The 240,489-nt window shown below is 47.3% G+C and overlaps 15 protein-coding genes and 1 long non-coding RNA gene across 92 annotated transcripts; 7 read left to right on the top strand and 9 right to left on the bottom strand.

The window, feature by feature from the left end:
- The first annotated feature begins 4,041 nt into the window (after positions 1-4,041).
- Positions 4,042-6,632, top strand: RPL29 (ribosomal protein L29). 3 transcript variants are annotated; one of them, NM_001266773.1, is given in 4 exon segments: positions 4,042-4,074; positions 4,496-4,540; positions 4,858-4,922; positions 6,129-6,632. In NM_001266773.1, coding segments are annotated over 3 exon segments (474 nt in total). In that variant the 5' UTR covers positions 4,042-4,074; positions 4,496-4,503; the 3' UTR covers positions 6,501-6,632.
- Positions 6,633-10,042: 3,410 nt separating this feature from the next.
- Positions 10,043-16,098, bottom strand: LOC100425407 (aminoacylase-1). Of its 6 annotated transcripts, none has more exons than XM_077992978.1 (15): positions 15,894-16,098; positions 15,376-15,506; positions 14,273-14,337; positions 14,079-14,183; positions 13,598-13,692; positions 13,213-13,289; positions 13,039-13,128; positions 12,882-12,938; positions 12,480-12,553; positions 12,345-12,394; positions 11,777-11,921; positions 11,606-11,674; positions 10,627-10,706; positions 10,414-10,474; positions 10,043-10,330 (listed from the first exon to the last, which is right to left on the bottom strand). In XM_077992978.1, exons 2-15 carry the CDS (start codon positions 15,467-15,469, stop codon positions 10,166-10,168), a joined length of 1,227 nt encoding a protein of 408 aa, XP_077849104.1. In that variant the 5' UTR covers positions 15,470-15,506; positions 15,894-16,098; the 3' UTR covers positions 10,043-10,165. The 6 variants fall into 6 exon arrangements, with proteins under 6 accessions (XP_077849104.1, XP_077849103.1, XP_077849105.1 ...); XM_077992977.1 differs by having other exon boundaries at positions 15,376-15,488; positions 15,895-16,019; XM_077992979.1 differs by having other exon boundaries at positions 15,376-15,473; positions 15,894-15,941.
- Positions 16,099-21,813: 5,715 nt separating this feature from the next.
- LOC698851 (aminoacylase-1) lies at positions 21,814-27,932 on the bottom strand. 6 transcript variants are annotated; one of them, XM_077992985.1, is made up of 15 exons: positions 27,328-27,932; positions 26,831-26,942; positions 25,733-25,797; positions 25,539-25,643; positions 25,058-25,152; positions 24,673-24,749; positions 24,499-24,588; positions 24,342-24,398; positions 23,940-24,013; positions 23,805-23,854; positions 23,548-23,692; positions 23,377-23,445; positions 22,398-22,477; positions 22,185-22,245; positions 21,814-22,101 (listed from the first exon to the last, which is right to left on the bottom strand). In XM_077992985.1, the coding sequence occupies exons 2-15, from the start codon at positions 26,922-26,924 to the stop codon at positions 21,937-21,939; spliced, it is 1,227 nt and encodes a 408-aa protein (XP_077849111.1). In that variant the 5' UTR covers positions 26,925-26,942; positions 27,328-27,932; the 3' UTR covers positions 21,814-21,936. The 6 variants fall into 6 exon arrangements, with proteins under 6 accessions (XP_077849111.1, XP_077849116.1, XP_077849112.1 ...); XM_077992990.1 differs by having other exon boundaries at positions 27,333-27,478; XM_077992986.1 differs by lacking the exon at positions 24,499-24,588 and having other exon boundaries at positions 27,328-27,714.
- A 1,028-nt stretch (positions 27,933-28,960) lies between these two features.
- Positions 28,961-31,799, top strand: LOC144339227 (uncharacterized). Its single transcript, XR_013414001.1, has 2 exons — positions 28,961-29,266; positions 30,205-31,799. It is a non-coding gene; the product is annotated as an uncharacterized LOC144339227 (long non-coding RNA).
- Positions 30,634-38,243, bottom strand: ABHD14A (abhydrolase domain containing 14A). 8 transcript variants are annotated; one of them, XM_077992999.1, is made up of 6 exons: positions 38,038-38,237; positions 33,780-33,991; positions 33,490-33,605; positions 31,631-31,726; positions 31,204-31,439; positions 30,634-30,996 (listed from the first exon to the last, which is right to left on the bottom strand). In XM_077992999.1, exons 2-6 carry the CDS (start codon positions 33,971-33,973, stop codon positions 30,814-30,816), a joined length of 825 nt encoding a protein of 274 aa, XP_077849125.1. In that variant the 5' UTR covers positions 33,974-33,991; positions 38,038-38,237; the 3' UTR covers positions 30,634-30,813. The 8 variants fall into 8 exon arrangements, with proteins under 8 accessions (XP_077849125.1, XP_077849124.1, XP_077849123.1 ...); XM_077992998.1 differs by lacking the exon at positions 38,038-38,237 and adding an exon at positions 37,825-37,958; XM_077992997.1 differs by lacking the exon at positions 38,038-38,237 and adding an exon at positions 36,654-36,798.
- ABHD14B (abhydrolase domain containing 14B) lies at positions 36,681-44,510 on the top strand. Of its 5 annotated transcripts, XR_013413363.1 has the most exons (5): positions 36,681-37,899; positions 40,151-40,389; positions 41,673-41,922; positions 42,254-42,523; positions 44,402-44,510. XR_013413363.1 is itself a non-coding variant. In XM_015130548.3 (4 exons), exons 1-4 carry the CDS (start codon positions 37,733-37,735, stop codon positions 42,424-42,426), a joined length of 828 nt encoding a protein of 275 aa, XP_014986034.1. In that variant the 5' UTR covers positions 36,681-37,732; the 3' UTR covers positions 42,427-43,330.
- LOC114676358 (uncharacterized) lies at positions 39,915-47,020 on the bottom strand. Its single transcript, XM_077994110.1, has 3 exons — positions 46,970-47,020; positions 42,367-44,618; positions 39,915-40,663 (listed from the first exon to the last, which is right to left on the bottom strand). The coding sequence occupies exons 1-2, from the start codon at positions 47,018-47,020 to the stop codon at positions 43,671-43,673; spliced, it is 999 nt and encodes a 332-aa protein (XP_077850236.1). The 3' UTR covers positions 39,915-40,663; positions 42,367-43,670.
- Positions 43,537-54,409, top strand: PCBP4 (poly(rC) binding protein 4). Of its 45 annotated transcripts, none has more exons than XM_015130555.3 (14): positions 43,553-43,647; positions 49,598-49,918; positions 50,585-50,695; positions 50,817-50,840; positions 50,949-50,981; positions 51,205-51,321; positions 51,525-51,656; positions 51,821-51,949; positions 52,193-52,267; positions 52,436-52,480; positions 52,555-52,618; positions 52,747-52,799; positions 52,887-53,056; positions 53,518-53,999. In XM_015130555.3, exons 3-14 carry the CDS (start codon positions 50,615-50,617, stop codon positions 53,804-53,806), a joined length of 1,212 nt encoding a protein of 403 aa, XP_014986041.1. In that variant the 5' UTR covers positions 43,553-43,647; positions 49,598-49,918; positions 50,585-50,614; the 3' UTR covers positions 53,807-53,999. The 45 variants fall into 45 exon arrangements, with proteins under 45 accessions (XP_077846384.1, XP_077846369.1, XP_077846361.1 ...); XM_077990236.1 differs by lacking the exon at positions 43,553-43,647 and adding an exon at positions 44,382-44,510 and having other exon boundaries at positions 49,771-49,918; positions 53,518-53,946; NM_001260867.1 differs by lacking the exon at positions 43,553-43,647 and adding an exon at positions 44,481-44,510 and having other exon boundaries at positions 49,771-49,918; positions 50,551-50,695; positions 53,518-54,409.
- Positions 54,363-56,917, bottom strand: GPR62 (G protein-coupled receptor 62). Its single transcript, XM_015130771.3, has one exon. It carries the CDS (start codon positions 56,234-56,236, stop codon positions 55,145-55,147), a length of 1,092 nt encoding a protein of 363 aa, XP_014986257.1. The 5' UTR covers positions 56,237-56,917; the 3' UTR covers positions 54,363-55,144.
- A 7,074-nt stretch (positions 56,918-63,991) lies between these two features.
- On the bottom strand, positions 63,992-70,585 carry PARP3 (poly(ADP-ribose) polymerase family member 3). 8 transcript variants are annotated; one of them, XM_028844188.2, is made up of 11 exons: positions 70,220-70,585; positions 69,314-69,498; positions 68,640-68,765; positions 68,281-68,469; positions 67,949-68,081; positions 67,635-67,861; positions 67,216-67,365; positions 66,921-67,007; positions 66,510-66,687; positions 64,969-65,124; positions 63,992-64,554 (listed from the first exon to the last, which is right to left on the bottom strand). In XM_028844188.2, exons 2-11 carry the CDS (start codon positions 69,494-69,496, stop codon positions 64,385-64,387), a joined length of 1,599 nt encoding a protein of 532 aa, XP_028700021.1. In that variant the 5' UTR covers positions 69,497-69,498; positions 70,220-70,585; the 3' UTR covers positions 63,992-64,384. The 8 variants fall into 8 exon arrangements, with proteins under 8 accessions (XP_028700021.1, XP_077849100.1, XP_077849099.1 ...); XM_077992974.1 differs by having other exon boundaries at positions 69,314-69,503; positions 70,175-70,523; XM_077992973.1 differs by having other exon boundaries at positions 70,175-70,523.
- Positions 70,586-70,997: 412 nt separating this feature from the next.
- On the top strand, positions 70,998-80,184 carry RRP9 (ribosomal RNA processing 9, U3 small nucleolar RNA binding protein). The gene is made up of 15 exons (XM_015130775.3): positions 70,998-71,102; positions 71,388-71,470; positions 75,459-75,565; positions 75,914-75,981; positions 76,061-76,102; positions 76,382-76,508; positions 77,142-77,266; positions 77,348-77,440; positions 77,934-78,034; positions 78,141-78,275; positions 78,358-78,420; positions 78,840-78,985; positions 79,062-79,141; positions 79,833-79,906; positions 80,015-80,184. The coding sequence occupies exons 1-15, from the start codon at positions 71,016-71,018 to the stop codon at positions 80,106-80,108; spliced, it is 1,425 nt and encodes a 474-aa protein (XP_014986261.1). The 5' UTR covers positions 70,998-71,015; the 3' UTR covers positions 80,109-80,184.
- Positions 80,185-80,616: 432 nt separating this feature from the next.
- IQCF1 (IQ motif containing F1) lies at positions 80,617-117,910 on the top strand. Of its 3 annotated transcripts, XM_077993006.1 has the most exons (6): positions 80,617-81,113; positions 82,860-84,076; positions 86,150-86,790; positions 111,588-111,692; positions 114,812-114,874; positions 116,365-117,910. In XM_077993006.1, exons 3-6 carry the CDS (start codon positions 86,572-86,574, stop codon positions 116,809-116,811), a joined length of 834 nt encoding a protein of 277 aa, XP_077849132.1. In that variant the 5' UTR covers positions 80,617-81,113; positions 82,860-84,076; positions 86,150-86,571; the 3' UTR covers positions 116,812-117,910. The 3 variants fall into 3 exon arrangements, with proteins under 3 accessions (XP_077849132.1, XP_077849133.1, XP_001095004.2); XM_077993007.1 differs by lacking the exon at positions 80,617-81,113 and having other exon boundaries at positions 82,848-84,076; XM_001095004.5 differs by lacking the exons at positions 80,617-81,113; positions 82,860-84,076; positions 86,150-86,790 and adding an exon at positions 111,329-111,412.
- Positions 117,911-136,949: 19,039 nt separating this feature from the next.
- On the top strand, positions 136,950-138,814 carry IQCF5 (IQ motif containing F5). The gene is made up of 2 exons (NM_001277943.1): positions 136,950-137,006; positions 138,360-138,814. The coding sequence occupies exon 2, from the start codon at positions 138,380-138,382 to the stop codon at positions 138,800-138,802; it is 423 nt and encodes a 140-aa protein (NP_001264872.1). The 5' UTR covers positions 136,950-137,006; positions 138,360-138,379; the 3' UTR covers positions 138,803-138,814.
- A 16,015-nt stretch (positions 138,815-154,829) lies between these two features.
- IQCF2 (IQ motif containing F2) lies at positions 154,830-165,960 on the bottom strand. Its single transcript, XM_015130776.3, has 4 exons — positions 165,892-165,960; positions 165,626-165,718; positions 162,345-164,712; positions 154,830-155,233 (listed from the first exon to the last, which is right to left on the bottom strand). The coding sequence occupies exons 1-3, from the start codon at positions 165,907-165,909 to the stop codon at positions 164,332-164,334; spliced, it is 492 nt and encodes a 163-aa protein (XP_014986262.1). The 5' UTR covers positions 165,910-165,960; the 3' UTR covers positions 154,830-155,233; positions 162,345-164,331.
- Positions 165,961-200,314: 34,354 nt separating this feature from the next.
- Positions 200,315-201,848, bottom strand: IQCF3 (IQ motif containing F3). The gene is made up of 3 exons (XM_002802803.4): positions 201,680-201,848; positions 201,460-201,507; positions 200,315-200,766 (listed from the first exon to the last, which is right to left on the bottom strand). Exons 1-3 carry the CDS (start codon positions 201,695-201,697, stop codon positions 200,368-200,370), a joined length of 465 nt encoding a protein of 154 aa, XP_002802849.1. The 5' UTR covers positions 201,698-201,848; the 3' UTR covers positions 200,315-200,367.
- Positions 201,849-211,550: 9,702 nt separating this feature from the next.
- Positions 211,551-229,168, bottom strand: IQCF4 (IQ motif containing F4). Its single transcript, XM_077993008.1, has 3 exons — positions 229,009-229,168; positions 228,699-228,800; positions 211,551-211,994 (listed from the first exon to the last, which is right to left on the bottom strand). Exons 1-3 carry the CDS (start codon positions 229,066-229,068, stop codon positions 211,566-211,568), a joined length of 591 nt encoding a protein of 196 aa, XP_077849134.1. The 5' UTR covers positions 229,069-229,168; the 3' UTR covers positions 211,551-211,565.
- Between the last annotated feature and the right edge of the window lie 11,321 nt (positions 229,169-240,489).

Here is a 240,489-nt window from a genome sequence, read left to right as displayed (position 1 = left end):
GCTGATCACATCCAGCCCTATCCAGCCCTATCTTGTCACCCAGGCTCACATCTTTCTCTGCCTTGTGCCCAAGGCATTTGAGAGACACCTGGCTGATGCTTTGCTGGGTCCAGATAGTGGCTCTGCCCAAGGCTACTCCATGGAGGAGGCAAATGGACCCCGGCCTCCAGGCAGATTTGAGATGAGGCAAGAACCACTCATTCATGAAGGGTGAGAGTGTGTCAACCCTCGAGGAAAGGTTAAGTTATTTGCCTTTTTGTATGTGTGTGCCAGAGACTCCTTTGACATCTGGTGATATTTATTGACCTCTTCTCAAAATAATGTTTCAAAATATGTAAAATAGATTAGGATTACAAAAGATTTTCATGAGCAGAGAAAGATGTTCACAACTTATGATTAAATGCATAAAATCAGGTTACAGAAGAGTTCATATAGTGTAAGTTTCCATTTATGAAAGGGAGAAGGAGTGAAAAAGGGAGGGAGGAAGAAAAAGAAGGAAGGGAGGGAGGAAGGGAGGAAGAAAGGAAAGAAAGGAGAAATAAAGAAAACTATTCCTAGAAAGAATACTATCTTTATAGACATGGATGGCCCTATCATCCATCCCACTTTGAAAAGCATGACAGGGGCTGGGCATGGTGGCTCACTTGAGGTTAGGAGTTCGAGACCAGCCTGACCAACATGGTGAAACCCCATCTCTACTAAAAATACAAAAATTAGCCAGGTGTGATGGCAGGCGCGTGTAATCCCACCTACTCAGGAGGCTGAGCCAGGAGAATCACTTAAACCCGGGAGGCAGAGGTTGCAGTGAACTGAGATTGGGTCACTGCACTCTAGCCTGGGCAACAAGAAGAAAACTCCATCTCAAAAAAAAGAAAAAGAAAAGAAAAGCATGACAGGTCAGTGGCTCCAGGTCATGGCCCCCTTTGGCTCCTGAACAGGTCAAGTCACAGCCAAAGTTCCTCATTCTTGTCACCGACTCCCCCTTGCCTAATAGCTGGGATTTCACTCTGGGCCAATCCCTAACACAGCCCCAGTGGTACTGCATGGCCATCGTCCATCACTGAATCTGCCTCCCCCATCAGACCGTGACTTTTTGCTCACTGCTTTTTCTGCCTCTGTCCTAACAGTCTAGCTAAACCAAGTCACTACTCACTTTTTAGGAGCTGTGGGAGTCACTCCCCAGCTGGAAGGCCTGGAATAGCAGGGCAGCCTGGTTCTTTTAAAGTCATCACAGGCTGGGCATGGATTACAGGCCCACCCCCGTAATCCCAGCACTTTGGGAGGCTGAGGAGTGTGGATCACCTGAGGTCAGGAGTTCGAGATCAGCATGGCCAACATGGTAAAACCTCGTCTCTACTAAAAACGCAAAAATTAGCCGGGCATGGTGGCAGGTGCCTGTAATCCCAGCTACTCAGGAGGCTGAGGCAATAGAATCGTTTGAACCCAGGAGGTGGAGGTTGCAGTGAGCCAACATCGCACCATTGCACTCCGGCCTGGGCGATGAGAGCAAAACTCTGTCTCAAAATAAATAAAATAAATAAATAAAATAAAAGTAAATAAATAAAGTCATTGCAGCCCCTGTTGTCAGCCTCTACCCTGGCTTCTCTTTCTCAAGCGTGTGGCAGTCAGACCTCCTCTTCCCTGTCCCAGTCTCCAGAGCTACCGCTTCCACTTCCTGAGCTGAAGACTTGACTTGCTGTCAGGCATCACACCACCCCCACCTCCTGCAGTCCCTACCTCTGCCCACCAGGTTCTCCACCTGTGCTCAGCACCCCACAAGGACTTTGTTCCTGCAGAGACACTCTCCTCTGGGCTCTGCTGTTTCTTTCTTGGCACCAGGTCATCCATCAGTATATAAGCCTGCTTTTCATTCTCCCAACTCACACCTGCCAGATATCTCTCCCCTTTCTCAGGAATGCTTCGGTAAGGAGTCATCCATATGTCCTGCCTCCACAACCTTCTTTCCCCTTCACTCCCCAAACTTCTGCAGTATGCGTCTGTCACTCCATGAACCCGGCTTGTTCAGGAATGTTCACTGGGCATGTGTTTATTAAGCTCTTGCTCTATCTACACTGTGCTGAGTTAGGCAGTGGGAAAAGGGGATCAAACCAGTCCCAAACTCAGGGCTCCTATGATAATGGATACATACACAAGTAAGTAAACAATGCAATTAGAGTATGGGAAAGTTCTATAAAGAAAGCAAACCATGGCCGGGTGCGGTGGCTCATGCCTGTAATCCCAGCACTTTGGGAGGCCGAGGTGGGCGGATCACCTGAGGTCAGGAGTTCAACATCAGCCTGGCCAACATGGTGAAAACCTGTCTCTACTAAAAATAATTCTTTAAAAAAAATAAAAATAAAAATTAGCTGGGCGTGGTGGTGTGCGCCCGTAATCCCAGCTACTCGGGAGGCTGAGGCAGGAGAATCGCTTGAACCCAGGAGGCAGAGGTTGCAGTGAGCCGAGATCGCACCACTGCACTCCAGCCTGGGCGACAGAGTGAGACTCTGTCTAAAAAAAAGAAAAAGAAAAAGAAAAAAAAGAGAAAGAAGAGGAAAAGAAAAGAAAGCAAACCATGAGAGGACAGAGAATAACTGATGAGATGAGGCAGAGGTTCTCTATTTTAGATAGTGGAGTCCAGGGAGGCCTCTATAGGAAAGAGCACACCATCCAAAAAGCAGGGAGAAGAGCAGTCCAGGTGGCCGGGATAGCAAGTCCAAAGGTCCTGAGGCAGAATACACATCTGTGCGTGGCACAAAAGAAAGGCCATGGGTTTGGAGAGAAATAAATGAAAAAGAGCGGTTGTCAGGGTCAAGTGGGGTAAAGAATTGATCTTCAATGCAAGGGGATGTCCTTGCAGATTTAAGGGACAGGATCTGATTTGTATCTTAAAACAAGTCCCCAAGCCCCACTGCTGTGTGGAAAATGAACTATAGGGGGAAGAGGTGGAGAGGGCAACAGAGTTGTTAGAGGCAGTGCTTACTCAATTCTGATGTCCAACAGGCATCTCACATTTAATGCATCCAACAAAAATATCTGGCTCATCATTCCCCCTCAAAACAAAACAAAGCCCCTGCTCCCCACTCAATCTTCCATCTCTGTAAACAGCCCCACCATTCACCCAGTTGTCAAGCCAAAGACACAGGGGCTATCCTTGCCTCCTTCTTCTCCCTCATCTTCTGTGTCCCAAGTCCAGTCTACTCTTTCCTTGACCACTCCTCTGCATTCCCACTGTCCTCCCTCAGGCCCTCTCTCCTTCCTCCCCTCTGCTCCTTCTCCACGAAAGAGGTGTGTTTTGTTGTTGTTGTTGTTGTCAGGTGTTTTTGTTGTTGTTGTTGTTTTGAGACAGAGTCGGGCCCTGAAGCCCAGGCTGGAGTGCAATGGCGCAATCTTGGTTCACTACAACCTCCACCTCCCAGATTCAAGCAATTCTCCTGCCTCAGCCTCCAGAGTAGCTGGGATTACAGGCGCGTGCCACCACGCCCGGCTAATTTTTTTTTTTTTTTTTTTTTTTTTTTTTTTTTTTTTTTTGTATTTTTAGTAGAGATGGGGGTTTCACCATGTTGGCCAGGCTGGTCTCGAACTCCTGACCTCATGATCCGCCCATCTCGGCCTCCCAAAGTGCTGGAACTACAGGGGTGCTTTTAGGAACACAGATCGGCCAGGTGCAGTAGAAGGCGGAGGTTGCGGTGGGCCGAGATCGTGCCATTGAACTCTAGCCTGGGTGGAAGAGCGAAACTCCGTCTCAAAAAAAAAAAAAAAAAAAAATGAACACAGATCTCCTTGCCTAACATCGATCCCTGAAGGACTTCTTTCTCTTTCAGGATCTTGAATAAGACTTAAGAGCCAGGTCCTGGAGAAACAGAGAGGTGAAGAGGTAGCCTGAAGGGGGCGGAGGCAAGCTCGTAGCACTGCCTCCACGTCCGGCTTGGTTCTTCCGGGCCTCGGAACTTTTCTTCCCGGAGCGGAGGGAAGCCTTTCCAGTAGTACTTTCCGGAGTTATTGACCCTATTTCCCGTGCTGCACCGCAGCCCCTTTCTCTTCCGGTTCTAGGCGCTTCGGGAGCCGCGGCTAAAGGTAAGTGTTGGCCGCGCGGCATCCGATGCCATCCGCGACTTACGAGCGGCGGCGGGGCGCAGGCTGCGGAGAGGACGGGTGACCGACTGTGTGTCTGTGGGGAGCGAAGGCTGCGGGGTGGGAATGGTGTTTCTAGGTCCTAAGAGGGGAATGGCAGGGAAAGCCACTTTATTGGGGAACGCAGCTTTCCGGGGGTAAGGAGTTGATTTCAGGGCATCATTACGTGGGTTTGGGAGTCGGGGACTGGCGTCGGGTCGTGCAGAGTAAGTCGAAACTGGTGGAGGCTGCACATCTTCTGTCTGCAGGCTCGTTTCTGGCTTCTGGTCTCACGTTCCACCGGATGGGTCGGACGGGGGCCGGCGGGGCGGAGGTGGCCCAGCCTGGAGAGCCCCTAACCCTGATCTCCACTTTTGTCTTCTAGGTGCAGACATGGCCAAGTCCAAGAACCACACCACACACAACCAGTGTAAGTTTTTCGGGTCCTGTCTACATCCCAGACCTTGGCAAGGACTGGTTCAGGCAAACTGGGGCAGGGATGAAGGGGCACGTTTCCATTGTGGGCCTGAGGCTGATTGATTTCACCCAGTAATAACTTTAGGGTTATAGGTTTAGAGATCCACTTGAGATACACAGTGTTTTGCATTTAGTAGCAAGGGTTTCCCATATCTCAAGCGTAGCTGCTGTAGGAAGCGTTGGTTCTCCCAGACTTGCCAGCTGTGATGTTGGGTGGTCTTTATCAGAGGAAAGTTCTTTGTTGGCTTAATTCCCTTTTTTCTCCCACAGCCCGAAAATGGCACAGAAATGGTATCAAGAAACCCCGATCACAAAGATACGAATCTCTTAAGGGGGTGAGTGCACTGAATCACGTGGAAGTGTCTTTTCTTGGTTCCAGGTGCACAGTCAAGGCCTTTCATGTAGTTTTTCTCTTACTTTGGCTTCTGCCTGAGCAGAGCCTAACTGGCCTAGCCAAAGCCTGCAATTCCTTTTTCTACCCTACCAGACCCATAATAAAACTTTCCTTGGTCTTCCCCAGCCTGAAGTGTAACCCTCTGGTCAGGGCGTAACCTGCTCCTGGCCATCTCCCTTGCTTGGCAGTGGCACTTAGGGTAAGGAGTGGCCTTGTCTGAGTGTGTTCAGGGCACATTCCCACACTGACCAGCCTTATGACCTCGATCTGACCCAGTGCTGTACTTGGGGTCAGCTTCTCTTCCTGTGTCAGGGAGTTCTAAGAATTAGCCAAGAAGGCGGGAGGGTCTAGGGGACGGCTGAGCGTGTCCCCAGTCTGTTCCTCCCCTTTTTCTCTGTGTTCTGTGGAGTAAATCACAAACTCTGGCTGGGCATGGTGGCTCACGCCTGTAATCCCAGTACTTTGGGAGGCTGAGACGGGTGGATCACGAGGTCAGGAGATTGAGACCATCCTGGCTAACACGGTGAAACCCTGTCTCTACTAAAAATGACCAAAAAATTAGCTGGGTGTGGTGGCGGACGCCTGTAGTCCCAGCTACTTGGGAGGCTGAGGCAGGAGAATTGCGTGAACCCGGGAGGCGGAGCTTGCAGTGAGCCGAGATCGCGCCACCACACTCCAGCCTGGGCGTCTGAGCAAGACTCCGTCTCAAAAAAAAAAAAAAATCACAAACTCTGTGCCTCGGTTTCCCCATATTCTGCCTCAGCTATAAGTCTTTTGGACCAGACTTGGTATTTAATTGACACCTTCTTCTAAAGATGGGAGCGGGGGTGTCCCTGAGGGGATGTCAGGAAGAAACTTGGTGGAACCCTTGCTGTAAGAAGTTGAAACCCCGCAACCTTGGCAGACAGGGCAGCAAAGCGGCTTGTAATTTTGTTCTTGAAGGAGGTCTGTACAGCATTACCCAGGTGGAGTATCGGCTCCCTGGGGTGGTGGTACCCTTTTTCTGGAAATAGTTTCAAGAGGTTGGGTATTTCCACATTTGAGGTTGACTTGATGCTGTCTTTAGAATACTGGGTACCCCTATGGAGAGAGGCATCAGAGACTTGGGGACCCACATGCTGCCACCTGTACCTTTCCTGCTTTTCAGGTGGACCCCAAGTTCCTGAGGAACATGCGCTTTGCCAAGAAGCACAACAAGAAGGGCCTAAAGAAGATGCAGGCCAACAATGCCAAGGCCATGAGTGCACGTGCCGAGGCTGTCAAGGCCCTCGTAAAGCCCAAGGAGGTTAAGCCCAAGATCCCAAAGGGTGTCAGCCGCAAGCTTGATCGACTTGCCTACATTGCCCACCCCAAGCTTGGGAAGCGTGCTCGTGCTCGCATTGCCAAGGGGCTCCGGCTGTGCCGGCCAAAGGCCAAGGCCAAGGCCAAGGATCAAACCAAGGCCCAGGCTGCAGCTCCAGCTTCAATTCCAGCTCAGGCTCCCAAAGGTGCCCAGGCCACTACAAAGGCTACAGAGTAGGTATCTCTGTCTGCCAACGTGAGGACAGAAGGACTGGTGCGACCCCCCACCCCCACCTCTGGGCTGCCATCTGCATGGGGCTGGGGTCCTCCTGTGCTATTTGTACAAATAAAACTGAGGCAGGATTTGTTAGCCTCTGTCTATGATCCTGGGACTGGGTTTGGTTGCTCCATCTGTTGGTGTGGGAGAAGACATGAGTCTGTGGGTGGTGGGGGGTGGGTGAGAGTCAGGAGATGGGGCCGTGTAGTGCAAGAGGAGGACCTAATGAATGAGAAATGATTGAGGGCTTTGGGGAAGCTCGGGCACATTGCTTGCTGGACTGTGTAAGTTGCCGAGCAAAGGGAGTAATTTTTTTTTTTTGAGACAGTCTCCTCTCATCCAGGATGGACTGCAGTGACGCCATCTCACCTCACTGCAAGCTCCGCCGCCTCAGTTCACGCCATTCTCCTGCCTCAGCCTCCCAAGTGGTTCAGACTAAAGGCACCTGCCACCACACCCAGCTAATTTTGTTTTTGTATTTTTAGTAGAGATGGGGTTTCACCGTGTTAGCCAGGATGGTCTCGATCTCCTGACCTCGTGATCCGCCTGCCTCAGCCTCCCAAAGTGCTGGGATTACAGGCATGAGCCAGTGCGCCTGGCCCAAAGGGAGAAATCATAAACATCCTCATGAGGTCTTAACGCGTACTCCGGGGGAGGGGAAGGGGCCCCGCTGAGCAGCTCTGCACTCTGGCCTGAGGTGTCCCAGACTTGGGTTCTTTCGGTGCACCTGGTCAGCATCCACTGCTCTGGGCTATGTTAGTTCCCCAACAGCTAGGGACCCAGGAAGGCAGATGGTGGTGGCACTGCTTTACTCCCATGACTGGTTCTGACCCTGCTGTGCCCCTGAGTCAGCTGCTTCACATAGAAGTCTTCATCCTCGGCCGGGCGCGGTGGTTCAAGCCTGTAATCCCAGCACTTTGGGAAGCCGAGACGGGCGGATCACGAGGTCAGGAGATGGAGACCACCCTGGCTAACACGGTGAAACCCCGTCTCTACTAAAAATACAAAAAACTAGCCGGGCGAGGTGGCGGGCGCCTGTAGTCCCAGCTACTCAGGAGGCTGAGGCAGGAGAATGGCGCAAACCCGGGAGGCGGAGCTTGCAGTGAGGTGAGATCCGGCCACTGCACTCCAGCCCTGGCTACAGAGCAAGACTCCGTCTCAAAAAAAAAAAAAAGAACTCTTCATCCTCAGCAGTCAGTGAAGCAAGTAGTAAAATAAGCATTTGTGGAGGCTTCCTATAGAAGGCACCAGGTGGGCACTTCCCAGCTGCACTTAATCCTCAAAACCAGCCTTGGACAGTGTAGAAACTCAAAAAGGGGTGCTGTTATGCTACAGCAGCAGGTGCAGCCCATGGCATGTGATCCCCTAATTCCGAAGTAGATATTATGATTATCTTTGTTTCACTGGTGAGAAAATATTGAAGATAATGAAGCTGGGAAGGGGTGGGGGTAGCATTTGGTCCTAGGCAGTCCATGTGGGGCCCTAGGAGGCTTCAGTTGCCCAACCAGGGCTGGGGCTGCTAGCTCTTGACTGTAATCCTGGCAGTCTCTGGGAGGCCAACTGCCCCTTGCCAAGGCGTGTCAGGTAGACATGGGGTTGAAAGGGAGCAGGAGCAGGTTGTGTTCTGAAGGTGGTTTGGCCCAGACAGGCCACCAAGTTGATGACTTCCAAAGTGAGGTCCCAAGTGTTCCTGCCATGAAAAAAGTGATCCCTTTACCAAGTGCCAGTCTGAGGGGGAGGCCAGGTCAGGGCTTCAACTGGGCTTAAGATCACACCCAGCTGCTGCCTTCAGCCTCCAGCTTGTACATGGAATCTGCCTTGTGCTCAGGAAGCACAAATTTCCAGTTCTTGAGTCTCGACTCATGCACCTCCAAGCTCTATCGTCTAGGGCAAACTATGCTAGTGGAACATGTTTCTTTATTCTTTTGAGAGAGTCTCGCTCTGTCGTCCAGGCTGGAATGCAGTGGCGTGGTCTCGGCTCACTGCAACCTCCATCCCCTGGGTTCAGACCATTCTCTAGAATCAGCCTCCTGACTATAGGCACATGCCACCACACCTGGCTAATTTTTTTGTATTTTCGGTAGACATGGGGTTTTGCCATGTTGCCCATGCTGGGTCTTGAACTCCTGAGCTCAGGCAGTCCGCCCGCCTCAGCCTCCCAAAGTGTTAGGATTACAGGCATGAGCCACTGCCCCTGGCCAGTGAAACCTGTTTCTGCACTGCTAGTGGGACCTGGCATCCATCACAAGACTTCTGTACGGGTTCAATGTAAAGTAAGCCAGTCTAGGCCGGGTACGGTGGCTCACGCCTGTAAACGCAGCACTTTGGGAGGCCGAGGCGGGCAGATCCCCTGAGGACAAGAGATTGAAAACATCCTGCTCAACTTGGTGAAACCCTGTCTCTACTAAAAATAAAAAAATTAGCCAGGCGTGGTGGCGTGGACATGTAGTCCCAGCTACTTGGGAGGCTGAGGCAGGAGAATCCCTTGAACCCGGGAGGCAGATGTGAAACCCCATCTCTACTAAAAATACAAAAAGTAAGCTGGGTGTGGTGGCGGGGGCCTTAGTCCCAGCTACTTAGGAGGCTGAGGCAGAATGGCGTGAACCCAGGAGATGGAGCTTGCAGTGAGCCGAGGTCGCACCACTGCACTCCAGCCTGGGCGACAGAGCAAGACTCCGCCTCAAAAAAAAAACAAAAACAAAAAACAACAGTCTAAGTCCTGGCTCCTTGTCAACTGTGAGCAGGAGTCATTGTTATTTCTATTAGTACTAAGCCTGCAGTCTGCAGCCAGGCTCTGGACTTCTCTTCTGGCTACAACTAGAATCAAAAAATCCAACCACCCCAACCCACCCATCTCCCCTGCCCCATGCTCAAGGAAGTCAGAACAGGATAGAGCAGATCTCGCTAGATCAGGCTCTGCTCTTGGGGCCATAGTTTACTAGTTTACTCGTGGTAAAGCCTGGGGTCCTAGCAAGGCTGACATGGAAACCCACTTCCTAGGCCTATGCACACACAGACCCAGGGTGCTGAGGCCCCTAAGATGAATGGACCTAGTTTACCAGGGCCCCTGCCCCTCTGTGGCCCCTGCTGCCAATACAACGGTGTACAGGTTTTGACAAGAGGCAGCAGTCACTGTTGGCCCTCTGCCTGCCCCTCATCTGGCAGGGGCCCAGCTGGTACTATTCTGGTCCTGTCTTAGGATCCCAGATGTACACCCAGGAAGATAGGAGTGGTTCCTGAGGTCCTTAGTATCCCCCTTCGATGGGAACGGAATCCCTGACAGGTCAGAACTAAGTATGGTGGCCACTGAAATAGGAACTGTGGCCCTTTCTTGCTAGGCACAGACATGGCTGGATGGTACTGAATGGGTGTGCTGTATCAAGGCGCACGGAGCAGTGTGGGGTAGTGGGGAGGTGCTCACAGCCAGGCTCAGTTTCCTCATCTGTGAAATGGAAATGGTAACATGTCCCCAAGGAAAGGAAAATTCTTGCTCCACGAGTGCCTTGCTGTTAGTAATTCAGAGACAGCCCTGTCCATAGACTTTATTATTTGGAAGGGGGAAGAGGAGGTCCTTGGCACTGGTTGTGATGGAAGCCCCAGGGGCAAAGGTTGAGGAGTTCCAGGGCTCAGCTCTCACTGGGCAGGGCAGGCACACTGGCAAGGGCAGGCAGCAGGCGTGTATATATGTCCACCCCACGGAGGAACACAGCCTCATGCAGCCGTTCATCGTGGTCGTGCAGTAGCACAGGTGTGCGGTTCAAGGGTGAGAAGCCTAGAGCTGGGACCCCCACCTGCAGGGGCGAGGAGGAGCCATTAAGGGAAAGGCAGCCTCAGGCCCAGTCCACTGCCCAGGCACTCCATGCAAGTGGCTCACCGCACGGATATAGCGGCTGTCAGTGGCAGCAGGCATGATCTCAGGCTCCAGAGAGAGGTTCCTATAGGAGAAAGAGCCTGATGAATGGAGAGGGAGAAAGGGAAGAATTGAAGGGGCAAGGGAAGGTGGGAGAGAGGCAGGAGAAGGGAGGGGGCAGCAGGAAGGAGAGGAGCAGGGGGCTGGGCTGTGAGGAGAGCTGGCCAGTGTGCTCACATGTCCTTGCAGACCCGGCTAAAAGCTGCCCACCAGGGGTTTGAGTCATCAGTAGGTGTCACTTGGGGGTGCATCCACTTCTGAGGGATGGGAAGGATGGCAGGATCAGGACATGGGCCTGGGCATGTTGCCCTATTTCCCATAGAGTGGGCTGTGCCTGGCACAGAACACCTCCCCACCCCCACTCCTTCACCTACCCAGACATCTGGGTGGCCAGTCCGGCCACAGATCCTCTTTCAGCCCCTCAAATGTCCTAGGTCTGGGATGTTCCCACCCTCCATCTACTTACCTCCTGGGCCATCCTTCAGATCCTACCCCAAGTGCCCCTTCCTCAAGATGGCTCCCCCAGACCTCAGACTAGTTGGATACTCCAGTTAGAGGTTTTCAGAGTGCAAGGGGCCACGCTTTTCTGTACCACATGTATTATATAAAAGTACGGCTGCGCACAGTGGCTCATGCCTGTAATCCCAGTACTTTGCGAGGCCAAGGTGGGTGGACCACTGGAGGCCAGGAGTTCGAGACAACCCTGGCCAACACGGTGAAACCCTGTCTCTACTAAAAATGCAAAAATTAGCTGGGTGTGGTGGCAGGTGCCTGTAATCCCAGCTACTCTGGAGGCTGAGGCACGAGAATTGCTTGAACCCGGGAGGCGGAGGTGAGCCCAGATTGTGCCACTGCACTGCAGCCTGGGTGACGGAGTGAGACTCTCTCAGAAAAAAGTAGTATCATATAAATGTTTGATTTATATTTCCCTGTTTCACCATACAGGGGCGTGAACTGTGCCTAATTTTATTCCCCACAGCATTCCCCAGCACCCACAGTAGCATCTACAAACTAATGCTTGTTGGAATAAAATGTGTCTATCATAGATAAAGAAATGCCTAGACATATGCAGACACACCAAGCACACACTCCACTGTTACACAGTTGGGTCTCCCCCAGCTCCCACACTCTTCCATCACATGTCCCAAGTCCATACCTGAGCAAACTCTAAGGTGACCCCCTCGCCAGCTGCCTGGCACCAGCTCTGCAGCTGCTCCTCAAAAGCCTAAGAGAAGGAAGATGAGCTGATCCCTCAGGCTTTCCAGAGGCCTCTAGGACAAGACTGAGGACCCAGGATCCTTCCTCCAAACCCAGGTGGAGGTGGCACCTTGAAGTCCATATCCGGTGCCACACGGAAGTCAAAGCTGGCGCTCATGGTGGCAGGTACCACGTTATAGGCCACGCCACCCTCTAGCTTAGTCAGGTTCACGGACGTCACAGCCCCCTCTTTCAGGTGGGGGTTTGACTGCAGCCTGTGGTGTGGGGACAGGGAAGCAGCAGCAACAGATAAAAGAGGTGGCTCAGGCCCGGCGCGGTGGCTCACGCCTGTAATCCCAGCACTTTGGGAGGCCGAGACGGGCGGATCACAAGGTCAGGATATCGAGACCATCCTGGCTAACACGGCGAAACCCCATCTCTACTAAAAACACAAAAAATTAGCCGGGCGAGGTGGCGGCGCCTGTGGTCCCAGCTACTCAGGAGGCTGAGGCAGGAGTATGGCGGGAACCCGGGAGGCGGAGCTTGCAGTGAGCTGAGATCGCGCCACTGCACTCCAGCCTGGGCGACAGAGCGAGACTCCATCTCAAAAAAAAAAAAAAAAAAAAGAGGTGGCTCAGACTGTATCCTCTGTGGTACCGCCTCCCAGAGCCACCCCACCGCTTCCCAGACTGCCTCACCTCTGCCATTCCTTCTCCCGGAATGCCAGGATGGAGCTCACAACCTTGTGCTACGAGAACATGAGGTTAAATGGGACAGTGGTCTCAGGATAGAGCCTCCTGAACTCCCAGACTCCCTCCCAGGGTGCCACGTACCAGCTTCTCTGCTGCTGTGTCCTCGATGAAGAGCGAGCCATGGCCTGGCCTCCCAGTGCTGGTGACCCGCACCCCTGGGGAGGTGTAGGGGGAAGGGAGTGTCTTCAGCATGAGGGGCTGGAGAAACAATCCGCCCTGGGGTAGACCCAGGTCTCCCCCTCATTCCAGGCTCCTCTGGCAGGGTCCTGTCCCCGCTCAGGGCCCATGGCGTAGAGCTTGTTTCTGCCCAGTCAGGGCTTGCCCTCAGGGAAGCTCAGATAGGAAAGAGCTGGGAGGCAGAGGCTCTGAGTTCGAGGCCTTCTCAGGCCTCAACTTTTGCTGTGCAACCCTTCATAGGACCGTGCCCTTTCTGGCCTAGCCTCCCACCTGTAGAGTGAGCCCTCCCTCCAAGCTCATACTTACACCAGGGACTCCGCTCACTATAAAAGACTGTGAAGGCATCAGTGGGGTTGGCTATGCCTGAGGAGGGAAAGGGGGTTCAGAGGGTGGAACAGCCCAGTCCCCACTAGCAGCCTCCTACTCCCTGCCTGGCTGCTCATCAGCTTGCCAACCTGCTCACCCTCATCCAGGGCAAATCCTGCCCTCAGGGCGTGGAACTCAGGCCGCTGCACGAACAGCTCCATGCCTTGGTGACCCCCAACCTCCTCATCTGTAAAAGCAGCAGGGCCATGAGATGAGGAGGCTGCCCCACCCCCACCCTCCCCTTTCCCAGAGGTATCTGAACCACTCCTACCAGGCACAAAGGTCATGTGGATGGTTCTGGGGAACCGGTGGCCCTCCACCTTCAGCCTCCTCACAGCTTCCAGGTACCTGAGGGGGCATAAGCCAGGTGCTGGGGGAGCCACCAGATGCTCAGGCTGGCCCGGCAGGCAGGGCCAGCAGGCTGGAGTCCTGTGCCCTGGACTTTACCCTGCCACACCCTGATAGGGACTCCAGAAAGTCCATGCTCCTCTCTGCGCTGCATCTCCCTTTCGATGCAATGGTCATGGAAGTAATTCCTGTCCAAGGGGTCAAGGTGTCCCTTGGCCTTAAGTTTCTCCAATCACCCCTCCAGGTCCTGGGTCAATCCACTAGACCAGTGGGGACATTGTGGAGGAGTGGGAATGGAGGACACTCACTGGATGCTGACGCACTTCATGTCTTGGGCACCCCTGGCATAGATGTAGCCCTCAGAATCCTTGAAGGCCTCAAAGGGGTCGTGACTCCAATGTTCCTGGGGGCAGGGATGGGAAGAGGGGCCCAAACCTCCAATTTAGCCATTAATCTACTCTGGTCAACAGTGGCCCTTCCCTAGGAGCCCACCATAGGGTTGGAGTGACAGGTGGAGTGGTGGGGGAGGAAAGACGGGGGCTGAAGAAGGCAGCTGATTGCCATCCGCCATCACTGTCTCCTGCTTCCCACCCCCTAGTCCCTACCCCACTCTGGCCCAGATCTTGTTGCTGGACGAAGGCTGCTTGAGTGGTATAACGTCATAAGGATGTTGAAAGTCAGTGCCAGGACTGGGACCAGGACCATGCGCTCCCTGAGGCTGGATCCTGGGGTCTGCATCATGTCTGTCCCTCACGTCTGCAATGCCCACCGCCCCAGGCCCTTACACACCTTGAAGACAGGCACCACATCCGTGTGGGAGTTGAGCAAGATGGAGGAGAGTGCAGGGTTGGTGCCTGGCCAGGTCAACACGGTCACCACATAGCCAGGTGCCACCTGGAGATGGTCAGGAGGGGAGGTGGTCTGAGCAGGGTGAGGAAGTGCCCAGGCCCACCTCCCTTCCCTGCTTAGGGCCCCAGGCTCACCTCCACTTTCTGACAGCCCAGGCCCAGCTGGCGGGCTCTCTCCTCAAAGAAGGCCACAGCAGCTCCTGGAGGCACAGAGTGTCTGGGGCTGCTTCTGCCTACTCACAGCTTCCCACCAGCCCAGGCAGCCCGGAGAAGGGAGCACACCCAGAAATGGGCTGCTGCCTCCCCAACACACTCCATATCCCTCAGAGACACTTGCATTTCCATCCCCAAGAAAGAAGATATTTTTGGCTATTCAGTGACCCTTTCTGGAAGGCCAGGGGGCGTCCAGCGTTGGAGGAAGGTGTTATCTTCCTTAAATATGGGAAACTATGGCACAGTGACATGAAGAGATTCACCCACCATGTCTCAGCTGATTAATCACAAAGGAGGAATTTGGGCCCACGTTCAGAATTCCCAGTCACCAAGTTTTTTTTTTTTTCTTTCTTCCTTTTTTTTTGGGGGGGGGGACAAGGTCTCACTCTGTCACCAAGGCTGGAGTGAAGCGGTGCGATCTCGGCTCCACTGCAACCTCGACTTCCCAGGCTCAAGTGATCCTCCCCCTCAACCTCCGGAGTAGCTGGGACTACAGGTGCGCCACCGTTCCTAACTAATTTTTGTATTTTTCTGTAGAGACAGAGTCTTGCCATGTTGCCCAAGCCAGTCTTGAACTCCTGGGCCCAAGCAATCTGCCAGCCTCAACCTCCTGAAGCGCTGGGATAAAAGGCAGGAGCCACCTCCCAGGCCCTAACCACCAAGCTTGATTCCCTAAGGGCTGTGGCCTTTGTCCAGCCTCAGTGGGCTTCTGAAGGGCTTCTCCTTCCCCTGTGGCTGCCTGAGGATTCCCCCACCACTCCTGCCCTGGGGAGTGAGGTGAAGCTTTTCTTTAACCAGCTGCCATGAGTAACCTTGGGCAGCAGCAGAGCGTCTGGGGAAAGGATTCCTCCATAACCTGGAGGGGCTGCCTCAGTCTATTTACTTAGGCAATGACTGGAGGGGTTGGGGAGCCATTTGGACAGCAGAGGGGGGCTCAGCTGGGTGACAGGTGTTGGAGGCTGGTTTAGAGCACAGTCTCCGTCCGTTAGGCCCCGTCACAGGCTCTGGAACCACCGTCTTCTCACCATAGTCAGGCTTGGGCTGGACGGTGCGGATGCGCAGGTACTGGCGGAAGAGCGTCACTGATGGATGCTCCTCTTCGGGATCCTTGCTGGTCATGGCGCTGCGCGTGGTGAGCGGGGGGCAAAGTGAATGGCTAACTACCCCTCCCAGCCCCTGGACGCGGTGCGCTCCTGCACACAGCCCGTCCCTACGGCGGCTCCCGGATTTCCCACAGGGGTAGGATTTCCCATTAAGGAGCACCCATTCTGTTTCAACTTTGGGCTGTCTGCTTCCAGCACATTTCTTTATTTAATCCCCCAAAAGAGCCCCATGAAGTTTGTGCTCAGAATGCCCACTTTACAAAGGAGAAAGCCGAGAGGCTCAGAGAGGTTCGAGGACAGCTCAGAGTAGCCCAGCGAGGTTTGAACCCAGACTTGTACTCCCCCATCCCTCAAACAACAACAGGAAAAAACCCAACGCCTCCCAATTGCCCAGCTTTCAAGCCACGGAGCCCGTCTCTATCCCTCCTGAGGGACCCCACCTCACTCTCCTGTCGCTGAGTTCACGCTCGCCTCCCAGCGCCCGCCCCTGACTGTGGCCTGGACTTAGGGTCCTGCGAGGTCGCAGGCTCAGGACCGCCCCCGTCCGCCCACCACGTGTCCGGGGCCGGATGTCGGGGCGGAGCCCAAAGACCGCCAGTGAGGGCCGTCCCAGCGCTTGCGGCCGCGTCGGCGCGGAAGTCCCCGCCCGCCTCTGGTTCGGGCCTCAGCGGGATTACTGGAGGCTTAGATCAGGATCCCGCCCCCGGGCAGCGGCCGCCGCAGCCAGCGCCGCCCCGTGAGCTGCGAGCTCCTGGCTGGCTCCGCCTTGACCGGCCCGGCCCGCCCCGCCCCACACCACAGGCCTGCCACTCCTGCCCCCGGAGCTCAGGACGGTCCCATTCCCTAAGGACGCCTCCTCCTTCAGCCCCCGGATAGGGCGGGAGCAAAAGGGTCCGCCCCGAGGCTCTGAAGATGCAGAGCTGAAAAGCTCCTCGGCAAGTCTCCAACAGCTCTCCTGTGCAGGCCTCAGCCCCTCGGGGAGGTCCTCCCTAACGCCTCAGCTGCGCTTGTACTGACGTTATTGGTCATTATCTGTCTGCCCACACTGTGAGCTCCACTTCCTGCGAGATTCTGCCCCTGGCCGTGCCGACTCCGGACACTGTGCCAGAAATGGGAATAAACGCATGGACAAGAGCACGTGTGACGGTGTGAGCGTGCCACTGCGTGTGCAGTCTATCAGTGGGTATGACTGTGTATGGGACAGTGTGAGATGGTGGGTCGGTGTGACGATGTCACTGTGAGTGGATGCAGTTGTGACCCTGGATGACAGTGTGAGGAAACTGGCTCTTCTGCAGCCACCGGAGCGGGAGGCTAAACAGGCACAGGTGTACCACTGACCCTCTGCAGGCCACAGCTGCAGTTGCCCACTTGTGCCCCAGCTGCCCTTTGTACTCCCAGCCAGGTCTGCCCTCTGCTCCAGGGGCTGAGTCAGCTTGGGGAAGGGTGAGGGACAAAGACTTAAATCTCTAGGCCAAGGAGGCACGCTGGGGGGAGGGGTTCTGTCCCACCTTTCCTGAGGTTTAAGTCTTGGCTGCTCTCACATAACATGAGGGCAAATGAACTTTAACTCATAACAATGCTGGCTAATTCTTTATTCAGTTATTTTTTTGATACAGTCTCACTCTGTCATGTGGGCAACTAGATTTTAACTCATAACAATGCTGGCTAATTATTTACCTATTTATTCATGCGGGCAAATAGACTGTAACTCATAACAATGCTGGCTAATTATTTAGCTATTTATTTTTTTTGAGATGGAGTCTCGGCTGGGCGCGGTGGCTCAAGCTTGTAATCCCGGCACTTTGGGAGGCCGAGACGGGCGGATCACGAGGTCAGGAGATCGAGACCATCCTGGCTAACATGGTGAAACCCCGTCTCTACTAAAAAATACAAAAAACTAGCCGGGCGCGGTGGCGGGCGCCTGTAGTCCCAGCTACTCGCGAGGCTGAGGCAGGAGAATGGCGTAAACCCGGGAGGCGGAGCTTGCAGTGAGCTGAGATCCGGCCACTGCACTCCAGCCTGGGCGACAGAGCAAGACTCCGTCTCAAAAAAAAAAAAAAAAAAAAGTTGGAGTCTCACTCTGTTGCCCAGGCTGGAGTGCAATGACTCGTTCTTGGGTCACTGCAAACTGCGCCTCCTGGGTTCAAGTGATTCTCCTGCCTCAGCCTCCAGAGTAGCTGGGACTACAGGTGCGTGCCACCACGCTGGGCTAATTTTTGTATTTTTAGTAGAGACAGGGTTTGTCATGTTGGCCAGGGTGGTCTTGAACTCCCAACCTCAGGTGATCCACCTGCCTTGGCCTCCCAAGGGGCTGGGATTACAGATGTGAGCCACTGTGCCCAGCCAATGCTGGCTAATTCTTTTTTTTTTTTTTTTCTGAGACGGAGTCTCGCTCTGCTGCCCAGGCTGGAGTGCAATGGTGAGATCCTGGCTCACTGCAAGCTCCAACTCCCGGGTTCACGCCATTCTCCTGGCTCAGCCTCCCAAGTAGCTGGGACTACAGCCACCCGCCACTATGCACTATGCCTGGCTAATTTTTTGTAGTTTTAGTAGAGACGGGTTATCACCATGTGAGCCTTAGCCAGGATGGTCTCGATCTCCTGACCTTGTGATCCGCCCACCTCGGCCTCCCAAAGTGCTGTGATTACAGGCGTGAGCCACTGCACCTGGCCTAATGCTGGTTAATTTTTTTTTTTTTTGAGAGTCTCACTCTGTCACCCAGGCTGGAGAGCAGTGGCATGATCTCCACTCACTGCAAGCTCCGCCTCCCGGGTTCACACCATTCACCTGCTTCAGCCTACCAAGTAGCTGGGACTACAGCCACCCGCCACTATGCACTATGCCTGGCTAATTTTTTTGTATTTTTAGTAGAGACGGGTTTTCACCATGTGAGCCTTAGCCAGGATGGTCTTGATCTCCTGACCTCGTGATCCACCCACCTCGGCCTCCCAAAGTGCTGGGATTACAGGCGTGAACCACTGCGCCTGGCCCAATGCTGGCTAATTTTTTATTTATTTATTTATTTATTTTGAGACGGAGTCTCGCTCTGTCACCCAGGCTGGAGTGCAGTGGCATGATCTCTGCTCACTGCATGCTCCGCCTCCTGGGTTCACATCATTCTCCTGCCTCAGCCTCCCGAGTGGCCTTCCGGCTAATTTTTTTGAGTCTCGCTCTGTCACCCAGGCTGGAGAGCAGTGGCATGATCTCTGCTCACTGCATGCTCCGCCTCCTGGGTTCACATCATTCTCCTGCCTCAGCCTCCCGAGTAACCTGGACTACAGGCACCTGCCACCACGCCCGGCTAATGTTTTGTATTTTTTTTTTAGTGGAGACAGGAATTCACCGTGTTGGCCAGGATGGTCTCGATCTCTTGACCTTTTGATCTGCCCGCCTTGGGGTCCCAAAGTTCTGGAATTACAGGCGTGAGCCACCGTGCCCAGCCAATGCTGGCTAAATCTTTCTTTTTTTTTGTTTTTTTTTTTTTTGAGGCGGAGTCTTGCTCAGTCGCCCAGGCTGGAGTACGGTGGCGCGATCTCGGCTCACTGCAAACTCCGCCTCCCAGGTTCACGCCATTCTCCTGCCTCAGCCTCCCAAGTGGTTCGGACTAAAGGCACCTGCCACCACACCCAGCTAATTTTGTTTTTGTATTTTTAGTAGAGATGGGGTTTCACCGTGTTAGCCAGGATGGTCTCGATCTCCTGACCTCGTGATCCGCCTGCCTCAGCCTCCCAAAGTGCTGGGATTACAGGCATGAGCCAGTGCGCCTGGCCCAAAGGGAGAAATCATAAACATCCTCATGAGGTCTTAACGCGTACTCCGGGGGAGGGGAAGGGGCCCCGCTGAGCAGCTCTGCACTCTGGCCTGAGGTGTCCCAGACTTGGGTTCTTTCGGTGCACCTGGTCAGCATCCACTGCTCTGGGCTATGTTAGTTCCCCAACAGCTAGGGACCCAGGAAGGCAGATGGTGGTGGCACTGCTTTACTCCCATGACTGGTTCTGACCCTGCTGTGCCCCTGAGTCAGCTGCTTCACATAGAAGTCTTCATCCTCAGCAGTCAGTGAAGCAAGTAGTAAAATAAGCATTTGTGGAGGCTTCCTATAGAAGGCACCAGGTGGGCACTTCCCAGCTGCACTTAATCCTCAAAACCAGCCTTGGACAGTGTAGAAACTCAAAAAGGGGTGCTGTTATGCTACAGCAGCAGGTGCAGCCCATGGCATGTGATCCCCTAATTCCGAAGTAGATATTATGATTATCTTTGTTTCACTGGTGAGAAAATATTGAAGATAATGAAGCTGGGAAGGGGTGGGGGTAGCATTTGATCCTAGGCAGTCCATGTGGGGCCCTAGGAGGCTTCAGTTGCCCAACCAGGGCTGGGGCTGCTAGCTCTTGACTGTAATCCTGGCAGTCTCTGGGAGGCCAACTGCCCCTTGCCAAGGCGTGTCAGGTAGACATGGGGTTGAAAGGGAGCAGGAGCAGGTTGTGTTCTGAAGGTGGTTTGGCCCAGACAGGCCACCAAGTTGATGACTTCCAAAGTGAGGTGCCAAGTGTTCCTGCCATGAAAAAAGTGATCCCTTTACCAAGTGCCAGTCTGAGGGGGAGGCCAGGTCAGGGCTTCAACTGGGCTTAAGATCACACCCAGCTGCTGCCTTCAGCCTCCAGCTTGTACATGGAATCTGCCTTGTGCTCAGGAAGCACAAATTTCCAGTTCTTGAGTCTCGACTCATGCACCTCCAAGCTCTGTCGTCTAGGGCAAACTATGCTAGTGGAACATGTTTCTTTATTCTTTTGAGAGAGTCTCGCTCTGTCGTCCAGGCTGGAATGCAGTGGCGTGGTCTCGGCTCACTGCAACCTCCATCCCCTGGGTTCAGACCATTCTCTAGAATCAGCCTCCTGACTATAGGCACATGCCACCACACCTGGCTAATTTTTTTGTATTTTCGGTAGACATGGGGTTTTGCCATGTTGCCCATGCTGGGTCTTGAACTCCTGAGCTCAGGCAGTCCGCCCGCCTCAGCCTCCCAAAGTGTTAGGATTACAGGCATGAGCCACTGCCCCTGGCCAGTGAAACCTGTTTCTGCATTGCTAGTGGGACCTGGCATCCATCACAAGACTTCTGTACGGGTTCAATGTAAAGTAAGCCAGTCTAGGCCGGGTACGGTGGCTCACGCCTGTAAACGCAGCACTTTGGGAGGCCGAGGCGGGCAGATCCCGAGGACAAGAGATTGAAAACATCCTGCTCAACTTGGTGAAACCCTGTCTCTACTAAAAATAAAAAAATTAGCCAGGCGTGGTGGCGTGGACATGTAGTCCCAGCTACTTGGGAGGCTGAGGCAGGAGAATCCCTTGAACCCGGGAGGCAGATGTGAAACCCCATCTCTACTAAAAATACAAAAAGTAAGCTGGGTGTGGTGGCGGGGGCCTTAGTCCCAGCTACTTAGGAGGCTGAGGCAGAATGGCGTGAACCCAGGAGATGGAGCTTGCAGTGAGCCGAGGTCGCACCACTGCACTCCAGCCTGGGCGACAGAGCAAGACTCCGCCTCAAAAAAAAAACAAAAACAAAAAACAACAGTCTAAGTCCTGGCTCCTTGTCAACTGTGAGCAGGAGTCATTGTTATTTCTATTAGTACTAAGCCTGCAGTCTGCAGCCAGGCTCTGGACTTCTCTTCTGGCTACAACTAGAATCAAAAAATCCAACCACCCCAACCTACCCATCTCCCCTGCCCCATGCTCAAGGAAGTCAGAACAGGATAGAGCAGATCTCGCTAGATCAGGCTCTGCTCTTGGGGCCATAGTTTACTAGTTTACTCGTGGTAAAGCCTGGGGTCCTAGCAAGGCTGACATGGAAACCCACTTCCTAGGCCTATGCACACACAGACCCAGGGTGCTGAGGCCCCTAAGATGAACGGACCTAGTTTACCAGGGCCCCTGCCCCTCTGTGGCCCCTGCTGCCAATACAACGGTGTACAGGTTTTGACAAGAGGCAGCAGTCACCGTTGGCCCTCTGCCTGCCCCTCATCTGGCAGGGGCCCAGCTGGTACTATTCTGGTCCTGTCTTAGGATCCCAGATGTACACCCAGGAAGATAGGAGTGGTTCCTGAGGTCCTTAGTATCCCCCTTCGATGGGAACGGAATCCCTGACAGGTCAGAACTAAGTATGGTGGCCACTGAAATAGGAACTGTGGCCCTTTCTTGCTAGGCACAGACATGGCTGGATGGTACTGAATGGGTGTGCTGTATCAAGGCGCACGGAGCAGTGTGGGGTAGTGGGGAGGTGCTCACAGCCAGGCTCAGTTTCCTCATCTGTGAAATGGAAATGGTAACATGTCCCCAAGGAAAGGAAAATTCTTGCTCCACGAGTGCCTTGCTGTTAGTAATTCAGAGACAGCCCTGTCCATAGACTTTATTATTTGGAAGGGGGAAGAGGAGGTCCTTGGCACTGGTTGTGATGGAAGCCCCAGGGGCAAAGGTTGAGGAGTTCCAGGGCTCAGCTCTCACTGGGCAGGGCAGGCACACTGGCAAGGGCAGGCAGCAGGCGTGTATATATGTCCACCCCACGGAGGAACACAGCCTCATGCAGCCGTTCATCGTGGTCGTGCAGTAGCACAGGTGTGCGGTTCAAGGGTGAGAAGCCTAGAGCTGGGACCCCCACCTGCAGGGGCGAGGAGGAGCCATTAAGGGAAAGGCAGCCTCAGGCCCAGTCCACTGCCCAGGCACTCCATGCAAGTGGCTCACCGCACGGATATAGCGGCTGTCAGTGGCAGCAGGCATGATCTCAGGCTCCAGAGAGAGGTTCCTATAGGAGAAAGAGCCTGATGAATGGAGAGGGAGAAAGGGAAGAATTGAAGGGGCAAGGGAAGGTGGGAGAGAGGCAGGAGAAGGGAGGGGGCAGCAGGAAGGAGAGGAGCAGGGGGCTGGGCTGTGAGGAGAGCTGGCCAGTGTGCTCACATGTCCTTGCAGACCCGGCTAAAAGCTGCCCACCAGGGGTTTGAGTCATCAGTAGGTGTCACTTGGGGGTGCATCCACTTCTGAGGGATGGGAAGGATGGCAGGATCAGGACATGGGCCTGGGCATGTTGCCCTATTTCCCATAGAGTGGGCTGTGCCTGGCACAGAACACCTCCCCACCCCCACTCCTTCACCTACCCAGACATCTGGGTGGCCAGTCCGGCCACAGATCCTCTTTCAGCCCCTCAAATGTCCTAGGTCTGGGATGTTCCCACCCTCCATCTACTTACCTCCTGGGCCATCCTTCAGATCCTACCCCAAGTGCCCCTTCCTCAAGATGGCTCCCCCAGACCTCAGACTAGTTGGATACTCCAGTTAGAGGTTTTCAGAGTGCAAGGGGCCACGCTTTTCTGTACCACATGTATTATATAAAAGTACGGCTGCGCACAGTGGCTCATGCCTGTAATCCCAGTACTTTGCGAGGCCAAGGTGGGTGGACCACTGGAGGCCAGGAGTTCGAGACAACCCTGGCCAACACGGTGAAACCCTGTCTCTACTAAAAATGCAAAAATTAGCTGGGTGTGGTGGCAGGTGCCTGTAATCCCAGCTACTCTGGAGGCTGAGGCACGAGAATTGCTTGAACCCGGGAGGCGGAGGTGAGCCCAGATTGTGCCACTGCACTGCAGCCTGGGTGACGGAGTGAGACTCTCTCAGAAAAAAGTAGTATCATATAAATGTTTGATTTATATTTCCCTGTTTCACCATACAGGGGCGTGAACTGTGCCTAATTTTATTCCCCACAGCATTCCCCAGCACCCACAGTAGCATCTACAAACTAATGCTTGTTGGAATAAAATGTGTCTATCATAGATAAAGAAATGCCTAGACATATGCAGACACACCAAGCACACACTCCACTGTTACACAGTTGGGTCTCCCCCAGCTCCCACACTCTTCCATCACATGTCCCAAGTCCATACCTGAGCAAACTCTAAGGTGACCCCCTCGCCAGCTGCCTGGCACCAGCTCTGCAGCTGCTCCTCAAAAGCCTAAGAGAAGGAAGATGAGCTGATCCCTCAGGCTTTCCAGAGGCCTCTAGGACAAGACTGAGGACCCAGGATCCTTCCTCCAAACCCAGGTGGAGGTGGCACCTTGAAGTCCATATCCGGTGCCACACGGAAGTCAAAGCTGGCGCTCATGGTGGCAGGTACCACGTTATAGGCCACGCCACCCTCTAGCTTAGTCAGGTTCACGGACGTCACAGCCCCCTCTTTCAGGTGGGGGTTTGACTGCAGCCTGTGGTGTGGGGACAGGGAAGCAGCAGCAACAGATAAAAGAGGTGGCTCAGACTCTATCCTCTGTGGTACCGCCTCCCAGAGCCACCCCACCACTTCCCAAGCTGCCTCACCTCTGCCATTCCTTCTCCCGGAATGCCAGGATGGAGCTCACAACCTTGTGCTACGAGAATATGAGGTTAAATGGGACAGTGGTCTCAGGATAGAGCCTCCTGAACTCCCAGACTCCCTCCCAGGGTGCCACGTACCAGCTTCTCTGCTGCTGTGTCCTCGATGAAGAGCGAGCCATGGCCTGGCCTCCCAGTGCTGGTGACCCGCACCCCTGGGGAGGTGTAGGGGGAAGGGAGTGTCTTCAGCATGAGGGGCTGGAGAAACAATCCGCCCTGGGGTAGACCCAGGTCTCCCCCTCATTCCAGGCTCCTCTGGCAGGGTCCTGTCCCCGCTCAGGGCCCATGGCGTAGAGCTTGTTTCTGCCCAGTCAGGGCTTGCCCTCAGGGAAGCTCAGATAGGAAAGAGCTGGGAGGCAGAGGCTCTGGGTTCGAGGCCTTCTCAGGCCTCAACTTTTGCTGTGCAACCCTTCATAGGACCGTGCCCTTTCTGGCCTAGCCTCCCACCTGTAGAGTGAGCCCTCCCTCCAAGCTCATACTTACACCAGGGACTCCGCTCACTATAAAAGACTGTGAAGGCATCAGTGGGGTTGGCTATGCCTGAGGAGGGAAAGGGGGTTCAGAGGGTGGAACAGCCCAGTCCCCACTAGCAGCCTCCTACTCCCTGCCTGGCTGCTCATCAGCTTGCCAACCTGCTCACCCTCATCCAGGGCAAATCCTGCCCTCAGGGCGTGGAACTCAGGCCGCTGCACGAACAGCTCCATGCCTTGGTGACCCCCAACCTCCTCATCTGTAAAAGCAGCAGGGCCATGAGATGAGGAGGCTGCCCCACCCCCACCCTCCCCTTTCCCAGAGGTATCTGAACCACTCCTACCAGGCACAAAGGTCATGTGGATGGTTCTGGGGAACCGGTGGCCCTCCACCTTCAGCCTCCTCACAGCCTCCAGGTACCTGAGGGGGCATAAGCCAGGTGCTGGGGGAGCCACCAGATGCTCAGGCTGGCCCGGCAGGCAGGGCCAGCAGGCTGGAGTCCTGTGCCCTGGACTTTACCCTGCCACACCCTGATAGGGACTCCAGAAAGTCCATGCTCCTCTCTGCGCTGCATCTCCCTTTCGATGCAATGGTCATGGAAGTAATTCCTGTCCAAGGGGTCAAGGTGTCCCTTGGCCTTAAGTTTCTCCAATCACCCCTCCAGGTCCTGGGTCAATCCACTAGACCAGTGGGGACATTGTGGAGGAGTGGGAATGGAGGACACTCACTGGATGCTGACGCACTTCATGTCTTGGGCACCCCTGGCATAGATGTAGCCCTCAGAATCCTTGAAGGCCTCAAAGGGGTCGTGACTCCAATGTTCCTGGGGGCAGGGATGGGAAGAGGGGCCCAAACCTTCAATTTAGCCATTAATCCACTCTGGTCAACAGTGGCCCTTCCCTAGGAGCCCACCATAGGGTTGGAGTGACAGGTGGAGTGGTGGGGGAGGAAAGACGGGGGCTGAAGAAGGCAGCTGATTGCCATCCCCCATCACTGTCTCCTGCTTCCCACCCCCTAGTCCCTACCCCACTCTGGCCCAGATCTTGTTGCTGGACGAAGGCTGCTTGAGTGGTGTAATGTCATAAGGATGTTGAAAGTCAGTGCCAGGACTGGGACCAGGACCACGCGCTCCCTGAGGCTGGATCCTGGGGTCTGCATCATGTCTGTCCCTCACGTCTGCAATGCCCACCGCCCCAGCCCCTTACATACCTTGAAGACAGGCACCACATCCGTGTGGGAGTTGAGCAAGATGGAGGAGAGTGCAGGGTTGGTGCCTGGCCAGGTCAACACGGTCACCACATAGCCAGGTGCCACCTGGAGATGGTCAGGAGGGGAGGTGGTCTGAGCAGGGTGAGGAAGCGCCCAGGCCCACCTCCCTTCCCTGCTTAGGGCCCCAGGCTCACCTCCACTTTCTGACAGCCCAGGCCCAGCTGGCGGGCTCTCTCCTCAAAGAAGGCCACAGCAGCTCCTGGAGGCACAGAGTGTCTGGGGCTGCTTCTGCCTACTCACAGCTTCCCACCAGCCCAGGCAGCCCGGAGAAGGGAGCACACCCAGAAATGGGCTGCTGCCTCCCCAACACACTCCATATCCCTCAGAGACACTTGCATTTCCATCCCCAAGAAAGAAGATATTTTTGGCTATTCAGTGACCCTTTCTGGAAGGCCAGGGGGCGTCCAGCGTTGGAGGAAGGTGTTATCTTCCTTAAATATGGGAAACTATGGCACAGTGACATGAAGAGATTCACCCACCATGTCTCAGCTGATTAATCACAAAGGAGGAATTTGGGCCCACGTTCAGAATTCCCAGTCACCAAGTTTTTTTTTTTTTCTTCCTTTTTTTTTGGGGGGGGGACAAGGTCTCACTCTGTCACCAAGGCTGGAGTGAAGCGGTGCTATCTCGGCTCCACTGCAACCTCAACTTCCCAGGTTCAAGTGATCCTCCCCCTCAACCTCCGGAGTAGCTGGGACTACAGGTGTGCCACCGTTCCTGACTAATTTTTGTATTTTTCTGTAGAGACAGAGTCTTGCCATGTTGCCCAAGCCAGTCTTGAACTCCTGGGCCCAAGCAATCTGCCAGCCTCAACCTCCTGAAGTGCTGGGATAAAAGGCAGGAGCCACCTCCCAGGCCCTAACCACCAAGCTTGATTCCCTAAGGGCTGTGGCCTTTGTCCAGCCTCAGTGGGCTTCTGGAGGGCTTCTCCTTCCCCTGTGGCTGCCTGAGGATTCCCCCACCACTCCTGCCCTGGGGAGTGAGGTGAAGCTTTTCTTTAACCAGCTGCCATGAGTAACCTTGGGCAGCAGCAGAGCGTCTGGGGAAAGGATTCCTCCATAACCTGGAGGGGCTGCCTCAGTCTATTTACTTGGGCAATGACTGGAGGGGTTGGGGAGCCATTTGGACAGCAGAGGGGGGCTCAGCTGGGTGACAGGTGTTGGAGGCTGGTTTAGAGCACAGTCCCCGTCCGTTAGGCCCCGTCACAGGCTCTGGAACCACCGTCTTCTCACCATAGTCAGGCTTGGGCTGGACGGTGCGGATGCGCAGGTACTGGCGGAAGAGCGTCACTGATGGATGCTCCTCCTCGGGACCCTTGCTGGTCATGGCGCTGCGCGTGGTGAGCTGGGGGCAAAGTGAATGGCTAACAACCCCTCCCAGCCCCTGGACCCGGTGCGCTCCTGCACACAGCCCGTCCCTACGGCGGCTCCCGGATTTCCCACAGGGGTAGGATTTCCCATTAAGGAGCACCCACTCTGTTTCAACTCTGGGCTGTCTGCTTCCAGCACATTTCCTTATTTAATCCCCCAAAAGAGCCCCATTAAGTTTGTGCTCAGAATGCCCACTTTACAGAGGAGAAAGCCGAGAGGCTCAGAGAGGTTCGAGGACAGCTCAGAGTAGCCCAGCGAGGTTTGAACCCAGACTTGTACTCCCCCATCCCTCAAAAAACAACAACAGGAAAAAACCCAACGCCTCCCAATTGCCCGGCTTCCAAGCCAAGGGGCCCCACCTCACTCTCCTGTCGCTGAGTTCACGCTCGCCTCCCAGCGCCCGCCCCTGACTGTGGCCTGGACTTAGGGTACAGCGAGGTCGCCTGCGAGGTCGCAGGCCCAGGACCGCCCCCGTCCGCCCACCACGTGCCCCGGGCCGGATGTCGGGGCGGAGACCAAAGACCGCCAGTGAGGGCCGTCCCAGCGCTTGCGGCCGCGTCGGCGCGGAAGTCCCCGCCCGCCTCTGGTTCGGGCCTCAGCGGGATTACTGGAGGCTTAGATCAGGATCCCGCCCCCGGGCAGCGGCCGCCGCAGCCAGCGCCGCCCCGTGAGCTGCGAGCTCCTGGCTGGCCCCGCCTTGACAGGCCCGCCCCGCCCCACACCACAGGCCTGCCACTCCTGCCCCCGGAGCTCAGGACGGTCCCGTCCCTTAAGGACGCCTCCTCCTTCAGCCCCCGGATAGGGCGGGAGGAAAAGGGTCCGCCCCGAGGCTCTGAAGATGCAGGGCTGCAAAGCCCTAGGTCTGCGCCCCTGCGCTCCTCGGCAACAGCTCCCCTGTGCAGGACCCTGTGCAGGCCTCGGCCCCTCTGGGAGGTCCTTCTAGCGCCTCAGCTCCACTTGTACTGAAAGTTATTGGTCATTATCTGTCTGCCCACACTGTGAGCTCCACTTCCTGCGAGGTTCTGCCCCTGGCCATGCCGACCCCGGACACTGTGCCAGAAATGGGAATAAACGCATGGACAAGAGCACGTGTGACGGTGTGAGCGTGCCACTGCGTGTGCAGTCTATCAGTGGGTATGACTGTGTATGGGACAGTGTGAGATGGTGGGTCGGTGTGACGATGTCACTGTGAGTGGATGCAGTTGTGACCCTGGATGACAGTGTGAGGAAACTGGCTCTTCTGCAGCCACCGGAGCGGGAGGCTAAACAGGCACAGGTGTACCACTGACCCTCTGCAGGCCACAGCTGCAGTTGCCCACTTGTGCCCCAGCTGCCCTTTGTACTCCCAGCCAGGTCTGCCCTCTGCTCCAGGGGCTGAGTCAGCTTGGGGAAGGGTGAGGGACAAAGACTTAAATCTCTAGGCCAAGGAGGCACGCTGGGGGGAGGGGTTCTGTCCCACCTTTCCTGAGGTTTAAGTCTTGGCTGCTCTCATATAACATGAGGGCAAATGGACTTTAACTCATAACAATGCTGGCTAATTCTTTATTTAGTTATTTTTTTGATACAGTCTCACTCTGTCATGTGGGCAACTAGATTTTAACTCATAACAATGCTGGCTAATTATTTATCTATTTATTCATGCGGGCAAATAGACTTTAACTCATAACAATGCTGGCTAATTATTTAGCTATTTATTTTTTTTGAGATGGAGTCTTACTCTGTTGCCCAGGCTGGAGTGCAATGACTCATTCTTGGGTCACTGCAAACTGCGCCTCCTGGGTTCAAGTGATTCTCCTGCCTCAGCCTCCAGAGTAGCTGGGACTACAGGTGCGTGCCACCACGCTGGGCTAATTTTTGTATTTTTAGTAGAGACAGGGTTTGTCATGTTGGCCAGGGTGGTCTTGAACTCCCGACCTCAGGTGATCTACCTGCCTCGGCCTCCCAAGGTGTTCGGATTACAGATGTGAGCCACTGTGCCCAGCCAATGCTGGCTAATTTTTTTTTTTTTTTTTTTTTTTTTTTCTGAGATGGAGCCTCACTCTGCCGCCCAGGCTGGAGCGCAATGGTGAGATCTTGGCTCACTGCAAGCTCCAACTCCCGAGTTGACGCCATTCTCCTGGCTTAGCCTCCCGAGTAGCTGGGACTACTGTTACTCACCACTATGCACTATGCCTGGCTAATTTTTTGCATTTTTAGTAGAGACGGGTTTTCACCGTGTGAGCCTTAGCCAGGATGGTCTCGATCTCCTGACCTCGTGATCCACCCACCTCAGCCTCCCAAAGTGCTGCGATTACAGGCGTGAGCCACTGCGCCGGGCCCAATGCTAGCTAATTTTTTTTTTTTTTTTTTTTGAGAGAGTCTCGCTCTGTTGCCCAGGTGGAGAGCAGTGGCATGATCTCCGCTCACTGCAAGCTCCGCCTTCCAGGTTCACACCATTCTCCTGCCTCAGCCTCCGGAGTAGCTGGGACTACAGGCACCTGCCACCACGCCCGGCTAATGTTTTGTATTTTTTTTTAGTAGAGACAGGAATTCACCATGTTGGTCAGGATGGTCTGGATCTCTTGACCTTGTGATCTGCCCACCTCGGCCTCCCAAAGTTCTGGGATTACAGGCATGAGCCACTGTGCCCAGCCAATGCTGGCTCTTTTTTTTTTTTTTTTTTGAGATGGAGTCTCACTCTGTCGCCCAGGCTGGAGTGTGGTGGCGCAATCTCGGCTCACTGCAAGGTCCGCCTTCCGGGTTCACATCATTCTCCTGCCTCAGCCTCCGGAGCAGCTGGGACTACAGGCACCGGCCACCACGCCCGGCTAATTTTTTGTATTTTTTAGTAGAGACGGGGTTTCACTGTGTTAGCCAGGATGGTCTTGATCTCATGACCTCGTGATCCGCCAGCCTCAGCCTCCCAAAGTGCTGGGATTACAGGTGTGAGCCACCATGCCCGGCAATGCTGGCTCTTTTTTTTTTTTTTTTTTTTTTGAGACAGAGTCTCACTCTGTTGCCCAGGCTGGAGTGCAGTGGCCGGATCTCAGCTCACTGCAAGCTCCGCCTCCCGGGTTTATGGCATTCTCCTGCCTCAGCCTCCCGAGTAGCTGGGACTACAGGCACCCGCCGCCGCGCCCGGCTAGTTTTTTGTATTTTTTAGTAGAGACGGGGTTTCACCATGTTAGCCAGGATGGTCTCGATCTCCTGACCTTGTGATTCGCCAGCCTCGGCCTCCCAAAGTGCTGGGATTACAGGTGTGAGTCACGACGCCCGGCAATGCTGGCTAATTCTTAAATCGCATTCCCCACACCCTCTAGGTTCCTGACTCCCTCAGCTTGGCTGTCCAGACCCTGGATTTCCCACCAATCCCAGTGGTCATGCAGCAGCAGTAATTCACCCCGCCTCCCACCAGCAATTCCCCAGCCTTATGTGGCTGAGTACTCAGTTATCCAGACTCATTCAGTCCTGTAACCACCCTCCAACCTAGGCGTTGCCATCATACTTGTTTTACAGATGAGGAAACTCAGGCACACAGTGGTGAGGCCAGGCACTTAGGAAGTGGCGCACTCTTAGCCTTCCCAGACTGCTGGAGCATCCCCTCCAGCTCCCAGGCCCAAAGTAGTCCCAGACTTGCCTCCCACTCCCGTCTCTCCCACAGCACACCAGGAAATGGAACCTGTCACTTCCCAGGCAGGACAAATACGCTTTTTTATTGTGTCTGTGAGATGAAATGAGAAGTCCTGGCTGGGTCTGACCCTCTGGCCTCTGGCCTCCAATCCCAGAGGTTGTCTCCCTGGTCAGGGGAGGGTGGTGGTCCAGACTGTCCAAGCTCAGGCCAGGTCGGGACCTGGGAGTGGGTTAGTTCAAGGTAGATGGTCAAGGAAGGCAAGCAGGACAAGGTGGAAGTCTTGCGGCTTGTGGAGGTAGCAGGCATGGCCCGCGTTGCGTAGCTTCACCACAGAGTGGTTGGGCAGGTGGCGGAGCTGCCGCAGTGACTCTCGAGCCAGGATGTGGTCCAGCTCTCCATACAGGATAAGGGTTGGAGTCTGCAGGGCAAGGCAGGGGGCTGTGATCTTGGGGCCTGATGAGTTTCTGACCCCCAAGCCACTTCCTAGGAAGCCTTCCCCAACACCATCCAACTCTTCCTTCCAAGATCAGGGATAAGGCCATGTCCTGCCAAGTAAGACTTGAGTCTTGAACCCCCCCAAGCCAGAGACAGGGCGCCAGGACCTTTGAGATCCTTCTCCCAGTACCTTCACAGCCCAGAATTGTTCCTGGGTGTAGTTCTGGGTGGAGGTGGGTGCAATGGGCACGAATCCATGTAGCTGGTGGTGGCCTCGCATCAGGAAGGGCAGGGCATAGTGGCCACTCAGCGAGGGGCTCACCAACACGGCATTCTGTACCTCCAGGTCCTGCAGCGCCCGCTCCAGCAATGCTGCCCGCCCTGCCTCTGTGCTTGCCTCCTTTGAAGGTGCCGAGTTCCCAAAACCTAGGAACAGCAGCAGGTACCAGCTGAGGGGCAATGGGAAGGAGCACAAGACTTCCTGCCCACCACAGTGGGGGAAAAAGTTGGGGACCAGTGGCACTGGCGCACACTACCTAAAACTGCCCAGAAGCTATTTTTTGGCAACGTAATATGCCTGTTAGAAAAGCATATCTTGGCCAGGTGTGGTGGCTCACCCCTGTAATCCCAGCTCTTTGGGAGGCCGAGGCAGGCGGATCCCCTGAGGTCAGGAGTTCGAGACCAGCCTGGAGAACATGGAGAAACTGTCTCTACTAAAAAAAAAAAAAAAAACACAAAAATTAGCTGGGCGTGGTGGCAGGCGCCTGAAATCCCAGCTTCTTGGGAGGCTGAGGCAGGAGGATTGCTGGAGTCCAGCAGGTGGAGGTTGCGGTAAGCCAAGATGGTGCCACTGCACTACAGCCTGGGTGACAGAGTGAGACTCTGTCTCAGGAAAAAAAAAAAAAAAAAGGAAAAAGAAAAGCATATCTTTCATTCATCTAATATTAGCAAAATGAAAAAGACTGAAATAACACCCAGTGTTGGGGGAGACATGGGGAAATGTGCACTTTCATACATGACAGATGAGAAGATAAATCCATACAGTGTTTTTGGAGGATGAGGTAGTAGTTATCTAAATTTAAAAGTGCATGTCCTGGTGACTGGGCGCGGTGGCTCATGCCTGTAATCCCAGCATTTTAGGAGGCCAACGCGGGTGGATCATAAGGTCAGGAGTTTGAGACCAGCCTGATCAACATGGTGAAACCCTGTCTCTACTAAAAACACAAAAATTAGCTGGGCGTGGTGGTGCGCGCCTGTAATTCCAACTACTCGGGAGGCTGAGGTAGGAGAATCACTTGAACCCAGGAGGTGGAGGTTGCAGTGAGCCGAGTACGAGCCACTGCACTCCAGCCAGGGAGACAGAGCGAGACTCCATCTAAAACAAACAAACAAACAAAGAAACAAACCATGTCCTTTGGCCCATCAATTGTCCTCAGTAGCTACCCTAGAGAAATTATTGCTTACATATTCAAAGAAGCATGTCCAAGGATGCTTTAGCTACTACATTGCTTGAGCATTCCGCCAGTAGAGGAATGGCTGGATAAAGCCTGTCCATCCCTTCTATGGGACACACTGCAGGGTTAACAACAGAGAGGGAGGTTTGCAGGGACTGGCATGATCTTTGAGACATGATGTAGGGAGAGAAAACCAAGCTGCAGATGGATGTGCTAAGCAGGCAGGACACCAGTCATATTTACAGACCTTACCAGACAATTCTCTATATTATCTGCATCTTTATGTGTGGGAATACCCAGAAGAGGGTGTGGCATCCCCTAAACTTCTTAGAGAGGGAGAGAAATGCGGCACCGGTCTCCGAGTGCTTCGCTATTTTTTAGTTTTTTTTTTATCCTCTATGATTCGATGACATTTTAAAATTTTTTTAATGACAAAAATGATAGCATAAATCATTTGTGTACTTAAAAACACAAAACCTATATAGTTTGTCATAAAAAGTACACTGCTTGGCGGGCACAGTGGCTCACACCTGTAATCCCAGCACTTTGGGAGGCTGAGGTGGGCAGATCACCTGAGGTCGGGAGTTCAAGACCAGCCTGGCCAGCATGGTGAAACCCTATCTCCACTAAAAATAGAAAAATTAGCCGGGTGTGGTGGCAGGCACCTGTAATCCCAGCTACTTCGGAAGCTAAGGCAGGAGAATCGCTTGAACCCAGGAGGCGGAGGTTGCAGTGAGCTGAGATTGCACCATTATACTATAGCCTGGGTGAAAAAGCGAGACTCTGTCTCAAAAAATACATATAAGTAAAATAAAAAAAGAAAGTACACTGCTTGTGAAGAGTTTTTATTTGCTTCGTGACCTAGAATTCACACTAGTTTTCATGGTAGAAAATGAAAACACAGACTTTTTCATGGTGCCTCCTCACGTTGTGACCTGCCACTGCTTGTCCATACACTAGGGTCCAGTTGCCCCCCAGCCACACCTTAGGGCTTCCCTAGACAAAGGGTTGGGGGTGCTCACCTGGAAGGTCAAGGGCCACGGCCCGGTAGCCCCTCTGTGACAGTAGCTGCAGTGTGCCCAGCTGCTCCCACGTGTGAGAGTTAAAGGCCTTTCCATGAAGCAGCACCACCTCCACCCTGCAGGCACATGGGAATGTGTATCCTGGGGACCTGGTGTAGCCCGCCTTTCTTTATTCCTAGGCTTCTCCCATTGCCCTCCCAGGCCCTGAGCACTCTGAGTATAATGGAGGTCCCACACAGGGACTCCCCTTGGGCCTAGTCCCTCCACTAGACCCTTGGGGCAGCACCTACCTGTGGGCCGGGTTGAGTGGGAGCACCTCGCGGTAAAAGATGGGGGAGTTGCCAGGAGTAAGACCAGCCAGGACAGTGACATTGGGGTCTCCCCAAAACCAGGAATTCTGCTCTGGGGGGCCTGGCAGCCCCACATACAGTAGGAAAATGAGCAGCAGACCCAGGCCCAGCAGGGCTACCTGGGACCGGCTCATGGAGGTCTGTACCACAGTCTGGAGGAGGAGAGGAGAGGAGAGGGAAAAGAGGCTGGGAGTGAGCCCCTACAAGGACCCCTGGATCCCATCCCAAAAACCCACCCAGAGTCCCCAGCAGAGGAAGAGCTCTAGCCCTTGCCCTTTCCCTTGCTATGGGCAAAGTTCTGGGGGTTCATGCTCAACTACTCCACATGCCAGGGCAAATGCTCAGATACCTCAGTGTGAGGAGGTGCATCTGAGGTGTCCTCTGGCACACAGCATGCTCAGTGACTGCCACCATCATGGGATCAACTGAAACCACTTCCGTTCATCAAGCGCTTATGACAGCAGGCCCTGAGTGTGGCACTTTACATACAACGTTCTTTTCCACCAAGAACGCTGGGGAGCAGATGTGATTACAGTTCTCTTACAGGTGAGGAAATGGAGGCTCAGAGAGGTACATTTTCTTGCCCAAAGTGCCAAGTAGCAAGTGGGGGAATTGGGGTTTGAACCTAGGAATGGGCTTCTAACTACCAGGCCACACTTGGTTTGCCAAGGAGGAACCCGTGGAGCTGGGAGGTGATGGATGAACTGGAGCCTTGCAGGTGGAAAAAGTGGTGAGGGCCATCAAAGGAGAAAGACTGCGTGCAAAGGGACCTCCCACTTAAGGGCATGTTTGGAAATGGTTCTTTTAATCTCGCTGCATTTAATACTGCTAAAATCAGAATGCGTTTTACAATCGCATTATAACTAACGGTCTAACCCAGCTGTTATGAAGAGGCTCACAGTGAATGTCTGTAATAGAGGAAAATGCTGAGGAGTGAGGGGCTGCAGGGCCAGGGATGAGCATGGTACACCCAGAAATGAAAAACACAGCGTAGAGGTTGGAGAGATGAATGCTACTCCCCAACCCATACACAGACAGCTTCTGGCCAAATGACCTGCTTCGTGGACTCCTCCAGTCTGGGGTCTTTGCCACCCCAGAGGACAGCCCTTAGGACCCAGGACTCAAATTGGGCAGGCCTTTGAGACTGCCACTTCCTGGCCTTGTGTCTTCAGTTTGTCAGTAAAATCGGATAACCTCGTGGCTGCCCTCCTAAGCTTCCTGTGAGATTTAGATAATACCATGGACTGGATCAGGGCTGTTCCTGCCATTTCTTGGGCCTAGGATGAGCACGCCTGCTTCATTCCCGGAGTCCAGCAAACACATCTTTATTTATTTATTTTTATGTTTCTGAGACAGAGTCTTGCTCTGTCGCCCAGGCTAGAGTGCAGTGGCACAATCTCGGCTCACTGCAACCTCCGTCTCCCGGGTTCAAGCGATTCTCCTGCCTCAGCCTCCCGAATAGCTGGGATTACAGGCGCTCGCCACCGCGCCCGGCTAAGTTTTCTATTTTTTAGTAGAGACAGGGTTTCACCATGTTGTTCAGGCTGTTCTCGAACTCCTGACCTCGTGATCCACCCGCCTCGGCCTCCCAGAGTGCTGAGATTACAGGCGTGAGCCACCGCGCCCGGCCAGCACACCTTTGTTGAGTGCCAATTGGGCATCTGCCCGAGCTAGGAGCCGGGGGCCCGTCTTGGGTCCTATTCATCCCTCTGGGATGTTTTAGGGATGTTTCCTGAGCCTGCATCCCCAGGCTTCGGGGGTTTGTGGGCCACAGCAGCAGCCTTTCTGCTGTTTCTGGAAAACCAGGACCTAGTGGAGGAAGACCGCATTCCTCTTTTCTTCGAGACCACGAACAACCTCAGACGCACGTCTCTAACAGGGCGTTAGCCCAGGTTCCCACCCGGCGCGAGGGACCTTTCCTTGTAGTCCATTCGGGGCGACCCCGCGCCTCTCCAACTAGGGAAGGGCGGGGCTTAGGCTGTTGCCTTGGCAACCCAAGGTGCTACGCAGTACTAGGCAATTGTAGCGGACCTGCAGCCGGCCGCCTGGGGGGATATGCGAGGGGCAGGGTAAACTGTGCCCGCGTTAGGTCATTGGAATATGCGTTGACAGTAATACATAGGTGCACACAAGCACAAATACGAATCTTGCCCCTACACGCTTTTCTTTTGCACAAGCTATTCCCTGCATGTACATGCAGCCTCCTTGCACACACACTGGCCCGTGTGGGATCAATCCCTTCCATTTAGTAATGGTATCCTCTAAATCACGCACGCAGTCAGGCATCAGGAAGCCAGAGAGACTAATGGAGGTGCACGCTTTCAAAACCACAGGCTGATCCTCAGAAATACTCAAGCATGGTCATACACACAACCGTAAAACTACACACTCACACAAGAAAGGCACATGCATAGGAAAGCAGACACACACACAAACCCTCAGAAATGCACACACGCAGACAGGTAGACACATACCCTTAAAATCACACGCACACAGAAATACACTGGGAAGACATACGCCGACGCAAGCAGGCAGACATCAACGAACACACTCCCCCCACCAATATAAGCGCGCAGAAACACACTGACGGACACCACGCAGACACACGAGCGTACACATACACCCAGACCCCCAAGAACACACGCAGATCCTGCGCGCACACACAACACGCACGCACACACAACACGCGCGCACACGCACACTCGCGGCCCCAGCATCTGCTTCTTCCGCGGGACTCTGCCCCGGAGCAAGGGGCGGGGTAAAGATGGCCCGCCCCCGGGCCACCGGCCGGCCTCCGTACCCGGGGAGACTCACCGGGCCGAACGGGATGAGCGGGCGGGCCCCGCCCAGGCGGAACCAGCAGCCGCACAGCGCCCCGACCATGGCTACCTCCGCAGCTCCGCGGGCCGCTCCGGCTCTAGAAGGCCAGGACCGCGGCCACCGAGGCGCGCCTGCGCACTCCGCAGCCTCGGGCCTGCAGCCCAGTTACCGAGTCGTCTGCGCGAAGGGGGTGCTGGGGGCAGAGCCCAAATGCTCACTGGCCCGCCCCCTGCCCAGATTTTCGGAATTGTTTTTGGCTTGAAGGATGGCAGAGAGCCATGTGGCTTCTTCCCATTGGAACATCTCCACTCTGGCTCTGTTCTCTGGCCTGTATAATGGAGTTAAGGATAAAACCCACAGCACAGGGTTGTTCTAGGTTCTTAAGGACGGGTCAAGCCTCAGAACAGTGTCCGGAGCAGAGGCCTCATTGTGTAAATGACAGATATTGTTATGCAGCAGCTCCAGGTCTTGGCCCAGCCACTTTCCTGACTCCTACCCACTCCACCCCAACCCCTCCCCGACGCACACCCACGATCAGAGCCTGGACCGGCCCTGGGCTCCTTCACATCTACTCATGGCGCCTGCCCTGGTTGGTGATGTGTTACCAACGTCTGGCCTGTCCCAGGCCCAAGGCTCCGCGTGGCAACCAGGCCCAGCACTGGGAGGCTGTGCAGAGCGTGGCGTTTACTCTTTATTGCTACTCTGCAGAGGTTGGCAACGTATGACCCGCTCTACAGGAAGGAAACAGGTTCGGAGGCATTGGGAAAACGATCAAGGCCACTTGGCTGGACACTGGCGGAGCCTCGCACTCAAACCTGTCCGGCCTCAACTCTGTGCCAGGCCAACAACTTGCCCTGGGCAGTTCTGGCTGGAGATAAGGGGGATGGGGAGCCGGAAGAGAGCAGCAAGGATGCGATCCCGAAGGAACTTTCCTCCTCAGACTGCTCCATGTCCATGTGGGGCAGGTCGCTGAGGAGTTCGAAACCGTGCTCAGCACCGCGTTTGGGGCATGTGGGACCAAGTGGCTTGGGGAAACTGACGCAGCTGTGAGAAGAACGAGTTGAGCGGAGCCTATGGACCCTGCGAGCTTGTGGCCACAAGAGGGCGCCCCGGAGCACGGCCCAGTCCCCGCCCCCGCTGGATGGGGACCGGCCTCTTCACCCACCATTCCTCCGCCGGCTCCAATTCGCCGCCAGTACGCGTCTGCTTCCCGTCTGCGCGAGTCCACACAGCTCCCCAGGTACCCGCCCTGCGCTTGTGACCCTTTCTTCTCTCCAGTCAAAACCCAACCCCACCTACCCCAAGTCTTCGTTTTTCGGATCCCTGGGTCCCCTCCTTGGGGGTTGCCACCATTCCCTCCCCGTGCTCCCTCCCACACCTAGCGAGCCAGAACCGTGGTCCGCGGAAGCAACCTGACCGCGAGGTCAACGCGTTGGGCCCCAGGTGGCAGCGCGTTGAGCACCCCGCGTCCCCGGCGGGTCGCCTTTCTCACTGGGCGCTTCCGTTTCCGCCTCTAGAAAATGGGCTTTCTGGTGTGGAGGTGCGCGCCTGTGGTTCCAACTACTGGGGGTGAATGCCGGGACAATCACTTGAGCCCAGGAAGGTCAAGGCTGCAGTGAGCCATGATTGCGCCACAGCGCTCCAACGTGGGCGACAGAGCGAGACAACTTCTCTTAAAAAAAAAAAAAAGAAGAAGAAGAAAATGGGCTTTTAGTCCCGGCGCGGTGGCTCACGCCTGTAATGCCAGCACTTTGGGAGGCCAAGATGGGCGAATCACTTGAGGTCAGGAGTTCCAGACCAGCCCGGCCAACATGACGAAACCCCGTTTCTACCAAAAAATACAAAAATTAGGCCGGGTGCGGTGGCTCACGCCTGTAATCCCAGCACTTTGGGAGGCCGAGGCAGGCGGATCACGAGGTCAGGAGATCGAGACCATCCTGGCTAACACGGTGAAACCCCGTCTCTACTAAAAAAATACAAAGAAGTAGCCGGGCGTGGTGGCAGGCGCCTGTAGTCCCAGCTAGGCTGGAGGCTGAGGCTGAACCCAGGAGGCGGGGCTTGCAGTGAGCGGAGATGCGCCACGGGCACTCCAGCCTGGGCGACAGAGCGATACTCCATCTCAAAAAAAAAAAAAAAAAAAAAGGCCGGGCAAGGCGATGCGCACCTGTAAACCCAGCTACTCGGGAGGCTGAGGCAGGAGAATTGCTTGAATCCGGGAGGTGGAGGTTGCAGTGAGCCGAGATCATGCCACTGCACTCCAGCCTGGGCAACAAGAGTGAAACTCCATCGCAAAAAAATAAAAATAAATAAATAAATAAAATAAAATGGGCTTTTTACCCCAGTTTGGGCTCCCTCTGGCCTGCATTGCCAACTCATGATCTGTAACTTAATTGAGCACTGAGTCCTTACTACATGCTAGGCATAGTACATGCATGGCCTTATTTAATCCTATCAACCACCTATGAGCTAGTACTACTGAATTATCCCCATTTATAGAAAAGGATAATAACGATGAGAATAAGAACAGCAATCGTAATGGAGCCCCACCACATGCTGAGTTTTTACAGCAGGCACCCCCACTGATAATTTTTCTGTTTTTTTTTTTCTTGAGATGGAGTTTCGCTGTTGTTGCCCAGTCTGGAGTGCAATGGCATGTTCTCGGCTCACTGCACCTCCACCTCCTGGGTTCAAGCAATTCTACTGCCTCAGCCTCCCTAGTAGCTGGGAGTACAGGCATGCACCACCACAGCTGGCTAATTTTGTATTTTTAGTAGAGATGGGGTTTCTTTCTCCACATTCATCAGGCTGGTCTCGAACTCCCAACCTCAGATGATCTGCCCACCTCGGACTCCCAAAGTGCTGGGATTACAGGCGTGTGCCACCACACTGGCCTAATGGCAGTGACATGTGACCATAAGCTGGCTCTTTTTGTTTTTTGTTTTGAGACCGAGTCTCACTCTGTTGCCCAGGCTGGAGCAGAGTGGTGCGATCTTGGCTCACTGCAACCTCTGCCTCCCGGGTTCAAGCGATTCTCCTGCCTCGGCCTCCTGAGTAGCTGGGACCACAGGCACGCGCCACCACACCTGGCTAATTTTTTATTTTTATTTTTTTTAGTAGGGATGGGGTTCCACCATGTTGGCCAGGGTGCTCTCAAACTCCTGACCTCAGGTGATTCACCCGCCTTGGCCTCCCAAAGTGCTGGGATTACAGGCGTGAGCCACTGTGCCTGGCCGATAATTTTTCTTAAACTTTTAATTCTTAATTATTGAGGTTGGCTTTATTGTTCCCATATTTCAGATCAAGAAGCTGAGGCCCAAGGTTACACACTAAAGTGAATGGCAGAGGCAGAAATAACACCTATGTCCTCCTGACCCCAAAGCATGTTCCTAAAGTTCTGGAAGCCAACTGGAGGCTTCCTTGTTGCTCCTGTGGGACCACCACCCTGAGCAGGGTGTTCTGTGGCCCCTCATCATTGTGGCTTTTGACCACAGGCCCTTCACCAGCACAGCAGCGGCAGGCATGGCGGCAAGCGTGGAGCAGCACGAGGGCACCATCCAGGTGCAGGGCCAGGCCCTCTTCTTCCGAGAGGCCCGGCCCAGCAGTGGGCAAGCTCACTTCTCTGTACTGCTACTGCATGGTATTCGCTTCTCCTCCGAGACCTGGCAGAACCTGGGTACACTGCACAGGCTGGCCCAGGCTGGCTACCAGGCTGTGGCCATTGACCTGCCAGGTACTTAAGGGGCAGGCTTCTGGGCAGGGGTTGGGGAGTTCTCATCAGGGACAGGGCCAGGTTCCTATAACATGCAGCCCCTCCCCACTCTAGAGGTGGGGGCGGTGGGATCTGGAGGACCCGGCCAGGCTGGGCCCTGAACTTGACAGCATTTGGTCAAGCACACTGCAAGGGCCTCTGAGCAGTCTTGATCCAGATGTGGTCCTCATCGCCCAGCTGCTCCTCACTGTTACCTGGGCAGTGTCTCAGTGTCTCTGAGCCGCTGTTTCCTCATCTGCAGTGGGAGATAACCACACTCATGTTTGGGGCTGGCTCTAATGAGAATGGAATGAGATAATCCGTGTGAGTATGTGGCTAGTACGTGACACAGAGTAATTGGTGCTCAGCCAATTGGAAGTAAAGTATTTTGATTGAGTCATAACCATAGGCTTTTGGAAGCCCTAAGGAGTGAGATCTGAGTCTTCTGGAGCCTTGGGGGACAAGGCAGGGCCTGGTGGGTGGCCAGGCCCCCAGTTGTGATCCCACATGCAAAGCCCTGAGCTAGGTTCTAGGGAGGTGGGATCAGTGCCCAGACTGCCTGTGATAACCCAGACGGCTGGGTCCCAATCCTTGGTGCCAGGTGTGAAAGGAGCAGCATGGCTGGTCCCACCCCCTCAGGCCAGGGATGGTATGGTTTCATGGCTCAAGGGCAAGCCTCCAGCCCAGGAAGGATTGGTTCCAATGGTGGGTTGGCTTGAGCTTCAGGGTGAAGGTCTGGAGCTAATCTTGTTGGTGAAGCCTGAGTGACCGGAGGAGGAGCTGCAGAATCTGCCCCTCAGCTGCTGTCCTTCAGGAGCCTCTCCTGTCCCAATCCAAGGCCAGGTGCCTTTCACGCAGTTAATTTTCACAACAATCTTAAATGGCAGATACTTTTGTTATCCCCCTTTAACAGACAGGGAAACTGAGCAGCTGAGAGAAGGCTGAGGGGGACCTACCCAAGGTCACATAGATAATAAATGCAGAATTGGGTTCTGGACCCAGACTTGTTGGGCTTCAGAGTCTGATTCTCTCCAGGACACTTACTGCTGGGGAGACAGGCACAGACATGGAGAGAAGTGCCTCATGCTTGGCACAGATAGGATAGAGTGAGGCTACTGTAGGAATAAACGTGGGCACACTGGGTGTTATAGGAACCTGGCCACAGAGAAACTGACCTAGGAGGGCTTCCTGGAGAGAGCAACCATCTCCCTTGTTTTGCCATTCACTGCCCTTGTCTTATCTCTTCCACACCTGAATCCCTGCAGGTCTGGGGCACTCCAAGGAAGCAGCAGCCCCTGTGCCTATTGGGGAGCTGGCCCCTGGCAGCTTCCTGGCGGCTGTGGTGGATGCCTTGGAGCTGGGCCCCCCGGTTGTGATCAGTCCATCACTGAGTGGCATGTACTCCCTGCCCTTCCTCACGGCCCCTGGCTCCCAGCTACGCGGCTATGTGCCAGTGGCCCCCATCTGCACTGACAAAATCAATGCTGCCAACTATGCCAGTGTGAAGGTACCCTTGTGTGGGAAGCTGAGGTGTCCCTGCCAGGAGCAAGGAAGGGTGCATCCCTGGACCTTCCTTATCTGGGGGCTGGGTAACCAAGGGGTGTCTTCTGGGAGGAACTGACCACCCAACTCCACCATTTTGGTTTACTCAGCAGACTACTGTGCCAAGCCCTGTGCGAAACTGTGTTCTGGGGCAGATACCAATATGTGCCCCCACCCACTGGGACAGCTTGTCTCTCTCCCTTATATGGGGTGGTCCCAGGGAGAGACTGAAGTGGTGGGGAGGGCTGGGGATGCTATGGCAGGTCCCTGTTGACTCTGCCCCATCCTTCCTCTCAGACTCCAGCTCTGATTGTATATGGAGACCAGGACCCCATGGGTCAGTCCAGCTTTGAGCACCTGAAGCAGCTGCCCAACCACCGGGTGCTGATCATGAAGGGGGCGGGGCACCCCTGTTACCTGGACAAACCAGAGGAGTGGCATACAGGGCTGCTGGACTTCCTGCAGGGGCTCCAGTGAAGCCCAGCATTGCTGCAGGGGATGGGCTGCCTGCCTGCCGAGCTCTCTCTGGCACGCTCTCTTCTCTCACGGGCTCTGCCTCATGCACATGCAACAGGTGCGTCTGTCTGGGTTCTTGTCTTTTGTGGTCTGTTTGTCTTTTCTGCCTCTTTCTCTTGCAGTGATAGGCTGAGGGGGTAAAATCAAGAGAAAAAACCCTCAGGAATCAAGGAACATAATCCGGTGGAGGGTAATCCATTACATGAGCTTCTCCTGTTCTTCCACTTTCCTGCCTGGCTTTCACTCCTTCCTCTGCTCTGCCCAGCCTTTCCCTCCCACCCCCTCCTCCTTCTGCAAATGCCCTGAAGGCCAGCCCTTCCCCCAACACCCACTTCCCCACCCCGTTAGGCCCCAGATACTTACATGCCCACATGCACGCTTACATGTTTAGAGCCATCCTTGTTCCCAAATATGACCCTTCGCTTGAGAGCAACTGCATAGGTACATGTAACTCTGGACTGGCAAGCACATTGTCATGTACAGCTTTGCATATACACACATGCATACATGATCCTTCACACAAGCACTTGCACACGTGGACTCCTAACCATGCTAACCTCACTGGCTGGGAAGGTGGGGACCCCATGGGGCCAGCCCTTGCAGGAGGCCCTTTTGCAAGGCTTAGGGTGTGGCCAGCCCTGAAAGCTACTTTGGACACAGGTTTCAGCGGGCCCCAGCTCAGAAGTGACCCCCAGAAAGGGAGGGCCACCGCTTTGCCCCCCTGCTTTTACCCTTCCTTCTGAGTGCTCTATACCTCCCGAGGTTACCAGGCCTGAAGCATCTCAGCCAAGCTTGTTTCCTGCTCTGAGGCTTTGGGGGGTGGGAGCCAGAGTGGAGGTCGGTGAAATAAAGTGATGCAATTAGACCCCACCGGCTGCTGCTTCTAAAGAGCGCCGCCCCTCCCCCACCCCTGGGACCAACACTGTGGGCCCCTCCCCCACCCCGGCGGGACCAGATGGTCCCCCTGCCCTTTGTCCACCAGGCCAGATGGAGAGGAAGGGAGATTGGATTCCCCTCCCCACCCACACATACCCAGGTGCCAAGAGACTCAGCTGTGGGGGGAGGTGGAGGTCAGTGGGACCAGGCTGAGCCGATTATGGAGGAGAGGGGGAGGAATAGTTGCTCCCCCGAGGCCGGGGGGTGCCCAGGGGACTTGAGAACAGTTCAGCTTCTCCCCCACTAGTATCCTTTCTCCAGTAAAAGACTCAACGGAGCCCGTTCCTTGCTACCCTAGCCCCAAAAGGAATTCCGGGGGTAGATTTGGGGTTATCACAGGACCGGGTGCACAGGGCCACACAGCTCTCAGGCCCCTCCTCCAGCCTGCCCTGCGCGGACGAGGGCCGGGCGGTGCAACTGTGGGTGGCTGAGGGGAGCCGGTCTTGGTGGGCGCGAGCCCGAGCGGAGGATGGCGCGCAGCGAGCAGAGCTAGGAACTAGGCGGGGCGCAGGGTCCCAGCCGGAGCTCGGAGGGCCCCGGGCCGGGAGCGAGGCGGAGCCGGGGCTGGCGGGGCCGAGGCGGGGATGGGGGTGCAGGGGGCTCGGCAGAGGCGCCGGGCGGGCGGCCCGGGCCGGAAGGACTGGCCTGGCGGGAGCGGAGGGGGCTCGGAGCCCAGGGCGGCGCGGGGAAGGCCAAGGCTGGGGACCGCGCTTCAGGCCGGATGGCCCTACCCCCAACCCGCGGGACCCTGGGAGCGGCAGGGGAAGGGTCGCCTGAGCCCTCCTGGAAGCGGCCGCCGCTCGGGGTGCACCGCGGCGCGCGGGGCGGGGCGGGTGGCTGCGGCACTGGGGCGGCTGGGGCGGGCCCGCCGCTCTGTAATCGGATCCGGGGAGGGGGCGGGGAGGGGCCGGGCCGGGCGGGCCGGGGGGTGGGGGGGGGCGCGGAGCCGGGCTCCGGGCCGGCCGGGCTCCGCGCCTGTCAAACCCCTCATTGTTCGCAGCTGATGTCACTCGCAGTTGTGAGCGGCCGCCTCTCCCGGGGACAATGTGGGACTGAGCGGCCCAGCCGCCGTGCCGCCGCCGCCGCCGCCGCAGGACAGCCCCAGCGAGGTAGGACGCGGGCCGGGCGGGGCACGGCGGGCCGCGAAGTTTGGGGGTTCGCTCGGGGGCAGGGAGCCCGCGCCTGGATCCCTCGGTTGGGGTCCCGGGTTTGTGAGACTGCGAGGAACACGTTCCCTGTCCCACACGGCTGAGGCCTGCACAGGTGGGGGGCGCTGGTCTGCCAGAGGCGCTGTCGGCACCAGGGAGGGGCTTCCTGGACCTTAGATCCCAGATTTGAGGCCCCCATCCCACTCGCTGTTTCTGTCCTTTGGGCCTGCTCCTCTCTCTGCCTCCTGCCCTGGGTTCTGGTTCTGCTCCATCTCTGCCCTCATCTGCCACTCCCCTGTAGCTCCTGGCTGGGCACACACCCCTTCCCATCCTCTGCAGTCCTTGGAGGAACCAGATACAGACTTCCAGGCCAGGGGTGTATGGAGATGACAGCTGGGGGCTCAGAGTGGTCCCTCTTGCCCCATAGCTCTTCAGCCCTTCAGCTCTGACCTAGCTTCTTGGCTGGGGTCCTGGGCGGTGGGGGTGGGAGGCTCTGCTACTCACTTCAACCTGGCCCTCATGCCTGCCTGGCCAGGAGAGGGAGGTGCCCGCCTCCTCTCTCCCCTATCCCTGGCCCGCCATCTTGAGACCTGTGGCACCCAGTGCCCCACCCGGCCCCAGCACCCAGGGGAGTGGTCTCCAAGGTGATGCACCCAGGGCCAGCTGCATTCCTTTCTCCCCACCAAGCCCAGGATGCTCATGTTCCTGCTGAACCAGCAGGACATGTGTCCCCAGGGGCTCGCCTTCCGCCACAAAGGCTCTTAAAACCCATGAACTCCCTAGGAGCTGAGCTCATGCCCTCCCTGTTCCCTGGGTCACCCTCATTGCCTCAGGACCAGTACCTGGGACCCTGTTCTTTCCCCATCTGAAAAAATCCCCTGGCCTTCCCAGGTCCTGGAGCCCCCTCAACCTCCAGGGCACCCCCATCCCAGCCCCCACCCCCTAGCCTTCATCAGCATGCAGGCTCAGGCTGCCCAAACACAAGGGGATTGTTCTTCTTGCATGCTCAGGGTGGGGGGCTGGGAGCAGGCAGCCCACACACCCTGGCAGGCCCAGGCCACGAGGAGGCTGGCTTGCCCCACCCTGTGTCCCCAGACAGGCTGTCCACCCTCCCTACTCCCATCACTGCTGCCCCTCCAGCTTCCATCACCATTGCTCAGTGGCGCTGACATCTTGAGGAAAGAGCTCTGAACTGCACAGGTAGACCCCTGGGTTCTCCAGCTCTGCCAGTTGCCTCCCATGTAGCCTTAGAAATATTTCCCTTCCTCTCTGGGCCTCAGGCCCCTCTTGTGATTGGTGAGGCCTTTCCAGCTGTGACAGGCTGAGCCCAACTCGACTCTGTGAAACGTACTCCACCCCCCAGCTCTTCTTCCAGTCCCCCTCTTGCGTGAGGAGACCCACTCTGCTCCCACCCTCTGAAAACCTAAAGCATAGCCCAAATCCCCCACCCCAGCAGCATACCTAGAGAGCTCCTAGTTCTGGTGAAATGGCAGGAGTAGGACTGGGGATGCTGAGAAACGAACCAGGAATCCTGTCCAGGTAGGTCCTACCTCTGCCCATGTGACTGGCCCCTCACGTCTGGGTCTTCTCACTCTGGTCTCATTACTCCTCCGGGACCCTCGGCCCCATCTTTGGTTCCAAATGTCCCCAGGCCCCATGAACCTTAACTCTTCTCCTTGCACACTGACCCTGGTCCTGTCTCAAATTTCCTCTTTCTGGAGCTCTGTGTATAGTGGAAAGACAGGCTCAGAAATGCCCAACAGGGACTTCTTTGAGTTGCAGCAACATCTTTGAGGGGCACAGAGGCCTGAGTGATCACATCTGACTTGGAAGCCTGGGGAGGGCTTCACAGAGGAGGTGACATTTGAGAAGGATTTTGACAGAGAGTGGGGAGGATGGGTGTTTTGAGCTGAGGTAAGCCTGGATAAAGGCCTGAAGGGCTGGAGGTGCTACGTGTGTTCTGCAGCCTGCCATATGTGAAGGATGGGGTGGAGATGAGACAAGAGAGACGGGGGCTGGATCACAAAGGTCCTTAATGGTCTGTCTGTGGAGCTCAGGCTTTATTCTTTGGGCACTGGGGAGCCATGGGTGGCTGTTGAGCAGCAGAGTAAGTATACAGTTTTCAGCACGAAGAATGGAAGCTAGAGGTCTTTCTCAGTGTAGGTGAGAGAGTGAGGGGATGGGTACCATGAGGAGGCTGTGTCCTTTCTCCTGGAGCCAAGCCTGGGCCCGGACTTGACTTGGTTTGCCTTGGTTCCGAAGACTTCTGGGGGCTGCCTAATGATGCTGTATGGAAGCTGTAGCATTTCTGGCACCTGCCAACTTGTCAGAGCTGCCTTTCCCTTCCTGGCACTTTGTCTGTGTGGCAGATCTGAATCAAGAAGCCAGAGGCTGGAGCTTGTGGACCCCAGGATGCTCACCTGAGGCTCCCCACTCCCCTCCTCCTCTCCCAACTGCAGATGGTTGGCCATCCCCGGAGGCTGGGAGGCCAGGAGGCTGGGCACATGTGTCCAAGGACGCTGGGGCAATTCTTATGAAGGCCTGGCTAGTTAGGAGAGTGAGCATCTCCGGAGAAAGGATTGGGCAGGAGAGTTAGGAGCCCTCGATGTAGACCTGCTCAGGCCCAGGTTCCACCCTCACCACACCCTGCCTCCCCGGATGCTCCAAGCCATTCCCCAGCATCACTGGGTGTGGCTAGCATGGCTGCTTTGGGAGTGGGAATAGGAGAAGGAGGCTGCTAGGTGGAGAGCTAGGGGTGCTGAGGGGATGTAGGGGGATGTGAGATGGAGAGTGAAGCCCAGGTGGGTCCACAGGCCCTAGCTGGTCCAGACATTCTGGCCAGCAGAGCAGAGGGAATCCCCCAAGGGGCGGGCCAGTCTACTTGAATCGCCTGGCCCCAGGAGCCCTCCCCTCCCCCGGATTGTTCTTGTTCCAGAACAAAGGCAGGGTGGACACTTGATCCCTGCATGTGGGGGGAGCTGGCTAAGCCCCCAGCCCTTTGATTGGGCAGCTGTCATGGGAGAGAGACAGCTGGGGGGGAGGGGCAGGAAGGGGGCAGCCGCCATCGCTTACACAGCTGTCACCGCCCCCCCCCTGCCACCCCCTCCAGCCTGAGTGGCAGAAAGCCAGAGACAGAAGAAGTGGGCACTGGGGCTGGGGAGGGGGCCTGGGAGTCAGGAGGGAATGCCCGAGGTCAGAGGCCTGGTGTGAGCTTGGCGTGTCCTGCCAGGGAGCCCTGCTGACCAGAGGGGGCTGGGCACCCTCGGAGGTGAGCTGGAGGTCACTGTGGCATGTTGTGTGGCTGCCACGTGGGTGGCCCAGCAAAGACCCAGGGCCCACCAGGCTGGAGCAACAAATAACTCCCTAGAGCCCCAGTGAGGGCAGGGGGAGCCAGTGATGCCTAGTGGGGCTGCTTATTCCTTGGGCCCTAGGAGAATAATTTGGAAGACATGGGTTAGAACCCCTTGTTCTTGCCTAAAGATGGGAAAGACCTTGAGAGTCTCTCAGAATAGGAAGGGCGCAGATAGACCAGCAACTCTCTCCCTACCCCCAGCCCTTAAACACAATGCAAGTGGGTAAACCAAGGTCTAGGTTAGGTGAGGACCTGGGCAAAGTTACCCACTGGACTTGGGGCGGTGGGTCTCTGCTGGAGACTCAGGCATCTTTTCATGGCAAAAGCTCTAGTTCTGGCCATGTTCCAGCCCTCCTGCCCCATTTTTCCTGGAGCCACGAGAGGTCATGTGGAGATGGTTTGGGGACAATATCAGGTCTCCCACTGGTTACCATCCCAGGGGGGTCCTTGAATCCCAGAAAATTTTGGAACTTAAGACTGAGGCCCTGGACAAGTTGTCAGTCCTTTCCAAATAGGATCCCTGTCTACTAGCCAGGCAAAGGTCTCAGAGACAACTGAAGCCCAATACCCACTTTGGAAGGAGCCTGCCCTCCAGGAAGAGGACTAACAGATCCAGACAGGAGCAGCCTGAAAGGGGAGGCAGGTGGGGCTTTGGATAGCCCCACACTAGCAATGCTAGTCCCACCGTGTCCCACCTCTCTGTGACCTTGGGCAGGTTACCGATCCTCTCCAGGCATCAGGTTCTCCTTCTGTGCAGTGAATTCATCTGCTCAGCTAACGGGTATGTTAGCTGAGTTCCAGCTGAGCTCAGTATGTTCTGAGCACCTTCTCTGGCCTGGCTCTGAACTGAGCCCTGGGGACATAAGGAGAAGGTAGCAGCCTTGGCTCCTGCTCCAAGGGGCTCCTGGGCTTGGCTGTCCAGAGAGGCAGAAACCAAGCACGTCATCACAAGTGCTTTGATGGGGGAAGTGCAGGCAGCTGGGGGAATGTCTAGCAAGGGCAGCCAGCATGAGGCTGGCCAGGATGCTCGGAGAGCACAGTCCCTGCATCCACTGCTCATCTCCACCCTCTGGAGTCCCTATGGCAGAACTCAAATAGAAGGAGGAGCAGCTGCGCCCAGGGGAGCAGGGTGTCACCTCCGTTGGATAGGTGAGGAAACAAAGACCTTATGCCATACGGTGGCTTGCTGGGGCTTCTGAGAAGGAGCCAGGCTGGGAGCCCCCTTCACCTTCTGTGCTCAAGCTCTGTCTAGCAAGGGGAGTTCAGAAGAGGGCGCTAGACAGAACTCCATGCCCTTTCCTGTCATGTCGGGATGGGGCAGGGGGCTGAGGAGGAAGGCGCCCAGAGACTTCTGGAGTGTTCCAAGCCCAGCACACTCATCCTTCACCCCACACCCTTCTGGGCATGAGGAATTTGCAGTGTTAGAGCTTGGTCTTGGCCCAGACTTAGCACCAGTTAGTCCCACTCCCTGTGTTCCCCATAGGGTTCTGGTCCCCCAGTGAGCTCCCCATCAAGGCTGAGCCTTGGCAGGAGACAGACGCCTAAGGAGAGGGATTTCCAAGCAGGATTAAGGTTCAGGATTAAGTCGGGGCATGAAAAAGGGTCGGGTGGGGAGGGCCGACTGCTGAGCTAATCCCAGCAGCTAATCTCAGGCTCCACCTTTCTCCATCAGTTAATGGCTTTGACATTCCCGCAGCCCACCAAATCCTTTTCTTACCCATCACGCAATCCCAGGGAGAGGTATTCCCTCCATTTTATGAGTGAGGAAATTGAGACTCAGAGCCCAAGTGACTTGTTTCTGGTACAGTAGAAAGTGTTCCAGGCTGGGAATGTGGCCAGCCTGGACACTTCTTACCTCCTGTTCCCAAGGCCATTTCCAGCACATAGGAGAGAGATTGGAAACCAACGTGCAGAACTGGCAGTCCCCTGACATGCTGTGCCCCACCCACTGCAGCCCAGTGCTGAATGAACCCTGCCCAGAGGTGTCTGTAGTGAGCCTCTGCCCTAGTGACTTCTGGTAGGTGGGAGGTATGCCTCAATTCCCCCCTCAACCCCTGCCTCAAGCCTTTACCAGGCAGGGGCAAGACCTGACCACACCCGAGGCCTCCCTCGCTTCAAGACTTCCCATGGCTGCTCCAGCTTCCTCCCCAGCTGCTCTTCTGTAGAGGTTCTGGCTGCTGGACGCAAGTGCCTCTCATGTGGAGTAAGCTTTCAGCCTGAGCTCCACCTTCAAGGCCCAATCCACAGAGGTTCCCTCTTCCAAGAGGTCAGGGAGGAGGCTCTCCTCTCTGGTCTCCCATAGGCTTCCTAGTTAATTATTTATTTTAGTGTCTCAGGGTAAGGGAAAGACTAGGTACCTACCATATATGTGCTTATTGTTTTAATTCTCATCACTCTTTGGAGATGGGAATTTGTATCCCCCTTCTACAGATGGGGAAGCTGAGGCTCAGAGGGTTGAATGGGCTCCCCAGGCTTGCACAGCTCGTGAGACACACATAAGCATCCGGTCAGAGGAATGTGTGGCACTCAAGGTCCATGCAGTCTCTTTCCTCCGGGAGTTTGACTAGCCTAGCTCTGGGGTCCCCATGTAAGGGCAGGGACAGGGTGAACTGGGCTCCTCTCGAACCCCTCTTTGGCTGCCCCTGCCAGAGCCGGCCAGGTCGCAGCGTGGACACACTTGCAGGTCGCTGTGGCCCCAGCCTCGCCTGACAGAATGAGCGGCTCGGATGGGGGACTGGAGGAGGAGCCAGAGCTCAGCATCACCCTCACGCTGCGGATGCTGATGCATGGGAAGGTGAGTGGGAGGTGGAGGGCAAGGCGAGGTGAGGCTGGGCTGGGTTTCACTGGCTATCCCAATGGGGAGGGGCTGGGCCTGGGCACTGGCACCTATCTGACGGCTCTTGTCTTGTCCGCAGGAAGTGGGCAGCATCATCGGGAAGGTAGGTGCCCAGGTCTGCTCTGTACATCCCCCTCCAGCTGAGGCTTCAGCCCAGGGAAGGAGGCTGTGACCTCTAAGTTAAGAGCGATTCTGTTTTTTTCTCCCACAGAAGGGCGAGACTGTAAAGCGAATCCGGGAGCAGGTGAGGATGGAGTCTGGGGGAGGAGCCCAGGGCACTTGATGTGGAGGGGAGATCCCTGCCCCACTTTCTCCCTGAACCACTCCTTCTGGGCTGACCAGTGAGTGCCCCAGAGGGTGGCAGTTTTGAGCCTTGCCTGGGGCTTGGTGAGTGGGGCAGGCAGACAAGTTCTGGCAAGGGAGCAGGGAAGATGCCCCGCTGCCCGGCGCTCATTCTGTATCTGCAGAGCAGTGCCCGGATCACCATCTCCGAGGGCTCCTGCCCCGAACGCATCACCACCATCACCGGGTCTACAGCGGCTGTCTTCCATGCAGTCTCCATGATTGCTTTCAAACTGGATGAGGTCCGTGGCTGGCCAGGGCAGGAGACCAAGAGTGGTTCCCTAGGAGGAACGCAACTCCGACTTCAGATAGTGGCTGTGGGTGGGAGGGGAGGTCAAGCCCAGGGTAGTGTTCCCTTGAAGTGGGACTGGGGAAAGGGTACCCTCCTGACTCCTGGGCGGATGTAGCAGGGACGAGCATGGCCAACCCACCGTCTCCCTGTCAGGACCTTTGTGCTGCTCCTGCAAATGGTGGAAATGTCTCCAGGCCTCCAGTGACCCTGCGCCTTGTCATCCCTGCCAGTCAGTGTGGCTCACTGATTGGGAAGGCTGGCACCAAGATCAAGGAGATCCGAGAGGTGAGGGGAGAGGGATACCGCACACAGGGAGTCCGGGGCAAGGGAGCAGTTGCAAGAGGGGTGTTGGGCTTATGGCGTCCTCCCAACTAGAGAGCTCTGAGCCTAGGCAGCCCTTTTCTGGGTTACGGTAGCAGCCAGAAGTGGCCCCTGTTCTCTGTTTGCAGACTACAGGTGCCCAGGTACAGGTGGCAGGGGACCTGCTCCCCAACTCCACAGAGCGAGCTGTTACGGTGTCTGGGGTGCCTGATGCCATCATCCTGTGTGTGCGCCAGATCTGCGCTGTTATCCTGGAGGTGCTGCCCTGGGGCAGGGAGTGGGGGCAGGAGGTGGGCCCTGGGTCTGCCTTGTCGGGCACCCCAAACCCTATGTCTGTGCCACAGGTGGTGCAGGGCAGGGCTGCAGGGATGGATGATGAGCTCCGGGGATCATGTGCCTTTCCCTGGGGGTCATGGTGGGGCCTGAGGCCACTGGGCAGTTGGAGAGGTTATTGGAGTCTGAGAGGGTCCTGACAGAGCCTCCCTGTTTATGCCTTCCAGTCCCCACCCAAAGGAGCCACTATCCCGTACCATCCGAGCCTCTCCCTAGGTACTGTCCTTCTCTCTGCCAACCAGGTGAGGGGAACAACAGGAGCAGTGGGACACATTACTGGAGAAGGGGAATTGAGATGGAGAAGGGGATGGAAGAAGGAATTGGAGGTCCAGGGAGCAGGGAAGGAGTGACTGTCGCTGAACTGCCCTAATGTCACAGTAACCCCCTTTTCACCCACTTTGTCCCCACAGGGCTTCTCTGTCCAGGGTCAGTATGGGGCTGTTACCCCAGCTGAGGTGAGTGACCCATAGCCCAAGGCACCCCTTCCTGAACCATGCCTCCTCTGACCTCTGACCCCTCTTTGGCACAGGTCACCAAGCTCCAGCAGCTCTCAAGCCATGCGGTCCCCTTTGCCACACCCAGTGTGGTGCCAGGTGAGCCACCCCTGCACAAGGAGGCAGGGGAGGGTCCTAAGAGGGCAGCCCCCTCCCTTCCAGGGAGAGTGGAAATGGTGGCATGGGAAAGGTCCAGAACCACACTCAGTCCCTCTTCTCCCCCTCAGGACTGGATCCCGGCACACAGACCAGCTCACAGGAGTTCTTGGTTCCCAACGATGTGAGCAGGGGATGGGATGGCTGGAGAGTGGGTAAGGGGCCTGGGGGTCTGCGCCTCACCCAGGGTTGATTTCTGTCTTCCCTTTAGCTGATTGGCTGTGTGATCGGGCGCCAGGGCAGCAAGATCAGCGAGATCCGGCAGATGTCAGGGGCACACATCAAGATCGGGAACCAAGCAGAGGGCGCTGGGGAGCGGCACGTCACCATCACTGGCTCTCCGGTCTCCATCGCCCTGGCCCAGTACCTCATCACTGCCTGGTGAGCGTGGGCTGGGCGGCAGCAGGGGAGCAGGTCACGGTTCTCATGTGCCCAAGAAAGGCAGGGGTGGGGAGAGGACAGCTGGCCTCCTCTCTCTGTCTGGGCCCGACCTCTGCCTCTCCTAACCCTACCCCAATTCCCCATGGTCTTCGCCTAATTCACCCTCTGTTGCCCCATCTCCCCCCTCTATATCCACCTCTCATTCTCCATTGCTGTCTCTTTTCCCTGGGTCTCTGGCAACCCCATTTCTCCCTGCACCTCATGCTATATCTGCTTGTCCTTTCTTCCCTTCCTCTTCCACATTTCCCATCTTCCCCTCAAACACATCCACCCCATGTGATTGTTCTCTGTTCACTGCCTCTCTCTTGCCTTTCATCTAATCTCATACCCATCTCTGCCCTCATTGTCCCTCTCTCACTCCCACTTTCCCCTTCGTCTCCCCTCTGTATCCCTCTCTCCAGTCTAGAGACGGCCAAGTCTACCTCTGGGGGGACGCCCGGCTCGGCCCCCGCAGACCTGCCTGCCCCCTTCTCGCCACCCCTGACGGCCCTGCCCACAGCTCCCCCAGGCCTGCTGGGCACACCCTATGCCATCTCCCTCTCCAACTTCATCGGCCTCAAGCCTGTGCCCTTCTTGGCTCTACCACCTGCTTCCCCAGGGCCGCCGCCGGGCTTGGCGGCCTACACTGCCAAGATGGCAGCGGCTAATGGGAGCAAGAAGGCTGAGCGGCAGAAATTCTCCCCCTACTGAGGCCAGCTGAGGTACAGGCAGGGGCAGGCAGGACCACCAGCAGGGGGCTGCCTCCGCACCCTGCCCGCCCAAGGAGACTCCACCCTGGGGTCCTAAACGCCGCTAACGCCCAGACGCATGGATGCACCCCCTACCCTGCCTCCGTCTATGGGAGTTCCTTCTCTCAGAGTAGGGGCAGTTTCTGGCCCAGGGGTCTGAGCTGCGGCAGCCCCAGAGCAGGGGGCGTACCTCTTCAGCTCTGTGCTTGGATACAGGGAGCAGCCAGGAGACTCCCTAGTGCCCCCACCATGGGGGGTGTCACTCACACACTCCCCATCCCTTAGGGCTTCCTGGCCTACTGCATCCTTTTGGGAGTCAGGGAGGAGGGCCCAGGGGGGTAGCTGGGGCCAGGCTTCTCTCCCCACCACCTGCAGATTTCTTGCTGCTTCCACTGATACCCTTTTGACTGGAATGAACTGGCTGGGCTTGTCAGGGGGCACCCTAAAGAGGGGGCACTGCCAGGTAGCTGGGGGAGTGGCATGGGGCAGGGGCCCAGTTCTCAGCAGCAGACACTCTGTACAGTTTTTTCAATCCCTGTTTTTGAATAAATATTCTCAGCGACCAGGAAGTTGTGAAATACTGGTGTTGTGGGCAGCAAAACCTCCAGAAAATGGGTGCAGCTGAGGTCCTGGAGGACCCCCACGTGTGAATCCACCAACCTCAGTTAGGCCTCGGCCCCTTCCACACGCCAGTTCTGGTGCTTCAGGACCCTTTGGGGATGAAGTCGTCCAACCTCCTACTTCTAACACCAAACTGGTCCAGTTGTCTTCTGGGCATTTTAGAAGCAGATGGAGGAGTTTCAGTAGCTTTGTCCAGACTCTCCTTGGTGCAGATGTCAGGGAAGTCCCTCCGAGTGTCTCTCCAGTGGTTCTTCCTGCTGTGGCTGTAACGCAGATACTGTCCTGCTTGGCGGATCACTTTGGTTGTGAGCCCTTAGGGCCCTCTTCTCTGTAACACCTGCCCACCTTGGCCTGGGGACCACCTGTGAGTTTCACAAACCACCTATGCTGGAGGGGCCCTTAGAGATGCTGGAGGGGCCCTTAGAGATGCTGCAGGGTGCAGATGGGAAAGCTGAGGCCTAAGGATGGGTCGGCCTGTGCACAGTGCTATGCAGTGTTGGGCCCAGACCCCAGGATTCCTGGCTCTCAGAAGTCCGTGGGCCTCAAAAGCCTGCAGATACCCTTTCTCCTCCTGTTCCAGTGCCAGATGTCCAGCAGGGCACCTGCTGTGACCTGTGCAGGGGCTGGATGAGCCCCCACGGAAACCACCCTCCTTTCTCCTGCTCAGGAGAGAGAACTCTCAGGTGGCCCCTGGTATGCTGGGGCTCCGCCCTCCTGCCAACTGGGGGGTCTGTTCTGGAGCCTCAGAAGGGCCTACGGCAGGGCCCTCTGGGGGTCTCTGGAGGCATTGCAAGAGTGCCCGCGGGTGCCAGGCTTGCGGAGTGCAGGCCCGCAGAGGTCCAGGCAGTGCACGGCGAGAGAGGCGGCCCAGTGCCAAGCGCACGGGGCGCTGCAGCAGCCCATACAGGAAGGGGTGAGCCGCGAAGGCCGAGTAGGCGACCCAGGTGACAGCCGCCTCGGCTTCCGCGGCCCGCGCTGCGGGCGCCAGGCACGCGCAGCCATAAGGCAGCCAGCAGGCTGCAAATTGGCCCACGGCTAGCGCTGGGGCCAGGGCCGCCTTGCCCCCGGGCAGGCGAGGCCGGAGGGGCGGCAAGATGGAAAGGCGGCTATCCAGAGAGTCCGAGCGGAGTCGGGACCCGCGCGCCGGCCGTGGGGGCCTCAGGGCAGCGCGACGCGCCACCACGAAGATGCCGCCGTAGGCGCCGAGCAGCAGGAGGGCGGGCAGTGCGAAGGCCAGCAGGGCCCAGAGCGGCCGGAAGGGCCCGAGGCCCCCAGCCAGGACCGAGCAGCGAGCTGGAGCAGGGGGCGGTGCGGGCGGCGGCCCGAGCAAGGAGAGCGCGCCCAGTAGCCCAGCCGCGGCCCACACGGCGGTGAGCACGAGCACAGGCGGTGGCCGAGAGCCTGGCCGCAGCGGGTGCACTATGAGGCGGTAGCGTGCCAGACCAAGTGCGGCCACCCCGAGCGTGCAGGCCGGCAGCAGAGCGGCGGAGAGAAAGCGAGCGGCGCGGCACGGCGCGGGGCCCAGGCGCACGCGGCCCAGCCCGGGCGGCGGTGCGGCCAGCAGGCCCAGTGGCATGATGGACGCGGCCGCCAGCAGGTCCACAACGCACAGGTGCGCCAGGTAGAGCGCGTCGCGCAGTCCTGGCGTGCGCAGCACCACTACCAGCAGCGCGCCGTTGCCTAGCAGTGCCCCCACCTCCACGACAGCTGCCAGGATCAACCCCACCGAGCCTGCGACTTCTGAGGCATTCAGCCCTGTGGAGTTGGCCATTTGGGCTCTCAGGCTTCACCTTGCGCTGGGATGTAGATGGCAGAATGGAGCCTACAGCTGCAGGATTTCCATCACCTGTCCCCTGCTCCTCTTGTCCCTTGCTCTTCCGGCCCCTCACCTCATTGGCTGCCCAGGAGGTGGCTCCGACGCCCAGGCTGCCATCCTCTTGGGGGCTTGGCCAGGCCCATGGAGGGGTGCAAGGATGAGTCTGCTGTCTTTCTCCCCTGCCCCAGCCCAGCTCCAGCAACTCAGCCCCTGTCGGAGATGGTACTGGCTGTCACTCTGATGTTGCCACACAGGGCTGGCAAGGGAGGGCAGGGCCTGGCGCCAGCCCCCTGGGTCCTAGCAGCTGCCAGCTGAAGGCTGGAGGCTCTGCTGTGGAAGTGCCTGGGGGTGCCTCTAGGGTGGCAGGGTGGAGGACAGAGCAGGCACAGACCTGGAGCTTAGACTTGAGAAGGTTAGAGTGTGGGCTTTGGAGTCAGCCAGAGTCTGCTCTACCTTTCTCAGTGGTGAGAAGTGGCCCCCATCTTCTGTCTTCCCCCATCCTCATCAATGGGGGTAATCACAGCATTTAGCTCTCATATTAAAGGGAAACTGAGGTACCAGTGAGACAAAAGCTGAAGCAAGAGGACCCTTAGGCATGCCCTGGCCCCCCAAGAGGGCTAGTTCTCTCGGAAAGAAAGGAGGCTGGAAAAATAAGAGAAAAGCATAGGACATGGCACATAGTAGGTGCTCAGCTAATATTAACTTCACACAGAATAGGTGCTCCATGATACTGTGTGGGATAAGTGAGAGGAGGCCTTAGCAGGCAGATGCTCTTTGGTTTTTTGTTGCTGTTGTTTGCTTTTGTTTTTGCTGCTAGCAAACAGGTGCCCTTCTGGTAAAAGCACCCTGAATTTTTTCTTTCCTTTTTTTTTTCTTTTTTTTTTTTTTTTGAGACAGGGTCTCTGTTGCCCAGGCTGGAGTGCAGTGGCACAATCTTGGCTCACTGTAATCTCTGCCTCCCAGGCTCAAACGATCCTCCCACCTCAGCCTCCCGAGTACCTGGCACTACAGGCACGAACCACCACACCTGGCTAAACACCCTGAATTTTCTTTAGGAAACCACCCCTCCCCAATTCTCAGGACAGGAAGTTTGGGTGAACAAGATCCTCACCCTCCATTTTCCTGATTAGGCACAAAACCCAGTCCTGACTAATCAGTGAATGGCAGGGTTCCCCGCCCCAATGTGGTTGGCTCATGGAAAGCTGTGTAACTCCAGTAGGGCATATGCCCCCAGGTATGGCACCCAGTTTCATGGCAAAACCCCATCTATAGTCTGATAGCTTGCATTGGTATCTGAAGCCTCTTCCTCTTTTCTTGGGTATCCAGCTGCCTTTTCAACATTTCCCCCCCAGGACTTTCACTAATGGGCATCTCAAACTTCCTATGTCCAAAACAGAACCATGACTCTTGACCCCTCCCCAGCAACCTGCTCCTCCCAGAATCTTCTCCATCTTAGTGAACTCCATCTCAGGATGCCTCCCTCTCCCCCACGCCCTATATCCAATCCGCTGAGGTCTCTGGAATCCAGCCATTTCTCACCCTCACCATCAAACTGGTCCCAGCCACCACCACCTCTCACCTGGACCATTTCAGCATCCTTCTAGCTGGTCTCCTGGCCTCGGCTCCTGCACCTTGTGCTGGCCATCTGCCTTGTTTGCCCTCAGATTCATTTCCTTCTTCCCCAGTGCCTTCCTGGGAACTGTATTTCCCAGGCTCCTTTGTCAACTGACTTTGGGTATGTTCAGCCAATGAAAGCTACCAGCAAAAGACTGGCGGATGGGAGGAGGGAAGAAGCCAGGATTTATTGCCCTCTGAAGCTCAGCCAGGGGCTCCCTTCAGGTGGCCCCCTCTGTGGTTCTGGCTCCTGCAGGGTGACCCTAGCCTCTGGGCATCAGAACACCATTCACTTCCTTTATCTCTCCAGTCTTAGGGTGGTAGTGACTTCCGGCTGTTGCTAATCTTTGGATTGCCTCATCATCCCCCATTTGGTCATTCAATTCTTTCCCTGTATCAAATTTCCCTTGTCTGAAATACCTAGGGTAATTTCTGTTTTGCTGACTGGATGTTAACTGACATATACTCTACAGTCCACTCTCTACACAGTGGCTGAAGTGGATCACTCTAAAAACAAAGCAGATGGGGGCATGACCCAGCTCTCATACCTCCAAGAGCTTCCTGTCATCAGAATAGATCAGAATAGAATCTCGGCTCCTCTGTGATGGGAACCAGGCCCTTTTATCTGCCTTTTCTGCCCCTTTCTGAGCTCACCCTCCTCCTTGCCCACAGTATTTCTAGCCACAGCAGTTTGCTTGTGTTCCTTCCGCCCTTCAAGCCAGTTTCTTTGCATTTGCTGTTTCCATTGCAAGAACACCCTTGCTGCAGATCTGTCCATGGCTTGCTCCCTCACATGATTCAGGTCTCTGCTTGAGAGGGACCTTCAGCGACCATCCTTTTTTTTTTTTTTTTTGAGACGGAGTCTTGCTCTGTTGCCCAGGCTGGAGTGCAGTGGCGCATCTCAGCTCACTGCAAGCTCCATCTCCTGGGTTCACACCATTCTCCTGCCTCAGCCTCCCACGTAGCTGGGACTACAGGCGCCCACCACCACGCCCAGCTAATTTTTTTGTATTTTTTTAGTAGAGATGGGGTTTCACTGTGTTAGCCAGGATGGTCTCGATCTCCTGACCTCGTGATCTGCCCGCCTCAGCCTCCCAAAGTGCTGGGATAACAGGTGTGAGCCACTGCGCCCGGCCTCTTTTTTTTTTTTTTTTTTTTGAGATGGGTTCTCACTCTGTCACCCAGGCCGGAGTGCAGTGGCACGATCTCAGCTCACTGCAAGCTCCACCTCCCGGATTCATGCCATTATCCTGCCTCAGCGTCCCGGGTAATTGGGACTATGGGCACCCACCACCACACTTGGCTAATTTTTTGTTGTTGTTGTATTTTTAGTAGAGATAGGGTTTCACCGTGTTAGCCAGGATGGTCTCGATCTCCTGACCTCGTGATCTGCCTGCCTCGGCCTCCCAAAGTGCTGGGATTACAGGTGTGAGCCACTGCACCTGGCCTTTTTTTTTTTTTTTTTTTTTTTTTGAGATGGGTTCTCACTCTGTCACCCAGGCTGGAGTACAGTGGTATGATCTCAGCTCACTGCAAGCTCCACCTCCCGGGTTCACACCATTATCCTGCTTCAGTGTCCTGAGTAGTTGGGACTATGGGCACCCACCACCACACTTGGCTAATTTTTTTTTTTTTTTTTTTGTATTTTTAGTAGAGTCAGGGTTTCACCGTGTTAGCCAGGATGGTCTCGATCTCCTGACCTTGTGATCCGCCTGCCTCGGCCTCCCAAAGTGCTGGGATTACAGGCATGAGCCACCATGCCCAGCCTGTGACCATCTTTTCTAAAATTGTTCCACTTTCCCATCACTCAAATCCTTTTATCCTGCTTTATTTTTCTTCCCAGCACTTTCCCTACCTGCTATGGTATTTCATATTTATGCATACATTTGATTAGAGCCTGCTTTACTAAAATGTAAGCTCCATGAGAGCAGGGACCTCATCTGAGCCTCACTTCTGCCTGTGGCCCTAGCACCCCTCACAGACACAGGGTCAGCATCGCTGCAGATCTAGATGGTGAAGACAGCACATGGACCTCTTGGTTTAACTAATTTTGTGTTGGAATTCAAAGGGCTCCAGTGCAGTTCTCCATTATTCAGATGAGAAAAGTAGGGCCTGCCCAGAGAGTGGAGAAATGGGTCCCAGGTCACACAGCTGAGTTGGACCTGGAATCCAGGTCACTTGCTTCCTGGAGCTCTGTCCACACAGGTGTCCCTTCCTGTCCTTGAATACAACTTGAACTTGGGCATTTGCCTGTAGGAGGTGAAGCTGGATTTTTGAAGTTTTGGTCCTTACCCAGGTAGCTCTGTAGGCCTGGGGCAGCCCCTGCGTTACCAGGGCCTGGAGAGAGCTCAGTAGGGCCAAGTGGGAACAGCAAATGAGAAAAGTGGACTGGGGAAGGCGACAGGGAGGGGTGGGGACTATGGTGGGTTGCAGAGTTCATGCTCCCTTCAACATCATCAATATAAATAAAAAATTAAAACACTTTGTTAGCATGTGTATGTATGTGTGTGTATTGCAATATTTGCAAAAAACAAAACAAAGTTAAAAAAAAACACACACACAGGAAGGATATACCAGAAACTAATGAAACTGGCTCCCTTCAGCAGGTGAGTAGGAATGGAGTAAGGGGGATAGAAGGACTCTTCTGAGCACACCTTGCATAGAGTGGACCTTTTGGAACTATGTTAATGTTCCACATATTGAAAACAATAAAGTAACAAAGAAGAATGTAGACAGAAATGGCTGAGCCTACCTGTATTTCAAATGAATAACATAACTACATTGAAGAGAAAGAACCAATCCAAATAACAACTGAACCTGTATTCAAACTGTTACTTTGACCGTGGACCCTCAGTCCAAAGACAAAAAAAAAATACTGAGTAAGATCAGATACATCTTGAGCTCTATTTAGAACATTTGTTTTTTTACAGGGTATTGGCATGGCAATTCTGAAACTCCTTTTTGTGTAGGATTGAGCAAATAAGTAGATACATTGATGTTGATGGAAACCCAGGTTCTTACTGTTTGAGAATCAAGGAAATAGGGAATTGGGGAAGAATGGAAGAACTCTGTGGTGTTTGACTGGAACTGCAGAAATAGATATAGAGAGATGTGTTTGTTATTTATTCACACATACATATTCCCTCTCCCCTTTCTTTTTTTCCTTTTTTATTTTTATTTTTTATTTATTTTTTTTTTGAGACGGAGTCTCGCTCTGCCACCGGGGCTGGAGTGCAGTGGCCGGATCTCAGCTCACTGCAAGCTCCGCCTCCCGGGTTTACGCCATTCTCCTGCCTCAGCCTCCTGAGTAGCTGGGACTACAGGCGCCCGCCACCTCGCCCGGGTAGTTTTTTTTTGTATTTTTTAGTAGAGACGGGGTTTCACTGTGTTAGCCAGGATGGTCTCAATCTCCTGACCTTGTGATCCGCCTGTCTCGGCCTCCCAAAGTGCTGGGATTACAGGCTTGAGCCACCGCGCCCGGCCTCTTTTTTTATTTTTTAAGAGACAGGGTCTCAGTCTGTCATCCAGGCTGGAATGTAGTGTTGCAATCATAACTCACTGCAGCCTTGAACTCTTGGGCTCAAGAGATCCTCCCACTTTGGCCTCCCAAAGTGCTGGGATTACAGGTGAGAGCCCCTGCGCCCAGCCACATATACACATTCCTTAGCTCTCTTTGCTGAAAGGACTTAAAAGCAATGACACCTCAGTACCAAGGAGCACATCTATTGCCCAGATCTTGGATTCTAAACATTTCCTGCTCCAGGAAACCAGGGCTCCTTGGAGAAATGGTTGATTCCAGGTTTGTACGAGATGAACCTGGAACATCTTGTGATGCCAGAGAGAAAGGATGTGCTCAAAAAATGATTGGGACACAGAAGGGACCTTGTGCTGGCCAAATCTGGGACAATTTGAGGATCAAAATAACTAATGAATAGTAATGGATTATAACTCACTGAATAAAATCAAAATCCATGAGTCTACACTGATAATAAAGGCAGAAAGGATAATGTAAACTAATACATATAAAAGGAATGATGGAGTTAGATAACTACCATTTGCAATCATCTTAGCAAAAATTGATTCAGGTAGTTGATTTCAGTTATCAGCAATGTATATTAAAGCTAGCGGGTGAAAGGTGATGAGGAAAGGGACATTTACACCCAACAGTATTTCCCCACAGATTATTGAGTAATTACAAAAGGGAGAAATGGAAGCTTTACAGTGGAGAAACATAGTGGACATCACCTTAATGGATGATTAAAATTATTTAACATCACCAAGAATGAGCCATGCCCCTATAGATGGAATTCCCTAAGGGCTTATCATCTATGTCGCGTTCCTGCCCATGCAATACCTAAATCTAATCACGACAAAGCATTACGGAAACCTAAACTGAGAGACATTCTATAAAACAACTGGCCTGTATTCTTTGAGTGTCAAGAATGTCAAAGTTATAAAAGAAAAAAAAGGCCGGGCGCGGTGGCTCACGCCTGTAATACCAGCACTTTGGGAGGCCGAGGCGGGCGGATCACAAGGTCAGGAGATCGAGACCATGGTGAAACCCCATCTCTACTAAAAATAGAAAAAATTAGCCAGGCGCAGTGGCGGGCGCCTGTAGTCCCAGCTACTCGGGAGGCTGAGGCCGGAGAATGGCGTGAATCCAGGAGGCGGAGCTTGCAGTGAGCCGAGATTGCGCCACTGTACTCCAGCCTGGGCGACAGAGTGAGACTCCGTCTCAAAAAAAAAAAAAAAAAAAAGACTGAGGAGTGTTTTCAGATTAAAGGAGACTAAAGAGACACAACAACTAAATGCAATGTGCAACCCTAGCCTGGATGTTGGCCTGCTCCAGCAATGGCACCCCTTGTCTGTGGACAGGATGACCTGCCTGGTGATCACTGGCATTCCTGCCTGAACTGCCTCCTTTCATGATTGCAGAGCTGTGCCCCTCTCACATGTGCTCAACTTGTTTGTAACATTTAGATTAAGACACAAAGGAGGCTGCATGCAGTGGCTCACACCTGTAATCCCAGCACTTTGGGAGGCAGATGCAGGAGGATCACCTGAGCCCTGGAGTTTGAGACCAAACTGGGCAACATGGCAAAACTTGATCTCTACAAAAAACACAAAAATTAGCCAAGTGTGGTGTCATGTACTTGTAGTCCCAGCTACTCTGGAGGCTGAGGTGGGAGGATCACCTGAGCCTGAGGAGGCTGAGGCTGCAGTGAGCAGTGGTCGCACCACTGCACTCCAGCCTGGGTGACAGAGTAAGACCCAGGCTCAAAAAAAAAAAAAAAAAAAAAAAAAGACACAAAGGGATGTTTGGTGCCAAGACATGAGGAATGCTTGAGTCACCTGGCAATGTCTGGGATAAAGGACAGAATCACCACGTGGGTCCCCAGATGACAAATAGTTCTGAGTTGACAGTGGGGGTCCCCCTTGAAGCCTCAATTGGAGGAAGCAGGTTGTTGCAGTTATGGACCAGGAGGGGCAAGGAGTATGTGCATGATCCACATCAACCGATGTGAGCACTTGCTCCCTGGAGTGTGGCTGGAGGCCCAAGCCCAGCACAGTTGTGGCACAGATAGGCAGAGGTTGGGGCAAGAGAATACCATGTTTAGTAAAGCTGCTTGCGTATGCCTGCAGTTTAGCCTACGTTGGTGACCACATGGCTCCGACATGCAGTCCAGGCCAGGATGGACGGCCTGGGTGGATGTGGGATCCAAGCCACTCTCAGCTGTGCCCCTTGGGGAGGCTGCTGCATCTGTGTCCCTGTAATACGCCCCTACCACACCCATCACTTCAGGAGGCAAGACTCTGGGGCCACAGCCACATCAAGGCTAACAGGGATTGGAGGGAAGGGATTGACGTCTGGGACACAGGGGAGCCTGGTAAGAAGGGGTGATATGGATCCAGAAACCCCACTACTGGGTATACAACAAAGGGAGATGAAATCAGAATGTTCAAGAGATGTCTGCTTTCCCAGTTCACTGCAGCACTATTCACAATAGCCAAGATATGGAAGCACCCTGGTGTCTACTGATAGATGAACGGATAGAGGTAATGTGGTGCATATACATAACAGAGTACCATTCAGCCTTAAAAAAGGAGGAAATCTTGTCATTTGTGAAAACATGGGTGAATATGGTACACATTATGCTAAGTGAAATAAGCCAGGCACAGAAAGACAAACACTGCATGATCTCACTTACACGTGGCACCTATAAAAGCTGCCCTTATACAAGTAAAGAGTCAAATGCTGGTTACCATGGGCTGGGAGGAGAGGGACTGGGCAGATGTGGGTCAAAGAACACAAAATTTCAGTTAGACAGGAGGCGTAAGTTCAGGGATCTTGTACAGCATGGTGACTATAGTTAACAACAACGTATTGTATTCTTGAAAAAAAGGAGTGATATAGGGGTACCAGAGATGTGCAGGACGATTGAAGATCACGGTCCAGCCTTGCAGGACCCCGGGGGACAGGGTGGGCACTCAGAGGCGGACCTCCAGCAGGTAGCGCAGGCGACACTGGCTCTCCTGGTAGATGAGGTACTCGCTCTGGGAGAATGTGGAGCTGCTGAACTCTGGGCAGGGCACAGGCTGGCCCTGGGGCACCACCACTCGCTGGCCATCCAGCTCCAGCTCTGTGTCCTGGGTCGGATCTGCAGGGCATAGCAAGGGCCAGGATGGCCCAGGGATCACTGGTCCCTGGCCTTATCAGTAAGTCCTGCCCCCTACGCTCTCCACATCTGTCACAGGGCACGCCTGCTCATTTCCACCTTGCCCACCTCCAAACCACTGCAGGGGCTGGGGCTTCTGCCTGTGGTGTCTGCCCCGACTTCTCTCTGGGAAACTCGTACTCATCCTTCAATGTTCAGTCAAGACTCCTCTCTTTGAAGCCCTCCGGGATGCCCAGGAATTATTTGTTGAACCAGTGGATATTTGTCAAATGACAAACTGAGTGACTGCAGGGAAGCTTCTTTTTGTCCCTCTTCCCAGCCCCCTCCCTGAAAATGTCCCAGCCCCTAGCTCGGCCCCACCTCTCTCCTTGGGCTGTCCAGCTTCTGAGGACTCACCAGGCTCGGTGTGGCCTCGGGCAATGACACTGTCAAAGCCGGGAGGTGGGCTCTTCAAGCTGGGTTTGTCCGTGGTGATATGGTGCTCTCTGCCCAGGGCCACCTCACCCAGGAACATGTAGCCAATATGGTGGGCCCCACAGTTCATGCCAGTAACTGGAGGACACAGGGAGGCACCAGTGGGCAGCTCGGCCTTCCTCCTGCTGACCCACGGGGCTGCTCTCTGCTGCGATGTTATCCCTTCTGGCTTTGCTGCTCCAGCAAGAAAAGGCTCACTCTCCTCCAGCCGTCACTTCCTCCTTGTCCTGGCCCACTCCCTCCCACCTTACTGTGCTCCCTATGGCCAGGCCTCTGCACCCTCTGCTGTCCTCACCAAGGTCAGCAATGGCCTCCCAGTGACCAAACCCGGGGCAAGGGCTTTTCTCCCTGGCCTGCTCTGCTGACTTTGCTCCTGACCTCATCAGTCCCTACCTGGGACTTCCTCGCCCTGGCTCTCCTGAGCCCTCCACCCCGCCACTCTTTCCTAAGCTCCTCTGCCCTCCTGGTGGACCCCTTGCTCTTGGTGACCTCAGGCATCCTAGAACTTCAGCCCCATCTGTTCTGGGATAAATCCCTTGTCCTTGCTCTCTTGGCCAGCTGGCCTCCAATGATGAGGTCAACCTGGGCTGAGGAGCTGGTCTGGGGAGGTCATTTTGGTGAGGACACTCCTGGCCGGAAACTCAGAAGTCACTGGAGACAGCATTGACCCTTTCCCACACGCTCCCCGTCCCACCTCCTACATGTACCTCTCACGGGCCCCCTCCCCTGCACCTCCCAGCCCTTGGGCCAGGCACACATCACATCCAGCCTGGGTGAGAGCATGGCCTCCCTTCAGCCTCTGGCTGCTGCCCCTGTCTCCACAGCTGTAGCCACTGGGATCCTGCTACAGACAAGTCCAGCTGGGCTCACCATCACTCTCTGGATAAAGCCTCATCGATCGTTCTGTGCCCCTAACCCACCCTGCCCCCACTAGGCATTGCTCTGAGCTCCAGTATCAGGAAGTGTTTGGAAGCCCCGACCTGCCACATCCTCATATCCTCCCAGCCTCTCTGCCCATCCCCTTGCCTTGACATCTCTTTTTTATGTTTATTTTTTTCAGATGGAGTCTGGTTCTGTCACACAGGCTAGAATGTGATCATAGCTCATGGCAGCCTTAACCTCGTGGACTCAAGCGCTCCTCCTGCCTCAGCCTCCTGAGTAGATGGAACTACAGGTGTGTGCCACCACACCTGGCTCAAAGGCTCCCCCTTTACCCCCTCCCAGGTCTGGTTGGTACACCCATCCTATCTGTATCACCTCCCCCAGGAAGCCATCCCTGACCATCAGACACTTCCTCTAAGAACCCCGCCGCCAAAGCCCAGGACAATCCACTGAGCACTGTAGTCATTAACCATTAAAGGATTCCTCTCTTGGATTCACCATGAGCTTCCAGTGGGCAAGGACTGGGTCCAATCCACCTTAGTGCCAGCCCTCCCAGGGCTTGGCCCAGAGGGGCACCTCACCATAGCCAGCTGACTTGCTGTTCTCTGAGGCAAAGTAGATTCCCTTGCCAACACGCCCACCAGAATGTGGCATGATGCGGAGCCCACTAGTGAGGATGGCGGCCACCACGGCCGTGTTGGTGCCATGCCACAGCAGCTTCCGATTACCCAGTTTGGAGTGGGCCTGGAATCTGTCTTCCTGAGTGGAGAGGAAGTGAGAAATGGGAGTTCTGCCACCCAAGCACTCAGGCGCCTTGCCCTGCTGCTCAGAGGTGTGACCAAGGCCTAGCGCCCCTCTGCTTACTCACATGCACTCATGGCCGGCAAAAACTGACCAGAGTTGCTAAACGATTTGCTAAGGGGCAGATAAGCCAAGGACATCTTCCTAAGGCACAGTGATGATGGGGGAGGGGGTGGAGGAACCTCCCTCACCTCCCCATCTCGGTTTACTTTCCAGACATGTTGAAGAGTAGGGCACCTGTAGTTGCTGCCAGTCTGATCTAGGTAGGTCTGTATCACCTGTGGGGAGAGCAGAAGCTGGTTGCCAGGGTGGGAGGCTCAGGAGCTAATCCCCCTCTTTTCTTTCCCCAGTCCCAAGCCCTCCTCAGGCCCTGGAGACACAAGAAGAGAAGGCTGAGGGTGAGTATTCCTCTGGGCACTTCGAGGGCAGGTGGGCAGAGGGACGGTGCCCACTGATAGCCTGGCCCCTCTATGGGGCCTAACTCACCTTGTACTCAGGTGCTCCAGAGTCTAGCAGCTGCAGCTGGCACTTGAGAAGTTGGTAGTCTCGGTCCAGGGGGTGTGGCACCTCCTCCACCATCTTCTCCTGCTCAGGGGCTGCCTGCAGGGCCTGGGCCAGCTCGATGTCTGCCAGCACCTAGGATGATGGGCCCTGGCAGCTTGTCTTCCCACTTGACCTCTGGACTGCCCTATTCTCTCTCACACAACTGGTACTGCAGCCACCCAAACTGTGTATCCACCTCTCCCTTCCCACCCTATCTGTCTGCCTGGCCTTCCCCACCCGTCTGTCAGCCTGCCCAGGCAACCCATCCCTGTGGGCCTTCTCGGCTACCTGTACCTCATCTCGCTCGCCTAGGCTGTCTGTTCACTGCCCCACTGCCTGCCCGCACCCCTGCCAGCCCTCACCAGCAGCATGTCCTTCTTGGCCTGCAGAAGCTCAGGGGAGTTGATGGGCGGGGGCCGGCTGCGGCCGAAGTTGTGCGGGATGACAGTGTAAAAGTGGGAGGACAGCTCCTCCAGGCTTTGGCCACCATCCGTGGGGCCTTTCAGGGCCTCCTCCAGAGCCTCCAAGGCCTCGAAGCCCCGTGCAATCTGTTGCTTGCTCAGCTTTCCCAGGGGCATCTTCTTCACATCTGGAGGGACAGGGGAGTGGGGAGACTCAGCCCCACAGCCCTGCCACCCTGAAGCCCCTGCCACTCTGCCTGCCTCTCACCCCTCACCCAGGTCCATGAGGGCCATGGTGTTCTTGAACATCTCCTTGCTGAAGATGTTAGTGACGAGCTTCTGCGTGGCTGGGTCCAGGGAGCAGGGCTGCACCCGCTTAGCCACAGTCCTCACTGGGCCTCCATCCACCTGAAGATAGAGGGCACATGTGGGCAGGAGCAGCTGGGCAGGGCGTGACACCAGACAGAGACCGGCCAGCCTGAGGCCAGAGAGGAGTTCTGTGGCTGAGGCTGCGCAGCTGGACAGTGGCAGAGCCCAACGAACAGGGACTCTCCAACCAGTCCCCTCCCTCAGCCCAGGGCCCGCCCACCTTCCCTGGCCATCTCACCTTCACCACAGCTTCCTGGGCCTCATCCTCTCCCTGTACTTCGATAAGTGTGTACTTGCCCGGATGAGCCACAAAGCGGTCCCGCTCCGCCCACTTGTTCTTGGTCTTTTCCCGAAATTTCTTCTCAAAGTCCTTCTTTGCATCTTCTAGCCTTGTGAAGTGGTTGATCTTCGACTGGCCTACCTCTCCCTGAAACCGACAGCCTTCAGGGGTATGTCCACCATCAACATTTGCTGGCCTGTGTGTTGGGCCAGGCCCTGTGCTGAGTGCCCCGGGACAGCTGGGGGTGTCCCCCCACTCAGTAGCTGTGGCCTTTTGGGGACCCTGGGGAGTATGTGCAGAGCAGGCGGGGCACTCACCACACGGCCCCAGCGGTTCCAGCAGGTGAAATGCTGGCCATCTTGGAGCAGCTGCATGATGTAGAACTTGTTGTTGTTGTTCCCGATGTTGGTCTGGTTCAGGGTGCAGTCGTAGTCCTCATGCACCTGGGCCAGAGGGGAGGTGGGGGGCAGGCTGGCTGGGGTCAGATGGGGTGCCTGGCTGCACACCGAGAGGGCTCTGATGGGGACAGGAGTCCAACAGCAGTGGGAGTCAGAGGGACCCTGTCTTGGAAGCTTGAGCGGTCACTGCTCTTCCGTAGGGGATGCGGTGTGAGAGGACATGGCTAAACCCTGACATGGGGGTGTGGGGAGTTCCGGGGGCACACAACTGGGCCCTGGATGGGGGAATCTGAGAGGGACATGGCTCTGCCCTGAGGGGACATGGGTGAGCACCCAGGAGAATGATGTAGTCAGAGCCTTTCCCTAAGTGTGGTTGGGGGAGGCCTGCATGGGGTCTGAAGGGCAGACGTGACCCGCCTGGACCCGATGGGACACAGCCCTGATGTCTGGGGTCAGGAGAACATGGCCTTGCTCTGGCGCTTACCTGGGGGCCTTGGGCTCCAAAACCAGAACTGAGCCCTGAGGGAGTGGCCTGGGTGTGTTTGTGCTTATCAGCGGGCAGGCTCTGGGCCTGACTGGGGACTGCAGCTCACCTGGGTCTCAGGGTTGCTGCTGAGTGGACATGTTGGATCCACACGGATTATGTGTTTCTCTGCAGGCATGGCCTTGAGGGCCTCAGCGGTGGAGCGGAAGGGGTCCTCCTCCCTTCCCCCCTGCCGGCCCTTCTTCTTCTCAGGGCCCTCAGTCTGTACCGAGCACTTTCGCTTTGGAGCCATGGCTGTCCTGGGGCACAGAGAGGCCCTTAGGCCTCCATGGTCTCCTCATCCCTAACCACCCACTCTCACTCCCCACCCCCGCCCTGGGCCAGCACAGCATCAACTTGCCCCACCCCAGGCTGGCCCTTCGGTGGCCTTCCACTGCGTCCTCTGTCCACCCTGACGGCATTCCCAGTCCCAGACCACACCCGGCTCTTTGTCACTCAGAAACGCCCCTTTCCCCAATCCCAAGTGCAAGATTAGGACCCTGTCCAATCTGCCCACTCGGGTCAACAGGGTCTGCCTGGCTCCCTACCCTCTCCAGCTCACCTGTGTGTCCCGAGGGGTAGGGAAAGTGAAAGGAGGATCTCTGTCTTCCACTTCAGGGCTCCTCCCACTGTGTCAGCTAGTTCAGCCCTGGCATGGTTGCCGGGCTGAGTCACTGAGCTATGGGGGAGGGTGGGCAGAGGCTCCTGGGGGCAGGATTCTTGGGGCCAGATTTATCCTCCGGAGCTTAGAATCCAGTGCTGGGAAGGCCAGGCTGGTCCTTCCCAATGGACTCAAGAGTTCTGAGGAGCCAGAACTCCAGATCAGTGGTCTTGAACTGCCAGAGGGCAAAGGCCACTCCCACCAGGCCTTGCCCTGCCCTGCCCTGCCCTGCCCTGCGGAGGGCTGTGGGCAGGACCGTAGGACACTCACCTAAGAAAAGCAGGGACATGGGAGAGGTCTTGGCTGCCACCTCACCTGGTTGTGTGCGCCTCCCTGGGCAGTCCCAGGTCTAGCAACTCTCCATGAGCCTTAGGAGTGAATTAGGGAGGGAATTCCCCAACAATCGCCAGAGGCCGGGGATGAGCTTGTGTGGGGAATTAGACATCGGCTATTTGGCCACCAGTGTGGTGAAGCAGAGGCTGGGGCAGGCCGAGTCAGGCGACCAGTCCCATGGACAGGTGGACACTCGATCTGGCATATCCAAGGCCAGGGCAGTCGCATCCGTAGCGCTGCTCCTGTGGCCGGGGCCTGCAGAGCACGCATCTGCCAGTCGCCCGGTGATCTTGGGCCCGGGTACGCAGCCTCCCTCTCCCCGGGGCTGCTTGGATCCCCGCTGGGTCTAGTGCCGTGCTGCCCAAGGAGAGGAGGAGTCACGCTCTAGAACGCGAAAGGACTCCGCGTCTCTGGCGCCCCCCAGCGGCCAAGGCGCGCAAACACAGAGAAGGCTCTTCCTCCGACTTCGAAGTCGGCCAGCAGCAGAGCGCAAGCGCCAGCTTCAGGCCGGAAGCGCCCGGGAGATACGGGCCTCCTACTCGAGCCTGGTGCGGGAGCCTAGGAACTTCAGGAGGCGGGGCCACAAGCGTGCATCCTATGGGTGCTTGGGGGCGAGGCAGAGCCTGCCTAAGGACCCAATGGAGCAGTAAGAGGCGGGGCCCGGCGGGCGGTGGAAGCCTATCAGGACGCGGGGTCTTGCCATGCGGCTGGGGAGCTGGGAGGGTGCAGCTGCCACGTGAGTTCCCCGGCGGCTGCTGCTACACTCTTGGTAGGCAGCATGTCGGCAACAGCGGGAGCTCGTAAGCGGGGAAAGCCGGCCTCTGGGGCCGGGGCTGGCGCGGGGGCCGGCAAGCGGCGGCGAAAGGTGAGCATGGCGCTTCTGAGGCCTGTGGTCAGCCCTGCTACTGGGACAACCGTCATCCCATCCAGGGGACCTAGGTCCAGGCCCTTCCCCAGCCCTTCGCCCGGGATCCCTGCTGGACTCAGCTTCGTCCCTCTCTCCGCGGGCCAAATCCTAGAAAGCCGTGCGCTTAACCCGGGAGCCACGGCCTTTCCCAGTCCTGGGGTTCTGAGGGACCCGAGGGGGGGCCCTTGGTCATGCCAGGGTGGTCGGGACCCCTGACCAAAGAAAGGACCGTATAATTCCCAGGCCGACTCTGCGGGGGACAGAGGCAAATCCAAGGGTGGCGGCAAAATGAATGAGGAGATCTCCAGTGACTCTGAGAGCGAGAGGTGAGCTGTTCTTTTGCACGTAGTGGGAGGGAAAACTGAGGCCCATGGTGTGTGGAAGACTCAGTGAGTCCTAGCAGAGCTGAGCCTAGAACCCAAGACTCTGGCCCTTGGCTCTGAGATCATGGCTCTTTCCTTTAGTTTCTGGTCCTGCAGTCTCGTTTCTGCGAGGTCTCTGGGTGGGAAGGACCCTAGGCCCCAGTCCGAGGCCATTGAGACCTACTTAGTCTTTGGCAGGGACTGGACTGATTGTGAAATCGCAGGAAAACAGAACAAAGCTGTCAAGTATTTCTTGCATCCCTCTTCACTTGCCGGTTTTCCTGCAATTTCACAATTACTGGACTCCCCGTCTCTTAACGCGCCAGGCACTGTCTTTACTGTTGGAAATGCAGAGATAGGCAGGCAGGTGAAGAGAGTGTGTTGTAATGAGGTGTGTATTTTATAGTTGTGTGTTCTGGGAACAGAGGAGGGACTTTTAAATAGTGTCTTGAGAGATGAGGAGGAGTCTTTCACGGAGAGGTAGGGAAGGCCTTCAGGGAACAGCAAAGGTAGGCAGGCAGGTGAAGACAGGGTTGTGGTGAGATGTGTAGCTTATAGCTGTGTGTTCTGGGAACAGAGGAGGGACATTTAAATATGGTCTTGAGAGATGAAGAGGAGTCTGTCATGGAGAGGTAGGGAAGGCATTCAGGGATCAGAGGAAAGTCTGAGGTGTAAGTGTGCCAGAATGGGCACTAGGAAAGATGGAAGGGGGCTGGGCCTGGTAACTCACGCCTGTAATCGAAGCACTTTGGGAGGCCAAGGTGGGAGAATTGCTTGAGGTCAGGAGTTTGAGACCAGCCTGGGCAACATAGCGAGATCTTGTCTGTACAAAGATAAAAAAAGTTAGCTGGGTATGGTGGTCTGCACCTGTAGTCCCAACTACTTGGGAGGCTAAGGTTGGGGGATCCTTTCCCAGGAAGTTGAAGCTGCAGTGAACTATGATCATGCGCTGCTCTCCAGTCTGGGTGACAGAGCAAGACCCTGTCTCTAAAAAATACACACACACACACAAACAGGAGGGCTAGTCATAGGTGCATGCAAATTGTAGAGGGCTTTGAATGCCTCCCTGATTTCTGCAAGGGATCGGTATGGTTGCTTGCAGGATTTCAAAGAAGGGTCAGGCAAGGGGTCAGGCAAGTGGTCAGGCCTGACCCTGTGGGTGGGAGGCTCTTGGACCAGAGAATCCTAGTGCCTTCCCTGTGAGCTGACTTTAGAACCTCACTTCTAAGATTGAGTACGTGTTGCCTTAATTTGCTCACAGAAAGACTTAATGTACTTTTCTTGTTTTTGTTTTTGAGGCAGTCTCACTCTGTTGCCCAGCCTGGAGTGCAGTGTTGCGATCTTGGCTTACTGTAACCTCTGCTTCCCAGGTTCAAGTGATTCTCCTGCCTCAGCCACCTGAGTAGCTGAGATTATAGGCCTGCACCACCATGCCTAGCTAATTATGTATGTTTAGTAGAGATGGAGTTTCACCATGTTGGCCAGGCTGGTCTCAAATTCCTGACCTCAAGTGATCCACCCACCTTAGCCTCCTAGAGTGCTGGGATTATAGGCATGAGCCTCCACACCCATCCATTAATGTACTTTTCTTAATCTGAAGGTTATTGTGGGTGAGTGTGTGACAAACTAGCATGGGCTAAGTGCTTTTAAATATTTTTAGAATGTTGTGTTGTGAAGTGTGTTAGATACAGAAGAGTGAATGAGATATATTTGTACTACAGAGAGTAGTGGTAAATTGGTGAATCTCTGTACACTTACCACTTAGGTTAAGAACTAGAACATGGCCGGGCGCGGTGGCTCAAGCCTGTAATCCCAGCACTTTGGGAGGCCGAGACGGGCGGATCACAAGGTCAGGAGATCGAGACCATCCTGGCTAACATGGTGAAACCCCGTCTCTACTAAAAATACAAAAAACTAGCCGGGCGAGGTGGCCGGCGCCTGTAGTCCCAGCTACTCAGGAGGCTGAGGCAGGAGAATGGCGTAAACCCGGGAGGCGGAGCTTGCAGTGAGCTGAGATCCGGCCACTGCACTCCAGCCTGGGCGACAGAGCGAGACTCCGTCTCAAAAAAAAAAAAAAAAAGGCCGGGCGCGGTGGCTCAAGCCTGTAATCCCAGCACTTTGGGAGGCCGAGGCGGGTGGATCACGAGGTCAGGAGATCAAGACTATCCTGGCTAACATGGTGAAACCCCGTCTCTACTAAAAAAAAATACAAAAAACTAGCCAGGCGTGGTGGCGGGCGCCTGTAGTCTCAGCTACTTGGGAGGCTGAGGCGGGAGAATGGCGTGAACCCGGGAGGCGGAGCTTGCAGTGAGCCGAGATCACGCCACTGCACTCCAGCCTGGGAGACACAGCGAGACTCCGTCTCAAAAAAAAAAAAAAAAAAAAAGAACTAGAACATTTGCAGAAACTTAGAAACCCCAACTGTCATTCCTAACTTGAGTTAATCATTTTTTTGGTTTCTTTGCTCTTCTTTTAAAAAATTAGTATTTTCCATTTAGGTATAATTTACATATAGTACCATTTACTTTTTAAAGTTATAGTTCAGTGAGTTTTGACAAACACACAACAGTCCTGTGACCACCACTACCCTGAAGATAAAGGGTTTTATCACCCTCCAAAACTCCTCCTGCTCCTTTGTAGTCAGCCCCTCTCCCTCCCCCCCAGTCTCTGCTAACCACTGCCCCTGGAGTCATGCATTTTCTAGCATGTCCTGTAAATGGAATCATAGTGTGTCTTCCTTTGCATTTCTTTAGCATTCTGCCTCATGCGTATGAATCCTTCAACAATAGATTGATTGGTTTGGCGAGATTGAGTAGAACTCTGAAGTTAACACAGGTCTCTTGGCTGTGTAAGGGAAGGGCAGCACTAGCCCTGTTGGCTGAAGGCTTGCCAGGCACAGGGCACTGAATTATTTCTGGGGCATGGTCCAGCTTTGGCTTTGCTGAGAGTTTTCGAGGTCCTTTCTGGGGAAGTCAGGGGCAGGGTTACGAGTGAGTCCTGGGAAACCCAGTTAGGGGAGTGGACAGAGACTAGATGTCTGCAGGCACATGATCAGAGGGAGTGGGCTGCCCTGGATTCTGTGCGTCTGAGTGCCCATGACCTACCCCCAGCTCCCAGGAGCGGGTCACAGCAGGACCTGTCTTTGAGTGAAGTGAGTACTCTCAGCTGGTCCTGAGGGCTGGGTCATGGAAGGGAAAGCAGTAACTTCACCAGTAACGGTCAATCCCCAAACAGTCAAGGTTCACTTGAAACTTTGTTCCCAGGGTAAAGGATGGTGCTGTGGTGATGACAGTCCCGGTGTGTCTGCCTGGTGATCCATGGATCTGATCCAGACTGCCCCCGTCATGTTTGGGGATGGTGTCATCTTTTCTGCTCTCTGTGTCACATCTCTGGTTTCTGGTATCCCTTCCCTTCTCTTTCCCAGTTTACCCTCTTGTTTGGGGAGCACATCCTCTATCCTTCTTAAGAAAGAGGGAGAAAGTTATGTGGCACTTTGCACACCTGGCAGTGTCGTCGTTGATTGATTGACTGGGCATGGCATTTTAGGGGTCAGTGTATTCCTCCAGAGGTTTGTGTGTGAGGCTCCTTTGTCTTCTTGTTCTCAATATTGCTGTTGAGATGCCCGAGCATGTTGATTCCTGACTCTTTGTATGTGACTTGGTTTCTTTTGGAAGCCTGGTTTCTCTTGGAAGCCTCCTCTTTCCCCCAGAGTTGAGAGGCTTTAGTGATCTCTTTGGGATTTGGGTCTGTTTCCACCCCTACGTGGGGCACTGAGTGGGGCCTTTTAGTTTGGGGAGTCACATCCTTCAGTTTTCTGCTGTGTAGTCACCGGCCATGTGGGTTGGCAGGGAATGGGAAAGGTTGGATGGCAGGGCGGGCATTCAGAAGGCACGATCCTAGTGGCCAGAGGAACAAGGTGAGCCCCTCAGACCCAGCCCCTTCCTACCCAAAGCCTAGCTCCAAGGAAGCCTGAAGAGGAGGAGGAAGAGCTGGAGGAAACTGCACAGGAAAAGAAGCTGCGCTTGGCCAAGCTCTACCTAGAGCAGCTCCGTCAGCAAGGTGAGCCAGTGGGCAGGCTAGCCATGGGCAGGGCTTGTGCCTGCGCTGTTCTGCTTCCCTCTGCTGCAACCTCAGCCACTTGATGGGTGACTGACATGAGTTTCCAGTGGGTGCCCGGGCTGTTGGTGCTGGCTGCTCTGTGGGGGTGGCCAGGAGCTCTCATGGGCCTCCTGGGGAGCCTGCAGGGGGCTGATCCGATAAGTAAAGGCAGGAGGAAACCCTCCAGCCTGCCCTCCCCTCTGCTGAGGCAGCTGGAGCTTCCTGCATTACCCAGCCCTGCGGCAGTGGGATGGAAGGGGAAAGAGGCGTCTCAGCCTCAGTTTACTTGGTCTGGTCTGTCCTGCGCAGAGGAGGAGAAGGCTGAGGCCCGTGCATTTGAGGAGGATCAGGTGGCAGGGCGCCTGAAGGAGGATGTGGTAAGTGGAGGGAGAGGTGGGGAGGGCGGGGGTGGAGCTGATCTGCTCCCAGGGTCTCATCCATCTCTTCTCTGTGCAGCTCGAGCAGAGGGGCCGGCTGCAGAAGTCGGTGGCAAAGGAGGTGAGTGGGCATGGTACTTTGGTATAAGGTTAGAGGGAGTTGGGGGCCGCACCTGGGCTGGTGGGCAGGTGGCTCAGTGTGGGCTCAGTGTGTGGGAGTCTTTGCTCTGGAACATGATGGACACTTGGGCCTATCCGGTCAGGTAAGGATCTGGTCCTTGTAGCCTTGGGTCTTGTTTTCCTTCTGGCCTGGGTAGGGAAGGCCAACACTGCGTGGTGGGGTTGGTGGGGTGGTGCCTTTATGCCACTAGCCGCAGTGACCCAGCACCTGTCTGCCCAGATCCAGGCCCCAGCCTCAGCTGACATTCGTGTTTTACGGGGGCACCAGCTCTCTATCACATGTTTGGTCATCACCCCCGATGACTCGGCCATCTTCTCTGCTGCCAAAGACTGCACCATCATTAAGTGTGAGTGAGTGCCTGGGAGGGGCTGCAGCCCTCAGGGCAAATCCGGGAGGGCTGGTCAGGGCAGTGGGAGTGGTCACGGCAGGCTGAGCCCTGAAGTGGAGACGTCTCTGGAGGCAGGTTTGCTGCCCTAGAGGTGCTCTCTGGGTGACAGTGGAAGCTGCTGCCCAGCAGTGGGGCTTATGAGCTCCCTGTCCCTAGTGACCTTCTGGCAAAGTCAGGAAGATGATTTAATGGGAATTAATGCCACAGGTGGGTGGTTGGACTAGAAGACATTTGAGGCTGTGCAGTCCTTGGATTGAGTGCCTGGTCCTCCTGCGTTCCCATCTGTTGCTGGCTGAGCAGTTCCTTCTCTACCCGCTGTAGTAACAGGAGAGCTCACACCATCAATCCCAAAGCCCTTGTGCATCTCTTCTCTTCTTTGGGCTTCATGGCTGCTGTTTGGCACTAATGTCCCTCTTCATAGATGAGGAAACTGAGGCAGCTTGTCCTGAGGTTCATGGTGGCTGAGCCAGGTCTTCTGGCGGAGTCCGGGACCTTTGCCATGGCTCTTGTTTCCATGCTGCCCCTTGAGGGAGGTTACCAGCCAGCCCTATTCCCCCATCCCAGTAGCTTCTCCCCCACCCCCAATGGCAGGGAGCATGGAGAGTGGACGGAAGCTTCATGTGATTCCTCGAGCCAAGAAGGGTGCCGAGGGAAAACCCCCTGGCCACAGCAGCCATGTCCTCTGCATGGCCATCTCCTCCGACGGCAAGTACCTTGTAAGGCCAGGTTGGCCCTGGGGGCAGGTGGGAGGTCCGGTGCATGGTGGGTGCCTGTGGTCATTGTCTTCATTCCTGCAGGCCTCGGGTGACCGCAGCAAGCTCATTCTCATTTGGGAGGCCCAGAGCTGCCAGCATCTGTACACCTTCACAGGACACCGTGATGCAGTGTCGGTGAGGAGCTGGATCTACCCCAGTGGATCTTTAGCGGGCACATGCTAGTGTTTTAGGTTCAGTGCTGGCTTCTGGGGTCCCCGTCCTCAGGGAACCTGCATCCTGGGGTAGCGAGTGGGTAGTGAGTGGTGCTGTAAAATACATAAGTGGTCTAGAGGGATGGAGAGGAGCTGGGGGAGACCAGGCTGAGCTTGCTCGGGAATCAGGGAGGGCGTTGAGAAGCTGTCTCTGGGTGGGATGTGGTGGCTTTTGCCTATAATCCTAGGACTTTGGGAGGCCGAGATGGAGGATCATTTGAGCCCAGGAGGTGGAGGCTGCAGTGAGCTATGATCGCACCCCTGCACTCCAACCTGAGCAATACAGCCGGGCTGCACAAAAGTGCCTCACAGGACGTGCTGCATGGCTTGGTTTTTGGGAAGTCCTCCCTGGGCCTGAACTGTCTCTTGCCTGCTGTAGTCCAGGTCCCCTTTGTCCTCTCCCCATGCACCCTTAGGGGCTGGCATTCCGCAGGGGCACCCACCAGCTCTACAGCACATCCCACGATCGCTCCGTGAAGGTGTGGAATGTGGCGGAGAACTCCTATGTGGAGACACTGTGAGTGTGTATGGGAGAGGGTGTGTGGATGGCGTGGGAGAGGGTGTGTGAGTGTGCGTGCGTGAGTTCACGCAATACCCCTATCCTGCTCTGTCTGGCCCTCCAGCTTTGGACACCAGGACGCAGTGGCTGCTCTGGATGCCTTGAGCCGGGAGTGCTGTGTGACGGCTGGGGGCCGGGATGGGACTGTACGTGTGTGGAAGATCCCTGAGGAGTCCCAGCTTGTCTTCTATGGCCACCAGTAAGGTGGCCTGCTGTGCCAGTGGGGGCTACATGGGCTGGGGGTGGGCTTGGGCCACGCCCCTCACAACCCCTTTCTCCAGGGGCTCCATCGACTGCATCCACCTAATCAATGAGGAGCACATGGTGTCTGGCGCGGATGATGGGTAAGAGCTCCTTTGGATGTCTCTGGCCACGGCTTCGGCTCCCGAGCGCTGGCTGCCTATGGGGCCCTGAGCGTGCCTCAGGGTACCCCCAGTGGGGAAGCTGTTGTAACCTCTTTTCATAGTTGAGGATGCTGAGGCAGAGAGCTCAGATGACCTTGTCTGGGCTGTGTGCTGTTGATCCCTTCCTGTCATGTGGCCTTTTTTCTTTCTTTTTAGAATTAAAAAAAATTTTCTGTGGGTGCTTAGTAGGTGTATGTATTTATGGGGTACTTGAGATGTTTTGATACAGCATGCAGTACGTAATAATCACGTCATGGGAAATGGAGTACCCATCCCCTCAAGCATTAATCCTTTGTGTTACACGTGTGGTATTTTCTGCCTCTGGCCCCCTCACTGCTGTATTCCCTCCCTGTCTACAGCTCTGTGGCCTTGTGGGGCCTCTCCAAGAAGCGACCACTTGCCCTGCAGCGTGAAGCTCACGGGCTGCGGGGAGAACCAGGCCTGGAGCAACCCTTCTGGATATCGTCGGTGGCAGCCCTCCTCAACACAGATCTCGTGGCTACAGGTGGGTGCCCTGAGAGGCAGGGAGGAGCGGTCGCCGGGTGGGCCGGTGCGGGGGTTGCTCACTGTTGTCTCCCCAGGCTCCCACAGCTCCTGCGTGCGGCTTTGGCAGTGTGGGGAAGGCTTCCGGCAGCTTGACCTTCTCTGCGACATTCCCCTGGTGAGTAAGTGGGCTTGAATGCTCAGCCTGTCTCTGCCACACTGCTGAGGCCCCTGGAATTAGCTCTTTAAGGTCTGTCTTCCTGCCAGAAGGGAACCTTCTCAGGGCAGGGCCAGCTCATAGCACTGGGCCTGGCAGGAACCCTCCTCACTTTCCCCGCTCTGCTCCCCTTCCTATCCTAGGCCCTGTCCAGGGTGCTGGGGTACAAGTCAGGAGCAGCATGGGCAGAGGCATGGAGACCTGGCCCTGTGATGGATTCTGCACCGCTGGTGCCAGATTGGGTGCCAGGCTAGAGCGTGTGGACCCTACTGTCCACACTCGGGTGACCTGGGGGAGGGTGGCAGGATCTGTCAGTGATGTGTGCTGAGAATGCAGGGTCTAGGTCAATGGGGACAGTCATGGGGTCTCCAGGGCCCCACCACCAGGAGCCAGCCTCAGGCCATACTTGGTGTACACTGCCTCCTTCATCCTCACAAACTCACTGCTAGCCCCGTGCTCTGCTTACCGCCATCTCGCAGATGTGGAGGCTGAGGCCCCAACAGGTGAAGGGCTGGCCTGTGTCACCAGGTGGCAGGAGGCAGAGCAGGGATTTAACCCAGGCCTGGTAAGGCCCGGCCCTTAACTGTGATGCTGAGGACGGTGGTGGAGGGGCATTCTAATGTCTGTCTGTGTTGTCTCTCTCTCTGCTCAGGTGGGTTTTATCAACAGCCTCAAGTTCTCCAGCTCTGGGGACTTCCTGGTGGCTGGGGTGGGGCAAGAGCACAGGTATGTGTGGCCCTCGAGGGTTCAGGTAAGGTGGTGCAGGCTGGACAGCTGGGTGGAAATGGGGTGGAGACTGGGCCGAGTCTCAACTGCTTCTTGCGCTGTCTGCAGGCTTGGCCGATGGTGGAGAATCAAAGAGGCTCGGAATTCTGTCTGCATCATCCCACTCCGCAGGGTCCCCGTACCCCCAGCTGCTGGTTCCTGACACTCTTACCCTCCTTATTTAAGTCCTTCCCAGGCCATGCCCCACCCTCTTTGTATTAAAAGCCTCCTCTTTTGGGCCTTGTCTCTTGTAGCTTCTTGGGGGAGTGGGGGTGGGAGTGCATCAGGGACTGGGTGGGAGGCGGCCTGGGGAGGGACAGGACTCCAGCAGTCTCCTAGCTCTGCCCCTCTGCTAGCCTGAGGGCTGTTATCCTTTTCCAAAGAACTTGGGATGGAGACCTCAACTGGCTTCTGGCTCCTGGTCCCTGTGTGCCCTGCACGACCTCATCAGGCTAGCTGCCCACCACTGCTCTGGGGTGGTTGGGGTCAGAAGCTACTCACCCCTCAGCTCAGAAGCCATGGCTTGTAAGGGCTGGCGCAGGGGTCAGGACTGGGCTTTAGACAGTGGACCTGCATGTCAAACTGGCTTGGCTTCCTCTCCCAGGTCAGGTCAGGAAGCTGGAGGGGACAGACTGCCTCTGAGGTATGGGGATCGGGAGTGGGAGTGTGAGTGGGACCCTGCACTGTGGGCTTACTGTTTGGAGACAGGGGTCCAAGTTGGGAAGAGCTCCGTCTTTGGTCTGAATGTCAGAACCAGGCTACAGTGCTTATCACAGTCAGGACCTGCCTGCCAGGCAAGCGAGTCAAAGGAATGTTCACTCTCTCTGATTTCACCGAGTGGATAGCTCCCTCCTGCTGTGGGGTGAAGCCAGTGAGGAGGAGGCAGAGGTGGACTGGAGGTGTAGAGGCACAGTGAGGTTCCTTCCTGTCAGGAAAAAGGAGAAGGGGGTATTAAGGGAAAGCCCTGTGCCCATGGGGCCCTGAACCTGTGAAGGAGTGGTGCAGTCCCCTGAGAGATGAAGCCACAGGGCTTCCCTTGACCCTATGCTCACGAGGCCTCCCCCTCAGACTGACCTGTGCCTGCAGTTAACCTGGGGCCAGAGGGATCAGGTTCAGGCTGAGCCTCTGAAAAATCATTTTTTTTTTTTTGAGACAGAGTTTTGGTCTTGTTGCCCAGGCTGGAGTGCAGTGGCATGATCTCGGCTCACTGCAACCTCTGCCTCCCAGGTTCAAGCAATTCTCCCGCCTCAGCCTCCCAAGTAGCTGGGATTATAGGTGCGTGCCACCACATCTGACTAATATTTGTATTTTTAGTAGAGATGGGGTTTTGCCATGTTGGCCAGGCTGGTCTTGAACTCCTGACCTCAGGTGATCCACCTGCTTCGGCCTCCCAAAGTGTTGGGATTACAGACATGAGCCACTGTGCCCAGCCTGAAAAATCCTATTACAGATGAGATGTTGATAGAATTCATTCACTCCTGTGTCCCGTCTCAAATTGAGCTCAGCAATGTCATAAACACCTGAAGAACACTGTGAACAACACAGAGAAGCTGCTGAACGAGAGAACCCTTTCCTAAGTACATTCTCTTCAAATGAGAACAAGGACTCCAGATTCAAAGTGAAGATAACTTCTCCCATGGTTTCTATTCTCAGCCTTGCTCCGTCAGGGCTTCGTTGCTATTGGATTCTTGAGCAGGAGCTGCTATCAGCAAATATGGTGCCTTCAGCCTCTCCCACAACCCTTCCCCTCACCTCTGCTTTGGCCAAAATCTGGCTGTTCCGGGAGGGTTGCGTTCCACCTAGCTCTCAGGCTGAGATTGAGTAGGTGTTCTCCCTGGCTCCTGCATCTGTTAGCTATTGCTGGGTGCAAACCATCCTAAAACTGGTTTAGAATCATTAGTGTGCATGGATCTGTAGGCCAAAGGGTTTTTTTTTTTTTGGTTTTGTTTTGTTTTTTGAGACGGAGTCTTGCTCTTGTTTCCCAGGCTGGAGTGCAATGGTGCAATCTCAGCTCACTGCAACCTCTGCCGCCCAGGTTCAAGTGATTCTCCTGCCTCAGCCTCCCGAGTAGCTGGGATTAGAGGCATGCGCCACCATGCGCGGCTAATTTTGTATTTTTAGTAGAGATGGGGTTTCTCCATGTTGGTCAGGCTGGTCTCGAACTCGTGACCTCAGGTGATCTGCCCACCTTAGCCTCCCAAAGTGTTGGAATTACAGGCATGAGCCACTGCGCTGAGCCCAGCTGGGAGTTTCTTCTGGTCCCAGCTGAGCTTACCCATGGCTTTGCAGTCAGTTGTGTGTTTGAAGCTCTGCTGGCCTTGACTTATCTATGTTTGGAGGTTGACTGGCAATGGACACACTGGGAAAACTTCACTTCCATATGTGATTTCTCATTCTCCAGCAGGCTAGCCCAGGCCAGGAGAGAAGCATGCAAGTCATCTAGAGGTCTAGGCTTGGATATGGCACTTCTATTGCATTCAGTTGGCCAAAGTGAATGGCAGGCCATCCCAGATTCAAGGGAAGGAAACTTCATCTCCTGATGGGAGTGACTGCCATGTCATTTTGTGAAGGGCACAGAAATGGGACATTTCGGCAGGGAATCCACATAGTCTACTGTCCAGTGCAGAACATCACTCCGTCTTTCTCCTGCCAGAGCTAGGCTCTTCTTACTCCTGATTTGGCAGAGGATGTGCTAGAGGGCAACCTCAGACTCTGATTAATGGTGCAGGAAGAGTCAGGGATGAACGGCCAGACCCTAGCCCACTGGCCAAGATTTTTTTTTTTTTTTGGAGACAGGGCCTCGCTCTGTCATCCAGGCTGGAGTACGGTGGCGAGATCTTGGCTCATTGCAACCTCTGCCTCCCTGGTTCAAGTGATTCTCATGCCTCAGCCTCCCGAGTAGCTGGGTTTATAGGCATGAGCCACTAGACCTGGCTAATTTTTGTATTTTTAGTAGAGACGAGGTTTCACCATGTTGGTCAGGCTGGTCTCAAACTCCTGGCCTCAAGTGATCTGCCCACCTTGGCCTCCCAACGTTCTGGGATTACAGGCATGAGCCACGGCAGCTAGCCGCCCCCTGGCCACTATTAGGAGGTTGGCATGACAGATGAGCAGCCAGTATCCACTCTTCCCTCCTGCCTGAGAATGGGCCTAGGAGTATGGTCTGAACCTCTGAACCACCCAAATCACTGTCATTCTGGGGGAATCTACCATCAATTCTAACTTCAAAAGGGAAACTAGAAATCAGGGAGGTGAAGGCAATAGGGCTGACAGCCCACCTTCTTTCCACAAACAAGAAGGGTTGAGGCCACTTTATGGAGATGGTGACAGTAATATGTCTTCGATACCTGTTGTGTGGTCTGCCAGGTACTCATTCCCATTTCCTTCTGAAAGTGTAACTCCAATTTCTCTTGGAAAACTATCCCTTGCACCTTGTAACATATCCCTCCAACCATCCATCCATCCATCCGTCCAACAAAACTTTGTTGTGTTCCAGTGAAGCCCCAGCTCCTGTTCTAGGCTATGGGGATACAGAAATGAACAAGAAAAAGTTCCTACATTCAAGGAGCCTACCTCTGAAGGTATAAAGCATGTAAATAAGCAGATACAATGCAAATCCAGATGATTAGTGTTATGAAGAGGTCAAGCAGAGTGAGAGGACAGAGACTGGGTAAGGTTTCTGGAGAAGTGACATCCAGTGAGACCTGAATGATGGGAAGATCTGGGGGAAGAGCACCCCCAGTCTTGGAATCATCTGTGCAAAGGCCTAATACAAGAGAATCTTCCTCAAGGAGCCACTTTCCAGGGCCTCCTGACTAGAGAAGTGTGTGGACAGAAACCCCAGGCAGAGGTAAGACAGAGGGGTAGCTGGTGCAGGATGGGGTTGGCTGCCAGCTAAATGCCCTGCCTCTCTCAACCCCTCTTAGTCTACCATGTCTCTGCCTCATTTGTCTTCCCCACCCCTACCTTTCCAGTGCTGGCTCTTCTGGCTGCTGTCCAGTTCCCAGTGCTGAACTCCACCTTCCCCAATGCGGAGCTTCCTCAATCCCAGCCCAGTCACTTCCTGCTCACCCCCACCTCTTTCTGGGGACACTGGGTACAGGGAAGCACAGTGACAGGACCTGTCCCTAGGCATGGAGAAAAGGGTATTGGGACCTTAGGGCGTTGGGTCTCCTTACAGAAGCATCTGGTCCTCTTTTACTTTATAATATTCATTCATTCAATGAGCATTTATTTAGTACTTGCTCTGTGCTGGCACTTTTTAGCATCTGGGGACACAAACGAGGGAAATGCTCAGATTCTGCCAGCAAGGAGCCAGATGAAGGAAGAGACCAGCTAGCAAAGGTGACTGCATAAGATCAGGGGAGGACCACAGGTGGATATAGATCAGGTGGAGATCTTTAAAGGGGGCCATGGGGCTTCCCAAGGTGCAGGATCCACCAAGTAAACTCCTGGGTCCTCCTGGGAGGCTGCTGTGCCAGGGGCTGCATGTGAGGGTCACTTATCTGGGGATGGGGCTGGGGCTGCTGCAGAAGAAATGCCTGAGGCAGGGGCTGAGGGTTGCCTTAGAACAGCCCATTCCCAGGAGACCTGCGTTCCCTCCTCTGCAGGCCGTGGGCCTGGGAGCACAAGCAGAGGGCTGGTCCCACTGGGACCCTCACTGAGTCCTGCTTTCTTCTCCCTTTTCCAGCCCTCCCTCAAGGGGCCTACTGAGAACCTCTGGGGGAAACTCTGGTAGAGGAGGTGGAGAATTGTGGGGGTGGGATGGGAGAATGGTACCCCAGGATGCTGGTACTTCTGTGCTCAGTGACCTTGTCTTGCTCCCTGTGCTTCATCCCTTACCCCGGCTCCAGGAGGCTCACTCCGCCATGCTTGCCCCCCTCCCTCACCCAGCACATCCTCCAACCTCCCCTTGGATGGCATCTCCCTCTGCTCCTCAGCCCCTGGGATGCTTCCTCCCTGCCCACTGGCTAGAGGCTGAGCTGGTCTTGGTGGTACTCAAGGCCCCAGCACCCACCTGGCCTCTAGGGTCACCTCATCCACCAATCCCCCAGCCCCTGGGTCTCTTCCCCATCTGGGCCTCCCTCCATTCTGGGCTCCAGCTCTCTAGTCACCCTAGGCTCCAAATGTGGGATCTTTCCTATGCCCTTGGAGTGTAAGGACCTTCATCTCTTTGCTTCTCATATAGACCCAAATAAGAGGATCATGCTGGGTGGGATAACTCATGCCTGTAATCCCAGCACTTTGGGAGGCTGAGGTGGGCAGATCACCTGAGGCTGGGAGTTTGAGACCTGCCTGACCAACATGGAGAAACCCCATCTCTACTAAAAATAGAAAATTAGCTGGGCATGGTGGCACATGCCTGTAATTCCAGCTACTCGGGAGGCTCAGGCAAGAGAATCTCTTGAACCTGGGACAGGGAGGTTGCGGTGAGCTGAGATTGTGCCATTGCACTACAACCTGGGCAACAAGAGCAAAACTCTGTCTCAAAAAAAAAAAAAAAAAAAAAAAAAAAGAGGATCATGATTGTTTTGAGTTGTTTTAAAAACTTACACACAATAAACTTCTTTCATGTGACATATGGGGTTCTAAATTTTTAAAAATTGTGCATTGAAATTGACTTTTTTTAGGGAATGTACAGTTCTGTGAAGTATACATTATAACACATAGATTCATGTAACCACCATCACAACCAAGATACAGAATAGTCTGTTACCCTAAAACAATCCACTTGGTACCCCTTTGTGGTCAGACCTCCCCCATCCCTAACCCCTGGCAGCCACTGAACTGTCTTTTTGAAAATGTCACATGAATGAAATCAAACAGTGTGTAACATTTTGAGACTGTCTTTTTCAACTCAGCATAGTGTCTTTGAAATTCATTCACATTTTCACATCCTTTTTCCAGTTGAGTGGTATTCTATTGTATGAATGGATTCCAGTTTGTTTATCCATTCATTTTGTGATAGAAATTTGGGTTGTTTCAAATTTTTGATACTATGTATAGAGCTACTATGAAGCCAGGCGCGGTGGCTCACACCTGTAATCCCAGTACTTTGGGAGGCCGAGGCGGGTGGATCACCTGAGGTCAGGAGTTAGAGACCAGCCTGGCCAACATGGTGAAACTCCATCTCTACTAAAAATACAGAAAATTAGCCGGGTGTGGTGGCAGGCGCGTGTAATCCCAGCTACTCAGGAGGCTGAGGCAGGAGAATTGTGTGAACCCAGGAGGCAGAGGTTGCAGTGAACCGAGATGGCACCACTGCACTTCAGCCTGGATGACAGAGTAAGACTCTGTCTCAAAAATAAATAAATAAATAAATAAGTAAAAAAAAAAAAAAAAAAAAAAAAACTACTCTCAATATTCGTGGACATACTTTTTCACTTCTCTAGGTTAAATACCAAGGAGCCAGATTGCTGGGTCATATGTTGAACTTTATAAGAAGCTGCCAAACTATTTTCTGGAGCAGCTGTACCATTTTGCATCCCCATCAGCAATTTATGAGACTTCTAGTCACTCCACATCCTTTGTAACACTTCTTATTATCAGTATTTTAAATTTTATCCATTTAAATAAATGTGTGGTGGTATCTCATTTTAGTGTTAATTTGTATTTCCTAGTGGATAATGGTGTTGGATATCTTTCATGTGGTTATTTTCCATCTGTGTATCTTCTTTAGTGAAGTATCTGTTCAAATCCTTTGCTTATTTAAATATTATGTTGTTTGTCTTTTAAGAATGTCAAATAGCCGGGCGCAGTGGCTCATGCCTGTAATCCCAGCACCTTGGAAGACCGAGGCGGGTGGATCACGAGGTCAGGAGATCAAGACCATCCTGGCTAACAAGGTGAAACCCCATCTCTACTAAAAAATACAAAAAAATTAGCCGGGCGTGGTGGCGGAGGCCTGTAGTCCCAGCTACTCAGGAGGCTGAGGCAGGAGAATGGCGTGAACCCGGTAGGTGGAGCTTGCAGTGAGCCAAGATTGCACCACTGCACTCCAGCCTGGGTGACAGAGTGAGACTCTATCTCAAAAAAAAAAAAAAAAAAAAAAAGAATGTCAAATAAATGAAACTATACAGCATATAACATTTTGAGACTGGCTTCTATTACTCAACCTAATGTCTCTGAGTTTGTACAAGTGGTTGGGGTTATCAACAGCTTGTTCCTTTTCACTGCTGGAATTACAGCAGTTCGTGTTTATCCATTTACCCTTTGAAGCACATTGGGTTGTTTCCAGTTTTTGGCTATTACAATTAAAACTGCTGTGAACCTTTGTGTACATGCTTTTGTGTGAGCGTAAGGTTTAATTTCACTAGGGCAAATACCCAGGAGTGGGATTGCTGGACGATTAGATAAGTATATGTTTACCTTATAAGAAACTGCCAAACCATTTTCCAGCATGGTTGTATTTTTCTCATTCCGACAAGCAGTGTATGAGTGTTCCAGTTCCTCGTCATTCTTGCCAGCTCTTGGTGTTGCCAGGATTTTTAATTTTAGCATTTCTAACAGGGGCATAGTGATATCTCATTGTGGTTTTAATTTGCATTTTCCTAATGGCTAATTATATGGAACATCTTTTAATACATTCACTTGCTATCATTATATCCTCTTTGATGCTGTGTTTGTTCAAGTCCTTTGTCCATTTTTAATTGGGTTTGTTTACTTATTATTTAGTTTTGAGAATTCTCAATAATAGTCTTGATACAAGTCCCTTCTAGAATGTGATTTGCATATATTTTCTCCAATTCTGTGACTTGCTTTTACATTCTGTTAATGGTTTTTTTCACTGAGCAAAAGTTTTTTTTGTTTTTTTTTTTTTGAGACAGAGCTTTGCTCTTGTTGCCCAGGCTGGAGTGCAATGGTGTGATCTTGGCTCACCACAACTTCTGCCTCCCAGGTTCAAGCAATTCTCCTGCCTCAGCCTCTGGAGTAGCTGGGATTACAGGCATGCACCACCATGCCCAGTTAATTTTGTATTTTTAGTAGAGATGGGGTTTCTCCATGTTGGTCAGGCTGGTCTCGAACTCCTGACCTCATCCGCCTGCCTCAGCCTCCCAAAGTGCTGGGATTACAGGCATGAGCCACTGTGCCCGAGTTTTAAATTTTGAAGTAAATTAATTTTTTCTTTCATTTTCATGGATAATGCTTTTAGTGTTATATCTAAGAAGTATTTCTTCCAATATTATGGAAAATTTTCTCTTGTGTTCTTCTTAAAGTTTTACATTTTACATTTACAGCTATAATCCATTTTGGGTTAATTTTTTATAAGGTACGAAGTTTAGGCTGAGAGTCCTCCTTTTTACATTTTCTGATAGATGTCCAATTATCCCAACACCATTTAAAAAAAAAAGACTACTCTTGGCCAGGCGTGGTGGCTCACGCCTGTAATCCCAGCACTCTGGGAGGCCAAGGCAGGCGGATCACGAGGTCAGGAGATCAAGACCATCCTGGCTAACATGATGAAACCCCGCCTCTACTAAAAATACAAAAAATTAGCCGGGCGTGGTGGCGGGCACCTGTAGTCCCAGCAACTTGGGAGGCTGAGGCAGGAGAATGGTGTGAACCCGGGAGGCGGAGCTAGCAATGAGCCGAGATAGTGCCACTGCACTCCAGCCTGGTGACAAAGCAAGACTCCGTCTCAAAAAAAAAAAAAAAAAAAAAAAAGACTACTCTTTCTCCATTAATTGCCTTTGCATGTTTGTGGGGAAAAAAAGCAATTAGTCATATTTGTGGAGATCTATTTCTGGATATTCTATTGTGATCGATTTGTCTGTGTTTCTAATCTTCACTAATGTCATAGTTTTGATTACTATAGCTTTATAGTAATTCTTAAAATTGAGTTATGTGAGTCAACTTTTTTTAATCTTCAGAACTGTGCTATTCTAGTTCCTTTGCTTTTCTACATAAATTTTAGAATCACCTTGTCTCTTCTAAAATTCTGCTGGGATTTTGATTCAAATGACATTTAATTTATGGACCAAGTTGGGGAGTATTTAGCTATATTGAGTCTCCCAATCAATAGACATGATATATCTTTCTATTTGTATCTTTTTATTTTGGTCATTAGCATTTTGTATATTTCAGAATATGTATTCTGCTCATGTTTTATTAGATATGTGTTTTATTAGATTAGATAAATCCAAGCATTATATTTTTGAAGCTATTATAAATGATTTTTAAAATAATTTTGGTTTCCAAGAATTCATAGAAGTATATGGACTGTGATTAAATTTTGTATGTTAACCTTACATCTTTTTTTTTCTTTGAGCATGAAGATAAATCCTTATTTTAATCTTGCTAAACTCACTTAGGGGCCTTTGGTGGAGTCTTTGAGATTTCCTATGTAGACAGTCACTGTGAATATGGACACTTATGTTTCTTTTTGAATGTGTGTGGCTTTTATTTCTTTTTCATGCCTTGTTGCACTAAAAATATGTGTGGCTTTTATTTCTTTTTCATGCCTTGTTGCACTAAGACTTCCAGTACAATCTTGAGCAGGAGTGGTGAGAGTGGACCCATTGTCTTGTTCCCAATCATAAGAGTGAACATTTAGTTTATCACCATTAACAATTATTTTACCTGCCAGTTTTTTTTTTTTTTTTTAGATGAGTCTTGCTCTGCCGCCCAGGCTGGAGTGCAGTGGTGCGATCTCGGCTCACTGCAAGCTCTACCTCCCAGGTTCACACCATTCTCCTGCCTCACCCTCCCAAGTAGCTGGGACTACAGGCACCTGCCACCACGCCCAGCTAATTTTTTGTACTTTTAGTAGAGACGGGGTTTCACCGTATTAGCCAGAATGGTCTCGATCTCCTGACCTCGTGATCCACCCGCCTCGGCCTCCCAAAGTGCTGGGATTACAGGCGTGAGCCACTGCGCCAGGCCTTTTTTTCCTTTTGAGACACAGTCTTGTTCTGTTGCCCAGGCTGGAGTGCAGTGGCGTGATCTTGGCTCACTGCAGTCTCGGCCTCCTGGGTTCAAGCAATTCTCTGCCTCAGCCTCCCAAGTAGCTGGGATTACAGGCACCTGCCATCACGTTTGGCTAATTTTTGTATTTTTAGTAGAGATGGGGTTTCACCATCTTGGCCATGCTGGTCTTGAACTCCTGACCTCATGATCGGCCCACCTCAGCCTCCCAAAGTGTTGGAATTACAGGCGTGAGCCACTGTGCCTGACTGAGTTTTTATCATGTATTGATGTTGAGTTTTGTCAAATAATTTTTCTGAATCAATTGATATACTTTTTGTTTTTTAAAGGAGTCTCTCTCTGTCGCCCAGGCTAGAGTGCAGTGGCGTGATCTCAGCTCACTGCAACCTCTGACTCCCAGGTTTAAGTGATTCTCTTGTCTCAGCTTCCCGAGTAGCTGGGATTGCGGGCATGTGCCACCACGCCTGGCTAATTTTTGCATTTTTAGTGAAGATGGAGTTTCACCATGTTGGCCAAGCTGGTCTTGAACTCCTGACCTCAGGTGATCCACCTGCCTTGGCCTCCCAAAGTGCTGGGATTACAGGTGTGAGCTACTGCACCTGGCCAATTTATGGTTGTTTTTTTTTTTTTTTTTTTTTTTTTTGAGGCAGGGTCTCTCACTCTGTCGCCCAGGCTGGAATGCAGTGGCACAATCTCCACTCACTGCAACCACCGCCTCCCAGGTTCAAGTGATTCTCCTGCCTCAGCCTCCTGAGTAGCTGAGATTACAGGTGCCCACCATCACGCCCAGCTAATTTTTGTATTTTTAGTAGAGACAGGGTTTCACCATGTTGGCCAGGCTGGTCTTGAATGCTTGACCTCCAGTGATCTGCCTACTTCGGTCTCCCGAAGTGTTGGGATTACAGGCGTGAGCCACTGCGCCCAGCCTGCTTATATAGTTTTTTTTCTTTAATCTGTTTATAGGATGGATTGTATGGTTTTTTTTTTTAATGTAGAACCCTCCTTGCATTCCCGTGATAATCCCCATTGGTAGTAGTGTATTATTCTTTCTATGTATTGCTAGATTCAATTGGCTAATATTTTGCTGATTTTTTTTTCTATGTTCATGAGGAACATAGTTTAATTTTCTTATAATGTCTTTGTCTGGTTTTGATATCAAGGTAATTCTGCTGTCTAAAGCCATTTGAAAATGATTCCCTTCTGTTATATTTTATGTAAGAAATTGTATAGAATTGGTGCTATTTCTTCATTAAATTTTTGGTAGAATATGCCAGCAAAACCATCTTTATCTGGGATTTTCTTTATTAGAAAGTTTTAAACATAAAAGTCAATTTCTTTTCTTTTCCTTTTTTTTTTTTTTTTTTTAAGATGAGGTCGTGTCACCCAAGGTGGTGCAATCATAGCTCACTGTAGCAACTCCTGGGCTCAAGAGTTCCTTTCACCTCAGTTGGGACCAGAAGTGTACAGCACCATGCCCAGCTAATTTGTTTATTTTTATTTTTTGTGGAGATGGGGTCTCGCTGTGTCTCAGGCTGGTCTCAAACTCCTGGCCTCAAGTGATCCTCCTGCCTTGGCCTCCCAGAGTGCTGGCATTACAGGTGTGAGCGTCTGTGCCTGGCCCTGGTGCAGTGGCTCATGCCTGTAATCCCAGCATTTTTTTTTTTTTTTTCCTTTCAACGCCAAACACTTCACTTTACTCTCCTTTGCTCAGATGGTTTCTGATGAGAAGTTTGCTGTATTTCTTATCTTTGCTCTTCTGTAGGTAAGGTGTTCCTCTCCACTCCCCTGGCTTTTCAACTTTGCCTCTTGATTGCTGATTTTCTGCAGTTTAAATATGATATACATTAGTGTAGATTTTGATATTTATCCTGTTTGGTGTTCTCTGGGTTTCTGGGATCGATGGTTTGGTATCTACCATTAATTTGGAAAGTTCTTGGCCATTATTTCTACAAATATTTCTTCTGCTCTGTTCTCTCTTCTTTTAGGTATTCCAATGACACATATGTTACACATTTTTGAAATTGTCCCTCAGTTCTTGGATGCATTGTCTTTTTTTCCCTTTGCATTTTAGTTTGGGAAGTTTCTGTTGGCATATTTTCAAGCTCACTGATTCTTTTCTCAGTCACGTCAAGCCACAGGTGAGCCCACTGAAGACATTCTTCATTTCTGTTGTTACCGTGTTTTTTAATTTCTAGCTTTCCTTTTGATGCTTTCTTAGGGTCTCCATCTCTCTACTTATATTACCCATCTATTCTTGCATTACTTTTTCCATTTGAGCCCTTCACATAATAATCATGGTTACTTAAAATTTTCTGATAATTTCAATATCTGTGTTACATCTGGGTTTGATTCTGATGATTGCTTTGTCTCTTCAAATTGTGTGTATGTGTGGTATGTTTTGCCTTTTAGCATGCTTGTAGTGTTGTGTTGAAAGCTGGGCATGGACTGAGTGTGGTGGCTCCTACCTGTAATCCCAGTGCTTTGGGAAGCTGAGGTGGGAGGATTGCTTGAGGTCAAGAGTTGAAGACCAGCCTGGGCAACATAGTGAGACCCTCATCTCTAAAAAAAAAATTAACAGGGCCTGGTGGTGCATGCCTGTGGTCCTACCCACTCAGGCAGCTGAGGTGGGAGGATTGCTTGAGCCCAGGAGTTCGAGTCAGCAGTGAGCTATAATTGTGCCACTGCACTCTAGCCTGGGAGATAGAGCAAGATATTGTCTCTTAAAAAAAAAAAAATGCTGGGCATGTATTAGGTAATAGGAACTGAGGTAAATATGCCTTTATTATGAGGGTTTATGTTAATCTGCTAGGATTTGGGCTGTGGTTTTCTTTTGTTGGTTTTTGAGACAGTCTTACTCTGTTGTGTATGCTGGAGTGCAGCTCACTGCAACCGCTTCCTCCTGGGTTCAGGTGATTCTTCTGCCTCCTGAGTAGCTGGAACTGCAGGCACGCACTACCATGCCTGGCTAATTTTTGTATTGTTTTGTATAGAGACAGGGTCTCGCCATGTTGCCCAGCTAGTCTCGAATTCCTGGGCTCAAGTGATCCACCTGCTGCGGCCTCCCAAAGCATTAGGATTATAGGTTTGAGCCACCGTGCGCGGCCTGGGCTTTGTTTAGAATTCATCACTCCTAAATATTTCCTCATGTTCCTCGGTCATCCCTTCCTCTCACCCCTCCTGAAGCTCCACCTCCATCTTCAGGAAATCACTGATGTGCTCTCTGACATTTTAGACTAGTTTACATTTTTCCAGAATTTTATATGAATGAAATTATACAGGATATATATATATATATATAATATATATATATTTTTTACTGATATATAAAAGTTGTACATGTTTATGGGGTACACATAATATTTTAATACATGCATAGAATGGGTAATGATCAAGTCAAGGTAATTGGGATATCCATCACTTCAGACATTTGGGAGCAAGCCAGATGGAACTGGAGGACATGTTAAGTGAAATAAGCCAGGCACAAATATTACATTTTCTCACTCATATGTGGGAGCTAAAAAAATTGATCTCATGGAGAGAGTGGGTAGAATGATGGTTGCCAGAGGCTGGAAAGGGTCGGGTATGAGGAAGAATGAAGAGTGATTGGTTAATGGGTGTAAAATGCAGTTAGCTAGGAGGAATAAGTTAAAATGTTAGCATAATGGAGTGGCTATAGTTAAGAATTTATTGCACGTGGCCGGGTGCTGTGGCTCACACCTGTAATCCCAGCACTTTGGGAGGCCGAGGTGGGCAGATCACCTGAGGTCACGAGTTCGAGACCAACCTGGCCAACATGGCAAAACCCTGTCTCTACTAAAAGTACAAAAATTAGCCAGGTGTGATGGCGTGAGCCTGTAGTCCCAGCTACTACTCGAGAGGCTGAGGCACAAGAATTGCTTGAACCCGGGAGACGGAGGTTGCAGTAAGCCAAGATTAAGCCACTACACTCCAGCCTGGGTGACAGAGTGAGACTGTTTCAAAAAAAAAAAAAGAATTTATTGTATGTTTCAAAATAGCTAAAAGATTTGAAATGTGGCCGGGCGCGGTGGCTCAAGCGGGTAATCTCAGCACTTTGGGAGGCCGAGACGGGCGGATCACGAGGTCAGGAGATCGAGACCATCCTGGCCAACACGGTGAAACCCCGTCTCTACTAAAAAATACAAAAAAACTAGCCGGGCGAGGTGGCGGGTGCCTGTAGTCCCAGCTACTCGGGAGGCTGAGGCAGGAGAATGGCGTAAACCCGGGAGGCGGAGCTTGCAGTAAGCTGAGATCCGGCCACTGCACTCCAGCCTGGGCGACAGAGCGAGACTCCGTCTCCAAAAAAAAAAAAAAAAAAAAAAAAAGATTTGAAATAAATGTTCTCAACACAAAGAAGTGATAAATGTTTTAGATATACCCTTTTCATCTGTATACTTTTTTTTTTTTTTCCTGAGATGGAGTCTTGTTCTGTTGCCAGGCTGGAGTGCAGTGGTGTGATCTCAGCTGAGTGCAACCTCTGCCTCCCGGGTTCGAGCGATTCTCCTGCCTCAGCCTCCCCAGTAGCTGGGACTATAGGCGTGTGCCACAATACCGGCTAATTTTTTTTTTGTATTTTTAGTACAGACCTGGTTTCATCATGTTGGCTAGGATGGTCTTGATCTCCTGACCTCGTAATCTGCCCACCTCGGCCTCCCAAAGTGCTGGGATTACCTGGCCTCATCTGTATACTTTCAAACAAAATTTATTTTGAGATTAATTCCTGTTACTGCGTATATCAATAGTTTATTCCTTTTTATTGTGGAATAGTGTCCCATTGAATGGGTGTACTACGTTTATGCGTTCACATTTGTGTTGTTTTAAGGTTTTGGCTATTACAAATAAAGTTGCTATGGACATTAGTGTACAAGTCTTTATGTACACATATGCTCTCATTTCTCTTGGGTAAATACTTAGGACTGGAATAGGAGGGTTACATGGTAGGTATATGTAAAATGTTTTAAGAACTGTCAAATTTTTTGCACAGTTGTACCATTTTTAATTCTCATGAGCAGTGTATGCGAGTTCGTTCTCATCTAAAGAGTTCAAGTTGCTCTACATCCTTACTGGCTCTTGGCGTAAGTCTTTGAAATTGTAGGCATTTTAATATGTGGGCCATAATAGTTTATTGTCCTAGTCTGCATTTCCCTAATTACTAAGGATTTTGAGTATCTGTACATATGCTTATTTACCATTGAGATATCTTCTTTGGCTCCCCCTTCCTGTACAGTTGCCTGGAAACTCTCCAGGCAGTAAACTCTCATTTGTTTCCTTTCTCTTGGGGATTAGTGTCCTTCATTGCCTGGTTTCTAGAATCTTAAAAATCATTGTTTTCTAGATTTTTTGTAGTTTTTGGTTGTTTCAGGTGGGAGAGTAAATCCAGTTACTGTTACTCTATCTTGGCTGGAAATGGAAGTCCCATCCTTTTACTTAATTTTTTTATTGAGGTAAAATACACATAAAGTTTACAATTTGAACTATTTTCATTGTACATAAAGTACTTGTTTTACTTTTAACATGCCTATATAATTATGTTTTAAATAGATTTATTATAGAGAGCACACAATTTGTCTTTTTAAAAAAAGCCAATCTGTTAATACCTCTCTTTTAATTGGCATATTTAGACGGTTTACATTTAATATTATTATTGATATAATTTAAGACTACAGTTTATCATTTGTTTTCTGTGAGTTCCCTCTGTTATTTATTTCCCCTTCTGTTCTCCATTCCTGATTTCTTTTGGGTTATTTGAATATGTTTTAGTGTTCCATTTTAATTTACGTTTTGGATTTTTGAATGTGTCTCTTTGTATTTTTTTAGTGTTTTCTCTCAGGATTACTATATATTTATACATATAGCATACCTTCACAATCGATTAGAATTAATGCTTTCTCTCTTCAAGTAACATGTAGAAACTTCACAACCATACAAGTCCCTTTATATTCCCTTCTTATGTAATAGTTGCCGTGTGCATTTCATTTGTATATTTTGAAAGCCCCACCAGACAATACTGTAACAGCAATCAAACATATTCTAAAGAACTTAAAAGACTACTACTTTTAGTCTATTATATTTACCTAGATAACCATTTCTGTTGTATTTTCTTCATTACTGAAGTTCCAAGTTTCTCTCTGATATTATTTCTCTTCTTCCTAACTTCCTTTAGCATTTCTTTAGGAATAGTTCTGCTGGCAATGAATTCTCTTATTTCCTTCATCTGAGAATGTCTTTATATCACCATTATTTCAAAACTATTTTTTTTTCTGGATATAGAATTCTGGGTGACAGCTCTCTTGAAGCATTTTAAAGATGTTGTTCCACTGTCTTCTGGTCTCCATGATTTCTGATGAGAAGTTCGTTCATTTGAATCATTATTTCCCTATAAGTAATGCATCATTTTTTCTCTGGCTACTTTTAAGGTGTTTTGTCTTTTCTTTTCTTTCTTTTCTTTCTTTCTTTTTTTTTTTTGGCCTTTGGTTTTCAACAATTTGATTATAATGTATCTGGGCATGGTTTTCTTGGAGTATATCCTTTTTGGTGTTTGCTGAGATACTTAAATCTGTAGATTTGTGCCTTTTACAAAACTTGGGAAATTTTTAGCCATTATTTCTTTAAACGATTTTTCTCCTTTCTTTCTAGGTCTTCAATAACATGAATGTTAGGCTTTTTGATACTGTTCCACAGTTCACTGGCATTTTGTTTATTATTTTTTCCAATCTTTTATTTCTCTGTTGTTCAGATTAGTTAATTTCAATTGCTCTATATTCAAATTCACTGATTTTCTGTCATTGACATTCTGCCAGTGAGCCTGTCAGTGGATTCTTTATGTCAGATATTGATTGTATTTTACAGTTCTAAAATTTTGATTCAGTTATATTTCTTTATTTTTTAATTTTTGGTGGACCCGTCTGCCCTCCTGAGGGAGAGGGAGGACAGGGCCCTGGTTATATTTTTGTTTTGTTTTATTTCTCTGCTGAGGGCTCCTATCTTTCCATTCATTTGAAAAGGGTTCGGCCAAGCACTGTGGCTCACGCCTGTAATCCCAGCAGTTTGGGAGGCCAAGGCGGGCGGATCACCTAAGGTCAGGAGTTCGAGACCAGCCTGACCAATATGATGAAACCCTGCCTCTATTAAAACAATACAAAAATTAGCCAGACGTGGTGGCAGGCGCCTGTAGTCCCAGCTACTCAGGAGACTGAGGCAGGAGAATCACTTGAACCTGGGAGGCAGAAATTATAGTGAGCTGAGATTGCGCCATTGCACTCCAGCCTGGGCAACAAGAGCAAAACTCTGTCTCAAAAAAAAAAAAAAAAAAAGGGTTCACCTTTGCTTCATGGATAATGGTTACAGTAACTGCTTTAAAGTCTTCAATATTTCCAACAGCTGGGTGATTTGGGAATGGCAAGAACTGATTGTCTTTTCCCTTGATAATTAATCAGATGTTCCTGGCTCCTCATATATTGAGTAATTTTGGATTGCATCCTAGACAGTTTAAATATTACATCTCTGGACAACGTTTAGTTTTTATTTTAGCAGACGAATCAGTTACATAAAGGCCAGAGGCTTTGTCTTGCTTTCCACGGATGATAATTCTGATGTCAGTGTCAGCTTTCAAAGCCTTTTCTATGCTGTTTGGGTCTGCCCTTGCATTTGCTACATAGGGGTTAGTTTGGGACTTGGAAGTGGTTTTTGTTGTAGTTCGTTTTTCAAAGGATGCTGTAAACCAAAAGCATCTGAGAGAAGTCTCAATTTAGAAGTTTATTTTTCCAAGGTTAAGGACATGCCTGTGACACAGCCTTAGGAAGTTCTAACGACATGTGCCCAAGGTGGGTGACCTACAACTTGGTTTTATACATTTTAGGGAGTCATAAGACATCAATCAGTACATGTAAGATGTACCTTGGTATGGTCTGCAAAGGTGGGACAACTGGAAGTGGGGGCTTCGACGTCATAGGCAGATTCAAAGATTTTCTGACTGGCAATTGGTTATTATCTAACAACTTGGAATCAATAGAAAGGAATGTCTGGGTTATAAGGGCTTGCAGAGACCAAGGGTTTATGATGCAGATGGAGGCCCCCGGTAGCAGGCTTTAGAGAAAATAGATTGTATGTGTTTCTTATCAGACTTAAAGAGTCTGTTCTATCAGTCTTAAGGTCTGTGTTGATATTAATAGTAATGAGGTATGTCTGACTCCCACTTTCCAGCATAGCCTGAACTAGTTTTACAGGTTAACTTTGGAGTGCCCTTGGCCAAGAGGAGGGGTTCATTCAGGTGGTTGGGGGCTTAGCATTTTATTTTTGATTTATAATGTGCAGCTAAGGCATGAACCTGAGACATGTGTTTGTTATACACAGAATTAGGGGATTTTCTGGACTTGCCTCATTCTTCCACTCCTAGAAATTATGTTCTTGGTTCCTCTGGCCAGAAATATAGATTTGTCTCAGAGTTATAGATCACTACACTTGCATGCAGTTCCATGTGACTAGAGCTGCCTTCAGGGCAAAGTGGCAAAAGCAATGCGAAAAAATTACTGCTTTCGGACTACAGGGGTCTCGTCCCTTTGTACATTTCCTCTAGCCAGGGAGATGATTTTTCAGGTGCCCATAGCACCACCACTGTGACAATGCGGTTCTGTGACGGAGCCTGGCCTTGGGGTAGGGCTAAGAGAAAAAAGAGAAAGAAAGAAGAAGAAGCATGCTGTCCATACTCTCTAGCATGAGGAAGTGTCTTTTTCTGATCCTCTGATCCAAAATAAGGACTTTCTTTTGGATTATTTATGTTCACACTTGAGCAGTTCTGCATTTTAGGCTGTTTTTGACTTTGACTTGGAAACCGGAGCTGATAATTCTTCACATTTGACTTTTTCCCCAATCTGTGTGCTATTGCTACTTTCTCTCTTCTTCTTCTTCTTCTTCTTCTTCTTCTTCTTCTTCTTCTTCTTCTTCTTCTTCTTCTTCTTCTTCTTCTTCTTCTTCCTCTTCCTCTTCCTCTTCTTCTTCTTCTCCTCCTCCTCCTCCTCCCCCTCCTCCTCCTCCCCCTCCTCCTCCTCTTCTTCTTCTTCTTCTTTCTTCTTTCTTCTTTCTTCTTTCTTCTCTTTCTTCTTCTTCGATAGAGTTTTGCTCTTGTTGCCAAGGCTGAGTGCAATGGCACAATCTTGGCTCACTGCAACCCCCACCTCCCAGGTTCAAGGGATTCTCCTGCCTCAGCCTCCTGAGCAGCTGGGATTACAGGCGCATGCTACCATGGCCGGCTAATTTTGTATTTTCAGTAGAGACAGGGTTTCTTCATGTTGGTCAGGCTGGTCTCGAACTCCCAACCTCAGGTAATCTGCCTGCCTCGGCCTCCCAAAGTGCTAGGATTACAGGTGTAAGCCACCATGCCTGGCCGCTATTGTTTACTTTTCAGAGTCTAGTTGATTTTGTATTCTGTCCAGAGTTTTCTATTGTAATCACTAGGAAAGATTATCTATAGTGTACTTACTTCCTCTTGCCAGCACTGGATTCAATGGTGTTTTAAAGAAATTTAAAAAGATGATCTTTTCTGTTTGCCCACATAATCATCATTGTGGGGCTTTCATTTCCACCTGCTGCTCTGAGCTTCCACCCAGGACCTTCCTTTAGTATTCTGGCAGTGTGAGTCTGCTGGTAATAAACGATCTCAGCTTTTATTTTTTGGAAAATGTCTTTATTTCACCTTCCTTAAAAAAGCTCAGGTATAATTTATGTACAGTGAAATGGAGAAATCTTAAATGTGAAGTTAAATGAGTTTTGACAAATGCATATACCTCCAATCCACACCGCATCAAGATATAGAGCATTCATGTCATCCCAGAAAGTCCCTTTGTATCCCTTTCCAATCAATCTCAACTCCCAGAGGCAACCACTGCTTGAGATTTTTTTTTTTTTTTTTGAGATGGAGTCTCGCTCTGTCGCCCAGGCTGGAGTGCAGTGGCACAATCTCGACTCACTGCAAGCTCCACCTCCTGGGTTCACGCCATTCTCCTGCCTCAGCCTCCCGAGTAGCTGTGACTACAGGCGTCCACCACCACACCCGGCTAATTTTTTTTTGCATTTTTAGTAGAGACGGGGTTTCTCCGTGCTAGCCAGTATGGTCTTGATCTCCTGACCTCGTGATCCGCCCGCCTTGGCCTCCCATAGTGCTGGGATTACAGGCGTGAGCCACTGTGCCCAGCTGAGGTTTTTTTTTTTTGAGGTGGAGTTTAGCTCTTGCTGCCCAGGCTGGAGTACAATGGCGCGATCTCGGCTCACTACAAGCTCCGCCTCCCAGGTTCAAGCCATTCTCCTGCCTCAGCCTCCCGAGTAGCTGGGATTACAGGCATGTGCCCCCATGCCCTGCCAATTTAGTACTTTTAGTAGAGATGGGGTTTCTCCCTATTGGTCAGGTTGGTCTCGAACTCCTGACCTCAGGTGACCTGCCCGCCTTGGCCTCCCAAAGTGCTGGGATTACAGGCATGAGCCACCATGCCCGGTCCACTGTTCATGATTTCTATCATGATATATTAGTTTTGCATTTTTTAAAAAACAGGGTTTTGCTCTGTCACCTAGGCTGGAGTGCAGCGGCTTGATCCTGGCTCACTGCAGCCTCGACCTCCCAGACTCAAGTGATCCTCCCACCTCAGGTTCCCAAGTAGCTGGGACCACAGGTGCACACCACCACACTTGGCTAAATTTTTTTTTTTTTTTTTTTGAGACGGAGTTTTGCTCTTGTTGCCCAGGCTGGAATGCAATGGTGCGATCTTGGCTCACTGCAACCTCCGTCTGCCAGGTACAAGTGATTCTCCTGTCTCAGCCTCCCAAGTAGCTTGGATTACAGGCATGTGCCACCATGCCTGGCTAAATTTTTTGTATTTGGTAGAGACAGGGTTTTACCATGTTAGTCAGGCTGGTTGTGAACTCCTGACCTCAGGTGGCCCACCCACCTCGGCCCCCCAAAGTGCTGGGATTATAGGCGTGTGCCACCACACCCATCCTCGGTTAATTATTTTTAAAAACATTTTTTGTAGAGACAGTGCTTTCCTATGTTGCCCAGGTAGGTCTCAAACTCCTGGGTTCAAGAGATCCTTGGCCTCTCAAAGTGCTGGGATTATAGGCATGAGCCACCACAACAAATTTGCATGTTTTAAATTTGATATAAATAGAATTATACAATATGTTCTGTTTTGCATTTGGCTTTTTTTGCTCAATATAATATCATGGATAAGATTCACCCATGTTATTGCACGTATCATTAGTTCTTGGCTATTTATTGCCCAATGGTATTTTATTTTATGAATATACCACAATTTGTGTATCCATTATCCTATTTATAGATATTTCACTTGTTGCCAATGTTTGACTATTATGAGTATATGCTATGAGCATTCCTGTACAAGTCTTTTTGTGGATATGTTTTCATTTCTCTTAAGTAAATACCTAAGAGTGAAATCGCTGAGTCAGAGAGTGGGTGTAGGTATATGTTTAATTTTAAAAGCAATAGCCAAATGAATTTCCAAATTGGTTGTATTATCAAAAATATATGAGAGTTTCTTTTGTTCTACATCCTTGCCAACATTTGGTATTCTCCTTTTCTTTTTTTCTTTAATTTTGGCCATCATGATGGTGGCTTAAATTTTGTCTTTCCCTGATAACTAATGATGTTGAGCAAATTTCATGTGTTTGGGAGCCACTTGAATATCTTTTTTTATAAAGCTTTGGTTTAAGCCTTTTGTCCATTTTTATTAGGTTGCTTTGTATTACTGAGTTGTAAGAGTTCTTATATTCTGAGTAGGAGTCCTTTGCCAGATATAGGTATTGTGAATATTCTTTCCTCAGATTGTAGCTTAAGTGCTGTCTTTTGATAAACAGAAGTTTTAATTTGGACAAAGTCTAATTTATCAAAATTTTTTTTGAGACAGGGTCTCACTCTGTCATCCAAGCTGGAGCACAGTTGTGCAAATATGGCTTATTGCAGCCTTGATCCCTGGGCTCAAGTGATCCTCCGACTTCAGCCTCCCTGAGTAGCTGGGACTATACAGGTGCATGCCACCACGCCTGGCTAATTAAAAAAAATTTTTTTTGTAGAGACAAGGTCTCAACGTGTTTGAGTCCAGGCTAGTCTCAAACTCCTGGGCTCAGGAAATCCTCTCGCCTCAGCCTCCCAAAGTGCTGGGATTATAGGCATGAGCTACCATGCCTGGCAAAGTTATTAATATTTTATACTTAGTGTTTTCTGTGTGCTAAGAAAACAGTTTTTGTTGATTCTTGGGCACAAAATAGTTCTCATAGGATTTCTTCTAGAAGTTTTATAGTTTTAGGTTTCATTTAGGCTATGATCCATCTTGAATTATTATTTGTGTCTATGGTGTTAGATAAGGATCAAGATTCTTTTATTTTAAATTGAAAAATGCGTTTCCTTCTGCATTGAATTGTGTTGGTACATTAAACAAATCAACAGACCATATAAGTGTAAGTCTTTTTCTGGCTTTTCTATTCCATTTCATTGATCTGTTTGTCTCTTCTTATACCATGCTGTTTTGATTACTGTAACTTTATAGTGAGTCTTGAAATGAGATAATATAAATCCTTCAACTTTGTTCTTAATTGTTTTGTTTGTTTTTGAGACAGCCTCGCTCTGTCCATCTCACTGCAACCTTTCCCTCCCAGGTTCAAGCAATTCTCCTGCCTCAGCCCCCTGAGTAGCTGGGATTACAGGTGCCCACCACCACGCCCAGTTAATTTTTTGTATTTTTAGTAGAGACGGAGTTTCACTGTATTGCCCAGGTTGATCTCCAACTCCTGGCCTCAAGTGATCCGCATGCCTCGGCCTCCAAAGTGTTGGGATTACAGGAGTGAGCCGCTGCCTCTGGCCAACTTTGTTCTTCTATATCAAGAATTCCCCAATCATCCATTGATGTATGAAAATACAGTTGATTGGCTGGGCACAGTGGCATGCCTGTAATCCCAGCACCTTGGAAGGCTGAACTGAGCACTTGAGATCAGGAGTTCAAGACCATCTTGGCCCACATGGTGAAACCCTGTCTCCACTAAAAATACAAAAATTAGCCGGGCATGGTGGCACGTGCCTGTAATCCCAGCTACTCAGGAGGCTGAGGCAGGAGAATCACTTGAATCTGGAAGGCAGAGGTTGCAGTGAGTCGAAATCATGCCATTGCACTCTGTACTCCAGCCTGGGCGACAGAGTGAGACTGCGTCTCAAATAATAATAATAATGATAGTAATAAATAAAATAAAATGCAGTTGGTTTTCATATATTACTCTTGTATCTTGAAAATGTTTTGATGACTTTTATTTTTTAAACAGCTTTACTGGGACATAATTCACATACCATACAATTCACCTATGTAACATGTACAATTCAATGGTTTTAAGTATATTTATAGACATGTGCCACCATCACCATGGATATCTAGCAAATTTGCTGAATTCCTTTATCAGCTCTAGTAAGGTTTTTTGGGTACATTTTTGGGGACATTTTAATGCAAATAAGCATGCTGTGAATAACACAGTTTTCTTTAAACAGAATTTTAAGGCCATTTAAAGGCTTTATTGCACTGGCTAGGACTAGTGCATTGTTAATACACTAGTTAATAAATACACTAGTGCATTTAGTGTATTGTTAAGTAGAAATGATAAGAGCAGAACTTTTAGTTTTATTTCTACATCTTTATTTTTGAAGGACATTTTCTCTGGGTATAGGATTTTAGGTTGGCTTATTTTTCTCTTCCCATTTCTTTAGCACTCTACAATGTCATTCCATTTTTTGTTTTCTGATTTCTTTTTGTTTCTGATGACAAGTCGTCTATACTGTTTATTTTTCTTCCCCTAAATGTAATGTGACCTTTTCCTCTGGTTTCTTTCTTTTTTTTTTTTTTTTGAGATGGAGTCTCGATCTGTTGCCCAGGCTGGAGTGCAGTGGCGAGATCTCGGCTCACGGCAAGCTCCGCTTCCCAGATTCACGCCATTCTCCTGCCTCAGCCTCCCGAGTAGCTGGGACTACAGGTGACTGCCACCACACCTGGCTAATATTTTGTATTTTCAGTAGAGTCAGGGTTTCATGGTGTTAGCCAGGATGGTTTCAATCTCCTGACCTTGTGATCTGCCTGCCTCAGCCTCCCAAAGTGCTGGGATTACAGGCGTGAGCCACCACATCCAGCTGTTTGTTTTTTTGAGACGGAGTCTCACTCTGGCTGGAGTGCAGTGGCACAATGTTGGCTCACTGCAACCTCTGCCTCCTGGGTTCAAGTGATTTTCATGCCTCAACCTCCCAAGTAGCAGGGATTACAGGCATGCACCACCACACGGGGCTAATTTTTGTATTTTTAGTAGAGATAGGGTTTCGTTATGTTGACGAGGCTGGTCTTGAACTCCTGGCCTCAAGTAGTCTACCTGCCTCAGCCTCCCAAAGCGCTGGGATTACAGGTGTGAGCCACCACACCCGGCCATCTTTGGTTTCTTTCTTTCTTTTTTTTTTTTTTTTGAGATGGAGTCTTACTCTGTCATCAAGGATGGAGTGCAGTGGTGCAATCTCATCTCACTGCAACCTCTACCTTCCAGGTTCAAGCGATTCTCCTGCCTCAGCCTCTGAGTAGCTGGGATTATAGTCACATGCCACCATACCCAGCTAATTTTTGTATTTTTAGTAGAGATAGGGTTTCACCATGTTGGCCAGGCTGGTTTCAAACTCCTGACCTCAAGTGATCCACCCACATCAGCCTCCCAAAGTGCTGGGATTGCAGGCATGAACCACCTGGTTTTTTAGAAACAATTATCTTTTCCCTTGATTTTTATCAATTTCATTATTGTACCTATATGTAGTTTTCTTTGTGTTTATCATGTTCGTATAACTTTTTGACCTGCCTTTGAGTTTGATAATCCTTTCTTTTGTTACTTTCTCTAGTGAACTATTCATTTTGGGTATTGTATTTTTCAGTTTTAGAATTTCAGAACTGCGCATGGTGGCACGTGCCTGTAGTCCCTGCTACTCAGGAGGCTGATGCAGGAGTGTTTCTTGAGCTCAGGAGTTTGAGACCAAGGTGGATGATATAACAAGACCCTGTCTCTTTAAATAGAAAAAAAAAATTGCATTTCTTTTATTCTGTTCTTTAGAGTTTCCATTTGTCTGCCCAAATTCTCCATTTTCTTATTTCATTTTTTTCTACCTTTACCTCTAAATCATTTTTCTGTTATATGTATATTTATATAATCTCTGTTGTTTCAAAGTCTTTGCTAATTCTAACATATGAATCATCTGTGAGTCTGCTTCTATTGCTTTTTTCCTTTTGATTACAGGTCACATTTTTCTGCTGCTTCATGTGTCTCATTTTAAAAATTGTGTGCAAACACTAGATAAAAGCAGTAGAGACTAGGGTAGGCCATTTTTCAACTAATCAGGAGTTCAGTTAGGTTGGGGCTATGTTGACACTTTAGTTGGTTTGCATCCCCCTCAGTTTCAAATGTCTTGAGGCTGGGCTCAGACTCCTTTCTCCAGCAAAAGTGTGGAATGTTAGCACTGTGAGACTTAAGAGCTCTCTCTGCTGTCCAAGCCAGCCCCTGGCTCCCTGTGCTGCTGTAGATCCAACAGAAGTCCCACGGGAAGGAATGATGGCAGCAGAGGACTCACTGTGTGTGTGTGGGGGGGCGGTGTGTGTGTGTGTGTGTGTCTTTTCCAGATTCCAAGTTGTCTTGCAGCTCGCATGCAGCCATTGAAAGTTCAGCTGGTTTATCCTCATCACAGCATTTCACTGCATATGGCAGGCTTACTCCTGCGGGTCCCTGTGTCCAGAGGTTTGGTACCTATCCACAGGCATGAAAGCAGCCACTAACCTCTGTGCACCTAGAGAGGGATAGAGCCACTTTAGAATTCAGTTTATTTAGATGCTCCATAACTACTATTATGTGATGTTTTAAGTTTGTCAGGTGTTTTCTTATTGTGCAGTTGCTGTGGGAGTATTTTGTGACCCTCTGCATCCTAACTGGAGGTGGAGCCCTCTGACATTCCCATGAAGTGGCGTTTCTTCCTCCTCCTGGCTACTCCGGAGGGAAGCCCTTCCATGCCCAGACCTGCCTTTATACTGTCTCATTTCCTTTCTTGATGTTGCCAGGGCTTTTTATTATTCACAGGATGTGAGTTGCCCCATATATTCTGATCAGTAATTAGATTTTTGATTTAATTTTTCTATCTTTTTTTTTTTTTTTTTAAGACTGGGTCTCGCTCTGTCACCCAGGTTGGGGTGCAATGGTGCGATCATGGCTCACTGCAGCCTCGACCTCCCTGGGCTCAGGTGATTTTCCCACCTCTGTCTCCCAAGTAGCTGGGACTACAGATGCACCACGCCTGGCTGAGTTTTGTATATTTTGTAGATACAGGGTTTTGTTATATTGCCCCGACTGGTCTCAAACTCCTGGGTGCAAGTGATCCATCTGCCGTGGCCTCCCAAAGTGCTGGGATTACAGGTGTGAGCCACTGCACTTGGCCTTCTCTGTCTTCTTCTCTCTCAAAAAGCTGATGCCCACTACTTAGGTTGTGAGGAGTTTGGGGTTTATTCTTCCAGATGATGAAGCACAAGGCTTTCATGAGTATGTGTGTGTGTGTCGGAGGGGAGGTGTGGAGAGTGTTGGGAGTTGGGGGAAGTAAAATACTGACTAGTGTTACAACAAAGGCCTGTATCCTATTTTCCTTCTCAAATGAACACATATCACACCTTCTCTGTCACACCCTCTATTAGTCCATTTTCAGGCTGCTGATAAAGACATACCCAAGACTGGGCGATTTACAAAAGAAAGAGGTTTAATTGAACTTACAGTTCCACATGGCTGGGGAAGCCTCACAATCCTGGCGGAAGGCAAGGAGGAGCAAGTCATGTCTTACATGAATAGCAGCAGGCAAAGAGAGTTTGTGTAGGCAAACCCCCATTTTTTTTTTGGGGGGGGGGATAGAATTTTACTCTTGTTGCCCAAGCTGGAGTGCAATGGTGTGATCTCAGCTCACTGTAAACCTCTACCTCCCAGGTTCAAGCGATTCTCCTGCCTCAGCCTCTTGAGTAGTGGGATTACAGGCACAAGCCACCATGCCCAGTTAATTTTTTGTATTTTTGATAGAAATAGAGTTTCACCATGTTAGCCAGGCTGGGCTCGAACTCCTGACCTCAGGTGATCCACCCACCTTGGCCTCCCAAAGTGCTGGGATTACAGGTGTAAGCCACCACGCCCAGCCCAAACTCCCATTTTTTAAAACCATCAGATTTCGGGAGACTCATTAACTATCACAAGAAAAGTGCAGGAAAGATCTGCCCCCTAATTCAATAACCTCCCACCAGGTTCCTCCCACGACATGTGGGAACTGTGGGAGTTATATATAATTCCAGATGAGATTTGGGTGGGGACACAGGGCCAAACCATATCATTCCACTCCTGGCCCTTCCCAAATCTCGTGTTCTCACATTTCAAAACCAATCATGCCTTCCCAACAGTACCCCCAAGTCTCAACTCATTTCAGCATTAACTCAAAAGTCCACAGTCCAAAGTCTCATCTGAGACAAGGCAAGTCCCTTCTGCCTATGAGCCTGTAAAATCAAAAGCAAGTTAATTACTTCCTAGATATATTGAGGGTACAGGTGAAAGGACACAAAGATGTGTACCCACCCCCCCCGTTCTGCTCTCTAATCTTTGCACATACCAGAGATTTCGTAAATTCTGTGAGTACCTGTTTTTCTGCACGTACCAGAGATTTTATAAGTTCTGAGGCAGGGTCACAAGACGTGTTTAAGTAAGATAAACTCTTGCTGCCATGAACTGGTTGTGCAACCTGACGCAATATAATTAACTGCCTTTGTGTAAAACTGCTCTCCCGCCTCAAAGGTTTAACCGATATATCAGAAATGGCGGGAACCAATCATAGTTAGCCAAATCGCCTTGTTCAAACACTAGCCAATCATACATCTGATTTGTATAATAATTCTATGCCCACTTTTCTTAGACTATATAACACTGTTCGGGGCTCAGTGGGGGAGCTCTCTCCTGCCCGTCTCGTTTCGCGAGCGAGTGAGAGTTCCAGGTTCGAACTTGTAATAAAGATCCTTGCTGCTTAGCTTTGACTCTGGACTCTGGTGGTCTTCTTCGGGGAATAAACGGTCTGGGCATAACACAGGCATTGGGTAAATACAGCCATTCTAAATGGGAGAAATTGGCCAAAACAAAGGGGCTACAGGCCCTATGCAAGTCCGAAATCTAGTGGGGCAGTCAAATCTTAAAGCTCCAAAATGATCTACTTTGACTCCATGTCTGATATCCAGGTCACGCTGATGCAAGAGGTAGGTTCCCATGGTTTTGGGCAGCTCCACCCATGTGGCTTTGCAGGGTACAACCTCCCTTCCAGCTGCTTTCATGGGCTGGCATCCAGTGTCTGTGGCTTTTCCAGGCAAACAGTGCAAGCTGGATCTACCATTCCAGGCTCTGAAGGACAGTAGCCCTCTTCTCACAGCTCCACTAGGTGGTGCCCCAATAGGGACTCTGTGTGGGGGCTCTGTCCTTACATTTACCTTCCATACTGCCCTAGCAGAGGTTCTCCATGAGAGCCCAGTCCCTCTAGCAAACTTCTGCCTGGGCATCCAGGCATTTCCATACATCCTCTGAAATTTAGGCAGAAGTTCCTAAACTCCAATTCTTGACTTCTGCGCACTCAGAGGCTCAACACCATGTGGAAACTGCCAAGGTTTGGGGCTTGCACCCTCTGAAGTTGTACATTGGCCGCTTTCAGCCATGGCTGGAGTGGCTGGGACACAGGGCACCAAGTCCCTAGGCTGCACACAGCACTGAAACCATTTCCTCCTGGGCCTCTGGGCTTGTGATGGGGGGCTGCTGTGAAGGCCTCTGACATGCCCTGGAGACATATTCACCATTGTCTTGGGGATTAACATTCGGCTCCTCATTACTTATGCAAATGTCTGAAGTCGGCTTGAATTTCTCCTTAGAAAACGGGGTTTTCTTTTCTATCACATTGTCAGGCTGAAAATTTTTTGAACTTTTATGCTCTGTTTCCCTTATAAAACTGAATGCTGTTAACAACACCCAAGTCACATCTTGAATGCTTTACTGCTTAGAAATTTATTTTGCCAGATACTGTAAATCACCTCTCTCAAGTTCAAAGTTCCACAAATCTCTAGGGCAGGGGCAAAATGTTGCCAGTCTCTTTTTGGCGACATAAGAGTCACCTTTGGTCCAGTTCCCAAGAAGCTCCTCGTCTCTATCTGAGACCACCTCAGCCAGGACCTTATTGTCCATGTCACTATCAGGCTTTTTTAAAAGCCATTCAACAAGTCTCTAGGAAGTTCCAAACTTTCCCACATTTTACTATCTTCTTCTGAGCTCTCCAAACTGTTCCAAGCTCTGCCTGTTACCCAGTTCCAAAGTTGCTTCCACATTTTTGGGTATTTTTTCAGCAACACCTCACCCTAATGGTACCAATTTACTGTATTAGTCCATTTTCAACTGCTGAAAAGACATACCAAAGACTGGGCAATTTACAAAAGAAAGAGGTTTAATTGGACTTACAGTTCCACATGACTGAGGAGGCCTCACAATCATGGTGGAAGGCAAGGAGGAGCAAATCACGTCTTACATGGATGGTAGCAGGCAAAGAGAGATCTTGTGCAGGCAAACTCCCTTTTTTTTTTTGAGATGGAGTCTTGCTCTGTCACCCAGGCTGGAGGGCAGTGGTGCAATCTCGGCTCACTGCAAGCCCTGCCTCCTAGGTTCATGCCATTCTCCTGCCTCAGCCTCCCCAGTAGCTGGAACTACAGCCGCCCACCACCACACCCGGCTAATTTTTTGTGTGTTTAGTAGAGACGGGGTTTCACCATGGTAGTGAGGATGGTCTTGATCTCCTGACCTCATGATCCTCCTGCCTCGGCCTCCCAAAGTGCTAGGATTACAGGCATAAGCCACTGCACCCAGCCCAAACTCCCATTTTTAAAACCATCAGATCTCATTAGACTCATTCACTATCATGAGAACCATGCAGGAAAGACCCACCCCCACAATTCAGTCACCTCCCACTGGGTTCCTCCCAAACACACGGGAACTGTGGGAGTTACAATTCAAGATGAGATTTGGGTGGGGACACAGAGCCAAACCATATCAGACCCACAACTTCCCATATCTTTCAATGTATTCCCATGTTCCCCACCCCCTCATCCCATTAACTTCACATCCCAGCCTCAAATGGCCTCCTCCTCTTCCCTACATTCCCCCTACATATCCACATTGGCCTCTCCCATACTCACCCTATATTTCAAGTGCACTCCTCAGTGATCCCAGGGGCTGTGCCTCTCAGGGATTTACCCTGTCCAGCTGGGTCTTCAGAGGCTGAGATCAGGCAGAAAGGGGCTGTGCTTGTGCAGTGGCCCCCCTCATCTATCTGACTGTGGCCTTGAGACCCCAGGGACAGAGGAAGACAGGAGAGCACTTGAACCCATTTGAACCTCAGATGGAGTCCAGGCAGGTCCTCGACCCTCATGGGGTTCCTTGGGGACTGTGTTAGGCATGAGTCAGCAATTTAACTCTCCTCTCCAGAGGTAATCATTGGTAATAGTTTGGTATATATACCTTTTTTCTTCTTTATATTAATTTACAACATAAAATGTGTATCATATAATAACTTCTGGCATAAATTATTCAATTTTATGTGTAGAATTATGTTCCTAGTTTTGTTTACATAGTGGGATCAAAAGGAACTTTAGTTTTTTTACTTATAAATACATCTTTATATATTTCCTCATTAGTAATATAGATCAAATTCATTATTTTTAATAGTTATGTAGTATTTTATAGTATGAATGAACTATGCACCATTAAGTTAATCCCCTATTGATTATTAAAGTGGGCTATTTAAGTTTTTTCTTTTCTTTTTTTTTTTTTGAGATGGAGTCTTGCTCTCTTGCCCAGCCTAGAGTACAGTGGCATGATCCTGACTCACTGCAAACCCCACTTCCTGGGTTCAAGCAATTCTCCTGTCTCAGCCTCCTGAGTAGCTGGGATTACAGGTGACAGCCAACACACCCAGCTAATTTTTGTATTTTTAGTAGAGACAAGGTTTCGCCATGTTGGCCAGGCTGATCTCGAACTCCTGACCTCAGTTGATCTGCCTGCCTTGGCCTCCCAAAGTGCTGGGATTACAGGCCTGAGCCACCGTGCCTGGCCAAGTTTTTTCAATTAAATATTATTACCAATGACTGGCTTTTTATAAACCTTTACAGCAATGGGCCAGGATTTCTGGCATCTTGCCTTTGAAGTCAGGGCTTTGTCCATTTCTGGCAGAAAAGAATGGGCAGCGCTTTTGTCTTTCCCTTGGAGGGGGCTCACTTGTTAGGAACCATCTGGTGCCTGAGTCACAGGTGCCATTATGACATCACAGGCCTTTTTTCCTCCACCCTTCCTGCCTATGCCATGGCTGGATGAACACAGATGTGAGGGGATTTGAACCATCTACAACCAATCCATATGTGACCAATGGTAAGAGCCAAACACACCAGGCTTGTTAGGGGTGTCCCATTGATCTCTCAGGGTGAAGGGACCCCCTGACACTGAAGACTCTGAGAAGCCCTGGAAGCTGGGGATGCATGCCATACTGAATGGAGACGGAGGGACAGCAACCTCACTCTTGCCTTTCCCCTAATGCTGATTGCAGGAGGAGAAGCAGCCCATAAAGACAGAGGAGCCCTCAAAAGAAGATGAGCCTCAGCAGAAGGAGACACTGACCCATTTGTCCTTAGAAGCAGAGTCGAAGGCAGAGGTAAGAGGAGCCCTGACTTGGATGTCATTGATCCTATGTCCTAGTGCTTGTGGCTAGTGTCTTTTGCATGGTGCTGTTGTAAGTAAAGTTTTAGTGCCACAAAAGAAATAGCACTCAAATATAAAATTTTCTTTTTAATTCTCAGCAAGGCAATGTAGTTCTATAGAAGGGTGTACCCTTACAGGTGGAGCAATGGTGAGCACACACTTGGACAAGGGAGGGGAAGGCATTCTTATCCCTGACGCACGTGGCCCCTGCTGCTGTGTCATTCCCCTATTGACTAGGGTTAGACGCACAGGCTAAACTAATTCTGATTGGCTAATTTAAAGAGAGTGAAGGGGTGAGTGGTTTGGTGGGAAAAATGGTTATGGCAGAGCAGGAAATTGGAATGAGTCAGGGTGGAGAATGAGCAGGTAATCGGAATGAGTCAGGGTGGAGCAGGTAATCAGAATGAGTCAGGGTGGAGCAGGTAATTGAAAAAGGTTGCTTTACAAGGAAGTTAAGTTTAAAAGTAGAAGGCAAAGAATTGAACATACTGACATACTGATTCTTTGAAGAGAAATTTAGAACTCATATCTATGAGTTTTCCTTCTTTTTTTTTTTTTTTTTTTTTTTGAGACGGAGTCTCACTCTGTCGCCCAGGCTGGAGTGCAGTGGCGGGATCTCAGCTCACTGCAAGCTCCGCCTCCCGGGTTCACACCATTCTCCTGCCTCAGCCTCCCAAGTAGCTGGGACCACAGGCGCCCGCCACCTCGCCCGGCTAGTTTTTTGTACTCTTTAGTAGAGACGGGGTTTCACCGTGTTAGCCAGGATGGTCTCGATCTCCCGACCTCGTGATCCGCCCGTCTCGGCCTCCCAAAGTGCCGGGATTACAGGCTTGAGCCACCGCGCCCGGCCAGGAAATCTGCTGGGTTAAGGGAATTTTCAGTGGTTAATGTTAAATCATCTTTTTCTAACAGAATAGCCTCATACTTCAAGGTTCTTGAGTCACTAAGCTACCTTTTTGCCTTTTTTTTTTTTTTTTGACTTAGGATAGTTCTGACTTGAGGTGTGCTCACAATGAGGTTTCCGCTAAAACTTGTTTTTCTACTTTCTTCTGTTAGCAAAACAGTTGCCGCTACAGACTGAATGCATTTGGGCCATCCGCAGGTTACTGGATTAAGAATTTTTGATTAGAAAGGCTATGGGTTGTCAGTGGCCTCAGTGTTTTCGGGCTATGCCTTTGTTTACACTGACAACAAGGTGGCATTGGAGTGTTATAGGGTCATGGAAAAGATCTTCAATTATTAATTATAGGTTTTAAATTTACCCTGGCTTTTAAAGGAATAGGATACACTATATTTTCTTTACTACTTCCATCTCTCTCTGTCTTTGACTCTGTCTCTCTCTTTCCCTTTGACTCCCTCTTTGTCTTTCTGTCTCCTTCTCTCTCTCTCTGCCTCTCTGTCTCTCTTTCTCTTTGACTCCCTCTTTGTCTCTTTCTCTCTCTCTTTGCCTCTCTGTCTCTCTTTCTCCTTGACTCCCTCTTTGTCTCTTTCTCTCTCTCTCTGCCTCTCTGTCTGTCTCTCTCTCTGACTCCCTCTTTGTCTTTCTCGTTCTTTCTTTGCCTCTCTCCTTCTCTCTCTGTCTCCGACTCTGTCTCTTTCTCTCTGACTTCCTCTCCCAGTTTCTCTTTCCCCTTTGCTGGTCTTTCCCTGCCTCTGCCAGCCGCTTATGCTGCTGTTCTCCCCTCTCCTTCCCCTTCCCCTAGGGGAGGGACCATTGGGAGAGGAGTTACTCTCTCTTCCCCCAAGAAAGGAAAGGGGTGTTCTGAATATTTTTCTTACTACCAGAGGTTTGTGTGAGGTTCAACCCCCTGAAATTTGCTGAAGGCTCAACCCCTCAAAGCAGGGATGTCTCGCCTTGCCTGCCCTAGAAGTCTCAACCCCACAAACCAGGGATGTCTTGCCTTGCCTATCCTGGAAGGTTCAACCCCTCAAATCAGGGCGCATCTTGCCTTGCTGCTCTGAAAGGTTGACCCGTTTCCTCTCTTTCCCCCTCTGAAGGTCCCTTGGACACTTCCCACTCATGTTGTCCTCTCTGGCCACTCCCCAAGGGAGAATTAGGCCCCTCTTAGTGTTGGCGTGCTGGTATAAATCCCATGGCAGGATCCACCCTAAGCCATAAGAGGTAGCTACAGAACTGCAGAGAGGATCCACTCATTCCGTCCAGAAGTAGGACTTGTCACCATCCACATGAACAACACCTCAAGTAGGGTTGTTTGTGATCATTCACACACACACACATTTAGCCCTCCAGAATTTGACCACCAAGGAAGTACTTTATCGGCTCCCACAGCTTCTCCTTTCTTGGTCTGTGCACAGAGTTGTTGCCACAATATGTGAGGATCCTTTAAGCTAGGTTGCTGGCCAGTTTTTTTCCGCGTTGCTGAGAGCTTGGGTTATTCCTCGCACTGGGTGGGTCCTGATTTTTCACCCCTGAGGCTGTTGCAAGGGGGCGGGGTGCACCTCCTCATGAGAGAGAACCAGAGACCTTCCCCAGAGTGGAATGTAATCACAGGCAAGCCCCCCAGATTGTTATAAGTAAAGCTTCAGTGCCGCAAAAGAAATAGCACTCGAATGTAAAATTTTCTTTTTAATTCTCAGCAAGGCAATGTGCTTCTATAGAAGGGTGCGCCCTTACAGATGGAGCAATGGTGAGCGCACCCTTGGACAAGGGAGGGGAAGGGGTTCTTATCCCTGACACTCGTGGCCCCTGCTGCTGGGTCCTTCCTCGGTTGGCTAGGGTTAGACCGCACAGGCTAAACTAATTCCAATTGGTTAATTTAAAGAGAGTGATGGAGTGAGTGGTTTGGCAGGAAAAATGGTTATGGCAGAGCAGGAAATCGGAATGAGTCAGGGTGGAGAATGAGCAGGTAATGGGAATGAGTCAGGGTGGAGCAGGTAATCGAAAAACCTTGCTTTATGAGGAAGTTAAGTTTAAAAGTAGAAGGCAAAGATTTGAACGTACTGACAGATTGATTCTTTGAAGAGAAATTTAGAACTCATATCTAACAGTGCTGAGCTAAGAAGAGAAATAAACTCAATCTTGTCCGTTCTCTTTCCCCATTTCCCTTTCAGGCTAAAACTCCAGTTCTGGTTGAGACACAGAGAGTGGACAATGCCAATGAGAAATTAGAAAAAGTATGACCTCCCAAACCACACAGGGCTGGGGCTGGGGATGTGGGCGCTGTGCTTGTGGAATGGAATGACCATGATATGGAAGCGGGGCTCAGTTAGAAGTACCTGTGTGTGCATGTGTGTGTGTGTATGTGTGTGCATGTATTGGAGCTTGTGCATGTATGTGTGCTTGTGAATTAAGATTTAAAATGTGAAAGTTAAGAAAAATGATGATGGGGAAGAGATGTAAGAGTTTTAACTTTGGGGTGGAGGAACTTTTGATACTATGACATGATGACAAAAAGAGAAAAGAGTTGAACTCTGCAAAATATTTGAAGAGATTTATTCTAAGCCAAGTGTGAATGACCATGGCCCATGACACAGCCCTCAGGAAGTCCTGAGAACATGTGCCCAAGGTGGTCCCGGCACAGCTTGGTTTTGTACATTTTAGAGAGGTATGAGGCATCAATCAAATACATTTAAGAAATACATTGGTTTGGTCCAGAAAGCTGGGACAACTCATAGCGGTGGCTGGGGGGAGGGTGGTGTTTCCAGGCTATAGGTGAATTTAAACATCTTTTGACTGACAATTGGTTGAATTTGTCTAAAGACCTGAGATTCATAGAAAGGGAACATTCAGGTTAAGATAAAAGATTGTGGAGACCAAAGTTCTTTTGAACTCTTGTAGTATCTCCCCTTAGAGAAAACAGATGACAAATATTTCCTAGTCAGATCTTAGTTAATCTCTTTAGGTTTGGGAGGGTCTGGAAGAAGAAGATCTAGCTATGTTAGTAGAGATTCTTTACAGATGCAAATTTTCCTCCACAAAGAACAGCTTTGTAGGGCCATTTCAAAATATGGCAAAGAAGCATGTTTTGGGATAAAATATTTTTCTTCCTTGTCTGATAATGTTATGCCAGGGTCAGGTTGGAAAGTAAAGGGTTAAATAAAACCCATCTGATGAGAAGTTATGATTTGTAGGGCATGACTCCCCAGGCCCCTTAGATACGAATTTGGGCAAGACAAAAAAAAAAAAAAATCAGGGTTTAGTCTTCAGACATGACAGAGGGAGAGAACAGGCTGTGGCTATGAACTTTTGCCAGGGATGAGAGGGCAGGACTGGCAAAGGATGTGACTTCTCCAGCAGGTTGAAGGGGTCTGAAAGAAAGGATCAGATCTGGGTGGAACATGGTAACCCTTTGACCCTATATCACAGTGTTCTTGCTGGTCAACAAGGTCCGTGGAAAACTGGGTGAGGTAGCCAGGGCAGGTGTGCCCCAAGATGGGCAGGACACTGAGACCCAGGGGCAAGGTGATGTGCTTGTGGCTATCAACCAGAGAATGGCAGAGGCAGGACACCTACCTGATCTGGTTCCAGCTAGTGTCCTGCCCAGTGCTCCTGAATTCCAGAAAAAGAGACAGTTGCTGATAGGGAATCAGGGCCTTTCCTGGCACACCCTAGGGCTGAAGGCAGTGGGGAGCATTCTCTGAAGGTCCCTCTTTTTTCTTGAAAGCCCCCAGAAAACCAAAAGAAGCTCTCTGACAAAGATATGGTAGCCACCAAGATCCAGGCCTGGTGGCGGGGCACCCTGGTGCGTCGGGCACTGTTGCACGCGGCCCTCAGTGCCTGCATCATTCAGTGCTGGTGGCGGCTGATACTGTCCAAGATTCTGGAGAAGAGGCGGCGGGCGGCGCTGGAGGCCTTCTCCCGGGAGGAGTGGGCAGCAGTCACACTGCAGTCCCAGGCCCGCATGTGGCGCATCCGCAGGCGCTATTGCCAGGTGCTCAATGCTGTTCGCATCATCCAGGCCTACTGGAGGTGCCGCTCCTGTGCTTCCCGAGGGTTCATCAAGGGCCAGTACAGAGTCACAGCCAACCAGCTGCATCTCCAGCTGGAGATCTTGCTGGGCTCAGGGCCTTGCATTGTCACAGAGTGTATTCCCCTCTCAATAAAGGAATGAACTGGTCTTTTCCAGATAGTCTCTGACAAGCTTCAGGAGGTCAGAGCAATGGATAGCAGATACTTGGCATTTCATATACCAGCTCTGAGGAATGGGCAGGGCTTGTCTGAGGCCTCATGTGGAGCAGACTCTGAGCCTCTTTTCCAGACTGAGCAGAGACTGTGATTGATTAGCAACATCTGCCGTAGGAAGGAAAGTTGAGGGTACAGACTTGTCAATTGGTCAACTCCATGGAATATCATTCATATTTACATCATTCTATGTACATAGTGCACCCTCCCCAGGACTGGGTATAATAGAAACCTGGCGGGTGGTGGTCATGGCAATGGCAGCACATTCTCCAGGAATTCACCCGTCTGGGTCTGGTTGCTCAGAGCTTGTTCCCCAACCCCTAGGACTGAGAGGAGTCCCCCAACCCCAAGCCCTGAGATCCTGTCTCCCTGCTGCACTGGGGGCTTTGTCCTTATACTTGGCTTCTAAGAATCTGAGACCCAAACTGGAAGCTGTTAGCATAACTCAAGTCCTCATCCTCACCTCAAACCCCATCTGTCCCTTGCCCTCGAGCCCCATATGAAAGCTAGGACTCATTTTCCTCCAGACCAGGCTGGCATGGGAGGTTCCACAAGCAAGGGGGTGGGAGAGAGGGCATTTTGCTGCCAACCCAACCCTCTGGTGAGTGTTAGACCTCAGGCTATCACAGCTGCAGGAGCTGAGCAGGCATTAGTCTTGTGTTCCTTACCCTCCCCACTGGCCCAACTTCTACAAGGGCCAATCCAGGCAGAGCTGGCTCTTCTGAAAGTCCCTTCCTGTGAAATGCTGCCAGCTGGGGTGGGGTTGGGGCCCAGGTGATGATAAGGGCCAATTAAGAGGTGAAGGTTTGCATTACTCTGATGATTAGTGATGTCGAACAATTTTTCACATACCTGTTTGCCACTTAGCAAATAACAATGTAGTGTATATTTTAAGATACTTAAAAAAAGATTTTTGAATGTTGTCACTACAAAGAAATGATAAATGTTTAAAGTGATGGATGTGGTAACTATCCCAATTTGGTCATTACAGTATATATACATGCATTGAAATATAACATTATACCCCATAATTATGTATAATTATTATCAATTATCAATTAAAAAATTAGTAACACAAAAAGAGGTTAAAATTAAGCTGAACTTCTGCCTGTCAACACTGCTGTCACTGTCCTGTGGTTCCCTGCAGAAAGTGGGGATTCTGAGGACTGAGTCACAGCCCTATGTCCAGCCCTGCTTCAACGACTGTGCCCTGGAGAGCTGGTCCCTCAGCTCATAGATGTTCTGAGATGCTGCCCAGAAGTCTCAGGCTCTAGCTCTCGGGCATGAGCTCTGTATTTCCTGCTCTGTCCTGCCATGTCCTGCCCCTTGTGTCTCGTTCAGGGCCTGGGTCTCTCATACCCACTCTGAAGGATTCCTGTCTTTCTCCTTGCCCCTGTTGTCCTGTGTTCAGAGTATCAGAGCATAGAGCTGTGACCTCCGTCTGCTCCACCTCTCATTGCCCTGTGGCCATAGACAAGTCATTTCCCCTCTATGAGCCCAGTGTCCCGAGCTGTGAACTGGCGCTAACATTCCCCACCTTCCAGGGTAAATGTCAAGCACCATAAAAACTAGCACCTTCAAAACATCAAGTTTGTACACCTACTTTGCATTTAACTTTGTTAATTATACCTCAATAAAGCTAAAAAAATTTTCTGCATCAGCATCAAAACAAGGAAAGGAGTCACAAACAAGCCTTAAATACCGGTAGCCATAGAAAAAACAGCCAATTCTGGGGTCAGCTGGAGTGGCCCAGCAAAGCACATGGAGGCATTTTCATCATTGTTGAGGTACTCCCCACTCCCAGGCCTCCTCAGTGGACAGAGCCAGGAAATACATGTTTGTGTATATGCATAAGCATTGCACATTTATATCCGTGTTCATTTCTGTGCCTATCTATATTGAAATCTGTGAGCTCACACTGATACCTCCAATCCCACCCCAAATTGAAGAATTCACTCTAGTTTTCTCCTTTCCTTATTTCTTTTCTTTTTGAGATGGAGTCTGGCTTTGTTACCTAGGCTGGAGTGCATTGGTACAATATTGGCTCACTGCAACCTCCGCCTCCCTGGTTCAAGCAATTCTCCTGCCTCAGCCTCCCGAGTAGCTGGGATTACAGGCGTCCACCACAACGACTGGCTCATTTTTGTATTTTTAGTAAAGACAGGGTTTTGCCATGTTGGCTGGGCTGGTCTTGAACTCCTGACCTCAAGTGATCTACCCATCTCGGCCTCTAAGTGTTGGGATTACAGGTGTGAGCCACTGTGCCCGGCCTCCTTTCCATATTTCTACTCTTCTTTCTGAGAGTGACACCCCTAGCTCTGATGATCTTTAATACATTTTCTTATTTGATTTTCCCTGTGTGCAACTAATTCTGCACAGCTACTACTGGCCCCTGTCTTACAGAGACACTGGCCCGTTTCTCTTGATCTCTGATATACGACACCGTCTATTGCCCTCTTCTTGTGGCTGAGGCTGTGGCTCCCCACGTTGGTCTGATGACTGGGGTAAATGCTCCTTCACCCAACCTGAGCTGAAACAAAATGTCAGGCCACCCTCTGAGTGCATATCCTCCTCACTGTGCTCAAGTTCTGATGGTCTGTGCCACCAAGGATGCCCTTCTCCTCCTGCCTGATATGACACTATAACTGGTATGGACTTACACCCCTGTGTGGACTCCTCCTCCCACTGCCTGGGTTTCATGCTGGTCCCTCCTAGAACAATGCCTTCCTCCCCCGTCTTGTGACCCGCCCTCACCCGGCTCTGTTCCACGGTGGCTCTCTTCTCCCCTGGTGCAGCTACGTTGCACTGCCCAGCCTGAGGATTTCAGACTGATGGAGTGATTCAGGAAGGAAAGGGAAAAGAAAATGAAGGCAAGGGCAAGAGAAAACTAAATTTTCAATAAAAAAATGGAGACAAAGCATCTGCAGAAGAAAATTCTCAATCATGGGCTAACATCTGCTTCAACATTTTCACCCCAAACCTCAAGCAAGCATAACCACAGAGAAGATCTGGAAATTGTTCATGAAATAATGAATCAAAATGTTTGAGGTTCAGGCCTTCCTCTCCCACTACAAATTCACAGGAATAACAGAAAAAAAACCAACAACATTGATTTCAAAAGTTTGTACTAGTACCTAAAATATAGGAAGGGGGCCTTCAGGGAATGGAAGCATGTGGAATCCCTAAAAGTCAGAAGGTATATGTGGAAAAACTGAAAGACAATAAATTAAAGCTTTAGAAAAGGCAAAGGCAAAGGCAAGAGTGGCCATGCAGTTTCTCCATGCTTGGAGCTAGCTGGCCAGGGACAGCAGGACTGTGGGCTCTGCAGGGCATTGGTTGGAATATGCCCATAGGAGGAGCAGCTGGCTCTCTGCTGAGCTACACAGTTGGCAAGAGTGGCTGACGGCAGAGGGCTCTGTGACCCGCCAGGGCCTGGTGCCATGTGACACCCTTGCACAGCAAGGACCCTGTCCAGAGGACCACCCACAGAGGTCCCACCCCGACAGGCCACCTCACAGAAATGGAAGACCCAGAAGTTCCACTGTTGGTCGAATGTGTGCTTCTGAGAAAGGATGGAGAATGGAGGGAAGGAGCACGCAAGCATGAATGAGAGGATCTCTCACCATTAATGAGAGTTTTAATGAGATTCTTCAGAAAGAACTACAGTTTAAGACAGCTGACCAACTGCACCAAGATGAGTGAAAACAGATGGAACCCAAAATATGTTATGGCTGAAGATAAACTGAATGAAGATACCGAAATTTTTTTTTTTGAGGTGAGTTTCGCTCTTGTTGCCCAGACTGCAGTGGCACAATCTCAGCTCACTGCAACCTCCTCCTCCCGGGTTCAAGCGATTCTCTCACCTCAGCCTCCCGAGCAGCTGGGATTACTGGTGCCCACCACTGCACCCGGCTAATTTTTGTATTTTTAGTAGAGACGGGGTTTCACCAAGTTGGCCAGGCTGGTCTTGAACTCCTGACCTCAGGTGATCCACCCGCCTTGGCCTCCCAAAGTGCTGGGATTGTAGGCATGAGCCACCACCCCCTGCCAAAATGCTGAAACATTTAAACAAGAAATAAAACCAATGGCTTATCCACCAAGGAGTAAGTCAGGGTGACTTCAGCTTTCTCAGCAGCAACACTGATTGCAAAGAGAGAGTGGAGCCACAGCCTCAGCTTTCTGCAGAAGAATCTTTCTCAGCACAGAATCATAAACTCACCCCGATATTATCCAAGTGTTGTCCCCGCCCCCCGCTCCCCTGCAATCCGTGGAGTCAGGGACGTGGCACTCAATAGGCTAATGGGAAATCTAAAACCAAAGATGAGCACCCAAACAAGAACCACCAAGCTTTGGAGGAAACCAATAGCATGAAAAAGCATTCTTAAACTCTGCAAGCAGAAACCTGATAACCAAGGGAAAGACTTGAGAAATTAATATCCTCATTGGGTGGAGGAAGACATCTTAGATACAAAAGAACAAACCTTTATTAAAAAGCCATTTATGGATCTCAGAAAGGAATAATCCTTGTCAAAATTAAAACCCAGTAGATGGGATGAATAGCAGAATGCAGGTATAAAGTGCAGATTAGTGAGTGGAAATTTTGATGTGAAGAATCCTCCTGGAGGCCAGGCGCGGTGGCTCAAGCCTGTAATCCCAGCACTTTGGGAGGGCGAGACGGGCAGATCACGAGGTCAGGAGATCAAGACCATCCTGGCTAACACGGTGAAACCCCGTCTCTACTAAAAAATACAAAAAACTAGCCGGGCGAGGTGGCGGGCACCTGTAGTCCCAGTTACACAGGAGGCTGAGGCAGGAGAATGGCGTGAACCCGGGAGGCGGAGCTTGCAGTGAGCTGAGATCCAGCCACTGCACTCCAGCCTGGGTGACAGAGTGAGACTCCGTCTCAGAAAAAAAAAAAAAAAAAAAAAGGATCCTCCTGGAGTGTAGCACAAAAGGTCAGAGAAATGAAAAGCTTAAAGAAAATAAATAAAAGAATGAGGCATTGATCCAGAAGTTCCAGTCATGGTTGACTGTGTATTCCTGAGAAAGGAATTGCAGAGACAAAGGCAGAAACATTCAAAGCATTGATGAGTTTTCCAGAGCTTAAAGAGACTCACTTGCCCTCAAAAGATGAAGGAAAACAGATGGAGCTTCACACAGGTCACAGCACAATCTCATAACTGATGAAGATAGAATACTTAAATATTTAAAGAGGAAAAGGAATCAACACATCACCTCCTAAGGAACAAGTTTCAGATTCACATCAGCTTTCTCAGCATCAACACTGAGTGCAAGAAGAAAATGGAGCAACACTCCCAATGCTCTGAGAGAAAGTAAATGTGAGCATTGAATGCTATGCTACCCCAAATGTCATTCAAGTGTAAGTGCAAAGTGAAAGGCATCCTTTTAATTCAAAATTTAGTCTACATCAAAAGTCTCTGACTGTATCTCTGGGAAATTAACTCCATGACAAAGGAAAACAAATCCAGGAGAATGGCACAAGACATAGTGATGAGTATAGATGCCACTAACATTTATTATTACGACTGAATAAGATTTTCCTATAAAATATGTATATTTCTTTTTTCCTGTTAGACAAGGTCTCTCTCTGTAATCAGGCTGGAGTGCAGTAGCTGGATCATGGCTCACTTCAGGCTGCACCTCCCAGGCTCAAGTGATCCTTCCACTTCAGCCTCCTGAGTAGCTGGGACTACAGGTCCATGCCTCAATGCCCAGCTAATTTTTGTATTTTTTGTAGAGATGGGGTCTCACTCTGCTGCCCAGGCTGGTCTCCAATTCCGGGGCTCTAGCAATCTGTCTGCCTCAGCTTCACAAAGTGTTGGAATCACAGGCGTGAGCCACTGCGTCTAGCCAAAATATGTATATTTCCATAAAATATGTCTGTTTCTCAAATGATGGCAACATGGGAGGTTGCTGGAGACAGTGTATGGAAAAAAGGAACTTGGGCTAAAGTTCTTGCCTGATTTGAGGCCCAAGTGATATTGATTTGCTTCAGATGCTCCACAGGCAAAATAAAATCTGTTAATATGTAAGTACTAGAAGAACAGCAATGAGGTATATAACGTCTAGGTAAATTAGAAACTACATTCAGCTAACATAGAAATCTAAAATACATTTGGGAGGCCGAGACGGGCGGATCACGAGGTCAGGAGATCGAGACCATCCTGGCTAACACGGTGAAACCCCGTCTCTACTAAAAAATACAAAAAAACTAGCCGGGCGTGTTGGCGGGCGCCTGTAGTCCCAGCTACTCGGGAGGCTGAGGCAGGAGAATGGCGTGAACCCGGGAGGCGGAGCTTGCAGTGAGCTGAGATCCGGCCACTGCACTCCAGCCTGGGCAACAGAGCGAGACTCCGTCTCAAAAAAAAAAAAAAAAAAAAAAAAAAAAAAAAAATCTAAAATACAGTGAGTCAAACAAATTAGAGGTTTGGTTTACATCTCCTAAAAGAAGTCTGAGAGTGGACAGTCCAGGCTCAGTGGACAGCGCCATGATGTCATCATGGAACTAAGCATCTACTCTTTTCGGAACACCTCCCCACCGTGTTGGGGAGGTAACCCATGTCCTCATGCTCTCAAAGTGGTTACCAGAGTGCTGGCCATCAAGTTCACATTTTAGGGAAGCAAAGGGTTAAGGCGAAATGGGAAAAGGGTCCATTTGAGCCCAGCCTGGCTCCTTAAAGAGGTTTCCCAGAAGGCCCACCCAGTGACTCTGCTGACATCTCATTGGCTAGTGAATATCACGTGACCACTCCAGTTGCAAGAGAGGCCGAGAAACGCTATTCCTTTAATTGCACATGTTGCCAACACCACTAAAATCAGTTCTTTTTAGTGATGAAGTGGGACTAAGTATGGGTAAGCAACTCACAATATCTGACACAATTTCTAAAACAGTAGGAAGAAAAAAACCTCACCAATCTCAAAACTCCCTGAAAACCTAATTAATCCAACAAAAGACAGGATAATAAAAATAAATCTTAAGAGAAATGATAGATTTAGAGTACAAAATAATATAGCAATAAGCCTGATATATTAGGAATCGGTAAATGTAAATTAGTAATGCCGACCTATTAGAAAATGAGACTTCTGGCTAGGCACAGTGGCTCTCACCCATAATCCCAGCACTTTGGGAGGCCAAGGCAGGAGGATCACTTGAGCCCAGGGCAACATAGCAAGATCCCATCTCTAAAAATAATACAAAAATTATTTGGGCATGGTGGTATGTGCCTGTGGTCCCAGCTACTGAGGGGCTGAGGTGGGAGGATCACTTGAGCCCAGAAGGTTGAGGCTGCAGTGAGCTGTGATCATGCCACTGAACTCCAGCCTTGGTAACAGAGTGAGACCCTGTCTCTGAGAAAGAGAGAGAGAGAGAGAGAGAGAGAAAGAGAGAGACTCTCAAGCTAGGTTAGACAGATTATGCTTGTGGTGGAGGCAGAGATGCACCATTTAGACTTCCCTCAACAAAGGACCTGTTGTATCAGCTCCTGGGAGTACTGACTACAGCTGTCAGCTCCTTCAGGTACTGCTTCAGCTGCGGAAAGCCTGCCTTGCCCAAGGTTAAGTCCTTCCAGATGCCACCCACAATGACTGAAACAGGTGAATGGATAACCACCTGACCACCACATTCAAATCGGGCAATTCTGCCAGGCCATTTCAGCATCAGAGCTTCTTATGGTACTTGATAAGGATAAGAAGGGAATACTATGAACAAGTAAGTATACACACATTAAATTAATGAAATGAATCAATTCCTTGAAAACAGAAAAACTACTATACCAAAAGTTATCCAAGATGAAATAAATAACTGGAGTCATTCTATAGCTATTTAAAAGATTGAATTTGCAGTTTAAAACCTTCTAGATAGTTTTATTGGAAACTTCTACCAAATATTTTACAAATAACACCAATTCTACATAATCTCTTCTGCAAAATAGAAGAGGAGAGACACTTCTCAATTCATTTTATGAGGCCAACATTATTCTGACATTAAGACCAGACAAAGATAGCATTAAGAATAGAAAACTATGGACCAAGGCCGGGCCTGGTGGCTCATGCCTGTAATCCCAGTACTTTGGGAGGCTGAGGCGGGTGGACCACCTGAGGTCAGAAGTTTGAGACCAGCATGGCCAACATGGTGAAACCCCCGTCTCTACTAAAAATCCAAAAATTAGCCAGATGTGGCGGGCACCTGTAATCCCAGCTACTTGGGAGGCTGAGGCAGGAGAAATGTTTGAACCCAGGAGGCAGAGGTTGCAGTGAGCTGAGATTGTGCCACTGCATTCCAGCCTTGGCGACAAGAGTGAAACTGTCTCAGAAAAAAAAAAAAAAAGAAAGAAAATTGTGGACCAATATACTTCATGAACATAGAAGCAAAAAATTTATTAATAAAATATTAGCAAATTCAATTTAGCAGAAAGTATACAATATTACAGTCACACATTGCTTAATAATGGGGATATGTTCTGAGAAATGCATCATTAGGTGATTTCATCACTGTGGGAACACCATAGAGTGTGCTTACATAAACGTAGATGGTGTAGTTTTCTACATAACTAGGCTATAGAGAAGACGTATAGCCTATTGCTCCTAGGCTGCAAACCTGTACAGCATGTTACTCTGCTGAATACTTTAGACAATTATAACACAATGGTAAGTGTCTGTGTACCTAAATATAGAAAAAGTACAGTAAAAATGTAGTATTATAGCATTCTGGGACCACTGGTGTATATGTGACTGAAATAGTGTTATGTAGTGCGTGACTGTATGGGCCTTATTTCAGGAATGCACAACTTCAATATTTCAAGAATGCAGTTTCAATACTTGAAAACCAAACATTGTAACTTATATGATTAATTTAAAGGGGGAAAACCACATGGTCGTATCATTTGAAGTACAGAAAGCATTTGACAAAATTCAACATTTGTTCATAATAAAAACTCTCAGCAAAGTAGGACTAGAAGGGAATTTTCTCAACCTGATTAAGTTTATCTACAAAAAGCCCACAGCTAACATCCTACTTAAGAGAGAAAGATGAAATGCTTTCCACCAAGGTTGGGAACAAGGCAAGGGTATTTTCTCTTGCCAGTCCTATTTACTATATGTTCCTGCCAGAAAAAGAAATAAAGATATACAGATTGGAAACAAAAAAATAAAACTAGCCCTATTCATAAGCAACAGGATTGTCCATGTAGGAAATCCCAAGGAATCTACAAAATGAAAGCCAAAAAGCTTCTAGAATAGATAAGATAATTGAGCAACATTGCAGGAAACAAGGTTAACACAAAATTCAGTCATGTTTCTATATACTAACAATTGGAAACTTAAATATAAAAGCAGTGCTTTTTTTTTTTTTTTTTTTTTGAGACGGAGTCTCGCGCTGTCACCCAGGCTGGAGTGCAGTGGCCGGATCTCAGCTCACTGCAAGCTCCGCCTCCCGCGTTCACGCCATTCTCCTGCCTCAGCCTCCCGAGTAGCTGGGACTACAGGCGCCCGCCACCTCGCCCGGCCAGTTTTTTTGTATTTTTAAAGTAGAGACGGGGTTTCACCGTGTTAGCCAGGATGGTCTCGATCTCCTGACCTCGTGATCCGCCCGTCTCGGCCTCCCAAAGTGCTGGGATTACAGGCTTGAGCCACCGCGCCCGGCCAAAAATGAAATTCTTAAGTATAAATCTAACAAAACATGTAAAAATCTATATTTGGAAAACTAAAAAACACTGACAAAAGAAAGCAAAGAAGGCCTAAATCAATGGAGAAACATACTGTATTCACAGATTGGAAGACTCAGCAAAGTAAAGATGTTAATTATACACAAATTGATCTATAGATTTAATGTAATTCCAATCAAAATGCCAGAAAGATTTTTAGATATAGACAAGCTGATTCTAAAATTTATGTGGAAAATTCAAAGAATTAGGAGAGCCAGAGCACTTCTGAAAAAAACAATAAATGTAGAGTAATCATATTATTTAATTTTAAGACTTTATAAAGCTGCAGTAATAATTAAGACTGTGGTATTGGTAAAGGGATAGACACATAGATCAATGAAATAGACTAGACAGTCCAGAGATTCACACAAACAAGGCCAATCATTTTTTGACAAAGATACAAAGGAATTCCAATGGAAAAAGGACAGTCTTTTCAACATGGTCAAATAACTGGAAATTCATATGCAAGAAAACGAACCTCAACCTAATCCTCATATAAAAATTAATTCAAAATGAATCATGGTTATAAATGTAAAATATAACTATAAAATCTTAGCAGATAACATATGAGAAAATCTTTATCACCTAGAATTAGAAAAGCAGTTCTTATATATGACAACAAATGTGAAATTCATAAAGGAAAAAATTTATTAATTGGACTTCATCCGTGAAAGACACTGTTAAGAGAATGAAAATATAAGCCACATAATGGGAGAAAATATAAATCACTACCTCACAGATAATTTTTATCCATAATATATACAGAAGACTCAAAATTTAGTAGTAATTGTGATGGTTAATGCATGTGTCAACTTGACTGGGCTAAAAGATGCCCAGATAGCCAGTAAAACACGATTTCTTGGTGTGTCTGTGAGGATGTTTCTGGAAGAGATTAGCATTAAAATTGGTAGGCTGGGTCAATGAGGTTGCCCTCACCAGTGTGGTGGCCAGGATCCAATTTGTTGAGAGCCTAAATAGAACAAAAAGGTGGAAGAAGTGTGAATTCATTCTCTCGAGCTGGGACATTCACCTTCTCCTAGAGAGCTGGGTTCTCTGGCTTTGGACTTTAGGACTTGCATCAGAGGGCACTCCTCTCTTTCCCACCCTTCCAACTCCAGCCGAATTACATCACCAGCTTTCGTGGTTCTCCAACTTTCAGAGAGCAGATTGTGAGACTTCTCAGCCTCCATAGTTTCAGTGAGCCAATCCCATGATAAATCTATTTCTATCTCTAACTCTTATTGGTTCTGTTTCTCTGGAGAACCTCAATGAATACAGTAATAAAATAAGCAGCCCATTAAAATATGGCCAAAGACTTGAACAGACACATTACTAAAGAAGATATATAGATACCAACTAAGGACATGAAAAGATGCTCATCACCATTAGCCATTAGAGAAACGAGTTAGTAAACTTTTCCAGTAAAGGATTAGATACATAGTAAACATTTCCAGCTTCATGGGCTGAGAGGCAAAATTGATGATGTGACATGTATACATAGTTATATAGCAAGAGAGAAAACAAGTTTCCACAAATTTTTATTGATGAAATTAAAGATATAATAAAAATTGAGTAAGTTTTGTAATACAGGTGAACTAATGAAAATAATGCATTTTTTTTGGGGGGGGGGACAATATTTTGTTTAATTAGGGCTGAAAGTTAGTGTTTTCTGTCATCAAAATCAGTTGCACATGCTTATATGTGATTAATTTTATATATTTCATCTTTGCACTGTCTTTTTACACATATAGACACTATGTAAAATATTTAGTACTGCCAAATACTAATATGAATCTGATATGGTTTGGGTCTGTATCCCCACCAAATCTCATGTTGAATTGTAATTCTCAATGTTAGAGGTGGGGTCTGGTGGGAGGTGATTGGAGCGTGGGAGTGGTCCTTCATGAAGGATTTAGCACCATCCCCTTGGTGCTGTTCTTGTGATAGTGAGTTTCCATGAGATCTGGTTGTTTAAAAGTGTAACACCTCCGCTACCTCCCCCGCAACCCTTCCTCCTGCTCCAGCCATGTGAAGTACCAGCTTCCCTTTCATCTTCTGCCATGATTGTAAGTTTCCTGAGGTCTTCCCAAAAGCCAAGCAGATGCTGCCATGCTTCCTGTACAGCCTGAAGAATCATGAGCCAATTAGACCTGTTTTCTTTATAAAGTACCCAGTCTCAGGTATTTCTTTATAGCAGTGGAAAAATGGACTAATATAGAATCCATGAACATATGACTTTGATTGAGAATATTCTTCACTTGGGAGATATTTATAGAGTTCTATTAGATTCTTCTTTTGACATTTGCCTGTATGCATATCATTATATTGTTGATTACTTGCAGTTGAAGTTCGGGTGGTTGCTACTCAATTGCTTAAAAAAATATATTTAGAAATGTTGAAATTCCCCTTGTACTTGCATAGAAGTCTGAAATGCACGTGCTGCTGGAACTGCAGTTTGAGTTCAGAAAAGATACCCCTTGCAAATTTGTGTGGGAGTGGATATCTCACTTCATGTTTTAACTTTTGACAGCTCAGGATGTACTTAGAGCAGCCTAACATTACTTGTGATTCAAAATTGTTGCCAACTTGACTTTACTATAATATAGATATTATGTATAAGTTTTGTTTTGCCTTTTAACTTCAGGTTTAATTCATTAAGGAACATAAAGACTGCAGCAAAAACTTGTTTCTAGTGCTATTCGGTGTTTGATAATAGTAGTTAAAGGCAGTTTTTCTCATTCAGAAAAATTTCAATCTCGACCTTAAACTTTAAAGTTCTCAATAAAACCTTATCATTGCTAAACTATGGAACTGCTGTGTGGTTGGGCAAGTCAGCAAATTCAGCTCCTATTTCTAAAAAACGTTCATGGAACTGACGATGGTTGAGTCAATGATGCCATGTGAAGTCTGCCATTGACACTACTGGTTCAGTAACAGGAATGATTCTAATATTTTCCACAAAGTACCTACAGATGAATGATACAATGAATAACCATAGGCTTTAAGCACCTATGTTTTCATAAGCTTTGTTTTTTCAACTAAGCCTTTGTTCAGCCTCACACGTATTTTCACTACTATCAGATTTATCACATCTTGGCAGATTCCATTTCAGGCTGTGTTGAATTAGCATTTTCTCAATTTCTTCTACAAATATTCTCGTCCATGTTTGTTTCCTACACATACAGGTTAATTTCTCAGTCACTTCAAACTTGGCAGTTACCCTTCAATAAGCAACAGCTGAGTGGTATTGGTACATCTGTCAACTATTAAGAGCCAAGAAAAACCACTTGAAATCATTTGCCTTGTTTAATTGGCTATTGATATTGTTACTCATGTATTTGACTCTTTGAGCAGTTATTCTCATTAAAAGGCTAACAATGGGCTGGACACGGTGGCTCACATCTGTAATCCCAGCATTCGGGAGACCGAGACAGGTGGATCACCTGGGGTCAGGAGTTCAAGACCAGCCTGGCCAACATGGTGAAACCCTGTCTCTACTAAAAAACAAAAATTAGCCAGGTGTGGTGGCACATGCCTGTAATCCCAGCTATTCGGGAGGCTGAGTCAGGAAAATTGTTTGAACTTGGGAGGTGGAGGTTGCAGTGAGCCAAGATTGCATCACTGCATGCCAGCCTGGGTGACAGAGCTACAGTCTGCCTTAAAAAAAAAAAAAAAAAAAAAAAAAAGGCTAAAAATGTTTATTTTCTCTGGATACATTTCTTCAGCTATTGCAATCAAATATGATTTAATTAACTCACTACTGGTAATAAATAAGCTTTCCCTGCTTGGCTAACAAATGAGCAACTTAGAAACCTATTTTGCTTGCAGTCTCATATTCATTTTTTAGTTTTTGTAAAGAAATTCTACTGTGATGAGATATACCACTTAAAATGTCTAGCTTTGATGATTAGTGACTTCTTGCAAGTTGAGAATATTGTGGAGTGTTTAGTCTTGTAACATTGATGTATAACATCATGTTCTTTTAGCACAGCTATAGTGTCATTGCATAATGGGCACAATGCTTTGCCATTGTCTTAAAAGTGAGACATTTAAAGTCTGCTTTTCTCTTTTCTTCTTATTTTGATGTGATGGGCATGCACTGGTAATTAAAAAATAGGTCACAGTACAGCACTATATGTGGCACACAAAACACCGTTTAGCTATAACTGCACCTCTGTGATTTTTGTGGGCTGAGCAGCAGTGGAAGTGAGGAGAGTGCCATGAATGGTCCCCTTCAACAAATATTTAACTCTGTCATTGTAGTGCAAATGTGGCTATAGATAATATATAGGCAAATAAGCATGATAGACACAGAAATTTGAATTTTGTATAATTTTCATGTGTCATGAAATAATATTCTTTGAGTTTTTCCAATCACTGCAAAATGTACGAAATATTCTTTGCAGGATGTACAAAAACAGGCGGACAGTGGGCTGTATTGACCTACCAGTTGTAGAATGCCCAACCGTGCCCCAAGTCAATGTCCATTACACAATGCTGAGTCCCTAACAGGAACCAATGTGTGGAATGATAGTGGACCTGTGACTACCTCTCAAGTTATTCACTTGGGAATTTATGTATTCTGTCCCTGTAACTTCAGGCTCCATCTGACTGGAGGTACTAGATTGTAGGGAGGGAAGACATTTATCAGGGGTCACAGTAAGAGTCTCACTAAACATAAAGCTATGGCTGTGACCTGGTCACTTTATCCTCCTTATGCCAAGAGACAAGCAGTCACTCTATAATGAAAGGAGTCACTCAATTGGCAGGAATAATTAACCCTGATCATTAGGAGAAGATGACTGCTGCTACACTAGGTGGGGGTGAGCAGGAAAGACTATGAATGCGGCTTGGGTGATTCACTGGAAAATTTCTTGGTGCCTCGCTGCCCAGGTGTAATGGTAGATTAACCCACACAGCAATCATAGCCTGAGAATTATAGCCAGAGAATTATAGCCAGGGATGAGGGTCTGGATCACCACTGCACCCACTCCCCTTCCCCTTACTGGCAGCCTGTCTAGACAGCAGAGATGCAAGTCAAACAGGAAAGGAATCTAGAAAGGGTAATGGATGAAGGGGAAAAGGTGTGTGACTAATGGTCTCAAAGTAAATGATGGGCCTGTAGCTTGTCCATTTGACCCTTTTCTTTTTTCTTTGGGAGAACACTTGGAGGTTTATTAAACATAAGTAAACTTGTGTTATTCGGGTTTCTTGTACATTTTGTCACCCAGGTAATAAGCCTATTACCCATAAGTTATTTTTCTTGATCTTCTCCCTCCTCCCACCGTCCATCCTCCAGTAGGCCCCAGCATCTGTTGTTCCCCTGGCTATGTGTCATGTGTTCTCACCATATAGCTTCCACTTATGGGTGAGAACATGTGGTATTTGGTTTTCTGTTCTTGTGTTAGTTTGCTAAGGATAATGGACTCCAGCTCCATCCATGTTCCTGCAAAAGACATGATCTCATTCTTTTTTATGGCTGCATAGTATTCCGTGGTGTATATACCACATTTTCTCAGTCTACCATTGATGGGCATTTAGGTTGTAAGGAATATAAATCATTCCATCATAAAGACACATGCATATGTATGTTTATTGCAGCACCATTCACAGTAGCAAAGACACAACCCTTCTCTTCTAAGTTTTCCCAGGAGACAAGACCAACCAGAATCATTATTTTTAAATGGTGAACATTTACTATGGGAAGCAAGTAGATATGAGTGGCATAAACAGTTGGGCTGCAGTGAATTTGCAGATGTAGTGGAGCCTTTCTTCATAGCTGGTGACTCATCCCACATCTCTTGGGAATATTGGCTGCTGCTGGGTCACTGCTGTCATCCATTGGGAATTGTCTTTGGCCATAGGGAAGAGACTTGACCAAGATTATGTCCCCTCCTAAGGGGAATCCTGCAGCCAATCACTGGCTTGTGGTTGGTGTTATAGGTTGAAGTGCATCCCTCCTAAAAGATATGTTGAAGTCCTAACCCTCAATACCTCAAAAAGTGACCTTCTTTGGAAATAGAGTTTTTGCAGATGTAGTCAATAAGATGAAGTCATTGGGTGGGCCCTAATCCGATATGATTAGTGTCCTTATATTAAGGGGAAAGTGGGACACAGGCACAGATGTAACAGGGGGAAGAATATGTGAAGACACAAGGAGAATGCCATGTGAAGACAGGATTGGAGCGATGTGTCTCCATGCCATGGAACACCATGGGGGATATCAGCACATCCCCCAAAGCTAGAAGAGGAAAGGAAAGGTCCTTTTCCTACAGGTTTCAGGAGCAAGGCCTTGCTGACACATTGATTTTGGATTTCTAACCTCCAGAACTGTGAGCCAATTAAACTTCTGTTGTTCTAGTCCCCTGTCTTAGTTTGTCCAGGCTGCTATAAGAAAATACTATAAGGCTGGGCACTGAGACTCATGCCTGTAATCCCAGCACTTTGGGAGGCCAAGGCGGGCGGATCACTTGAGGTCAGGAGTTCGAGACCAGCCTGGCCAACATGGTGAAACCCCGTCCCTACTAAACGTACAAAAATTAGCTGGGCATGGTGGTGGACACCTTTAATCCCAGCTATTTGAGAGGCTGAGGATTGAGAATCACTTGAACCCAGGAAGTGGAAATTGCAGTGAGCTGAGATCACGCTACTGAAGTCTAGCCTGGGTGACAGAGCGAGACCCTGTCAAAAAAAAAAAAGAAGAAAGAAAGAAGGAAAGAAAGAAAGAGAGAGAGAGAGAGAGGGAGGGAGGGAGGGAAGGAAGGAAGGAAGAAAGGAAGGAAAGGAAGGAAAGAAGGAAGGAAGGAAGGAAGCAAGAAAGGAAGAAAAGAAAAATAAATCACATTCTGTTTCACCTTCTTCCTCCTTGCTCCCCCTTTCTCTCTCAGACTCCAAGTTCCCACGTTTCCCCTCTCTCTTCCCCCTCCAGGTTTCTTCCTCCCTCCCTTCCTTCTTTCTTCCCTCCCTCCCTCCCTTCCACAGGGTCTTGCCATGTTGCCCAGGCTGAAGTGCAGTGGCACGATCTGCAGCCTTGATCTCCTGGCCTCAAGTGATCCTCCCTCTTCTGCCACCCAAAGTGCTGTGATTACAGGGAGCACCACTGTGCCCGACCCCTCCAGGTTTCTTTATTTCTCCCTCCCCTGCCTTCCCTGTGTCACCCTTCTCCTCCAGTCCCAAAGCACCCAGCCTTCTCACCTCAGATCTGGGACTCTCAGCAGCAGCCCATGTCCATTCCATGCCCATGCCCACCCCTGCCAGGGTAGAGGGGACAGAGGAGGGAATGACAGAATTTGTCTCCAGGAATGCAGACCCTGAGGGCTTCAGGTCTCCTCAGAGAGGTGGGCTATGAGTAGTTAGTCCATTCATTCATCCACTCATTATACATTCGGTGAACAATTATTTTTCACCTACTATGTCCTGGTATTGTGCAGCCTCTAGAGTCACAAACATGACGAATGCTCAGCCTCTGCCCTCTAGGAACCAGTGAGGAAAGGGGCCAGTCAGCAAACAGGTGACTGCATAAGATCAGGGGAGGACCACAGGTGGATATAGATCAGGTGGAGATCTTTAAAGGGGGCCATGGGGCTTCCCAAGGTGCAGGATCCACCAAGTAAACTCCTGGGTCCTCCTGGGAGGCTGCTGTGCCAGGGGCTACATGTGAGGGTCACCTATCTGGGGATGGGGCTGGGGCTGCTGCAGAAGAAATGCCTGAGGCAGGGGCTGAGGGTTGCCTTAGAACAGCCCATTCCCAGGAGACCTGCGTTCCCTCCTCTGCAGGCCGTGGGCCTGGGAGCACAAGCAGAGGGCTGGTCCCACTGGGACCCTCACTGAGTCCTGCTTTCTTCTCCCTTTTCCAGCCCTCCCTCAAGGGGCCTACTGAGAACCTCTGGGGGAAACTCTGGTAGAGGAGGTGGAGAATTGTGGGGGTGGGATGGGAGAATGGTACCCCAGGATGCTGGTACTTCTGTGCTCAGCGGTCACCCACAGTGACCCTGAGGGGCCTGTGTCTTGCACCTTGTACTGCGTCCCTTACCCCGGCTCCAGGAGGCTCACTCCACCATGCTTGCCCCAGGCACCTCACACAGTGCACTTTCCAACCTCCCCTTGGATGGCATCTGCCTCTGCTCCTCAGCCCCTGGGGTGCCTCCTCCCTGCCCACTGGCTAGAGGCTGAGCTGGTTCTAGTAGCACTCAAGGCCCAGCACCCACCCTGCCTCTAGGGTTACCTCATCCACGAGCGCCCCAGCCCCTGGGCCTCTTCCCTGTCTGGATCTCCCTCCTTTCTGGACTCCAGTCTCCCTGTTCCACTGGGCTTTAGTAATGGGATCTTTCCTTTGCCCTTGGAGTGCAGGGACCTTTATCCTTCCCCTAACACCCAAACACACTTGGATCCTAGTATGATGATCTCTGTGTCATAACTGAGATGGATAGAGGTATTTAAATCAGCTTTTATTGAAGCATAATTTATATGCGTATAACATGTATCCATTTTAGATGTACATTTCATTGATTTTTGGGGGACAAGTTTATACACCTGTGTGACCATCTTGCAACCAAAATACAGAACATTCTAGGCTGGGTGTGGTGGCTCATGCCTGTAATCCCAGAACTTTGGAAGGCCAAGACAGACAGATTGCTTGAACTCAGGAGTTTGAGACCAGCCTGGGCAACACAAATGAAACCTTGTCTTTACAAAAAATACAAAAATTAGCTGGGTGTGGTGGCTATTCTGGAGGCTGAGGTTGGAGGATTGCTTGAGCCCAGGAGGCTGCGGCTGCAGTGAGCCATGATTGTGTCACTGCACTCCAGCCTGGGTGACACAGGCAGAAAAAAATCTAGAACACTCTATTACCCACAGAGTTCACATTCAGTCTCCATCCCAAAGTCTGGGCAACCACTGCTGTGTCCCCATTGATGACAGCTGTCCCCACTGCAGTGCACACACATGGATTCACACAGTGTGCCCTCTTCAGAGTCTGGCTTCTTTTGCTTGGCTAATTTTTTAAGATTCAGGATGGAGGTTTTTTAGCGGGATTTTCTAGAAACGATGAGAACCAGAAGCTTTGAGAAAGCTTGGAGATGCTGGGGTCTGCATGATGTGGTGGTTTAAAGCCAAGGCTCAGGGTGGAGCAGAGCTGGGACCAAATGCTAGCTCCACAGCTGACCAGCTATGAAACAGGGTGAGGTGAGCCAGGCATGATCTCTGCACCTCCATTTTCTCAGCTGCGAAGTGGGCTAATGTCACTGCATTGCTATTACCACGGACAAGAATGTGGTTACTAGTGGCTTGACTCTGGAGCCAGACTGATGGAGGCACTAAATTGACACAGGTCTCGCGGGGCCTGGCCAAGATCTTTATCTTCAAATAGGGGCTTCCTGCTCTTTCCCTGTCCTACACATTGTACCCCACTATTTCCCCATCCCCCACCTTATTGCTGTCCTCCCCACTCCCTCATTCCATTAACTTCAAACCGACACACCCGCCATCCTCAAAGCACCTCCTCCTCCTCCCTACATTCCTCCTGCAGATCCACATCGGCCTCTCCCGTACTCACCCTACACATTCCCAGTGCACTCCGCAGTGACCCCAGGGGCTGTGCCTCTGAGGGGGACCAGGGCCTCACCATGTCCAGCTGGGTCTTCAGAGGCTGCGATCAGGCAGAAAGGGGCACTGCTTATGCAGTGGTCACCCTAATCCATCTGATCATGGCCTTGAGGTGCTCAGGGGCAGAGGAAGACAGGAGAGCACTTGAACCCATTTAAGCTTTGGATGGAGCCCAGGCTAGTCCTGGGGGCCTCATGGAGTTTTCTGGCCTGTGTGTGTCCTGTCCTCTCAGGCGCCTAAAAACAGACTGACCTGCAGATAGGTTAGACATAGGCGGCTTAGCCACAGTGAAGGAGTTTGTCGTGTCCCTCCAATTCCGCCGTCCTCATCAGATATATCATTGTTAGTTTTTGTGTACATCCTCCTATTCCCCCTCTTTAAGATAATGCCTTTACAACACATGTGTATAAATGTGTGTTTATATTGGGATCACCTTGCCTTTCATCTTGATTTGTTTCACTTACTAAATCTTGTACTTTTCTATATCTGTACATAGACAGCAAACCCATTCTAGTAGTTATTTGGAATACCAGTGTTTGAAGAAACTGAAAGCCATTTAATGAATACCAGCCAGATTTTAATGAGCAGCATTATACACCTTTGTGTCAATGGGTCAGTACTTGGGGTCTTCTAGGTTTTCCCGAGAAGAGGCTCATATGCTGGAAGCCGTCCTGGTGCCTGCATCACAGGTGCCCTTATGACATCACAAGTCCCGCCCCTCCTCCACTCTTCCTTTTGGAGTCCTGATTAGAGGAGTGCGGACCGGAGGGTGATGGAACCATCTAGCCCCTAACCATAGGTAATTTAGTAAAGTCCAGACCTGTGGGGATTTTACGACCTGTCCCCAATCAGATGTTTTGTAAGAGGCACTCAGAACCACACTAGCTTTCTGAGAGGGGAGGGTAAGTTCCCCACAGTTACGCATGACAGGACCCCCCACCTCCATTTGAAGTCCTAGAGAAAGCCAGGAAGCTGTCTAGAAACAGTGAGAACGGTGTTTGACTTGGTACCCAGCAGTGGGAGAGCACCTTTTATTTTCTTCCCTATTTCCCCCCATACACTCTGATTCCAGAAGGATGGCAAGCTGTTTTAAATGATCATCAAAGATAGTGATGAAATCATATCGATAGAACAGAGCTGGAAGGAACAAAGGGGAGAAGAGGGAAGCGACTCCACCCCCAACACCCTCACCCCTACCAGGCCACACCCTTACCTGCAAGTCCATGAGTAGCTGGGTCCAGAGAGCCTTAACTAGTGACATCTCTGACCCCTGTGGTCCAGCAGAGTGACGCAAAGATCTATGACCCTGTAATTTATTGTACAAAGAGTGGCTTCAGTGAGGGAAACAGGCACCTGTCCTCGTTACCTGACATCAATCAGGGTGTCCTAGAAAAACGGGTGAAACGTCAGGGTATGCAGAGCTGGAATGAACGGGGATTGGCTGTCTCTTGGCCCCATTTTCTTGTCAGGCAGAGAGATGTGAGTCTGGCTGAGATACAGACTGGAGATTGTGGCCAAGAGTGGGGCAGAAGAGTGTGATCTCAGACCACATAGAGTTGCGGGCTGCAAGTGGGACTGTGGGGAATGCAGGGACCAAGGGGCAAAATGTGTGTTAGTGGGTGGAGCGTGCATGTTTGTACTGATGCATGCATAGCTGAAGTTCAAGCTGTTCACAATGTGTGTGAGGTGGAGGAATCTGTTACTACTTTGTTGAAGAGGAGGGAACACAGCAGCTTATGGGTTTGACCTGAAGTCAGGGTAAAGAGGGCAGGGGGAGCAAAGCACACCACTTCTCCAGCAGGTGGGAGGGCTCTGAAGGCAAGAGTCATGGATCCCAGGGAGATGGCAGCTCTTTTACCTCTAAGTCACAGTGTTCTTGCTCTAGACTGGCCAGCAAGGTTCATGGAAAATGGGGTGAGGTAGCTAGGGCAGATGTACACCTATTTTGCAGATGGGGACATTGAGACTCAGAGGTCAAGTGAGGTGAGCACTTCCACTAACCTGTGGGTGGCAGAGCGGAGACACCTACCTGGTCTCCTGGATTCAGCCGTTGCCCTGCCCAGTGCTGAACTTTAGAGGAAGGAGCCATCATTGCTAGAGGATCAGGGCCCCTTCCTGGCATACCCTGAGTGTTTCTGTTTTCTCTTGTAAGGCCCAGAAGAGAAGATCATCATGACAGAAAGGTCTGCAGCTGTTTTCATCCAGGCCTGGTGGCGGGGCACGCTGGTGCGACGCACACTGCTGCATGCAGCCCTCAGGGCTTGGATTATTCAGTGCTGGTGGAGGCAGGTGCTGGAGAAGCTGCTGGCGAAGAGGCGGAGGATGGTGTTGGAGTTCTATGTGCAGCAGGAATGGGCAGCAGTCAGGCTGCAGTCCTGGGTCCGCATGTGGTGTGTCCGCCAGCGTTACTGTCGTTTGCTCAACGCTGTCCGCATCATCCAGGTCTATTGGCGCTGGCACACCTGCCATTCCCGTGGCTTTATTGAGGGCCACTATGAACTCAAAGAAAACCAACTTGATATTCAACTTGAAATCTCTTTGGGCTCACAGGCTTGTAAGGTGCAACAATGCATACCCCTTCCATTAAAAGAATGACCAGGTCTGCTATATCTGTGTCCCCAGCTCTCTTCGTCAGATGTATTTTCAGGAGGTCATTGTTTGAGGTAATGATGGGAAATACTAGGCATGTCACAAGTCAGCTGTGAGGAATCAGCAGGGGTAGTCTTGGGTTCCACGTGGAGAAGGATTCTGGGGGCCATCTGAGATGAGGAGGACCTGTGATTGATTAACAATGTCTGCCATAGGTAGAAGAGTTGCGGTTTCAGGGTGACCAAGTCAACCAACTCCAGGGAGACTATGTAAATGGAACCCCCTTGGTTGTGCAGCGTGGAAGACTATGTCATCCTTTGCTATTCATTCATTCATTCATACATTCATTCATTCATTCATTCTTTCTTTCATAGAGACTGGGTCTTGCTCTCTTGCTCAGGCTGGAGTATAGTGGTTCAATCACAGTTTCCTGCAGCTTCCAACTCTTTCCTGCTGCCTTAGTCTCCTGAGTAGCTGGAACCACAGATGCCCACCACCATACCTGGTTAATTTTTAAAGTTTTTTTGTAGAGATAGGTGTCTAATTATGTTGCCCAGGCTGGTCTCAAACTCCTGGCTTCAAGCAGTCCTCCTTTCGTGGCCTCTGAAGTTGCTGGGATTACAGGTGTGAGCCACTGTGCCCAGCCTTTTAAAATAAATTTTAAATATTTATTTTAAACATGGTGTTAAAATATACATAACATAAAATTTACTATTTTAACCATTTTAGGTGTATAGTTCATTGGCATTAAGTACATTCACATTGTTATGCAACCATCACCACCATCCATCTCCAGAACTTTTTTCATCTTGTAATACTGAAACATTGTACCCATTAAACAATTACTCCCTAGTGCTCCCTCCCCTAGCCCCTGACAACCACCATTCTACTTTCTGTCTCTATGAATTTGACTACTCCAAGTACCTCCTATGAGTGAAATAATACAGTATTTCTCTTTCTGTGACTGGCTTATTCCACTTAGCATAATGTCTTCAAGACTCATCCATATTGTAACGTGTGTCACATTTTCCTTCCTCAGGCTAAATAATATTCCATTGTATGTATGTGCTACATTTTATTCATTCGTCTGTGGATGGACACTAGGATCCTTTCACCTTTTGGCTATTTTAATAATGCTGCTATAAACACGGATGTGCAAATATCTCTTCAAGACCCTACTTTCAATTCTTTTGGGTATATACCCAGAAGTGGAATTGCTGGATCATATGGTAATTCTATTTTTAATTTTTTTGTTTGGTTTGTGTTATTTTAAGAGAAAAGGTCTCACTATGTTGCTCAGGCTGGAGTACAGTGGCTCTTCACAGGTGCAATCCCACTACTGATCAGCATGGGAATTTTGACCTGCTCCATTTCCAACCTGGGATGGTTCACTCCTACTAGGGAAACCTGGTGGTGCCCTGCTCCTAGGAGGTCACCATATTGATGCGAAACTTAGTGTGGACAACCCATTGGCATAGTGCACTACCATACTGTTTTCCATAGCAGCTGTAACATTTTACGTTGCTACCAGCAGTGCACAAGTGTTCCAATTTCTCCACCTCCTCATCAACACTTGTTATCTCTGCTTTTTTTCATCATAGTCCTTCCAATGGATATGAAGTGGCATCTCATTGTTTTTGATGTGCATTTCCCTAATGATTAGTGGTGAAAAACATCTTTTTATGTCCTCGTTGGCAATTTAATATTTTATTTGGAAAAATGTCTATTAAAATTATTTGCCCATTTTTGAGTTGAGGTTTTTTGGTCCTGTTAGTGTGTTGTAGGATTTTAATACTTTATCGGATATATGATTTATAAAGATTTTTCTCTTGTTCTGTGGATTGCTTTTCACTCTGTTGTTTTTGTCTGTTGATGCAAAGAAGTTTTAAATTTCTTTCTTTTTTTTAAGACAGAGTCACTCTCTGTCACCTGGCTGGAGTGTAGTGGCACCATCTCGGCTCACTGCAACCTCCGCCTCCCAGGTTCAAGCAATTCTTCTGCCTCAGCCTCCCGAGTACCTGTGATTACAGACATGCCACCACACCCGGCTAATTTTTGTTGTTTTAGTAGAGACAGGGTTTCACCATGTTGGTCTCGAACTTCTGGCCTCAAGTGATCTGCTCGCCTCAGCTTCCCAAAGTGCTGGGATTACAGACGTGAGCCACTGTGCCTGGCCAGAAGTTTTAAATTTTGGTGTAATTGAATTTACTTATTTTTTTCCTTGTTGCCTGTTCTTTTAGTATCATATCCAAGAAGTCATTGCCAAATTCAGTGTTATGAAGATTTTTCTCTATGTTTTCTTCTAAGAGTTTTATAGCTTCATGTCTTATGTTTAGGTCTTTGATACGTTTTGAGTTAATTTTTGTATATGGTGTAAGGTAAGGGTGCCTTTTCATTTTTTCTGCATGTGGATATCCAGCTTTCCTATCACCATTTGTTGAAGGCACTGTTTTTCCTTATTGAATGGACTTGGCACCCTTGTTGAAAATTATTTGACTATATCCATGAAGGTTTATTTCTGGTCTCTCTCTTCTATTCTACTGGCTTAGAGATCTGTCCAATATGCCAGTACCACACTGATCACTGTAGCTTTGTAATAAGTTTTGAAATTTGGAAGTGTGAGATCTCCAACTTTGCTCTTCTTTTTTTAGTATTATTTTGGCTATGTGGGGTCTCTTTAGATTCCACATAAATTTTAGGACAGGCGTGGTGGCTCATGCCTGTAATCTCAGCACTTTGGGAGGCTAAGGCAGGAAGATCACTTGAGGTCAGGGGTTCGAGACCAGCCTGGCCAATATGGTGAAACCCCATCTCTACTAAAAACACAAAAATTAGCCGGGTGTGGTATCACATGCCTGTAATCCCATCTACTCAGGAGACTGAGGCAGGAGAATCACTTGAACCCAGGAGGTGGAGGTTGCAGTGAGCCCAGATCACACCACTGCACTCCAGTCTGGGTGACAGAGTGAGATCCTGTCTCAAAAAAAAAAAAAAAAAAAAAACCTAATAAATTTTAGAATACTTTTTTTTTCTTTTTTTCATACCCCTCTCTAGTTTTGGATAATTTCTCTATTTCTGCAAAAAATGTCATTGGGATTTTGATAGGGATGGCATTGAATCTGTAGATCCCTTTGGGTAGTATTGGCTTCTTAACAATATAAAGTCTTGTAGTCCATGCACACAGGAAGTCCTTACATTTGTTTGTGCCTTCTTTTGTTTCTTTCAGCAACATTTTGTAGTTTTCAAAGTACAAATCTTTCACTTCCTTGGGTAAGAGTATTCCTAAGTATTTTAGCATTTTTATGATATTGTAAATGAAATTGTTTTCCTTTCCTTTTTTTTTTTTTTTGAGACAGAGTCTAGCTCTGTTGCCCAGGCTGGAGTGCAGTGGCACGATCTCGGCTCACTGCAAGCTCCGCCTCCCAGCTTCATGCCATTCTTCTGCCTCAGACTCCCGAGTAGCTGGGACTACAGGTGCCCACCACCACGAATGTTTTGTATTTTTAGTAGAGACGGGGTTTCACTGTGTTAGCCAGGGTGGTCTCGATCTCCTGACCTCGTGATCTGCCCGCCTCGGCCTCCCAAAGTGCTGGGATTACAGGCATGAGCCACCGCGCCTTGGCTGAAATTGTTTTCCTACTTTCCCTTTTGGATTATTTATTGTTAGTGTACAGAAGTGCAACTGATTTAAATTTTTTTATTAAATTTTTATTTATTAATTTCTCTAGTCTTTTATCCCTTAAATGCAACTGAGTTTTGTGTGCGTTGATTTTGTATCCTACTACTTTGCTGAATTCATTTATTCTAAGTTTTTTTGTGTGTGTGTAATCTGCAGGGTTTACATATAAAATCATATTGTATGCAAACAGAGGTAATTTTACACCTTCCTTTCCAATCTGGATGCCTTTTATTTCTTTTTATTGCCTAGTTGTCCTGACTAGAACTTCTAATACTATGCTGAATAGAAGTGGTGAAAGAAGTCATTTTTGCTTTGTTCCTGATCTTAGAGGAAAAGCTTTCGGTCTTCCACCACTGAAGATAGGTTCTGTGGTGAGCAGGTCTGTGCAAACCTGTCCCCAAAGTCTGAGGAAACTGAGAGGTTGAAGAAAGAGGATGACAAATCCAGTCATCCAGAAACATTTAATATGGCCATACAAACGCAAGCCATGTCTGTGTCTCCAGCAGCAGCAAGATAAGGTGGTGGATCCCTGCACCATCACCCTCCAGACCCAGGGCTTATCTACTACAGGGAAGGAATGTGTAGGATGATTGAAACCAACCCCTCAGGAAAAGGTGAGAATGCCATGTGAATCTGCCTTAGGGAAGGATTTACAGTAAAAGCAGATAAAGTAGAAATATTAGAAGCTGTATTAGTCTGTTCTTATGCTACTGTGAAGAAATACCTGAGACTGGATAATTTATAAAAGAAAGAGGTTTAATTGACTTCTGCAATTGCTGGGGAGTTCTGCATTGCTGGGGAGGCATCAGGAAAATTACAATCATGGTAGAAGGCAAAGGAGAAGCAGGCACCTTCTTCACAGGGTGGCAGGACAGAGTGAGTGCAAGCAGGGGAAATGCCAGATGCTTATAAAACTGTTGGATCTTGTGAGACGCACTATCACAAGAACAGCCTGGGGGAAACTGCTCCATGATACAATTATCTACACTTGGTCCTACCCTTGACACATGGGGATTTTTACAATTCAAGGTGAGATTTGGGTGCAGACACAGAGCCAAATCATATCAAAAGCATTCCCGGAACCAGGGGTTAATCAGAAGTGAACAAGGTGAATTAGTATCCAAGATAAAGTTGCTTTGGCTGCCACCAACTATTAGCTGTGGGCTTTTCCCATATACTCCTTATTATGTTGAGGTAATTTCCTTCTATTCCTGTTGTGTTGTTGTTGTTGTTGGTTTTTAATCATGAAACATCTGAATTTGTCAGATACTTTGTTTTCTCCAAAAATTGAGATGATTATGCATTTTCCCCCCTCATTTGGTTAATGTGGTATATTATATTGAGCAATTTACATATATTGAACTATCATTGCATTCCAGGAGTAAATCCTATCTGGTCATGGAATATATTCCATTTAATGTGCTATTTAATTCTTTTTTCTCTTTTCGGAGACAGGGTCTTGCGCCACCACCTAGGCTGGAGTGCAGTGGTACATTCATGGCTCATTGCAGCCTTGACTTCCCAGGCTCAAGCAATCCTCCTACCTCAGCCTCCTGAGTAGGTGGGACTACAGGCGTGCACCACCATGCCTGGCTAATTAAATTTTTTTTCTTTTTGTAGAGATGAGGTCTTGCTATATTGGCCAGGCTGGTCTCAAACTTCTGGCCTCAAGTGATCCTCCCTCCTTGGCTTCCCAAAGTGGTGGGGTTACAGACATGAGCCACTGCACCTGGCTGCTATTAAATTCTGTTTGCTAGCATTTTTTTGAGAATTTTTATATCAATATTCATCAAGGATATTGTTCTGTAGTTTTCTTTTCCTGTACCATCTTTGTCTGTCTTTGGTATCAGGGCAATTCTGGCCTTATAATAAACTAGAAATATTCCATCCTCTTCAATTTTTTTGAAGTTTGAAAATAATTACTGTTAATTTTTTCCAAATTTTTGTTAGAACTCACCAGTGAAACCATCAGGTCCAGAGCTTTCCTTTGTTGAAGTTTCTGATTATTATTTTTTAAATTTAAATTTTAATTTTTTTCATTTTTGACTTTTCTTTTCAACCCATGCAGATGCTTACTCTTTTGATCTCCTTACTAGTTATTGGTCTATTCAGATTTTCTATTTCTTTGTGATTTAGTTTGGCAGGTTTTTGTTTCTAGGAATTTCTCCATTTCATCTAGGTTATCCAATTTGTTAGCTGTGAAGCAGATCCATTGTGTACTGATTATCAACTTATCTGAGTTCAGTGGGACAGAACATATTCATATGCAAAACATTACATGAGGTAGATTCATTACGCACATCTATGCAGCAAGGGACGACAGAAACCTTGGATTCATCACAAGCCAGTCACCCAAGGCTTAAGAAAGCTTCCTGTGGTGGATGGAGTCTCATCTGCATGTGCCCCACATGCACTACAACTGAGGGACCCCAAAAAGCAGCCTGCCCTAGTTTTTTTTTTCTCCAGGGAAACAGGAATTGATGAGCGAAAGCATTAAAAAATATCTTGTTTGGCAAGGGGCAGATGAACAGAGCCTGAGCTGTTCCAGTATCTCAGTCACATTCCCAGTACAATCTGCTATTATTCTTGAGAACTACAAGTGAGAAAGGGGAAGAACTGGATTGAACCAGGCCACGTGGAGGACTGTCCTGCAGTCCACATCCTGATTGATACATCCCTCTTAACAAAGCTCATCTGTTTCATATGTCTACCAATCTTCCTGGATTCAGAGGTGAAGCTTTGTCTCATCAGGCTGATATAAAACCTTAACTGACACAATCTTAGGGCAACATTGTTGAGCCATAGCCAGGATTCCTTTTAGTAAGCCCAGAAGGACTGCTACAGAAAGTAGGATGATCAGGCCTGTCTGGAGCAGTGACCTATCCCATAATCCCAGTGAACCAGGTAAGAAGTTGCTAAAGATGTCAAAGAAGCATCCTTCAGGTGGCCCCATGGGCTGAAGCCAGTGGGCTTGCTTTCCGATCTCCTCTACTTCTTTTGTTTATTAAGGTACAGCAGGAGGTGTTGGCAGTTGCACACTCTCCTCCCCGTTGCGCTAAAAAAAATTCTAGAGCAATTCTGTTGTCTATGACAACCTTCGCAAAGGACATGAGGGATGCCTGTTGGGCTGTCAAGGCAGTGACAGCAGAGGAAGCAATATTTGCCATGGTCAGGAATGGCTTTCCTATCATTTTTTTCTTCATGAGCACTGACCTCTATGTATGATAGCAAATATTTCATAAAGGACATAAACCCAGAATCAGTCACATCTGGTAGGTCCCTAGTAAGCCTGATGTATAGCTTTAGGTTGCTGGCCCAATGGTGTGATTCATTTCCAGGGTGATATCTAGGGGGATCCCCCCAATATGCCCAGTATGCAGAATCCCACCATTTGCCAGCTTTCCAGACATGACATTACCCATCCTGTGTTTGAGTCACCCCCAGATCACCTCCAGAGAAATAGGTAGCCCTTGAGTGTGTACAGCACCACTTTCCTTGCTTTATTGCTCAGTGACGCATTCGTGGGTATGGAGGTATTGGCTTCCATCAGCCAGGTCTAATTTCTGGCAAAATTGCATGAGCTCAGTTTCACCTGTATGATATTGTTCATGAAGCCCCTACATAGAGGGATAGTTCCGCTGTTGTTGTGACTACTGGTACACTTCTGGTATACTTCTTGTTCACGTAATCAAATGAGCATCAGCCCACCATGGTTTTGTTAGTTGTGGTTGTGACATTTTGCCATACAGTCTGTTAAAGCAAGGCACCTTTGGCTCCCTCCCATGTTGTGGGTGTCAGATCCTCACTAGGTGAGCCAGGGCTCAGGTTCTGTTGGTGTAAACTGTGGAATTAGGAATGCTGGTGTGGTTGACCACTGACAGGATGAGAGGCTTGCTGTGGCCTGTTAGTTATTTCTGTTACATATAGCATTTTAAGATAACAACAAGAATCATGACTGACAGTGTCACAGCACCATCAGACTTATATAAATTTCATATAATCTTTTGAATACTCACATTAATAACATATCTATACAAATGTAACCTTAGAAAAAGATTTAACATAATCAAAATTATGAGTGATAACATAGTACATATTTATGAATTTATATAATGTTTGGGACACTTATATTAATAATATATCCATAAATGTAACTGAAAGAAGATCTAGTTTCACTTATCTTTTGACAAGGTTGTCCACACAATATAACAAATAAGCCTAATCATTTAATATCTCTATAAGATGAGAGTTGTGTTCTTTGATGATCTCAAAAGGCCCAACTGGAAGATTCCAAAGTTAATTTTAGGTCAAAAAGCTTAACTTGGAGGGGTTGTTTCCAAGATGACTGAATAGGAGCAGTTCCGGTCTACAGCTCCCAGCGAGACTGATGCAGAAAACGGGTGATTTCTGCATTTCCAACTGAGGTACCTGGTTCATCTCATTGGGACTCGTTGGACAGTGGGTGCAGCCCATGGAGGGTGAGCCAAAGCAGGGCAGGGCGCCGCCTCACCCAGAAAGTGCAAGGGGTTGGGGGATTTCCCTTTCTTAGCCAAGGGAAGCCGTGAGTGACTGTACCTGGAGGAATGATACACTCCTGCCCAAATATTGTGCTTTTCCCATGGTCTTCACACCTGACAGACCAGAAGATTCCCTCCCATGCCTGGCTCGGTGAGTCCCACACCCATGGAGCCTTGCTCACTGCTAATGCAGCAGTTTGAGATCAACCTGGGATGCTGAAACATGGTGGGGGGAGGGGTGTCTGCCATTGCTGAGGCTTGAGTAGGCTGTTCTATGTTCACAGTGTAAACAAAGCAGCAGGGAAGCTCAAACTGGGCAGAGCCCACCAGAGCTCAGCAAGACCTACTGCCTTTCTAGATTCCACCTCTGGGGGCAGGGTATATCAGAACAAAAGGCAGCAGACAGCTTCTGCAGACTTAAACGTCCCTGCCTGACAGCTCTGAAGAAAGCAGTGGTTCTCCTGGCATGGCCTTCAAGCTCCAATAATGGACTGACTGCCTCCTCAAGTGGGTTCCTGACCCCTGTGTAGCCTGACTGGGAGACATCTCCCAGTAGGGATCAACAGACACCTCATGCAAGTGGGTGCCACTCTGGGATGAAGCTTCCAGAGGAAGGATCAGGCAGCAATATTTGCTGTTCTGCAGCCTCCACTGGTGATACCCAGGCAAACGGGGTCTGGACTGGACCTCCAGCAAATTCCAAGAGACCTACAGCTGAGGGGCCTGACTGTTAGAAGGAAAACTAACAAACAGAAGGGAATAGTAGCAACATCAGCAAAAAGGACATCCACACCAAAACCCCATCCATAGGTCACCAACATCAAAGACCAAAGGTAGATAAAACCACAAAGATCGGGGGAAACCAGAACAGAAAGGTTGAAAATTCCAAAAACCAGAATGCCCATTCTCCTCCAAAGGAACACAGCTCCTTGGAACTCCTCCAGAGGAACACAGCAAGGGAACAAAACTGGACTGAGAATGAGTTTGACAAGTTGACAGAAGTAGGCTTCAGAAGGTTGGTAATAACAATCTTCTCCAAGCTAAGGAAGCATGTTCTAACCCATCGCAAGGAAGCTAAAAATCTTGAAAAAAGGTTAGATAAATGGCTAACTAGAATAACCAGTGTAAAGAAGAGCTTAAATGACCTGATGGAGCTGAAAACCACAGTACGAGAACTTCATGAAGCATACAGAAGCTTCAATAGCTGATTTGATCAAGCAAAAGAAAGGATATCAGTGATTGAAGATCAAATTAATGAAATAAAGTGAGAAGATTAGAGAAAAAGAGTGAAAAGAAATGAACAAAGTTTCCAAGAAATATGGGACTATGTGAAAAGACCAAATCTATGATTGGTGTACCTGAAAGTGACAGGGAGAATGGAACCAAGTTAGAAAACACTCCTCAGGATATTATCCAGGAGAACTTCCCCAACCTAGCAAGGTGGGCCAACATTCAAATTCATGAAATACAGAGAACATCACAAAGGTACTCCTCAAGAAGAGTAACCCAAGACACAAAATTTTCAGAGTCACCAAGGTTGAAATGAGGAAAAAAATGTTAAGAGCAGCCAGTGAGAAAGGTCAGGTTACCCACAAAGGGAAGCCCATCAGACTAACAGCGGATCTCTTGGCAGAAACCCTACAAGCCAGAAGAGAGTAGGGGCCAATATTCAACATTCTTAAAGAATTTTCAACCCAGAGCCAAATTAAGCTTCATAAGTGAAGGAGAAATAGACTATTCTATAGACAAGCAAATGCTGAGAGATTTTGTCACCACCAGGCCTGCCTTTCAAGAGCTCCTGAAGGAAGCACTAAACATGGAAAGGAACAACTGGTACCAGCCACTGCAAAAACATGCCAAATTGTAAAGACCATCAATGCTGTGAAGAAGCTGTATCAATTAATGGGTGAAATAACCAGCTAGCATCGTAATGACTGGATCAAATTCACATATAACAATATTAACCTTAAATGTAAATGGGCTAAATGCCCCAATTAAAAGACACAGACTGGCAAATTGTTTAAAGAGTCAAGACCCATTGGTGTGTTGTATTCAGGAGACCCATCTCACATGCAAAGACACACATATGCTCAAAATAAAGGGATGGAGGAAGATCTACCAAGCAAATGGAAACAAAAAAAAAAAAAAGCAGGGGTTGCAATCCTGGTCTCTGATAAAACAAACTTTAAACCAACAAAGATCAAAAGAGACAAAGAAGGCCATTACATAATGGTAAAGGGATCAATTCAACAAGAAGAGCTAACTATTCTAAATATATATGCAACCAATACAGGAGCACCCAGATTCATAAAGCAAGTTCTTACAGACCTACAAAGAGACTTAGACTCCCACACAATAATAAGCAGAGACTTTAACACCCCACTGTCAATATTAGACAGATTAATGAGACAGAAAATTAACAAGGATATCCAGGACTTGAATTCAGCTCTGGACCAAGCAGACCTAATAGACATCTACAGAACTCTCCACCGCAAATCAATAGAATGTACATTCTTCTCAGCACCATATCACACATATTCTAAAATTGACTACATAATTGGAAGTAAAACACAACTTAGCAAATGTAAAAGAACAGAAATCACAACAAACTGTCTCTCAGACCACAGTGCAATCAAATTAGAACTCAGGATTAAGAAACTCACTCAAAACCACACAACTAATGGAAACTGAACAACCTGGTCCTGAATGACTACAGGGTAAATAACGAAATGAAGGCAGAAATAAAGATGTTCTTTGAAACCCATGAGCACAAAGACACAACGTACCAGAGTCTCTGGGACACATTTAAAGCAGTGTGTAGAGGGAAGTTTATAGCACTAAATGCCCACAAGGGAAAACAGGAAAGATTTAAGATCAATACCCTAACATCACAATTAAAAGAACTAGAGAAGCAAGAGCAAACAAATTCAAAAGTTAGCCGAAGACAAGAAATCACTAAGATCAGAGCAGAAATGAAGGAGATAGAGACACCAAAAAACCCTTTAAAAAATCAAGAATCCAGGGGCTGGTTTTTTTTGAAAAGATCAACAAAATAGACGCTAGCAAGACTAATAAAGAAGAAAGAGAGAAGGGTCAAATTGACACAATAAAAAATGATAGAGGGGATATCACCACCGATCCCACAGAAATACAAACTACCATCAGAGAATACTATAAACACCTCTATGCAAATAAACTACAAAGTCTAGAATAAATGGATAAATTCCTGGACACATACACTCTCCAGCTTTGTTCTTTTTTTTTTTTTTTTTTTTGAGATGGAGTCTCGCTCTGTTGCCCAGACTGGAGTGCAGTGGCACGATCTCGGCTCACTGCAAGCTCTGCCTCCCGGGTTCACGCCATTCTCCTGCCTCAGCCTCCTGAGTAGCTGGGACTACAGGCGCCCGCCACCACGTCCGGCTAATTTTTTTTTGTATTTTAGTAGAGACGGGGTTTCACTATGTTAGCCAGGATGGTCTCAGAAGTTGAATCTCTGGATAGACCAATAACAACTTCTGAAAGTGAGGCAATAATTAATAGCCTACCAACTAAAAAAAGTCCAGGACCAGACCGATTTGCAGCTGAATTCTACCAGAGGTACAGAGAGGAGCTGGTACCATTCCTTCTGAAACTATTCCAATCAGTAGAAAAAGAGAGAATCCTCCCTAACTCATTTTATGAAGCCAGCATCATCCTGATACCAAAATCTGGCAGATACAACAACAAAAAAGAGAATTTTAGGCCAATATCCCTGATGAACATTGATGTGAAAATCCTCAATTAAATACTGACAAACTGAATCCAGTAGCACATTAAAAAGCTTATCCACCACGATCAAGTCAACTTCATCCCTGGGATGCAAGGCTGGTTCAACATACACAAATCAATAAACATAATCCACCACATAAACAGAACCAATGAGAAAACCCACATGATTATCTCAATAGATGCAGAAAAGGCCTTTGACATAATTCAACAGCCTTTCATGCTAAAAACTCTCAATAAACTAGGTATTGATGGAATGTATCTCAAAATAATAAGACCTATTTATGACAAACCCACAGCCAATATCATACTGAATGGGCAAAAACTGGAAGCATTCCCTTTGAAAACCGGCACAAGACAAGGATGCCCTCTCTCACTCACAGTATTGGAACTATTCAACCTAATACTGAAACTTCTGGCCAGGGCAATCAGGCAAGAGAAAGAAATAAAGGGTACTCAAATAGGAAAAGAGGAAATCAAATTGTCTCGGTTTGCAGATGACATGACTGTATATTTAGAAAACCCCAACGTCTCAGCCCAAAATCTCCTTAAGCTGAGAAGCAACTTCAGCAAAATCTCAGGACACAACACTGATGTGCAAAAATCACAAGCATTCCTATACACCAATAACAGACAGAGAGCCAAATCATGAGTTAACTCCCATTCACAATTGCTACAAAGAGAATAAAATACCTAGGAATCCAATTTATAAGGGATGTGAAGGACCTCTTCAAGGAGAACTAGAAACCACTGCTCAGGGAAATAAAAGAGGACACAAACAAATGGAAGAATGTTCCAACCTCATGGATAGGAAGAATCAATATTGTGAAAATGGCCATACTTCTCAAGGTAATTTATAGATTCAATGCTATCCCCATCAAGCTACCACTGACTTTCTTCACAGAATTGGAAAAAAAACTACTTTAAAGTTCATATGGAACCAAAAAAGAGCCCACATAGCCAAGAAAATCCTAAGCAAAAAGAATAAAGCTGGAGGCGGCTGGGCGCAGTGGCTCACGCCTGTAATCCCAGCACTTTGGGAGGCCGAGACGGGCAGATCACGAGGTCAGGAGATCAAGACCATCCTGGCTAATATGGTGAAACCCCGTCTCTACTAAAATACAAAAAAATTAGCCGGGTATGGTGGCGGGTGCCTGTAGTCGCAGCTACTCAGGAGGCTGAGGCAGGAGAATGGCGTGAACCCGGGAGGTGGAGCTTGCAGTGAGCCGAGATTATGCCACTGCACTCCAGCCTGGGCGACAGAGCGAGACTCTGTCTCAAAACAAAACAAAAAAACAAAAGAACAAAGCTGGAGGCATCATACTACCTGATACAAGGCTCCTGTAACCAAAATAGCATGCTACTGGTACAAAAACAGATACATAGACCAATGGAACAGAACAGAGGCCTCAGAAATCACACCGCACATCTACAACTATCTGATCTTTGACAAACCTGACAAAAACAAGAAATGGGGAAAGGATTACCTATTTAATAAATGGTGCTGGGAAAACTGGCTAGCCATATGAAGAAAGCTGAAACTGGATCCCTTCCTTACACCTCATACAAACATTAACTCAAGATGGATTAAAGATTTAAATGTTAGACCTAAAGCCATAAAAACCCTAGAAGAAAACCTAGGCAATACCATTCAGGACATAGGCATGGGCAAGGACTTCATGACTAAAACACCAAAAGCAATGGCAACAGAAGCCAAAATAGACAAATGGGATCTAATTAAACCAAAAAGCTTCTGCACAGCAAAAGAAACTATCATTAGAGTGAACAGGCAACCTACAGAATGGGAGAAAATGTTTGCAATCTACCCATCTGACAAAGGGCTAATATCCAGAATCTACAAAGACCTTAAACAAATTTACAAGAAAAAAAACAACCCCATCAAAAAGTGGGCAAAATATATGAACAGACATGTCTCAAAAGAAGACATTTATGCAGCCATTGTTGGCTGCATAATAGACGTATGAAATAATGCTCATCATCACTGGTCATCAGAGAAATGCAAATCAAAACCACAGTGAGATACCATCTCACAACAGGTACAATGGCAATCACTAAAAAGTCAGTAAATAACAGATGCTGGAGAGGATGTGGAGAAATAGGAATGCTTTTACATTGTTGATGGGAGAGTAAATTAGTTCAACCATTGTGGAAGACAGCGTGGTGATTCCTCAAGGATCTAGAACTAGAAATACCATTTCCCCCAGTGATTCCATTACTGGGTATATACCCAAAGGATTATAAATCATTCTACTATAAAGACACATGCACACATATGTTTATTGCAGCACTGTTCACAATAGCAAGGTCTTGGAACCAACACAAATGCCCATCAATGACAGACTAGATAAAGAAAATGTGGCACATATACACCATGGAATACCATGCAGCCATAAAAAAGAATGAGTTCCTGTCCTTTGCAGGGACATGGATGAAGATGGAAACCATCATTCTCAGCAAACTACCACAAGGACAGAAAACCAAACACAGAACGTTCTCACTCAAAAGTGGGAGTTGAACAATGAGAACACATGGACACAGGAAGGGGAACATCACACAATGGGGCCTGTTGGGGGGCAGGAGACTGGGGGAGGGATAGCGTTAGGAGAAATACCTAATGTAAATGACGAGTTGATGGGTGTGGCAACCCAACATGGCACATGTATACCTATGTAACAAACCTGCACATTGTGCACATGTACCCTAGAATTGAAAGTATTAAAAAAATACAAAAAAAGCAAAAAAAAAAAAAAGCTTAACTTAGGATAAAAATGTTATACCTATACACAATGGAATATGATTCAGCCATAGAAAAGAATGAATTTCTGTCACTTACAGTCACATGGAGAAAACTGGAGGGCATTAAGTGAAATGAACCAGGCACAGAGAGACAAATTTCTCATGTTCTTGCTCATACATGGGAGGTAAATATATATAAAAAATTGAACTCTTGGTGATAGAGAGTAGAATAATGATTATTAGAGTCTGGGCAATTAATGGAGGTGGAGAGAGGTCGAGTGAGGATAGTTAATGGGTGCAAAAATGCAGCTAGATAGGATGAATAAGATCTAGCATTCAGAAGCATAATAAGGTGACTGTAGTTAACAACAATCGGTTGTATATTTAAAAATTGCTGAAAGAGTGGAATTAGAATGTTCCTAACACAAATAAATGATAAATTCTTGAGGTGATGGATACCCCGATTACTCAGATTGGGTCACTATACATTATATGCCTGCATCAAAAAATCCCATGTACCCCACTAATATATGTGACTATTATGTAAAAAAATACAAATTAAGGAAAAAAATCAACCACTGAGAAAGACCAGAATTAAACCGTTTTCTACATGTTTCAAGCATCATAACCATTTGGATGCATTTTCCATTCTATCTATTTTACTATCTATAGCAGAAGCTTTAGTGCTTCACAGTAAACAAAGTTCAAAGATTCCTTGGATTTAATGAGAAATGTTTGCATTAAGTTCAATGTGCTATTTGTTTAAGAAAGCAAGCAAGAAAGTTATTTAAAAAGATTTCCAGCAATTTTGTTTAAAACAAATAAATCCAGGAATAGGGGGTTAACCTTTAGCTATCTAGAAATTTACACATCTTTCTAGAATCATTCCTTCTGAAAAAATACCAGTGGCTAAAGATTTACTCTAATTAATGTCTATTTTTTTTATAAGCAATTAGTGTTTTTATTTAAATAAATAAATACTTGGTGATTCTTTGGATAGAAATATCAACATATCCACGAATATAAAGAATTCACTGGAGTATATTATTTGGATAACATGTATAGGATATAGTAAAAATGTATATGTATAAGGGATATGTATATGCATAAGGGATATAGTAAAAATGTATACATATATGGGATATAGTAAAAATCTAATGTATAAAGATTAGATCCTTGTGGATGTATATCATATATATCATTTATAAACACCATGAATACATTTGGAATAATTCAACAATAAAGTTAAACTACTCAGTTAAAAAAAAAGATTTAGTTTACGTTTTGATTCTGGAGAAACCTGCCAAAGATGTCAGAAGATTCAAAACACTTTAATAAAACAAAATCACAGGTCACTGTAAAATAAGGGTCATTCATTTAACCAGAGTGATCATCAAAAGACTTCAAAAGCAGTACAATATGTTACATGGATATAGAAACTTCAATCCTTTTAAAGCTCAGTTTCCTTAAATAATCAGAAACATAATAAAGACAACTCAGGAATTATCTTGATAAAACATAAAATCTTCATTTTTTAAGGTGAGTTATCAAAAAGGTAAAAACAAACAAACAAACAAAACCCAAAAACACCTCCTTTAGTGTAATTGCTTTTTTTTTTTTTTTTTTTTTTTGACAGAGTTTCGTTCCGTAACCCAGGCTGGAGTGCAGTGGCGGGCTCTGCTCAGTGCAAGCTCTACCTCCTAGGTTCTCGCCATTCTCCTGCCTCAGCCTCCTGAGTAGCTGAGACTATAGTTGCCTGCCACCACGCCCGGCTAATTTTTTGTATTTTTAGTAGAGATGGGGTTTCACAGTGTTAGCCAGGATGGTCTCGATCTCCTGACCTCGTGATCCACCCGCCTCAGCCTCCCAAAGTGCTGGATTACAGGTGTGAGCCACCGTGCCTGGCCCTGCTTTTCTTTTCTCATACTTTAACTTCTAGGGTACGTGTGGGCAATGTGTGGATTTGTTACATATGTATACGTGTGTCATGTTGGTTTGCTGCACCCATCAACTCGTCATTTACATTAGGAATTTCTCCTAACGCTATCCCTCCCCCAGTCCCTCACCCCTGACAAGCCCTGGTGTGTGGTGTTCCCCAACCTGTGTCCAAGTGTTCTCATTGTTCAATTCCCACCTATGACTGAGAACATTCGGTGTTTCATTTTTTGTCCTTGTGATAGTTTGCTGAGAATGATGGTTTCCAGCTTCATCCATGTCCCTGCAAAGGACAGGAACTCATCCTTTTTTATGGCTGTGTAGTATTCCATGGTGGATATGTGCCACATTTTCTTAATCCAGTCTATCATTGATAGACATTTGGGTTGGTTCCAAGTCCTTGCTATTGTGAACAGTGCTGCAATAAACATACATGTGCATGTGTCTTTACAGTAGCATGATTTATAATCCTTTGGGTATATACCCAGTAATGGGATTGCTGGGTGAAATACCATTGAGGAGTCACCACACTGTCTTCCACAATGGTTGAACTAATTTACACTCCCACCAACAATGTAAAAGCATTCCTATTTCTCCATATCCTCTCCAGCATCTGTTGTTTCCTGACTTTTTAACGATCGCCATTCCACCTGTTGTGAGATGGCATCTCATTGTGGTCTTGATTTGCATTTCTCTGATGACCAGTGATGATGAGCATTTTTTCGTATGTCTGTTGGCTGCATAAATGTCTTCTTTTGAGACGTGTCTGTTCATATCCTTTGCCCACTTTTTGATGGGGTTGTTTGTTTTTTTCTTGTAAATTTGTTTAAGGTCTTTGTAGATTCTGGATATTAGCCGTTTGTCAGATGGGTAGATTGGAAACATTTTCTCCCATTCTGTAGATTGCCCATCCACACTGATGGTAGTTTCTTTTGCCATGCAGAAGCTCTTTAGTTTAATTAGATCCTATTTGTCTATTTTGACTTCTGTTGCCATTGCTTTTGGTGTTTTAGTCATGAAGTCCTTGCCCATGCCTATGTCCTGAATGGTATTGCCTAGGTTTTCTTCTAGGGTTTTTATGGCTTTAGGTCTAACATTTAAATCTTTAATCCATTTTGAGTTAATGTTTGTATGAGGTGTAAGGAAGGGATCCAGTTTCAGCTTTCTTCATATGGCTAGCCAGTTTTCCCAGCACCATTTATTAAATAGGTAATCCTTTCCCCATTTCTTGTTTTTGTCAGGTTTGTCAAAGATCAGATAGCTGTAGATGTGCAGTGTGATTTCTGAGGCCTCTGTTCTGTTCCATTGGTCTATGTATCTGTTTTTGTACCAGTAGCATGCTATTTTGGTTACAGGAGCCTTGTAGTATAGTTTAAAATCAGGTAGTATGATGCCTCCAGCTTTGTTCTTTTTGTTTAGGATTGTCATGGCTATGTGGGCTTTTTTTGGTTCCATATGAACTTTGAAGTAGTTTTTTCCAATTCTGTGAAGAAAGTCATTGGTAGCTTCATGAGAATGGTATTGAATCTATAAATTACCTTGAGCAGTATGGCCATTTTCACAATATTGATTTTTCCTGTCCATGAGTATGGAATGTTCTTCCATTTGTTTGTGTCCTCTTTTATTTCGTTGATCAGTGGTTTGTAGTTCTCCTTTAAGAGGTCCTTCACATCAGTGTTCAGGGTTATGAGTTTACACTATTATAGGGGAATATAAACAAGGAAACTAGTACCTTGAGCAGGAAAATACATGGCTCTTAGCAACAGTATGAGAAGTGTCCTGGTTACATAGAAAAATTCAGACACATTAAGAAAAGACAAAAGTAGAGAATGAAGCTATACTCAAGGAAAACATTGCTTTTCTAGACCTTCAAGATAAATATTTCAGCATCAGGCCATATCAATAGAGTTAGAACTGGAGGAAAAAATCATAGGAGTTGGTAAAAAGATTGAAGAAGAGAGTTATCACCCCATCCAAGCAAAAAGATATACGTTTTCAGGGGGAGGAGACTGAAAGGCGATGGTGTATGACCTGTAAACCCTGTGCATTGAAGAACAGCAAAAATTGAACTTCTGAGATATAAATTTGAGAAGCTTCAAAAAGAAAAATTTTACCTCAATAAATGAAATTACCATTTTGTATGTAAAAATGGTGTACAGCATTTCCAACCTGAAAGTAGGGAATTTAACTATATATCAGGAAGTAATAGAAACTGTAGTTTAGGAGATGACTGTTAAAGACACATTTCAGTATTAAAAAGGAAAATGTCAGGCCAGGTCCAGTGCCTCATGCCGATAATCCAAGAATTTTGAGAGGCTGAAGTGGGAGGACTGCTTGAGCCCAAGAGTTTGAGACCAGCCTGGGCAACATGGTGAGAGCCCATCCCTACAAAAAATTAAAAAATTAACTGGGTGTCGGGGCATGTGCCTGTAGTCCCTGTTACTCGGGAGGCTGAGATGGGAGGATCACTTGAGTCCAGGAGTTTGAGGCTGCAGTGAGCCAAAGTCACATTTCTGCAATACAGCCTAGGGTCTTTCTTGCAATTTTACTAAGAGCAAGTTAATACTTTAAGAAAACCTTGTTATTGTAACATTGGGAACCATATTTTTTAGTTTTGTGTTAGTGTACTTTTAATATTGAAGCTTAACCTTTAGAAGGACATAAATAATTCCCTTCTAATTATAGTCAACTACACACAAAATTCTGTTAATAAATTCTCTTTCATTAAGCTTTTTATGACTTACTGAGACCACTGATGACATACTTGAACTGTCTGCTCCGTTCTATATGTCCTCTTTTCTTTTTTTTCCTTCTCTTTTCTTTTCTTTTTCTTTTTTTGGAGTCTTGTTCTGTTACCCAGGGTGGAGTGTAGTGTAGTGGCATGATCTTGGCTCACTGTACCTCTGCCTCCTGGGTTCAAGCGATTATTCTGCCTCAGCCTTCTGAGTAGCTGGGATTACAAGTGCCCACCATGCCAAGATAATTTTTTGTATTTTTAGTAGAGATGGGGTTTTGCCATGCTGGCCAGGTTAGTCTCAAATTCCTGACTTCAAGTGATCCACCTACCTTGACCTCCCAAAGTCCTGGGATTACAGGCGTGAGACACCATGCCCAGCCTATACTTCCTCTTTCTTAAATGATTGATGATTTTACTTTAGGACAAAAACACATCACACAAGATTTTTATACAAACGTATTATCATTTCTTTTTAACCTTTGTTACCAAAACTACATCATCATATCCATAACTTTCTTCACTGCTTCCTTTCTATCTTTTTTTTTTTTTTTTTTTTTTTTGAGACGGAGTCTCGCTGTGTCTCCCAGGCTGGAGTGCAGTGGCGTGATCTCGGCTCACTGCAAGCTCCGCCTCCCGGGTTCACGCCATTCTCCCGCCTCAGCCTCCCAAGTAGCTGAGACTACAGGCGCCCGCCACCACGCCCGGCTAGTTTTTTGTATTTTTAGTAGAGACGGGGTTTCACCATGTTAGCCAGGATAGTCTCGATCTCCTGACCTCGTGATCCACCCGCCTCGGCCTCCCAAAGTGCTGGGATTACAGGCTTGAGCCACCGCGCCCGGCCGCTTCCTTTCCATCTTGTTTCATATTTTCAAATAACCTTTAAATAGCTTCAAAATTAGGTGAATTATTTTAAAATAAAGAACATACTTTAATGTTTTTCTTATATATTTTTCTGATCAAAAACACATCTTACTTTTTTGATACATTTTACATGTCAATTATACATCAATTAGAATTTTTAACTCTTAGTAACCTTAAATTGTAGTGAAAACTTTAGAAACAAGAAATTTAGAATTGTCTGTCACATGTCAGTGTTTTATAAATGAGAACCATTTTATAATTTTTAGAAACATGTTTCCCCATAGTTTAAAAATGTATATTAAGAGGCTAAAATATATTTAGGCTTTCTATAAAATTTAAGAAGCCAAAAACAAACTCATATTTATGTTCAGCAATTTGTTTAGTATTTTCTAGTCTTATTTGCAAGTAACCCAAATGTTTAGTGGGTATCTATTATTTAACATAACTTTAAGATGTCAAATTACATAAAAAGTTCATTTATATGCATTTATCTAGCTTATATTTGCATTATTTATTTATTTTTAGTGCTTGCCTGTATTACTTATGAGAAATGGAATATTAGACAAACTAGTCATTATCTCAAATTATTTTCTTGTTAACCATTTTTATAGCCTGTGAATATCAGGCATTCACCTAAGTAGGAAACTTAAAGTTAAATAGATGGATATTTTGCTGGTAATTCAGAAGATACAGCTATTTTCACTAAACCAACAATATTAAATTGTTTTTATTGATAAAAAATTACACGAACAAAGACAATTCTGTTTTAGGCTGGGTTTATGGTTCTGTAATTTTGGTGTCAAACTCTGACACCTTAAACGTCTTTGAGAGACAAATATAAAACTGACCAGTAAACCCAGGCAAAAATGTATACTGACAATTTTGAACACATTTTAAAATTTTACAAATAATTTTAAAATTAGCTTATTTATTAAATATTTACTTAAGTCACGGGAACTAAAAAGCATGTGGGTTAATTCCTATATAGTTTATACACACTCCTGTTTGCCTTATTCAATCTAAATAAAACAAATGTAAGGGATTTTTGACTATGTCAGATTTTACCATGTTGACATAACATACAATACATGTATACTTACATAAACACATCCAAATACACACACACACACACACACACACAGAGAGGAGAGAGAGAGAGAGAGAGAAAGAGAGAGAGAGAGATCTACATCTTTCATTTTAGAATTTTTTTCACAAGACAGTAACGCAAGCTCACTGGTTTATAAAAGACAGTTGGATCTAAATTACATTTCGGACAAAATAGGAACCAACTCATATGGCTTAACTTTGTTTTCCCTATAGGTATTCTAATGAAGCCAGTGAACTAAAATTTTGGGGAAAGCAGTTTCCATGGCAGATTGATTTTTAAAAGCTTCTTTTGCCCCTAACTTCTTTTTGTCCTTTTTAAATTTCAAAGTTTAGGGTTAAATTTTCCATGTCTACATTTTAGCTAAGACTGGCTGAATTGTATAAGGAAAACAAAATCTCCAAGTAGTCTTGAACTAGTAACAAATCTATCTTTTGTTTGCTGGTCTGGTTTCCTGAGCATATGCAGGAGGGGAAAGACTTTAGCAATTTTTTTTCCAGCTTTTTCTCTTTGGCCTCTCTGTGGCCGAAAAAGTAAAACTTTTATGCTGGACAGAGATGCCTTATGCCTTTTATGCTGGACAGAGATGCCACAGCATGGCTGTGAACTCAAGATTTTGAACCATTTGATGTGAGAGCCTAACTTTTATGAATATTTATCTAGTACCTTTTCCTTCAGCTTACTAATTTTTCAATTAAGCATTCCATTGCCATATGCAATTATTAGTCAGGCAAACCTAAATTCATAGGTTTTTTGTTTGTTTGTTTGTTTATTTTTTTTATGGAGTCTTACTCTGTTGCCCAGGCTGGAGTGCAGTGGTGTGATCTTGGCTCACTGCAACCTCCACCTCCTGGGTTCAAGTGATTCTCCTGTTTCAGCATCCCAGGTAGCTGGGATTACAGGTGCCTGCTACCACTCCTGGCTAATTTTTGTATTTTTAGTAGAGACAGGGTATTGCCATGTTGGCCAGGCTGGTCTCAAACTCCTGACCTCAGGTGATCTGCCCACCTTGGCCTCTCAAAGTGCTGGGATTACAGGCATGACCCACCATGCCTGGCCCTAAATTTATAGTTCTAAAAGGTGTCTAAGTTTTGGTTACTATAAAGCTGTTATAATTTGTAAAGCCATTAATTTGAAAGTCCTTTAAGGCTTAAAAAAAAATCTTGGCCAGAATGCTATAAGGAGTAGGTTTTATCTCAACACCACTAGAAAAGTCAGCAGATTCAAAGTAGGTAGAATAAAACAGACCGAGAACTTAGAAGACTCTACATGTTAACTTTACAATTGCAGGTTTTTAGAATATTGATCATTTCAGTTCTGAATTTTTCCTGATTTAAGTTTGCTCATCAGGTGCCAGGTGTGGTGGCTCCTGCCTGTAATTCTAGCACTTTGGGAGGCTGAGGCAGGAGGATCACTTGAGGCCAGGAGTTCGAGAGCAGCTTGGCCAACATGGTGAAACCCCATCTCTACAAAAATACAAAAATTAGCCGAGTGCGGTGGCACTTGCCTGTAGCCCCAGCTGCTTGGGAGGTTGACGGGGGAGGATCACTTGAGCCCAAGAGGCAGAGGTTGCAGTGAGCTGAGATGGTGCCACAGCACTCCAGCCTGGGTGACAGAGCAAAACTGTCTCAAAAATAAAAAGTATAAATAAAAATAAATAATTTTGCTCATCAATTTTTAAATGTTCACAAGAGTGGGCTGTAGTATGCAGTCAGCTGGAGTCCCAGAAAACCTGGTATGCCTTAATGCTTGAGAATTCCACTCTGTTTCTTATTAATCTCTCAAGAGCAAAGAAAATTCTATAAATCCTGTTAGGGAACTTCAGGAGTTTAGGCTGGTGCTTTAGATGGTGGTGACTGCCCTAGTGGCTTTTCATTAGCCATCCTGCACTCACCATCCAGAATGTTTGTTTTTGCTTTCAGAAGATTTTCAGAAACAAGAGAAAAGAGTCAAATCAAATCAAAAGAAACCAGTATAAGAGTGTTTGCGGCCGGGTGCGGTGGCTCACGCCTGTAGTCCCAGCACTTTGGGAGGCCGAGGCGGGCAGATCACGAGATCAGGAGATCGAGACCATCCTGGCTAATGCGGTGAAACCCCGTCTCTACTAAAAATACAAAAAATTGGCCGGGTGTGGTGGTGGGCGCCTGTAGTCCCAGCAACTCGGGAGGCTGAGGCAGGAGAATGGCGTGAACCTGGGAGGTGGAGCTTGCAGTGAGGCAAGATCGTGCCACTGCATTCCAGTCTAGGTGACAGAGTGAGACTCTGCCTCAAAAGAAGAAAAGAGTGTTTGCAAAAATTGTAACCTATGCATGTGGATCAAAATATTAAATGAGTTCCACAAACCAGAAAAGACATGCCTCACAGGCTGAATGTAAATTCTGTAGAAACCAAGAGTACTCAACTCAGAAAGACACACAGCTTTATACAAGAAAGAACTTACCAGAAAAGGCAAAAAGTCTTTTTATCATCCAAGGAGAGATGTATGGTCCTTTATTAAGGCTGCATGATCCAAATCAGATCCCAAATAATATCAAATAATACTACAAAGAGGGAGGCTCAGCCTGAGAGAAGACTCACCAGGGAAGAAAAGGCAAACCTTGGAAGCAGAGAGCTCAAAGGGCTCAAGTGGGTCCTGAACACCACTTCTAAGAATTGCCAATCCCTTCCAATAGTGTTCTTTTTCAGGTTTCATTTCTGACACCATTTATTCCAACCGAAATAACAAACATTTGGAGAGGAGGTGGTGTAAATTATTCAACTCAGAAAATATAAATGCAAACATACTAGGGAAATGTATTGGGAAATTAGTCCAGTTGAGATATGTGATCATGAACATACATGAAGACCATGCCTCATGGTTGTTGGTTTTGTCCCAGCCATGTTCCCTTATTCTGTAGGCATGGAACAGGGAGATGGTTGGCTTCATCTCATACACGTTTGCAGAATGAGAGTGGGCCAAGGGAGTGAGGTAGTGCAGGGGAGAGACGATAATTAACCACAGAATCTGCACTAGGTAAGGAAACATGCAACAGCATGTCAGTGGTGGTGTCTGTAAAAAAAGGGTGGTGTCAATAAACTGGAAGACCTTATCATATCTGAAGAAATATGGGGCTTATTGAAAAGGTGAACTGAAAGAAGAGAATAATCAAAGAATGGAAAATTAGAAAAAGCAATTTAAACAATAGTACAATTATTGGTGATGATGAGGTCTAGAGCATCACTGTCCAATGATTATTTAAATTTAAATTCAATAAAATAAAAACTTCAACTCCTCAGTTGCACTAGGCACATTTCAGGTGCACCACAACCATATGTGCCTAGTGGCTACTATATTGGCCAGCATAGAGAGAGATTTCCATCATCACAGAAGTTCCATAGAATAACACTGTTTTGGTATGACTGTGGGAGTGAGTAGCTGAGGAGAAGAGCAGAAAAGGTTTATTTGAGGTTAGAATGGAGGAGATTGTAGGGTCATCTTGACCAATGATAAAATCACCAATAATTGAGATAAAAGTAGGGGTAGGGGTAATATCAGAGGGAGCCCTGTTTGTCACATGGCCCTTGGGGAGAGGAGAACTAGTGAGGAAATTATAGAGAAGAGATGAGATTCTGTAAACTTCTGTTTTCCACTAGTCCTTAGGGTCGCCACCTAATCATTAGCATGCCTAGCCCCAGCCCCACCTACCACTAAGACCAGCCTCTTATCCTTCACCTGGGGCTGCACTGCATTGCTCCCGGGAGAATCAGCCAAATATTGCCATTCCATCTAGGTGCTTGTCAAAGAGGAAACTGAGGCATCCCAGACCCCAGCCGACCTTGATTCTCAGTTGACATAGCAGAACCCAGTAGTCCATCCATATGTGCAGCGGTGCCCAGAATCTTCAGGAAGATGGAGCCCAGTTGCTTCCCAGAGAAGAAAATAAGGTTGGGAATGGGAACTGGGACTTCTGGCTCTGTCATATATCAGGACAGACTGGGGCTTCCTATGGCCATTGTCAGTCCAAAACAGGGTCCATGGACACATGGGGCAAGCCTCACTGAAATTCTTTCCCAGGGAGAAGAGGAAGCAGCAAGGTCCAAGTCTCAAGAATCTCATTAGCTGGGGGAGCCCGTGAGACACACCAGACCAGGTTAGACCTTTAATAGGGACAGTAGACACAGTGCCCTTCTTGCCAGCCCTTAGGAGTTGATGATCTCAATGTGGAACTGCAGGTGAGTGGCTGTGACCACACAGTGGCCCCGGAGGAGAGCGCAGGTCTGGCAGTTGTGGCATTGCCAGTGGCCCTGGATGACGTAGATGGCGTTGAGCACCTGGCAGTATCGCCAGTGGACGCGCCACATACGGACCAAAGACTGGAGCTTGATCACTGCCCTCTCTCTGGTTGCGTAGGCGATCAGAGCTGCCTGCCGTTTCTTCTCCAGCACCCTGGACAGCGTCATCCGCCACCAGGACTGAATTATCCAGGCCCTGAGGGCTGCATGCAGCAGTGTCCTGCGCACCAGGGTGCCCCGCCACCAGGCCTGGATCTTTACAGCTGCTTTTGTTATTCTAAGTTTTGCCTAGGCAGAGACAAGAGAGATCACTCAGAAAACTTCCTGCCACTAACTTCTAGGATCTTCCTGGAAGGAGCCTGGATTTTCTCTCTCAACACACAGCCCTTCCTCAGAGTTCAGGGGAGTTAGCAGGACACTGACTAGGAGCCAGCGGACCTGATGGTGACCTTCCTCTGCCACTGTGGACACATCATCTCAATCTCAGAGTCACAGAGTCCTTCTCCAGACTATCTCTGCAGTGCATGGATCAAGGGAAAAACCATTAATAACTAGAAGGGTGCATTAGTGATGTGCAGGACCTTGTTAGTCACACTGGGTTTGGAAAGGTCTCATAACCTTCTGGCTGGTAATTCTCTGCTAATTCCAGCCCCAAACCACTACAGGCTGATTTCTGTCTGCCACGACCATTTTTCAATACTGTGGTAGATTTTCAATACCCTGACCACATGTTCTACTCCAAGTCTTTCCATATTTTGAACAGTCTACTCTCTAATTCTAAGGTCTCATAACCTTCTGGCTGGTAATTCTCTGCTAATTCCAGCCCCAAACCACTACAGGCTGATTTCTGTCTGCCACGACCATTTTTCAATACTGTGGTAGATTTTCAATACCCTGACCACATGTTCTACTCCAAGTCTTTCCATATTTTGAACAGTCTACTCTCTAATTCTAAGTTCTCACATTCTCACCTCTCAGCCTCATGCATTTCTTGATGGTTTTCATTCTTTCCAATCATTCTCAATGTCTCAGTCAGGCCCAGATCCAGACAGCCCAGGCTGAGAAGGGGATGGAGGACAAATGAGCCAACATTGAGTTGACTCCTAATTAGACTCTGGATCCATAAGAGGCAAAGTCCCACACCTCATGATGTAGATATAAATGTTCTGGATTTCTCTTAACTACATGGAATTCTTCTCACCTTGACTTTATGCTGTTTTTTCTTCTGCACTGTCTTCCATTCAATGCTTTCTTCGACATCCTCAATTATAATTAAAATTAAATTGCCTTTGGTCTGTCATCAGAATTAAATGGGAAATACATAAATGAGTTAAGACTGTTTCTTTCTATGGCTCTATACAAAGACAATTACTACTTTAACATCCTCTCTTTTCTCAAGTCCTGTAAAGCCCAGAGAGATACCCACCCACCCCTGGTCCACCTAATAGATCTGGCCATGTCTCTTACACAAAATCGAACCCTCATGGCCTGTCCTTAGATGGTTCATTAGCCCTGATTTCTCTGCTCCCAAGGTCTGGCATGAGTAACATGAGTGAGGAGAGAGCTCTGAATTCACAATTGCATTGTGACATAGGGATTGGTGCATCTGCCACAGAGATGGGTCTCTGTCAGAAATAAACTCCAGGGGAACTTGTACTGTAGCAGGATGAGCTGCAGACAAAACCCCTCAGACACTGGTTTAAAGAAGGAAGAGGCTTTATTTGGCCGGGATCTTGGCAGACTTGTGTCTCAAGAACCAAGCTCCCTGAAGAAAGAGTTTCTGACCCTTTTAAGGGCTTTCAACTCTAAGGGGTCCACATGAAAGAGTTTTGATAGATTGAGAGCACATGTGGTTAGAGTAGGGGGGTTAATTTTTAAACCTCAGGCCTGGTCAGTGGCACTGGTTGGTCTTGCCACTGACTTCATTCCTGTTGTTCTTCAGCTTTTACTTCCTCCTTCTCTTCAGAGACAGGAGACAGTAAGAGAAATGGCCTCTCTCCTCAGTACCACCTGTCTACTTGCCTACTGTCAGAGATGTGTCAGAGCTGAGGGTGGAAAAATAGAGCACTTGAGTGCCATTCCATAGCAGGGCTCTCCTCATGTGAAATCCATCCACAGTCCCTTGTCATTATCAGCGGCATGGCAAAGCAGGGAGGACCATGACAGTGCAACCCCATATCGCTCTCCAGTGTCTGGTGAGATTTAGCACTTCCTGTCTTCCCTTGACTCAATGCCTCACAATGCCTTGGGAAACTAGAAAAAGATACACCAGACGAATCCAGAAAGCAGTCAAATAAAGATCAAAACTTAAATTAATGACATAGAAAACAAAGATGGGTATTGGAAAATAAATTTAAAAGAGTGTTCTGACAAGACTAGTTTTAAAGATACACAGTTCACCAACCTGGGTAATCAAGAAAGAGAACGAAGTGGAATGAAAAAGGTGAAATAGCCACAGGGAAATTTAAATAAGTACAAGGAAATATTAATAGTGACAAATTTGAACACTAAGAGAAAAAGATTTTCTTTCTTTTTCTTTTTTTGAGATAGGGTGTCACTCTGTTGTCCAGGCTGGAGTGCAGTGGCACAACTTTGGCTCACTGCAGCCTTGACCTTCTTGGGCTCAAGTGATCCTCCCACCTCAGCCTCCTGAGTAGCTGGGACTACAGGCACATGCCACCATGCCTGGCTATTTATTGTTTTCATTTTTTGTTCTTTTATTTTTAAAAATACGTATTTATTTAGATATGGGATCTCACTATGTTGATTGGGCTGGTCTCAAACTCCTGGGCTTGAGTGATTCTCCCATCTCAGCTTCCCAAAGTGCTGGGATTATAGGTGTGAACCACCATACCTGGCCGATTTAAAATTCTAGGAGTTTTATAGCTTTAGCTCTTACATTTAGATCTTTGATCCATTTTAAGTTTTGTGCATGGATTGAGGGTAGGTTCAAATTCATTCTTTGATTGTGGATGTCCAGTTGTTCTGGCATAATTTGTCAAAAAGACAATTGTTTTCCCATTGAATGGGCTTGGCACCCTTGTCAAAATTAAATTGACCATAGATATATGGGTTTCTTTCAGACTCTCAATTCTATTTCACTGACCTATATGTCTGTCTTTGTGCCAGTACCAAACTGGTTGGATTACTGTTGCTTTGTGGTAAGTTTTGAAATCAGGAGGCGTGGGTCCTCCCACTTTATCTTTTTCAAGATTGCTTTGGCTATTCTGAGTCTCTTGAGTTTCCATATGAATTTTAGAACCAGCTTGTCAATTTCTGCAAAAGAAGTCTGCTGAATTCTGTTAGGAATTATGCTGAATCTGTAGATCAATTTGGGGAATATTGTCATTTTAACAATATCAAGTCTTCTAACCTACAGACACAGATGTCTTAATTTGTTTAGGTCTTCTTACACTTCTTTCAACAATGTTTTGGAGTTTTCAGTGTACAAATCTTGCTCTTTTTCTGTAAAATTTATTCCCAAGTATTGTACTTTTTTTGATGCTGTTGTAAATGAAATTGTTTTCTTAATTTCATTTTTGGCTTTTTCATTGCTGATACAGAAATACAACCATTATTTGTTATTGATTTTATATCCTGCAACCTTGAATCATATAATCTGCAAATAGTGAGTTTTACTTCTTCTCTCCTAATCTGTATGTCTTTATTAATTTTCTTGACTAAGTGCTCTGACTGGAATCTCCAGTACAATGTTGAATACAAGTGGTGAGTGGACATTTTTGTCTTGCTCCTGATCTTAGGGAGGAAGCTTTCAGTACTTCACCAGTAAGTATGATGTTGTGTCTGGAACTGGTTCCTTCCAGTGGGTTCTTGATCTCGCTGACTTCAAGAATGAAGCCGTGGACCCTCACAGTGAGTGTTACAGTTCTTAAAGATGGTGTGTCTGGAGTTTGTTCCTTCAGATGTTCAGATGTGTCCAGAGTTTCTTCCTTCCAGTGGGTTTGTGGTCTTGCTTGACTTCAGGAGTGAAGCCGCAGACCTTTGGAGTGAGTGTTACAGCTCTTAAAGGTGATGTGTCCAGAGTCGTTTGTTCCTCCCAGTGGGTTCATGGTCTCACTGACTTCAGGAGTGAAGCCACAGACCTTCACAGTGAGTGTTACAGCTCATAAAGGTAGTGTGGACCCAAAGAGTGAGCAGCAGCAGGATTTACTGTGAAGAGTGAAAGAACAAAACTTCCACAGCATGGAAGGGGATCCAAGAGGGTTGCTGCTGCTGGCTCCGGGTGGCCAGCTTTTATTCCCATATTTGGCCCTGCCCACATCCTGCTGATTGGTCCATTTTACAGAGTGCTGATTGGTCCATTTTTACAGAGTGCTGATTGATGCATTTACAAATCTTTAGCTAGACACAGAGCGCTGATTGGTGTGTTTTTACAGAGTGCTGATTGGTGCATTTACAAACCTTTAGCTGGACACAGAGCACTGATTGGTGTGTTTATAATCCTTTAGCTAGACAGAAAAGTTCTCCTAGTCCCCACCTGACCCAGAAGCCCAGCTGGCTTCACCTCTCAATCCCCCCTGTAAACAGGACACCCCAACTGCTTTGGGAATTGGGTGATGACTATTCTAGTTACTCCCTGATGGATAGGGGCAAAGAAGGGGCCCTGCAGTTGTAAAGTCCTCCAGAGGGGAACTCTTTAGGCTAGTGAAAGGGCCAGCGGGTTGGTCCAGGGGTCCTTGGTAGAAGTTGTTAGTTGAGCTCATTTGGGGTTCCATTTGTAAAACCATCTGTAGCTGGATGGCTTTGATCCTAGAGGAAACAAATTTGACCAGGTTAAAACTGCAGGGCCTGAAGGTGAGTAATAGCAAGATGGCTGCTATGGGACCTAGAAAGTGGAGAGGTCATGTTGCCCAACTCCAGAGGTTGGTATAAGTGTGTGAAAAGTGTTGCCTGATTTCAGAAGCCTTTTCCTGTAAACACTGGGCAGCATCTTGTACTATCCCTGACTGGTTAGTGTAAAAGCAACATTCTTCCCTAAGAAGGTGCAGAGTCCTCCTTTCTCAGCAGTGAGGAGGTCTAGCCCTCAGTGGTTTTGGAGAGTCACTGCTGCCAAAGAGTCTATTTGGGATTGTAGAGTAACGATAGATTTCATTATTTCTTGCAAACTGTCTGAGAAATACTTTGAGAGTGTGTGGTAGTAAGATAATGAAGTAGATAAACAGGCTATTCCGGTTCCTGTAGCAGTAACCATTCCTAACCCTATAAGTAGGGGTATTAGTTGTATGACTCTGTGCTGACGGACTTGAGTTTTGAGGAGTAGTGATAGGGTCTGATTTCCACAAGATCAGAAGTTAGGATAATATATGTTTACACTGTTAACTTTTAGCAAACTTTTGTTGAAAACCTTGTAAGTTTGGGATTTCAATTATTCTTTGTTATTAATAAGGCCTTGTTCAGTCCATATTAACTTAGAATTGGTATAGATGGCTCCTTCCTGATTCTGTAAGTACTTTAAGGTTTGGCTGAGTGCAAACAGCTCTCACATTTTAGCAGACCAATTATTAGACAATTTTCCTAACTCTGCTTCTACAAGAGTTTCCTTATCATTTACTGAATACGCATTGTGTCTTTTTTCCTTAATCGCCTGGGAGGAACCATCTGTCTCCTGTCCTGAAGGGAGTTCCTCCTAGATCTGGTCGGACCTTTGTATGGTAATTAATTAAGATTTGGATCCCCTCTTATGAACTCTGCTGGGTTAAGGATTTTTGATAGGAAGGCTACAGGTTGTCAGTGGCCTCAGTGCTTTTGGGCTACACCTTTGTTTACACTGAAAACAAGGTGGTATTAGAGTGTTATAGGATTACAGAGAAGACCTTCAATTATCAATTACAGGTTTTAAATTTACCCTGGCTTTTAAAGGAATAGGGTACACTGTTTTTTCTTTACTACTTCTATCTCCCTTCTCTTTGACTTCTTCTTTGTCTCTCTCTTTCTGACTCCCTCTTTGTCTGTCTCTTCCTCTCTCTCTTTGACTTTCTGTGTCTCTCTTTCTCTCTATCCCTGACTTCCTCTTTGTCTCTCTCTTCCTCTCTCTGCCTCTCTCTCTGACTTTCTGTCTCTTTCTCTCTTTCCTTTCTGCTGGTCTTTCCCTCCCTCTATCAGCTGCTTATGCTGCTGTTCTGTCCTCTTCTTTTGATGGCTTTGGCAGTGTAAGACTGCCACCTCCTTGGGTTTTTGCACTGCATGCAATAACTCCATGGTTTCCTTGTGGTATTTAACGGGGGTCCCCCAGAGGTTAGGAACTCCCTTTCTTTCCATATTGCAGCACAGGCATGTAGGATTAGATAAGCATACTTGCTATCTGTATACGCATTTATTCTTTTTCCCTTTCCCAGTTCTAAGGCTCGGGTAAATGCCACTAGTTCTCCTAACTGGGTGCTGGTCCCTGGGGGAAGAGGCTTACTTTCAAGTACGGTTACATCACTAACTATGGCATAACCTGCCCTTTGCATCCCATTCTCCACAAATAAACTTCCATCGATATATAGGTTAAGGTCAGGATTAGCTAAGGGGACTTCTAAGAGATCATCTCGGGCAGCATAAATCTGGACTATAATTTGTTGGTAGTCATGCTCGATTGTTTCCCCAATCCTCTGGGAAAAAAGTGGCAGGGTTGAGGCCTGCACACATGCATATTTGAAGCATTGGTCCCTCAAGGAGTAGCGCCTGGTGTCTAAGCAGGTGGCTGTCTGATAGCCATAAACTTCCTTTGGCACCTAGTAAGCCATTTACATCATGAGGAGTCCAGACAGGGAGATCCTTTCCTTGTATTATTTTGATAGCCTCTGACACTAAGCCACCACCCCAACTACTCATAAACAGTGAGGCCAGCCTTTTGCTACTACATCAATTTCCTTACTTAGGTATGCCACTGATGTGGGGTTGTCCCACGAGTCTGAGTAAGGACTCCAAGAGCTATTCCTGCTCTCCCTGTGACGTATAAAGAGAAGTTATGTCCTGTGGGAAGGCTTAAAGCTGGAGCTTGAGTTCATTCCTTCCAATGCCCAGACTTCAGGGTTGATTCCCTCTGTTGGAACCGAACTGTCGATTCCCCCCCTGGGCAGGGGTCGCCGCGAAGGATCACCGACACGAGATTCACAGCAGAGAGTTATTTATTACTAGCGCGCTAGGGTCCCAAGCTCTAAGTTGGCCCTGGGACCCCGAGTGCTTGTTACAGGTTGTTTATATAGGCAAACACAAGTTCAAACACAGCTTAGGGTGCGAAATTCAAACAAAGCTTTAGGCGTGTGGTAATTGGGTCTGTCTATGGCCTGAGCAAGGTATCTTGTTCTGATTGGTTGGGGCGGGACCTTAGGAGGTTCTTTCCTGGAATTGCTGATTCCGGGAACATCGGGGACATTGAGTCAGGGTGGGACCCCATGAGGTTATCAGGGTGGGACCTCATGAGGCTATCAGGGTGGGACCTCATGAGGCTATCAGGGTGGGGCCCCATGAGGTTATCAGGGTGGGACCCCATGAGGCTATTTCCCAGAATTGTCTTACTGTTTGGGTTCTGGGAACATCGGGGGGCTATCCGTGGCCATCTGGGGTTTAAGTTTCATGATGGCCAAGCTTTCTAAATTTTATGAGGCTTAGGAATTATGAGGCCTAGTTTCATTCCCTCCTCTTTTTGTGTTAGAGGCTCAATCTTGAGCCTCTTCTTCAGTCCTGAGGGTCTGGTATTGTTGGGTCAGAACCATAGCATGTACTATGTTTAATCTATTTTTTATAAGGGCGAGTAAACGGTTAAGTATGCACGGCCCGAAAGTCAAGATGAGCGTGAGCAGGATGAGGGGTCCTAAGATGGTGGAGATTAGGGTGCTAAACCAAGGGGATCGGTTATACCAATTTTCAAACTAACTTTGTTGAGATTTTTTCTTTTTTTTTCTCTTGTCTAATTTTTTTCTTAGTTTTGCCATAGAATCTTTAACTATTCCTGAATGATCTGCATAAAAACAACATTGCTCTTTCAGGGCTGCACAGAGCCCGCCCTCTTTCAGAAAGACAATTTCTAGTCCTCGTCGGTTTTGTAATACAACTTCAGACAGAGAAGTCGAGGACTCTTCAAGTTTTGTGATAGATTGTTCTATGGCTCTAAGGTCTTCATCTATGGCTACTCTAAGTTGTTGCAGATGATGGTTACTATGCACTAGGGCTGCTGTCCCGGTCCCAGCTCCAGCCGCTACCCCAATTCTTAACATGACGGCGAGGGTGAGGGAGATAGGTTCTCTCTTTGGTCTAGTATGAGTTTTTTGCTCATACCGGAGATCAAAGGAGTCTCCAGAGTGATAGTATACTCGGGGAACAACTTGTACCAACACGCAATAGTGGGTGCCACTGCTAAAAACGGCTGTGGATACACAGGGGGTGAGCCCAGTGTTGCAAGCCTACCAGTCCGTCTCGGAGGGGACCAAATAGTGATTGGAGCTGGGTACTGTCAAGGTTACATTACAAAGATGCTGATGACTAGGGGGCACTTGGCCTATGCAGGTTCCTGACCCAGAAACCTCAGCCAGGGTTAGTTTTCTTTGTTGTTCCCACGTGCATCCAGTAGGATTGTCGGAGTTAGTGAAATTATTAGTGGAGGCGATGCCTTCATAGTAAGGGGGGCCTGTTGCCAGACATAGCCAGCAAGAGGAGGTAAATTCTGGCTTTGTCTGGTTTAAAGCGAAATAGGAGCCCTTTATGAGATTTAGGAGCCTGTCACCTATTCCCAGGTCAAGGGGCCTGCGGGTGATGTTTTGGGCTGAGGGTGTGTATTTAGAGGAGGTGGAGATTAAGGGCGGGGAAGTGCTTTTAGGAGCTCTTGGTTGGGGCTCTCTCGGTGCAGGAACCAGGGGCTTCCTTGTTTCTGATAAAACTTGGTTTGGTCCTACTGCGACAGGGGCTGTGATAGGGTTGACTATTAATTTGATTTGGATAGGGATTCCATACAGTGGCTTTTGGTATAAATATAGGCCCCATGTTAACCCGGATATCCAATGGTTATCAGATTTTGCTGCATCTTCAAACTTGATGCGGACCAGATTGCAAGTTTTTGAATATCGGGTTCTGGTGCAGCGCTGGACAAAGGACATGGTTATGTACCAGGGTTTCGTGGTCCATTTCCATTCTCCATCATTAGTAGTTATACAGGACCAACTAGCGCAAAACAGGGCATCTATTTCTCCACAAGTTTTTCTCATTTCTCCTGTCCTGAATCCAGGACAGGCATAGAACCCGTTCCGGCTTACGGACACCCTTCTAGCCTGTTTTCTCCATTCTCCCCCTTCCATGTCATCTATCCTTGCTATTTTGTCTAGGTTGAAATAGAGGTCAGGGAACCAAGTCCTCATAGGAGCAATTTTTGAGGTTTTACCTAAGACCTCATGAGTACTAAAATCAGTTACCTGCCAGGTCAGGTTATATGGCCGGTGGGGGTTATTACTGCCAGCGATGCAGGGAAGGAGGGCTAGGAATAAGCAAGGGGCTAGATACGAGAGAGTCTTATCTTGAGCAGGTCCTCGGAGCGTCGGAGTCTCCATGTCTCAGGTGGTGTTGGTCCAGGTGTCCCTGGAGCGACCTTGGCGTGGGATGCATGGATCCAAGTGGAGATTCCGTCAACCTTTATGGCTGTGGGTGTGGTCAGGAGAACAATGTAGGGTCCTTTCCATCAAGGCTCTAGTCCTTGAGTGCGGTCCTGTCTAACGTAGACAGAGTCTCCCACCTGGAAGGGGTGACTGGTCTGTGGATGTCCTGGTTGGTACAGTTCTGCCAAGGGGGCCCAGATTTGGGCCTGTACTGCTTGGAGTCCTTTTAGCCGGGCCTGTAGGTCAGTCTTAGGATCGGAGGGGGAGAAGGAGTTAAGCAAGGTTGACAAAGGGGGAGGTCCTCCGTAGAGGATTTCATATGGAGTGAGCCCAAAACGGTTAGGCGTATTTTGGGCCTTTAACAGAGCTAAGGATAGGAGGCGTCTCCAATTTTTTAAACCAGTCTCTAAGGTCAATTTAGTAAGGGTCTCTTTTATTGTTCTATTCATTCTTTCTACCTGTCCTGAGCTCTGGGGTCTATAGGCACAATGTAATTTCCAATTAATCCCCAATATCCTGGCGAGCCCCTGACTTACCTGAGAAACGAAGGCCGGCCCGTTATCTGACCCAATTACCTTGGGAAGTCCGAATCTAGGAAAGATTTCTTCCAGAATTTTCTTGGCTACTATGTGTGCCGTTTCTTGCCGGGTGGGGTAGGCTTCTACCCATCCTGAAAAGGTATCTACAAACACCAGTAAGTACTTATATCCAGCATAGTGAGGTTTTACTTCAGTGAAGTCTATTTCCCAATAGACTCCTGGGCGGTTACCACGAGTTCGTTTCCCTTCTGGCACTCGGGTAGCCCCAGCGTTTACCTGCTGACAGACCTTACAGGCAGATGTCACTTGTTCTACGAGGGTACTTGCCTTTGGGATTAGAAAGTCAGTTTTTTCAATCAGTAATTTTAGCTTTCGATTACTCAAGTGTGTCCAGGCATGCATCTGCTGGATCATTGCCAGGGCCTCCTTTTGGGGAAGGACTATTTTTCCTCCTTTTTCCCAGTTTTTAGTGTCTTTGTTTTCTATAGCCCCTATGGCTTTTGCTTCTTCCTGGTCTTCTGGGGAATAAGTATGTTCAATAGTTATGTGGCTGGTTTCGTCAGGTTTTGTGGCTAGGGTCAGTACTTCCGCCATGGCGGCTTGCCTGGCCACTTGGTCAGCCTGTCTGTTTCCTACTGCGACTGGATCCTGTCCTTTCTGATGCCCGGGGCAGTGAATTATAGTCACTTCTTGAGGAAGAAAAAGGGCTTTCAATAAGGCAATTATTTCAGCTTTGTTCTTGATTTACTTTCCTTCTGAGGTTAGGAGACCTCTTCTTTCATAAATACTTCCATGAGTATGAGCCGTTGCAAAGGCATACCGGCTATCAGTATAAATGTTAGCTTTCTTTCCCTTGGACAGCTCTAGGGCCTTGGTTAGTGCTATTAACTCAGCCTTCTGTGCAGACGTGCCAGGAGGTAGTGATTGTGCCCAAATGGTGTTGTGGTCATCTACTACCGCTGCTCCCGCCCTCCGGGTAGCTGAGTCAAGGTAACTGCTGCCATCTGTGTACCAAGTGTGATCCGCGTCTGGGAGTTCTTGGTCTTTAAGGTCTTCCCGCGTTCCATGGGTCTCAGCCAGTATTTGCCGACAATCGTGTGGGCTTAGTTGGTCTTCTGGTACCGGCAGCAGCATGGCAGGGTTTAAGGTGACCGGAGGGCCAAACTGGACGCGGTCCGCATCCAGTAGGAGGGCCTGGTAGTGAGTTAGGCGTGCGTTGGTTATCCACCGGTCCGGGGGCTGCCGCACTATGGCCTCTAGGGCATGTGGGGTAATAACTGCCCAAGGGTTAACTTAGCAGAGTCCTTGACCAGCATAGCGGTGGCTGCCATGATGCGAAGACACGGGGGCCAGCCGGCTGCCACAGGGTCCAGCTTTTTAGACAGGTACTCTACTGGTCTTTTCCAAGGCCCTAATTTTTGGGTCAGGACTCCTTTGGCAATCCCTTGCCTCTCATCCAGGAAGAGGGTAAAGGGCTTTGAGGTGTCTGGTAACCCAAGGGCTGGAGCAGACAAGAGGGCCTTTTTTAGTGCCTCAAAAGCCAATTGATGCTCTGCCCGCCAAGTGAAAGGGGTGCTCTCCTTGGTGAGTGCATAAAGGGGGGCGGCCAGTTCAGCAAAACCGGGTATCCACAAGCGACAGAACCCAGCAGTTCCCAAGAATTCACGTACCTCCCTGGGATTTCGTGGTGGTGGAAGGCGAGCCACTCTCTCTATGCGCCCAGGGGTGAGCCACCTTTTTCCTTCACTCAGGATATACCCCAGATATGTTACCTTGGTCTGACAGAGCTGTGCCTTCTTGGCGGATGCCCGGTATCCTTTTTCACCCAGTGCCAGGAGTAGATGCCTGGTACCTTGTATACAGGTTTCTTTTGTAGGAGCAGCCAAGAGGAGGTCATCCACATACTGGAGTAGGGTCACTTCTGGATTTTGGGTCTGGAAGTCAGTCAGGTCTCGATGAAGAGCCTCATCGAAGAGAGTGGGAGAGTTCTTGAATCCTTGGGGAAGCCGGGTCCAGGTCAATTGGCCCAAAATTCCTTTCTCAGGATCCTTCCACTCAAATGCAAAGAGTTCTTGGCTTTGGGGGGCCAGAGGTAAACAGAAGAAAGCATCTTTTAAATCTAATACTGTATACTAGTTATAGCCTGGTTTTAAGGTGCTGAGTAAGTTGTAAGGATTGGGGACCGTGGGATGGATGTCCATTGTTCTTTTGTTAATTTCTCTCAAGTCTTGGACAGGCCTGTAATCCTGAGTACCAGGCTTTTTTACTGGCAGAAGAGGAGTGTTCCAGGGCAAGCGACAAGGTCACAACACTCCAAGTTCTAGAAATTTGTTAATGTGCTGCCGAATTCCTATATGAGCCTCTCGGCTCATGGGATGTTGCTTGATAGACACGGGCACCGCCGTGGGCTTTAAATCAATTATGATTGGGGCTTGATACTTGGCCCGCCCGAGTCCTCCCGTTTCCGCCCAAGCTTGGGGAAAATCTTGCAACCAAACATCAGGGAGGCTAGTGATGACCGGAGCGTCAAAAAGTCGATATTCATCTTGCAGAGACACAGTTAAGATTTGGATGGGCTGACCGTCCTGATCTAATACCTGGGCCCCTGTCTCGGAGAAATGGATTTGGGCTCCGAGCTTGGTCAGAAGATCTCGCCCTAGGAGGGGGTAGGGGCATTCAGGTACCACCAAGAAGGAATGTGTCACCATTCCTCGTCCAAGATTAACTGTCCGGTGGTTAGTCCACTTGTGCAGTTTTCCCCCTGTTGCCCCCTGGACCCAGGATGTGCGGGAAGACAGGGGCCCGTCTGCCTTTGTCAAAACTGAATGTTGGGCCCCTGTGTCCACCAAGAAGGTGGTGGGGTGCCCCCCTACAGAGAGAGTTAGCCGGGGCTTGGGGGGGGGGCTCCAGAGCCTTGACACCCCTATTCGCTATCTTCACCTAGGGTGAGCACAGCGGCAGGTTTCTTTTGGTCTTTAGGACGCTTGGGGCAATCTTTGATCCAATGTCCCCGTTCTTTGCAGTAGGCACACTGGTCTTTTTCCACTTTTGGCCACCTCCGCTTCTCTCCCTCTCTCCCTGGTCCTTTCTCTCTCACAACTGCCGCCAGGATTTTTGTTAAATGCTTATCCCTCACTCGGTCCCTACGATCCTCTCGCTCCATCTGTTCCTTCGCTAACCTGGCTTCCCTTTCCTCAGGGGTTTCTCTCTTATTATACACTTTTTCTGCCTCCTTAACCAATTCCTGTAATCCATAGGTTTGGATCCCATCTAGCCTTTGGAGTTTTCCTTTGATATCTAATGCAGCTTGGTCTATGAATGCCATAGCTACGGTAGCCTTATGTTCTAGGGCCTCTGGATCGAATGGGGTATACATTCGGAACCCTTCCAGAAGCCTTTCCATGAAGGCTGCTGGGCTTTCGTCCCTTTCCTGAGTTATAGTCCTTACCTTGGCCAAATTTGTGGGGCACTTTCCTGCCCCTTTGAGACCCGCCAACAGAGCCTGGCAATAGATTCGGAGACTCTCCCTACCTGGTGCCGTTTCATAGTCCCAGTCCGGGCGGGTGAGGGGAAATCCCTCGTCTATTTCATTGGGAAGTTGGGTTGGGAGGCCTCCTGGTCCTGGCACATTTTTCCGGGCCTCCAGGAGGACTCGCTGCCTTTCTTCAGTGGTTAGGAGGACCTGCAAGAGTTGCTGGCAATCATCCCAAGTGGCCTGGTGAGTGAGGAGAATGGATTCTATCAACGAGGTTAGGGCCTGGGGGTCTTGGGAAAAAGAAGGGTTATGGGTTTTCCAGTTGTAGAGGTCAGAGGCAGAGAAGGGCCAGTACTGGACCGTGCGATTGACGGTATGGAGGGGAAAAAGGGAGGATTGCCAAGTGGAAGGGCCATCTGGGTCCTCAGTCCGCCGCAAGTGGAGACGAGGAGGTGTTGGTGGCGGCGTCCGAGGGGTGAGTTTGGGCGGGGCTGGAGAAGGAGATGGGGTGGAGGGAGGGGCCGAGGGAGAAGTTGGAGAAAGGGTAGGGGCCGAGGCGGTAGAGGAAAGAGCTGGGGACAAGACAGGGGGCAAGGGTGAAGCATAAGGTGGAGGTCTCAGAAGGGGGTCTTGAGGTGGAGGAGGCAGGGGGTCAAGAAGGAGGAGATCCCTCTGGGGTTCATCTGGGAGGACTGGCTTATGCGGGTCCGGATTCCGATTCTTCGGGACTTCTAAGGCAAGGAGGGTAGATTGGGATGGGGAAGGGGAATGGAGGAAGGGTTTCACCCAAGAGGGAGGACTTCGGACCAGATCCTCCCAAGTAATTATGTAGGCCACCTGGTCTGGGTGTCCGAGTGGCCCAGGATCCATCACTTTTGCTTTAACCTGCAAGATAATTGAGAGGTTAAATGTTCCGTCCCGGGGCCACTCTCCATGGAGGGTTGGCCATTCGGATGAGCAGAGTGTTTTCCATTGTCCCTTACGGACTTCTACAGAGAGGTGGTGGGCTCGAGCCCGGACGTCAGGGAAGTGAGTCAGGGTCAGAGACAAAGGAGTCGTCAACGTTTGTCCCATTTCATCCACGTATAACAAGGACAAAACGAAAGTAACAAAAACAAAGACCAGACAAGTAAGGAGAAGCCGTGCGGCCAGAGAGTGGCGCCACAAGATCACAAAATATTCAGATGGCAGGGGCGACCTGCCTACAGATTTAAGGAGGCTGACTGAGTCGTCAGCCTTCTCCCAGACTACCGCCAGGGCGTCCCCCGGGGCGTAAGTGGGAAGGTGCCGGACACGTCTGTCCCCCTTCCCCACTTAATTCAGAAGGAGTACTCCCCAGAGTTCAGAGTTAGCCGGCAAGACAGACAGAACAAAACAAAAGTATCTGGTAGGTCCGTTCAGTCAGCAGTCCGTGGCCCGGGCCAGATGGGTCTCCGCCGGATGGGTCGGGGGTCCTCGGACGACCCCACTTCCCGGCCAACGCACCAAATGTTGGAACCAAACTGTCAATTCCCCCCCTGGGCAGGGGTCGCCACGAAGGATCACCGACACGAGATTCACAGCAGAGAGTTATTTATTACTAGCGCGCTAGGGTCCCAAGTTCTAAGTTGGCCCTGGGACCCCGAGTGCTTGTTACAGGTTGTTTATATAGGCAAACACAAGTTCAAACACAGCTTAGGGTGCGAAATTCAAACAAAGCTTTAGGCGCGTGGTAATTGGGTCTGTCTATGGCCTGAGCAAGGTTGGGGTGGGACCTTAGGAGGTTCTTTCCTGGAATTGCTGATTCCGGGAACATCGGGGACATTGAGTCAGGGTGGGACCCCATGAGGTTATCAGGGTGGGACCTCATGAGGCTATCAGGGTGGGACCTCATGAGACTATCAGGGTGGGGCCCCATGAGGTTATCAGGGTGGGACCCCATGAGGCTATTTCCCAGAATTGTCTTTCTGTTTGGGTTCTGGGAACATCGGGGGGCTATCCGTGGCCATCTGGGGTTTAAGTTTCATGATGGCCAAGCTTTCTAAATTTTATGAGGCTTAGGAATTATGAGGCCTAGTTTCACCTCCTCAAGCAGGGGACAACAAATGGGTAACTTGTTCCCCATATTCATGTAGATAATAGCTCCATGTTTGGCTAATATATCCCTCCCTAATAAGGGTGTGGGGCTTTCAGGCATAACAAGAAAGGCATGTGAAAAGAGCAGTCTCCCAATTACAACTGAGAAGGTGGGAGAAATACCTGTTTACAGTCTGTCCCAGGATTCTTTGGATGGTAACGGACCTTGAGGACAGTCGTCTGGGACAGGAGATTAACACTGAGAAGGCTGTGCCAGTGTCCAGGAGGAAGTCAATTTCCTGGCCCTCCATGGTTAAACGTACCTGGGGCTCTATGAGAGTGATGACATGAGCTGGCGCTTGCCTCAGGCACCCTCAGCCCTGTTGTTGGATCATCTGGTTGGTGGCTTCTGACCCAGAGAACCTTTGTTCTCTGGTGCAGTGTGCCTTCCAGTGATTGCCTCGGCATAGTGGACGTGGGTGAGGGGGCAGCTTGTTTCTCGTTGGACAATCTTTTTAAAGGTGTCCTTGTAAACCACACTGGTAACAAGCCCTACTGGGTGATTGGACTGCTCCATTTTCTGTCCTCTCTGAACCACCAAGGTTTGTTTGTCTGAGAGCCATGACTAAGGCTGCAGCCTTTCTCTGATCTCACTTTTCCTTTTGGGCCCGTTCCTCTTGGTCCCTATTATAGAACACCAAGGTTGCCAGATTTAATAATGCCTCCAGATTTTGTTCAGGGCCCAGGGCTCAGAGCTGCTCGAGAAAGGCAGAAGGATTTTCTTCCTTTCCCTGAGTTATGGTAGACATCGTTGAATAATTAATGGGCTTTTCCCTAATTTTCCTTAGTCCTTCTAGAACACAGGTCAACAGATGTTTACAACTCCAGTCCCCATGATCTGAGTTGAGGTCCCAGTGGGGATCCATACTGGGGATGGCTTGCTGACCAGTAGGGAATTTGTCCCTTTCTTCAGATGTCATTCTATCATTTACTTGACTAAGATACCAGGTATCGCCAAACTCAGGCTGCAGCTAAAGCCGCATTCTTTTCATTAAAGGTCAGGGTTTGATCTAACAATAGCAAGACATCTCTCCAAGTGAGATCAAACTTTTCCCCTAGACCCTGAAGGACATCTATGTACCTATCAGGATCATCTGAAAACTTCCCCAGGTCTGCCTTGATCTGCTTTAAATCAGAGAGGGAGAAAGGGACATGTGCCCAGGTTGGGCCAAATTCCCTTCCCCCTACAGCTTGAAGGGGACATAACCGATAGCCCAGGGGTTTTTGTGGCACTTTGGAGATTTCTTTGCTTGTTTCCTTCTGAGCAAGGGAGATTAGAGGAGGCTTATCATTAATAGGAAGGGGAGCTATAGGGTGGCCAGGATATGGGGTAAGCTGAGAGGTCCTCCTGTGGGATGTAAATTGCAAGCTTTGCATAGTTGTATATTCTTCAGTGAAAAGGAAGCTTGGACATAAGGTATTTTACTCCATTTGCCTTTCCTCTTACAGAAAAGGTCAAGCTGCAGGATAGTATTGTAATTTTTACTTCCCTCAGGTGGCCACTTTTCCCCATAAAAGAGAGCATACTGGGGCCAAGCCGTAGTGCAGAAAAAAATGAGCTGCCTCTTTTTCTGGGTTTGCAGGTCAAATCTGCCCCAATGGCTTAGGATGCATTTCAAGGGTGAGCCTGTTGATGCCTGAGTGTTTCCCATCTGAAAGACAAAACCACCTGTGGTTTTGGTTTGTTTGTTTCTCCCCCTGCCCAAGAACCTGCAATGGTCCCTGGACCCTGCTGATCGGAATAGTTGCACTCACTGAAACAGCAGCAGAAACATCTCTTGCCCAAGAACCCGCAATGGTTCCTGGACCCTGCTGATCGGAATAGTTGTGCTTACTGATGCAGCAGCAGAAACACTAGTTTTCCTCCTAGACCACAAGGAGGACCAAGGAATGTCGGATTTAATGGCCCTTACTGATGCATTCTTGAAAACCTGCACCCTTGCCTGTCGTCCTAGACCATAAATAGGACTGAGAAAAATTGGATTTAGTGGCCCTTACCAATGCAATCTCAAAAACCTGTTAGAGTCCTAAGTGTTCTGTTAGTATTGGGACCTTACCCCTGTCCTATAAAGATGTTATGCCCCAAAAATGAAGTGGAGGGCCATACCCTGAGGGAGGGGAGGGATCTCCAGAGTTGGAAGAGTGATGCCTTTTGTCCTCACTGATATGAATAGGAAGGATATCATTTCTGAAGCTCCCCATATCCTGCTTCTGGAATAGCTTTTGTTAGGCCTGTTAGTGTGAGGAGGGATCCTAAAATTCCAGATAAGATAGTCCCCTGCCCTGATGGGGCTTTGGGCAAAAATTATGTCTTTCTGACAGGTGATCCCAGGTACCTAAAGAAGGTAACAGTCCTGGAGTTTATCCTAGAAATCATTTTTATAGGAGAAACTAGAAAAGCACCAGAAACAGGGAGTGGTTTTTAGAAGCAGGACCAGCCTCAGAGAAGAGAGGTGAGAGGAAGTTTGTCTGACAAGCATTAGGACCCAGGAGGCAAGAGTCAGCATAGATAGGATAGATGGGCGAGTCTCGCTTGGGCAACATGACTTTGAGAGTTCTGCTTATGGCTGCAGGGTCAACCAACTTGTTGTCGGGACCCTGGAGTTGAATGGCTTTCCTCTTTGTCGACCCTTGGCTCAGCCCAGAAGTATAGGAAAAGTAGAAGCTGGTTCCAGGCAAACTAACGCTCCCAATTCCGAAGAGTCAGGGGTTGTTAGAGAGCCCTTTCCCAGAAAGCCTGACACCTGTGTCTTTAGTCCAGTGGCTGCACTAGTCGCTTTTAACTGGCTGACAGATGCCTGGTATTTAGCCCCCAAATTATAAGGAACAACAAGACAGAATAGCAAGTGAAAGGGGTCCGATGGTATGCACCACTTGGTGATAAGTGATAGCTCCATGTTGGGCGTCAAAATGTGTCTGGAATTGGTTCCTCCCGGTGGGTTCTTGGTCTTGCTGACTTCAAGAATGAATCTGCAGACCCTTGCAGTGAGTGTTACAGTTCTTAAAGATGGTGTTTCTGGAGTTTGTTCCTTCAGATGTTCAGATATGTCCAGAGTTTCTTCCTTCCAGTGGGTTTGTGGTCTTGCTTGACTTCAGGAGTGAAGCTGCAGACCTTTGGAGTGAGTGTTACAGCTCTTAAACGTGGCACATCTGGAGTTGTTTATTCCTCCCAGTGGGTTCATGGTCTCACTGACTTCAGGAACGAAGCCGCAGACCTTTGCAGTGAGTGTTATAGCTCATAAAGGTAGGGTGGAACCAAAGAGTGAGCAGCAGCAACATTTATTGTGAAAAACGAAACAACAAAGCTTCCACAGTGTGGAAGAGGACCTGAGCAGATTGTCGCTGCTGGCTCAGGTGGCCAGCTTTTATTCCCTTATGTGGCTCCACCCATGTCCTGCTGATTGGTCCATTTTACAGAGCACTGATTGGTCCATTTTACAGAGTGCTGATTGGTCCATTTTTACAGAGCGCTGATTGGTGAATTTACAAACCTTTAGCTAGACACAGAGGGCTGATGGTTGCATTTTTACAGAGTGCTGATTGGTGTGTTTACAAACCTTTAGCTAGACACAGAGTGCTGATTGGTGCATTTTTACAGAGTGCTGATTGATGCTTTTACAAACCTTTAGCTAGACACAGAGCACTGATTGGTGTGTTTACAATCCTTTAGCTAGACAGAAAAGTTCTCCAAGTCCCCACCCAGCCCAAAAGCCCAGCCGTCTTCACCTCTCAATGTTAGCTACGAATTTTTCACTGGTACCCCTCATCAGGTTGAGGAAGTTCCTTTCTATTCCTAGTTTGTCCTGTTCTTTTTTTTTGTTTTTGTTTTTTGACAATAAAATGGTGGTAGATTTTGTCTAAAGTTTTTTTCTAATGTATCAATTGAGATGATTAATGGGATATTTTCTTTGTTTTATTAATACAGTGGCATAATAATTGTTTTTTTGTTTGTTGAACCAATCTTGCATCTCTTGGATGAATCTCACCTGGGTATGGTATAACAATTCTATTTATAAGCTGCTGTATTTGGTTTATTAACATTTTGTTGAGAATTTTTGCATCTTTATTCATAAGAAATATTGGTCTGTAGTTTCCTTTTCTTGTGATGTCCTTGTTCAAGTTTAGTATCAGGGTAATACTAACCTCATAGAATGAGTGGGAAAGTGTTCCCTCCTCTTGTGTTTTTTGGAAGAGTATGTGAAAAATTGGTGTTAATTGTTATTTAAACTTTGATAGAAGTTACCAATGAAGCAATCTGGTTTTGGGTTTTTCTTTGTGGGAAGTTGCTTTATTGCTAATTTAGTCTCCTTACTTCTTTGATATAGATTTATTAATATTTTTCGATTGTTCTTGAGTCAGTTTTAGTAGTTTGTGTCTTTCTAGGAAATTGTTCATCTATTATATCTATTGTTGGCATAGATTTGTCCATTTTATTCACCATAATATTCTTTTATAATTCTTTTTATTTCCATAAGGTTGGTAGTAAGATTCCCCCTTTCTTTCCTGATTTCAGTAATTTGTGTCTTTTCCTCTTTTTCCTTGCTCAGCCTAGCTAAAGTTTTGTCAATTTTGTTTTCTTTTCAAAGAACCAACTTTTCATTTCATTGACCTTTTTTGATCTTAAAATTATCCTTTATTTATGCCTTAACCTTTATTATTTTATTTCTTTTGTTTGTGTTGGGTTTAGTGTGTTCTTTTTCCAGTTTTCTAAGCTAGAAGGTTAGGTTATTTATTTGTACATTTTCTTTTTTAAAAATGTAGGTATTTATGGCTATAAATTTCCCTCTGGGCACTTCTTTTGCTGCATTCGATAAGTTTCGGTATGTTGAATTTTTGTCTTCATTCATCTCAAAATATTTTCTAAATTTCTTTGATCCATTAGTTACTTGGCAATGTTTTGTTTAATTTCCAAATTTTCTTCCGTTATTTATTTCTAATTTCATCTTATTATTGTCAGATAACATATCTGATATTGTTTCAATTTTTAAAGAATGTATTGAGATTTGTTCTAACATATGTTATATCCTGGGGAATGTTCCATGTGCACTTGAGAAGAATGCATATTCTGCTCTTGTTGGATGGAGTATTCTATAGAGGTCTATTAGGCATAGTCGGTTTTTATCGTGTTTTTCAAGTCTTCTATTTCCTTGCTGATCTTCTGTCTAGTTGTTCTATCTTTTGTTAAAATGCAGTATTAAAGTCTCCATCTATGATTGTTGAATTATTTCTTTCTCTTTTTAATTCTGTCAGTTTTTGCTTCATGTATTTTGGTGCTCCATTAGATGCATATGTATTTATCTTCTTTTTTTTTTTTTTTTTTGAGACAGAGTCTGGCTCTGTTGCCCAGGCTGGAGTGCAGTGGCCGGATCTCAGCTCACTGCAAGCTCTGCCTCCCGGGTTCATGCCATTCTCCTGCCTCAGCCTCCCGAGTAGCTGAGACTACAGGTGCCTGCCACCTCGCCTGGCTAGTTTTTTGTATTTTTTTTTAGTAGAGATGGGGTTTCAACGTGTTAGCCAGGATGGTCTCGATCTCCTGACCTCGTGATCTGCCCATCTCGGCCTCCCAAAGTGCTGGGATTACAGGCTTGAGCCACTGCGCCTGGCCGTATTTATCTTCTTGATGAACTTACCCTTTTGTCATTATATAATGTCCTTATTTGTCACTAGTAACAATTTTTATCTCAAAATCTATTTTGTTTGATATTAGTATAGTTACTTCACCTTTGTTTTGGTTGCTGTTTGCAAAGCATATCTTCTTCCATTTCTTTATTTTCAACCCATTTGTGTCTTTGAATCTAAAACTAGTTTCTTATACTTAATTATAGTTGGATCACATATTTTATCCATTCTGTCAATCTCTGTGTTTTACTTTTAATTTAATATAATTACCAACGAAAAAGAACTTCTTCCACTTTGCTGTCTGTTTCTATAGGTCGTGTGTGGTGTGTTTCCTATTCTTCCATCACTGCCTTCCTTTGTGTTAAGTAGATATCTGTTAGTGTACCATTTTAATTGCCTTATTGTTTCTTTTACTATGTGTTTAAAAATTATTTCTTTTAGGTTGCTCTGTCTGATATTATTCCAGAGATGTCTTAAATTTTGACATGGTCAAATGCATCTATTTCCCTTTACAATTCAGTTTTTGTAATTTTCTAAACAAATGCTTTCCCATCTAGGAGGATGTTTTTCTATTAGATTCCGCTCACAGAAGGAACTACCAGTTAGCAAACCTAGATGTGCTTCACATGGACCAACCCCCACCCCTGCACCTTACTGCTTTCTGTAATTTTTCCTTTCCCTGACTCTACTGAGTCCTTGCTTAGCCCCCTCCCTCATTCTCCCTTTAAAATGCCCAGTTATCTGTTTACAAATAGAAGTTGAGTTCGACTCTTGTTGGAGTCTGTTCTTTATTGCAATAGTTATTACTGATTAAGATCTGTCCTTATCACTTTAACTAGTGTCCAGTTTAGTTTTTCTTTGATAATATCACTGCCCAGATCCTAAACTGAGCCAAGGGTGGCACACATGCAGGATAGATTAGAAATGCATGTCAAAAGCTTTGAAAAAATAATTAACATTGAAACTATAGCCAACAAAAAAAAAATGGGCTGTATCTCATTGGATTGACTGCCTGCTAAAACAAACAAACAAACAAGGAAAAAGGTTATAAGATGACCCAGTATCTTACAACATAGTATTCAAAATATTCAGAATACAATACAAAATTACTCAACCTACTAAGAATAAGAAAAACATAAACAGCTACCAATGGAGAGGGCAATCAAAAGATGTCAACCCCAAGATAACCCACATGTTAAAATTATCACACAGACTCCACAGCAGTTATTACAGATATATTTCAAGAAGAAAGACTAAATAATATTGAAACAAATGGAAATATAGAGCTCTTGGCAAAGAAATAGAAGCATTTTTTAAAAATAAAATTTTAGAACTGAAAAATTCAGTAATTAAATAAAAAAGTCACTAGAGTGGCTCAGTAGCATAATGGAGATGACAAATGAGAGTGAACTTGAAGATAGAGCAACAGAAATTCTTAAATCTGAAGAACACAGAGAAAGACAAATAGAAGCAAAAGAAACATAGCCTTGGAGACTTATGGTACAATACACAAAGATGTAATATTTATGTCATTGGAGTACCATAAAACAGTGGAATAATATTTTTAAAGTGCCAAGTAAAAACAACTGTCAACCCAGAATTTTATATCTATTGAAAACATTCATCAAGAAGGAAAAATAAAGACATTCTCAGTGAAGGAAAAATCACAAGAATTCATCTCCAGTAGACCTGCTTTAAAAGAAATACTAAAGTAAGTTACTCAGGCAGAAGGGAAATGATGACAAAGGGAAATCTGAAACGTTAAAATTAAGGAAGAGCATCCAAAATGGGAAATATCTTGGCAAATATAATAAACTATTTTCATCTTAAATTCTTTACCTATGTATGACTGCTGAAATACAAAATTATAACATTGTTAGTTAGGGCTGAGACAGCCAGGTGGGAAGGGCTCCCTGGTAGAACCTCCAACCAACCTGCACACTGGGAGGAATGGGCACTGAGGCGGAGCCCACAGCGAGGAGGAGCCTAGCTCTTCCTCTTCCTGTGTAGAACCCGAGATTCAAACTGTGAGGCAGGAAGCCCCCCAGCAGGGACTCTGGCTTTGTGGAGGGTCCCTGTTTCCCTTTTGTCCCTTTTCACTCAATAAAATCCTGCCGTACTCATCCTTCAAATCACCTGCAAGCCTAAATTTTTGTGGCTGTGTGATAAGGACCCCATTTTTAGCTGAACTAAGGAAAAGTCCTGCAACATTTTTGGCATGCAGCATGGGGGCTCGAGAAGTGGTGAGTGAAATGGGGACTCAATCCTCTCGCTGTCATTTCTACACCTTTTCATCCACAGACTTTTGAGCTTACGGGAAACCATGCCTCCACCCCTGTTGCTCCTGGGGGTTGGTAAGATTGACCTTGGTCTCCATGACCTTTTCCTCCCTTTTTCAGGACAGACCGGCAAGTAGCAGCTCCCCTCTACCCTTCCCTCCCTGCCGGGGCTGGAACGTATGGCCCAAGGTGCCCCAGGCAGCTGGCTGGCATATTCTGCCACGTTCCCATGGAGTCTCTCCATCCGTGGACCAGGGAGGCCAGCTCTGACCCACAAGAATTAAGCTTGTCTCCCTGGTGGACTTGCGTAAGAATAAGAGGTTCTTCTCCAGACATTTTAAAACATTTTTTCTTTCCTTTTCTCCACCCCATCAGCAGTTAACTTTTAAGCAAGGTTTTTCCCCCCCCTTTTAGAAGACGTTTTACTAGGCCAGCCCCTGAAACTAACACTGTTTATATTCTCTGTAAAGCTTTAATTGTGAAAAAGGATTTGTGAGGCTGGTCTTAAGCTGTAGCCAGTCTGGTGTGCTTTGCATGTCTGTATAGCTCATAGCAAACTTCCCTGCAAGCCTCCATCTTGTTTTACATACTGGGGGCATGGCTTGCAACTCTAGGGGCAAGGCTTTGTTTAGCAATCCCGCCTTAAGGAATAAGTTCCTTTCTGGCCCTGTTTCTTAAAGGGCCCCACCCAGCGACTGGGTTTTCTCCTGCCTGTCGTGTGTGTGTGCGTGTGTGTGTGTGTGTGTGTGTGTGTGTGTGTGATGTCTGTAAAAATAGCTCTAATTAATTTGGCCTAAAGAAAAACAAATGCTTGGATCCAATTTTTTTTTAAAGGGAAGATAAAATATGTAGTACCTTTCAGTTCATGTGACTTTAATCTTTGAGAAATAAGAACAGCCTTAAAGATTATTGGTAAAATGCAGGTGTCGTTAAAACGTAAATAGGTGAACTAGATTATGCAGGTCAGATGCAAGGCTTACTAAATATTTTAAGGTTATAAACTGCTTTTTGGGTTTTGAAAACTATTTGACTTGCTGGCTTCACAACTGGTAAGGCCTGGGGACATATGGAACTAACCACACCCTTAATTAAGAAGGCAAACCTTGTCTGCACCTAGCACACAATTAAAACTATGTTCCAGGTTTTACATTAAAGGTAAAAATTGCTAGGAGTTACCATTTTAACGTGTAATTGAGACTACTGGAAATAGATTTACATGTAAGGTGTGTAAGAACAATAAAATGTGTTTTTCAGCAAAAGGTTATTGTTAGGCAGGAATCTAGACCCAACATGGCAGCATTACCTGGCGTAGCAGGCCTTTTGTTAAAGACTCCCTTCACCCTTGTACACACCCGCAGACTTACATGCATCAGAGTTCCGGCTGGGCAACCACACTCCCCCATGACCTGCAGCTCACCTGCATTCCACAAGTTCGTAAACAGCAGTTTCCGTTAACAGTTTCCAAAGACCCCTTCCTCATGACCCTTACTCAATTCCTGCCCTAGTAGTTTCAAGACCTCCCAGGCCCTGTTTGCACAACCAGCTTCCCTACCACAGTCATGGGAATTGATGGCACTCCCTCCACCTAACGCCAGACTCCTCCTCTGTCTTGCCGCTTGGATGGCTCCCTCTTCTCGCACTCATTTCTTATCATTCCTTTGTGCCCAATCCCCTTGTTAGGACGAGATCTCCTCTCCAAGCTAAGGGCCTCAGTTCATTTCCGGACCAACCCCTCCCCACACCTCGCGTTCCTCTTCCCCCTTCTCTCACCTGACAAACCCCGCCAGACTGACCCCCCACTCCTGTTTCCAGTCCCCATTAACCCTAAGGTGTGGGACACCTCCATCCCGATCATTGCCCAGCACCACACTCCGGTCCGCATCCAGCTAAAAGACCCTTCCAAGTTCCCCTCTAGACCCCAGTTCCCTATCTCCCTTGAACATCGACAGGGATTAAAACCTATCATTATACGCCTGCTCCAACAGCACATTCTAGTTCCAGCCAACTCACTATGCAATACTCCTATCCTGCCTGTACGGAAAAGCTCTGGGGCCTATCGCTTCGTGCAGGACCTATGCCTCATCAATGAGGCAGTAGTCCCTACCTTTCCAGTTGTTCCTAATCCATATACACTCCTCTCACGCATTCCCCCAGACACCACTCATTTCACTGTCCTTGACCTGAAAGATGCCTTCTTTACCATCCCTCTACACCCAGACTGCCACTTTCTGTTTGCCATCACAGGGGAGGACCCAGACACTCATGTTTCTTTCCAGTTGACCTGGACTGTCTTGCCTCAAGGGTTCCGAGATAGCCCCCATTTTTTCGGACAGGCACTGGCACAGGACATCTTCCTCTGCCTCCTAACCCATAGCACCCTTCTACAATACGTAGATGATCTATTACTATGTAGTCCTTCCTGGGAGTGCTCCCTTGCAGACACTGCTACACTTCTAAATTTTCTAGGCAACCGAGGTTATTGGGTTACCCCGGCTAAGGCTCAATTTTGCACCCCTTCTGTCACCTACCTAGGCATACTCCTCACACTCACTACAAAAAGCCTCACAGCAGATAGAATAAGCCTCATTGAAACTCTCCAGCCTCCTCAGGATGCGGAAGAGATCTTGTCCTTCCTAGGACTGGTGGGCACAGTGAATCTTATCCCGTGGCCTGACTCAGGATCTTTAAGGCCTACATCAAGGTCGTAAGCAGCCTCGTCAGCCTGGCCTCTGACATCAGACAACAGGAGGAAGCCATCTCAGCTCTAGCCCAGGCAGCAAGCCCCAGGACAGCAGCAACCCTTTTTCCTGGCTAACCTTAGTCAGGGAAGGGGCTCAAGTGGTACACATGGCTGAGGTACACAACATTTCTTTGTTTCTTGTGTGCAGCCTTGAATAAGCCCCCACTGGTTGTGGTACCCTTACCCAGCCCTTTTAACTCCTCTAACCTAACCCCCTCCTTTCCCCTTCCCGGCGGAACACTACATCAATGAGTCAGTACTAGTAGAAACCAATCTCCTCACTCTAGAAAAGATTCAGGAAAGACTCCACCAGAAAAACCTCGGATCAAGGCCCTCACTTAGGTGGTGGCAGTTGTCTGTGGCCGGTTAAGTCCTACCCTTTCTAAGCCCCTTATTAATCATTGGCTTCTTGCTACTCATAGCTCCCTGTGTCCTCTGCTTCATCCAGGACCACATGAAAGAAGTCTCCCAGGTCACTTTCAGTCAGATGCTGCTCCACCCCTATACCCGAGTTCTGACCTCCGAAGAACCCCACGACGACCCATATCAGCAGGAAGCAGCCAGAGGAACACGTCGCCCCATTTTCTTATCAGAAAGAGGTCGGAATGTTAGCCAGGAATCTAGACCCAACATGGTGGCATTGCTTGGCGTAGCAGGCCTTTTGTTAAAGACTCCCTTCACCCTTGTACACACCCGCAGACTTACATGCATCAGAGTTCCGGCTGGGCAACCACACTCCCCCATGACCTGCAGCTCACCTGCATTCCACAAGTTCGTAAACAGCAGTTTCCGTTAACAGTTTCCAAAGACCCCTTCCTCATGACCCTTACTCAACTCCTGCCCTAGTAGTTTCAAGACCTCCCAGGCCCTGTTTGCACAACCAGCTTCCCTACCTCTCGGGCTATAAAAAGCCCTGACCCTCCTCCCTCAGCGCAACTTCCTCGGCCCACACCTTTGGACCGAGGAACCTTGCCCACGAGTCCTAATAAAGGCTATTCTCACTGCCATTTGCCTTGTGTCTTTGTTCCCGGTTTGGCTCCAGCCTCAGTTTACCTTTACAGTTATAATAAGGCTTGGAAATGTAAATTTTTGCCTAGGGTTAAAGAATTGTTTTAAATTAGATAAGATAAAGCTGAAAGTTCAAACAAGTGGTGGAAGGATTGTGGAAATTAATCTTGCAAAGGAGTTCTCTGTGTGAACATACTGACTAAGTTCAAAAGAGTATTATATGGTTTTTCTGTAAGTGGAGCATTGAAATAAAAGCACAAGGTATTCTTAAGGCACGAATCTGCTCTTTGGCAAAATTTGTAAAGGGTTATAGAAGGTTTTTGCTTCTTTAAAATTTTGGAGTCATCATTTTGGCAAAATAAATAGTTTATGGTAATCTGGAATTCTATTTCAAAATATCAAGTTTTTATTTATTTATTTATTTTGACGGAGTCTCGCTCTGTTGCCAGGCTGGAGTGCAGTGGCACAATCTTTGCTCACTGCAACCTCCACCTCCTGAGTTCAAGTGATTCTCCTGCTTCAGCCTCCTGAATAACTGGGACTACAGGCGCATGCCACCGTCCCAGCTAATTTTTGTGTTTTTAGTAGGGACAGGGTTTCACATGTTGGCCAGGATGGTTTTGATCTCATGACCTCGTGATCTGCCCACCTCAACCTCCCAAAGTGCTGAGATTACAGCTGTGAGCCACCAGGCCTGGCCAATATCAAGTGTTTCAAACTGTGAACATATTTTTTTTTGACAATTTTTAATGCATTATATTTATTATATTTATTTACTAAAACTTTGAACATATTTAATAGCCTTCCCAAAATCAAACTTCAGTTTCAAAATTGTCTTTCCTGATGCCTGGCTTTTTGGATGGTTCAGAGAGCCCCTGAAACATCCAGAAAAGAGGTAAATGAATTATTTGACATATTTAGGTACATGGAATTGCCAAAATGATGTTCAGTCTTCTTTAGGTTATATTTTGGTGAATGCTAGTATATGTTCCAACATTATATGGGATGTCTAAAATTCTTGTGTCTGAGTATATGCCATCAATCATAATTAAGGTTGTTAAATTATTGTAAACCACAGAGAAAACCAAACTTCTTTGTCAATTGTGTTTCTAACTGTAACTACCCAGGACATTTTGTTATTCACAGACAGTTGTTGTCTTGTTTTAATCCTTTTCAAAAGATAGTTTATAATAAGCTATAGGACTCTGACAGGTGCTCTCAAATACAGATTTCTGATAACTTTGGAGATTGTGACATAGGGATAAAGAAAAAGTACAGGACTTAGGAAGAGCTGAAATGTTCACAAATATCATGCAAAACAAGAATTGACTAAATGGACCGAACTCAGAAAGCTGAAGCAATCTTTTTGACATTTGATTGGAAAATTGCTGATCCTTATTTTGTTTCTCAGAGCCAAGGAAACGTATTTTGAACTACTTACAGCCTTTAATAATTAAGCAAGGTATATTCCTGTAATCAAAATTTGGAGGATGTTTGTTTCTCTCTGCCTGGTTCCCCTAGAATTTGGAAACTGTCTGTGAGTATTCTTAACTTATGGCAATACAGTTGTTTGCATCAGTGCAATAAGAATCCATTTCTCTTTTGCAATAGGACACAATTGGAAAAAATGGTTATTTTACCAAGGATTTGACAGGGAAGGTATGCTTCCCTTTAAGGAGCCAAGCTTGATTTGCAGAGTCAATAGAAGCCCAGTGGGGAGACCAGCTTCATACCCTCACCTACGCAGTCCCTGTACAGGGTTCCTGACCTGTGGTCAGTAAAGAATGTCACTTTCTGGCTGGGCTCAGTTGCTCACACCTTTAATCCCAGCACTTTGGGAGGTTGAGGCTGTGGATTACGAGGTCAAGCGATTGATACCATCCTAGCCAACAGGGTGAAACCCCATCTCTACTAAAAATACAAAAATTAGCTAGGCATGGTGGCATGCACCTGTAATCCCAGCTACTCTGGAGGCTGAGGCAGGAGAATCACTTGAACCTGGGAGGTGAAGGTTGCAGTGAGGTGAGATCGCACCACTCTACTCCAACCTGGTGACAGAGCAGGACTCCATCTCAAAAAAAAAAAAAAAAAAAAAAAAGAATGTCACTTTCTAACAGGTCCCAGAGTTCCAAGCTTATCTTGGGACCTTAAGAGGAGAGGATCAGCCAACTTGCAGGTATCTGAGGATACAAACCCATGACTGGTGGCTGGGCTTGGCTTTAAAAGGTTTTATCTGAGATTCCTTGTGGAACAGACTTCTATCAAAGCCAATCCAAAAAGCCTATGTAGAAATAGTTATTCTTGCTGCACTTTATGCAAATAATAAGGCTACATATAAAACTAAAGTCTATTTTGCAAACCACTCAGTCCTATGATCACTTGTTTCTTAACAAAAATGAGAACTGGAGAAGGAGAAATTATGTTCCAAAACTTATCATACATTTGTCATTAAATTATAAACTTACTAAATGTTTTTAAGTTTTCACCCACATTGTAGACTAATCCTGTTTTTTCCTGTGAACCAACCAGCAATCTCCAGCTGCAGTTCAGAAAGAAGAAGGGGATGGGTAATGTAAAAGTCTGGATCAATATTCTAGTTTTGAGCAATTATCCTGCAAATCCTGCCAGGTGATGGGAATAAATAGGATGCCCATCACTCAGAGGTTTCCTTTTTGGGAAAGTAAGACCAAGGGAGCTAACCAAAGCCAAGCTCCATGCACCCAAATTCTAGAAAACATAACTTTAGTCTCCAGTTATCTGGGCATGTCAGAAGACATCCTTTTCTCTCCCTTGTTGGAGAAGGACTCAGTTCCACAGTTGCACCTTAGCATTTGGCTTGTGATAAGGAGTCTATGCAACATTCCTGATCTACATTTTTGTCCCAAACTCAATCCCAAGCTTCCGGTCAAAGCCCTAGGAAAAAACAACTGGATCTGAGGAATCCAGAGGCAGATGATAATGGAAAACAAGTTAAAAGGCACAGCGGAGATAAGCATGGCTGATTCCTGCCTATTAAGCCAAGCTTTCAGTTTCGTGGATGGCCTGGTGCCTCTTCCATGATGGATACTCCCTGGCAGGTGCTAACATGTCTTACAAAGAGCTTTACACTTTACTCACATTCCCATAGGCTTATTCACAGGCCTCTACTACAGAGCTCATTGTCCTAATCTTCCAATCTTTTACCTTCTAGGTCCCTGACCGATGGACCAAACCATTTACCACTGTCTATGAACCTGAATATATTTTAACTTCAGTTCCCCACAAACTGATGATAAAGTCCACTGCCCTAAGTTCTCTTCTTTAGGAGGACTTCTCCTCACTTCCATCTTTTAAGACCAGCCTTGAGTGAGACCACACTACAGTGTCAGGCCAGTTTTGCCTTGTACTCACATATTGAGTCAACCTATCTAGGAACCAACATCAATATTTTCCTCTCCCAATATCTGATCATAAGAGAATCCCCATGCACATGCAGGTGTAAGCTAAGGGAGAGGCACTGATGGAATGGTGGTAGATGACATGGAGCTCTGGGCTACCTGCTAACACAGCTTTCTTGTTTCCCCCAGCTCTGTTCGTGTTCAGTCAGGAACATCCCACTTCCGTCTTATGATGGATTGATGCTGGGCTCACTCACCCTGTGGATATGACAAAAACTAGATTATGATGGACATTTCCAGTTGCATGATCACTTGGAGTTCCATGGTTGGGCACATCATCTCTATCATAGCCCAGTGTCACACAGGGAGCTATTTGACAAAAGGTGTGTAATTTATTGTAGGTGGCATAGAATTGCTCCAGAATCCTAGGAACCTGTGCTATGATTCAAGCAATAAAGTGTGCTATTAAGTTTATATGGCGTCTTTTCCCACCACCACTAGAAGTATATTCTAAGACCTACCAGCTCATATGACCCAAGTGGCAGGGCTACTTACACCATGACCCAGACCTGCTGCAAAACATTTCCTGCTGAGTCTGATTCAAAACTGACAGCCATTTATGAGTCTGATTCAAAACTGACAGCTCTCCATTTATTACCTGGTTTCCATATGACCTTACTCTAACATGGGGGCCCTTGATGATGCCTTGGATCCCCAGGTATCAATGTCAACTCAGACTCAGTGCCCTTTTTCCTTTCGCTAGTATATAGTCACATAATATATACAGAAAAACTGGGTAAATCATTAGTTACTGTGTTGCAGAGTCCTTCTTTCTGAGGTCCCAGGCTCTCCTTTGATCAATAAGCATAATGTTTAAACTGGTTCAGATACAGAAACCAGATAAATGCTTGTGACTCTATTGGGATGGTGAATTTCAGCCTCCTGGCAATCTATCTTTGATTTCTTCTGGTTGTATATATTGAGCATACGCTTGTTGGCTGCCTACCTGCTTTGCACCTAGATTTACCACATCCATCTCCAGATCTCTCTGTGGGTCAAGACCTGTGACTGCTACCCCACTTTTGCCATTCTTCACATTAATTGTACCTTTCTGGTTTATGATAGATGTATGCTTCTGCCTCTATCAATTTAGGATCCTATTATCTGCATTGCTTTCACTGACACCAGTTGTATAGAAGCATCTCTTACTAGTAGCCCTTGCCTACCAAGGAGATACCACATTGAACTTTTCTCTCCTTTTTATTTCTTCCAGAATTCCTGACGATAGGGAAACACATTGTTGTGGGGTTTTTTTGTTTGTTTTGTTTTTTGTTTTTTGTTTAGACAGAGTCTCTCTCTGTTGCCCAGGCTGGAGTGCAGTAGTGTGATCTTGGCTCACTGCAACCTCTGCCTCCCGGGTTCAGTTGATTCTTGTGTCTCAGCCCTGAGTAGCTGAGATTACAGGTGAGTGCCACTGCGCTCAGCTAATTTTTGCATTTTTAGTAGAGATGGAGTTTCACCATGTTATCCAGGCTGGCCTCAAAATCTTGGCCTCAAGTGATCTGCCTGCCTCAAGCTCCTAAAGTGCTGGGTTTGTGGGCGTGAGCCACCGTGCCTGGCCCAGAGTAAGCTTTTAAAAATTGATGCTGGTGCTTTTCTCACTAGTACATTTTTTATTGATTCATAAAACAAAATGTCCATTGGGTTTTCCACAGGATATAGTCAACTGGTGGGTTTTCTGGCTTTATGTATTTACTGTAGCATGCCCACTGCTTCTTTAAGCCGTTTTTTTTTTTTTTTTTTTTTTTTTTTTTGAGATGGAGTCTCACTTTGTTGCCCAGGCTGGCATGCAGTGGTGATCTCGGCTCACTGCAAGCTCCGTCTCCTGGGTTCATGCCATTCTCCTGCCTCAGCCTCCCGAGTAGCTGGGACTACAGGCACCTGCCACCACACCTGGCTAATTTTTTTGTATTTTTAGTAGAGACCGGGTTTCACCATGTTAGCCAGGATGGTCTCAATCTCCTGACCTCGTGATCTGCCCACCTCGGCCTCCCAAAGTGCTAGGATTACAGGTGTGAGCCACCGCATCCGGCCATAAGCAGATAAGGACTTTAAAGCAGCCATTATAAGTGTGCTCAGGGACTTCAGATGGGGAATCCCACTGGTGCCTGTAATCCTAACACTTCGGGAGGCTGACATGGGAGGATCACTTGAGCCCAGGAGTTTGAGACCAGCCTGGGTGAGACCCCCATCTCTACAAAAAATTTTTAAAAATTAGCCAGGCATGATGGCAAGCACTCGTGGTCTCAGTTACTTGGGAGGCTGAGGTGGGAGGATTGATTGAGCCCAGGAGGTCAAGGATGCAGTGAGCTATGATCATGCCACTGCACTCTAGCCTGGGTGACAGAGCAAGATCCTGTCTCAATTAAAAAAAAAAAAAAAGAAAGAAAGAAAAGAAAAGAAAAAAGAAAAAGAATGTCCACAAACCCCAAATAAGAGAAATACAAAGAAATCTACATTCAGGCACATAATTTTAAAACTGCCAAAAATCAGAGAAAAAGAGAAGATCTTAAAAACAGCTAGCAAAAGAACACATTACATATAGGGACACCACAATATGAAGCTGGCTGACTTTTAATGAGAAACAATGGAACCAGAAGACAATTGAATAGCAACTCTAAAATGCTGGGGGCTGGGAGGAGCCCTTATGACCCAGAATTCCATATCTGGTTTAACTGTCTTTCAAAAATGAAAGCAAAATAAAGACAAAGACAGAGATAATTCATTGCTAGTTGATCTGTCTTACAAGAAATCTAAAGCAAGTCCTTCAGCCTGAAAGGAAATGACACCAGAAGATGATTCAAATCTGCAGAAAGAAATGAAGTACATTGTAAACAGTAAATATTTCAGTAACTATAAAATGCTGATAAAATATGTATTTTTCTTTTCTCCTTTTCATTTATTGAGATGACATAAGACTGTATAAAGAAATAATTAAAACACTGTATTTTGGGGTTTATAACATATATAAGAGTAGTATATATGACAATAGTAGCACAAAAATTGGGAGAGAAAATGAAACTATATTGGAGCAAATTCACTATATTTAACCAGAATTAAATTAATGTGGACATTAACTAACTAACTAATTGGAATAAGTTAAAATGAACATTGCAACACCTTGAGCAATCACTAAGAAAACAATTTAAAAATAGTTTAAAAATTAACAGAAATTTAAATGGCATGCTAATATTTAACACACAAAAAAGATGGTTAAAGAAGAAAAACAAAATGGGCATTAGACTTATTTGAAACAAATAATAAAATGACAGGTGTAAATATAATCATATCAATAGTTACATTTAATACTAATGGTCTAAAACGATACTGTCAGACTAAATCAAAATGTAAGATCCAACTATATTCTCTTTGCCTTTAAAAACCTGATTGAAACAAAGCCCAAATGGAGCTCATATCCAAGGTTACCTGCATCTGAGTCTTCCAGGCAGCTGTCTTAACTTTGGCTCAAGTAAACTCTTTAAATTATATTTTGTGCCTCAGCCTCTTCCTTTTAGGTCAACACTTTTTACAGCTGAAGAGAAGTCTGTGATATGCATATACCACAGGTTGTCTAACCATTCACCCATTTGGGTTGGTCCACTTTTTTGGCTATTCTAAAGATATAGAAAAACAAAAAACTTAGTTTATCCTATCATACATCCAACTATACTCAGCACAGTATTTCACCTCTGGTCACCAAGAAGTGTGTGGGGATTTCTCCCCACGAAGCAATTCTCTGACAGATTCTTCAGTGGACACCAGCTTGATGTCCCCTATCTCAATTCAGTTCTGACAATATCTATGTAGAGATAGAGTCAGATCCCATAGCTTGGGGGGGCTCAGTCCCACAAGACTGCCTCACACTTCAGATGCTAATCACAAGCACAAGTTGTTGCCCTAGAGGATAGAAGGCAACAACAACAAAAAAATCAGAGACCAGGGTGGTTGAAATGAATGCTGTTGCTGTAGTCACTGATGAATGATGACAAGGGCTAGGGCAATGCTACCCAGAGTGTGGTCTGTGGACCAGAACCAGCGTATGAGCTGTTTGTTACCAATGAGATCAGCACAGAGATTGAGGATAAGCATGGAGAAACTATTATAGCAAATTGAAATCCAATATTATGTGTTCTAATAAATAAAAATAAGGCTTTTGTTCTCTATGACTTTTCCATATATTTTTCTCATAATTCATTTTTAATGTTTTACATATGAACTGGTCTGTGATGAATTGGACATTTTTAAGAAGTGATCCTTCTCCATGGACCATTTGGGAGACAATGATCTAAGGTGGGTGACTGAGATCAGAAGGAAGTCAAAATCACTGGAGGTGAAAAACAGGGGGTTTGGGAGCATCACAGTCCATGCCAAAGTCCCTGGTTATGGTACCACACACAGGGAGGTGGTGATGGCGGTGGGAGCCCTGTTTGTGTTCAGGGTCCTGGGGAAGCAGGTGCTGAGGAGGCAGGAGGGAGTCAGAGCTCAGGTGCCTTAAGATCGTGGTATCAGCTGCTTCCAAAAGGGGCATTCCTGTCCATCAACCTCCAAGTTAGCATGAGGCTCACAAACCTTGTACCCAGTTGTCACTAAGGACAGCCTCCTGTGCTTTCCCTGGACAACACTGCTCCAAAGAGTGCTCCAAGGGCCTGATGGCCTGACTTCTGTCAGGGATTTGGCAAATAGAAACCCAACCTGTGCAAGCCCCAGTTGGCTTCTGATGGTTGAATGAAAGAGCATGGCCTCAGACACAACTGTCTTCCAAGAGGGTGCCCAGATTCTTCAGGAAGGTGAAGCCCATACCCTTCTGATTCCAAGCTCAGGAGACAGGAATGATGCCAGGGCTGTGGAGTGGGACATCTGGCTCTGAACACGAGGACAACCTTGGGCTGCAATTTCTAATTTGCATGTAAAGGCAGCAGCATATGGCCACCATCAGTCCTCACAGGGGCCATAGGCCCTGCTGGGGCAGGGAGAGGGGAAAGAGGAAGTACTTGCACTGAAGTCTTTCCTCAGGTAGAGAAGGAGAGAAAGAGTGGGACATGAATCCCAGGGGTCCCTGTGGTGAGGGGAATCACTGAGACTCACACAACCTGGTCAGACATTTATTGGGGGCAGTGGAGCTTGTTCACACCCCAGGCCTTTCAGATTGATAGGATTTCAATGTGGAACTCTGGCTGCTTTGAAGGGATTGCATATTGGACCTGTAAAAAGCTATCAGTCTGGAAGGCAAGGCTGCTCTCTGGGACCTGGAACAAGCGAAGAGAATTGCACATTTGGCGGTAACATTGCCGGCACTGCCACATGCGGATGCAGGACTGGAGTTTGACCACTGCCTGCTCCTGGATGACATAGACCCTCAACAGGGCCTGCTGCCGTTGATGGATCCGTCTCTGCACCAGCGTCCTCCACCAGCACTGAATCATCCAGGCCCTGAGGGCAGCGACCAGCAGGGTCCTGCGCACCAGGACCCCACGCCACCAGGCCTGGATCTTCCCAGCCGCCTTCACCCTTTTTCTGTGATGCAGTTGTGCAACAAGCAACTGGCCAAGCAAAGCAGAGGACTCCCAGTGAATTTATCACCATCAAGCACAGGTGGTTCTCTAAAGAATCAGCCCTCTCCCTGCCAGTTTTGAGGACCCAGGAGACCTGGGTGGGGTTTGTCCCCTACTTTTGTCCTGTCCATGGCTCTGGACACCCTCAGAGTCCCAGTGCCCTCATCTATGAAATTGGGATATGCTTGATCTGTGGACTTCTTGGGTTCATGGGACTACGGGAGACACTTTCTGGTTCAGAAGACCTGACTGGAAGACCAGGATGTGAGGAACTGAAGGATTCTTATAAGAATCCATGAACTTCTGCATTTATGGCCTATGTCTTGGTCCAAACCCCAGCCACGATGCTGCCTCCTAATGTCTTGCAGCCCTTCGGGGTCTCCCCTCACCTCACTTTTGTGGACTTCCACTACCATGTCTCAGTCCCTCCTCATTCTCCTGGGCCTTTCCACTTCCTGTGCTGAGCCCCACCTATCATGGCTGTGCACACGAAGCTTCCTCCCCTTTTACCATCTATCTTCATACCTTACTCAGTTCACCCAGGAGAGGGAGGGCTTGAGGGGATAAGAGGGCAATGCTGAGCCAACCCCTGTGGGACCAGAGATGGAGCTCCATTCTAAGAACTCTGGGGTCAAAGAGTCAATGATCTGCAATTCTCTCACCCTCCTGGGCCCCACCTACCTTCCGCTTCCTCTGTCTTTCTATTGCATCTTCATCTGGACCACCTTTCTGCAATCAGAATGTGGGTGTGGGGGAGCATGGGTGAGGACCAGCCTGACTGCAAAGTCCCCACAGGTCCAGTTCCCCATTCTTTGCCTGGGTCCTAAGAAGTGGCCTGGTGCTTTCCTGGGCCATGGGACAACTCCCCACCTGTGGGGGAGTGTGTGTGCCTGAGTCTTACACAGCATTTACTGCCCATGGTTTGGAGCAGTGGTTCAGGTGATCATCTCCCTCTGGTTGTTGTTCCCTGACCTTGGCAGGGGCAGGAAAGGTGGAGAAAGAGATGGCCATGATGTCACAAAGGCAACTATGACCAGGGGCCAGGGTGCCTTTTCCAGGCTCAAAATTGATGGATAAAGAGCAAATATCTGGCTCTCCTGTTGACTTCCTTGGGCAATTCTCTGTTGAGGAAAAATTGTGTAAATATCATTTCTCAGATTGTCATCTGCCTGTTAACTTTTTTCATGGTTGCCTTTCCTTCCACAGTTATCTTTAATTTTTGATATGCTTGAATCCATTGCCCCTTTACAATTCTGCTTTTGTAGTTTTCTAATAAAGTGCTTTTCCATCCAGCATCATAGATTTTTCTATTAGACTCTGGTCTACCTTTTACATTAAAGTGTTTTAACATTTAATGTAGATTTTTTATAAGACATTTACAATTAGAAATGACAAAGGGGATGTTATGTACCACTGACCCCAAAGAAATAAAAATAGCCATCAGAGACTACTATGAACATCTCTCTGCACATAAGCCAGAAAACCTAGAAGAGATGAATAAATTCCTGGACACATACACCCTCCCAAGACTGAAGCAGGAAGAAATTGATTCCCTGAACAAACTAATAATGAGCTCTGAAATTGAATTAGTAGTAAATAGCTTACCAACCAAATAAAGCACAGGACAAGAAGGATCCACAGCTGAATTCTATCAGATGAACAAAGAAGAGCTGGTGCCATTCCTACTGAAACTATTCCAAAAAATGGAGGAGGAAAGATCCCTTCCCAGCTCGTTCTATGAGGCCAGCATCATCCTGATACCAAAACCTGGCAACACCAAAACTTTAGGTCAATATCCTTGACAAAGAGTAATGCAAAAATCCTCAACAAAGTACTTGCAAACTAAATCCAGCAGTCCATCAAAAAGCTAATCCACCATGATCAAGTAGGCTTCATCCCTGGAATGCAAGGTTGGTTCAACATATGCAAATCAATAAAATGTGATTAATCACATAAACAGAATTACAGATGAAAACCACATGATTATCTTAATAGATGCAGGAAAAGCTTTTGATGAAATTCAACATCTCTTCATGTTACAAACTGTCAATAAACTAGGTACTAAAGGGACATACCTCAAAATAATAAGAGCCATGTATGACAAACCCACAGCCAACATCATACTGAACAGACAAAATCTGAAAGCATTCCCCTTAAAAACTGGCACAAGACAAGGATGGCCTCTCTCACCACTCCTATTCAACATGGTATTGGAAGTCATCGTGTAGCTTTAGAACATCAGGGAAAAAGAACATACTAAAAGTTTCCAGAAAAAAAAAAAAAAGAATAGGTCACATCCCACAAACAAAGGAATCAGAGTGATAGAAGACATTGTATTGGTCGATTCTTGCACTGCTATAAAGAAATACCTTTAAAAAAAAAGAAAAAAATACCTGAGACTGGGTAATTTATAAAGAAAAGAGGTTTAGTTGTCTCACAGTTCTGCAGGCTGTCCAGAATGCATAGTGGCTTAATAAACCAATGCAGGAACAGAAAACCAAGTACCACATATTCTCACTTAGAAGTGGGAGCTAAATAATGAGAACTCATGGACACAAAGGGAAACAACAGACACTGGGGACCACTTGAGGGTGGAGGGTGGGAGGAGGGAGAGGAGCAGAAAAGTAACTATTGAGTACTAGGTTTAGTACCTGGTGATGAAATAATCTGTAAAACAAACCCCTGTGACACGAGTTTATCTATATAACAAACCTGCATATGTACCCTGACCCTAAAATAAAAGTTAAAAACCAAAACCAAAACTAAAAACCAACAACAAAAAAGAATTTCATGTACCTTGTTTAAAAAAACTTATAATTATAAATTAATTATAAAAATTATGAATAATTATAATCTAGCATTTATAAAAATTATAAACAATTATAAATTAATTATAAAATTATAATTAATAAAAAAGGACAGTATGCATTTCCTGCCTTATTCTCTCCCAAAAGAATCTCCCATTGCTGAGACAACTATTTTTAACTCTTCTGTATATTTCTCCTATGATTTACCTCAATAACATGCTATATTGAAACTTCTTTATTTTCTCTTTTAGATATTACCTCTTGACTTCTTTTCATGAAGCGAAGATTTACCTGTTCCCATCCTTCTGCTCTCCTCTCAATATGATTATAGCATCACAGTTTTTTGTTCAGTAAGTATTCAGTACTTACATCATTGTGATTATGTATCCTGTCCATGACTTAGCAACATGGCATATTGCTATGACATAGCCTTTCATGCATTTCCTGTCTGTTTTTCCTGGAGCTCTTGATTGCCATGGTTTGTACTAATTTATCCCCAACTTTTCATCAAAACTCGGATAATTCATCAACTCTGCTTTTTTCATGGACCCCTGCACCACTCTGTAATCTGGGTAGCTGCTCTTAAAGCCTGCTGCCTGGTCATTCTTCTGGGGTACCCTCTCCCCAGCATCCTAGGAATTTCCTTCCCCTCTTCCCTGTGAGGACTGTCCCACTTATGGATCCCACATGTTGCAGGCACAGTTTTACTGGGGATGCAGAACCACTCTGGATGCTATGGGATAAGGAATTCATAATAGGAATTAGAACATATGCAATTGTGCTAGCATCTGGGGAAAAGAGGGTATGACATTCTAGGTAGAAAATTATTTTTTGTTCCTTTCTTTTTTTCTTTTTTTTCTTTTCTTTGGTTTTTCTGAGCGAGGATCTCTCTCTGCCACCCAGGCTGGAGTGTAGGTGCACATTCACAGCTCACTGGCTGCGACCTCCCAGGCTCGGTGAACTCAGCCAATTTTTCCACCTTGGCCTCTGGAGTAGCTGGGACTACAGGCACGTGCCACTGTGCCTGGCTAATTTTCTTGTAGAGATGGAGTTTCACCATGTTGCCAGGCTTGAAAATTATTTTTCTCTCAGGATATTGAGGAATTTGTTACACTTTCTATTAGAGGTTTGGATCTGTGCCCTTGCCCAAATCTCCTGTTGAATTGTAATCCCCAATGTTGGAGGGGGGGCCTGGTGGGAGGTAATTGGATCATGGGGGTGGTTTCTCAAGGTATAACACCCTCCCCTTTGGTGTTGTCATGGCAGTAGTGAGTGAGTGAGCTAATGTGAGATCTGGTTGTTTAAGTGTGGCACCTCTCCCTCTCTGTCTCTTCCTCCTGCTTTTGTAAGATGTGCCTGCTTCCCCTTCACTGTCTGCAATGTTTGTAAGTTTCCCAGTGCCTCCTCAGAAGTCACTATGCTTCCTGGACAGCCTGCAGAACTGTGAGACAATTAAATCTCTTTTCTTTATAAATTGCCCAGTCTCAGTTATTTCTTTATTTTTCCTTTTATTTTTAAAGGTATTTCTTTATAGCAGTGCAAGAATTGACTAATACAATGTCTTTTATCACTCTGGAATGTGACCTATTTTTTTTTCTTTCTGGAAGCTTTTAGGATCTCCTTTTTCCCTGATGTTCTGAAACTACAAGATGATATACCTAGAGATGTGTTTTAGTTTTGCTAACCGTTCATTGTGTTGGGCACTGGTTTAGCCTTGTCAATTAAAAATTCATGTCATTTACTGGGAAACTTTGTTGTATTTGCTTTTTTTTTTTTTTTTTTTTGATGATTTCTACCCCTCAATTTTTTTAGTTTTCTACGTTTAGAAATCCTATTAGTCAAATCATAGATTGATCCTTGAAGTTTCTAATATTTTCTACACTATATTCCATCTTTTTGTGTCAGTTTCTCCCTGTAAGGTGATGGAATATGTCTTCCTGGCCTTGAGTTTGACTATATAACCTGCTTTGGTCAATAGAAAAATGTAGAATGACAGTATGCAAGTTCTGGACTGGGCTTTAAGAGGCTTGTCCTTTTACGTTTGCCATCTTAAACTTTTTGATCTACTTTCTGGTAGTTTTTGATATCTTTTAAAGAGTCATTCCCATCCTCTGAATATTCTTTTTTTATAGTACACTATGCTTGTTTTATTGATTTGTTGTTATCTCTTATGGGTCTAAGAATACTAATGATAGCTGTTAGTGGGGTGTGTGTGTGTGTGTGCGTGTGTTTGAGACGGAGTCTTGCTCTGTCACCCAGGCTGGAGTGCAGTGGTGTGATCTTGGCTCACTGCAACTTCCGCCTCCTGGGCTCCAGTGATCCTCCTGCCTCAGCCTCCTGAGTAGCTGGGATTACAGGCACCCGCCACCACACCCAGCTAGTTTGTTGTATTTTTAGTTGAGATGGGTTTTCACCATGTTGGTCAGGCTGGTGGTCTCAAACTCCTGACCTCTAGTGATTCGCCGACCTCCGCTTCCCAAAGTGCTGGGATTACAGGCATGAGCCACTGTGCCTGGCTTGTGTGTGGTTTTTAACCTTTTCTCTTGTCTCTAATATTTCTTCTAAGCCCTTCTCTTCTGTTTTTGTTTTTGTCTCAGTTTTCTCAGATAGAAATTCCAGAACCTTGGGTAAGAGAGTAGGATAATGAAACCTGTCTGTAAGCCTTTGGGGAGCTGATTTGGGAGAGAGGGCTGGAGGCTTCTCTATTTAGCCTGTACAGTTGCACATACTCCCTTGGTTTTTGGTATGGTGCTTCACCACTGCCGCCAACTACGCCTGCATTCCCTGCATTCAGATGCTCTCTGGTTCAACTTATCTAGTAAATAAACCTGTCTTCTGCCAAGGTGGGGATAGAACTCTTGCCTGGCTATACGCATCAAGGAGGAGGATGGGGTGAACATACAATTTCATAAATAAATGTTTATTTCCCACTTAGAGTCTTAGTAGACAGTGCCTCAATTTCACACTAATCATTTTGTAACACATTTTAGTGTCTGTGAACACTTTTCTATTCTGTTTTCGAAATTGATTTAATGAACTGTGGAAATTAATTCTGCAATACGTTTTTTTTTTTTTTTTTGCATTAGTTTGTCAAGTTCCCGTAAGTCATGATGAGATTTTGATTAGAATTGACCTTAATTTTATTGTATTGGAATGTGAGTTTCATAGATTACCGTGGAGACAAGCGACAATATTACAATGTTAAGAAATTCTATCAATAAATATACTATGTCTCTCCTTTGTTCAGATCTTCTTTTATGTTCTTCTGAGCTGTGGGCAAAGTGGCACTTGCAATGTCAGGGATAAGGAGTGCACTTTGCTTTTGCTCTTCCTTTCTTGTTGCTGGCTGGATTGTGAATGTAATTATTGAGTTTGAAACAATCATTTTTGAATCAATAATGACCTTGGAAATGGAGGCAAAACATAGCAGAGTAACACATTAGAGGGTCCAGGATTCCTCACCCTGTGGAGTGCCATATCAGGTCTGGATCACCTATACTGGACTTACATGGGAAAGAGAAAAAAATCTCATTTATTGAAACCACTGTTTCTTTGGTTGTGCTGTCACTCACAGCCACCTTCATCCTGATATATCTAGGCTCCGCCCCAGTGGTTCTTAGGGTGGGCGGCCCCAGAGCAGCAGCCACAGCATCACCAGGAGTCTTGTTAGAAACACACATCCTGGGATCCTGATACACTGAATCAGAAGTGCTAGGTAGGGCCCAGTAATCTGGGCTGTGACCAATCCACCTTTGATTTACCCTCTGGCCATTCTGATTCTAGGTATGAGCTGATTTATCCACAGAAGATTCCCTTTCACTGTAGTTTTCTGCATTACAGAAATGTTCTGGTCTTCTGTGTGTATAAATTGAGAGGCAATTCCATGATTACTGTCAAGAACTCCCTAGGCACACCTTCTGTCAAGTTTCTCATTCAAAAACCAGTGTTTGAAACCACTTCCTGAAATGTTGCTCATATGATATTAAGCCCTCTTTGTTTATTAATCCAATGAAATGTCTTACTCTTTAGATATCTGACCTGGCAAACTGACCTGAGTGAAAATGGGGGTGTCTTGACTCACAAAATTAAAATTTCCAGTAGGACAGCTAGGCAAGCTTTAGGCATGGCTAGACTTAGTCCCTCCCTTTCCATCCCTTGACTGTACTTTCCTCAGTTGGCTTCATTCTCAGCAAGCTTTTTCTGTGTGGTGCCCTCAGCAGCTCTGCTTACATAATCTCTATAGTTAGCAAACCCAGTAGTTCCAAGACAGCACAAAAGCTGAGGCTTATTGGCCTGGTTTGGGTCTCGTGCTCAGCCCTGAACCAATCATATGCATTAAGTGACCATATGCATCAAGTGTTCTGATATTCCTCTAAGCACTTGCACATTCTGGGTTGATGAGCCTGAGTGAGTCATGCCTCCATCATGCAGGAGCAACCACGTTGGTACCTTCTCTAAGGCTTCTCCATCCCATGGTTGTGGGGCCATTGGAGACAAAGGGTCATCATAATTTAGAAAAGCAAATTGATCGTCTGAGGACTGGCTGGTGAAATAATCATCTTTACCAGTCATTTACAGATCCAGAAAATCCAGTGAGTCCAAGAGGTGGAAGGAGACATGACATCAGCAGAGAGTAGACAGAGGGAATAGAAGCCAATAGGGAAAGATACTGAGGAATGGAAGAGACAGAGTGAAAGACAACATTACGAGAGGTGGGCAGAGACAGAGACAGGCAAAACCCTACAGAGAAAGAGAGCAGCATGCACCCATGAAGTGGAGGGGCAACAACAGACCCTGCCCCACCACGCTGTGCACACAGACACACTCACACACTTGGGAACACTGCCAGAGAGAAACGATAACACAGACAGACTGAGGCTGAGAACAACATGCCTATTGGGTATGAGGGATCTAGGGTGGCTGGCTGAGAGAATCATTCAGGGATGGTGGGATAGTTGTTTCTAGGCAGTAGGATTTCAACTGTGCTTAAGTCACAGATCTAAGATCTGGATGGACTTGTGAATCGTGTATTCATTCATCAGATAAATATTTATTAAAACAACAAAAATAAAACAACCACCCAATGAAAATTATTACAAGGGACTTGAATATACATTTGTCCAAAGACGGTATTCAAATGGAGACCATGCACCTAAGTCAGCAAAATTAGTTATTAGGGAAATGCAAAATCAAGCCCACAATTAAACATCACATCACACCAACTAGAATGGTTATAATTTTTTTAAAAAAGAGAAAATGGTGAATGTTAGCAAGGATGTACAAAAATCAGAACCCTTGTACATTGCTGGAGGGAATGTAAAATGATGTAGCTGCTAGATATTCACAACAGGTTTATTCACGAGAGCCAAAGGTGCAAACATCCAAATGTCCATCAACGATGAATGGATAAGCAAAGTGTGGCATATCCATACAATGGAATATTACTCAGGATAAAAAGTAATAATATATGCTACAACATAGATGAACCTTGAAAACATTATGTTCAGTGAAAGAAGCCAGACACAAAATATTGTATAATTCCATTTATGTGGAAAATCTAGAATAGGTAAATTCATGGAGACAGGTGCAGATTGGGGATGGCCAGGGGCTGGAGATAATGGAAAATGGTAGTTTAATGAATATGGGTGTATTAGTCCGTTTTCACCCTGCTGATAAACACATACCTGAGACTGGGCAATTTATACAAGAAAGAGGTTTGTTGGACTTACAGTTCCACTTGGCTGGGGAGGCCTCACAATCATAGCAGAAGGTAAGGAGGAGCAAGTCACATCTTACATGGATGGCAGCAGGCAAAGAGAGAGCTTGTGCAGAGAAACTCCCATTTTTAAAACCATCTGATCTCGTGAGACCCATTTACTGTCGAGAGAACAGCACGGAAAAGACCCATCCCTATGATTCAATCATCTCCCACCAGGTTCCTCCCACAACACATGGGAATTATGGGAGCTACAAGATGAGATTTGGGTGGGGATGCAGAGTCAAACCATATCAATGGGATTTTCTTTTATTGTGATAAAAATGTCTGAGAACTTTATAGAGATGGTGATTGCTTTACATTGTGAATCTGCTAAATATCACCGAATTGTTAATTTTAGTTCAGTGGTTAATCTTACGTGGTTAATCTAAAAATGATTAGTCTCATTCATTGCATGAAGATCACTTCAAACTTACAGACCACACACACACACACACACACACACAGACACACACTCTTCTTTTTCTTTTTCTTTTTTTTTGAGACAGAGTCTCACTCTGTCCCCCAGGCTGGAGTGCAGTGGTGTGATCTTGGGTCGCTGCAGGCTCCGCCTCCCAGGTTCAAGCGATTCTCCTGCTCAGGTTCCTAAGTAGCTGGCATTACAGGCACGTGCCACCACGCCTGGCTAATTTTTGTATTTTTGGTAGAGACGGGATTTCACCATGTTGGTCAGGCTGGTTTTGAACTCCTGACCTTGTGATCTGCCCATCTCGGCCTGCCAAAGTGCAGGGATTACAGGCGTGAGCTGCTGTGCCCGGCCCTGCTTCCTGTTTTTTTTTAATGAGTCAGGTGTGGCCACAAGCGGAGACAAAAAGAAACTCAAGAAAACTAAGTTTATTACACTCACAGGACCTGGTTCTTACAGTGGGCGGCATGCCATGTAGGGTGACAAGGGAAGCTCCAGGCTTTGGTGAGGTGGCAGAGGAAGAAGCAAGGGGAGATCTGAGGTCGTGGTCTTAATTGAGTTTCTGAGGGAAAGGCAAGGTAGGGCAGGGTAAAGCGTTAGGGTTGGCTGGTTGGCATAATGTGGTGAGTTCTAAGCTGCAGAGGTGGTCCCTAGTGTTCTGGTACCTGCCCAGGAATAACTAAGGGAGAGGAATGTTGCCTCCCGTGGTGTAAGAGCCAGATGCAGGAGGTCGGCTCTGGATTGGGTAGTTTGGATATCTAAATATATACAGATTGAGTACCCCAATCTAAAAATTCAAAACCCAAAATGCTCCTAAATCGGAAGTTTTTTGTGTGCTGAAATGAAGCTCAAAGACAATGCTGTTGGAGAGTTTTGGATTTTGATTTTCAGATGATGGATGCTGAATATGTAAGTAAAAAGTAAATATTCCAACATCCCCCAGAATCTGAACTCTGAAGCTATTCTGCTCCTAAGCATTTCAGATAAGGCTACTGAACCTGTACATATGTGTAGATACATAGAGAGGGAACCACAATGTTCCAAGTCCCATTCTAGGCCCTGGGAACACAGCACTGACCCCAGAATCCTGCTCTCCTGGAGGCAACCCTCTAGAAAGAAAAAGAAAATAGACAATAGGGTAAGACAAGCTCAAGTAGTGATGAGGACTTTGAAAACAGGAAGGCAGACTGAGGAGCTGGAGAGGGTGCCTTTGCACGGAGACAAACCTGCATAGAGTGGGAGCTCCATACAGAAGCCGATGAGCCTAGGAGAGCAGGCAGCAGGGCAAAGTTCTCAGATGGGAACATGCTTGGGATAGTTGCTAAATAGCAGAGCAGCCAGGGAGAACATAAAGAGGATGAGATGGCCAGGGCCAGACTATGCAGGGTTATGCAGACCCAGGGAGGGCTTTTGAACTTGCTCAAAGTGGTAAGGGAAGAGGCTGGAGGATTAAGAGCCAAGAATGGCACAGGCCTCCATATTGCATGGCCACAGGGGGCGCCATTACGCACACCACAGCAGGAACCAGTCTCCCTGGAGCTGACCTTCTTGGTGGCTCTGCAACCCCAACCCCCTCACCTATGGCCGACATTGCCAATCTATCACAAGCCCTGCTCCTCCAGCATGGGGCTGTCACATCCTTCTCCCCACAGGACCCCAGACAAGCCGGCTGACTACTCAGAGCTGACCTGTGAGATGCCAGGTACCTGTCCTCATTTCCCTAACCCTTTGCTGAGACAAAGATCTCTCAGAGTTTGTTTAATAGAGAACTACGGACACATAGTTGGAGCAGACCTGGTCAGTTCTTTATTGGGAAGGGGATGCAGTCTGTAATTCGGCAAATCTGTGATCCCAGGAAGATGTCAAGCTCAAGACTCAGCTGGCTTGTTGTGAGCTCATAGCTGCCATGGAAAAAGCCACGGGTATGGCAACTTCTCCAGCGCCAGTAGACCTGGATGATGCGGACAGCATTGAGCAAACGACAGTAACAACGGCGGACACGCCACATGCGGACCCAGGACTGCAGCCTGACTGCTGCCCATAGCTGCCGTGTGCAGAGCTCCAGTGCCGCCCGCCGCCTCTTCGCCTGCAGCCTTGCCAGCACCTGCCTCCACCAGCACTGAATGATCAGGGCTCTGAGGGCCGCATGCAGTAGTGTGCGTCGCACCAGCGTGCCCCGCCACCAGGCCTGGATTTTCGTGGAGGCCAGTTCAATGTCACCAGGTGGCTTCTTTAGTGGGGAGGGGTGCAAGGAAAAGGAAGGACACTCAGGAAACATTATCACACATCAGTCAGTCCCAGTCAGTCAGTCCCAGGGTGTGAGAGGAAGGGGCCTTGATCCTCTATGAGGAAAGGCCCTTTCCTCTAAAGTTCATGAATGGGACAAGAGCTGGACCTAGGAGACCTGATAGGTTTCCACTCTCTGCCACCCACAGGTTAATGGACATGGTCACCTCACCTTGACCTCTGAGTCTCAATGTCCCCAACTGCAAAATGGAGGTAGACTGCCCTGGCTACCTCACTTGAATTTCCATTGACCTTGTCAGCCAGTCTAGAGCAAGGACACTGTGTTTAAGAGGTTAAAGTGTTACCATGATCCACCTGGGCTGGACCACCCCTGACATCCATGACCCTTCCCTTCAGATCCTCCCACCAGCTGGTGTCCTTTGCTGGCCCTGCCCTCTCCTCCCCAGCTCCAGCTCAAATCCACAACCTGCTTTCTCCCTCTGTCATGTCATAGTATTAAAACTTTCCCCATTCCACACAGTTTGGGATCTTTCTCATTTATTTCTCACTTTGACCTCTTTTGACTTTCATACCTTAAACTTCAGTTACCCTACACACACATACACACATGTGCACACAGACATGCACACACACACAAATTTTAGACTTAGATTGATTTCCATTTGGCCATGCATTATCCAAACAGTGCTCATCACTCTACTCTTGAACTTTGCATGATCTTGTCCCCACATTTCAGGGTTTATCTGCCCTGCACCCAAGTCTCCATGTCTCAGTCACCCACCTTTTTCAGGCTGACAAGGAAATGGGAGAAGAAGATATCTCAGGATGAATCACTTGCTGATCATCCCTGCTGTGTGTATGGCAATTATTTGTCCTGGTTGCTTGGGATATTTTTAGTTTATGATGCTTATTCCTGAGAAATAATAGCACCACCTTCCACAAATGTATCCTGGTTTGGGCTGTAAATTTCATGGTCATCCCAAGCTATGAGCCATAGAGAAGATAACCATCACTACTGGGCGACGAGGGTCAGAGAAGTTGCCTGTCAGGGGTCTGTCCCAAAATTAAGGGTCTGCTGTGACCTACCTTTGTTTGGCGTGGAAGAAGAGGTTCTCGTATCTTACTCCTTTCGTCCTTCAGTTTCTGTTTCATCAATATGTTTTTTTCATCATCATTCATTGCGTCGTTTTTAAATTGTCCAGGCTTCTGCAATCAAGTAAAGAGGAGAGGTGTGGGTAGGTCGTTCTTTGTGGAACTCAGTGCCAAGTCCACCAAATTTTCAATCTCCTAGCTTACCCAGAGACCCTAGACACAGGGCTTGCACCTTGATTAACTGTGGGAATTCACCTTCCCCTGCCTGCAACTTTGGTTGAACTGGTGGTCTCTTACACCACAGCGAATGCCCATGATTTGGAGGTAGTTGGTTCAACCTCTTCAGGTCCGCAATCCCCTAAATTGCCCATAGTCAGGGGTTAGATGACTCCATCATGCTTGTGTGTACTCCTCTAGCCATATATGTGACAGGAAGAGTGGAGGAGGGGAGAATGATAATGATATAAGGGCACCTGTGACTCTGGTTATACAGTCTGGTTGATAAAAACATAAAATTGAGGTAACTTTAAATCTCCATCAATAGAAAAGTCAATCACATGGATTTCAAATCAGTCAAACAATAGAGCCAAAGAAGGATGACAAAGAATAAGTTTGCAGCAAAATTCTTAATCAGGTGCTTCAGAAAACAAAGTTTATGTATGGCTAAGAAGCACACAAAAAGATGCTCAACATCATTAGTCATGGGGAAAATAAAAACGGGAACCCAAATGGCATACCCTTAGGCATCCTAGAGAATGGCTGAAAAATAAGGACAGCACTAAATATTGGCAGGGACACCGAATGGCTGGATCTCTTATAGACTGCTGCTGGAAAGGTGTAAAACAGTAGAACCACTTTTGAAAATGGTTTGGCACTTCCTAATGAAGTTCAACATGCATCTGCCTTATAGCTCAGCAGTTCACCCCTAAAAGTTTGCAGATAAAAAATGAAAACACGTATCTACAAAATATATGTGCACAAATGTTCATAGCAGCTTTATTGAAATAAGTCAGAACTGGAAACAGCCTGAATGTCCACTAACAGGAGACTAGACAAAAAATTAGTGATATATTCATGTAATATAATAATACACAGTAATAAAAATAATTACATTCATAAAGAGTATACTATGTGTGCATCTCAGAAACATTAAGCTAAATGAAAGAAGCCAGATGTCCGGGCGCAGTGGCCCACGCCTGTAATCCCAGCACTTTGGGAGGCCGAGGCAGGTGGATCACCTGAGGTCAGGAGTTCGAGACCAGCCTGGCCAACATGGTGAAACCCCGTCTCTACTAAAAATACAAAAAATCAGCCGGGTGTGGTGGCAGGTGCCTGTAATCCCAGCTACTCAGGAGGCTGAGGCAGGAGAATCTCTTGAACCCAGGAGGCAGAGGTTGCAGTGAGCCGAGATTGTGCCATTGCACTCCAGCCTGGGCAACAGAGCAGAACTCCATCTCAAAAAGAAAGAAACTAGACATAAAGGAGTACCTACAAGATGATTCCATTTATATAGAATTATAAAACAGACAAAGTTAATATACAGGTAAGATAAATAAGAATGGAATTTACATTTAGTGTAGGGACAGAAGGCATGTTGCTTGCAAACAGTACAAAGGAGGAGGAATGTGCTATCTCTTGTTTTGGGTGGTGGTTTCTGGGGAATATAGGATTGCAAAAACTCATTAAGCTGACCACTTAATGAAACCACAAAGAATAACTTTGTTCTGTCTGTACTGTAATGGAAGAGTATAAGGGAAACAAATGGAACTGAAGGATAACATGTTCCCTGTCATTTATAACACATGCATATAAATATCCAAGATTTGGAGGTAGTGCACGTGTTATAAATGTTTTCTTGCAGTAGTTTCATAGTTTGAGGTCTTAGATTCAAGTTTTTAATCCATTTTGTTCTGAAAATAAAAGATGATATACCTAGAGAGGGGTTTTGGTTTTTCTAACCATTGAATGTTATGTCTAACCATTCAATGTATTGGGCACTGGCTTAGTCTTTTAGTCTAAAATTTCACACCATTTACCTCTGGGAAACTTTTTTGCATTAGTTTTTTGATAATTTCAATCCCTTAATTTTCTTCGTTTTCTACTTTTCGAAATCCTATTAATTAGATCACAGCATGATCTTCTAATTTCCTAATAGTTTCTATTCTATCTTCCTTCTCTTTGTCTTTTTGTTCTACTTTCTGGAAGAGTTTCTGTTTCTGAAATGGTCTTTACCACCCTCTGAATAGTGTTTTCTTTTAGGGCACACTGCTCTTCCATCACTGATCTGTTATCATCCATATGGGACTAACAATATGAGTTACAATCATTAGGGGTTTAAAACATTTTCCCTTCTGTCCCCAGTAACATTTATTTTAACCACCTTTCTTCTGTTTTAGATTCGGTCTCAATCTTTCATTTGAGAAACCTTTTACCAATGTTAGTGGTCCTTGGTTGGCTCTCCATGTATCAGATTGGGACACTGATAATTCAGTGGGAAGCTCAGTGTCCACGGGTGGGGCTTCTTATCTGGTGCTATTCAGTATATGTTGCTAAGGCAGAGTGTTGGGTTTGGTGTCGGTGAGGGGCCCCAAAGATCTGTATTCATTAGTTTATTTCTTTGCAGCTTGTGGTAGGTTGCGCTGGTGGCCCTACATTTTAATCTTTTGCTACAGAATTTTGTGATTTCTCCCTGTAAGGGGATGGGATATACCTTCCTGTGCCTTGGGTTTGGCTATATGACTTGCTCTAGCCAGTAGAATACTGTGGGAGGACAATATGCAAGTTCTGGGCTTGGCTTTCAGAGGTTTGCTCGTTTACATTTGCCTCTTGCATTCTGCTATTACCAAGAGTAGAACATACCCAGGGAGCCTCCTGGTAGGTGCAGGGTGGGAAACATGGCGCTGAGCTTCCCCAGCCAAGCAACCCTGGCTGCTTGCTTACTGTTGCTTGACGCTGAGTCTTACAGTTGGTTAGGCTGCATTAGTGCAGTAATCATTGACTGAATCCCCAGAGCCAGATTCCCAGAGAAGATTCCCAGAACCTCAGGTCAGAGAGTAGGAGAACAAACCTCCCTGCAGGAAGCTGAGTTGGTACAGAGGGCTGGAGGCCTTTCTATGCAGCCTGCACACTCTCCCATGCTCCCTCTATTTTTAGTATGGTGCTTCACCTCTGCCATTAGCCATGGCATGCCTGAATTCTGCTGACTCCAGATGCTGTCTGGTCCAACTTGTCCAGGAAATAAACTTGTGTTCTGCCAGAATGGGGAAGAAACTGTTGCCTGGCTGTATGCATGAAGAGGAGAATGAGGCAAAGCCAAGACATTCTTTCTTTCTTTCTTTCTTTTTTTTTTTTTTTGAGATGGAGTGTCACTCTTGTTGCCCAGGCTGGAGTGCAATGGCGTGATCTCGGCTCACTGCAACCTCTGCCTCCTGGATTTAAGCAATTCTCCTGCCTCAGCCTCCTGAGTAGCTGGGATTACTGTCATGCGCCACCATGCTTGGCTAATTTTGTATTTTTATTAGAGACGGGGTTTCTCCACGTTGGTCAGGCTGGTCTCAAACTCCCAGCCTTAGGTGATCTGCCTGCCTCAGCCTCCCAGAGTGCTGGGATTACAGGCATGAGCCACCACGCCCGTCCACCCAACAAATTCTTAACCACATTTTCTTTTCTTTTTTTTTTTTTTTGAGATGGGGTCTCACTCTGTCACCCAGACTGGAGTGTGGTAGTGAGATCTTGGCTCACTGCAATGTCCTCCTACCAGGCTCAATCGAGTCTCCTGCCTCAGCCTTCCGAGTAGCTGGGATTATAGGCATGCACCTCTACTGCTGGCTTTTTTTTTTTTTTTTAATATTTAGTAGAGATGGGGTTTCATCGTGTTGGCCAGGATGGTCTTGAACTCCTGACCTCAAATGATCCATCCACCTTGACCTCCCAAAGTGCTGGGAATACAGGCATGAGCCACGATGCCCAGACTTAAGCAAATGTTTATATACCACCTTAGTTCTTACTACCTAATGCCTCAATTTCAGACTAATTGCTTTGTAACACATTTTAATGTCGGTAAGCATGTTTCAACTCCTTTTCTCTTTTTTCCCAAATTGACTTAACTAATTGTGGACATTTGCTCTATGGTATTATTTTTTGCACTAATGTGTCAAGTTCCCATAAATCACAAGAAGATTTCAATTAGAATCAGCTTTAATTTTGTGAGTGGAATATGATTTTAATAGATCACTTTGGAGATAATTGACAGCCTTACACTATTAACACATTTTTTGAAAGAATATAGCATCTCTCTCCATTTGTTCAGGTCTCCTTTTATGTCCTTCTAAGCTGTGGGCAAACTGGAACCAGAAATGTCAAGAATATACCCTTAAAGAGAAGGAGTATGCATTTCCCCTCCTTTTTTTCCTGCTGCTACATTGTCAATGTAATTATTGAATTTGTAGCACTCATTTTTGGATTATTGACGACCTCGGGAATGGGGGCAATACATAGCAGAGTAATACGTTAGACGGGGCCAAGACTTCTCACCCTATGGAGTGCCATACCAAGCCTGGACCACCTCTGCCAGACATACATGGGAAGGAGACACAATCTTCTCATTTATTGAAACCACTGTTCTTTTGATTATGCTAACATTCACAGTTACCTTCCTCCAGATATAGCTATGCTCTACCCCAATGGTTCTCAAAGGATGGGGCCCCAGAATAGCAGCCATAGCATCACCTGGAAAATTGTTAGAAACATACATTCTGGGACCTCGATAACACTGAATGAGAAGTGCTAGGTGGGGCCCAGTAATCTGCTTTACCAAGCCTTCCACAGGACTGTGGTGTGTGCTGAAAGTTGGGACGTACTGCTCTTACTGTTTCTCTCTTAGCTCCCATACCCACAATAGGCTCTCTCCATGGGGAGATTGTCTACTTTCTTTAGGAGACAGAGATGAGAGGTTATCCTGGAAGCGAAGGCTACCACACACTTGCTTTGTATAAGCAGAATACAGGGCAAGAGAAGGGAAGGCCTTGACCAGCTCATCTATTCCTGATCGAGTTGTTTCATGAGTGGCCGATGAGTGTGCCTGGCTCCCTGCTACTGACTTGTTGAATTAGGCAAAGTGTAAAATCCCAAATAAGGCTCGTGGGTGGCGAACTCATGTTCCGTTCACCCTCTAGCCATTCTGATTCTAGGTGTGAGCTGAGTTATCCATTAAACCACAGCAGCTTCCCTTTCACTACTCTCCTCAGTATCAGAGGCATGCTATGGTCTTCTGTTTGTATTAGTTGAGAGATAATTCCATGTTTACTGTCAAGAACTCCCTAGGTACACTCTCTGTTGAGATTCCGATTCAAAAACCAGTGTTTGAAAACCACTTCCTCAAAAGTTGCTCGCATAAAATTAAACCCTCCTTTGTTTAATAATCTGTTGAGGTGCCCTACTCTTTTGCTATCTGTCTTGGCAAACTGAATTGAGTGAAAACGGGGGTTTCTTGACTCACTGACCAAAGATTTCCTATAGTAGAGCTCATAATAGCTCAGGCATGGCTGTGTTAAAAGACAAATTTAGAACAAATTGTATTTAGAGTTCTAATTGGCTTTCTTCTGTGATTTCAGAATTGGGTACTACATCATTCTATAAAACAGAAGAGTGTTAAGATGAGCTGAACAGAGGTGTTGGCTTTATAGGCAGAAAAGGGCTGAAAACAGCAGAAATGGGAAACAAAATGGAGATTGCTGTTTGAAAGTTACTTTCCTTACAGGGTTAAAACAGAGGGAACTTCTTTATCATGATCATTCAGGTGAACTGGGTTCCTTCTGATTGATTGCTGTAAAACTGGGTTTTTTTGAAAACTGGCCCATTTCAGATTTCAGTCTGACTTCATAGCACCTAGTATGAGTGACTCCGTTCTGGTTTGGGCTAATGTGCTGGGACCTAGTGCAGGAGGCTAGTCCAAAGCAATGGCCTCCCATAAACGTTGTGTAGCAATTTCCCCTTTTGTTCAGTCTCTCGTCTACCTGAGAGTCTGACTAAAACTTAGGTCATCAGTGCTACTCTCAGGAGCCATCACTTTGTGTTTTTGGTCTGAACATGTCATTCATAGGTTAGCATGTCCTTGTTTTCATGGTTTCCTTGAGTTTTCATCATTCCAGATAGAGAGAGACCATTTAGCATTTGGCAGATGGCTGCCTGTGAACATTTAAGACCTTTTGAGAGAGTATAACACACCAGGGACAGTACTATCGTGACTATCGGGAGGATAATAGCAAGTGTTTGGAGTATGCTCCTCATCCAGGCTTCCCATGAGCCAAACCAACTAAAATTTACTAGACAAAGAACAAGCCAGACCAGAAACCTACTACTTTTAACAAGGAAGCCTTCTCTTTAATGTTGTTTTGCAACTGAGTCTAACAGTTAATGTGCAACAAGAAGTGTTAGCAACTGCACAGTTACCTCCTTGATCAGCCAGTAGGTAGCCATTCCATAATCTAGAATCCCATGACTGTGCAAAATTAAAACAGGGAGTGAGAACAAGTGATTCTAGAAGTACGACTCTATAAAAAGGACCACCAGTACAGTCTGAACAGAGTTGTGGTAGGAATGCCTCTAGAGTTAGCCACTGTGTGGATTAAAGGATCTCTTAGGTCATATAAAGATTTGGGTTTAGCATAACAGATCTAAACTCAGCCAAATTATCTGCAGAAGCTACTGATTGTGAAATTCTAATGACGGCAACATTCTGTCATGTGAAAGAGGTAAGCATAAGCAAGGAAAACATTAAAGGGATGAGTCTCGTGATGGGCAGTCTTGTTCTGACTTCTTGGGAAAAGCTGCCCACAGCATGAAGTCATCAACTTCTCATTCTGCTTTGCAGTTTGAATGTCTCTGGGCATAACACTGGGTATTTCAATGACCTGTCTGAGTGGCCCACATATCAGGCATGAGGGTTGTCCAAGTTGTCCAGCTTCAGCTTACAGGTCTTCATGAGCAAAGCAGTTTCTGTCCTTAGTTGAAGAGTGTAGTAGTGTATTCTCACACTGCTGTAGAGAACTACCTGTGACTGGGTAATTTATGAAGAAAAGAGGTTTAATTGACTCACAGTTCCACAGGCTCTACAGAAGGCATGGCTGGGGAGGCCTCAAGAAACTTACAATCATTGCGGAAGGGTGAAGTGTAAGCAAGCACCTCTTCACATGACAGCCAGACAGAGAGCAAAGAGGGAAACACGACACACTTTTAAACAACCAGATTGCATAATAACTCATTCACTCTCATGAGAACAGCATAGGGGAAGCCTGCCTCCATGATTCAGTCACCTCCCACCAAGTCCCTCCACCAACACATGGGGATTACAATCCAACATGAGATTTACGTGGGGGCATGGAGCCAAACCATATTATTCTTCCCCTAGGCCTTCCCAAATCTCAAGTCCTTCTCATATTTCAAAACATAATCATGGCTTCCCAACATTCCCTCAAAGTCTTAACTCATTCCAGCATTAACTCAATAATCCACAGTCCAAAGTTTCATCTGAGACAAGGTAAGTCTGTTCTGCCCAAAAACCTGTAAAATCAAAAACCAGTTTGTTACTTCCAAGATAACAATGAAGGCAGAGGCATTGGGTAAATGCTCCTGTTCCAGATGGGAGAAATTGGCAAAAACAAAGGGGTTACAGGTCCTATAAAATCTGAAATCCAACAGGGCCGTCATTAAATCTTAAAGCTCCAAAATAATCGTTTTTGACTCTATGTCTCTATACAGGGCATGCTGATGCAAGGGGTGGACTCCCAAGGCCTTTGGCAGCTCTGTCCCTGTGGCTCTGCAGGGTACAGCCCCCTTGGCTGCTTTCATGGCCTGACATTGAGTGCCTGTGCCTTTTCCAGGTGAACAGTGCAAGCTGTCAGTGGATCTATCATTTTGGGGTCTGGAGGATGGTGGCCCTCTTCCAACAGCTCCACTAGGCAGTGCTCCAGTGGGGACTCTGTTTGGGGGCTCTGACCCCACAATTCCACCCTGCACTGCCCTAGTAGAAGTTCTCCATTAGAGCTCCACCCCTGCAGCAGACTTCTGCCAGGACATCCAGGCATTTCCATGCACCCTCTGAAATCTAGGTAGAGGCTCCAAAATCTCAACTCTTGCCTTCTGCACACTTGCAGCCCTAACACCACGTGGAAGCCATCAAGGCTTTGGGTATGCCCTATCTGAAGCCATGGCCTGAGCTGTATCTTGGTCCCTTTTAATGATAGCTGGAGCTGGAGTGACTGGGATGCAGGGTACCATGTCCTGAGGCTGCACAGACTAGCTGGGCCCTGGGCCTTGCCCAAGAAACCATTTTTCCCCTCTAGGTCTCCAGGTCTGTGATGGGAAGGGCTGCCATGAGTGTTTGTGAAATACCCTTGAGGCATTTTCCCCATTGTCTTGGCTATCATATTCAGCTCCTCTTATGTGAATTCTGCAATCTTGAATTCCTCACCAGAAAAATGGGTTTTTCTTTTCTACCACACGGTCAGGCTACAAACTTTCCAACTTTTATGCTCTGCTTCCCATTTAAATGTAAGTTGCAATTTCAGACCATCTCTTTATGCATATGAGCATACACATTTAGAAACAGCCAGGTCACCTCTTGAATGCTTTGCTGCTTAGAAATTTCTTATGCCAGACTCCCTAAATCATCTCTCTCAAGTTCATAGTTCTTCAGATATCTAGGGCAGGGGCAAAATGCTGCCAGTCTCTTTGCTAAAGGATAGCAAAAATGAACTTTACTCCAGTTCCCAATAAGTTCTTCATCTCCATCTGAGACCACCTCAGCCTGGACTTCACTGTTCATATCACTACCAGCATTTTGGTCCCAACCATTCAACAAGTCTCTAGGAAGTTCCAAACTTTCTCACATCTTCTTGTCTTCTTCTGAGCCCTCCCAAACTGTTCCAACCTCTGCTTATTACTCAGTTCCAAAGCTGCTTCCACATTTTCAGGTATCTTTATAGCAGTACCCCACTCTTGGTACCAATATTCTGTATTAGCCTGGTCTCACACTGCTATAAAGAATTACCTGAGACTGGCTAATTTATTTTTTTTAAAAAGAGGTTTAATTGACTCACAGTTCCACAGGCATAACAGGAAGCATAACTGAGAGGCCTCAGGAAACTGACAATCTTGGCAGAAGGCGAAGGGGAAGCAAGCACCTTCTTCACAAGACAGCAGGAGAGAGAGAGAGAGAGCAAGAGGGGAAGTGCCACATACTTTTAAACCATTAGATCTTGTGAGAACTCTCTTACTAGCACAAAAACAGCATGGGGGAAGTTCGCCCCCATGATCCAATCACTTCCCACCAAGTTCCTCCCCCAACATTGGGAATTCCAATTCAAGGTGAGATTTGGGTGGAGACACAGAGCCAAACCGTATCAGCCAGCTTGACCACACATATTTGTCTTTCAAAATTTCCTTTTCACAAACCTTCTACAAATTTGTTATATCCATTTAGTTTGTCCTATACTCTTCCTCTTTCCATTGTGGAAAAGTGAGTGACTACTCACTTTAGTACAAAAATTACTGTCTTTTTTTCTTACCTCTTACCTTATAACTTCCTTTACAAAACATCTTATTTTTCCTCACATACAGAGTTGTTTCTCTTATTCTCTAGTTTCAGTTAGCACATATTAGAGTTTTAATCCCTAGTATTCTTAATTTTTGATGAAAACTAATAAGCCTTGTGAGCTGTTTTATATCAGCATTCTGTAGATGAGCAGCATTTTCATAATTTCTAGAGACATGTTTACTTGTAATATAATTTTTCATGTTTATTAACAGACCCAAATATATTTACCTTCTCTATACCACATAAAAACTGGATGCCAAAGTATATAAACTTTAAATTTATGTTCAGTAATTAATGTTTTCATATTTTAACTTTCTTAGAAATAACTTAGCCATTTAATAAATATTTATTACTTAATTTAATGTAACTTTTAGATTTCAAGTTACTAAAGATATTTTTGAAAGTGTAAATTTTTATCCTGCTTACATTTACCTAATTCACTCCTAGCAATTGTTCAAATTGCTCATTTAACAAAGCTAGCCATTGAAGGAGTTCATGAAATGCCACTCCAAAATATGCTGCTTTGGTGTACTGATTACTTCAAGCTGAAGGCACTTGAAAAACAGCAAAATTCAAAAGGAGACTTTCTCTGAATTCCCCTTATCTGCCTAAAGACAGATCCTCCAAAAGGAACTCAATTATTTTCAATCCTCTCCCTGGGAGTTTCATCAACCTGGGAAGACTAACTCCTATAACAGGAGTGGAGACTAGATGTCAACACTACACCCAGATAAACTTTGTCACAAATCATCATCTATTCTTTCAAGGGCTCACTTGTCTTTAACAAAAATCATTTACTCTGAAGATATCTCTCTTCTTTACCATATGAACATTTTACCCATGTTATAAATAAACTTTCAGTGCCACAAAAGAAATAGCACTCGAGCATACATTTTCTCAGCAAGGGAATTTACTTCTATAGAAGGGTGCATCTCACAGATGGAGCAATGGTGACAGCACAGCTGAACAAGGGAGGGGAAGGGGTTCTTATTCCTGATGCAGGTAGCCCCTACTGCTGTGTTGTTCCCCTATTGGCTAGGGTTGGACTGCACAAGACTTAAGCTAATTCCGATAGACTATTTTAAAGAGAGGGGGGTATGAGTTGGAGTGGCGAGGTGAGTAGTTTGATGGGGAGGACAGTTACAGAACAGGTGACTCAGGATGACTCAGGTCAGAGTGGTGACCAGGGGTGACTCAGGACAGAGCAGGTGACCAGGGGTGACTCAGGACAGAGCAGGTGATAGAGGCTAGGAGGGGGCTGTTTACTGAAACTAGGGGCAAGGAGACGAAGAGAACAAGGAAGTTAAACTTTAAAATGAAGAACAAAGAACAGGGGAGCTGAATGTACTGATACATTGGTTCTTTCGAGAGGATCTCAGAACTCATTGTACTTAACAATTTACAAGCTAAAATCTTTGAAGAAGAATTTATTATATCCTACACCTATCCCAGCATGGGGTTGAATCAAAGAATCTTTGCCCTATTGTCAATTCTTATCTTGATTTACCTATCTGGTCATTGCCCTAAGCATGTCAGATCAGATTTCTCATTGTAATCTTTGACTTCTGGTTTTAAAATTTTTCCAAACTGGAATAGGTACAGCAGACTGAATTGGGGTTCTGTAATGTTAGGGGACCAGCAGAGTCCCTCTGGCCCATACAATCTCTGGTATATTAAACCTTCATTTTAACTTTAACAATGTCCATTTTATTTATTCCATTTGTAATAATCATCTAAAATTTTTCTACCCTAAACTTGCATTTTCCTAGGGCTGACGCTTAGGTAAAAAAAGGAAGAAAACTTACATACCAAAGTCATAAAACTTAGATCTCAAGCTTAAATACTGTTATTTGCCAAGACAAGGAATGGTATAGGTAGAAAGTTCAGTTAAGACAAGGCAGTCAGCAAAGGTGAAGCTCGTTATGTAGATTTATGCCAAAGCTTTCTCTCATTACAAAAATTTTTAGTAATTTTCCTTTATAGGTATCAATTTTTACAAGAGTTTCATTTTTGCATTTAAAATTTTTATTTGTATAAATTTATGGAGAACAAGTATAATTTTACTACATGCATAGATTGCATAGTGGTGATGTCAGGGCTTTTAGGCTATCCATCACCTGAATAATGTACATTATACCTATTAAGTAATTTGTATTACTTTTATTTTTAAAATTTCATTATTTACATTTTTTTCTTTATTTCTTCAAAAAAAAAAAAAAGAAACAGGATACATGTGCAGAACGTGCAGGTTTGTTACATAGGTATATGTGTGCCATGCTGGTTTGCTGGACCTATTGACTCATTCTCTAAGTTCACTCCCCTCACCCCCCATCCTCAACAGGTCCTGGTGTATGTTGTGCCTCTCTCTGTGTCCCACATGTTCTCTATGTTCAACTTCCACTTGTGAGTGAGAACATGCTGTGTTTGGTTTTCTGTTCCTGTGTTAGTTTACTGAGGATGATGGCTTCCAGCTATTAAGTAATTTTTCATCATACACCTCCTCCCACTCTCTCACCCTCTATCATTCTACACTCTACATCTATGTGTACCTTTTGTTTAGCTCTCACTTATAAGCAAGAACATGCAGTATTTGTCTTCCGGTTTCTGACTTGTTTTACTAACTCACCTCCAGTTCCATCCGTGTTTCTACAAAAGACATGATTTCATTCTTTTTTAGGCTGAATAGTATTCTACTGCATATATAAACATGTTTTTTAATCCAATAATCTGTGGATGGACACTTAGGTTGATTCCCTATCTTTGCTATTGTGAATAGTGCTACAACAGAGATAGAGGAACAGGTATCTTTTTGATATTAATGATTTCTTTTTATTTTGAGTAGATACCAGTAGTTCTACTTTGAGTTCTTTGAGAAATCTCCATACTGTTTTCCATAGACATTGTGCTAATTTACATTCCCACCAACAGGGTATAAGAGTTCGCTTTTCCCTGCATCCTCATCAACATTTGTTGTTATTATTTTTTTAATATAATAGTCATTCTGACATATGTAAGATGACATCTCATTGTTGTTCTAATGTGCATTTGTCTGATGATTAGTCATATTGAGCATTTTTTCATATGCCTATTGGCCATTTGTACATCATCTTTAAAAAAAAGTCGGCCAGGCGCAGTGGCTCATGCCTGTAATCCCAGCACTTTGGGAGGCCAAGATGGGTGGATCACGAGGTCAGGAGGTCGAGACCATCCTGGCTAACACAGTGAAACCCTGTCTCTACTAAAAATAAAAAAAAAACTAGCCTGGCGTGGTGGTGGGCGACTGTGGTCCCAGCTACTGGGGAGGCTGAGGCAGGAGAATGGCGTGAACCTGGGAGGCGGAGCTTGCAGTGAGCAGAGATTGCACCACCACTGCACTCCAGCCTGGGCTACAGAATGAGACTGTCAAAAAAAAAAAAAAAAAGAAAGAAAGAAAAAGAAAAGAAAAACAATTACACTAAAGGAGGTTTTTTTTTTGTTTGTTTGTTTGTTTTACCTTTTTGATAACTCACCTAAAAAAATGAAGACTTTATGTTTTATCAAGCTAATTCCTGAGTTGTCTTTATTATGTTTTTGATTATTTAAGAAATAATCAAAGAGATCAAGCCACTGCACTCCAGCCTGGGTGACAGAGTGAGACTCCATCTCAAAAACAAAAGTCTATTCATGTCCTTTGCCCACCTTTTAATGGGATTATTTGGGTTGTTTGTTGTGAGTTATTGAGTTCCTTGTTTCAAAGTAACTAGCTGGGCCAGGTATGGTGGCTCACACCTGTAATCCCAGCACTTTGGGAGGCTGAGGCAGGAGGATCGCTTGAATCCAGGAGTTCAAGACCGGCTGGGCAACATAATGAGATACCATTGCTACAAAAAATAAAAAATTAGCTGCGCATGGTGGCACACACCTATAGTCCCAGTGACTCATGAGGTTGATGTGAGAGGATCACTTGAGCCCAGGAGGTCAAGGCTGTAGTGAGCCACAATCATGCCACTGCACTCCGGCCTGGGTGACAGAACAAGACCCTGTTTCTAAAAAAATTTTTATTGAAATAAAAATAACCAACCCAATGCCAGAAAAGAATGCATTGGAGACTAATTTAGATAGCCAGCTTTTTAATTTAGCTTCTGTTTCTTAACTAGATTGCTAAATACAGGGCAAAGCCCATTAGTAATAGAGCAGACAGAGCATTTCTTCTTCTCCTTCTCCTTCCGCCTCCTCCTCCTCCTCCTCACTTCTTCTCCTTCTTCTTTTTCTTCTTTGAGACAGGGTCTCACTCTGTCACCCAGGCTGGAGTGCAGTGGTACCATCTCAGCTCACTGTAACCTCTGCCTCCAGGGCTCAAACAATCCTCCCACTTCAGCTTCCTAAGCAGCTAGGACTACAGGCACACGCCACTATGCCCAACTAATTTTTGTATTTTTTTTTTTTATAGAGACAGGGTTTCACCATGTTGCCTAGACTGGTCTCAGACTCCTGGGTTCAAGTTAACTGCCCGCCTCAGCCTCCCAAAGTGTTGGGATTACAGATGTGAGCCACTGTGCCCAGCCCAGACAAAGCATTTTCTATGCCTGGACTCATCACAGATAACTATAAACTCAAGAATCTTGTCGGGGCATATTGGTGGTTAGAGAAGCATACATGGTGACCTGAGGATTTAACTCTTATAAACATTTTTTTCTAGCTTTCTTTTCATCTTTAAGGTGGGATGGTAACTAATTGAAAAGGTTAGCAGATTCCAATTTTCTTATCAATTAGTTACTTAAGCTATTCCTTTTCCCTTGGTAAGGAATCTTTTTAAAAAGGCAATTAAAAAAATCTTTTTGGAAGCTTCTGCATATAATTAAAATAGACATCTCTGAGTGGGCCTAATTTTGGAGCCCTTATTTTAAATGCACTTCTTAGATGAATAGTCTTGTTTATCTAGAACATTCTACAAATGACCATTATAATTCCAAATTATTTTTAATAAGATTTCATTGTTTCTGTAAGTATAATCATGCATCGTTTAATGATGGGAATACATTCTAAACCATCACTAGGTGATTTCCTCATTGTGTGAACACCATAGAGTGTCCTTACACAAACCTATAGCCTACACCTATGCTGTAGGATAGACCTTATATCCCCTAGGCTACAAACCTGTATTACCATACTGTTACCATACTGAATACAATAGGCAATTATAACACAATGATAAGTATTTGTGTATCTAAACATAGAAAAGGTGCAGTAAAAATATGGTATAAAAGATTTTAAATGGTAGACCTGTATAGGGCACTTACCGTAAATGGAGGTTGTGGGACTCAAAATTGTTCTAGGTCAGTGAGTTAGTGAGTGGTAAGTGAATGTGAAGGCCTAAGACATTATCATGTACTGCTATAGATGATGTTAACACTGTACATGTGGGCTAGACTGAATTTATTTTAAAATTTTCTTTATTCAATAATAAATTGACCTTAGTTTAATGTAACATTTTTACTTTATAAACATATTAATTTTTTAAAATTTTGACCCATAATAACACAGCTTAGAACATAAACATACTATATAGCTGTACAAAAATATATTCTTTATATACTTATCCTATTAGCTTTTTTCTATTAGAATTTTTTTGTACTTTCAAAACTTTTTTGCTGCATATTACGGAACAAACATACATTAGCCTAGGCCTACACAAGTTCAGGATCATCCATATCACTGTCTTCCACCTCCACATCTTGTCCTTCTGGAACATCTTTAGGTCAAAAACATGCATGGAGCTGTCATCTCCTAAGATTACAATGCCTTCTTTTGGAATTCTTGGTTTATGGTGGTTGTTCTTGAGTAAGGATTAATAGCAACACCTTTTACTCACAAATGTTTCCTAGTTCAGACAAGAAATTCCATGATTAACTAATTCTATGAGCCACAGAGAAGACAACCACCACTACTGGGTGGCATGGGTCAGAGATATTGCAGGTGTGGGGTCTCTTCCAACCTTGAGGGCCTGCTCTGACTTACCTTTGGTTTGCGGGAAGGAGGCATTTTCTCCTGCTCCATTTGTTTCGACAGTGTGGTTTCATCATCATCTTCCGTTATGGTTTGGTGAACACGGCCATCCTTCTGTAATCAGATTTTAAAGAGGAGAGGTGTGGGTAGATAGTTCTTTATAGAACTCAGGGCACACTCCCTCACTGTGACTGAATCCCCTGTGTCTGTCCTGTCTGCAGGATACCCAGTTTTCAGCCAAGTTCACCACATCCTTAACCTCTTGGCTTTCGCAGAGACCATAGACACAGGGCTTGAATCCTGATTAACTGTGGGAATTCACCTCCCCCTGCCTGCATCTTTGGGTGAACTGGTTGTCTCTTACACAAAATTGAATGCCCATGACTTGCAGGTAGTTGGTCAACCCCTTCAAGTCTGCAATCCCCTTCAGTGCCCATGATTAGAGGCTAGAGGTCTCCATTATACTCAGGTCTGTACTTCTCTAGCCACCACTGTGGCAGGAAGTCTGAAGGAAGAGAGAGTGTGATGATGTCATAAGGGCACCTATGACTCTGGCATCAGAATGGCTTCCAACAGCTGAATCTTTTCCAGTGAATATGTGGAACTCTTGTCCATTCTTTTTTGCAGACATGGCCACAATTTGACTACAAAAGCAAGCCACTGGAAATACTGGCTAATTAGCACAAAGAAGTATATAGCTAGTGATTTCAATCTAGTTAATAAAAACAAAAATTGAGACAACCTAAACCTCCATCAAATACAAAATTCAGTCACATGGATTTCAGTTCAATGAAACAATTGAGCCATATAAAGATGAGAAAGAATGAATTAGTAGAAAAATTCTCAAACAGGTGCTTCAGAAAAGGAGATTTAGGAATGACTAAGAAGCACATGAAAAGATGCTCAATATAAATAGTCATGAGGGAAATAAAAATGAGAACCAAAATGAAATACCCCTAGACACCCTAAGAGAATGGCTAACACAAGAAATCTGACAGTACTAAATCCTGGCAGGGATTCAGAATGGGTAGATCTCTTATACACTGCTGATAAAAAGGTGTGAAACAGCAGAACCACTTTGGAAAATGGTTTGGCACTTCCTAATGAAGTTCAACATGCACCCGTCCTGTAACTCAGTAGTTTCAGTCCTAAAATTTGCAAATTAAAAATGAAAACACATTTACAAAGACATGTGCATGGATATTCATAGCAGCTTTATTCAAATAGGTCAGAACTGGAAACAACCCAAATGTCCACCAACAGGTGACTAGACAAAACTTTCGTGATATATTAGTATAATGGAGTAATAGTAACAAAAATGAATATATTCATACACGGAATAACATAGATGACTCTCAGAAACTTGGTGCTAAATGAAAGAAACTAGACTACCTATAGGTTCTTCCATTTATATAAAATTCTAAAACAGGTAAAACTAACAGGTAAAATGAACCACAATAGAAAATGAATCAGATGAATTCCTAGATATAGGGGTTTTGCTTGCAAACAGCACATGGAAACAAAGAGGAATGTGCTATATCTTGTTTTGGGTGGTGGTTACCAAGGAATATGGAACTGTGAAAATCAAACCAAGCACTTAATGAAACCACAGAAAAGAACTTGTTCTGTCTGTACTGATATGGAGTACAAGTGAAACAAATTGAGTTGATGGACAAATACTTATAAGCATATCATAATAGTACTATGAAAACAAGGGAATTAGGAAGACATACACAACCAAAATTTATCAATGATTATCTTTGATGAGGCCAGTAGAATTGGAGGGACAGGGCACACTCCCTCACTGTGGCTGAATCCCCTGTGTCTGTCCTGTCTGCAGGGCACCCAGTTATCAGCCTCCTGGGAGAACAGGACACACACAGAGAAGGATATCTCTGAGGCCCCAGCTATGGTACAAATGTCTTTGACTGCTCTCTTGTCACAGGCAGAAGATGAGTCAGCACAGCCACTGCAGAAGCAGGCACCATCTCTGCCTGAACCTAACCACTGAAAAGCCACTTGGTGCCGCAGGTCAATGCTCAGTAGAAGGTCCTCTGGCCACGGCCTGAGGGGTCAGCATCAGGCCCTCGTCCCCCTCAGAGTTTCTGCCCAGGGGTCACTAAAGAGTACATTTGAAATGTTTAGGGTGAGTACTGGGGAGGCTGCAGTGGGGCTCTGGGGGGAATGTAGGGAAGAGGAGGAGGCCAGTTAAGGCTGGGAGTGGATATCAAGGTGAAGATAGTAGGACGAGGGGCATGGAAAAGACAGGTGCTAGGTGGAGGGCAGGATAAGTGGTGAGACGAACCTGTGGGACGGGGAAGGTGCAGAACGCATTTTTTGATGAAGTGATTGGACAATACCCACAGGGCCAGATTTGCATTTCTGAGTGTCTTTCTTTGGATCATGGCCTAGTGATTTTTTTTTTTTACTGTATTGTTTGTTTTCAATTTCTTCAAGCAGAAACTTAAAATGTTTATTGATCAGCTTTTCTAGTTACCTTTAGCAAAAGGACCATTCCAGCTCCTTAGCATGTCATTACTAGAAGCAGGAGTCCGTCCATGCTGTATCCTTACCCACTCCTTTATTTTCAAATTCCCATCTCCTTCTGTGCACAAAATACATGTGTTTCTCTTTTGATCCAGCAAGAAAGTCTCTGTATTTTGATAGACACTACTACAAATTCATGGTTATTTTCATTTCTAATATGCTTTGACTTACTGCCATATTGCTTCATACTTTCCAGCTGTCGTTTTTTTTTTTTCTTTCATTTTCACTTTTGTTGTCTTTTGTTGAATTGGCAAGGAATTGTTTGGATTTTTATTCTTTTTCCACTATAGAAGTTGAGGCAGACTGCACTTGCCCAGCCAGTATCCATTTTCCTCGTCTTTCTAACTAATGGAACCATGAATATTTGGAGTGGCAATATCTCCAGCCTGGTGGCACCTCCAGGGATTTGTCATGCAGAATTCCAGAAACAACCACCTTACAAAGCAAGACATGCAAGAGTAGGCATGGCTTTCATCAGTGATGGCAGAAAGTTGTTCTCTTACTGCTTTGGGAGGAGGAGGAGCTTCTGAAGAAAAGATCCCTTTAGAGAAGTGAGGCACAGGCCAAAGGCAATAGGTCCTGAGCAGAATCTTTGCAACCCGCCCTTGCCAATGGCGTTGGGCACCAGACAGAACCCTGGACCTGAAAATATACTATAGCTGCTCTGCAGATTCCCACTCCCACACCTTCCAACACATAGAAGGGACTTGGGGCTGAGGGAAGCATCACCCAGCTGCAAGGCATGAAGACCCCTGCACACCTCCCCACTGGCCCTCCCACCGCTCAGGCAGGGCCCACCATGGAAAGACCCTACAGAGGGTTGCAGACCTCAGACTTCTGGGATGAAGGTTCACACAAACATCTGCGAGACACAGGTAGAGAGTGAGGGGCCTTGGGCATGGATGACAAAGCAGAGACAGTGAGAGACCACGTGAGAGATGGTTGCACCATAGGTGCCCAGAGACAGAGGGAGACTCAGCAAAGCAGTGGCCCAGCAGCACCCACCCAAGGCAGGTCCAGCAGAGGATGAGGCAGCCTGGGGGTAGGCCGGAGAGGGGACATGGGAGTGGATGAGGAGCACAGCTGCTTCTGAGGACGTGGTAGGATTTAGAGGCTGTGTGCCCAATGACCTGCACTGGCGGAGGGACAGCCCTTTCCCCTGCCTACCCCTAGTTGTTTACTACCCCCATGCCACCCCCACCACCATCTCCCCACACCCCCCGAGTCCCTCTCCCTTCCCAGATCCCATGCCTGGTTCTCCCAGGAAGTGCTGAGCAGAGGGGAGGGAAGCCTCGTTGTTCAGCCCCAGGGTGGGGAGGCAGTAGGCACAGCTGCTGCCCTCAGCTCCTGCTCTGGCTTCCCCAGGGGCTGGCTCTGACTGGCTGCTCCCCCACTGTATCCCCCACCATAAGGCACAGCTTCTGTCCTGCCGTTGCCCAGCTGAAGTGCCATGTCCTCCTGGCTCCTTGCTAAGCACTCTGCCGGCCCTGAGGGCCCTGCCAAACACAGGCCTGTGGAATCCTGGTCTTCCGAGCTGGCCCTGGCTGCAGCCGGATTCTCTGATGTCTTGCTCTGAATGGAGATGCCTGGTCAGGGGCTGTGAAAAATAAAGCCCAGTTTTTACACTCTCTGGGGAAAGGGGTTGAAACAGTCCTCCTGCCTCTGTTGGCATCCCAGTCAGCCTGAGCACTAGGGCCTCTTTTAGAGACAAGTTTCACCAGATCTGTTGTCAGGGGCAGCAGCCAAGGGTCAGCCTGGGCCAGGCCTTCTTTTATGCAACAGATCTCCCACAAGTGGCCATCAGATTGGCAAATCTGGGGTTAGCTAGGTTTTCCTACAGCCAGGCCTATGTCATTGCATTCTCTATTTCAAGTTTCATCTGGCTTGCTGTGACTTTGCAGACCGGGCAGGTGTGATAGGAAGTGAGGAAGGGCCTGGTAATACTGTCTGGGGTTCCAAATCCAACTACAAAAAATGGGCCTTCTGGTATGCTGACAAATGGGCCTCTAAAAGGTATGCACATGAAATCCCTAGAATCTGTGACTGTTATCTATGACAAAAGATGTGATTAACTTAAGGGTCTTGTGAGGAAGGATTTATCCTGGATTACCTGCATGGGACCTAAATACAGTCATAGGTACTGTATTTAGGTACTGAATGGCAGAGGAAGTTTTAAGAGAGACACTTTAGACAAGGCGATGTGAAGAGGAAGGCAGGGACAGGAGGGATGTGACCTCAAGCCAAGGAATGCTGGGAACTACCAGAAGCTGGAAGTGACAAGGAAGGAAATCTCCCCTAGAGCTTCCGGAAGGAGCTTGGCCCTCCTGACACCTGGATTTCAGCCTCTAGCCTCCAGAACCGTAAGAGAACGTATTTCTTTTCTTTTAAGCCACCAGGTATGTGGTAATTGTTACAGCAGCCACATAAACAAATAGACCTCTTAATTTTTTTTTGTTTTTTGAGATGAAGTTTTGCTCTTGTTGCCCAGGCTGGAGTGCAATGGCAGGATCTCAGCTCACTGCAACCGCCGCCTCCTGGGTTCAAGCAATTCTCCAGCCTCAGCCTCTAGAGTAGCTGGGATTACAGGCACCTGCCACCATGCCTGGCTAATTTCTGTGTTTTTAGTAGAGACGGGGTATCTCCATGTTGGCCAAGCTGGTCTCAAACTCCTGACCTCAGGTGATCCATGTGCATTGGCCTCCCAAAGTGCTGGGATTACAGGCATGAGCCACCGTGCCCAGCTTAGACCTCTTAACTTTTAAATAAACCAATAAATTCCCTTTTTTGGCTTCCAAGTCTATTTTCTGTCATTTGCAACCAAAAGAGTCTTAATTTAGACAATAACTTAAAAGAAGGAAGACAGGCAAAAGAAAAGGATGGATTGTTATATAGGAATCAGTGGATGAGAGAAGGACACTTTCAGGGTAGAGGAAAGGAAGACGATGAGTGTGTTCCAGTGTGATGATGTGGACACTGTTGTGGGAAGTGAAAGACTGGTGGAAGTAGCAATGGAAATTTTATCCAGGCCACAATCATGACAATAATAATTGACAGAGCTACTGTGGTTAGAATGTTTGTGTCCTTTCAAAATTCATATGTTGAAACCTAATCTCTAATGTAATAGTATTAAGAGGTGGGGCTTTGGGAGGCTGTATCCTCATGAATGGGATTCGTATCTTTATAGTAGCACCTTGAGGGAGTCATTTTGCCCTTCTATCATGTGAGGACGCACATTTGCCCCTGTGAGAACAGAGCAACACGGTGCCGTCCATAAAACAGAGCAAGCCTTCACCTTCCTCTGCAAACACATTGATCTTGGACTTCCCAGTGTCCAGAACTGTGAGAAATAAATTTCTACATCCCATGCCTGGATCTCCCAGGAAGTGGCCAGGGACACAGGCTGAGAGTGAGGGACTATACGCTGTGCTATAAAATTACCCAGTCTAGGGTATTTTTATAGCACAGCATGAATGGCCTAAGACAAGAGCCATTATAGTAATAAATTAGGGAGTAGGAACATCATGACATTCTCAACAGTGTGTGTGAGTGTGTGCATGCATGAGGTGTGGAGGAGTCAGAGAGAGACAGAGAAACAGAGACTGAGAGAGATTAAGCTAATCTGAGACGTGACGTAGGAATTGTCCACCTAAGGTTGCCTGAAAACCTAAATGATGGGGCATCAGCTTTTTGAGAGGAAAGAGGAACACAAATGATGGTAAGTCAAATGCCAATAACTTACAGAGCAAAAATAGAACCTACTCATTTATGCAAAGACATAGAGACCCTGGCTGTATACTAAGGGGAGACAAGATAACACAGAGTTGGAGGCAGAGGATTAGAAAATGTAGAACTTGCCCAAGGAAGGAAGGAGAAAGTAAAAGGAGAAGAAATGAGTGGCTTCCTCTCAAATCCATGAAGTTGCTGAATGTGCAGACAAACCCTTTATCCGTGAGCGTAAGGGCAAGTGTCCAGCTATAGGGGATGTTCAGTCATGAGGGGGGATCCAGCCATGGGTGGGGATGTCTAGTCATTGGTGATTATGTTCAGTCAGGAAGGGGATGTCTAGCCATGACTGTGAATGTCCAGACACAGGAGGATGTAAGCCACAGGAGGAGATGTCCAGCCATTGGTAGCATGTCCAGTCATGGAGGAATGTCCACACATTGGCAGAATGTCCAGCCATGGAGGAAGCACTCCCAGCCATGGTGAGGATGTCCAGCTATGGTTGGATGTGCAGTAACGGGAGGAGGTCCAGCCACTGGGGCAATACTCAGCCATGATTAGGATGTCCGTTCATGAGTAAAAAAGTCTGTCAAGAGCTCAGCTGAGCTAAAGAGAGCTGAACTGAGAGGCATCAGAGGAGGTGATTAAGACAACAAGCCAAAATGAAAGTAAGGGTGAAGTTGTTAATTACCTGCTGCAATACAAGCAAGAGGCTAAACTAGAGCCAGTGCCCACTCTCCCATATTCCTTTTCCCTCATACTGGAAAAAGGATACCGGTACGGCATACCGGTTGAGGGTCAGGTGGATCAGCATAGATGCAGGGATGGGCAGTCTTACTGCCAAAGGAGCCCTGAATAAAAGGCGTCTGCAGTTTTATGAACCCAGAAGCTCGGAAAAAGGAGAGAATGAAGGGCTAGGGGTGGAAACATACTGAGTACGAAGTCAAAGCAGTGAAAAATATCTTTAAGCCCACCGCAACCCACCCACTTAAGGATATATTGGCAGAAGCACTTAGAGAAAGCCTCAGCTGAAGGTCCGCAAGAATGAGGCTTCCAAATGAAGCTGCCTGGACTACAATGAGATAAGTACTATATGAGTAAGAGCATAGCAAGCCAGACGGGCCTTATTCCTTAACTGTAACTCCTTTCAGAGATTGCAATGCTTTGGTTGCACACCAAGTCTGATGCAGGGAGGGCAGCCTTCTTCCATGAGGCCTGCCAAATAATACTTTTGTCATTGCCTGTGTTTAGGCCTGAAAAGTCACAGGAGCTGGACTCTTCAATGTCCATGCATGAGTAGGGATGTCCAGCTATGAATGGGAATGTCCACCCTTGAATGGGGATATCCAACCAATACATCAGGGTAACCAAACATGTGAATATGCCTAATTATGTGTAGAGATGTCTATTCAAGGACATAAACAACCATGCACGGGGACGATCCTCCCAGCAGAGGGAACGTCTAACCATGTATGAAGATTTGTCCGATAATGTGAGAGAATGTCCATCCTTGAACAGAAATATCTAAACCTCATACCAAGGCTGGACACTTGGACTTTGGCTCTGACATACATCATGTCAGCCTTGGCCTCTGTTTATAATTTACAGAGTGTATCAGTGGAATATGGTCATCGTCAGCATGGATTGGAAGTCCTTGGAGTCTGAAGACTTGAGGAGTTTGTGAGACGCAAAAACACAGGCCAGATCTTTATCAAAAAAAGGGAGCCAGTTTTCCTCACAGGGACTCTTCACACCAAGATTTCAATGTGGAACCCAGCTGGTTGGAAGTGATTTCATATTGTTCCTGGAAAAGGCTGTGGGTCTGGAAGATGTACTATCAACAGTGGGCCTGGATCTTTCACCATAGCACTTGACAGAGGTGTGGGTGGATATACCACATGCAAAGCAAAACTGCAGCCTGGTTTATATAGAATCCCTGCCTCCACCTCTAAGCTGCCAGCCATTTCTGTTCCAGCAGCCTTGCCAGTCTTGGCCTCAACCAGCACTAAATGATCAAAGTTATGAGCACAGCATATAGCAGCATATCATACCTAAGCCAAATCTTCATGGTTGCTTTGTTCTGCTGTGTGTTCTTTAGTTTTAGGAAGCATAGGTACTTAGAGACATATAACTACCCACACCTCACCCCCAGTGCCTGCCAAGAAGGGGCACTGGCTCACTCTTAACAATCCACCCTTCCTTGGGTAGTTCCAGAGAAACGGGCGGGTGCCAATATAAATCTGGAAGTTTTGAGTTTATGTCCTGCTTCTCACAGATGATGACCTACATTCTCATCTGAGAGACACATCTGTCCTATTCTCCTCAGAGGTGCGGGATCTAGGAGAAAGCATATGATGAACAGGAGTATACCGTGTTAGTATGAGGAACCCTGTTCATGATACCAAGACCTTTTAGATTTCTTGGACTTTATTATTTTTTTCCTTGATCTTTTATTCCCTTTTCATTATTTTCTGTCCTTATCTCTATTATTTTTCTCCTACTTTTACTGGGTTTAAATTGCTTTTTAAATTTTAAGATGGATAATTAGCTCATGGTTTTCTACCTTTCCTAATGCATACATTTGAAATAATAAGTTTCCCTCTAAGCAAGTTTTAGCTGCATCCTACAATTTTGAATATGTAGTGTTTTGTTATCATTCAGTTTGAAATATCTTCAGTTTAAAGTATCTTCTAATTACTATTTTGATGTCTTCTTTGGCTTCTGAGTTGTAAAGAAGGATGTTGCTTAATTTCTAAAGATTTGGAAATTTTCTAGTTGTTTTTATTGTTATTGATTTCTGGCTTAATTCAATTGTGCTCATAGAACATAATCTCTATGACTTATATTCATTAAAACTTGTTGAGGCTCTTTAAGGCTCAGCATATGGTCAATTTTGGTAAACATTCAATATGTACTTGAAAATAATGATTCAACCATAGCAGTTGGGTGTGGTATTCTATATATGCTGATCAAGTCAATCCTGTTAATTGTGTTGTTTAAATATTCCATATGCTTACTTACTAATTGCTTTTCTTCTTATTCTATCAGACACTGAAGGAAGTATGTTAGAAAGGCCCACTACATTGTAAGTGTGCATATTCCTCATTGTGATTCTGTCAATTCTTGATTTATATATTTTATACCTATATTGTTAGGTGCACACAGATTTATAATTAGTATATCAACCTGTGGGTGAATATTTATCACTATAAAGTGATCATCTTTATTTCTAGATGCTTTTTGCATTAAAATATGCTTTGTATGATATGATTAATTAGACCAAGTTTCTTTGGTTAGTGTATTTGTCTGGTTTATAATTTTCCATCTTTTTACTTTCAATCTTTCTAAAATCTTTGTATTTTAGAGATGCCTCTTATAAGCAGCATGCTCTTTTGTTTAAAATCCAGTCTGACAATCTTTATCTTCCAATTAAAGCCGTTTGTCCTTTTCCGTTTAATGTAATTATTGGTGTATGTTTCAATCTACTGTCTTACTTATTTGCTTCATCTGTTATATATGTTTTCTCTTTCTCTCTCTCTGTCCTTTCTTTCCTTCTTTTGACTTGATTTTTTAAATTATTCCACTTCCCCCACTACCCTCAACTTCATTAACTTGGGAGTTAAACACTTTTTTTTTTTTTTTTTTTTACTATTTACTTAGTGATTACCTTAGACTAGCACTGTCCAATAGAAATATAATGCATGCTGCAAAAATAATAATATAATCTGTGAGCCATATATGTAATTTTAAATTTTCTAATAGCCAAGTAAATAAAGGAAAGAAAAAAGGTGAACTTAATTTTAATAACACAATTAATTTAAGATATCAAAATATTATCATTTCAACATGTAATCAATATAACATTAATAATGGCATCATTTTCCTTTCTTTTATTCTCCTTTTTTTCTTATCTTGCCCTAAGTCTTTGAAATCTGGTGTATATTTTATATTTATAGTATATCTGAAGTAGGACTGATCACATTTCTAAGTGCCAAAAGCCACATGTGGCTAGGGGCTACCATAGTTAACAAAACAACCTTGTAATACAATATGCATCCTCAACTTATCAAAGTCTAATATAAATGTAGTACTTTTACCTTACCTCTTCTCAGACATTCAAGGAGCTCAGAATATTTTTATTTTATTTAATTTGTTTCCCCAAATTATATAATTATTGCTTAATGTAGCATATTCATTTAAATTTTTCCAAATATTTACTATTTTCATTGATTCTGAATCTGTCTGCCATTTAGGCTTATTTTCTTTGCACCTGAAGAATACCCTTTCATATTTCTTTAAGTGTGATTAATTTTCTCAACTTTTGTTAAAAGTTCTGTATTTCACCCTAATTATTAAAGAATGGTTTCAACAGGTAGGTCAGTAGTTATTATTTATTGCTTTCAGTACTTTAACAATGTAATTTCACTGTCTTCTTGCTTTCATTGCTTCTGTTAAAAAGTCAGCTATTAGTCTAATCATTCTATATATTTTCTCCTAACCTATCTTCCAGTTCAATAATTCTCTCTTTGTCTAATCTGCTGAAACTTACCCACTGAATTTTTAGTTGAGTTATTGTGTTTTTCTGTTCTAAAATTCCCATATGATGCTTTCTGAAAGATTGCAATTTCCTGCTGAATTCTCATTTTGCCTTCTATTTTCTTTAACACATTAAGGCATAGAGTGCTTACAAACTTTAAAATGTGTATAACTTCATGACCTGGTTCCTCTGTGAGTCTGTTTTTGTTGTCAATTATTTCTCATGTTTTGGGTGGGGTTTTTCTGTTTTGTTTTTAAGTTTGGGTTTTTTTTTATGGAGTGCTGGGTGGTTGTATAAAAAACATTTTCAAAACAAGTTGAGGTCTGAGATTATGCTGCCTTCCTTCAGAGGCGATTTACATTTGCTTCTGGTAGGTGACTGGAGCATTAACAATCCTGGATCACTTTAACCCAGTTTCAGAGATTAAGATGTGAAACAGGGCTTCCACCATGGGAAATGGGGGCATATTTTAAATCCACCTTTCTTCTCGTATGGTATAGCCCTGTTGGCTTCCACTGCTAAATATTGGGGATTTACTAGTGTACCCCCATCCTTAGCAGGCCTGGTCTCCAACTTCAGAGCCTCCTTATACAGAAACTGCCAAAAATTCTGCCCAAAATTTCAGCTCCTTGGCTTTCCACCTGCCTTCTCACCACCCCTCCCACTCCCTCTACCACTACCCAGGAAGTTGAGGAACGAGATGCCAATGTTTACTGATCAGGGTGATCCTTTTTATTTTTGGGTTCTGGATCCACACAGGAGGCACAGTTCAGCATCCTCAGGACACTTAAGTTTCTGATAGTAATAATCTGGGTTTCTCTTTTTTATATGGAACACCTACTTACCTTCTGCTTCCCTTAAAATATTTCTTCAACTTTCTGGGTCTCAATTATAGTTGCCTATGCATTTTTGTAGAGTTGATTTTATAGAGAAAGAGATAGATTTGCATAAGATATGAATCTTTCTCCTTTTGGCTTATAACAATGACATCCACAA

The sequence above is a fragment of the Macaca mulatta genome, chromosome 2 (genome assembly GCF_049350105.2).
Source record: "Macaca mulatta isolate MMU2019108-1 chromosome 2, T2T-MMU8v2.0, whole genome shotgun sequence".
Classification (NCBI taxonomy): Eukaryota; Metazoa; Chordata; class Mammalia; order Primates; family Cercopithecidae; genus Macaca; species Macaca mulatta.
Note: the sequence above shows the minus strand (reverse complement) of the source record. Positions and strands in the feature narration are given on the sequence as shown.

Bases quoted from the DNA above. Each gene is read 5' to 3' on its own strand.
- RPL29 (XM_028843147.2), top strand. From the start codon at position 4,504: ATGGCCAAGTCCAAGAACCACACCACACACAACCAGT. The intron at 4,541-4,857 runs GTAAGTTTTTCG...TTTCTCCCACAG, and splicing joins CCACACCACACACAACCAGT to CCCGAAAATGGCACAGAAAT. The intron at 4,923-6,128 runs GTGAGTGCACTG...CCTGCTTTTCAG, and splicing joins GATACGAATCTCTTAAGGGG to GTGGACCCCAAGTTCCTGAG.
- LOC100425407 (XM_077992978.1), bottom strand. From the start codon at position 15,469: ATGACCAGCAAGGATCCCGAAGAGGAGCATCCATCAGTGACGCTCTTC. The intron at 14,338-15,375 runs GTGAGAAGACGG...CTGTGCCTCCAG, and splicing joins CCAGCCCAAGCCTGACTATG to GAGCTGCTGTGGCCTTCTTT. The intron at 13,290-13,597 runs GTGAGTGTCCTC...ATGCCCCCTCAG, and splicing joins ATGAAGTGCGTCAGCATCCA to GTACCTGGAAGCTGTGAGGA.
- LOC698851 (XM_077992985.1), bottom strand. From the start codon at position 26,924: ATGACCAGCAAGGGTCCCGAGGAGGAGCATCCATCAGTGACGCTCTTC. The intron at 23,693-23,804 runs GTGAGGCAGCTT...CCCACACCACAG, and splicing joins CGGGAGAAGGAATGGCAGAG to GCTGCAGTCAAACCCCCACC. The intron at 22,246-22,397 runs GTGAGCACACTG...TTTCTCCTATAG, and splicing joins AGCCGGGTCTGCAAGGACAT to GAACCTCTCTCTGGAGCCTG.
- ABHD14A (XM_077992997.1), bottom strand. From the start codon at position 36,722: ATGGTCGGGGCGCTGTGCGGCTGCTGGTTCCGCCTGGGCGGGGCCCGC. The intron at 33,606-33,779 runs GTAGGTGCTGCC...ATGTGCCTGCAG, and splicing joins CCACTCAACCCGGCCCACAG to GGTGGAGGTGGTGCTGCTTC. The intron at 30,997-31,203 runs GTACTGGGAGAA...CTTGCCCTGCAG, and splicing joins AACAATTCTGGGCTGTGAAG to ACTCCAACCCTTATCCTGTA.
- ABHD14B (XM_015130548.3), top strand. From the start codon at position 37,733: ATGGACCCTGCGAGCTTGTGGCCACAAGAGGGCGCCCCGGAGCACGGC. The intron at 37,900-40,150 runs GTACCCGCCCTG...TTTTGACCACAG, and splicing joins GAGTCCACACAGCTCCCCAG to GCCCTTCACCAGCACAGCAG. The intron at 40,390-41,672 runs GTACTTAAGGGG...GAATCCCTGCAG, and splicing joins TGTGGCCATTGACCTGCCAG to GTCTGGGGCACTCCAAGGAA.
- LOC114676358 (XM_077994110.1), bottom strand. From the start codon at position 47,020: ATGGCCAACCATCTGCAGTTGGGAGAGGAGGAGGGGAGTGGGGAGCCT. The intron at 44,619-46,969 runs GTGAGCATCCTG...TGTTCCTCGCAG, and splicing joins AGGGGAGTGGGGAGCCTCAG to TCTCACAAACCCGGGACCCC.
- PCBP4 (XM_077990235.1), top strand. From the start codon at position 50,615: ATGAGCGGCTCGGATGGGGGACTGGAGGAGGAGCCAGAGCTCAGCATC. The intron at 51,657-51,820 runs GTGAGGGGAGAG...CTCTGTTTGCAG, and splicing joins AGATCAAGGAGATCCGAGAG to ACTACAGGTGCCCAGGTACA. The intron at 52,268-52,435 runs GTGAGGGGAACA...TTGTCCCCACAG, and splicing joins TCCTTCTCTCTGCCAACCAG to GGCTTCTCTGTCCAGGGTCA.
- GPR62 (XM_015130771.3), bottom strand. From the start codon at position 56,236: ATGGCCAACTCCACAGGGCTGAATGCCTCAGAAGTCGCAGGCTCGGTG.
- PARP3 (XM_077992971.1), bottom strand. From the start codon at position 69,496: ATGGCTCCAAAGCGAAAGTGCTCGGTACAGACTGAGGGCCCTGAGAAG. The intron at 67,862-67,948 runs GTGAGGGGTGAG...CTGTCCCTCCAG, and splicing joins CATGGCCCTCATGGACCTGG to ATGTGAAGAAGATGCCCCTG. The intron at 67,366-67,634 runs GTGAGGGCTGGC...CCATCATCCTAG, and splicing joins CCAAGAAGGACATGCTGCTG to GTGCTGGCAGACATCGAGCT.
- RRP9 (XM_015130775.3), top strand. From the start codon at position 71,016: ATGTCGGCAACAGCGGGAGCTCGTAAGCGGGGAAAGCCGGCCTCTGGG. The intron at 77,441-77,933 runs GTGAGGAGCTGG...ATGCACCCTTAG, and splicing joins GACACCGTGATGCAGTGTCG to GGGCTGGCATTCCGCAGGGG. The intron at 78,035-78,140 runs GTGAGTGTGTAT...CTGGCCCTCCAG, and splicing joins AACTCCTATGTGGAGACACT to CTTTGGACACCAGGACGCAG.
- IQCF1 (XM_077993006.1), top strand. From the start codon at position 86,572: ATGGTGTTGGATATCTTTCATGTGGTTATTTTCCATCTGTGTATCTTC. The intron at 111,693-114,811 runs GTAAGAGGAGCC...TTTCCCTTTCAG, and splicing joins AAGCAGAGTCGAAGGCAGAG to GCTAAAACTCCAGTTCTGGT. The intron at 114,875-116,364 runs GTATGACCTCCC...TTTTCTTGAAAG, and splicing joins CCAATGAGAAATTAGAAAAA to CCCCCAGAAAACCAAAAGAA.
- IQCF5 (NM_001277943.1), top strand. From the start codon at position 138,380: ATGACAGAAAGGTCTGCAGCTGTTTTCATCCAGGCCTGGTGGCGGGGC.
- IQCF2 (XM_015130776.3), bottom strand. The intron at 164,713-165,625 runs GTGAGAAGAATT...GTCTCTGCCTAG, and splicing joins AAAAACAGCATAAAGTCAAG to GCAAAACTTAGAATAACAAA.
- IQCF3 (XM_002802803.4), bottom strand. The intron at 200,767-201,459 runs GTAGGTGGGGCC...TTGCTTGGCCAG, and splicing joins AAAGACAGAGGAAGCGGAAG to TTGCTTGTTGCACAACTGCA.
- IQCF4 (XM_077993008.1), bottom strand. From the start codon at position 229,068: ATGGGCATTCAATTTTGTGTAAGAGACAACCAGTTCACCCAAAGATGC. The intron at 228,801-229,008 runs GTGAATTCCCAC...ATCTGATTACAG, and splicing joins AAAGATGCAGGCAGGGGGAG to AAGGATGGCCGTGTTCACCA. The intron at 211,995-228,698 runs GTAAGTCAGAGC...CCACTAAAGAAG, and splicing joins CTCCTTCCCGCAAACCAAAG to CCACCTGGTGACATTGAACT.